Consider the following 253,782-nt stretch of genomic DNA (forward strand, 5'->3'; position numbering starts at 1 on the left):
TTATACCATTCTGGCGACCCTCAGTCGTTTTAGATATTTTCCGCACGCACACTCAATCGCCTCTCGGCACACATGTGCACATGGATGCACATTGCGCCGGCGGGGGGAGATTCTGAATTTCTTTTAAAAATAATTTGTTTTCGTTGGATTTTTGCTTTTGGACTTCTGCTCGCTTCGTTCATAATTTCCCAGATGGTGCACTGCAGGAAAGGCAGTTGAAAATATGTTACAAGATAATATAGTGGTATAAAAATAAATTATATTTTATCTTTTTTCTATTTTGTACTACTTGAAATGTTTTTCTAATATTAAAAGATCATACTATATACTACTTCTTAAATTAATATTGCCAGTAATGGAAAAATATTTAATACCGTTTCTTAAATATATGGCTTACAGCTAAGTTAAGGGTTATAAACTTGATGATGTTTAAGTCAGAGCTTGCCACATTTTCTCTTAGTGTACCATCGACTGAGAAACAGGCGGATCTGAGCGCACACAGACACTCACACCCGCGAAGATCCTCCGGATCGGAGCATCCCAATCGTAGGCGTAGTGTTTGCTCTCCATCCGAATCCGAATCGTTATCTGTATCTGTATTTGTATTTTTATCTGTAGCTGTATCTTTGTCTGCAGCTGCGGAGGTGTCTGCAGATGTATGGGTGGCGTGTTCGTTTTTTGTTTTGTCTAATTTTTAATCAACATTTGCACGTTGGCCCAATCCATACATGGTTGCGATGGAAATCTCTCAGCGATGATGAGAACGCACTCGCAATTAGAAATAAGAATTTCAAAACAAAACCAAAACTTATATACCGTCGCATTCTCTCGGCCATAATTTGGTGGGTGTGGGCTGTTTTGCTGGGTGGGTGGGTTGGATTTTGGTTATGGGGCTAGCTGGTTAGGGACCCAAAAGCCATAAACACAAGCCGAAAATTGTTAATAGAGCGAATAGTGCATTTATAGATTTGCCAGATTTTTCGGTTGGCCAAATTGACATTAATTAATACGCCCCAACTTATTTGGCCATTAACATTTCTCTTCGAGATTTTCTTTTTGGCACACTCTCATCAATCACAAACGAGATCATTAAAAGCCATTCAGTTAATGATCAAAACTCTTTATAGACTTATATGGTGCTATGGGAATTTTTAAAAATAATAACAAACGGAAAAATGCGTTTGTTGTTTACACTACACATATTCTCTCAGTTCGTTGAGAGTGTGGGTGTGGGTGGGAAAACCGTGTATGAGATGGAAAAGTCGGGGAAAGCAAAAATAAATTAAATGAAAACCGTGCGCTCTCACGTTTTTGCAAGAGATTCTTGGACGCTTACGCGTAGAAACGTATCTAGAGTATGGAATTCTATTTTTAATAAGGAACTCACGAAATTTGTATATTTAAATTTAGATAAGTATGCGAGTGGCCAATTATCACAGGTGAGGAAATACAATTTCTTGACAGATAAGATTATATACCATGTCTAGTACACTTACTGGAAATGTCTTTACTTTTATTAAACATATTCAATCTCCATGTTCTCCAGTAATGGTGTTACTTTCTATAAATAATATAGAATTTCCCATATATATATGCGTTCATTCACTCTGTTTTCCCCGCTATCAGCAGCTGAGCAATCGGCAAACATTTTCACAACGCCTTGTTGGGCGCCATTCATTTGGTTTGCCACGACGCCTAGCTGGTCATCATTATGATAAAAATACACATGAATATATGTTAACAGTTGTGTATTATTTTTTGTGAAATTTTTCGGCCCACATTAGCTGCCCAGCAGCTGATTGAATTGTGTTGGCCAGCAACAACACAAATCTGCCAATTTGATGATACTGCAACAAATGTGCTGCCTGAAAATATTATTTATAAAAATCTGAGAAAACCACATATATTTGATTGTGGCAGCGTCTTCGGAAGCGGAGGCACCAGCCAACCAGCCAGGCCACCACAAAAAAGAACATACCAGGTCGAGCATTGGGCCACCACCTTTTAAGGATGCGCCAAACAACGGAGGAGAATGCCGACGACAGCTTGACGTTGGCGGCGTGCGCGCTTGTTTGCCTTTCTGACAACCAGCCGCATCGCCAGCAGCTACAACTGCGGATACTACTACGGATATGAGCACGGAACACGAAGAAAAATATTAAGAGTTTCTGCAACACTGAAAAACTCAAGTAGCTATCTCTACCAGGCACAAGTTCCGATGCAAACTATCAAAAAGCTTTACATATAGACTAGTGAACATTTATTATCAAACAAAGATGCAACATTTAACATTTGAGACACCTGGGAAATTCGCCACTTTTATCTACATCAAAATGATACGCCTTTTCTTTCTGTGCAGCGGCAAAGTAGACTGCATTACACGGTGTATGGCAAAGCTGTATTTTTAAATTGAATATTGTGCCAAGAAAATATTAATATACAAGCATATTTATGAATCTTCTCAAGCATTATTTCGATATTTTTAATATTTAATTTGCATTTAATGCCTTTAATTCAATGCACATGTTTGGTTCAACAGGGTGTATGCGTGATCAATATATATGTGCAATGTAAAGAATACAATATGCGCTTTTGCAGCTATATATGCTGCATGGGCTTATAAGATTTCATTATAAATGCAATTATTTTATTACTACTTTGTAATGTAGCTCGATTTTTGATTATTTATTTATTTTGTATGCCAATTATCATAGAAGGCCAATATCATTTTCGCTACTTCAATCTCTAATAATGTTGAATTTTGATATTATGTACTTTTTTCTTGGTTTTTTCGTTTTTCTTTCCATTTTTTCAGATCGATAAACATATTTAACGTAGCACAACTCGAAGGCAAAAACGCAGGTGGCAACCAACAAAAGTCCCCCGGAAAATGCGATGGCTCCGCGAAACTGATCAAAGGTGAGAGCCTTGAAAGGATCCTCTCGCACCCTAGTTATCTCCTCGTGGATCATGCGTCGCATGTCCAAATCACGAGCCCACTTTTGCATATGACCCGATTCGATGATATGCTGAACCACAGGGTTTATCTGGTGCAGCAGATGGTACTTCTTCGGCAGTAGCATGGTAACCAAGTAGACATAAAGAGATTCTCGGCGATCGAAGCAGTAAAGACGATCTCGTTGGATTCGCGGATTGTAGAAAGAGTGCTGCCTGGAAACAGCAACGGCGATATGTTCGTTTTGAGCTGCATCATTGAGGCAGTCCACTAAATTGTAGCACATCTGAAACTTTTCGCGTATGTACTTGAAGATCTAAAAATTAATTCCGATTAATTTCCTTAATTTAAAAAGGCATAAACTCCTTAGTAACTCACCTCCCCATCCTTGTTCAGGTGTCTGACATGATCGGAGGTGCCCATCACGGTCATTTTATTGCTATAGATCTCTTGCAGAGTGTGAATCTGATAGGAACTACGTGGAGTTGTCAGTGTGCTGATCAGAAAACTCTGATATGTGTTGCTAAAGAAGAATCCCATTAGAAAAGAAAGCGCAAACAATTGCCTTAAGGTAATTGGAAAATCCTGTGCCGGAATGGCCTGGTTAAGCAAGATTCCCAACACCCTCAAGCAGGTGGGGAAATATCCATTGAGATTCCGTAATTGAAAGCCTGATACGCGTTGAGCCAGCCAAACAACCAGAGAGCATGTGACCACAAAGATTCCGATCAGGAAGCCAGCATCCGCATTGAAAGTGGCCACGAAATTGAAGAATCCATGCCTCCGCTTGGCCCTGGCCACACACCATGTGAGTTCGTCCTGGTGATAAGGAATGGAACTGGAAACGAACTGACTGATGCTCGGATCCTCATCTATTCCACCGACTATCATTTCTATTTCACTGTGGTTAAATATAATAATATAAAATATATTTATGTTAAATATTAATAAGCTTACCCATCGATCAGTTGCTGAAAAAGGTGGTACAAATTGCTGTTTTCGCCCTGCATTTCGATGCTAACGTGCAGAAGCTCGGCGATGGTCTGCACCATTTCGTACTCGATTCCACTCAACTTGAGCTTTCCACCGGACGGAGTTTCTGTGTCTGGGATGCCTCCATCACCGTCCTCCCCTGGATCAGCATAGCTTTCGTCCTCCGATTCGCCATAATTGGGAGAAGTATCATTGTAGTCCTCTCCATCCCCTTGCAAACCGTAGTAGTAGTCATCAACGGGTTGCTCCTCGCTGCTGCGAAAAATATATGGTTCCCATGGACGAAAGGATGCTGTGAGAGGACATCCACTGAGGTCGCGTGGGAATTTATCCTCGAACTTGGCCCGAAAAAATTCCTCGATAATAGCTTCTGGCTCGGAGGAATTGGAACTCAAATCATTCTCAAGTTCATCATCATCTTTTGCACTTTCAGGAAATTCATCTGCGTTATCCTCGTTATTGGAATTACTTCCGTTATCGTAGTTTGTTGCAGGAAATACACTTGTATTTTCAAGCGAATTATCAGAATAATCATTGTTTGGCGTTACAAATTGTCTTACCAAGTTCTCTTGCGTTTTTATGGAATGATGAAACCTAGTTCCTTCAGGATTTTCTTCATAATCCATATTTTCAACCGTTACAGTTTCTATTTCGGTTATATTACTCTCATTAGCTCCTTGACTAGTAGTAGACTCGGAATTTTGATCAAAATTTGCACCATTAACCCCAATAGGGAATTCATTTTCTACCTTGTTCTCCGGGCCTCCGTCATCATTCTCCTGGCCTTCATCTTCCTCCTCCTGGCCTCCATTTTCCTGCCCTTGGTGTCCATCTTCCTCCTCCTGGCCTCCATTTTCCTGCCCTTGGTGTCCATCTTCCTCCTCCTGGTCTCCATTTTCTTCCTCCTGGGGACCATCTCCCTCTTCCTGAGCTCCATCTCCCTCCTCTCCATCATTTTCATCCTCGCTCTCCGTTTCTTCAGTCGGATAATCACAGGCATCTAGTAATTCCACAGATATCACGCGATTACCACAATTATTGTCCGGATGGTAGGGAAAAACTGTTTTGCCGTAGTAAAATTGGTTTTCCTCGCTCTGCCCTATAACATTCACGTTGAAGATCTTCTTGTTTATAAATGTAAGAAGAAGTTCCACCATTAGGTCGGTCATCTCCTCGTCCGTTTCCTCCAAGCTGGCCAAATAGACGACGAATTGTGCCAGGGGATTCCAGTTCACCATACCTTTCCAATGCTCAAACACCTCATCTAGGTCCTCATCCTCCAGGTTATCCACAATGAGGAAATAGCACTGTGGCTTCTCGTTCATAAGAAACTTCGCTGGTGAAGGGCCCTCCCTGGAATTCGTTATCAAAAGGCTCCAAGGATAATTCTCGTAATTGTTCATTCCTCTGAGTAACTGCTCTTCGATAATGGGCAACTGATAGTTGCGATTGAAGCACAGTACTGAGCCCGAGAGTCCATCACCAGAATCGAAATACTTCCGCAGCAATGCCAGGACGCAAGCCTCCTGTCCTTTATCCTCGGTTTGAACCTTCATCAGATTTATTCCGAATCCGCGAACTCCGGAATGCGGAGTCAAGAGCAACAGCAAGGCCGCCAACCAAAAACGTTGCTCAGGTGTGGACATGCCGCAAACGAATGACTGAGCCACGCCCATTTACCACGCCCCACTTGGGGCGGGTAACGCACTCGCAGCCCCCAAGGGAACCGACTCAGTTATTATACTGCAATTATGTTAATTTTCCAATCTCTGGGCTTATTTGAGCCCCTCGGCTGCGACTGTTGGGCATGAATAATAGTTTTCCCCCCATTCTGCTTGGTCTGTTTGTTTAGGCCACGTTTTTTACGGCCCCGTCATAAACGCCGAAGCTCCAATTGAATTGCGACAAGTCGTATCTAAAAATCTCTCTGCACATATATACCACAATAACTGCAACTTCGGTTAGATGAACTCAGTGCTAGCACTTTAGCTATTTGGTTTTCAGTTATTGGTATACAAAAATTATCCCAACAATAAATGAAAGTTGTTAATACGATTCAGATTTTCCCTGTAAAACAATTCAGAATATTTCTTTTGACTTACTTGCAAGTAATCTAACCATTATAAAAGATAAACTACGACAACACTGACTATATTTTGACTATTTCTTACAACGGTCTGGTGGAGTCTCACCCATTTGACAATAAATACAAATTTGAGCTACTCGCGGGAACCACAAGGCCTGACATTTTGGACTCATAAATTATAACGCACCGTATGTAAAAGAAAAACAAATTAAATAAAGCGCGTGTGCATAAAAAACAAAATACACGACAACATGCGATTGAATTGCAAAATCTTGGTGGTCACCAGATTTTAATCCAGCAAATTGGCCTCATTTTTATTTATCTCTTGGCCGGCAACATATTTCAAAAACGCACAATTTTTTATGGCTTGCATTGCGCAAGACGCAGCATTTTCAATTTCCATATTCGTCATTAGCTAGCTATAAACTTTGAGCACTTTTATGGCTCACACCTTCACAAACATTAAATCCAATCTATTCTAAATCGGGACTATCTGAAACACTAAAACACTACAATTAGGCAATCAAGAGTCAATTATTGAAGTTTATTGCCAGAACGGTGTCTATAAGTTACTGAATTTGAATATTTTCCCAACCAGGCAGCAGTTTAAGTTGCATTTTATCGCCATGCCCGTTGGTAAAAGTTGAGCCAGTTTTCAATTCTGTGGTCATGAGCTACAAAATATGTTAAGTATGTAGAATATTTGAAATGCGTTGAACGGGCGAGTAATTCGACTAAGAGACGCTTCTTGTTATGTCTGCGTTCTCCTGTCTGATCTCAAATTTATAATAAATTATATTATTTAAAATGACTCTGTATGTACCACAAAAAAAACCATAAAAACCACTTGCCTAGTCGGTATGGTAATTTGTTAAAACATATTTGTATCTGCAGCACAAAAGAAAATAGACTTGTTTTTTACTTTTGAATATAGATTGCGGATTAATGAATAAGTACATAAATTCAGACTGCGGGTTTTTCATTTTTTCTTACTCTTTTTAATTAAGAGCACGTTATTTTGGCCGACTATGCTAAAGCAGGATATAAATATTTTAAAATAATAATTTGCTCTCCAATTGATACGGTTACCAAGCAATAATCATTGAGCTGCAATTTGTATATATCATAGAAACCTTAGAGTGACTCATTTGACAAAAGGTATTCGAATTTCGCTATGCTACAAACGTGCATTTCTGGCAATTTATTAGCTTGACGTTTGACAACAAAGCTGGCATGCATGTCCGCCGCACTTCAACCCCTCTGTCTCCATATATATATATAGATATAGTATATCGGATCAGTCTGGTCTGCCATACTTCGCTTTGGCCACAGGCGTCAAAGTCAGAGTCAGTTGCAGCACTTTTGGCATGGTGCTGACCTTCGCCAAGAGAATAGAAACGATCATAACTGCACCTAAAAAAAAGATCATTATCGAACATACATAAAGAGCTTGAAAAGAAAGTAAATACATTTAAAATGCATACCTTTGCAAAAATATTAATCACCTAATATCGAAAAATCTATTTCAGCTACACAATAGCACATCATTTTTCATTCATGCCGAAATCTCAAATGACCCTCATTTATTTATTTCGGTGTCCATATGGGTAACTAGTGACCACACATACTTCAAGACTGATTTATTAAGCTTATGGTTGAGGTAATAATAACTCTCCAACCGCAATGCTTGAATTTTATTGGAGGATATTGATAATCCAGTGGTATTCACAATCGACGGAAAACGAAAGTATGGGCCGCACACAATATACGAAACAATTGTGGCTGTATCTCTGTGAGTGTCTGTGGGAAACCGAAACCGGCTGTTGGCACTCCTTCTGCGGAGGTGGAGCCTTCAAGCCACATTGGTCTAATTGGTATAAATGCAGACCATTGCGGAAAACCAAGAGGCAAGCACTTAAGCAGGCCCATTAAAATCGCTTTAGAATTAGTGCTGATCGCGATATTAGTTGATTGAGATCCGGCGCCTAGAATGCTTGGCCCAAAAGGTCCCAGACCCGCCCGAGTGGCTAAAATGCTTACCAAATCCACCGAATTCATCAAGACCTTGTCGCCGATGACAGAGGCGGTAATAAAACTGTCAACGGGCGACAAGAGCTGCCTCCGTCCACCTAGATTGATTCAATTAAACTCACATTTGTGCGCACAGAATGCGCAAATGAAGCAATTGCACGTTGACGATGACGAGGCATTTGAAGAATTTGAAACCAGCGGACAGCCAAAAAGCCTCAATTTGAAACATATTTAAAGTTCATTTCGTAATGGACACAATGAGAGGAGTTATGTAGGTTATTATTATTTTGCTTTCATGTGCATGGAGAACAAAGTTAGACACCTTATGATTGAGCCAAGAATAGTTTTGATGAATTTTTTATTTTTTACCGAATCTACTCAGAATATGATCATATATTAAGGTACATTATTAAATTAGTAACATTATACGTGAATAAGGACTGCCCTTTATTATAAGTTTTACATATGCTAAATATTAATTTCATTTTTCATTTCTCCCGGTGTGTGACTTATTCCATCGTATGGCGATGCGGCTATTAATCTTCAGGTGTTCCAGTGCTCAAGTGTTCAAGTGTTCATCGTCACCGAGTCATATGGAGCGAGTGGCCAGCAGCAGACCTGGCGCAGATTTTGTTTCTCTGCGGATTGGTTACTTTCGAAACGGCCAAGCCAAAACGGCTAATGAGCATCGGTCCAGGGCGTTGTTGTGAAAGGAAACTCTTGATAGTTGTGATAGTTTTGATAGCCGCGAATCGCCCCGAGGTAGGCACAAGCCACCTACGTTTCCGCCCGGCTCGCATGTCGTAACATCTGAATCGGATCGGATCGGATTGGATTACCCGGTTATATCACTGACTGCTGGCTATATCGGCTGACATTGGCCACAGCCTTGAACCGGCGTGGTTAGAACCGGTACTACATAAACGTTTATTTAGATCGTAACTTGGTATTAGCTTGGTGGTCCAAGTGTTCTCCGAAAATACGGCAATTAAGAAAGAGAGTCAATGGCAAAGTGAATGTCGAATGGGCTTGGCCCATTAGCATGTGTTAATTAGAGTAATCATCAATGATAATGCCCCAAACGGTAGTACTCATCCACGCATTGGTTATTTCGAGATCAAGTAAACAAACTCCGTGTGTCACAATGCAAACAAATGCCAAATCGAGGCACTTAATGCTAACTTGGCTAATTCTGCCCGCAAACCAGTTTCGATATAGCGGCTGCAGTCACCTTTTTTGCATAACCCCTTTTAAGTGGGGCTTTTCACGATTTTTTTTTTTCTTTTTTTGGGTTAGCGCACAGTCGACGAAAATTGTCGGCAGAGAACATTTTGGTGGATTTTCGATTTGGGGCACCCGGGCCCCGAAAATTCAAATCGTTCGGCATACTTTCCATTTTCAAATGGGTGCAAGCAAGTTGGTCCCTCAAACGAGCCGGCTCTTTGGTCTCATGGGCTTTCACTGGCGCCGATATTGGTCAAATGTAAATGGGTTCCTGCCAACATGTTATGAAACTCGAATCCAGTTCAGCTCAGTTGGACAACTCCGGTGGAAATCCAGTCTGTCTGTGTGTGCTCAGCTCTAGCACCTGTCCTGCATTTGCAACTAGCGGAACGAAAGGGTAAACTCTATTTATAATTAAATGCAGTCGACAGAAGGCGGAATTTGAATGAAAGACAGTCGCTTATCAATTGAGGGGCTCAGATTATTTAAATGCAGCTTAGTCTGACAACTGGGTAGAAAATCCAGTCCGTGTAAGCTGAAATTAATAATTAAAATAAAAATAAAAGGGTGGAATATAAATCACCGATTTAACTGGCCAATTACTTATCAACAGTGGGGGCTCTGAAAATGTAAATAATGCTTGCAATATTCTTGGCACAGCTTGAAAATTCAGTTAAGAATCTAGTTTTTACTAACAAGTAGGGACATGTTTTAAGTTAGCAAATTTAATTTATAAATTTAAATTTGACTGAGCAATTACTAAAAATTTAAATGCAGCATTGTGTATGCCAAAAATATCAATAAAACAAATATTCATTTGAGCTGAACTGGCCTTTCGAACTGGTTGTGGTATTTTAATTGCCAACCCAGTACATTTAATTTATAACTGTCTGTTTACCTTAAATTCCGCCGCATCACCATGCGGTACAATGGACTCTCCATTGACAAAAACAGCCACTGATATGCTGATAAAAATACACAAAATTCACCAAATGCGAAAATAAAACCGAATAAGTTATTTATTGGCAAGGCGATAATGAACTTGTAAAGAGAGTTAAGCCCAATTGCCGCAGCAAATAACAACTGAGTTACAACAATTGGCCGTCGCGTTGCCAGCAGTCATAACCTGCAGACTTTAATGCAAATTTGCGGAAACTAGCACCACGGAGCGTATGAGTGATGTGTGCGCAGCAGAAAAGCTGCTCTGAATGTCCGCCCATCGAGTATAAGAGTTGCAGTGCAGCAGGAGTCGACCAAGTTGATAGGTTGTTAGGCCAATATAAAGCAACAAACAACCCACTCTTATAAAATTCGGTGCGCCTGGCAAACGGAACGCAGTCGCAAAACGGCAACCGCTACGCTCGGACGTGTCGCGCGATCAGTAAAAAGAAACAGAGCAGTAATTTAGGATTAAGTAAAATATAGCAGCCACTACTACTCAACAACCAGCTCCAGCAAGCTCAGAGTGTATCAAAAGTAAGCAAATGCCAGATGAAGCACAAATTGCCTCGGCCACAAAACAAAAGACTTAGGCAACGAACGCGCCGCGCCGATTGCTGCCACTTCGCGAAGTGCGGTTTCCAACGGTTAAAGTGCAAATTGCCGTGCATTTAGTTAACTGCTCGACTGCAGCTTGTGAGGCGTTGCCAATACCACTCTCACCGCTTGAATTCCGAATCAAAAAATAACATATATAGAGCCCATCTGACTTAATTGGCAAATCAATAGCCGAAGCCAAGGGTATGCTGTTGCACATTGTAAATTATTAGCCAAATGCGCCAATCGCGTGTGTCAGTGTGTTTTAGTTTGGTTTGTGGCCAAAAGAAGCCGCTGCGGCCGGAGAACGGAACTGTGTTAATTAAGTTTTGTTGGCAAACGCATTTTTTTTTAGTTCGGTTTTTGGGCCCAATTAAAATCGATCGCTGCCGCAAAGTGCAGCCACTCTACGTGACTGCCGATCTATACTGGATTTATGACCGCATATCGATGTGCACATGTCTGCTGGCTCTAAGGAAGCTGTTACGGCGACCTTTTCCGCCGCTTGCAAAAATACAAAATTCACAACCAGGTGTTAATCAACCTTCGACAAACATGCCTTCCGCTCAACTCCGTCGCAGTTTTGTGGTTTATGAGAACACCGAAATTGGGCGATTCAAATAGGATCAAAGTATAATAGTACAACTCAATTGAAATTAAAGGTTTTCGGTCTCATGTCCATTGTGGAACGCGTGAGAATTCGCCGAGCAACGAGGTGCAAAACATTGTAAGGTTGTGATTCAGATAAGGCAACACACCATCCAATCGCATAGTCGTTGTGTGTAGTACTAGTTGGTGCAACTAGGTTGAAGTTATTTTTCTTAATTGGCCTCTGGCGTCCAATGGGGGAATAACGCTTTTCGTTGCGCCACGTTTGGCTATGGAGATGTCTCAAAGGGACCCATTAATTAATGGGCTGTCCAAATGTGGCCCACAAAGTATAACATTTCTTTTATTGCGCCAATTGTTTGCGCATAGATTTATGCTCCCAATGAATAATGTAAATAATATTAGGCCTTTGTTTGAAAATTTCTTTAGGTCAGAGTTTTTAATGGGGCTTTCATTGATTTATTTGTTTGGGTAGGCTTTAGGCCTAGATGCATAATAAAATGTAATATATTTTGTGGATTTTGAAAATACATATCAATACAGTACCTACGAAATGGAGAAATACTATAAAACATTTGGTGGAAATCGGTCATAAATTTTTTAATTTAATTAAATTTACAAATTATCTTATCATTGATTAAAATTGCATGTCTAATATGGCAAACTAGTAATTTTCCAAGGGTTACTGAGCCAAACATTTTATTAAACTGCTACATTGCAATAAATAATTTGGCCAAGAGGTTTCTATCGTGCAGCCAAGTTGTTTTCGGCATACGCTTTCGAACCACTTCGTGCTGAAATTTAATGGACAAATTAAACGAAAATTAAGCGAAATTTCATTGGGCTGCCATAGCTCATCATCGTGAATGGCTATCAAGCGAAATGCTCACTTTAGCCAAAAAAAAAAGTACATATAATAACATGTAATATAAAAAACAAGTGGCTTGGCGTTTTGTGGCTTGGAGCTCTTGACTTGTAAACTTTTTGTAAGCGGTTTGTTCCGCTTGCCGGCCTGTGAGCCCAATAAACTAGTGACAAAAACCTCAGTCGAGTTTTCTTCTTCACATTTCTTCTCTGCATTTTTTTTTTAAGCTGCGGCTTTGGGAAACCGCTCGAGTTTCCGCTCGACGTTGCACAAGTGTTATGTAAAGTGCACAGGTGCGCAGAAATAAATCTATTTTACGCATGTGGCGCCGGGATTAGCCTTGACTTTTTCACTCTTTGTTTTATGTAATTCATCAAATGCCAGTTGCTAGCTTGAAAATTACAAAAATTCAATTATCTCTAACTGCTTATCGTGGCACGCGCCAATGAAAGTTTCATGCAGCACGTTGGCCATGTTTCTCTGCAATTTGCCAGAGCCAAACGAGTCTAGGAGTTGCCTCCGCCACTTAATAGTATATGTTTTGAGCGAAATCAGAGACAACTGCCCACAGCCAATTGGCCAAAATATTCAAATGCCTCTGACCAGTGGATAGCAAATTAAAGTGTCAGTTCCTTATGTCTCCGCACCAAGCAAAACTTGCTGAGCAATTAAAAAAATGCATACGCTTGGCCGTTACACTGCAGAAAGTCGAGTCGAAAACCTAAAAATTGATTTGGGATATAAACAATGCAATACACTGCGATATTTAAAAGTAAATAAAATGTTATGTTTTTTTCTGAGTGCTGAATGTTAAACTTCAATTTTAATATGCATGTCATGTTAACTGATTTTAATAAACATTAAAACTAACACGTAATGATGGCTAATAGTCAATAAATGGCAAATTGATATAGAAAATGTATCCAAATATGTTTTTCAATGGAAGTTTGTTTCTTGAGACATGACAATTTGAATTTCTTATTAGTGCAACTCTTGCAACTGATCATTGAGATCGTGTCTGCGAGTGGGATACGACTGGCGTGAGAAATAAAAGCACGCCGCAGATGCAAGCGCAAGTATCTGATGGATGCGGACACTTCAATCCGGACTGACCCGGCTGCATTGCGAACTCATTTGAATACAATCGCCAAGCCCACTCCGCATTTTCCAGTCTGCACTCCACAATCCACAATCCCCATACCGGCTTCAGCACCGGAATTGGCACATTTACATGTAATATGTATCACCGAGAATATCTTTTCTGCATTTGGTTAGAAAGGCATCTGATTTGACAGCTAACTAACCTTATTGGTTCCATTTAAATTGAGTGAATTGGCTGGGAATTCCATGAAATAGTTTACGGCATTGTATGTAGATTGTAGCTCACCAATTAAAAATGCATCGTCTGCAATTGCTTAAAACGACTTGCTAATCGTTTGGAGCTAATTCATTCAATTGCACGATCCAGGGATTCTGACACTTCGCCTTTTGGTTATGCATTTATTGCATGTGGTTTTCAATGTCTCTACACTGCAAAAAAAATTTCATAAAATAAGGTAAAAGTCGGAATGTGATTAAGAAAAAGATTAGAAGTATAAAAATAATATACACATACGAAAATGGATACTTTAAAATTGCAATAAAACTTTTTTAAAATATTTGTTCATCTAGTTTCAAGTATAATATTGGTAAAATCATATTATTAAGCACGGTGTTCATAAAGAAATGTAGACCATGTTCAAAGCCATTTATAGAAACAACCTTTTCGATTGAGAGATTATATTTAATATTCATAAAGATTTTCGAAGGGTTAGACATTCATTAAAGTACAAAACACGCTAATGCGCTTTCATTAATAACAATAAAAATCGATTTTTATGCTACTTGCAGTAGCTGCAACATCAAGTAATTCTGGTTTCTTTACTCTAATATCTTGCAGACCTCCTTTTGCCATGATTCGCATCCTAGTTGGAGTGGTTTGTGTGGTCCTTTGGTCGCCGGTTAGCCAGGCTCTAACCCCTGGCTTGCAGGTGGCCAAGCAGTGGAAACTCCTGCGCTATAACTTCGAACCTCAGGCTCCGGTCTCGGATCCTAATTTCTACAATCCCCAAAATGTTCTCATCACGGGCCTGGCTGTTACGGATGATCGGATATTTGTGGCCACACCAAAGCTCTTCTCAGGAGTACCCTCGACTGTGAGCTGGGTTTCCAAGGCCCAGTTTGGGGATTCTCCCACCCTGAACGCCTTCCCCGATTGGACCTTCTCCAACACAGGACGCAGTGACTTCAACTGCAGCGATCTCATCCTGACTTCGGTTTACCGCCTGCGTGTGGATTCCTGCAATCGCATTTGGCTGCTGGATGCTGGAATATCGCGATCCCTGGAGGATTACGAAATCACCTGCCCGCCAAAGATCCTGGTCGTGGATTTGGCGACGGATCGAGTAGTGAGACGTATTGATTTTCCCCCGGAGGTCCTGCGGGGAGAGTCCCTGTTCACGAACATGGTGATTGATGAGACGACGGCCAAAGGATGCGATGATGTGTTCGTCTATATTACCGACACCGTGGAGCCGGGAATTATTGTGTACGACAGTGGAAAGGACGTCACCTGGCGGGTATCCCATCCAGCCATGTATCCTGATCCGGACTTCGCACAGTCCGAGATTCACGAGCACCGCTTTGTTCTGATGGACGGAGTGGTCGGTTTGACTTTTGATGAGCGCACCGGTGTGGTTTACTTCCAGCCTTTGGCCACGGATAGGTGAGTCAGATAAACAGAGACAAATTTGATAGGTATTTCAATCTTTAAGTAGAAATCCAACCAGTTCATTCAGTCGCAAATTACCCTCAAAATACATAGAAATACCTTTATTGACTTAAGGTAATTGGTCACGTAGCTTTAGGAAGGTATGATTATCTTTAATGCCTTACATTGCCTTTCAAGTTTCAATGCTAGCTTAACTGTTGAAATAATGAACATTAAATTAATTCAAATAACTTCGAGTTATGTTAGGCTTCTCACAAACTAAAATGTATATAAACAAACGTAGTTAAAAAAAAGAAATAGGATAAAGACTATTATATGTATACAAAGTTTATATGTTAAACCCAAAAAAATATCTAATTTTGTCTCTTTATTTTCCAGAGTTTTCTCCGTGCACAAGAATGTCCTGCGTGCGGGTCCTTTGCCAGATGGCAAAATGCTGGATGTGAAACTGGTGGGCAAGAAGAGCTCCCAGGGCATTGGCCTCGCCGTATCCCCGTTCGACAGCAGCCTGATCTTCAGTCCCCTGAGTGAAACAGCCATCGCCTCATGGAATCCAACAACAAACCAACAATCGGTGCTGGCCTTCGATCGCGATCAGTTGCAGTTTGTGGCCGATATCACCACCACGAAATCGGAGCCGGGTGTAATCTATGCCATAGCCTCGAAGTTCCATCGCTTCTTCCTCAAGAACCTGAATCCCAATGAGTTTAACAATCGCATTGTTAGGCTGGAACTGCCCGCTGGAAACTCGCTACTGGGTCATCGAGTCGCCCTACCAGCACCACCCACTCACAATAGTTTGTTGAACTACGGCGTTTTCAATACTCACGGTCAGGCCTCGACGAATGCCCTGCAAACGTACTTCACCAGTCCGGCGCTGACCACGCCCTTTACCACCAAATCGCCCTTTAAGTTCGAGACCGGCGGCATTGTCAACTATGCTGCTCGCAATCCGTTTACCGCTTTGAATCAGGGAGAGGCCTTCCCGCCCAGCAAGGCGACCAGGGACAACTACCAGCGGTCCTACTTGGACACCCTGGTGGGCACCACCTCACCGGCGGCCACCACCCGAGTGGTTTCGGTGCCACCCACCGCCTTCAGTGGCCGCCACAGTGGTTACTACTATCAGCGGTCCACGAGGTCGGTGGATCAGCAGTGAAAGACAACTCGCGTACACTCTGCGTATACGCAATGCTCGCAGCAGCTGATGTAAATATAAAATGTAAATTGAATAAATTATTTTTATGACATATCTGCTCAAGTGTATTGATTGTGAGACTTGTACCTTAACCAAAGATGCTGTGGAGCTTTATAACGAGTCATTAATCTAAAAGTTTGAGTTGCAAGTTCCTGTTTTGAAGCCAGGAAATTTTATTACCTATCATGAATTCAAAGTTCAAAAACCAACTAATCGGTGTAAAACCCGTAGTCCGGAAATCTATAGATTATGAATTGGTCGCTTTTAACTTATGGCTCTAACAAATATTATTTATAGTTTCTTTTCTCCAGCAAGAAAGCTACAAAGTCTGATTAATGCTGGCAATAGTAACTACTATTTATTACTTTCAAGCCAATTAATTAAACTTTAATATCGCCGGCGACACTTTACCGAGGATTATTTTCGCATTAGTATGCATTGAATGACAGTGTCACAGCTCAAACGATTAACAAAGACATTAACTATAAAGTCGGAACGAGTCTGCCACCTGTTGCAGATTAGTGTGGTAACAGATATGCCAAATGTGGAACACGGTATTAGAGATTGGTTAACATTTGATACCCTGGCAAGGTGATAGCCCAACTTCCGGCAGTTATTCCACGCATCGTTGGCTATAAATATTACTTAATTTTGAAAATAAATATACCGTATATTAGCACTCTTCTCGAATTGATGGCAATGTAGAGTAAGGTCAAATTAAATGTGCGAAGAATATTAAAATTTAATTTTTGCCAAGTTTGCCAAATTTAGCGACCAGTTTCGGTCATCACACAGCATTCTGCTTTAAATGCCATTAATAATTTGTGGCCAAAACCGGTCGATTGGCAGGCGTCGGTGGGATTAGATAGTATCGCCCGCTCCAGGCAGTAATTGATGGAAAAACAAGAAACAAATTGCACAGGGGCAAGGTGGACAGATCTGCGAAATTTGCATGCAGTCAGGTGTGGGATTGGTTAATTGATTATGAATGTGATTTCGGGCAATCAGTTGAGACACTTTCTAATACAAGCAATTTAATTTAAATATTTTACAAGCTTATATTTGTCACACAGATAGGTTATTTAATTAACAACCGTTTGCGAAAATATGCAATTGGTTCTCTTTATCTGTAATTTTTTACACACAAACCAGGTACAGATTTATTAAATATACATTTCAGAAAAAGTCCACTAATAAAATTGGACTATAAAAAATATAAAGGAAAAGTGAGTGACGAGTTCGAACCCGTAAATATTTTATAACTTTGCGACCATTCAAATTGAATGCATAACCCCGTCCATAAAGCTTTGTTTAAATATTATGAAAGTCCAAACAAAAAAGGTTGTATTAAGTGACCAAAGCGGACAGAATGTCCAAATTGACGAAATGATTTTTGATTAATTAAACAAATTAAGCCAAGTTACCGTCCAATGCACAGTCGTTGCACTCAACTGACACTTAAATGAGGCGTGAAACGACAGCCAAACTAGTTTTTTGCCACATTTAATGAGTTTATTTCTCCATTTTACTGGTTTGTGGTATAATTCTAAGTGGCACGCGCCTCCACCACCTTAGTTTTGCATATAAGAGGCAATGGGCCATACCGATCATAAAGGCATAAGCACCCGATGATTTATTTATTGGGGACTATGTGTTCATTTAGCATGTTTAAGATTATTGTGTGCGATAATTTGCTTCCGAAAATTTCAAAGTCATTCAGGCAATTAAGTTTTACTTGCAATTTGCAGTGCCAATTTGAATTTCCTCTTTTCAATTGCAACTGCGTCTAGCGTGCAAAAATATTTAATCCAAAAAGACATATCCGACATAATTCATTTGCTGTAAACACCAAAGCCTCAATTATTTTTATTTTCGTTTAAAAGCTAGGAAATAAAATATATATCCTAATAAATAGCAAAACACAGTAATTTCCCATCACATTTGTACATTTTAAGCACGATTACCTGAATTTTAATTGCATTTACCAACTCTAAAGTAAGGATCTTCCATAAGCGAGGAACTGTATCGGTAGCCCAGATCTGTAGGAACCCATTAACTATAAACTATTAAGTCCACTGAGTGATTCATGGGAATTTCGATATTCATAAGCTTGGTTAGCAAGACAGGTGATAAGAGCTATGACATAAATCAGTCCCTGACTAGTTCGTGTTTTTTTCAATGTCAGCACATAAAATCAACACTTATGCGTCCGTTGAATTCTGTTTAAGTTATGTTTGAATCTTAATCTATTAAATAATAGGATTTTTAATAGCCAAACATCCTAATGCTTACCACTTCGAAAAATTGTTCACTTCATTAGCATTCCGATATTACTATTATATTAAAGTAATATTCAAAAATAAAATTCCTCTATAAATTTCCATTGCCTATTTACTCATTTATATATTCCATATATTCTATTTATTTATTTCGTCTACAAACAACTTTTATACAAAGGGAAATACCCGTAGCAAGGGTAAGATAACAAAAGAAGAGCCTCTAGAGAAATGAGCGTATATAAACAACACAGCAGACACAAAATACAATTTAAAAACCAGTTGGAGCAAGTAAGATATACCATCTTAAAATGGCTTCTGGTTTTGTTGTTTCCCAATTTCGTATGGTTTTTTGGTGTGTGATGGTTCAGTATAATAGCGAGAGCCCTCGCGTAAGGATCTCTCATCGTGCCAAACACCTCTTAAAATGTATAACATTAAACCAAAACGTTGACAAAACTCAGTGATAACAATTATATTTGCTCCTAGGCTTATTCTAGCCCTTGCTGTGTGGCTCGCTTACCCAAATCTTTGCCTGGCCCAGTACCACCTTAATCCTCCCAAGACCATCTTTCCGGACTTTAAGTTTCCCTCTGATTATAGGGATAGCCCCATAGTTTTTGAATGGAAGAATTTGCAGTACGGCTTCCCCAGTGAACAGGAACGGGAGCAGGTGCTCCGGAGTGGTCGCTACAATCCGGATAGTCCCATACCCATAGACATCGATGTCTATTATCCACGTAAGCATCACAAAAAAAGTATTGCGGGAATCACAGAAATATTGATTTTTTACAATGAATAATTAAAAAGCTCATAGTATCTGCAAATATTGTTGCTTTACGTTTGATTAGTAACAACTAATTAGCATTTTGAAAAGGGAAATATAACAAGTCAATTTCAAAGTTAGCCATTAATGGACTGGGAATAAAGGCTAAGTATGTTTTTTGTAAAATACGTTTAATTGGAAGAAGATAATCCTTTGCATTTTTTTACAATGCTACTGCATGTGTCCTTGTACTCTAATTACTCTTCACCTTATTTTCCAGCTAATGGCGGTCCACCTAGACACTTTGTGACGTCCCCTCGCTTCGGACAGGGAGTTCCCTTTTCCCTTGGCTATGTCACCAATGTGCAGCGGGAGAATGGAAGTGAAATCCAGGCCTATCCCAGCTACCAGTGGCACAGTAGCCACGGAGCAAATTGCGATGGTCTAACGTCCGTGTACCGGGTTCACATCGATGCCTGTGGCCAGATGTGGGTGCTGGACAGCGGGGAAATTGAGTTCGTGCAGCACTGTGCCCCACAGGTTATGGTCTTTGACTTGGCGACCGATCAGTTGATCCATCGGTATCGTCTGCCCGAAACATCCTATAAGGCGAAGGTCAGTAGATTTGTGAATATATTTGCAGACATCAGGGATCCACCGCCAAGTGGGCAGTGCAAGGATGTATTTGCCTATCTGGCGGATCCCACCAGTAAGGCCATAGTGGTGTACGATGTCGTGGGTCAGAACTCCTGGCGCATCGAGAACAAATTCACCTATCCGGATGCGAAGTTCGGAACGCACACGGTGGCTGGTGAGAGTTTCGAGCTGCTCGATGGACCTTTGGCATTGGCGACGACTCCTTTGGGACTGGGGTTGCGCCGCCATCTGATTTTCCACGCGCTGTCCAACGAACTGGAGCTGGCCATTCCTTTGGATGTCCTGAATAATGCCACCAATTGGCAAAAGGGCTTGAGCTCCTCCCTGTCGGACTTCATTATCTTGGGTAAAAGAGGAATTCAGTGCGCCTCGCATGCGATTAGCAGACAGGGATTCCTGTTCTGTGGCTTCCTGGAGCCCATCGGAATTTTCGGCTGGGACATACGAAGGCCCTACAATCGCGAAAATGTCAAACTACTGGCTATAAATCCGGCTACGCTGCAATTTGTGAGTGGCATGAAGATTGTTCGCAGACCTGCTGACGGGCGGGAAGAACTGTGGCTGCTCTCCGATCGACTGCAGAAGATATTCGCCGGAACCATTGACTACAGGGAAATCAATTATCGGGTGATGCGCTGCGATGTTGATGACCTGTTGCAGGGGCGGGGCTGCTTTTAGGTGCCCAATTCCTAATGCGCAGAGACCCTCGAGATCTGTGTAAACACTCTTAAAGCCGACATAAAAGATGTCCATCCATAAATCTTGGGACCATTCGAAAGTGTTTGCTTGACCGCCACAGGTACACGACCTTTGTCTTTGGGTTTGATGGTCAATTACACTCGCAAAAATAAATACCAAAATGACAAACACTCTTTATCACCTTTTTAAATTTTCTTTTCACTTAACAAGTACAGAGGGCTATGGGAAGAGTCATGTTTAATTTACATTCATTCGCACTCATTAAATTATAAGTAATAAGTCATTAAATAAGGACTCTTATCTTTGTATTGAACAATGATAGGATTTAAGTGTATTCAAGCATTTGTTCTATTACCACATAGCTTAAGTTTCTCTGAGTGTACTTTGAGATTGAAGGCTAAGAACTTTAGGGCCTACCTGCACATCTTTAGTCTTCGGCAATCGTTTGAACCGCGCGGAACTGTCACTTAGCAGGTTCTCATTTGAAAGCCATGTTGGTCATCCTGCTTGCATTATTTTGTGCAGTCCAGGGCCAGCCATTGGTCCTCAAGGAGCTGCACACCCTGCACCAGTGGACGAACCTCAGTTTGGGCGACGATCTGTCCAAGGGCAATCGCTTTCTGCCGGTGGATGTCGACATTGAGTACGGCGATGAGGGCAGACATCGCACCTTCCTCACGATTCCGCGACTGGGAATGGCCACACCCTTCACACTGGCCACCGTGGTTGCGAAGGACAATGCGCTGGTGGAGAATCCTAGACTGGAGCCGTATCCAAACGAGGAGTGGCATGTGCCACCCAACAATTGCTCGGGCATCACCTCAGCCATTAGGACTTATGTAAGTAACAATGTATATGTTCCTAACCTAGGAGCTATTTTATGAATATTTATCGTTTTCTCCCAGATCGACGAATGCTGGCGACTCTGGGTGGTGGATTCCGGGCAGGTAAACTCCCTGCAGTTGTGCCCACCCCAAATTCTCACCTTCGATCTGGTGAAGGACGAACTAGTGCAACGTCACCCACTTCCGCCCGATTCCTATATTCCCAGCGTGTCCATCTTCACGGCTTTGGTAGTGGATCTGGCCGAGAGGGGCACACCCAATCGATGTGTGGGCGGCAGAGCGTATATAGCCGATGCCTGGGGTTATGGTCTAATCGTATTTGACTCCCTGGCGGGACGATCCTGGCGCATAGAGCACGAGTCCATGAAGCCATCGCCCTTGCTGAGATTAGGACGCTCAAGCAACTCGCAGGCAGGAATATTTACAGTGAGCCTCAGTCCCAGCGAGTTGGAAGGTAGCAGTTCAATTTAAATGCTAAAAACTAAAAAATAATTTATAATTTCCAATCCAAATTTACAGACCGCTATCTGTACTTCCACACGCTGAACGCCTTTAATGAGATGAGGGTTCCGCTCTCCCTGATCAACAACGAGACCTTCTGGAAGTCTGCAAATGCCAGCGGAGATAGCTTTCACAGCCTGGGCACCCGAGGAATCCAGTGCGAGTCGGAGGTAATGGATCAGTCGGGGAATCTCTACTGCAGCCTCATCAGTTTGGGAGCGCTGGTGAAATGGGAGGAGTCCGTGTCCAACTACACGGCGGACGACCTGCGTGTGGTGGCATACAATCCGCACAAGATCAAGTTCGTCACGGGCCTCAAGATCAACCGAAATTCCAAGGGAGAGGAGGAGCTGTGGGCCTTGAGCAGCCAGCCGAAACTCTTTGTGGGCGGCGACTTGCCCGCGAACGAGGTCAAGTTCCAAATAATTGGCTGCCGAACCGCTGACCTGCTTGCCAATACGCCGTGTACAGTGGGCGCCGCAGAAACCACGCCCACCAACGTTTAATTAAAACTTAGTTTTAACGAGTTTAAGACTGCGTCTATCGATTACTGTGATTTGAATTGCTAGCTGTAGAAGGCTGTCTGCTATGGCGAAATGTTGACCTATCGATAAATTGCTGACTTTGTTAAGCTGACCACTATGGCGTTTTAATCGCTAACTGTGGAGAGCTTTCTGCTATGTCGTGTGTGTGTGGTTTGGTCACACTAAAGTTAGCCAATTGGAAAAGTAAACATTGTCTAACTGGTAGCCGACCGGCTACACGTTACTTATTGGAAAACTTCCAACTAGACATGAACAGGAAAACCTCCAACTAGATTTAAATAGGAAAACCTTCTATCGATAGTAGCCGGTAAATATCGATATCGATGTACCGGGTGACCATCGGCTTAAGTTCCAGCTCTATGTTTACGTGTAGAACTTTATTTTCGATTTAGTTTTGTTTACCAATAAATATCTCTAGCTATGACAAATCTACAACGCTGGCTATTTTACGCATCGCTCTTTGCGATTCCCTATCTCTCCGTTGTTTTGGGAACAGTGCAAACACAGCTTACTACCAAGTATTTTCTGCACTTTCAGCTTTTGCCACTTTTGCTCCTCGTGATTTTTGGTGTGAGTTCTTGGATATGAATCAATGCAGATAACACCTCTTCTTGACTATTACTATATATTACCCGCAGATATATTCCGTTTGGACTGTTCTATATAGAACTCTGACTTTCAACGATTGTCCCGAGGCCGCCAAGGAGCTCCAGGATGAAATTCAGGAGGCTCGCAAGGATTTGATAGCCAAGGGATTTCGGTTTCGAGATTAGGGGATATCCAGCTCCCAGGACTTGTGCATGTTAATCTGTAATTCCATTATTTATAAAACAAATATCACGCAAATGTACTCTAGACCGCATTTTGTGTGGGCGGACGCGTTGTTGGGTGCTGATTTCCCCAGGTGTCGGAAGTTTGGTGGCCAAATTATGTTGAGGTTTTGAAAGAATATGCTTGAAAAAGTATGAATATGTGCATGTTTAATTGGCTTACCATCTCTTGTGAGTTGCTTAAAATACCAATAAAATATGTTACAAGAAGTTAAAGAAATCTAAAACAGTATATACGATAAAATACGTTTAAAGAAATTAATAATATTCATTCATATTCTTTTACTTAATGATATATTGAAAACTCGTTAGTGCAAGTCTTACATTGCAAATTCGCAAGTGTATAAAAGCTTCGGCTATCTGTTTCCAATGAATCAATTCCAAAAAAATTCTCTTAATTCCAAGAGAGAAAAAATAGACTGCCTCAAAACTTTAATTTTCTCTCCGGCAAAATACTGGAAGGAGTTGTAATTGCGAAGCTGAGTGTTGTGATACTCAAAAGTGTGATCAAGCTTTCCAGATCAATATAAACCCATTAATAGCCATTTGAAGTTAATTTGTGTCATTTTTAGATAATGGCGGAAAATAGTTTGCAAATTCTTTAGAAATAAATTTTAAAAAGATAAGACCATTTTATGTAACGATTTAAATGACCCTGTAATCCCCAAAGTGTGTTTCACAAACGTAGTCTTACTGAAGTTGTTCATTTGATGTTTTGGAATTTAAAATTTCAACTGACGCTTGTGGATAAAAAAGATAGTACATTTATTTACTCATGGTTGGGCAGTCTGGAAATCGGCTTTCTAATGGCCGACTGGGGCAGCGGGCCTGGAACTGGAACGGCGGTTTAAGCGTCAAGCTCTCTACAACAATCAACAGTTCGCGCTCAGCCACCGAACCGCTAACAACACGACCGCCGTTCGTTACGTGCTGGCTATATACCTGCATATATAAGAAATTCTGAAGAACGAGAAGCCCGAAGATGAGTCACAAAATCGCCGCCGTGTGCCTCCTGATGAGCTGCCTGATTGCCAGCGCTTATAGCGCCGCTAAGGTGAGTTTCCGGCTCGGAAAAAACCCTTCGCCAAACTAGCGAAAAATCAGCAAACGGGCCCAACTTAGCCGTTACACAACAGCCAAGCGTGTCAGGGGCACTGCGAATTGCTTTTACCATCTAGGTGAAGACGTGATTAAGTCGAATAACTAAATAGTGGGGGTATAGGAAAAATACAAAATATAAAATACAAAAAACCATAGAAGAGCTGCACCCTTTTCGTGGCAGCAACAAGTGGCATTTCGAGAGTTTAACGAACTGTGCCACCATTCGTCGTCGGATCGGAAAATGCCGCCACCGTGGAAAAGCGTAGAGCATAATTGACAATCTAAATGCATGTATGTATGTGTATGTGAGCTGGAGAGCGCCCTGTTGCTCTGTTGTTATTTTCATTTGGGCGAAGAACCGGTTCGGAGACCAGTTTCGATTTCTCATAGAAGAACCGGTGCTTGCCGGCACAGCCCCAACTGCAACTTCATTCTACACTGAGCACAATGCTTCCAAGTAGTATCAGCCATTTCAAGCAGAAGATCATTAGTCACATATTCCATTCTAGCTAACAATTCTTCCGATATACGATATTCTTCCTGATTTTATTGGTATTTTTTCATTATTTTTGTTATTGTATTAAAATGTATTTATATTTCTACAATTATTCATCTACGCTTGCACTATCACACCGTTAATATATGCAATGCATTTTCACCAAGTTCCAAAGCTAGGTATTATTTTTTTGTGTGCACATATGTGCGGTACAATCAAATTGTATATATGTACATATTTATATACTTAGCTGAGTCTGCTGCTGTTGTTGTTTAGATCGAGAAGAATGTCGGGTTCTTTCGGCGATGTGTCATTAGCTTTTATATAACTTCAACTCCAGCGAAAAGCAATTTGCATTTGTATTCATAGCCGTTTGTACATATTAGTTATTATTTTCTTTATTTTTTATTGCCTCTGCTTTTCGGTCGGCATTGTTTAAACATTTGCGCTTCGTTCACGAGCTTTACAAAGTTTACTTTAATTTGCCATGTAAATACAGCTTCAATTTGGACTAAAATAATCAACTGAAATTACATTAAATGAATACCATTTGATTGCACAGCCACTAATAAATAAATATATGTATTACAAGCACGTAAGCCTGAAAATAGTCATTTGTTCGGAATATTTGTATTTTATGTTGACTGTAAGCAATTCTTAAATAATAAGTTTCTGAATTCTTGAATGAAAGTAAGAGTCAGCAATTTGTCTCGGTTTATTAGGTACATAAATGTGTCGCCATTTCTGAATTCATTTAAATTGGGGGTGTATACTTAAGATATCAAAGCAAATGCACATATATACATTATATATGTACATATGTACACATATTATGTGTCACTAGTCAAATGTGAAAACCATATTGCCGATAATTAATATTCACATATTAATTCAATAGAAAATTTGATTGAGTTTGATCTTGTTAGTCTGTATATACACTACTAAATGTTCAATATGAATCATGCCTTGATTTATTCGATACGCAGATAGTATCGAAGTTTATTTCCCCTATTTATAACTTTCGTGTGCATGGAGGCCCAAGTTCAACAATATTTTGGCTCGTCGACTGGAGCATGTGGCAATTGTCCCCCAATTGATAAACAAAGGGTAGCCATATTTGGACCCTGTCCATTCAGCCGCATGTGATTTGCATGCCTCAGCTTGGCTGCACTCTCGAAAAATGCAAATTACGCAATGCACCCTCAATGGCCATTGAACAGACTGCAACCAACCATATAACATGAAATGGGCAGCTTAAATATATTGAAAATAAAAATGGTTTTAAGATTTTAAAGAACTTGGGAACCCTATGAAGATCTTAAGATGTTCTATTAAGGCTGTAAACATTAGTTAAGTGTTTCAAAGTTTAAGGAGAAACCAACTAAACTCACTTACCATACCCTGTTTCTTTCTGCAGGTGCCCATTTCCATCTACTACGAGTCCCTGTGCCCGGACAGCGCCAAGTTCATTACGGAGCAGGTGTATCCGGCGGTGAAGGGAGAACTGCGCGATGTGGTGGAACTCACCTTCGTGCCCTTCGGAAAGTCTCAGGTGAGTGGCCGCCTGGCCCCGTTTATCGGCAGGACAATGGCTCATTTGCATGGCTCCTGGCCTGGCTCCCTCCACAGTTTGTTACCCAGGGCTCCGAGGTGACGTTCACCTGCCATCACGGACCGAACGAGTGCTATGGCAACAAGGTGCATGCCTGCGCCATCGAGCACATCCAGGCCAACTCCTACCAGGTGGAGTACACGCGCGAGTCGCTCACTATGGACTTCATCAACTGCCTGATGAAGGCCGGCAAGAATTTCCCGGACAACGTCTATCCCGGCCAGCGATGCGCCTCGGAGAACCACATCAACAACTGGGAGAACATCAAGACCTGCGCCAACTCCACCGAGGGAAGCGTTCTGCTCCGAAAGGCCGGCGAAAGCACCATGCGGCTCAAGGAGCCACTGACCAGCGTGCCCACCATTCTGTTCAATGAGGTCAGTAAATCGTAAAAGAATGAATAGACTATTGCAGCTAGCTTTGAAGTTAAATAATCCAATAAGCCTTAAAAACAATAACCCATGCTATTCTTTATCTTTCAGCAATTCGACAAGAAGGTGAATGATCGCGCCCAGGTGAACTTGGTGGGCACCATCTGCCAATACGTATCCGCCCCGCAGCCGCGCATCTGCAACCAGCACAACGGAGCCTCGACTCCATCCTTGGCCAGCGTAAGCGCCATCCTTAGCTCCCTGCTGGGTCTTTGGTTTATCCGCTCCTTCTACTAAGCTAAGCTCAACTGTCCACTCTCTCCGATGTTTCCACTTATATAACTCTTCCAAGTCAGCTCAAACCTCTGGAAATCGGGAATCTCAACACCTAATGCTGTATTTTACTCTTGACCTTTTTGTTGGTTTGTTTTTTAGGCCAATTGAAACGCAAGCCGTCCAATTATGCAGCTCGAATATGTGTATCAGAAATTAGTTTTGAAAGAGCTGATCGTAAAATAGCAATTAAATAAAGTTGAAATAAAATATGGTACTTGAAGCGTTTTTCTATTGTAATATTAAAGGTAAGTCGGTTATAATAATAACCATTAATAATGACAAGTTAGCTATTTTCTTTGGTTTGTTACTGATTGTAATTGAAAGTTTGAAATAAAATGAATTATTCATTTATTTTATATATTTCCCAATGAAGGTATGCTAAGCTTGATCATTCAGTTTCTCGCATCAACTGATTTTGTGGCTTAAACAAGGCAGTAGATAAAAATGATTAGTTATATCAGGTTGCTTTATAATTATTTTATTTTGCTTGCTAGCAGGAGTCCTTTTTACTTCTTCTTCAAGAAAGAGCTGACGACAGCGGGAGCTGCGTAGGTGGTAATGGGAGCAGCATAGGCGGTTCCGGCGGCATATGTGGTCACAGGAGCGGTGTAAGCACGAGCACTTAAGGCGGAGTAGGCGGTGTAGGCGGGAACGGCGGCAGCGGCATAGGTGGAGTAGGCTGGAGCGGAGTAGGTGGCCACCGGAGCGGAGTAGGCCAAGGGAGCAGCTGCGGAGTAGGTGGCGGCATAGGTGGCCACTGGAGATGCGATGAATCCTGCCTGGGCAGCGGCAATGCACAGGGTCAAGCAGATGAGGAACTTCATGTTGAGTTTGTTGGTTGGGTTTGCTGGTTCTTCAGTGACTGATACTTTTGCCAATTTCCTCACATATTTTATAGGACAAATGTGGCCAATTAACCAAACGGGTTTTCGGATATTGAAACCCTAATCAGAACACAATTGCGTCCGCCTCGAGATTTCTAGTGCGTAATGTTCGCTGAACGCGGAAGCAGCAGTTTGCTTTTATTCAGTCAAAGGCATGTCAAACGGATTACCTTTATAATTATATTTTCTTTAAATGATATGATTCTTTCTGCCAATATAATATTAACTATTAACAGAGGATTGGCTTTTTTTTTGGGGCAGCATTAAGAGTTAATTTAGAATTAACATTCTTAACCTATAATCCTATAATGTACGACTTGTATTGTATTTTAATTTTGTTAATGAATATTCCTGATTGTGACTTTACATGAATGTACCTTAAATGAAAATACATTTCATCAGTTAACTAATGATATGATATGAAATAATTGAGTGTGAGTCAATGAGAGCAAAACCACTTAGATCAAGCTACTAAAAGTCCAAAAGGTAATCCATTTGATACGCCGTGTGCAGGCAAACCAGCAAACGATCAGTTAACATTAGTCAGCAGAAATTTGGCTCTTGTCACAATTGTGTTCTAATTAAAACTTCAAATCCCGATTGTATGGCAGCAACTATAAAATGGTAACGAAAATTGGCAAAACCATCAGTCACTGAACAACCAACAAGCCCAAACAACCAACTCAACATGAAGTTCCTCATCTGCTTGACTTTGTGCATTGCCGCCGCCCAGGCTGGATTCATCGCATCTCCAGTGGCCACCTATGCCGCCACCTACTCCGCAGCTGCTCCCTTGGCCTACTCCGCTCCGGTGGCCACCTACTCCGCTCCAGCCTACTCCACCTATGCCGCTGCCGCCGTTCCCGCCTACACCGCCTACTCCGCCTTAAGTGCTCGTGCTTACACCGCTCCTGTGACCACATATGCCGCCGGAACCGCCTATGCTGCTCCCATTACCACCTACGCAGCTCCCGCTGTCGTCAGCTCTTTCTTGAAGAAGAAGTAAACAGGACTCCTCTCCTAATGACCGAGCAATGTGAAACTTATTACCTAAATATAAAATATGAAAGCAAACACCTTATGTTCCATTCCCTCTATCAGAATCTAGCTTATGTTTTCTTTGGTTAATTAATTTATTATAAGCCTAATTAAGTGCACCTTTCTAATCTTGGGGTTTCCCGCCCCTAAAATAATCATTAACTAACTATCAGATTAGTTGAGATGGCTTGATGGGTTGGACTCAAGAGTCAATCGGATGATGCAGCGCCCTGATAAAGATTCAAAAGACAGATGATCATCGATGGGCAAAATCCATTGTGAGCCCGTGCTACCGTGTTTGTTGTCAAATATTTTGATCGGAGGGTGATTGGAGCCCCGTCAGCTGCTTATCGGCTAATTTGTTTTTGGGTGCACAGCGATAAGCTGCGGGGGAGATGGGTGAGATAGGGGATATTCACTGTAGCAACAGGCTAAACAGAAGCTAAATCGCATTCGAGCGCTCCGATTATACCAGATGGACATGGAATCGGAATCGGTGGAGGCGGCAATTGTTGTAAACAACTCGTTTGGCGAATCAATTTGCTGGCGCTGTTGATGTGCCAACCAGATTTGATGAGCCAGGGCAAAACTTAAAGTGTTCTAACTGCATCTGTAATATACAAGTACTTATACTTATATTCTGTATAAAAACTGCGAAACTAGGAGAATTTCAACAACTGGAACGGTTCAAAGTTAAATGCTGGCCAAGCGACAAATAATTAGCTTTATTTCATTAAAGATCGAAAGGTCAATATCATTATAAACACATGTATTTATATGCTGAATACATATACATATACTAGTAAGAACTTTCTTAAAATAACAAGACTAATATTGACTAATCAACGCTGTAAGTGATGCTTTCTAGATTTGAGCTAATATTTTTTTAACGAAATTAAATACTTCTTGATATTATGTAACTAAAGTAGGTGTTTTTTTTATTATTAATTCTTACTCGGAAATTCAAAGATTGATTCATAGTTTTATTGCGTGAAGGGTGACCAATATAAATAGAATTAAAATTCACGACCAGCTCAAAGGGAATGTGTTAGTCCTTCGCTCGGGGACTTGGCCAATTGAGTTTAGGCTTAATTAAGTTCTGAGCGGCTTTCGCGCACCTAAGAGTGGTAGATGGAGGTCAAAGTGCCGCCGGAGGAGCTCGAGTGCACTGCGTCCAATCGGCGATATTTTGGCAACTACGTCAGCAGGCACTCGTGACTGCCAATGATGGCCATTCATATTCATTCATATCCGCTGGCCCCGGCAATGTCGAGCAAATAAATCTGAGCGCGCTGCTAATTTGACGTTCCCCGGAGCGACCTTAGCACCCCCGCTCCTCCCTTTTTGCTCGACTTTTGCACCCACGCACAATGCGAATTTTCGAGCGACCAAAAATAATGCTGCATACTTCTGGGCAAAGGCGCTTCGTGTACCGCTCGGCTTTTGGCTCGTCTCCGATTGGCTGGCTGGCTGTGGCCCACGCACACACTCGCACTCTCACCCACACTGGCACTCGCACCCGCACACACACACACACACGCAGTTGCGAGGCCATGTTGCAGCTATAAAGCGAGCCGACTTTCCTTTGGCGGCACCAAAAGAACTCCGGCTTGCAGTCAAACAGCAGCAGCAGCAGACCAGCGAAACCATCCGGCAAGGACGAGGACGAGGACCAGGACGAAAGACAAGGACATTTGTTTCGGACAGCAGCCCACCAGCCAAGTGCAAGTAAGTGCGCCCTCTGTTGGCAAGAATGTGTGCCCACAAGGCTTAAAAATCCAAATAACAAGCAGGGGTTAAAAAGGACTAAAAAGAACAGGAGAAATTTTGGTCAGAAGCATTCGGGCCAGTTGTTAAGTGATTGTGATTAAGAGTTCTTAAAACCCAAAACAATTTTGCTCTACCAAGAGTTCAAATTAAAGGATCAAAGAGTTTTTTAATTAAAGCTATTAATTGTATAAAATATTTATTAAATTCGGAGAAATTCAATGTAATCAGTACCAGTACACTAAAGTTAAACGCCCACTTTCGTTAGCAATTGTTTACTTTGATTGTTGGCCGCTAGTCTTGGTCAACTAATTTCCCGATGCCCCAGAGGATGGTTGCTACTTTGTCCGTTCCTGTTTATTTGTCTAATTTAATTGAATCAAATTTGATTTGGAGCCATAATTATGAGGATTTGAGTCGCGGCGGTTGGGGGTTTTCCACTTTCTTTTCCGCTTTGATTTATTTTTTATTACTCCCACTTAAACGCTACTGGCAACTCGCTGCCAGAGTTGAAACTTCAAGCAAAGTTGAAGATATTAAAATTCAAGACATTCTGGCCAGCAGCCGTATAAATCATGCATTATCCAAAGCGCACGAAAACAGACAGATGAAAATGTTTAGCCAACTTGTTGCCGCTGGAAGACAGAACTTTCTGGCCAAGTTTAACTCGATTTAAGCGACTTCCCTTTCCCCGGCGAACATTTAACATTAAGAGCTGCAAAGGGAAATATAAAATGATAATGCCTTGTCGTAAAGGATTTGAAAAGTGAGGAATAATTTTCAAAGGTATTTAGAATAATTTATTCGGAGTGTGAGCAGAGGACAGTTTTAATTAGCCCATTTCAACTTGATTTTGCAGTCGACCTACCCTAAGCCCAACTTTCCACAAGTCAACTTGCAGTTTGTAACTTTCAACTTGGCTAAATCGCGGAAAACCGCTCAAACTCTTGACCTGACTTGTTGCCGCATTTAATTTGTTTTTCCCGGCGACTCTGTCTCTTTCCACTCGAGTTGGTGTTCCTAATCGTGTGCCGATTGTTCTGAATCTCTTTATCGCGGCGAGAACAATCTGAACTGATCCGATTTGAAACGATTTGTGCCAAAGGCACGCTTCCATTGGATGACCTGGTTTGCAGCTGTTTGTTTTGTCTTTTTGCCTGAATTATCAGTCCTTGATTAGAGAATTTCACACGGAAACTGTGCTCCCGGCTGCTGCTGAACTTTGGGCTATACTAATAATCTATAAAATATAGTTAATATTCGGTGATAAAGGAACTACTTCCTAGCTGGAATCCTTATTTTCTATTATCCTTACACTTCATATTAAATAGTGGCGAGCAGGGAGTTTGAAATATATTTAGATTGCCAATTAGCACCAACTTTTGCAAAGTGCATTTAATATTTGAGGGAACAGCAGCACCTGTGGAAAGTTTTCGAAACGCACGATTTACGGCGCTGGGAACGGGTATTAGTGACAGAGTTGTGGCAGCAACAGCTCATTAAGGCATTATTATCACAACTAAATAGCTGGGAAAATTGATAAGCCCAAGGGTCGAGTGGTCGAGTGGTCGAGGCACGGCCCTGCGCCTTGGTAAACAATAATTATTATATATTTTTCGTGTAATGAGAGCGCTGTTATTGTTTTCGCACGGCGTGGGTGCATTTATTGTGTTGATTTTTACTGGTCCGCCACTGGCGCTCCACATATTAATTTTCACTTATCGGCCGGCCATAAATTTAGCACCGACCGTCCAGTGGCTGAAAATAGTCCGGGGATCCGAGGGGCGATTGGAAATGGAAAAAGTGTGGGAGTGAGTGCGCGTGACACGGATTGAGCGGAGATTACGGAAAAGATCGCGGTTTATCAGCGGGCCGGGATTTCGATGTGGCATATAGATCCGGCGGCTCTATGGAACGGCCTCAGTCGCTGGCGGGAGCTTGAAAATGTGAAATCGCGCTCAGGGATTCGGCCGGTGGAATTGCCATATCAAGCTGGACTATTGGCAAGCACATCCGCCACAACCATATCTGTGATCTGTGATTATATATAGTAGCCATCTAACGAGGGAAAGCAAAGCATTTTAAACTTAAATACTGATAGTCGTCGCTGTAACAAGCAAAAAACAAAGAAAACTGCCGTATAAATCTCACAAAGCCCAGATCGGCTAATCAGTCTGATTGAGGTGAGTTATTCAAGCTGCAGTTGAGGGCGACACGCGACCAGGTGCGGTGCTTAATAATAAAAAGAGAGCTGCGGCAACGGGTCGTATGATTGATGGGCAATTGCGCCATTAGTGGCCATTAGTTATACCTTTTAATATATCTCAACAAAGTGTTTGAAACGTTTAAGATAAATTAAAATCAATTTCGACTAATTTACTCACTAAATATTTGACTCAGGCGTTTGAAAGAATCTTGAAAAGAATAAATAATACTTAATCATATTCAAAGTGCTAAGGTTTATTTTTGGCCAACATATATGTCAATTGATTCACTTTTGAAATTAGTGCCAATTTTACAAACAACCTACTCAGTACGCGATGGCATACTTAATTACGCACACATGGCGTATGATTGATGGACTAGAGAGCATCAGCTGTTGTCAAATTTTAATCGGTTTAATTTCGGCCCTAGGTTTCACATACAAAATGAAATGTTGTAGGAAATGCTTACAGCCCCAGCCAATTAAGTGACTTATCTTTTATCTATGAATAGTCTTGGCAAACCCATCCGCAGGATAATGAACTCTTCGAACATTCAGAGCACGTAATAAACAAATGTTTGTGGAACTTCCACCTTTTGGCCTCAAGTCACACACATACGCCCAGACTGATTGTCTTTGCCTTTTGCGTGAGCGTTACATAAATCATAGTTCAAAAGTTTTTGCGGCCCAGGATTAGCTTCTTAACTGCATGTGAACTCTAGGATTCGAATTCGATTCCAACTCGCTCGTCGCGATGTGCTCGGATTTCCTAATTAGTGTAATGCCCCGCGGTGAAAGGTCGCATTGTCATCGCCAGTCTGCCGGATTTCAACAGGTGCTCATCCCTTTGCCCTTTGCTCTTCTTCCCACCAGGTATCATGAAATCCACCATTTCTTTGCTACTGGTCGTCATCTGCACCGTGGTCCTGGCCGCGCAACAGAGCCAAGCGAAAAGTGAGTACAGAATTAATTAATTACACATTTTTAAGGCTTCTCTTATGTTATTTAAATTTCTTGATCCTTGCTAACTTTTAAGTGCATATTGCCACACGTGTTCCTCCGTTTCCGGTTTAATCTTGATGCATACCCTTAAAGTTCTCCCACCGCAGTATGCAGGTGAATTTGCCATGAAATATTCATTAAATTGCTGTGAGAAAAACAAAGTCATAACTGGGTGCCGATATCCACACATTCACCAGCCATCGAGCTGCATCAATTGTTGCAGTTTAATGCAACGCAAACAAAACCGGCGTCTTTGTTTTCCCAGCTGTGGGTACGTTAAATGGCAACAACAAGACTGTCCTCCACTGCGACGTGAAAATGGGAAAATGGGTAAAGTGGGGGCCATTTCCGTTTCCCTTGCAAGCTGCAACTATCTCGAAGACACGAGTCAGAAGCGACAACGTTTTCCTTAAAATTATTAATAGTGAATGCGAATGTCAAGTGACTTCTAGGCAGCCGCTGCCATTCAGAGCTGTTCTCTCATTCAGTAGTCAATTACCCCAAGTTTTGGATTTGATTGCCTCTGAAACGGCATTTAAGATGTTGGCAAGCTAACTTGTTTAGAGCTCCCAAGCGATTGCTAAGTCAGGATTGGTAGAATTACACAGATACCGTGTAAGCTTACTAGATTCATGCAAGAGAGCAGCTTTTATTGCCTATTTAATTACCTTATTTTTGACACTACATCCTCACTGAAATATTTCACTATTTAAAGAAAACTCAACCCCTTTAAATTTTTAAACTAAATAAGTAGAAAGTAATTTGGGATCTTTGAAGCTGAACGAATTTATATTCCCATTGCTGGCAGGCACCGGAATTCGATTGAGTGCCATTTGAGTAACCAAAGTCCCATCAGCTTGGTAGAGTCTCCCCTCCTCTATTTAAATCCTGCGTATGTCAAGGACAACTCCCAAGTGTGCAGCACGAAAATTTATGTTCGCCCGTGTGGGCGGAAATTCAAAAAAACAGTGGAAAGTCAAAAGTTTGTTCACACACAGCCAGACAGGCAAACAAACGAAACGGAGCCGTGCCGTCGTGGGGTCAAATGGTTATCGCCGGATGTCTCTCTTGAGCTTTGGGGAGCGATTAAAGATTTTGGCAGTAACGAAATCCAAAGGAGCAAGTCTATCTACCCAGTAATGGGGAAAGTATTTTGGGGCGGTGCGTTGGGAAATGCACACACATCGTTGGAAAGTTAAAGTGATGTGGGAAATGTGAGGATGTTCCCAGTATTGATTAGGCTTCAGCTAAGGACATTTTCCATTTATGGCTTGTCTTGCTATCTGCATTTCAAATTGGCAATTATTAAGTGTAGATTATAAATGTAAATCAGATCGGATTTTTGGCTTGTTAATGTATTTATTAATGTATATTGTTAGTAATATAATTTCGAATTTAAATTTATTTTATTTAAGCTTGTGCTCTTTAAGTGCTTTTAAATTAGGTTGAAACTGGCTGACATATTTTCAATCTTTTGCAGAGGGATGCCAGGCCTACGGTCATGTGTGCTACGGTGGTCATGGCAAGCGCTCTCTGAACACCGGATCCGGGTCTGGAACGGGAGTGGGCGGGGGAATGGGCGAGGCAGCCTCCGGGGGGCAGGAACCGGACTATGTGCGTCCGAATGGCCTACTGCCCATGATGGCGCCAAATGAACAAGTGCCGCCCGAGGGCGACTTTAGTGACTATCCCGCCCGTCAGGTGCTTTACAAAATCATGAGATCATGGGTAAGTGACCTTTACAATCCGCTCTATATTTGGAAGCACTTGAAGATGAAAGTAATCAGTTAATCAATCACTCGTGATTAATTTAAATTACCCAGATTAAAACCAACTTAAATAGTGTACATTTATTTGGATGCATTGCGCATACTTTTTACGCGGCTTTTAATAAGATTTAAAACCATAGTTGTTCAGTGGTAAAAATAAAAATTAGTTTGGGGATTTCTGGTTGAATGACTCGATTTGAATAGGATTGATTTTAACCCTTTTTACTAACGACTGTTTCCCCTTTTAGTTTAACCGACCTCGCCGACCCGCCTCTCGTCTGGGTGAACTGGATTACCCCTTGGCCAATTCCGCCGAATTGAATGGCGTGAACTAAGGCCGGAAAAGTTATCAATACAGAAATTTCCACAACGTACAGTAAGAACCGGAAATAAGCCTCAAGAACAAGAGCAACAACAGCAAGAGCTACAGCAACAGCAACAACAACAACATCAGCGACAACACATGAATTACTTATGAATGTTAATTACTTTCGCAACTTGTATAAAATGTTTGATAAATGTCTACACATACCAAGCAGTCAATTTTTATGCTAATTGCATAAGCATCGAACACATTAAAAAACCCAACTGAAATTTTTAGGGGCTGGTAAGGATTTCAGTGTCAAAAAAAAGGAGCAGACGAGGAAAAATAAATCCAAGAAAACGGCAAAGACAGCGTGTTTCACTGTTCATATGTTAAATACATACGTATATTTTATTTATGTTTATTTACGAGGAAAGCGAAAGACTATATGTAGTTGTAATTTTATTTAACATACAAAATATATACATATTAACTTTGTAAACTGTGTATGTTAATCTTTATAGGTGTATATGTATATTATGGCTGCGCAACACTAACAAATTGTTCACAACAGTTTTATTTATAAAGAGATGCTTGGTTAAATAAATAATAAAATGTGCTACAAGAGCATCAAAATTGAACGATTGCGGTTTCTTTGGATAATCTTATAGGTTTAGGCAAACAAATTGTCATTACAAATCCTCAATTGTAATGTGTCGAAAATCTAAATCATCAGATTTATAAATAATCTATTATCTTCCTTATAGTTCCAATCAATATATATAACTTGCTTAAAAGCGCATACATAAATATTTTGTAACTCTTAGCTTGAAGATTTTCGGGATAAATAAAAATCGTTATTTCATTTTTGAATTAAATATTTGGCGGCAAATTGGAATAAAATACGAATACCCACTCTAAAAGAGCTTAGTATTTAATTTGGTATATTTTACCATGGTTAGGTGCATTGTTTTCAAACTTCGGTCACACTTCGCCACACGTGTTTCGGTAAACATTTTCAGCATGTTGCAGAAATCGTGAATTTTAGCTTAAAAAATCGAGGAAAAGACATAAAGAGACATTTCGGACAGTAAAATGACGCACCTGCGGTCAGAGGTTAAGCCAGGGTCGGAGGAGCGGAAGTCTGTGTTCAAGGATAGCAGCTGCATCTTCCGGCGGAATCGAGCCCTCGGCTATGTGAGCAACCAGGTTCCAGCAGTCACCCGCTACGTGCAGCGTCGTCGGGACACTTTGCTGATCACCTGCATCGGCAGATCCTTCCAGGTGTACACAGCCAACCACTTTCGGCTGCTGCACGTGAGCGGCTTGCATCCGGACGAGATTACGGCTATGGCCACCGATCGACTGCACACGTACACGGCGAGCAACAAGTGCATCTACGCCTGGCGGGCGGGCAAACACATCCGGCACGTGTACCGTGGCCACCAGAAAGATGTCCACCTCCTGCTGCCTTTTGGTTCCAGTTTGATAGCCATCGATAGGCAGAACGTGTTAAAAGTGTGGAATATTTCCACCGAGGATGTTTATTTGGAAGTTCCCTTCCGGTCCGAGGAGTTCCAGATCACAGCCGTAACCCATCCGCCCACGTACATCAACAAGATAGTACTAGGCTCCCAGCAGGGCCAACTGAAGATCTTGAACATAAAGAAGAACAGTGTGGTGTGCACTTTGAGTCACCACCACAGCAGGATCACCTGCATTGAACCGTCTCCTGCTTTGGATGTCGTGGCCGTGGGACACGGAGATGGCACTATTATTCTGCTTAACCTTAAGTTCGACGAGGTGCTAATGAGCTTCCAGCAGGATTGGGGTCAGGTCACCAACCTCTCGTTCCGTACCGACGGCCCACCAATCCTTGTGTCCGCCTGTAGCAATGGTTACATGGCCTTCTGGAACCTGGAGGAGCGCAAGTTAGCCGGTCAGCTGCAAGCCCACGAGGAGTCGGTGACCACGGCCATTTGTCTGCCCAGCGAACCCGTAGTTTTCACCACTTCACCAGACAACTCCATGAGGATGTTTGTTTTCGATATGCCAGATGGTGGTGCCAGACAGCTGAGGATCCGCGAGGGACACACAAAGCCGCCGTTTTGTATCCGCTACCACGGCAGCTCGGGCGTATCCATTCTCTCTTCGGGCGAGGACAGCACCATGAGAGTCTTCTCAACCATTTCCGAATCGCTGAACAAGAGCATGGGCAGAGCAACCTACAATCCAAAAGCCACAAAGAAGAAGAGTAAGTGTTTTGGCCTTTATTGCTCTCTTCAAAGTAATTTTTATATGGAACTCTTCTTTGCAGATCGCTTCGAGCACGATAAATATGGAATGCCACCCATACTGGAGTTCACATCGGATACGACTCGCGAAAAGGAGTGGGATAACATCGCTGCTATCCATGCGGGTGTTATTCAGACGACAACCTGGTCGTTTGGCAAGAACCGTATGGGCGAGCACCGCCTGGTCCCGAAACAGTTTCAGAACAGCAACCGTACCAACTTCCAGAGCGAGCCCACATGCGTTGTGCTGACGCACTGCGGCAACTTTGTGATCATTGGCTATAGCAGTGGCGACATTGAGCGCTTTAATATCCAGTCTGGATTCCATCGGGCTAGCTATGGCTCTCCAGCGCACAAGATGGCAGTACGCGGCTTGGCCAGCGACAATCTTAACCAAACCGTCATCTCCGGCTGTTCGGAAGGTCTGCTCAAGTTCTGGTCATTTAAAGGAAAGGGTAAGGAATTGCCTCACCATAAGTTAATAAAACATATGTAATATCATACCATCCTTTAGTTGACAAGCCCTTGGCTACTCTACGCCTGGCAGATGGAATCGCCCTGATACGACAGCACCGAGAGAGCTCCATGCTGGCCATTGGTCTGGAAACATTCAAGATCTTTGTTGTGGACATGCACACGAGGGTCATTGTTCGCAAGTTCGTCGGTCACACAGCCAAGCTGAATGACCTCACTTTCAGTCCGGACAGTCGCTGGCTGATCACCGCCGCCATGGACTCCACGATCAAGGTGTGGGACATACCTTCCTCCTACATGGTAGATCACTTCCGCGTCGAGGCGCCATGTGTATCGTTAAGTATGTCGCCGAATGGCGACTTTCTGGCCACCGCACATGTTGGCCTTTTGGGCATTTACCTGTGGGCCAACAAGACGCTGTTTAATCAGGTTTCCCTGCGCTCCATCGATCCTTTCGAGCCGGCTCCCTACGTGGGATTGCCCACGAATGTGTGCGATGCCATGGAACTGGAAGATGGCATAAAGGAGCTAGAGATTGACGAAGAGGACGAGTCAAAACTCGGCGAGCAAGTTGACACCAAGTACGAAACTCCAACGCAGCTGTCCCAGGAACTGATTACGCTATCTGGGTTGGCTGCATCCCGTTGGCAGAATCTATTGGATTTGGAGCTTATCAAGCAACGCAACAAGCCCAAGGCACCACCAAAAACTCCCAAACAGGCTCCCTTCTTCCTGCCCACGGTTTCGGGACTGGAACTGCGCTTCGATGTGCAGAACGGTCAGAAGGAGGAGGATGAATCCCGAATTCGGAACGCTTCTACTCTCAACAATCTAACTGCCTTCGGCCAGTTGCTGGAGGAAACTGCTGACACCCTGGACTTCGCACCGGCTGTGGCGCACTTGACCCAACTAGGACCCTCAATGGTTGACTTTGAGATCAAATCTCTGCACCCGGAGGCTGGAGGAACACTCCTTGCCATGCTGCAGTTCCTCAAACTCGTTAAGTTTATGTTTGGAACCAATCTTAACTTTGAGCTGGCTCAATCGTATCTGAGCGTCTTCCTGCGATCCCATGGTCTCGGCTTGACGGAGTCCCCGGATTTGATAAAGGAGCTGCGCAGTGTGTCGGAGGTGCAGCAGAAGGCTTGGCAGCGTGTGGAGGAGAAGCTCATCTATGGAACTGGAGTTGTGGCCGCTCTCCGAAACTTTGCGCACTAGTTTCCAGATTATGTTGTAGTTCATTTTGAAATTTTGTAAATAAATTTACAAAACATTTTACATTTTGAATTTGCTCTTGATGTTGATCCTTGCGGCAAGCAGTTCCGCAGTTCCTTATAATCCTTAACAACTACCTATCCTAAACGATTTAATGGCCTTAAAATATATATCCCAAACTATCCTTATCTTCCTTTTTATCTTTTACTAATCCCAGATAGCATTTTAAATAATGAACTCAAGACGAAACTAATCACGCCAGGTACTTAACGCTGCCATATGCCTGATATCTCCAATTGGCATTAGTCGGATGATTCACACCCGCTGCAGCGATTATGGAATCAAAAGATAGCTGGAGGAAGGCAAGTTAGACGACGATGGGAAGAAGAATATATGCAGCATTTGGGTTGAAATTGTGTATTAATTATTTATTTGTTATATCCGTTTAAACTAACGCTTTTATTTATGCTGGAATTAAATAACTTAAACTTGTTCCTAGACGTGTTCGCTGGCGCGGACTTTAGATACGGTTCTAGTGGCGGCTGATTTCAATTTCAGTTTAGTTTAGTTTCAGTTTCCGTTTTCGATTCTTTGACAATCCAACGCAACATAAACGTAAAGAAAAATGTTGGTTTACAAACAACCACGCGTTATAGACATAGTGCATATATCTGATAAGTTTCTTTGATTTATACCTAAATATCGTAGCTTGCATGAAATAACTTTCGATCTCTCGATTGGTTGGGTCTCCTACTGTGAATTGGATGGTGTTTTAGGGTGCTTTTGGGAGTTCTTCGGCCTTTGCAAGCGCAATTACAGTGTTCCGGGAGCTGGTTTACATATTATTACGGCTTGTTGGTTGGGGTATTATTAGGGCTGTGTGTCCGGGGATGCAACACGCAGGGGGGCGCTTAACTCGATGTGCACTGCTGGACGCGTGGGCCATCCTGATAGCCGCCATCGTCCTCATCGTAGGCCATGCGCTGGTGTTGCTGGCGACGTTGTTTGGGATCAAAGTCCTCCTGCGAAAGATAAAAAAATCGATCAATAAATTAATTATATACAATGTATTAATTATATATCGTGATATAAATTAATACTTTAGCCATCGAAAAAATTAAATACTCACCAAAACCGTCTGCTCTGCATCGATTGGAATGTCAACCTCCGGCGCCGGGGGTAGGCACTGTTTAAGCGTGGGCACCACCGACGGATTGATCACTTCCGGGAAGATCACCTCGAACTGGATGATCAACGTGCCCTTCTCCATGGGGTTCTTGAAGATGGGCATACCCTCCTCGGCAATACACTTGGTCATCTCATGCCTGATAACCTCGCCGGGCTGTGTGGACACAATCAGATCGCGATCATCAAGCGTTTTAACGATTCGCTGGAATCCGCAGAGCGCTTCGACCAGTTGCAACGGCATCTTCATCATCAGATCCTGTCCGGCGTGCGCGAATGTGGAGTGCTCCTTCTCGTCCAAAAGAATAATAATATCGCCCGGCTGAGATTCCGGCTCATGATCGCCCTCTCCTGTGAATACGATCTTCTGGCCATCCCGCATTCCCTTTTCGATGTGCACTTCCAATACCTTGCGTTCCCGCACCGTTTTGCGGCCACTGCAGTTCTTGCAGCGGTCCTTCTCCTGAATTGTCTCACCAGTTCCCGAGCACTTGCGGCACACCTGCTCGATATGCTGCATGATGCCGGGGGCGATCTGCTGAACCCGGGTTTCCACACCGTTACCACGGCACTGCAAGCACTTCTCAATGCTGCCCTTCTTGCCGCCGCGACCCTCGCACTTGTCGCAGATCACGTTCTTCTGGAGCTGCAGCTTGCGGGTGGCTCCATTGTACAGCTCCTCCAGCTGTACGGACATCTGGTGCACCACGTCTTTGCCACGCCTCTCGCGCCTGCGTCCACCGCCACTACCTCCGAATCCAGCGCCGAAGAACTTCTCAAAGAAGTCCATAGGATTGCGGAAGTCACCGGAATCGGCGCCGCCCTTCTTAATGGCCGCCTCGCCGCCTTCGTCGTACACCTGTCGCTTGTCCGCATCGGACAGCACCTCGTACGCCTGCGAGATGGCCTTGAATTTCTCGCCCTCATTCGGGTTCTTGTCCGGATGGTACTTGAGGGCCAGCTTCCGGTAAGCCTTCTTCAGCTCGTCGGGCGTGGCATTTGGCTTCACGCCCAGCAGATCATAGTATCCAGTCTCCTTGACCATCTTGTTTGCTGTTTACTGTGAACAGATGAAGTAATGCGTAATTACTATCTGGGAGCTAGTAAAAACAGAACGAACAGATTTGTGTATGCTCCAGGCATATATAGGTAGAAATTATGAAGTTGTATAATACCGAAAATTTTTGAAGTTTCAACCGATTTGGATGCCAGTTCTTATAAAAATGAAAATTTTTATTTTGTTGAGCTGTTTCTATGGCAGCTAGTTCCCGATGGAAGTTATTATCAGTTTTGTATCTAATGACATTTCATAGTTCAAAGGGCTGATACAAACTAGTATTCAAAACATCAAAAATCAGTAACCTATATTTTGCCACCTATTTGCTACCTACCAGAAACCACTCGAGCATATGACCCTTTCTTGTTTATTGATTTCTACAGCTGTGACTTGATGCCATCACCCATTTTTTACGGTGTAAACTGAGGGGCAACGGAAAAAGGTAGACAATGCCGGAAGCTAGAGCCCGGGTTTCAAGGTCGTTACGCCGCCATGTGTTCGCGAAAATAACTGCGACGTTTTCTAGTCGATTTTCTAGAACAATTTTCGTATTTCAATACGGCGAGCAGCTGACGCTCTCTTTCCCCCTTTCGACGACAACCGCCTCTCTTTCGCACGCACACATACACACAGTTTCTAGAAAATTTCGTCAGCGCACTGCAGCCCTGGTTTTGCGAACGGCGACTGCAAAGCGGAGAGGGTAATAATGAAAAAACGGGAAAAGAACGAAAAGGCGAACAAATGAAAGGAGAAAGGGCAGAGTCGAAAATAAGAATGGAAATTAATTCTAGAAGCAGCCATCGATTTAGCAGGCAAATCAATAGATGTATTAATTATATTTTCACCAGTGGCTGGCACACACATGCACCAGACTTTGCGCTTGTATGCGTACCAACATGTGCCGCGCAAGACGCTGCGTCAGAATAATTCGATTGAACAAAGAAGAGAAGAAAAGCTAGAGGGCCATCGATTTTGCAAAACTAATGCCAAAAATCGAAGGCGATTCTCTGGCAAAAAACAATTATCGCTGATTACTTAACGGTAGAGATGAGAAAACCAAGCGCAAAGGAAGTGTCTACCAAGTAGACACACACATTGGCAATCGCACAATGCGAGGCGAAATGTGCAAAATCAGGTGGTAATCTTAATTAGCCCAGCGCCGCCCCAGCTCACCTTTTTTCGAGTCGTGTCGTGCCTAAAGCAAATGGTAACTTTCGCAGCCCGATTCCTGGAAGTTTCACTTTTACAACAAATTTAATTTACGTCGAATACTTTTCAACAGCTTACGATGGCCGCCACGCTAGGAAGAAAACTGGAAAGAAGTGCGACCAGAGGGACAAAAGGAAAATCACACCACAACATTAGGGTTGCCCCGCAACCGCTAAGTCTAGCTATTTTCCGAAAACTGGTATTTTAGACATTTTAAATTTTTGATAATTTGATGGGATATAAAATGTATTTTTTAGACGAGTGATGTCCACCACAAAAAGCATTTTGGAAATTAAGAAATACTGTGTTGAATAAATACTTTTTTTATTTATTAAATATTCTATTTCTACGCTTTAGTTGGAACTTGAGTGGTTCTCAAAGTAATCTAAGTCCACGATTCTTATTAGCAATCGTTAGCCCTGGTTAGTGATAATCCTCAGCTGTTTTGCATTCCTGCAAATGGTCACACTGTTTTGAACGCTGATTATTTAATAAACATTAGGAAAACTTTATAAAATAAAACTACCTATCCGGAATGAGACACGTGCAGTTTCTGGCCCGCACCGTTCTGGTGCAAAACAATAATGTGGAGGAGGCGTGTCGTCTGTTAAATCGCGTGCTGGGAAAAGAAGAACTGCTCGACCAATTTCGCCGCACGCGATTCTACGAAAAGCCGTATCAGGTTCGACTTTAAATGACTTAACTATTTATTATTATTTAGTGACTTGGACTATTTTTTAGGTTCGTCGTCGTATCAACTTTGAGAAATGCAAAGCCATTTACAACGAGGACATGAACCGAAAAATTCAGTTCGTACTGCGCAAAAATCGCGTCGAACCGTTTCCTGGATGCAGTTAAACTTTGTGGCAATAAAATGTAGGAATTAAATAAATTGCTTATTTTCTAATAACCTTATAACAATTTAAGATTAATCAGGAAAATCCGAGAGAGTCTTAACGTTGAGTATTGTAAAATGAAAACCAATTAATTGCAATTATGGATCGCTGTCTATAAATGCACTTAGCATTTTCGAGTTAATCCATTCCCAAAAATATAAAGTGTTTGTGTGAAATTCTGGCGTGTAAGTTGTCTGTTCGTAGGAGATTATGCCGGCTGCATAAGTGATTGCGACATTCCCACTTATGACGGTCTCCATTAAGGGTCCCCCGGAATCGCCGGGACTGGTGCGATTCCCATCCAGACCACCTGCACATAACTTAAGTCGCACGAGTGATATGTCGTTTATCATCCGCCATCCCACGTTGAATTTTTCATGCGATAAAATTTTGGTCCACTTCAATTTCCATATAATCAGGAGCGTACTGACTTATTCCATTCACAATAGTCCGATCGGGATTTGTGGACGTGTTATGTTCACCCAGTCTCACATTCTTGAGAACAAATTCATTTTCCATAAATGGACTATCCACGCAGTGCGCTGCGGTCAGGACGTACCAGTTGTTTATTAGGGATCCACCACATTTTGGTACCAGCTTCTCGGACAAATTGTTTTTATTTCCATATAACAGCATGGCCATCCAGGGAAACTCATTCAGCGCCGGTATTTTGCCCATCGTAGGTTTTATTCTTGATTGTCCACAAGTATCCTGTGGCAGATACGTTTCCCCCTTGGGGCAGCACACTTTATTGATGCCACATCGTCCAAGACCTACCATATTATTTTTTTCTGATCCCGTGACACTTATTCTGAAAGGAGGATAGATTTTATAGTACGTAAAAAGTCTATAAAGACTGAGTGTTACCTGCACCATTTGAATAAGGCACAAGAATTATTTGCAGCATAAGCAAAAAGTACCCTATAAGTCCGAAGAACATGTTGATCCACGAATGTTTCAAGTACAACTGTTTAAGACTGTTTCTTTCGAAGCTATTTATTCTTATTTCTAACATTGTTCTGAGTAGTTTTATTCAATTTGTAATCAATTGCTCAACAAAAGAAAAAAGTATGATTGTAGCGACAGAGCTCTTAAATATTACGGAACTATTTAAAAATATCATTATGAAAGCATAGTTTCGGATAAAGAAAACTGTTTCCGGTTAGAAATTTGCTGTTGAGCTTTATAAAGAATTTAAAATAATAACGGCGGCCTGAGTCCTTTTCTCTCTTTGCGAGAATCACTTAGCTAGCTTTTTGCGGCAGGAGAGAAAAAAGTGAGCTTTTAGTTATGTGGCTGCAGTGTTCTACGGTATACGGCTTAGAATACTTTCTTTCCTCGAACGCAGCAAACGCGTTTTCCTTTTCACGTAATCTAGCAATCTGAGAGGTAAAACAAGTTACAAGTTAGGTCGATTTTTGAAGAAGTGATTTATAGTATAAGAAACCGAATCATACTTTTGTGCTTTCTATAAAGTTAATTTTTTTACTCGATAATAGGCATTGTTTTTCTGTGTGTGTAGGTGTGTGAAAGTAGCAAGTGCAGATACTTGAGCTATTCTCCGGTGGCCCTTTAATTCAATGGATCCCCAAACGTGCTTAAGTGTTCCCCGAATGCATCGATAATTCGCTCATGCGGCCAATTTATTCAATTTACACTTGCGCCCCTGTGCGTGTAAGCTTGCGGTGTGTGCCTGTGTGTGTGTGTTTCGCATCGAAGCTGGCATGTAATTTGTGTTCCCTGCTTCTTGGCGTTTTTATTATTCTCCACTGCTTTACTGTGCCTGCCTTTGTTGTTGTCTTATCGATTTCGTGTGTTATTTTTAGCGTGATTTGCATATGTATGTATGTGTGCCTGCTTTCTTCCCCCTGTCTCGCTCTCACTCTCTTGTTGCGTGTGTGTGTGTGCGCTTGTTTTTGTGCTTCCTTTTTGCTCTTCCTTTATATTTTTGTGTTTGTGCTTCGAATTCGAATGTGGTTCAATCGAATCTTGGGCCCTAATCAAATGAATTACGTCTTGTGTCACTTTCAGTCTATTTGGCTTGAAAATCATGGCGACGAGGAATCTGTTGGCCATCCTTCTTTTGGCCAGCATCTGCATGACCCAGGCGTATCCGGCTTTGTTGCCCTACATCTACAGTGAGTAGCCAAAACTCCCCCACATCTCTTGACCCTTATACATTCCGCTCTCCAAAGCTAATTTGCATTTAAACCAACTGAGATTTGGAAGCGGAATGCCGAGGATTCTATACCCGTGCAGCTACAAAAAAATTGTTTCAGTTCTTAAACTCAAATTAAATTTGATACTTTTATTTATTTATATATTAATTAATGTGATAGTGTAGGATCGCTTAACTCGCTCGTTTGGATTACTAACCATTCCCCAAATTAGATCCTTCCAAGCGCAGCAGTGATACGACTTTCCCCCAAATCGAGGACGATGTAAGTGAACTGGACCAGCTGCGGAATGAACCGGGAGCGGTGATGGCCAAGCGTCAGCAGGACGGAAGTACCGCCCGCACCACCACTACGACCAAGGAGAGCGTCGAGGAGGTGGCCGCTGTTCCCGAGCCAGGTGCGCAGCCAAATGCGAATATTATGCCCGACTTGGAGAGGCAGTTGGAGGTGGCGACGCCTCTGATATCCACCACTACAACCACAAGCACCTCGGCCACCACCACTACGGCGACGTCCAAAGAGGAGGGCGAAAGATCCCAGCTGGAGGAGCCAAAAACGCAGATCAAAACCGTAGTGGAGCCGACGGCCCATGCGAAGGTAAGTGGCCAGCCCCAATCCATGCGAGACCCCAGTCTAGAGCGCTTGGTAAACTCCAAACTCCTCTTTTGCAAAATCCAAGTGTATATCTACGAAACCACCCAAAAATCAACAGGCATTTTACGGGGCGGCTCGTCTAGCTTTTGGCCAAAATCCAGAGGTGCTACCAACGACTACCACCACAAGCACCACGACCACTACCACGACTACGACGGCAGCTCCTCCATCTGAAACCGAGCCAGATGCGGATTCCCAATCACCAGCCGAACAGGAACCGGAAGCTAAACAAGCGGAACCGGAAACGGAAACCGCTCCAGATGTGGCCGGAGAACCAGTGGAAGCGGTAGATCCCGTCGGCGAAGTTGCCGAAACCGAACTGACCGCCCTGAATCCGCCCAAATCCAAACAGAATCACCATGAGTCCAACAAGGAGACCATCGGAGACATTGTCTTCGACGTGGTGGCCAGAACCACGGAGCGAAGATCCAGCACGCCAAAGATAACGGCCAAGGTTCTTATAACTTGAATCAGATTGATTACACAACATTTGGACCGAATTCCATACAAATAATTGGCAACTCAAATACAAATTATTACTATTAGACGAGCAGACAGCTACAAAATTGAAATGATTGGCAGCCACTGGCGAAATACCCATAGTTCACAAAAAATTGGCAGACTTTCTTTATGACCGTGCATTATATTTAAGATCTTGTCTATGAAGTCATTTTTATCCAATTTTTTTTTTTTCCAGACCGCCAAGAGCTTGTTGCGTAGTCCGAATGGCCAGTACTCCTCTTTCGACATGGCCCAGTATATTTTTTGGACTGGAGATGAAACAGCTGTGGTAAAAGCCGTGGAAGAACTGGTTGAGGGCAAGGTGGTAAGTAAAAGTAATAATTTTAATTTTTCTTTACAATTTATTTTCAAAATTTATATAAATTACTTCTCAAAATGAGATCACTTCAAATAACTTTTTTATTTATATATATTGTAGTTTGATTTCATCATTAAGTTTTTTGATTTTTCTGGGTGCAATTTCATTCATTTACTCTTTCATTGCATCATAATAATAATGGCTGAATCCATTGCTCTTTATGAGGGTGGGTCCAAAATATATCGGCGGCCCGCGGTTGCGATGATGATGGGAGCAAAATGGAGGAGCACCATGATGGTGTTGGTATGCTGGGTGATTCCAGCGATGTCCGAAATGGTGCCAATGGTGTCCATGGTGACCATGATGTTCATGATGTCCATGGTGGCCATGGTAACCATGAAATCCATGATGTCCATGATGCCAATGGTGTCCGTGGTGTCCATGATGCTCATGGTTTTCCTGGGGATCCTTACGCAGGCCACAGAGGCCAAATTTACGATTTTCCTGTTTAGGAGCTTCCATATCTGGCTGCATAATTTCGCTTATTATTTTTATCGCTTGGCTTTGTAGAACTTTGCTGTTTGATTGTTGGCGGTGAACTGATTTCCCAACGCTAAAGCGAAAGCTTTTATATTCGGTTTGCTAAACAATTCCCACTGGCCAAGCAATCAGCGATAAGTTTTTTTTCTATTGTTTTACCTTATTAAGTGGGAGCTTTTATTGAGTTAGTAATATGGCAATATTTTTGTGAAAATACATAGAGGCAACTTTAATAGCATTCATATGCCTCATTGAGCTTGTGCCTGAACGCTTATTTTAGATATCAAACGGGTTAGTAATACTACATTATTTTTGTGTAACATTTGTTTGTTTACGTTAAAGATTAGCCGGAATAGTATTTGAAATACTACCACGCTGTGGCTTAAATGAACAGCGTCGTTATAAATGAGTTATATTTAGTCAACCGGTTTGGTTGTTAGATTTACTCTTTTTTTTATGACTATCAGAATTTAGTATGAAATGGCTTAGTTCTTAATACTTATTTTGGAAGCTGAAATAAATTATTCTAAAAATATAAAATCTTCGGCGCTTATCAAACTATTTAAAAAATATTTTTCAGCTTAAAAGTAGGATTCAACTTCATAGGAAAAATGAATATGCACTCACATCAATAATTTTTTGTAGATCACTCGGGAGAGCGCCCTGAAGTTCCTGCAGGACATTCGGCTGGGCATAGAGTTCTTGCAGCGATCCTATGCCAATCGAATTTTCCCCGAGGAGGTTCGCCAGAATCAGTTAAAGCGCCACAGTCCCGCCATTACCACGCCCCCAGCATCCACTACGACCACAACGACAACAAGCACCACAACAACCACAGAAAAGCCATTCCCAGAAGTGCACGAATCCGGTTCGGAATCAGGAATCGAGCGAGGCGCCGCAGGAGTCCTGCCCGCGAAGAACTTCGATAGCTTCACCTTCTGGAATAAGCTCAAAGTTTTGGACAGCGAGGCACAGCAAGGTGGGATTGGGATCATATACGACATCTTATATAGAGATAGAAACATATCTTAACAAACATATTGTTTCACCAACAGATTTAAATGACTATGATGAGGGTCGGGCCAAGATTGTCGAGTACTTGTACAATGAATACTCCCTGGAGGAGATACTGTACAAACTGGCAAAGGTATTACACTACTGCTAAGTCCCTCAAACTTAAATATTCAATAATTTCTGTCTTTTTTCTTAGGTAATGTTTGCTCAATCGCTTTCGCATGGCTCCGATGAGGCCCAAATGGAGCTGCAGAAGCTTACGGAATTTCTAGAGCGCGAGGGTAACATGGGTGTCATACCCATCGACTTGCAAAAGAAGGTTTTGCGTAAGTAACGAGTATTACCTATGAAAAGGCTTAAATTCATTTGTATCTTTTAATTATTCCAGGAGTTCTGCTGAGCGCATTGTCGGACACCCTGACCGAACATCCGGAGTTTCTGCCGGCGGCGCGGGTTAATCTGGCCAACCCATTTTACAGGCTTCCAATACACGCCCCCAGCCAATAGAGACACATTGGGCGGCCATCTCAGATTAATAGAAACCCCTATAAATATATATATGTTAACCCGCATAATCCGCATCAGCTAAATGGCAAGCATATACCCACTGATCGGCGCTACTCTGGGGAGGCGCTCTCTCGGATCCTCGATCCAACTCGACCTAACTAAGTTCATCCGATCGATTGGCACCTTTCACCTTCGTTAACGGATTAGCCTACGTGTAATATAGCAAAAGATACTCAAGTGATATTTTGTGGTCAGGCGGAGTCGGCGACAGATGCAGATACACTTACGGTACGATAAGAAAATCAAATCAAAAGTAACCGAACCAAACCAAAAAACCAAAAGACACAACTGATGAGAGAGACTTGCGCCCCTTTGAGCTTTTAAAATTAATGTAGACTATCTATATGTATATGTCCATAGTATGCATACGAATTGGCGCACTTGCTTATATTTGATATGAGTTTGTTAGTTAGATACATTCAGAGGTTGAGATGTCGAGGTCGCTGGCAAAATCGATGGGCCGCCAGGTGGAACGACCGATTTGAAGCAGGAAAGGGCTCTGAGTCCGCCTATATCAGTAGCTAATGGTTATAACTTGTAACCGCTCCACAGACGAGCGACTTTCGTGAATAGTTATTATTCTATATGTTGTCCCCCCTGAATAATTGAGCGTTACGGGCATTATTGATGGATTGGTTAAACGATTGATTGTGTTGCGAGTTACATATACGATATGCAAGTAAGAACTAGAACCTGTATCAACAAATTATCGATTATACACTCAATATACATAAATATATATATATATATATAAAACATGTGAAAAATCCATTTATTTAACTATTGCTCCTTTTTGGGCTCTGAAGTCTCTGGCTTGTCGAGCAACTGGTTGATTCGTTCTTCAGTCAGCGGCTCCTTACTGTTGAACAGTTTCTCGATCTCGGCCCTCTCTTCCTCGCTAATATCCTTGGCATAGATTTTGGCCAGTTCCTCCAGGCGCTGCTGGTTCTTCTTCAGGTGTCCGGGTAGCCAGAAAATGGTCTGCACCATTCTACAAGAAATATTTGTTACTAAGAGGTACCAGGTAATATGATCACATTACAAATTTGTACACATTAAATATTTAGAAATAAATGGTTTAGTTAATGTCCTTACTTCAGAAGTACAAATCCGCAAATGGCCAGTAAAAGACACATTCCCGATGTCTTTAACATGGTCCAATAGTCCACCGTAACTTGTTGGTGTTTCATTTTGGAAATCCTTTGAAAATGAGCTCCACTCGAGACTGAATTATGGCTTGGACTGTCATAAGTGCGATATGGTAATATGCCTGCGGGCCAAGATTGCTAATGTTATGGTCACGTCGTCAGGGGCAGCCGGTTCGGCAGATACGTGTATTATACCCCATCGACAGACCAATCATGTGTGGCCTCTATAAATCGATATCACACAAGCCCTGATTTTGATGTCCCGGCTACAAAGTGGGGATAAAGTGCTAACTGGGCCATATAAGGATTAAAGTGCGCACATGTTGCTGCTGCATGTTGCCGACGGCACTAGCAACATGTTGCTGGCGTGATTTCAGCCATTTTATTGTTTTCATTTGCAATCGCACTTTCTATTTTTAACAATTATCTTCAACGAATTACGTATTTTTCAAATAATAATAAAAATGATATGCCCAATTTAAAAGATCGAGCTGCAGAATACCCTCTTCTCAAATATTAAAGTTTCCGAAGTTAAGAGTGGCTTATTGTTATTAATATTATAGTAATAATTTGTAATAATTCCATTGGTGATTTAATGAAATGACTCTTAAAATGAATTTTTTTTTTCTTGAAAAAAAATGGCTTAAGTCACTATAACTTAATTTATTAATCTTTAACGACAACATATGCTCCTGAGTTTTTAAAGTAAGGGGTACCAAAATAATTGGAAATCGATAAGAAAATCAGACTTTTTGCGTGGGGGGTTTGGGCTTCTTTAGATTGTAAATTTGAAACCCCCGATTTCAATCTAAACAAGAAGCTGATTAGGCCAGGTGTATCTATCTCTCATATATATATTTAACTGATTTCTTGGGGGTCTTCGTACGCGCTTGCCAATAAATCTGATTGTTTGTGACTATCAATGGATAGATAGTGGTCAAGGTGCTATAAAAGCTGGGATCCCGAACCACACGGATCATAGTACTGCGATGACAAGAGGAGCGTTAAAAGTGACCATCATACTGGTCGGATTGGGCCTGGCTTTGGCCGGATCTCGGCCTATTTCTGATTGCGTAAGTTAAAATTCAAGAGTTTGAAAAAATTGAATATTACATATTTTTGTTTTTCTGTTGAAAGAGTCAAACCATTTAATTGCATTTTACTTTAAAATTAAATAAGCATTGGAACATTGTTTTGTAGGGTGAGCGCATTGAGGACGATGGCTACCCGATGGAGCGCCACGAAGTGGTCACCAGTGACAACTACATCCTGACCATGCACCGCATACCGTATTCCCCCAAAACGGGTGACTCTTCCAACCGACCGGTGGCCTTCCTCATGCACGGCATGCTGAGCTCCTCCTCCGATTGGGTGCTCATGGGTCCAGAGCGATCCCTGGCCTACATGCTGGCCGATGCCGGCTACGATGTGTGGATGGGCAATGCCCGAGGTAACACCTACTCCAAGGCGCACAAGTACTGGCCCACTTACTGGCAGATCTTCTGGAACTTCAGCTGGAACGAGATCGGCATGTACGACGTTCCGGCAATGATTGATTACGTCTTGGCGAAGACTGGACAGCAACAGGTGCAATATGTGGGCCACTCCCAAGGCACCACTGTCTATCTGGTGATGGTGTCCGAGAGACCCGAGTACAATGACAAGATCAAGTCCGCCCATCTTCTGGGACCCGCCGCCTATATGGGCAACATGAAGAGCCCCTTGACCCGCGCCTTTGCACCCATTTTGGGCCAGCCCAATGCCATTGTGGAGGTCTGCGGATCCATGGAGTTCATGCCCAGCAACAAGTTCAAGCAGGATTTGGGCATCGAGATGTGCCAGGCCACTTCACCCTATGCCGACATGTGCGCCAACGAGATCTTCCTGATTGGAGGCTACGATACCGATCAGCTGGACTACGTAAGTATTTGGAGATGGCTCTAGTTCCATGTAACTTAAAATGATGTTCTCCGTTTGTTCAGGAACTCCTTGAGCACATCAAGGCCACGTCTCCGGCTGGCGCATCTGTGAACCAGAACCTGCACTTCTGTCAGGAATACAACTCCGGAAAGTTCCGTAAATTCGACTACACCGCTCTCCGTAATCCGTATGAGTACGGCAGCTACTTCCCTCCGGATTACAAGCTAAAGAATGCCAAGGCCCCGGTTCTATTGTACTACGGAGCCAATGACTGGATGTGCGACGTGAGCGATGTCCGCAAGTTGAGAGACGAACTGCCCAACATGGCGCTGGACTACCTGGTGCCGTTCGAGAAGTGGGCCCATCTGGATTTCATTTGGGGCACTGAGGCCAGGAAATACGTGTACGACGAGGTCTTGAAGCAGATGCGATCCTACGAATAGATTTATTTTTCAGGCAATAAATGGAACATTTGAGCTAGCAAGTTTCGGGATTGATTAGTTCTCCTCCAACTCCATCTCCAGAACATACGATAATATTTTAGACTCCTCATTCTTAAGGGTATACTTTATGCGATAGAAGCCCGGACTCATCAGCTTTTTGAGCAGCTTGACATTGAAGGGATAGTCCTCTAGTACATAGCGTTCCTTGGGCAGAGGACAGCTGCTGGGATGCGGGGCATTCGAGTATTCCTTGATCCGTTCGTAAAAGATATCCTTGTAGTAGCTCTTCATAAAGTCGCAAAGCTGCATCTCGAATGTCAAAACCTTCTCGTAGTCTCCGTCGCCATCCGGGGATCTTAAAACCTTGAGAATAACCTGTTGAAGGAATAATGATTATTTAATTTCTGCACTATATATAATATAAACTACGTACCATCCAATCATTGTCGAGACGGTGATTCAGATCGAGATATCCGCTGACTTTCAACTCATTTTCCTCGGACTCCGCGATTCGCAGACGACTGCGCAAATATGAGGTATCCTCAGTCACCTTTTCCAATTTCTGGATCCTGATCGTCCTTTTGGCCTGGACACCAATATTACTGGTTAGGAGGATAATTGTCAAGACCGCCACATAAGAGACGAGACATAAAGAGGAGCCCATTACGATACGTTGACGACTGATGACTGATCATTCTCTGTCATAGGTTTATAAGGATTTAGATAGATGATCGCTAGCAGTTCAAATTAAAGCTTGTACCGGAAACGAAACTGTTTCGGTTATTCCCAGAAATGGTTTATTAATATCGAAACGCGATCCCTTTGTTTTATTATGCTATTGCACAGTTCTATTTAATTGCCCACATCACGACAAATACGATTGACTCCACTTTAAGAACGGTACACCTATGAAATAACTAGTACCCTACATTTTCTTTTAACTGATTTTTTTTTTTTAAATCGAATTGTGTTTTAAATTCTGAGAACCTAATTTTAATCCTTCTTCATCTTGGGATGACGTTTTGATTTTGATTTATTTGTTTATAAAAAATACACTTCAAAGAAAGCATTTGTCCTTTTTTATTTTTTGACTGTCTTTACACATAAAGCAACAACAAACAAATGCTAAGCCATTGTTAACAAAATATATATAATTAGTAACAGCACGACAATGACGATGGAGTACGATAGAGTCAACCTGTACCTATTATGCCCTCAACAATGAGCACAGAACATATTTAATATTCTATTCAGTGATATATATATATATATATATAATATTCAGTGAAAAGATATTATGTTTACTTTAAACAAGAAAATTGCGAAGTAATCGATACTATTTAAGCATTAATATTCACGGTAAATGAATACATTTCTGTATTTTATCAAAAATTATATATTTCGGGATCAAACGCTTAACAACAAATATTTTGCTAGCATAAAAGCATCTTGGTTAACAACTGGAACGGGCTAAAGCTAAGTTATGTTCTACACGGTGAACGAATTGCTGCTGGAATGTTGCATTGCTCAAGGGAATCTGCCAGCCAGCCAAGGAGAATTATTGCCTAGTTAGGGTATCGATTGGCATCGCGGCTAGTTCAATGTGCCAAAATTGAGACGCAGTTGCTCCAGGAACACGAAGGTGATGATCGTGTGTGGACCCAGGCGCACAAATGCCGGCACATAGCCCTTGAAGAAGCCGAGGGGACCCAGCTTCGCCGTATGCTTTACGATGTCCCACAGGCCATTGAATTCTCCGGGCTTCGCGTTCATCGAGCGCGTCTTCAGCACATCCAACGGCTGGGTAAGAGTGGTGGCTATCGTTCCGGCCACCAGAGAGGCGGTGAAGTGCGTGACCAGGTTGTCTTGGAAATACGGCGTGGCCAGCAGGTAGATCTTCGTCTGGTCATAAAATGCAATTTGGCCAATCGTCATCAGGATGCCACGGGCAGTCGCTGTGGTGGCGCCAGAGAAGAGTCGCTTGAATCCCTCCTGGCGGTAGACCCTAAGCAGTCCGTCAAAGGCATTATGGTAGCTGAAATACAAGAGTCAGTAAGTTTAAGTCCTCAAAAGCGAAACTAATATTTAAAGGATTAAATGAATTTTCACATACTTGCGTCGTTGTTGCGGCGGCAGTTTTACGTCGTTCTGCATGCGCACGTTGACCATGTCAGCCGGAGTTCCCACGATTCCTCCGACAAGACCGGATGCACCCGCCAGGGCCACCTTGCCGCCAAAGGTGTCCGTGTTGACGTACTCCTTTCCGGCCTCGTACACCCCAAATCTCGCAGTGGAGTATGTCAATTGGCGCAACACGGAGGCGGAGAGGCCGTTGTAGAAGACGAGTACTCCCTGTTCGCGGGCGAGTTTAGGGATCAACTGGGCCACCGACAGGTGACCCTGTTGCGTCTGCAGCGTGACCTTGATGAGGTCGAGTGGATGGGTCACCATGGCTGCACCTACGCTCGCCAATCCGCCAAAGAACCACATCGATTTTCTCTCTTGGTGGGCCATTTTGCGTGTTAGTTATCTTTAGCTAGAAGGTGGTAAATGATATATGAATATTATTGGGTTGCCAAATTAATATGATTTCCTATACCTATTGCAAATGTGATAGGGCGGCTAAGTCGTATCTTTTGCGATGGGCGGCATTTTCAGTGGGTCGGCTGTGTTATGTCATGCCGGTGGGGCTATAAGGAACTGACGGAATTGAAGGACCCACAGCTAAAACATCTGGGCGGTTGCGCGAAAGCTTAGCTTGAAAGCTTTCGGCGGTTAAATATTGATAACTGTTGTCTGGGGCGTAGCCGAAAATGTTTACAATGGGGTAATTGATCAATAATTATTCTAGTTCAAAATCATGTTTTGATTCTATACATTTTAAGGTTGAATGAATAACTACTTGAAAAATGTAAATAACTCCTCCTTTCTAAAAAACTGTTTGTTTATACTTAATGATGGTAGGGTATAACTCACCTGGCAAAGGCTTTAAATTTGTAAAGAATTAACCAAAAACGCAATAAAAACATTTTAAGCTCAAATAGTTAAGCTCATTAAAAAAAATATGTAGTCAAAAAACTTTTTTCTACAAAAACAATGATGAAAGTGAAGACATTACTTAGGCAGCAGAAGCATGAGTAACTAAGATAATTTATATGAACCAAAATTATTCGATTAGAGTAATTCGTTTCTTCTGGTTACTTTTGGAGCATCTTAATGAATTTGTTAATAGTTTTAAAGTTTTTAAATATTTGTCCCCTTTGAATACGACCATGTATTTTTGTTTGCCTTGGCACGCGGATAACATTCTGTTAGCGCATAACAGTGGTCTTGCTGCGCTTAACAACACTGTTTTCAGACCTGTTTTCAGACAGCTGATCGCCTCGAATTTAAGGTCATACTAGCACCTATAACATGTTTTTCATGTCAAAATTGTATATTTGTTTCGTAAACTAAACCGAAAAAGTGAATCCCTTGCCACCAGTGAATTGAAATCTAAGCCCGCCAGTCCTCCAAACCCACGGGTGAGTAATTGAGCCGAGTTTTGGCAGCCCACCAACTTGTGCAACAAGTCGCCATTGCCGGGCAGCGTCAATCTGCAATTTCTCTAATTTAATTTGTTTATAAACGTCTCGAGTTTTGTTTACATTTTGTTTATAATTTTTGGCAACTATTGCCAACATATCGGTCATGATCTTATATATTCAGAGTGAGGTAACCTGGAATTCGGACCAACAAAATGAATCGATTCGAGAGCAAGTTCGACTATCTGTTTTCTATACTCTTACTTGCAAAATGAGCTTATTTACAGAATTAAGTGACTTGCGCTTCAGTAACTTTAAAAATGTTTTTGAATTCTTCGTGAATGAATAACCTTTAACGAACACACATTTTCAGAATGAATTATCTATGCTATAACCTTGAAAAAAATCGTTGGGTTAAATTTTAAATTGATTTAAATTTGGATTTCGTATACTTGTTATAAATTAAATTATATATGAAAAATTCGTCCGATCCTGATCTTATGAAACTCAGATCTTATATAATCGCATAATCGTCTAAGGCCTTTGCCCTTACTTTTTCACATTAAACACTAAACAATTGATTCTATGTATGTTAAAATCTAAATGTATTTAGCTAAGCGATTATCTATTTCAGTTCATAGTCGATATAAAAATGTAGTTCTGCCACCAATTTCATACCATACTGTTCTGTAATGGTATTATTTAATTGGCGGCTTATAATGAAAGTCAAGGGCATATGGTATTCGGTTACAATTAGGTGTGTTACAGTTGGTATCCATATCGGCCAATAGCCCGTTCGCTCGATTGTTTTGCAACCATTTATACACCCGAGACCCGGGAGTAGTACCAATCTTTATAGGCCTGTTTGTTGGGCCTGCCTTATCAAGTGGACCCGGTTACCGGGGCGTGTTTATAGATAGATAACATGTTTACTATCGATCGAAATCCCGGTGCACCACATTATTTCTGGCATGTGTTGTGTTAGATTCTGTGTTTTCTCAACAGCCCGCCATTATTTATTTATTCAATTACTATTTTTGTTTGGGAACATCCACGTGCGTCGATTGCTTCATAAATTATATGCAGAAAAAAATTTATTCTCTTCTCGTTTTATTTTATTTTCACTTTTTGTTTCGTTTCTTTTTTTCGTCTGAATTTTATCTGAATATAAAAATGAGTGGCAGTGGTCAAAGTCGAATTAATAACGAATATCACATGATCACTGGGCATTCTTTAAGTTGTTTTCGCGCTTAACCGAGCCCCCAAAAAAGATTAGTTGATAATGGATTTTACTACCAATGAACAGCTGATTTGGGACAGACTATTGGAATCGTTCTGTAACCTTTCGTGGCACGAAACATCGCGTGATAATTCACTAACATAATCCGTCTGAAACACTATCTCTACGGGTGTTTGCCCATTTTGAAGCCGCATGTTTGCCTTGCAAATTGAATAATAAAACTGGCACTGCAATTGCAATTGCTAAACTGCTAATGAAGCAAGAAAAAATAGGAGGGGAATTCTGGGCACAGCTGATGGCATATTTACCTTGAACAAGAAAACGCTGCCTCCGGTTTTCCGGGTGTTGTTGGTTGTCTGCTTTCCGCGAAGAAAACTATTTAATAGGTTTATAATTTTTTTTTTGGCACACCAGGAGAGCGCGTTGGAGAGGGAGAGCCAGATAGAGAGTGAGAGGGAAAGAGAGAGAGCGAGCGACCTCAGCACGTCATCGTTGTCCACACAAACTGGTCTGGGATTCGGGTAATGGGATTGGACAGGGGCCTAGCTGCTGCTGCTGCTGGAGGCAAACGAAACGCAACGCTTGAGCACCGAAAGCGGACTGATCGCCGCGCAGCGTCAGCGCGCCAGATCCCACACAACTGCCGGCAAAAGTCGACCGTACACTCAAAAAATAGTGTTTCAAAGCGATATTAGAAATGGAATACAATTTTTTGGAGACTTTTTTTAAATATTGTGATTTGATTTGCAATTTAAAAGATCCCTTTAAAAAACTCATTCTTTGATTGGTCTATTATGTTCCTGCTAATGGTAAAAATACGATAATTAAAATTAAGTAATATCAATGAAATACAAAGTTATTTTAAAGAATATTTTTTATTCAAAATATATTATTTTTTGAGTGTCCCCATGCGGTCTGAACTGAAATGAGAGTTCTGCTCTTTATCGCGCGGTCAAGGCGGGCAATTCGGAAGTGTTTTTTCGCACTGGGACTGTCACCGGGATACGGGGACTTGATTCTCGACGCCGGAGCGGGATCGACCGGGTTAGTCAGTGGTTGGCGGTCAGCGGGGCGACACTGCGAGAGAGAGCGAGAGCGGGAGAAAGCGGTACGCGAGCGGTACACCCATTGAGTCGAGCGTCAACATTAAACAACTGGTACTGGTGAGAGCTTTTTATTGACAACGCAATCACTCACCAAACTTTGTATGTGACTGTGTGTGTGCGAGTGCTACGATGATGGTATCTTTTGGCATAAGAAATCATAACACTCGGGAATTACGGTGTAATTGTGAGCTTTGCTAATATCTGGTATCCATTCAATGGCGCATTTCCCATATGGTCATGGGGTAATAGTCATGAAAATGCCATGTGCAAATGACTCAAATTTTCCATTCAGAAAACATTTATGTAATTTCAAGAAAATCCGGGCGTGCGCCAGCCAAAAGCCATTAATCATTGGACCCTAATTAACGAAACATTATTATTTTGTGCCTAATTAAATCGATTGCTTGTGTAATGCACTTTTAAGTCAAGGTTTAATTAGAATGTTTTTGTTTGCCTGCACTTTGAGCAGTTAACGCTTCGAAGCGGAAAATCTGTTGCCTAGACGGTAATCTTGGCCGTGATAAGAGTCGATAGCGAGAATGAATCTGCAAATATTTTCTCCAACTTGTATTACCATAGTGCTTAATTCCTATTTAAATATTTTCTCGCACGTTTTCGGTGCATGTCCCGCCATTAACACTAATTTGTATCTCCCAGCTATTTTAGCAACTCTATCCCTAGTGTTAAATTTTGAATAAATACAATCAAAAAGAACTCTTAAAAATAGCTTCATAAAGCTTTGTCGGAAAGCTTTTCACCACTCATAGGAGTTTTAGGAGCTTTGGAGTCTAACTGGCCATTTGGCAGCGCTTCTCACAACGATATTTTGGCTCAGGGCTCAGCTCATTGCCCATCTTAAATACCAGTTTCATTTCCAAAAACGCGGGTTCAATCTCCAGTTTGGAAAATAATTGGTTTTTTTAATTTTTTTTTTTTTAATTAATATATTATCAATCCAAATTTTTAAGTACATTTTAGGTTACCTAGCCCAACATAAAAGTGTAAACAAAAATATTTTATTTTATTTTTAAATAAAGTAAACTAAACTAAATATTGCCAATTATCAGTTAATAGTAAAAGCTAGAAAGACAGTGACACCTAAACTATAAATAATAAACACAAACTCCTTTCCCCCAATATAAGTGCTTAATAATTTATTACTTTTGGTTTATTTACTCTCTCTTTGTGTATTAAGTACACTGTGTGCCACGTGTGCCGCTGACAGCAATGATGAAGTGACAAGATGGAAATTCCCTCCTTATTCATTTTCCCTCCCCGATTTTGGCCAATAAATTTCAAGTTGTTGGCCCCGCTCAAGTGTTTTTAACCTCATTGGCTCGGTCGCCACGTGACCTGACCCGAATGAAAAAAACAAACAAAATACTGCGCACTTACTTGTAATTAATTGAACTACACAAATGACATTTGCAAATTGACTCATGACTGTTCTTTTTATGCTATTTCAGATCGAAACAATGGCCACCTCAGTCCTGCTAGCCTGTGGACTCAATGAGCAGAAATTGCCAGGATTTATCCACATCAGCGAGGAGTCCAATGTGGATGGCAGCTTTCTGATCAGCTGCGTTTTGGGGCAGAGATTGCGCATCTCAAATGCTGGAACCCTGCTCGTCTGTCTGCAGCATCACTACCAGCATTATTTCAATGCTGGTATGAGATTGGGCTATAATACGAACATTTTCCAGGGGAAAACCCTAGGTGTTATCGATGTTCTGAGCGACATGGCTGGCGAGGGATTGGCTTCCAAATGGCTAACAAATACCGAAGGACAGACATTAACCGAGCAGTTAGTAGAGGATATTCGCGCCCAGGTGGAGAGCAACTATGCCAATCGCAACTCCTATACGGTTCTGATCGACAATCTGTCCATATTGTTCAATTTGGGAGCAAGCAAGCTGCAGGTTCAGCAGTTCTGCCAGGACCTGGCTGCGCTAGCCAAAGAGCGCGAAAATCTGACGGTGATCACCAAGCTCAGCAACAGCGACATCTACCAGCTGACGGACAACAATGTGGCCAAGCTCGGTCAGGTGCGCATCCAGGTGTTACGTTTGAAGAGCGGAGTCTTCCGTGAGGTGGATGGCAAGCTGCTAATCGAACGTGTTCTGGACGAAGGAAACTATGCCTGCGAGGAGACACGCAAAGAGGTGCTCTACAAGGTTAACGATCGCAACGTCAAGGTCTTTGCACCGGGCGAAATTGGGGTCAAGGTCTAAAGGATGCATAAGCTCAAATAATTGTATGAATTTTAATAAAGCCATTTTTTGTATATTCCAAACATAGCCAGTCAAAGGTTTCTTATTGCGGCGGAATATACAGCATTTGTTTCAAATTTTGAAATAGTAAGTTAAAACGACTAGACTTGTAATTGGAACCATTATTTTTGCAAATATGTCATTCTGTTTCCTAGGCTAGCTGTTGGAATTAAAATTAATTTAAATTTAAACCTATAAGCTGTTTGTTAAAAGGACTCAATCACGTTGTGAGTAATAGGTAGTCATCCTTCTTTGGCGGTCAATGCTCCTCCTTGTTCAATCAAATGGCCTTTGTGCGTTCTTTATCTGGTAGCATCTGTTGACGTCACCCTAAATGGCGAAGTATTGATGAATTTATGTCTGGTCACGATCAATAAGGAGCCAGTAAAAACGACTCAAGGCGGCGGTAACCCAAGTCAGCGTCAGAAAAGTTTGCCTAAACTCGTAGGCCCACATAAACGCTAAATGACGTTGCCGACAATAAAAGCGGGCAATTGAATTTTTCCAAACCATACAGCCAAAAAAAAAGTTGATTAACTACGCCTGGGTCCCTGCCAGAAATGTGCTTCGCTTTGCAAAGAGTTTTTGGGGTCCAGCCGGAGGAAGATTTATTTATATCTGTATTGTGTCCCCTGAATTGGATTAGGTTTTACCGACTGGCATAATGGCTTTCCAGTTTGTTAATTACTTGAAATTTTCCTATCCCCAAACACTTTATGACAGACTTTGATGGAAACGTCCAGAAGGAAATTTGATATTTTATGCTTTACACGATGACGAGTTAATGTCTTGGCCTTGATTAATGGGGATTCTATTTTAAATGCCTGTAATTTTTGTGGTACTTCTTTAAACACTTTCGGCAAGTGTTTACAGCCTGTGGCGAGGCCACAAATTCGTATTCGCTCATTTGGCATTCACGTCGCAAATTGTCGAAGGACCAAGCCAGGCGTAAAAGAATTGCATATAGCGGTGGCGCACAATCTTCCAGATATGGCCCCTAAACAAACCCCGCAGATGACTTAATTAATTACGCAAATGCTTTTTGTGCACCCAAGCGCTGAATGTCGCTTATTGAAAGTTATCGCGGCGCGGAGCGCCAGGATATCGGAGCCAATCGAAGGACGTGCTTTAAAATTCAGCAAATGCAAAAGAGGAAGGAATAAGCGACGCCTGCGAAACGGAAGCTTACGAATATCTACTTGAATACCCCTGAAAATATAATGGAAAAGAGAAAGAAAATCTTTGCTGAGTAATATTTAAATTTTTACTAATTTTATAAAATATATAAATAATAATATTGTAATAACATTTTCCAGCATATTTCTAAACAGTTTTGCACCTAAATTTGTTCATCATCTATGTATCAGTGAAAACAAGTTAATCAACATTTTTATACATATTTTAGATGTGTGCATAAATAATTTATTTATTAAGGAAATGCACAGATGTGCGAATATTTTCTCAGAGTGCCCCTTTTGAGTTTTGTGAGACCGGGAAAATCCAATTGCCGGTTTGTCCTTCTCAGCAGGAATAACAACAAGCGGGCAAAAAGGAACTGAAAATAATGATGGGGTAAAGGAAGTGTATTCTCGCATGAAGTACGAAAGGATGTTACATTGGGAGTGCTTAGGACACGCCCCTTTATGAACGAACCGGTCTCTGTTAATGACAGTGCCACATACGATTTTTGTTGCATACTTTCGGGCACGCAGGAAATGAGTGCTCGCCCAAACATGCAGCAGTCTGCACATACGTATACGTTACATTTATGTACGAATTGATGACAGCAGCCGAAACGCAAAAAAAGAAGGAAAATGGTGCACAAGCTATAATTTATTCACATAGGATCGTCATAAACATAAATTCGGCTCGCCGGTCTGTCCTTTCATCAATGATAATAACGTCGCATTTGTGCGGTCCAGGCCTGAAAAATTGGGCCAGCGATTCGAGTGCGATGACCAACCAGAAGAACACAGACACCTACGTCATTCTTAGCCTATCATGCTCTCCACTTCCACTAAAGCTGGGAAACATTCACCCTTCTCAACGCCGAAAATAGGGGGGTACATTTTTTAGGGTTTGATATGCCATATCTTCCGATTTTCATCGCCATTGTATCGCGCGCTGAATTATCGGCAGCTACGCTCTTGCCAACATCTTATGTTTGCTGATGCCACACAGGGCGTATGTGTAATATTTATTTAACAACCACACACACGCACACTTTTGCTTTAAACGGCGAAAGTTGAAGATGCTTTTAGCTGCCTCTGCCGTCGCGAACTCTCTTTTCTAAAAGGATTATAGAAAGTTGGTTAAAAGAGTTGCCAAAGACAACACAAATGGGGTTGGGGGCGAAACCCCCAACCCAAAAGGCGCTTGTAGCTAGACAGTACTTCTGTTACTAAAATATCAAATATATCTTTATCAAATATTTTGTTTTCCAAATCTTTGTTATTTGTAAGAGTTTATGAATCAATTTAATAAGAACTTAAAGAAGCTTGACAAGACATTTTTGGAAATGGCTGCTATAAAAAGAGCCAAAACTTTTGTCGAATTAAATTTAAGCGCAGTCTTTTGGCCACATTTCAGATTTAATTTTATCTTGTTCAAAAGAACGCAGCAGAAAATGCATACAATTTTACTAATACAATATGAACATTTGAGTCGTGTGCCATTCAAACGGAATTGTCAACTGTTTTGTGTCCTTTGTGAGCGTTCTCCTTCCGATGCAGAAAGTTTTTCATGGGTTTCCTCGTTTTGCTTCCGTCGTTTTGCCACGATTCCAGTTCCGGAAAAGCAATTAAAGATACATTTAAAGCGGAATGAACGCTAATGAATTTAATAATTTCCATTCAAGCGCTGCCACCAAAAAGCAGTGGTGTGCAAAAATTTTGCGATTTCGAGAGGAGAGGAGGTCAGATTAAATTATCAGCCGGAATGGTACCACAATACCTGGCCGCTTTCATTAGACCACAAATTTATAGGTGCAGTAATCGCATTTCACCGCCATCGCCGCAGAAGTGGCTGCTAAACCGAAAAATATTCAAATTGATTACATTGCGTATACGCAACATTTGGCACTCGGGCTTTTTCGTACTCAAATATTGTTGTTTGACACTTTTTTTGCCTTTGTCTTTCCTGCGGGTTTTTGGAACCGCGCCATCTAATGTGGGCTGTGCCTTGATTATACGGTTGGCTGGTTTTGCGTGGGAACGTGTTACTTTCGTGACTTTAAGCCAGGTTAAGTGCTCGCACCTACGCTATAACAGTTTGAGGCACAAATTGAAAGCTCCAAGCGAACTGGATGCAAATCAACCGGGACAAACAATTACCAATTTCGATATGCACAGTCAGACAAGGACATTTCCGTGCCATAAAAGCGCCCGAGTATAACATAGAAAGATACCACATTGATGGCTCGTTACCAACAAATTGCATTGAAGTCCCATCCCCTAGCCGTTTGCTTTATTTGCAGAAATACGTTTTATGGCTTTTCCAGCTGCCATAAAGATCCCTTCGGCATTGGACATGACCATGGACAAGAGATCAACTGGTCGTTGGTCATTGCCAATTGGAATGAGGGAGCAGATTCCGCACTGTGCATTACTATAATATTTTAAGACTAACTGGCAGAGAATGCTATGCAATTATAAACTTACTGTTTGAATTCTCACTAGTTATTGTTAGCTGACAGGTAAACCACAGGATAAGAACTTTAACTGGTACCTAAATAACAACTATTCAGAACCATATATAAGTTCACTTTTGCCCTTTGAAATTATGTATCTATGGCAGCAACACGTGGGCAATTGCGCTGAATGTTTTCAAAGACCCAAGAACGGGAATATTGATTGTAATTTGCATACACTTTTAAACTAGATTAGCCAGCACCTACGGCATTCCGAGAAGCCAAAATTCCAGCAGCACGCCGGATTCAGTGTCACGTAGTCCTCAGATGTGATCTCCGTGGGACTGACAAATGCCTCTCCTATCATAGGCTCGTGTTTGCTGACCTTTGCTGCTCGGAATCCTTAAGCAGTTCGCGGTAGAAGCCTGCCCGGGACAACCACTTATATAATAAGCATGAAGCGACGAGCTCTCTGCCTTTGATAACCAATAGGTGGGCGAAGAAGTGCTGGTGAAATTATGTTCAGCTGGATACCTTTAATTACGGCACGTTATTGTGGTGGCCACCTTCTGCTGACTGCTACCTTATGCTCGTAATTTCGCTGAAAACTTTGCCGCTGCAGTAAATTTTGAGCAAAGTACACTTGCACAAAGGGCGTCGACAGCAAAGATAAAGAGGCAGTCAAAGCTAAATCCGGCACACTGCAAAAAACTTGACTACATTTTGTACTTATAAACTTATACTTATAAACTTATAAAAACAATATCTTGAAAATCTAAAGTATGTTGATGCATCCTCCTACACGATGTTCCATCTAATTGAATGTAAGTGTGTCTCGAAAGGGATTTTGTTTAAGTGTAAGCCAAACACAAACATAGGATACCCCAAAATGTTACGCCCTCAGGCGAACTCACGGATACAGCGAATCCCAAACACACATACTAACACCCACACACTCACGAAACAGAGACACTCACACAGGTGGCCGAAATATTTACTGTCTAAAATGGCAAGTCGCGTGTTGTAATTTTCATGTGTCGACAAAACGGAAACGGAACAGCAAAGCAAACACACAGCTAACTTTCTACACACACACACACACATACCATGCCAACGTACCACAACACAGACCAACAAAGACAAACGCGCAGATGGGCGGAAAAGGACGAAAACCACAGCGAACGATAATGGAAAGCATTAAAGCAGATTACTTGCGAAGCCAAAATGCCAAGAGACACAGCGGCAGTCTGAATTAGTGAAATTCAAGGACGCGACTCCTTTTTTGTATGCGCGAAAAGGCTTCGAATTGATGAAGATGAAGGTCATTCGGCGATGGCTGCAATCAGTGCCTCCTTTACAGCCATTCCAGGATAGTGGTCTCCACTTTGTTGGTCCGCCATTTGCCTAGGCCAATTTTAATTATTTGCTTTTTTCTCGAAGGATTCAAGTGGACCCAGTGCAGTGTTGCCAACTTGGCAATTTTTTCTAAATAAAATAACGGATTAGTTTTTAGTAAAGTAAAAGTAAAAAATTTTAATTTCAAAGCTTGAAAGCTAGATAAGATAATCATCTATTACTAAATTAACGATTGTTTATCAAGTGGTAAATTTTAAAAGTTAAGTAATTAATCGGGCTTGATTGTTTTTTTCCACTAATTGAAAATCCACCATTATTATTATATAGTATTATTGCTATTGATAAGCTGCCTGCTCCGAAATGTAGGCAACACTTTTCTGGCGGTTTTAGCCCACACACCCACACGCCCATATACACACTTAGCCATTCGAGTTAAAACTAAGAAGGAGAAAAATAGAACTTGTCGCTGGGCAATTTGTTTAATGAAATCATCAAATTAAATAAAATGTGCGGCCCAAAAAGTGTAAGTGTAAGCAATTTGCCGGCGCCTTTGTTGTTGCTGCTGCTGGCTTTTTTGTGTCATGAAATATAAAACCACAGTATGACATGGCCCAAACCCCACTAATGTCCCTTCCTCCGCCTAACACGTGCCCGCCTACTGAAACCACAATTACACTTAGAAAAACAGGATAAATGTATGGAGCCTTTGGTGAAAATGTTGAAGTTCAATAAATACGCATATGTTGTAATAATTTAATCAATTTTTAACATTTTTCATATCCTTAACATTTTTGTACTTTTTTTCAGCGCAGTGGAATTTGTAACCAAAGTCAACAGCATAACTGTGCGCGTGTCGGTCGAATGCTATCACGTCTCTTTGGCTGTCATTTTGGCCATGTTTTCAGCCTAAATAGCCCGTTCCCCTCGACTCGATCCTGGCCAAAATGCCCCCTCGGGCGTTTCAATTACATTATTAATCACATCACTCGCAGGTCTTATTTTAAGCAGTTTGCCGCCCCAGCTGCCGGGCAATAAATTCGTTGGCCACCAACAAAACTTTTTCAATTAACACAAAATTATGCAAATTGAGTGGCTGGCAAAGTCGCAGTCATAGGAGTTGCTTAGATAGCGATAAGACAAATGGCTCTGCCATAGATTTCGGATGTCGCATTCTTTTTTCCCCGACGGCACGAAGGATTTATAGAATCACTACATTCTACAATGGGCCAATATTTTCATATGCGGGGATTTGTATAGTATATAATATATATAGTTAAAAATTTGAATGTTTTGACAATTTAAAATATAAACGTTTACAAACACATATAATGGACTAATTGAAAAATCAAGCTAAAGATCAATGATTTGATTTATTTATTGGTTACTTTTCAGACATGGCATAAATCGTGTTCCTCGAATGCTAATAAGAAAGAAAAGAGTTACTAATAAATCGGACTCCATTATAGAGTATTAACCTTTCCATTATCATTTTAAGTGTGCTGCCCTTTAGTATAAGCAAAACAAATATGATTATTCCAAAGGTGGCATTTAAGTAGACTGTTAGATTCAGAACTATAGTGTCCAGAAAAAGGTGAGAATCCTCAGCCAATCGCGTGAGTTGGTCAAGTAGCCAACTTGCGCCCATAATCAGAAAAAGTCGCACAAACTGTATGTAACTAAAATTAATGTATAGAATAGTTAAATTTCCAAATTAGACTAGTTCTTACGTCTGAACATCGAATTCAAGACAGGTCGTAGTTCTTTCGTCATGTTGGGCGAAACTCTTGACTTCCTTCTTTACTTTCCAAATGTAAATGGCTGTTAGGACAAACATGATCGCATTAAAGCTGTTCAGGATTACTATCGGTATATGACTGTAGAACCATGAAGACGATTTCCAGTCTGTAAATGAATATGTGTAAGCTATTTCAATAAACGATTATAATGAAAAACACAACCTTTAACCGAGCACCCAAAGTAACCGACCAAAGGCAACCATCCCAATTTCTCCAGATCATTTTCCCACATTTGGTTCATTGAAAAAATCACTGCTGTGGGAATAGCAGCCGTGCACCAGACGAAGGTGTTGTATATCAGGAATCGATACTGTGGTTCGTGACGGTTCAGGGAAGTGAAAAGTTCCCACAAATGGAAGCTTACGACAGAAAACCATAGATAGGATGACATCGAAAAGAAGTACTTAATGTATCCTATTGGCGATCAATTTTTAATTACAATTTAAGACAAAAAATAGTTATAGACCAACCTGCAGCGGAACAAATGTTCTGTAATAAACTGAAGTGATCCATTGTCCAAATGAAATACTCCATGAACATGCTAAAAAGTGAGCACATAAGGCACTTTCCAAGTAAATTCCGAAGCTTCTTAACAGAAAGATACACTGTCAGAGTAAGGATGAAGCCCACTACCGATATCACAGAAACTGAAAGATAATAGATTTAAGTTCATTGGAATAATAGATTTGTAAAAGTGCTGTTACGCTGGGGTGTTCCCGGCATCACATTTCGGTAGCACCTTCGATTTATAATCCTAATAGTTTTCGGAAAGTCCGAGTAGATTTCGGGATAAAGGCAATATTGATCATTGGACAAGATCTCGGCGGAGGTGTGGAGAAGTATGGATCCGTCCTGAAAAGAGTTTTATTAAAGTGAGATAGTGAAGCCAAAGGAAATACTAAATTAAACCTTTAGCATCGTGTACTCATCACTTTTTAGGCTGACAATCTCGTCGCATGGCTGAAACTGTTCCCTTACAACCAGCAATTCTGTGGAATTATGCTGCGGTATCATAATTAGTTCGGCCAAAGGTGGATCAGTCAGCAATATATCCTGCATCGTTAGGTCCAAAATGGTTAGTTTAATTTCCTTCTTAACGCTATCACCACACTCTCCATTGCTTAAAATATTTTTGCGGGCGCAGCAGATTCGAATGCAGGTTCTAACTTTGCAGATACAGGCTCTTAAATTGCTTTCAGCCGGAACTTTGGAACCATCCATTAGCTCTTTATAGTCGAACTCGCCGGTCAGGTTGGCTGGAATTTCAAAATGTTCATAGATATAGACATTGTTGAACCGTTTAAAATGCGATATATTGATGGTTTCATCGTATTTGCAGTTCGGAATTTCCGCACTCGAGTTTTTCGCGATGGTTACGATAATAAGTGTACAGAAACATTTTAACCACAAAAACATAATTCACATGGAAGTAAAAACTGGACTGGGTTTACAAACGGCTTGGTCGTGTATTAAATAGGTCTTTGACTTTTATAATCTGGAGAGAGAAATGAGAACGGAGTAGTTATTGTTTCTTTTTTTGTATAAAACATAAACTTAAACAGTAATGGTCTCATAGGGCTTTAGATACGTATATATATAATGTATAAATATAAACATAACGATTTAACAGAACATAATCAGGGTCAACTCCCTATACACTCGTTAATGTTTACGAGCGTAAAAACGTAAGTTTTTCTTTTCTAAGCATGAGATGATTGAACAAATCAATAAAACTGGTTATTTTAAGAAGAATTTAAAGTATGCCGCTATAGTTATAGATATCTCTGGGGCAATGTCTCTAATGACTGCTAATGCTGTTGTACTTGTAGTTGGCCTCTCATTAGGACGAGGGAGCCATAAATTCACGAATATACGCGACGAAGCCAGAAACTCTATTCATGTTCATAGGGGGTAAGAAAAGTACACTTAGAGAATTTTGTATGTACTACATAGTGCTGAAATACATGGTTTAATAAAGGTAACAAAGATAAAGGTAACATTAGGATTACATTTAATACATATATTTTCTTCCTGTATTTTTTCCTTGCTTTTAAGTATTTCTTAATACGAAGATTGAATATTCTCCTTGTGCAGTCACAGGTTCTCAGCATTCCAGATGCATTTTCAGCTATGAGGCATTCATCAGAGCGCGTTTCGCGTTCACATTGTCTCGCCAGAGAACGAGGATGTGGCTGTGACTGTCATCCGCAGGAACAAGGACGCCGAAGGATCCAGAGAGGGGGGCGCGGAGCTGTCTCGTTACGCTTACTTAGCTGCTTAATTTATGCATTGTGCAAGGCGCAAATGATGCATTGTTTGCCATTGCAGTGTGTTTTCTGGTCTGGTCGTAAAGTTTCCCCGGGAGGAAAGTTTGGCGCACCAATTCCGACCCTGTGGTGAAATCGAGTTCAACTAATCAATTAGCACTTTTTAAGTACGAAAGATACATAGGATAGTAAAATCCTATAAATATTTATATTAATTAGAAACAAATTTATATATTTTTGTTTAGGTTTAGAGGGATCAAATTACTTACCAACACGTTGCTTAGATTTTTAATACATTATAAAGTGTGGATTAGACTTAAAATCAATATAAGGTAACCGAAATCTAAAAAATTCTCTTGATGTTGCAAATCGCTCAAATTTGACTCAAATTTGATCTCACTGTTATTTCCGCACACTTTCTTGCGGGTCTGTTCGCCGATTAAATATAATTTCAGCTGAGCTGCCACATGCCACAACCACTGCCACTAAATTGCGCAAAGTTGTACCCTAAAGATGCAGCAACTAAAGCTGTGGTCGTGCTCACCTTTTCCTCCAGGTGAGCTGCGAAACTTGCAATTAAGTTAGTGGCTTTCTTTCTTGCCACCTGCAGCATCTGCTCACTAAATGCGCATCACGGCACTTAAAACAATCTTGCCTTAAAGCGGATTCGGATTTTAATTGTTTGTTGAAGCTGGCTCTATAGTTGCCCTTTAATTTAATGTTTAAATTTGTTGGATACATTTTTTTCAGGGAGTTGAATGAGCTTATTGAAGTTATAATCGTAGCTATTTGAATGGCCATACATTTGAAATTATAATTTCTTCTGAATCATTTCCTTTAATCTACAATTCTCTTTAATTTAAAGTTTAAAAAACATCCTGCCTACCCCAATGTTGGCTTCAAAGGAGTTAACCCACAGCTCTGAGTGAGATGTATTAATGTCAGCGATGGTCAACAGGTTGGCAAATAGGAATTGATAGCGACTGACCCGTCTGAGCGGAAATAGGCAGACAACCCGATGATGGTCATTTCGTTTTCGCATAAATCAAACAGGAATTGCGTAAGAATGTTGCTTCAACTTATTTACTCTTGACTTATTGTTGTTTTCATTTTCAGTTTCGTTGCGTTTTCGTTGCTTGTGGGAAATTTATATGTTTTTAATGTGCCCTGTTCTGTTTTAAGGCGTTTCCATTTATATTCCGGACTGTCCTTACATAATGATAAGCGAAACGAGAAGTGCGAAATGTAAATAAAATACTGACTTCCTATGCTTAAATTATTATAACAAATTCATTTCACCTAAATGGAATATAAACATGAATATTCAAACTTTTTATTTGGACTTTAAACCTTTTCAGCTTTAAAGAATATTTTTTTGTTTTATGTAAACGTATTAATAAAATGTAACTACAATAAGTAAATAATATAAGTTCTTAAAATGGAAATTAATTAGAGATTTACCTTCTAGCTCTTATATAGACTTTATTTTCTTCCACCTTCCACCGTCTCGTAAAAATTGTATTCTTTGTAAAACACCTGACAACAATGATAGCTGCCTCGTCCTTTTGGTTTACTCTGCATTGATTTATGCATTGAGTGTTTTAAATGTGGGTGTGCTATTTATGGGCCTTGACCGATGTTCTTTCGTCTGCTGGCGTTTTTGCGCCCCTTGCACTTGATTTGTGGCTTGTCCTGCAGACGAGGACTCCACACCCAACGCCACATCCAAGCCAGGACTCTGGATGTGGCGTGTCCTGGCGAAAGGTCACTTGATGTATGGGGACCTTAGCTTCTTGGCGCTCGGCTAGTTTGCATATTTGCCTGCTGCTGTGTCAGCAGTGGAAATTACTTCAAATATTATGGCTTCTTGTCCTGCCAGTCAGTCAGTCAGTCGCCAGCCAGATTTGTGTCCGAAAATTTCGTGACAAATTTGATAAGACTCAGCAGCTCATTTGTACGGCATGTTTGGCTGCTTTGTTTGCTGGTTTTGTGCTGCATTGCACTTGGGTGCTGATTTTCCCATCAACATAACAAATGAGTGTCTCTCCTTCGTCTGCAGATCCGTCGTCGCTGTCATTTGGGTGATTCTCCAATTTGAACCTGAATCGAATCTTATCAGTCTAATGAAAACCAAACTTAGCCCGAGCGGCTCCTTAATGACCGGCAGAAGTGTGGCGAAAACATAAGACCTCTTTAAAAATTACGCATACGACGCGTATGCCGACCATGCTTTAAGTTCAAACGTGGAGAACATAAATATTGCTTTAAATTAGAAGAATTTAAAATTAAGCATTTAATTACCGATAACTATGCTGAAATTTTAGAGGGTTAGCCAAACAAAATCCATTGGCCTGAATGTGTCAGTAAACAATTTCAATTAGGCCAAAACCGGAGACTCAATGCAAATGTGGAGCAGACCGACCACATGCGGCGGAGACGACTTGCCAGGAATCAGCAATTTAATCGGTTAAAGCCGCAGACATCGCATCAACATGGAGCAGTTGGGTGCCCAAAAGCCGGAGTCCCTGTGTCGATTGCCGTAGGATTGCCATGTGTGCGCGTGTTGCTTCAGCAGACCGTAAGCTACGTGCCAGACGTTCCTCCACGGACCCCCAAAACCTCCAAAAACCCCATGCCCACTGCCATGTGTGCACCATCCCCCCTTCCTATTCAGGGGCGGCATGCCATCAGCTGCGAGTCGCTGTCTCGATTTCTTTGTGTGATTTTTTGTGGAACGGATGTTGGCAACATGTTCCACGAACGGCGGACACAGTGCTCCTTTGACCCTTCCCCATTTCTATATACTTTTTTTGCAGCCATTCTTGCCCCTTGCCAAATAGTTGACTTCACTTCGCGTCCACAATTGTTTGCCATTTAATTCGCTTTCGCCTGATATCAACCTAATTGAATTCATTTCAACAGCAGATGTCGGAATCCTAGGAATTCGCATACCGTGGCGGGGCTGAAATGGATACATTATAAGATAATGCTTCGCTATGAAAATGAATGAAATTTATTCATTCTCGGTTTCGATTGAACGTGACTGGAAATCATTAGAATCGAAAAGGGATCGAAAAGTAAAGGTCGCACTTGTAAAAACATACAGCTATTGAATTGATTACAATAATATACACTCTAATCGAAGATAACTTTCATCGACCATTTTTGAATTTATTTAATGTTTGAATTTAAAAATTGCTTATTTACTTCGCCATTAAATAAAGTGTTGTATTACCAGATACATTTTGGACATCGAAACAAATGGCAACATTTATGAGGGTTATACAGAGATTATTTGTAAACTTTTTGTGTAAAATTTTACTTGTAAAGTTGCTTATCTGGAAAAAAGTTTTCCATTTTTCCTTTTCATATCCTGCACGGAAACGCAAAGCAAAACGGTTGAAATTATGACAAAAAAAAAAGAATTTAAGGCATGCCAAAGCATTTTTAGCAAAATATTGTTCCTTTTGGCAATTAAAGTATCAGGCTAAATCGCCCACAAGTTATATGTCAAAAAAACTTGATTTTCTCAGAACTGGCATGCTTTTAATGCTGTTCAATTTTTATTTACTTGAACGACTTTGTGTCTCTGTGGAATTCAGGGAAACGCGGTCTTTAAATTTTGAGCTCTACTTCCTTCTCAGAATTTTGTTAACTTTATGCTCTGTAAGCGACAGCAGCGATCAACAATTAAAAACAATTTGCAGACGTTAAATGACAATTCTGAGTTAGTAGTAGTTGAGCTGTAGTTGTTAGTAAGCTTATGATTATTCTTGAGATAAATGGAAAACATTTAAAGAATCTTAAGGAGTTAAAGCTTGTAAAATGAATAAATTGAAACTTAATAATAATTGTTTTAATACATAAATTTCATGCCTTTAATAAGTAGTTCCTATTTAAAATCAATTGAAATTTGTGACGCGTGAAGCTTACGTTTGTTATGGCGCAAAAAACACAACTGATATGCTAATTAGACAATTCAACCACTTTCTCACTTCATTCTCTATATAAACACAACTGACAAGCTGGGTTAATGCTCAACGAAGATAATTGAAATACTAAATAAATCAATTATTTAATTGCGAATATACAGATAAAAATTGTAACTGCTAATTTGCGTATTTTATATTAAATTACGTTCGATTATGTAGTGAACAAATGGCAGACACTCCATTGAAAATGCAATCCTTAATGACTAAAATAGTTGGAGAAGCGGAAATGGGAATAAACAAGTAGGCTTACAAATTGAATAAGAATAAGTAAGAAGGATTTCTTGTCCTGTTCCCAAGCAAATGCTAATTAATAAACTTATCCCGGTCCGGAGAAAGCAGTTGAAATTTGTAGAAAACTTTAGACTATGCCACTGTTGTTCCCTGCACGAGTGGCACCAATTAATGGGAACTAAGTAAATTGGCTTCATTTCAAATGACCAACTCGATGCCATGGTAGTTTCAGCTCCACTGACGTCGATAGCAACAAAAAGCAGCTTTCGGGAGGGCATCTCTGGAACTGGTACTGGGAAATTGCGTTAAATCCCAAACAAATTATCTCAGACACGTTTCAGCATGCAAACAAGATGCCAGGAGGCACACACCCACCAGCAGGACGATTAAAGCCTGATTTTGATTCTGCTAAAGTTCCCAGAAAATCCTTGCGGCTCATAGTGCCGCTTTAAGGACAATTACCCCGGGTATCCGGCGAAAAATCCACTGGCAATTGCAAAGAAAGTATAAACACACGGAGACAAATTTTCATAAATAAATTAAATTATTAAGCAATTTGTGCGAAAACTATTCTTACTAGTATGTATATTCCGAGATTTATAATATATCCTTTTTACTTTAAGTAAACCAACAATTCAATGATTGGGACTAGAATTCTTTGCCAGTGCAATTCTCTGAGGAAGGTCGCCGCATCCAGATCAAATCCGGAGACAGGGACTTGGATGGGTTCATGCTCATGCCCAACGCTCCATGTCCATGTCCATGGTCAGGGCGGCACGGTTTATTGTTTTGACCACTGCAATTGAGCGAAATATTTCGAGTTATTTTTGGCTCTCGACTTGTGGCGCAGCTAATCTTGAGTTGTCTGCTTTCGGGGATTGCGAGTTTTGTTTTGTTTGTCTCGAAAAAAAAAATATATATATATCTAGAAGTGGGGTAGATAGGGGTCGCAAGCTGGGGCTTCAAGTACGTCGAGTACATCGAGGCCATAAAGCAAACACTTTTAGTTTGTTGAACTGTGACCGAAGGTCGGGGCTTCTAATTCGTTGTCAAAAACTGCCAGTGCCAGCTGTTGACTGCCTCTTGGATTTTAAACTGTCCTCCCTTGTTATTTTAATTTGCCTCATTGTTCTGCGGCGACATGGCACTGATATTACAGCAGCAGTTTTATATGGCCAGGATAACGGGCCAATTGGCCAACCGGCAGGACTAAAATTTAATTAAAATTTCTGCCCTGACATGGCACGGCATTTAAAGTGTAAATCGGTTATGCACCATCACAATCCGACTGAGCCGCAACGGACAGCGTGTAGCACACAGAAAATAATATTTATTTGCCATCCATCGATGGGGTGCCCGAGTTGAGTTGAATTGACCCCATGGCAGTGCCAGCAAAGGAATCAATTGGGTTCATCGAAACAGAGCACAATAAATAAACACATAAGTCGCCTATGAAGTGTGTCCTTTGGAGCGTGTTTATGCAACTTTAATTGTTGCCCATAACAAGGACACTCGAGCTGTTTTCCACAATCGTTTTTGTCAGCCGCCCGACCGCATTTTTGTGTAAATTTTTAATTGAACGGGAACTGAAGCGTTGTGCACATTCTAACTTGTTCGCATATGTAACTTTAGAAAATGGGCATTATTCGTTGAGCACTGAAAAAGAAAATTTAACTTTTCCATTTTCCCACTTTCTCACATCATTTATGAGCGTATACCGGACTCGACCACTATTTTGTACAGTGCCTGCCTGCTTGTGATCCTGGAGTGAACTCGGTGATGGGTTCAAAGTGACTCGAATCAGCTTTTGTCCGGCTCTTTGCTGGCTCGTTAGGTGCAGACAAGGACCAGCAGAGAATGACCGGATAGCATGCATGTGTAAGCGCTTCGGCTTTAAAATCTGGACAAGGACATGGACATGGACATGGGCATGGTTATGGATGTGGATGTGGATATGGATATGGCCACTCAGGGGTCCAAGAGTCCAAAAGACCGAGTTATTTGTTGTTTACCCTCTAATGGGAAAGAGCAAAAAATGAAATGAATTCGACGCTTTGAAAAGTGAAAGTTTGTCGGTCATAAACTGGAAGAGTAATCTGAAATGTCTGCGCGTAATGACCGGGACAATATGCTAGCTGCTCCGCCGGACTTATTAAAGTTGCAGGCAGCCCAGGATGGGAACAAATCGGGAGCACTCTTCATCTTCGTCATCGAGCATTGTTGGCCGATGTGTGCGATGTGTTGGCCGTTAAACTGGTTGTCTAGACCGTAAGTAAATTTATGGCTCTGATTAATATCTTTATTGTGTCAGATTATGATTGACTAGGCGGCAGGCCGCACGATTTATTGATGGAGCCTCCGCCCATCCAGCATCCCCCAACTGAGAGCTCCTCACAATGGACTCCACCTCGGGTGATGATGAATGAGGTGGGCGGTTCATAGTGGCCCAAAACGCAAGCCCTTTGTTATGGTTTCCTGCCGACAGGCGGTATGGAATTACATGGGCCTTGGCTAAGCGGTATTCAATGGGTAAATATCCATTTGATATATGAGTTGAAACCACACGACAACTTCAATGGCCCACACATCTCATTAGTCGGAGGTAAAGAGGCGACAATACGGCTTTGAATTTTTCAGGACTTCAGATTCTTGACTTTTGGCTTCCACTTCAAATTTGTTTGCCCGCCTTTAAGGAACCATTAATAATTCCCTTTGGACATAACATCAGTCGAGTCCTTAAATTTGTATGCCACTTTTAAGTTGATTTATTTTGTGGCACCGACACCGCTCTCCATGCACTCCACGTGCCAATTCACCGCAGGATAAGCCCATTCGTGCCACTCCCTGCACATTCGTTTCAATCCGAACTTCCTAGCCTACAAAGCCCTCTTGACTAATGGACCTCCGGCAATGGGCCAGGTGCAAACTGAAACTGACTTTGTTGCCAGGTGCAAGTGGAGTCGTGGGGCCATGATTTACACTGCGAAATATATATATTTACTTCAACAGGATATCCTGATGAGCAATCCATTTAAAATTTATGTTATGTTTTCCCTCCAAGTTTTGTTTCTGGGGGCTCAGAAAATATCAAGACTGCTAATTTAATGGCACTTTATTTTCTTTAATGGCTGTCATGCTCTTTACATTTTTTTCAGCGCTTTTAGTTTTTGTGTGGGAAATCAACAGAATGCCAGGCAATCTGCAGGAAAAATGTCGCAAAAGGTACGAACAGAGATTGCTTGGAAACGCTGCACCTGCAAAACCTGAGATGTAACCTGTTTTCCGATTTTCTCTTTGATCCGGGACAACTTGGAATGCAGGAGAACTTGAATGTAACTGGCATGCATTGTGAAAGGAAAACGCATTTAAAAGGATTTTGCTGTAATATTGAGAACAATTTTTTATTTATTCACATTATTTAGCTGGTAGCTCAACACTTAACACTTAATTTATGAGTGCGATGCGGTTGCCATTGCAAAATGATGCGGGGCGTGTATTCGTCACGATACGCCGTAGCCTCATTATCCCGGCTTTATGACTCCCATAAATCGTCTGGACCATGCCCATTCGTTAAATTTTTTTATGGTCAACCGAAATTTGCATGCAAATCGCTGGACTTTTTCTGGCTTATTTACAGATAGAAAAGTTTATTGCGCTAACTAAACAATGCCTAACTAAGCATAACTCTAGTTATCAGCCAGCTGGAATCACTGGGACTTGGGTGAGCCATAGGTCAAGCCCTCGCTGCTGGGATCCTCCGTTTTTTGCCTACGCTTTCGCCACGGAAACTTGCGGGAACTTCGACCAGCCACCGATGCCGATTGACAAGTCTCCGGATCCGGCAAACTGTGACTCCCACAAAAGGGCGGAGTGCTGGTGTTGGCCACCTCATCCCGCCGACTTATCACCCTGGTAAGCTTGAGACGAGTGGCGGGCTGACTGACTTCCGAGGGGTCGCCACTTTGTGGTGGTGTCACCAGCAGGGCACCACTTTTGGTGGCCAGGAGAGCTCTTTTGGCTCGCCCGGATGCGTAGTGCCTGTCCACCACCTCCGCCTCCAGCAGTGAGTTGGCATCGCCCAGCGACGAGAGCTGAGACACCTGGGCCTGCAGCATTCGGTGGGGAACTGCCGTACCCGGAACGGGTCCATAGAACTCCTGTTTCCGCAGACGCCGCCCACCGCCACCAGCTCCAGCACCAACTCCATTTCCGGCTGCCATGCTGTTGCTGTTTATCGTTGTGGTTGTTGTGGTGGTGCGAATGCTGTCCTGCAGGGACAACTGGTGGCTCGCATCCCGGCAACGAAACTGCACCACTCGGTAGGATCCATATGGTTCAAGGGCGTTGTTGTTTACACTGCAACTGGCCGGCTGCAGACGCATCGATCCATTCTGGCGGAGAAGGGCACTGTAGTTGTGCTGGTGGTGCTGACTCTGCTGATGGTGGTGGTTCCTGGCCAGACCAAACTGTCGCGTCAGAGTGATCTTAAAAGTGCAAGAAATAAAGAGAATACCAATTCATTAATTTAAAAAAACCATTCTGTATAATTAAAATTAAAATTTGAATTTATGAACTTTAAAAGCCTGTAAGGAGGGTCACAAAATCACAATAGATGGACCCAATTAATAATAGATTACTATTATGAAGTGGTTAGTTGAGAAGGGTTAATCCCATGGGCTTACCTTGAAGGCCTCGCGGAACTTGTGGCTCATGATGTTGTACAGAAGCGGATTGATGCAGGTGGAGAGGAAGTAGAGCACCCCGGACGTGTAATCAAGTATCCGGAAGTAATCGTTGAAGGCGTCCCGGCTGATGCCTATATTAATCAGATTAAGTCCGTAAACTGCCATCAGTCGCTGGGCGTGGAATGGAGCCCAGCAGAGGAAGAAGGCGACGGCTACAGCTACTGCAAATACGGTCAAGTAAGGATAAGCAACGTATTAAGACCCCAGAAAAACTAGGTCACCGGAAAAGGGGCTCTCTCACACTGAAAGTGGTCTAAATCTTTTATATATATATATATATCCCCCGAAATCGAATAGTTTGCGCAATATAACATTTTGATAAAGGCCAAGGTTTTACCTGTTAGCAAACGATAAATAATATCCCACTATCTATGTATAACTCAGCCCTGCGAACGGGTGTGCTTTTTTCCACTCTTGCTGGCCAAATTAATTTATTGTTAAGGCTGTGGGCTTAATCTGAATTGGTCCATCAATTTCCATTTGGCAGACCAGGGCCAATGGTAAATTTCGAAATCAATGGTCTGTGTTTCAGTTAAAAGCATCAGTAAATTTAACGTTGTTTCGTAGGCTGTAAGGGAAAACGGCTCTTCGGGATCTAAAATTTGGCCCGGACTTACACTTAAATTTATTTGCTGTATGTTTTGATATAAATTAGTAATTATTTAAAAAAAATATGTGAATAACACAGAAGATGTGTGATGAATAAAGAATACCTTAAAATATATAGCTAATATATGTGGCTAATAATGTGGCACGTAAGCGGACATATATAGATTCAAGGTACACTTTTTACAAATATTTAAGCTTGCTGTGCGCACCCCACAGTCTTGAGTTCATTTAAGTGCCCCGGCTTGATTACTTTTGAGGTGACACCTGGCTTCACCTTTGCTTCATGTGCTAGATGGCCATTTAAGAGCTTTTCACATACGCACCGATGTTTGCGAAAAATTAACGACACCGTTGAGGGAAAAGAGGCAAAAAAAAAAAGAAACAGAAGCACGTTCAGCCCACATGACGCAAGTGCAAATGAAGGGGGCGGAAGGCAATGAGGGCGGGGCTATGACGAATTCCCTGTTTGATGTTCGCCAACGCAAATATGTTGACAGTAATTTTCAATTTAAGACTTTCGGCGGAAGAAGTTTTGACAGCCTTGGATGTTCTTTTCGTTTCTGGTTGGCGGTGGGGCCTATTGCTGTCTTTAATCAATCAAGCCGCCAACTTAACTCACCTACCCAACATTCTGATGACTCGTCCCTGGGCGTTTAGGCCGCGATTCGCATCGAAGGTCCTTCGCGGCAGTGATTGCAGCAGACGACTCCTCTTCAGCTTCACTCCGATCAGCACGTAGAGTACACAAATCGCCGTCATGGGTCCGCCGAAGAAAATAAATCCCGAAACGGCGAACACATGGGCGTAAAAGTCGTTCTCCATCTAAGGGAATAAACAGCGAAAAGGACACTCGGTGATGCGTCAGTTGGTTTTCACATTTCAGTCCCACCCACCGTGCACGAGTATCCTTCGTTCTGGTAGACCACCGAAAATTGCATGGCCTGCGGAAGGGCCAAAAGGAAGGCCGCCAGCCAAATGGCAAATATAAATTTAATGGCCCGCGACAATTTTGACATGGTGTGCTGCCTACAAATGATGGAAAGATTAGGCTACATTATATGTTAAGTATTAAGGACAAGATGATGTGGATGTTTCGGATAAACGTGGGCAGATATGAGATGGAAAATATTAAGGTTGTAAAGTACAGGCAGTGACCACCTAGACTTTTTACGCTTTTTAACTTTCTCTTTAAGGTTTTGGATATTAAGTGCAACATAAATATTTACTTTGAATGTTGGTGTAAATGGGAAGGAATTCAAACAGTTTCCTATCAAATTTAATATTTATCACTTTTAACTTCTTTTTTGACTATAATGGGTTTCAGACCTTTTTCATGCTATGCTCATACCCAAAAATCCTTTCGTTTCAAAATAACTATAATACTATCAAATGGCAGACATAGAAACTTTATACTTTTTTCGACAACAATATTAAATCCCAACTTCAGAGATATGAAAACTCTTTGCCTTAACTTTGTAGTTTGACTTGAAATCCCTTCCTTTAGAAAAGCACCCTTTTGTGTCTGCATATTTGTAAGGACATACTCCAAGTGATTGTATTCCTTACAATTAATTTGTGAAAAATGCTAAGAAACGCAAATTGCGTTTAAAAAAAAAACAATGAAAGGTTTTTAAGTTTAATTTCTTCTAGCTATTCAAGAGTTTCTGAACTAAAGGAAATCCAGACGTCTTCGGTTAAGGAAGCTGTTTTATTCTTTGACCGCAAAATGGTCAGGACATTTGGAAGGAACTAGTGATACCTGTATAAAGAAAAGTTTTGCTCTACCATTCGAAAAGAGCAAATATGAGGGTACTAAGCAATTATTTGACTAACTAACTTTCTATCTTTACAACGCATTTATTGGAACTTAATTACATAGTCTGTAATGAACTTGGTTCATTTATCGACCTGACTATTAATTAGTGTCAATAAATGAAAGCTAATGAATTTGGTATATTTAAAAACGATGGGAATTCGGTTGTCAAGCCTGACTTGTTTTATCATTCCACAGCCAGACTGTTTAGTTATGAATAATTATTGTGCCCATTATTCGTTAGGTACTTTTGTGGTTTCATATCATAATGTTTCCGACTGACGCTTATCAAGTTTCATTTATCTATTTATATGCTCTGTCCTAATTATGCATGATCCACTTTGTTAATGAAAGCGAGGCAATAACACTGAAGTAAGTTTGTTTAATGATATAAAAAAATATTTGAAATATATATAACGTTTAAAAGTTAAGAACTCACCGGAATGGATGACAGATGGCTATGTATCGCTCCACAGTGAATGCTGTGATGGTGAGAACTGTTGCATTGGCGGCCATTTCCGAGAGCACACTGCCCATGATGCACATGGCGTCCGTGAAGGGATACATATCCGGATACCAAAGGTTGTACAGCTCCTGGGGGATGCCTGCAGGATATTTGCCGCATTACGCATACGCCATGGTGTCCCTCAAAAATGCCAGCTCACCTGAGACCAACAGTATTAAGTCGGAAACCGCCAGGTTGAACAAGTAGAAATTGGTGGCCGTGTGCATAAAGTTATTTCGCGATATAACAATGCAGGTGATAAGATTACCCAGCACGCCGGCCACAAAAATGAGGGCATAGCAAACGGTGAAGGCTGTTCGCAGGGTCAGGGACTCGTCGACCGGCGAATCCGCTGCCATTGTGCTCGCATTTGTGCCGTTCGTGGAACCCAGGAGATTTGATAGATTCTCGGTCGTTATGTTCAGCAGATGGGCGACATGTGTTAGGAATTTGTCGTTCTTTAGCAGCAACAGCTCGGGGCTCTCGCTGGGATTCGGCATCGGGGATGAGGCGATACCGATGCCCACTCCAATGGAGGAACTCTGATTGGGACTGGGCGACACATGAGCCATGAATGATTGATTGAGGCCATCATCGTTGCTGTCGTTGGCTATGGTGATGGCGACGCCTTGCAACATGCTAGCTGTCGTCGATTAATTGTGGACTCTATCCACTCTAACCACTCCTTTCCACCGCCAAGTTGGGAAAGAAAAACAAAAGCAAATCGGCCGCCCACTCGTATCAATGCGTTATTAATACTGTCTGTCGTATCCTTTGCGACTGCCGTGGCACATAGCCGATAAGCAGTCGACGACAGGCCCAAAAATTGCGCACTCGCCTGTGAAGCAAACAACATTAAAAGTCATTAGACTCAAGGATGAATTTAAATTGAATCCCCAGCCAGGCTGACGTCACATTCAGACGGACGGCATCAGGTATCCAAAGTCTTCGATCAGGAAATTGCCTTTTACATGCAGTCCCGAAATAAAAGCACTTGATTGCTCCCACTTGTCACTTGCCTCTTGGCTCTATTAATAGTAAACATCTTCACTTATGCAGAGAGAAAAAAGTCGTACAAAACAATATATACTCTTAATCTACACTTTAATATTTATATATTGAATGAATTATTACGTATTTATTATACATCAATATTTAGTCCAAGAATGTACATATGTACGTACATGTAATTGATTCTGAAATTATTTTCTCTGTAAGCCGTATGTCATTTGCCACTTGGCTCTATTAATAGTAAACATCTTAAGCTTAAGCAATACAGATTGCTGGCACTCAATACAGATATGTTTGTGGATAAAAAACTTTTTCTATTTGCTAGGTTTTAGCCATGATAAGTGAAACGAAACATGATTGCGTGTGTGGAAAAGTTTTTCCAGCTTCGAAGCTTTAAAGATGTTTGAAATGGCATGAGTGGTAATATTTCACTCATAAATCGACCAAAAACAAGTCGAACTGGTTTCCCCTGCTGCCAAGACTCATATTCTGGGGTTAAAAGTCAAAGAACAAGTAACGGAACACCAAGTCACTGTTAGTGCCAAGTTGGATTACTGGCTTATAGCCAGAAATCTGGTTGATACGTCTAATTAATAATGTTTCCGGTTCGTTTAGCGTTGTTCCTTGCGAATAGTCGTTTAAAAAAGCCCCGGAAAGTATGCTACGCACTTAGTGAGCCTACGAAGTTCGAGTGGTCAGCATCACAGCGACATCTTGTTGACGCCAACTAATTGGAAAAATAATTGAATTGCCAGTTCAGGTGTAAAAGTTGATTTAGATATGATTGGGCTCAGAGTCGGTAGACTGGGGTCGGTGGCTAATTCAGAGTCTGTGTACAAATGTGCGCCTTCGATCGCTTCTACACAATCCAATCAGCCAACGCAATGCCACGCGGACCATATTAGGGTTTGCAATTCAATTTCAGTTGGAGAATGAGTTTAAGCCACAATCTAGCTGCATTGCCCAGCTGTCCAGTCGACCATGCGGACGATGCCTTAACATTTTTTAATTAAGCTTTGCGGTTGCCAAAGGTAAGCAATTTAGTAAAATGGGAAAGGGAGTTTTTTAAATTCAGAGGACCAAAAAGATTGCGTCCTGAATAAATTGCCATCGACATGATTCTTGATTCTTACCAAGGCTAGATTAAATAACAAAAGTGTATTTACTTTTGCTACGCGAATTGTCTCCTCTTTTGTTGTGAACTCGTATCCTTATTCGTTTTTGAGTCGCACAAGGTGTGTGTTTCTTTACCCTTTTTCTTCTTTTTTTTTCGTTGGGAAACGTTTAAGAACTTCCGCCTGGGGATTTGTTAACCCTTTTGCTTTCAATAAAACCAAGTCACCGAACGGAAAATTAGTTTTGCACTTTGCTAGCCAATCATTGAGACATATTTAATCATTGGAAAATGGCTTGGGAGTTTTGGGTGACTTTTATTGAACCACTGAACGATTTATTTAAATACATTATATTATTATTTTCGGCAAAAAATAACTTTTAAATTTTTTGCGCACTATTTAAATACATTTTATATTTATTTTTCACTTTCACGGATCTGCTTGGTTGGAATATAATTTTCTCGTAATCGCACACGTCCGAATCGAAGGAAAGTCCGTGAAAGACTGAGTTGCCTTGCGGCAATCGTGGCACTTGTCGACGGTCTCTGTTAGCCAAATGTTAACTAACAGCGCTTCTTGGCCATCTGGCTCTCCGTGTTTGTCTGCTTTTTCTGCGACTGTGTGAGGTACGCAAACATTCGGTCCTAATTTCATTCATAAATTCATGCAATTCACCTTGACTCCGTCTGCTTCTCAGTCGCCGTAAGTTATGGCTTACTTGTCGGATGAGTAATGTCGCAGGCATCCGGTTTAATAGAGCGCAGCCATAAGGGGCAGTCGAACCAATTGAATCGCTAGTTGCGCGGGGCTAATTGAAATTACAAATGGCCCAAAAGCACTGGCACTTAGTTTTAATACTTATTGCCAAAGGCGACCGCCTCAATTGTTTTCTCTCCGACCTCAGAGCCAGCGAATCAAATGAGAAATCAAAGCCGTTTGTACATCATAAAGTAGGAAAATAAATGTGTTTGTTTTGCAGTACATGAGGCCTGATTTCCCGCTGACCAACAGGATGCCGAACCGCATATTAATGTCGGCCCTTGTCCGCAGATTTGTGGATTTGTTTTCATTATCCTCCGCCGTTCTGGTCTCAGTTCGCCGTGTGGCTCGCTTTCAGTGGAATCCGCCTCTTGTTCTGGCCTTAAAGATATTTATCTTGTGGGAGGAGAAGACGCCTGGCCGTAGAGTTTTCAGTCCAATTTGGCATGGTTGTCTGGTCGCGGTAAATATGCACAATTGCTGGAGCGTGACCACAATCCGGTTTTTCGAGGCTGGCTAAAAGGCCTGTGTATATAAAGGAAATTCCTGCGTGCGAATTTGAAGATTTTATGTTGTACATCTTACACGAGTACCCAAATACATATATATATATAAAGAGTACAAAAAAAAGAGATAATAAAAAAATCTCAAATTTACTTTAATTTGTTATTAGCAATACATTTTTAATAGAAAATACATTTGTATATTTGACGAAATTCAATGTAGTTCTGTTTTCGTCCTGTGCAGCAATAAGACCCAAAACAGAGTTCACGTTTCCACGCACTTTGATCCGCCGTAAATGCGATTAAACGAGCGTTAAATTAATGTTGCCCCAAATAATCACTGTCCGCAATCTGAAAGTCGATTTCCTGGTTTATTCATGAGCTCCACAGTAAATAATGAAAGCGTAGGGACAATCAATATTGGTGCTTTACCTACTGACCTTTACAAGTTGCGTATACGCCATGTTATCCCAGTGGTTAGTGTGTTTCCCTGAATCTGAATGATTCAATTGGCCTACGGGTGATGCTGATTAGCATAATGTCTTTTGACACACATGTAGGCCACCTACAGGGCCAGAGACAAAGGACTACCAGATCCTAATCGAAAAGGGTCGACCGCAGTTTTGAGGGCACAGCAGTTGGTCCAAGCTCTCGGGCTCTGGCCTTGATTTACGATTGCAGTGGGTGAGACGACAATGATAATGTTCTGGCCACAACTAGAGTCACTGATTAGCTCGTCGCAGCTTGTTTGAACGATGCCAATATGAGGGCCCTGCGAATGTGGCTTAAAGCACTTTTGAGTGCGTCATGTAATTTCAGTTGCCGCTAATTAGTTGCAATTAAACTAAATGCGGGAGTCCTTGGCCTTTTGCCCTGCCAAGAGCACAGAGCATTGAACTATCGGCCAGGACTAAATATCCCTTTACATACTATATACTTATAGTAGTTGATACTTAAAGCCCACGCTCTCAGCTTAGCTCACATTACTCATACAACCCGTTGGCCAAAGTGTATGGGAAGTGCTTTTATTTCATGTTGGAAATTGGGCATCTTGGTTGGCATTGGCATGCCGACGAGGGCAATTGCCGGGCTTTTAACCAAATGAACTCCAGCCAACACGCACACCTCCGTTCTTTTTTTCTTCGGGAATTCAATTATTTGAAAGGCTTTGCAGTGCATGTGGAAGTCTGGCTTCATTTGCCCAATCGAAGGTCACAATTAGCCACGAGCTATGAAATTTTGTCAACGACTTGTTGAGCGCGTGCGAAGGTTCAATAAATTGGTGCCGCTTAGTAAAGAAAGTCGAAGCTTGCAGAAATGTTTATACTCTGATTCATATAGCAAACAAAACTAAAGCTACTCTTAAATTAATAATATGTGAGCTAACAAAAAATGCTGGCATACACATAATAAATGTTATAATTGAAATGAAAAAAAGAGAACTATAATTTAAAAAAAAAACCGTTGTTGTATTCAACTGACAGATAACATAATTTTTGCTGTGCCATCCTTTTTTCGACTGGCTAGATTTCCTTGAAATGTAAAATGAGCCAATTCAAAGTGTTTTAAATGTCTGGGCTCATATCCACTATCTTGTCCTGGCAGACGAGTTTCATATTTTATTTATATAAGCCCCAACTCTAATATTATATTGCCTGTACTTAGGTGAAAGTTAGGGAAAGCAGTGCGCGGCAACGGGTTGGTCGAACTGCAAATGACTTTTGGCCTGCCCTCTCTGCGTGCAATAAAACTAAATGAATTGGAAACTTGCACAAAAATTTAGCCAAACTGCTGACGAGGATGCCGCCGTCGCCTGATGACAGAGTCCTGGGCAAAAGGCAAAACTTCAAAATGCCAAACAAGACGCCCCGAATCTGATGTCATGCCCAATGTTCATAAAGAGCAAGGCAAACGAAAATCTCCCCCATTTTCCACTTTCTTGGCCATTTTTCTCGGCTTTCGTCAACAATTGGCAGCCAAAGTTTTGACTGGGAATGCCTGTGCAGCACGTGCTCTGTGTGTTTCCCTTCCTTTGAATTCATGAGAATTCATGAAGAGGGAAATGTTGTAGGGCTCCTGACAAAGAAATGCCAACGCCGACCCTAGATTTTATATCCAACACCCACCAGTATTCATTGTTTGTTTAGGACTTTGTTTTGATTAAGTGCCAAAAAATTGTTTCGAATTATTTACATAAAAATTGAGAAATTGAATGCATGCAATGGACTTGATTTGTTTGCCGCGCAATTCGATTTTCCAAGCGTTTCATATACCATTCGCTACATTTGTTTGCTCTTAATATATATCGCAGCAGCGCTGGGATAGGAAAATACACATTTTATGAGCCGCAAAGCTCTGATAGATTTTCCCGCACATAGTCATAAAAGTTAGGCCCCGGGGCACTAATAAAATCTCCCTTTGACTGATCATAAAACCACGGCATCATGTCCAATTTCGTGACTTGATGTCTGGGGCTCAACGGCGTACAAAGTGGTTTCACAAATTAATTTTAAGCAATTCGGATGTTTTCGCTACAGTAATAAAAGTTTTGCAGAGAAAATCGCACCAACCGCCACTATGGTTACATCCAATTATAAATGCATTCTTATATATATGCTTTAAATATAAAGTTTTCTTGCATTGCTTATAGTATATATTTGTCAAGTTTTTAAATAGCAATGCTATATTTGTATATAATATCAATTTTACCACTTTAATTTTAAACGTTTTCTCACTTAAGGGCACCGAGCATTTCTAATCAGTAAAATTAGGTTCAGTAAAATAAATTTCTGTTCTTATTCTTTGAGCGACCTCTTCACCTTTTCCAAACTGCCTTGACTTAAATTGATTGTGGTTGTGGGTTTAGTTGCGATTTAAGTGGGCGACAAGGTCGGCATTTGCATTGTCCTTTGGCCCTGTTAACATAATAATCAAACAATTTGCCGCCATGGGCAAATTAATACGCCACTAAATAAGATAAACTGCATGGCACTCCAGAATTATTTGCATTTTTATTACCCTTTTTGCCGGGGGACCCTTCATATAAGGCCGAAAACCGGCAGAGCGCCGCCGCAGAGAGCCGAAAAGCAACCGGTAGTTGTTCGCTGCCGACGTCTCTGTTGCGTCGCTGTTAACGGCAACGGCCGTGGCCCGAACGGACTTCGTTGCCAAGATATTTTGGCCAAAAACCCAGTCAGTCGGATGCTGCGGCCCGTTGCTGTAGCCGCCGCCGTCGCTCTTTCGGTTCTTAAGTTTTCGGATCTTTTGACGACGAAATAAAACGAGATATCGGAAAAACCATCAATTTACGCGTGCCCCTCAGTCATATTTTTTCGTTTCGGAGAATCATTTTACGTACCAGAATTAATCAGTGCCATACGCAAATAGTTAAAGCCATTAGTTCTGTGAGTGTGTGTATCAAATTAAGCCCAACGCGTTGCGGTCATTAATCAACATTTAGCACATGGTAAAAACTGATTAGCTATATTGCAATAAAACAACCTAAAAACAAAACGAAATCACATCTCAGAGAAAGTGAGTGAAAGATTGGAGGGGGAGTACAGTGAGTGCAATGCTCGCAAATGCGAAGACAGAGTGACAAAATCAAAACAGTTCAAAGCCATAAAAAATAAATGCATTCCGAAAAATGTGGCAGGCATCGTTTGATAAATTTAAATTAAACGTGTTTTAAATGCACAAACGATAGCCAGCCCGAGAGTCGAGAAATATAATTAATTGCCATTAGGCGGAATGAAAAGCCACGAACAGGAGCACCGAAACAGTTGTAAACAAGTTGAAAATAAATAAGGCATTATCGGGGCCTCGAGATCTCCAGATTGCCAGTGAAATCCATTGACCCGAAACACTAATGGTGCAGAATCTATAATAACATATTATGGCCTTATGCGAACCGGCTTGCCGAGCGCAAAATATGGAAAATAATAGTAAACCAAATACAAAACTCACACATTATGGACATGGGCGGGTGCATGGGCATAATTTTTTTTCGGTGGGATGCCACACGGTCGATCATCGGAATCATCGGACAACGAAACGAAAACAGAAAAATGAATAAATGAAAACCAGTTTGATCGAATATACAATATAATAAAACCAAATTCGACAGCATTCTTTTGGCTGTGCATATATTGTAGAAACTTTTTTATGATAATGATAATGAAAACGGCCAAAAACGGTCAACAGCGGTCAGCAGCAACAAATAACGAAAAATATAGCCAGAATGTGAACAGAACAGAAAACACTCATCATCTGAATGGAATGGAACTATGTTAATGTTATTAAGTCACCCGGTGTCCATTTGCCATCGTCGTCTCCTTATCCGCCTTATCCACCACCTGACCTTGAGCTTCTGGCTCGTTTCATTCGTTTGCCACCTGGTGTTGGGTGGGAGGCGGAGCGGCAGGTCCATCCTTCTGAGCCTTGTAGCAACATCCTTAAATTCATCCCGTGTACACAAATATTTTAAATAAATGCCACTTAGCAATTCAAATTAATTTTCAGCTTCCACTCGCCCTGAGCCTGGTCTTTCGCCTAGGACACGCCTGACTGCCGCCTGCCAGTTTCCCAGGATGCCAGGTAAACACACAGGACACAAACACGCTTTAAGACGCGCTCTCTAGGGTGGACCTTAGCGCAGGGGTAACAAAGCGCAAAGTTTACCAACTAAATTGTGTATATGTATAATTTATGGTAATTTAGTAAACTGGGCTAAGCTGCCTTAATGTTTCTATTTGACTTATTACTAAATTTGTTAAAATACATTATTTGTCTTGTATTTAATAATCACTTTTCTTGACGTTCTTTGAGGTGAACTATAGAACAGTGGATAATTGTAATTAATCGAAATATAACCCTAATTTGCACTGAGAACTTGTATATAACACGTTTACTGCAACTAATTAATACAAATTTCATTCAAAAGTCAAAGCCATAAGCAGACCATATAAAAACATTTTTTTATGAAACAGGAACCATTTCAGTTAGCAGTAAAAACACCAACTTTATTTAAATTTTAACAAATTTTGAAAAACAGTTTTATTCAAATAGCACATAGGGTCCACCTTGCCGCACAAATCCGTACACAAAATTTAATCCCACACTCATGACAACAGATTGCAAGTGGAGTGGCTCTGGCCTAAGTCGAAATTGATGAGCCCCCGTAAGGGGCGTTATGAAAACATTATTTGCGAGCGAAAGCTTCAAATGAGAATACATACGCAGAAGTCTGAAATTTCCAAAGAAATTCGAAAATAATAGTGCGTATACACACTCGACACACACAAAGACACACAACCCATGGCAGTCAAAATGCTGCCCACTAACAGTTCCGGTGTCCTGGCAACCGATCTGCAACTGTTTCACAATGAGAAATTCCTCTTAAATCTGACACAAGTGCTGAACATCTCCGCGGACAACCTGACCAGCCTCCTCCAGGGTCTGGAGCCGGAGGAGCTGCTGCCCACGGTGACCCCGATGACCCCCCTTTCACTGCTGGCCACGTTAAGCGTGGGCTACGCCCTCATATTTATCGCCGGCGTTTTGGGCAACCTCATCACCTGCATCGTCATTTCGCGGAACAACTTTATGCACACGGCCACCAATTTTTATCTGTTTAACCTGGCTATATCCGACATGATTTTGTTATGCTCAGGTGAGTGCAAAACTAAAATGTTCATGGTTTTTGAATTATAATTTAATTCAGTTCAGTAGTGCCAACAATAAAAGGAACTGAGGCATATTAAATTAAAATTTGTAAATAAACAAGAAAATATAGAGTGAGATATTCGGCAGATGCCCAAATCGATTTGCATTTTGACACCTCAGGCGTATTAACACAATTCAAATAAGCTAAAATTGCAGCTATTATTAAATATTTATAATAAACTAATTGCCATGTAGTTTAAAGTTTTTCATGCTATATACAGTATTTTCTATTGTTGTTGAGCGATTTTTGTATACAATCAAATAATCGTTGTAAATATCTATAATCCGATTTTGCCATATATTCGTATTATGCGTCTTATGTTCTTAGGAATGCCGCAGGACCTCTATAATCTCTGGCACCCGGATAATTATCCTTTCAGTGACAGCATCTGCATATTGGAGAGCGTTCTCTCGGAAACGGCGGCCAATGCGACAGTTCTGACCATTACCGCCTTCACAGTCGAGCGATATATTGCCATTTGTCATCCGTTCAGGTAAGGGAACCGGCATTCCACCCACTGCCCATTTCCATTTTGCCCCGAACTTGTCTAATTGGTTCTGCTTTCGATACAGGCAGCACACGATGTCCAAGTTGTCACGGGCCGTAAAGTTCATATTTGCCATCTGGATAGCTGCCCTTTTGCTGGCGCTGCCCCAAGCCATTCAGTTCTCCGTGGTGATGCAGGGCATGGGAACATCGTGCACGGTGCGTATGATTGATGCGAGGTCCTTAATCGTATGCCCAGCTATGAGTAACCTGGTTAATTGATTCGTCGAACCGGTCCTTTGATCCTTTGATTCATTATGGGGTTTCCGTATAGATAGTTCCAATAGAGCCTTTGCTTAAATTTACAAAAGTTGAAGAGCATGATAAAACAGCGACAATCCTTTACGAGGCTCGACTCAGTTTAGGCAATCAAATTTACAGCCATTGCCTTCCGGCTGTGGCTGTAAGCCAAAACCATATCGTATCGCATGCGAATACATATATATTATTTTTGTGAAATGCCTGCTGCAGATGAAAAACGACTTTTTCGCCCATGTGTTTGCTGTGTCGGGCTTCCTGTTCTTTGGCGGACCCATGACGGCCATCTGCGTGCTCTATGTCCTCATCGGGGTGAAGTTGAAGCGGAGCCGACTCCTGCAGGCGCTTCCCAGGCGATGTTACGATGTAAACCGGGGGATAAGCGCCCAGACGCGAGTCATCCGGATGCTGGGTAAGCAGGATATGAAATATCCGAAATAACTCATGGTTGCATCAGACGCCCTTATCCAACTTTTCCAGTGGCGGTGGCCGTGGCCTTCTTCATCTGCTGGGCCCCCTTTCACGCCCAGCGGCTGATGGCGGTCTATGGATCCACCTCGGGCATCGAGTCCCAGTGGTTCAACGACGTGTTCAGCATCCTCGACTATACGTCCGGTGTTCTCTACTTCCTCTCAACGTGCATCAACCCGCTGCTCTACAACATCATGAGCCACAAGTTTCGTGAGGCTTTCAAGGTGAGTTTCGCCTGCAGGACATTCATTTCTATAGTTTGCTTGAGGAAATTGGCAAAATGCTTCAAGTTACAAGTTTATTAAAAGAGAAATTAAAGATCAAATTTGTATTTAATCGCTTTTTAGGTAACTTTGGCTAGACACTTTGGACTGGGTGGCAAAAATCAGGGAAGGGGGCTTCCTCATACCTACAGCGCTCTTCGGCGTAATCAAACGGGCTCATTGCGGCTGCACACAACGGTGAGTACACTGAGAAAAATTACACAATTATCAGTCCATATATGCACTTGTATTGTATTATGTGGCATTATTTAAGAGTAAAATGAAAAGAATTTCCCAACATGAAATTAGAATCGCAAGACTTTTTAAAACCACTATAAGATGTTTATTGCTTAACTTATTTTCTTGTCTGGCGACTGCACTTTTCCTTTCTGATTATCCCTGCATTCCTTGATTTCCTCCTGCAGGACAGCGTTCGCACCACAATGACTTCCATGGCGACGACCACCACAGGGCTAAATGGCTCTGCCAATAGCAGTGGCAATGGAACGACAACGGGTCAGTCGGTGCGCCTGAACCGCGTGTCCTTGGACAGTGTCCAGATGCAGGGTCAGAATCGCGGCCGGCCAGAGCTCTTCGATAATCCGCGTCGAATGCTCCAGACGCAAATATCGCAGCTGTCATCGGTGGGCGATGCCCATTCGCTCCTGGAGGAGGATTTGCAGTTTGTCGGGGAGCCACTGCAACGACAGCCCACGATGTGCTCCATTGACGAGCTCACAGATGACTTGGCCATCTCGCGGTCACGCCTCAAACTTACGCGCATTACCCGTCCACCAGGAGCTGTCACGGGAGGCGTGGCAGGAGGCGGCACAACGGGGGGCTCGGGGGGCGTGAGTGGTGACGAGTCGAGTGGCAAAGTGCGCAAGGCGAAAGTGAAAGTGCTCAAGAGCTCAAGCGCGTTGAAGGGTCTCAGGGCCAAATTCAATTGGCGTGCCAGACGCAAAGGCAGCCACAAACCGCACGAAAAGGGGGCGACGACGGTGAATGGAGGCGACGCTGAAGAGCGGGCCGCCTTTTAAAGGGGGTAACACGGGGGTCAGCATATCCTCCATCTGTACTCGATAAGCGAAGGAGTCCATTCCAGTGCCACCTACGTACATTACACACACACAACTGTGATACGAGCAGCAAGCGCCACTCCAGCTTGTTTGTGTTTTAATTTAGACAAATATTCCACGTTGGGGTCAATTAACTATATGGTTGTCCTTACCAATAACCGTAATATAGCCCAAAGCTATAGTTTGAATTATAGTTATAGTGCACGTAATCGAATAAAATATGTAGTTCATAATCAGTTTAAAAAGTCGACCGATGTTTCATTTATAAAAAAAAACAAAAAAATAGTGGACTTTTGATAAATAAAATGAATTTACACGAAAATAGTATTCATTAGACAACAACAGCAGTAGCCACCCTCGCACACTTCTCCAGTGCGTTTCGTCACTATGTGGAGTACAGTGTGGAGTTAAGTATCAATACATATTAAGGGTGATACCCAAATGGTTTTATAATGCAATTTAAATATAAAAGCGATCTTAATTTTTTAAACAGCTGACCGACTTTGTTAAACACAATATATTAGCAGTCCCATAGAAACGGTTATCTATATGTCAGTTGTTCAATATCCATTAATTACATTTCTCTTAGAGAACAGACAGCCATCTAAAAGTAATTATTTATTTCCCATTTAATGAATATATTTTTTTTGAATGAGTGTGGATCAAGTGGGGATTATCAAGAAGAGGGTTCAATGGGCGTCTGGCTAATGACTGTCAGTAAAAAGCGGGCACTGCATCATAATCCCTGGCCATTAAGATGTTTATCTGGCGCACAAATTCGCTTTTTGGTCTGGAGTCTAGACAGTGGATGAAAGCCATTCTCGCGATTGGCCAACATTCGCTGAAAACCGCCGTTGGTGACTAATTAGCATGCCATAACGCAGTTTCCCAGTGCATTTAGTTTAAATTCCAGCAAATGCAATTTGTCAGGCTCTGCGTGTGTGCAGCCCAAAATGAATGGCTTTTAATTCATAAAGTGCAGCATATGTTGGCAAAATGTGGCTGAAACGAGTAACTGAAACCACAAAAAGTTTCCTTAATTTGCCCAACAGTTGCAGAATTAATGTTCATTTTCGGTTGCACTTGGGTAAGCACAATTTAGATCCTAGTTCACATTTAGCTGGCGAAGTATTGCGAAGACCAAGAGGCTTATGCAACATCAAACCGTTGGTTGAGGTTTTAAACTAATTGGCTGATTTTTCTTTGCTTAAGTTAAAATCCGTATTTTACCAAAGGTGTTACAAAATTCTTTGGTAATTCATTGGAAATATCAGTGTTACATGTACTACTTCTATGTCAGATGCAATTATTAAATCCTAGACCGGTGAAGCGTAAATTTTATAAAATTGTCATTGAATACCAAAATCGATTCATATAAATTCTACAACAACAAGAAGAACAAATTTGGTTTGGCTACTCTTGGTATTTAGACAATATTGTCAACTCCCTAATGCCACATACAAGATGCTAATCCGTCACACACGCCCAGTCGATCCACTTTTTTATGGCCGGCGACCGAAACGACTTTCTGCGTCTGTTTGTCTGGGTCGGGACCCTTTTCCATCAATGGTCGACCATCATTTATGCGACATAAAAGTCAAAGGCTGTCAAATAGTTTCGATGAACTTCATCATTTTTATGTGCACGGCGAAAATAGCAACGAAAACTCGTAGATAACCATTCCTTTGCCAGCCACACAATAAATTTGAGTGGGTTTCATTTTGTGCAAATTTACTATCACTTGTCTCGATGGTATAGTAGACTGAAAGCAATTGAAGCATTCAATTTACGGGTTGGCCTAAAAGCCTTTTCTGCTCCTATTTTAAATTCCCCGATGAGCCTTTGTTCATATCACGCATACGCAGTGTGTGCCGCACTCAGGCACTGCGACCGTCATAACGCATAAATAAGAAATAAATAAGCAATTCTGTGGCGAGGCGATGGCGATGGCAGCACCAAAATAAAGCCAAGCCGATCCCACTGACTGTGCAATAAACTCTCAATTTCATTTATATGTATGAGCCATGTTAGCAATTCAAATGGACGATGTGCCAGATTCACTAAACCATCGATAGCCGCATATATGTACACACAATGTGTATGAGGTGGGCGTGCTGAAGCAATTAAGCCATAAAATACTGTTGCCTACTTTCCGCGGACATCGATTTACGCCTCCCTCCAAATCGGTGGAAAAATTAAATGGAATTTATAAGCTGCAAAATCGCCTGAGCACCAACCACTTAACCCCCACCGATGGCTTTGCATAAGAGTCTATTAATTAGGAGCTTGCCCAGCCAGGCGCACATGTTGCAATTCATAGAGTGTATGTTAGGGTTTACTAAGCTAAAAAGATTTTAAAAAAATAACTGACAAACTTCACTAACTACGCTATGGTTCTTGATGATTTTTTAAGGATGTTAGTAGCCATCATTTCTTTACTAAATAGAAGTTAAGTAAACAGTTTCTGTAACTTAATGTATATGGGAATGTTTTATATGAAGCGAAGTCCGTTTTTGGTCCACCCTAATGCATTCACGCACATATGCGTTTGGAAACATACGCGGCAGTGAGTTTCGCACTTTACTGGGTCTGAACCGGTTCATCCAACATATATCGAATCCCTCTTGCTATGGAGAAGATGGCTGTGCTGGCGGATCCACTTGGCACGTGCGGATTGATGCCTCCATTTGGAAAGTGTGCTAAGGACATGGCGTCGATGTGATATGTTTGACTTTTCGCCAGGGCTCTGTGCCGCAGCTTTATGTATTTGCTCAGTACAATCCCCATGCCTTTCATCCTATAGCCCTGGCCAAGGATCTGGTTTCTTGGCTTTGTGGGTGTTGTCGCTGCGATGGAAATGGCATTGTTTTGCGCATTTCACACGTACTTACTCCTCGTGGGAGTGTACTCATAAAAGCGAATTTGATCGGGTCTGACAGGAGGAAGGAGCTCAATATAGTCGGATTGCCTAAACACCAACTAAACCGCAATTCAATCGCTGACTCGTCTTTTCCCAGGCGACGCCTTTATTGCCGAGTCACTTAAGCTTCCTTCCGGCAAAGAGAATCCAACAAATTTATATGGTAGTTGGAATTGGGCTCTCAAGATAATAAGATAATCATGTAAATATTTTAATTAAATACATGTAATTTAATAATGAGTAAGCAGTGACTAAAAATGTATAACCACTCCCTAAATCCAGAATCGGAGCATCAAAATGAATACAATACCCACTTTATATACAGATCGATTTCTTAACTAGTTTTCTGATAACATCAGGAATTCGTTGAATATATTTTAAAACCTTTCGATGTCGAACAGCAAACTCTGAAGTAAAGTAAATAATTCTTAACAAAACACCAAAATCAGCTCCTCAAATGGCACAAGCTATCGCTTATTCATACATACATATACTTTTTATATGCATTTAATATATGCCACACTTTTTTTGAAGGCGTGCGACCCTGCCGGCAAATCAAAAAGCTATTTTTGACTGAATTATAAATAGCTGACAGTTGCCATAATTATGATTCATGATGCATAAAGAAGGGGCTTAAGGCCTAACTGTCAAAGAATGCATATTTTAAGGTTAATTTTAGTCTAAGCTTTAAGTATATATAAAAAATAGGCGGTTATCATATTCAAAAGAGTCTGTATAATTCCATTGACCAATCGCGCGCCAATAACCAATGGCAAATCTACGATTCTGGTTTATCTCAGACCAGCATCAATGGTTTCGCAAAATATTAATCGGAACGCCCAAAGAATTTGCCCAAAAACCAGTTATTTGGAAGTCTGCATATATTTCGTGTTTGATATGATAATCATTTTTTGATCAGATTCTTAACTAAGCAAGCAATGGATGCAGGTAAATCAAAACATTCTGGAAATAAACCAATAAAACAAATGTTATTTTCTTTACATTTTAACCTTTTAGCGGGAATTGCTCTTTTCAATCTTAAATCAGAGCTATTAATAACACATTTCCTTTTAATTGCTACGGATCTAATGGAATATCAAAGGCATAGACTTCGCAAAGACGTGGGACCATAAATGCATTCAGAATCCGGAATTTAATGCTCGCTACCAAAACAAGACCGCAAATTTATGACTGGCTGTTAAAAAATACAGTCTAGCACAAAGAAATTATTGAATCGAATGGCGGCATAACAATCCTAATTAATTGTAAACAAGCCATGAAAAACATCAGCTCACAGCACACACACCCTTGGCAATTGTAGCTCATTTGCGTGGCACGTCGGTGAGTGTGAGTGTGAATGCGAGTGCGAATGTGAGTGTAAATGTGAATGAGCGGTGGGTGTTGCTTTGTGGGTGGTTCTACGCATTGCGATCCCTTTTTTGCTGCACCATGCCGTGTAAGTGTGTGCGTGAGAGCAAAGAGTGACGGCTTCGTCGACGGTTTCCATTTGTACGATATACAATAATATTTTGATTGACTTGCCCCCAACAAAAGTGAAATGAGCAGCACAACAAAGTGGCATTTGATTTACGCCGACACGGAAAACAAGTTGTTAAGCCGAAGCAGTCCGCTAACCGTTTATTCGAATGCGATAAGTTCCATTCGCTGGCTAGGTTTGTTCGTTGTGAAGTACAAAGGATGAATGAATGATGAGTTTGATGAGATGGAATGGATTATCAGTTTCAAGAAATGTATGACTAACAAAACATGAATAGGAATTCATTTAGGCATGCTACTGTGAGTGGAGTCACTTGGCTTATCAAGTTTTATTAAACAAATAATAAATCTTGTAAATTATGAATAAAATGCAGATAAAATAAAAATTAAGAATAAAAATAAAAATCATTTAAAAATATTTGTAAACTGCAATTTATGTTATTTTACATTGAACAAAATTATAGCTCAATTTTTATTTATTTATAATTAGTTATTTATGATGATTATGATGACTTATAGAGCATTGATATTTTCACTTAACAAACTGACCAACTCAATTGTGTTGATATGTGCAATTCTATATTTAAATGTGTGTTCTACGATTTTTCCGTGGAATGGGCAACGCAGACGCCACTGCCGTCTAAAGAGTCAAATACCTCATCCGTCAATAAAATTATGATTCATTGTTTGGCGGCATCGTAGCGAACGCCTTCGTGTATTTTGGCCCAGATCAAAGTGTAGCCATCGGGAATATTGTAAACATCTTAATTTGCATATAAATACGCATGAGGCATTTCTGTGTAATTTTTTGGAAAAGATTTATATGACCGCGAGGAAATTTGCGTTTGTGCGCGGATTTATTTATGGCCTGACGAGAGGTCGGGGAAGCCGCACAGATTTGTCAGTTCATTAAAAATGAAGCGTATGTAAAATGTTAATGAATTTTGCGTAAATGAAGCGCCCACCACAATTGTCAGCCAGCTTGGACAGGCGTGACCAAAAGATGTCACATTGCGGGCAGTTCAAAGTCGTTAATCTAGCAAACCTGACTGTTAGTTTCACTGAAACAAAAACAAAGTTGATTAGCATTTTGTCGGTAATAAAGGTTATTTACTTCATTGCATCAAAGTAACTTACACTCCTACTAATTATTCACTCTTTCATCTTTTCAGTTGTCTTAAACGCAAAAATATAATAAAATACACATTAATTAATTTGAAGAGTTTTTTACTTAGAATGTTTATTAAAAGTTTAATTGCACTCAGGCCGTGAGGTTCGCATCTAATTAAAATGCAGCAAACGCAGTGCAGAGTGCTGCACAATTTGTTGGGTTATAAATTCAAATAAGTGTCGAAGCGGCAACCCAGCCCGCTGGCATCGAAACTTTTCCAATAAACGTAGCTTATCGGGATGTCGGACTCGGTTCAGGCCGGGCTAAGACAAATGCTCGGCGCATGGCATAAACAAGAGAAGGCTAAAGGAACGGAGCTGCAGAATCTGGGAAATGCGTTAACGGATATTGCTCTTCGCAATCACAAAAACCAAACGAAATGGTTTTGCCATTATTTACCACCGGCAAATTAAGTATACGCAGCGTGCTCACGAGCCACGTTGCCCAATAATTGCAGTGCAGTTAAATTAGCTGTTAACTTCGTGGCTCTTTGATATTTGGCGAATTGCATAACAGGAAACTAAATACCACTCAGTTGAAAAAACATTTTTCCTCATCTAGCCAAGCGCCATTTGTTACCGAACATTTGCTATTTGTTTTGCCATTTTTTGTGTATTTATGAGCCTGTTTGGAAAGCGAAGAACAAATGGCCATAAATCAAGGACCTCATTCCGGCCACAGACAATGTTAGTAGTTATCATAAAAAAACTAAAAAAATGTAGTAGAAACTATTGGCGGCACACGAATACATACCGTTTAATTAAAGTACTTTAACTGCATTTTAAAGTCGCATGGGCTTACCCTACCATAGAGTTCACTCACATCACGTATACGCCATGCATGCTCATGCCGAAGGAAAACGAGAGCGACAGCGCGTGTGGGATTTTAATTACAGACAGTCGCGCCATTAAAGGCTTTTATGGCACTTCTTTACCAACAATTTTACTGCCAGCGACAAGCCAAAATAAATTTTATGCACTTTTTCACAACAAGGATCAAGGAGATACGAGTAGTGGCATCAGGACGACATTCAGAGCCGTAATCTGCATACAACTATAATCCGACGACGGTCAACTGCTTTTGCCAATAAATAAGTAAATTGCAAACATTTTATACACTTTCAAATACTTGAAATCAAAATTTTGTTGTTTTTTTGCCTGTACTAGTATTTATATTCCTCTGCTCCACTAGACTCAAGAGCTTAATTGCTTTTCTATTGAGATACTTAAAATGCTTTTGGCTTAGCTCTGTCTGTCTGTATGCCATTCACAAACAAATATAGATTTATATAAATATTAAAAATCAAGCCATTAGATGAGTAAAGAGTGGAAATATTTCTAATAAACTAAGCTATTCAACAGCAGTCTTTCGTATAGTGGCTAAACAAATTTATAAATAGAATTATTTTTCTATTTTATAGATACAATTTAACGAGAGGCTTACATTATTTTCAGTAGGTGCGGAAATATAAAAAAAATTAAAAATTTAAAGGAGTTCGTAAAAAGCTTAATGTACGTGTGTTTATTATTAAAGCAAATAGGCTCTTTATTATTAAAGCACAAAAGTGAGTGGTTCTTTAACACAATCAACTTTTGCATGGTTCATTTAATATTTTTTTTCCGCTTTCATTTCGTTCAATATTGCCAATAGTTCTCGATTTGCATAGCCCATTAAGTGTCGCAAGTTGCCTGTGAATGGGGAGTAGCCATGGAAACGGTGCGCACATCCTTCGACCGGTCCTTTAAGTGGCACTTTAATTTAAACGAGCGCTTAATGTGCCTTTAATTAGGAGATCCGCCTGCACCGCGCCCTTGGGTTGATTGAATGTTTGCCGTTGAAATTGAGATTAATGGTGGGGCGGAGGAGCCGGACCGGAAAAGCGGTCTCCGTTCATATATAACACAAACGAGGTTACATCCTGGCATTTCGGTTCTTCTTCGTTTTGTCTTTTATTTACCCCAAGGTTGGCGAGTCCATCCATCCAATTGGGCTGTTTTTTGTCTCGCCGCTGACAAAATGCAATATTAATCATGTCGAGAGCCCTCCCGCTTGCTGAAATTCCGGCTGATTTCCCTCAGCACCGTTCAGGAGACAGCCAATTCAATTAGCAGCTAATGAAGTAATTTCGCCAGGTCACCAATTAATTTGGTTCATTCTTAAGCCATCGCAGTGCGCTTCAACAGGTTTTGTGGTCATAAAAGTTTGCCTGCAGCAAATTGGGAAAATATTCCATACGACTGCCATTTTAGATGTCTGATAGCGAGCGTCAACACTTAAACATGCGAATGTCAATCCTGTCTTGCCATTTTTTCCCACCAGGATTTTATGGTGTTTCGCAGGATAGGCAATTATTTTTTATTGGCCGACCAGCATGTGAGTACATATAAATGGTAATCACAAGCCGAAAAATTCATGCGGCCGTTTTCCTTCTTCATTTGTCATAAATAATTGATTTTGATATAAAAATTAAAAGAAATTACTTTAATAGCTTTAATAAATTAACAACGAACCTTGTTGTTACTTAGTTTTAAACAAAGCCGTGTCGATAAATTTCAGAAAAGCTCAAGACGCGTTTAATTTAAAGTTGCTTTTATTTTGATTACAAATGGCTTGGTTCTCACCCATTCGCTGCTAAAAGAGGCAAACTTATTTGCCTGGCCCACGGCCAACTATTCATACACTGAACAAAACAACATAGAATGTATTATTTTCCTACTATTAGTTATCTAATTTTTTTTATTTACTTAAATAAATAAAAAGTATGAAATTAATATCAAAATATAAATGCATTTAAAAGTATTTTGCAAGTTGAAATGCTGAGTTGGATCAGCTGAAATCACTCCGATTAAAAAAAGTACAATCCACTTCAGATATCCATCAATTATTTCTTCGAGTGCAGACCTCTGCGGCATGGGCAAACTTTATGGCACACAGGGGCATAGACAATGGCCAAATGAGATGGCTTGCATTGGTAACAGACTCCGGTCGGATGGCCAATTTTGACGCCTGCAGCTGTTACAGTTTCAGATCCAGAAGTTGGCCGTCTGCTTGATTCGACCCGATGTTCATTATCTCGTCTCAATTGGGCCTCGTACAATGCATTAATAGTTGGGCGGCCCAGACAAGTCAATTGTGGTGCGACCTTGGCGCGTGGCGGCTAAACGCTTCTTAAAGATTCCGGCAAACTGATATTTAACCTTAAATCGCCGCTGACCCGCGCCATTTACGAGCGAAATCAAATCGAAACAGTCGCATATAAAGATAAATCGTTGCCATGGTGGCGGCAGATTATTGGGGCCCAAGTTGAACTTTCATTGCTGCTGCAAAATATTGTCATTTATTGTGCGAATGATAGCGATAATTCAGCGATGCCGAATCGGAATTTATGCAGTCCCATGGGCCACAGCCCAGCACATGTCGTCATCATTTTTTCCGTTTTTGCGTATTGGCCTCGGGTCATTTGAATGATTCTGATTGACTTTCGAGCGTCCTCCTAATCGGTTACACAGCGCTATCAATTCCACTCGTAAACAATTTCGGAGAGTGTCCTGTTTACGTCAGATCTTGTCAACAAAAGCCGTGTTTGATGTCCCTCGTGCTGGCCACAGAGCATAAACACTTTTGGCCATATAAAATCCCAGCCAAACGGAATTAAACAAACACTAGCGCTCCGTTAGTTGTTTCCGGTTCCGCTATTTCATTGGTCGCCCAGCCAGAAAGTATGCAATGAAATGTTTCCCTCGTGTGGGATAATAAACACATAAATATGAACAGAGTTTCTCCTCAAGGTCGAAATCTGGCAATCAACGGATTTAGTTACAATCGAAGCCAATCATGTGCGTGTGCCGAGAAACAAGCCATAAAAATTCACATAAAATATAATTGAAAGTCTTGTTAGTTCCTCTTTGAATAACTTTGCCTGTGGAGTCTTTTAGGCCCTTGACACTTTAAGAAAATATATTGTTATACTCGTTAATCGTATGCTTGATTCGTTGGAAAGTATGTAATCGGTAGAGGAAAGTGATTTTGACCATATAAAATGTACATAACCTAGATCTGGAACTTATCTGGAAAATGTAGCCATAAAATTCAGACACCCAACAGATTCTTTCTCAAACCCACAAAAAATGGCCACTCCCGAGCTTCTATTTTTTGAAAACTTTGGAACTATGTTATTTTACACTCGAAAAACGATTAATTTAGAAATCTAATTAAAAAATACATTTTCTAGAATAACAATTCGCATCAATCATTGAAATCGTTATAAAATTAGCTTGTCGTTTGTAAGTAGTTCATATTTTGCCAAAACAGATATTTGATAAATATTGTATAAACGTTACAATTTAATCGACATTTACGTTAATCGACATTTACAAGCTACCGACTTCAGCTGAAAGCGTGCGCAAATAAAGAACTGCACGGGCGAGACATTTTATTTGTTTAACAGTGGTATTTTGTTTGGATTCTACATGAAATTAGTAGAACAATGCAGTTGCATACATTATTGCATTATTGCAAGTGTTCAGAACAATTGCCGTAGCATCTTAGCAAATTTGCTGGGTCTGTTCAAAACAATAGTGCCGCAGACTCGAAGTTCGTATAAATAGGGGATTTATCGGAGGAAAAGGTAGTTCTGGATCAAGCAGAGTAAAACTATCACGAAATCATCATGCAGTCTTCCACTTTCCTGATGGCCATCTTGGTGGTTTCCCTACTGATGCTGATCAGCACTCCGGCAACTGAGGCCACCTTCTTCCTAATCGCCTGCATGCTGCGGTCACCACTTTGCCCCTGGATTACCACAACAACTGCCACCACCACAGCCTGATAAGGACTCTCCTCTCCATTGCCGATAAACATATATATTTGAAAAATGAAAATAAAATAAGCCATTGTAGTTGCATAAGAGTATACCATCTTGTTCAATTTATTTATCGGATTTGATTTATCGGAAGGAAAGGTAGTTCTGGATCCAGCAGAGTAAAACTATCATGAAATGCAGTCTTCTACTTTCCTGATGGCCATCTTGGTGGTTTCCCCACTGATGCTGATCAGCATTCCAGCAACTGAGCCCACCTTCTTCATAATCGCCTGCATGTTGCGGTCACCACTTTGTCCCTACAAAAGTGTCTCCCAATGCCGATAAACATATATATTTTTGGAAAATTAAAATAAAATAAACCATTGTAGTTGCATAAGAGTACACCACCTTGTTCAACTATTTGTCAAATTATGGCAAAAAAAATTATATTTTTAGGTTTGCTAAAACTTTGAAAGGAACAACCATAACTATTCCTAGTTACCAATCCCCTCAGAAAAAAATTACACAAATTTTTTTTCACTTGTACTTTTTTCAAAAATATCATAGGCAATCACAATTCCTATGGGGAAATCATTTGACCACCTGAGCCTTGTTGACCATTGGCCATTTGATGTTTGCGATCCCCGCGTCCAAACCTTCTAACGTCCAGTATTTCCGGCTCCAGCTGTGCAGCAGCGGACAAGTCATTGACATCGTTCAGCAGATAACGCGGTCGGCGGTGCTGAAGGATTCCCGGAAGTTATTCAGGGCCGAAATAAATGCCATCCACTGCTCCCTGGCGTAGTTCACCCGGTAGTTGCCCAATTGATTTGCGTCAATCTGAATCCAGCTGGCCTCTTGGCGTTCCTCCAGATTCTCCAGCATGCGTACTAAGGCGGCTCCCTTGGGGTAGGTGATGGTATCGAAGTACTCCGTGATCTCGGCTAAACTCTCAACGGACTTGAAAATCGGATGGGAGGCTAAGGTGGCATCAATGGTCAGCACCGGGTGCAGTTCCTCAATCACGAACTGATTGTCCATATCCCATTCCGGATGCATTTGCTTTACCCTCCTGTACTCAAGGAATGATGCGAAACCCCCGTTTAGCCACAGGTTAATGGCTAGCACGTTTTGTTATAATAAATATTACTGTCATACTATCTTGCGGCATGTGTTTATGAACAATTGCCGAAACATCTTAGCAAATTTGCTGGGTCTGTTTAAAACAATTGCTCTTCAGACCCGAACTTCGTATAAATGGGGAATCGATCGGATGAAAATTTAGTTCTGAATCAAGCACTGTAAAATTATCACTATGCAGCCTTTCACTTTCCTGATGGCCATCTTGGCGGTTTCCCTACTCCTGCTGTTCAGCACTCCGGAAACTGAGGGTACTTTCATCTTTGTCGCCTGCTTGTTGCGGTCACCAATGTGCCCATGGATTACAACCGCGACCACCAAGAAGAGTGATAGTGCAAGTGCTGGTGGAAGTTCTGGTGGAAGTTCTGGTGGAAGTTCTGGTGGAAGTTCTGGTGGAACTGATGGTGGTGGAAAGTAATGAAAATTGAAGGAAATTAAAACCATTTTAATTGCATCAGAGTATACCATTTTTTTCTGGGAAAATTATCAGAGGGATTAGCCGTAATTCATTAGGAAAGAGGATTCAAGAAATTATTTTTTTCACTTGTATTTTCTTCAAAAATATCATAAGCAATCACAATTCTTCGTTCACATTTGAAATGCTTTTGCTGCACTAGTTAGCTAAGACTATAGTCACTTCCATTGGTAGTTTTTACATTACTGATATTTTACAAGGTGCAAATGGCCGAGTTTAGTGTTCACTGAATGCGGTTGGTGACGGTGGACTGTTGAACGTAATTGGCCAACCATTCGCCCACCTGGGCCTTGTTGACCGCCAGCCACTTGATGTTTGCCTTCACCGCTTCCAACGCCTGTTGACGGGCCGCGGTTCCGGCTCCAGCCTCGGGATATTTGGCAAAGAACTGCTGCATCTCTTCCAGCTTGGTTTCTGTTGAGAAGCGGGCAGTGATCGTGGGGATCAGACGACCCAAGGTGCGTTCATTGATGCCGAAACGATCCACCAACTTCTCCCAGTTTTCACGCACGTAATCCCACACAAGACTCTGACCCACCGGATTGGTGGATATGTATCCCAGCAGGGTGAAGTAGTCCTGTCGGCGTACATTGCTCTCATCCCAGGCCCAGTTGATGTATCGCTGCAACAGCCATGGCACCTGCACGGCGGTTAGGCAGTTCATCAACTTCAGCTTCTCCTGGGCATCGCTCTCGTCCAGGTAAAGCTTCCACACTTGATCCCAGGCGGCCTCTGTGTTCACCTGTTGCAGACCATAGTAGTAGACCACGTCGCGGATATCCGGATTGGGTCGGGTCTCGGGGCTGGCTAGCCACTGGTTGAACAGCGTGACCGCCTGTTGCAAGGAGCTATCGTGTCCCAAGCTGCAGGCTGAGCTCAGCACCTTGATGCGGAGGCGACTGTAATATAGAACGATTTATATAAGTGTAAGAACGCCAATATCTACAGTGAATTACTTTTCCAGATGATCGGCTGCAACGGTAAAGGTGACCTTTTCTACGATGGGCGTAAGGAGTTTACGGGCGTAGGTGGTGTAATTAGTGTACAAATCCGTGTAGTATACGCGGTTCCTTAAAGTAGCCAGGGCGGAGGTGCCTACGCTCCAGGGCACGTAGTCCTGCTCGCTCTCCAGGTAAGATATCAGATCCAGTGCCACGGAGTAGTTAAGCTGTCCGGCAGCGGCCAAGGTATTGGCGTCGTTCAGCAGATGAGCGCGATCGGCGGTGCTGAAGGTTTCCCGAGAGTTCTTCAGGGCCGAAATAAGTTCCGCCCACTGTTCGCTGCCGTAGTTCACCCGGTAGTAGCCCACTTGATTCGTGTTAATTTTGATCCAGCTGGCCTCTCCCGGAAGCGTTATGGTGGCCTCATTGTCATTGTGGTTGAATATTAATGATTGGACTTCACTGTTGATGCTGCTCGTGTAGGTAATGGGAATCGACCAACGGTAGCTGTTTAAAGAAGTATTGTTAAAGTACGGAGTACTAGCTAGTTTTTTCAAAAACCTAATCAGCTTTTAATGATTACACTTACTTGAAGGACGATGCTTCAGCTTCGGCTGCGTAGTCATCTTCGTTGGCCAGGAAACGCTTTTGGGTGAGCTTATAAGTACTTCCACTTTTCCCCACCTCCACAACCGGAAGACCCATCTGCTCCGTCCAGGTCTGCATGATCTGCCTGCAGATTACATGACATATTTAATGTAGGAAATAAGCCTTCTATCAGGCATATATTTTACTTACTTCACGTCAAAGTCCAGGCCTTCCTCCTCCTCGACTGCGGTGAGGTAATCTTCGGTGGTGGCAGTACGGTAGATATGACGCACCAAATAGCGGGTGGTGGCGTTCCTCAACTTTTCCTCGCCCACCAGATTCTCCAGCATGCGTACTAAGGCGGCTCCCTTGGAGTAGGTGATGGTATCGAAGTACTCCGTGATCTCGGCTGGACTCTCAATGGACTTGACAATCGGATGGGAGGCTAAGGTGGCATCAATGGTCAGCACCGGGTGCAGTTCCTCAATCACGAACTGATTGTCCATATCCCATTCTGGATGCATTTGCTTTACTCCCTTGTACTCAAGGAATGATGCGAAGCCCTCATTTAGCCACAGATCGTTCCACCAGTTCATAGTTACCAGGTTTCCGAACCACTGGTGGGCCAATTCATGGGCCACGACGATGGCCACACGCTGCTTATTCACGCTGGAACTGGTAGATTCGTCGTACAGAAGAGCCGTCTCTCGGAACGTGACCAATCCCCAATTTTCCATAGCACCGGACACGAAATCGGGTATGGCAACCAGATCCAATTTGGGTAGCGCGTACGAAACATTGAAATAGTTGATGTAGTAGGCCATCACTCCGGCTGCAGTGTCCAGGGCGTACTGGGTTTTCTCCACCTGCGCTGGTGGGGCATAGACTTTCAGTGCGATGCTGGTTCCCTCCACAGTGGTTTCCTTGTATTGAAAATCAGACACAACAAAGGCGGCCAAATAGGTGCTCATGGGTACGGTCTCCGCGAAAGTCACCTCGGTGATATCGCCATCGACATACTCGCTGGCCACTGGCATGTTGGACAACACATGGTACTCATCACCACTTGGACGGGCCACTGTTATGGTGAACTGGGCCTTAAGGGCGGGCTCATCGAAGCAGGGGAAGGCTTGGCGGGCATAAGTGGGCTCGAACTTGGTGGAGATGATTGATCTGAAAAGGGATTAATGACGTTATCACGATTGTTTATCATAGACTAAACAACAAACAATTATCAGTGCGATAAAGAAAAATTTGGTGTTTCTGTAGTTAAATAAGAATATTCAAATATAAATTAGGGTCTTTTGTCTGGGTTAGTGGGAGCATGCTGTGGCTTTCGATGGTTAGTAGACGGGCTACCTGGAGCGGTTCTTCAGCTTGTCCAAGTAGGAGCTCTGGTACATCCCCGTAATCCGATCTACAAGCGACCCCGTAAAGTTGAGCAGCAGTGAGTAGTTTCCCGCCTCCAGCGGCTGTTCGAACTCGGTGACCCAGTACTCAAACTCCGGATGGGCAAAGGTCAGCGTGGGGGTGATGTCCTTGAGCGGCGCTCCCGATTCATCCAGGCGCTTCACCTCAACGGTGCTTACATTCAGTTGCTTCACATGGACTGGGATGAAGGCTATGGGCTCCAGGACTTGCAGGCTGATGCTTATATTGCCGGAATAGTTCTTCCGTTCGAGATCGGGCCGCAAATTAAGGCGGTACTTGCTTGGCTTAATCTGTTTGGGCAGCCGGAATCCCAGATTCTGGAGCACCTTGCTCGCGGCTTTTACAGCGGGCGCAACAGTGGCCATTATGCTCGATTTTCTGCTGGTAGGCACTTGGGTGGTGTGAACGCGATTATCTAGGTTTTGAGTGCGATTAAATTATCAATAAGATGGCCAATATTATTAATTCTATCAGTCTCTAAAAAGCACAGAACAGTGTGACAGTGGGTCGAAAATGATTTACTTAAATGTGCTTGGTAATGTTAAATACTGCCTTGAATATACCAAACAGAGGGCAGCAAGGTTGTGAACTTGGATAGATTCTTTTGGTATTTTTACCGCAGAGAATGCGCGCCAAATTCAAACATGATTTCAAGCTACTAAGAATTTTTTCTTGCATTTTTTTTTGAGTAAACTTAAAAGCTTGACAATTGAAGAAAAGAAACATCCATAATACGTAAAGAAGTATTTTGCTTTGTATGTTATGCAAATGAAAAAAGGAGAGCGCTATAAATATATACCAACTATGGTGACAAACATAGCAAACAATTGTAAGAGATCTCTAAATTCCGATTTTATACAAGCGCTTGAATTGACTGGCGTTCATTTACTTTTGGTAAATTCCAATGCTGCTTTTGTTTCCCCTACACAAACCAACCTGAAAGTACACTGATAATGGGCTTGGTGGATAACAACTGGTCCCGATCCACGTAAACTGTGCGGATGGTGGAGTTTAAGGCCCACTGGGAAGCATTCGCGTGCTGCTGCCTCTGGTGCTCCTCGGCTATGTTCTTGCCCACGTAGACGAGGGCGCCCAGCAGGAAGCCGCAGAGGACTAGCAGGAAGACGCAGAATGCGGCGAGGGTCAGGATCGTGTTGCTGCGGGCCTTGTGGGGCCGATTGGTGTCCTTGATCCGGTGATTGTCGTCTGTGGAGAGGCTGCTGCGCGGGCGTACGTTTTTCGCTGCATACATGACTTTTAGTTTCTTTCCTTCTTAATTGTACTTCTTTTTGCTGTTTCTAGTCTTATTTTACTGGACTGGGTGCGTTCTACAACAGTAAATCACTGGAAAACATTATTAAATGACACGATCGGTAAGCTTCACTCTAACTGTAGTGTTTTCGGCCAACTGAGTGTCTGCCCCACAACGCCATAACTTCATACAATCTATTGTGTCATCGGCGGGGTAATTCGAGAGCATCATAAAAGTCGCGTACTGAATTACATGCGTCGCCGCTGCCATCATCAGTTTTTTCTGTTTTAATAATCTCCGAGCTGCTTATAAACAAACCCGGGCTATGGACCCGGCTTTTATGGTGGTGCCAGGTGAAGGAGGCGGGGCAGCTCAGTTTCCGTCACATTTCACTCTATCTCCAGGTGGAGATTGCCTCAATTTCGACTCGCTGCAGATCAATCAGATGCCTGTTATTTTTGTCCCCCAGTCCCCGCCAACGGTCACGTAATGAAGTTGGTCATTTCGTGAAATTGTTACTACAAATACTCGAAGCCATTTTTTAGTTTGGTTTATAAAGTTGGTGTTGGAACTGGGCTGGCTAACCGCAAGAGTTGCAATCCGAATCCCCCGGCTTGTTGCAATGATACGACTTTCTATGGGGGAGTCTCTACATAATAACGCTAAGAAATTCAGTAGCAAACAATACTTTTAAAACACCTCAATTTTATGTAATGAGCATTATTTTTTTTTTATTATAATGCATAGTTTTTCTCGCTGTGTACGATTGATTGATGGATCGCAAAAGGTTGTTGGCTTTTTGCCTGTCAATTTACGGAGTCTGTTGCACAAATCTCCTTAGATTGTGCGATGGCAAGAAATTGCAGATACCATTATTAGCATTGGAAATGAATTGAGTTGCCCGCAGAGTCATGATCCACAGCTTGCTTTTCGTAAATGATGTCAGGATATACTCCTATATCTCCCATTCAGCTCCCATTAAGCCAAAAAAAAGAGAACAATACGCGATGCAGCTGAAGTATCACACGGATCACCACCATTCACTCGGAATTGTGCGAATTGAGGAATTCGAGGCTGCAGAATATGCTAATTTTCACCAGCCGGCAGGCAATTGTCTCTGATACCCATGGTATAATACGTATACGCCCCCTTGCATCTTCCGCGGATGATGTAATGCTGACTCAATTAGGGAGCGCACATCGCACAAAGCCACCGCACATCGGAGTCAACAAAATTGCATGACTACCACCTTATGAGCGCCGGAAAAAAAGCAACCAGAAGATCTGCAGACAATGGTCGGTATATATATATGTACCATATGAGTTCATATATCTCCGACTTCCAACAGCCAATCGGACACGCCCCATTGCACAGATGTGGATATCTCGGCATTCTGAAGCCGATGAAGCGATGATCGCGGGGGCACAAGCCATAACATAACAGTTCTCATGCTTCGCTAATGAGTCGCATAAATTTCACTACTTTGTAGATCGAGTCGTAAGCACACCGAAAAAAAAACTAATGCGCAATACAGCAGCTTAAACAGGAATTAATCTCAACATAATTTGATCTAAGACATGTGGATCATATCATAAGCTGAACAGTAACAATTTGTATTGTCAGATAAAGTGATTCGGATAAATATCGCTGCTTGTCACTCCATTATATGTTTGTTTACTTCAGAGCAGAAATGCATTTAAATTTTGGAATTCGAAACCGAAAGCTTACATTTGAAACACGTTCTTCGGGCCTTTTAAGGTCATAACTTTCACAATATACACAAAGTCGCAAATCGTTATACGTGACAAGTGCGCCCCAGAAACACCCAAAAACTCAAAGTGAGTCCCAGACATGAAAGAAATACTACCCATAACACCCGCGATGGGATGAAATTGACAAAGGTCGACTATACGTGCCTGCAATTTACGATATACACAAAGGGAAAATTCAAATAAAAACAATAAATAAAAGGATGATGCGTTGACAAAGAAATGATTGCCACAATTTGCATGTTTGGGGTTAACGGAATGCGAAATAAATTTACTATCAATCAATGGGTTGCATCACTTTCAACACAAGTAATCTATAAAATTTGTGAGGAAACTTCGGCCTTGACTTGCTTAATTTAATGCTATAAATTATATGATATAAACATTATAAATAAGTTCATTATTGGAAAATATAAAACTCGAAACCATGCGATATTTACAAATATTTAGGTAAGCTTTTCATTGAAATCAATAAATATTTTATAAATAAAAGATCAATGAAATTGTTTATATTTCAGTATATGGATCAATGAACTTCAAGGTGTTAAATTGTATAATTAACATCCCGCCAAAGGTGTCAAGTGCCTTATCAATTCAGCCAACAGCCATTAATTTAAATTATTAGCACAAAAATCCAATTAAAAAGCCCTGCACTTTCGAAGGTTCTTTCCCACAGTTTGGAAATAAAAAATTTCTATTTCGCCCAAGAAGAACAAAAAAGAAATCAGTGTCAATGAAAATGAAAAAAAGGTTTGACCACCGAGCTTCGACTGAACTTTCAAGAACAAAACAAACCCAGGAAACACAGCGAGAAACGGGGAGGGGAAACTACTATGACAACAAGTTTCTTGGCAGTCAATGATGTCGACCCATTTTGTTGCGGCTTTTTGAAGAAAGTATTTTCTCAGCAACCATTGAGTATCTGCCGCATTGGAGATGTAAACACGACGCATTTGCTGGCCAACAACCACAGATACACAGCAAGAAAATCATAAGCAAATTACCATCAAAATCGAAGAGACAAATTGAAGATCTAATGAAAAGGTAAAATGTCTATTTGCTATAATTGTATTCATATAGTATTCACTAGAATTTCTAGGGCCATATGTTTATATGATTGATAATTTAAATAACTGTTATATTCATTTTTCTTATTATTAGATTGGTAAAATTTGTTGATTAATGTTAAAGAATGCAAATATAAACAGATTCTACTTCTTGTTGATATGAGGCATACCGATATAATCTGATAATGGGTTATTATCTATCATAATTCTTTTCTTTTTTTGCAGTGCATCGATTGTGGCCGATTTAAGGCCAAGAACTTGCGCGGCAAGTGAACTATGTATGCATTTGGCTCCAAGCCTGTTTGCAGCGGTCCCAAAGGGGTGTGGGTAAGAAGGAGGGGAGATGGAAGAAGGGAGCGGTGCAACCTGTTTGATTCAGCCATGTGGAGTTCTCTTGGCCAGCCTGCGATGGCCCGTTGTTTATCGAAACGAATGGCCGTTGAAAGTCAAAGTTGGCATAGAATCCGGTGGTCGCATTTTAGCGAATATTAAAAATAGTGATCGCCTCAATGCGCCCAATTAAAACTAGAATTTTGATCGCATAACGGCGCTGCGGTGACAATGGTCATTTGGTGGCGTGGAGCTTTTGGAGCGAACTCAACGGTATCTGATTGATCTGGGCCACTTATTATCTATTATTCTCGTCGCATTTCGCACTATGCCTTTTACTTGATTTACAGTTGAAATCACAGCTTTTCTTGTCTCGTTTTTTTTTTGTCTACGAATGGCGTTAATTGTCACTTTGCCGGGTCCGAGGAATATTCACTCGTCTAATTTGATAACGGCAATTGCCGGACAGCTATCATTCTTGATTCAAATCGTAGGCGCGCACTCGAGAAATCCGAGAAAACGAAGAAAGGCGAGAAGAAAGGGGAATCGAGAATCGTAATTGAGATCGTGTTTTTGCAGAAGGTGTCCGCTCTTTTCTATAGCGACCGTCGCGCTCTGCTCTCAACTTCCAACTGAAGCGGGCTCCAAAGTTGTCTCGCATTCGAGCTTCTCCGGAAAGCTCTCTCATCAGCTGAGACCGGCTTTTTTATGGCCCCAACATGCGGTGATCTCCAATGCATTGGGGGTATTCACAAGAGTGCTTGCAATCGTACTAGTTGCGGACAATGCACTAGATACTAGATCTTAGCTACATAAATGGTACTATTTAACAAAGATGTTAAACATCTCACATCTTACTCTAGACATGCTAACAAAATGTTAGTCATCACAAGATATATCTTAAAATTACTCACCTATCAACTCCATCGGCATTCGTGTAGTTGCTGATGTAACTGCCCACCAGACTGCTCAGATTGCAGTCGAAACTGGCTGACAGTGTGTAGGCCTTGTTCATACTGAGGACCTCCCTCAGCGTGATCAGGAGCAGCTCCCGGGACTCATCCAAGTTGATGCTATCAATGGCCACGCGCATGCGCGCCATCATGTTCAGGATGCTGATGCTGTGCACATTGAGCTCCTTGGCGTGCAGGACGATCAGGTTGGTGATCGCGTTCAGCTGGAACTGGATGGACACGGTTCCCTCACAGGCGCCGGTCTTCAAGTCGGGATGGTAGTACACCTTGTACTTGATGGGCGTCAGTTCCGTGGGCAGGCGCCATTCGATCTGCGGGGTCGTAAAGTTTATTCAATATCCACGCCATCGATAATGGGCTTTGGCCCTATAAAGTGAGCAATGCGTTGATAAGGTGGCGATAGGAAACAGCACTGTTGTGGTCAGGTCGTAAACAAAGTGGACGTCGTTGCAACAAATATGCCTTTGCGGGATATAGTGGCTAAATGTTGTGAAATTAGGGTCCTAGTTTATGAGGTGCAATTTCAGATATCAAACAACAATCGCTGTACAACACAAAGTTTGAAACCTAAGTGTATTTTGGTTTCTCATCCGCTTGCCTTTATTGCTTTAACCTGGGGACATTTTTGGAAATATATGTATATTTGAAAACATTCTTTTTGAACGTCCCTAATTCTCATGAATTTCTATACGAAATGGTAGACAGCAAGTGGCTTTGAATGTATTCCTCCAGGACATCCAACATCCTTTTGGCTTCGTCCAACTGCAGCCATAAATTATCCCTGTGGACGACCACAATTACAAGGGCCACGATCAAGCAGGTTGACAATAGACCAAAGAATATAGCCACGCGCTCAGCGGTGATCCAGTCTATAAAAGTATACATGTATCTCGGTATTTCCCTAAACTTCCTTCGTTATCAATAAATACCCTTAATCCTGTCCTGCGTGTGTCCCATTTTTGTGACTCCTAACACTGCGTTAGCCGCAATTAAACTAACTAAAAGACCCAAGAAATTAGCCACGTTTTGTATTATGATAAAAAAAGGGGGAAAAAACGCTAGCCAAGCGATAAGCACTTGAAATGACCAGTAAGACTAAGTTGGAACTTAATAAATTCGAAATTAGTAGCCATGCCGACTTTACGACTAATCGCTGAAAATTATCCCACTCAGTGTGAGGGTTTTTCTGAACTAATATCTTTTATAGCTATGAAATATATTTTGCTTGCACTGCACTCACCTTTTCAGGATCAGGAAGTCCTGTCGGCAAAGTCGGATAGATGGGATTGGCGGTGGTGGAAGTGCTTCCTGTACTGGGTGATGGCGTAGTTCCACCCGGAGATGTTCCTGCACTGGAGGTTGTGTCACTTCCAGCGCCAGGTGTGGTGGTAGAGCCAGGCTCGGGTTCATCCGTGGGCCTATTGGGATTTGCAGTGGTGGTGGTCGTGGAAGTGCTGGTAGAGGTGGAGGACGTGGACGTGGTGTCCGCCGTCAATGCGTCGATCTTATCGAGGGCATCCTGCAGATCGTTCTCCAGGTCCGCATTCTGAACGGCCAGCACAATCGTGGCCACACAAAAAGCAGTGGAGGCCAGTCCCAAAAAGATGGCCACTGACTTAACCGTCAGCCCTAGAATGATTTCACATTAGTTCCTGTTTCTCCTGGATATGCTATTCTATATATAAAACTCACAGGCAACCATTTTTAGGGATATTCTTTTTTCGATGAGAACTACTCGACTGCTTCCACTAGGCTGGAAGCCAAATTGGAAACTGAATGCAAGTTGCGAATCTGACCCCACAATTTGGACTTGATAAACCTGACCAGATTGCTGGCCGATATCTAGACTATATAATATATAGCTTCGTGTCCAGATAAATTCGTTTTATGCTAGACCATTACTTTTACGACTCCAAAAAGGCCATATATCGACTATTATGACTGGACAGTCTAATTACCCAGGATAATTACGCACGGTCATGATTCCGCATTGACCATATTCTCGAAGACCCTATCTTCAATTATTTCCTAGGAGCCATGAAAATATGAGGGTTGTATTTATGGTTTGATTTTGGAATTTCATTTTATTGAACTCGAACCGAATTTTCGCTTATGCAACTCTAATTATTGGCTAAATGGCCGGTTTAGATACAATATACAATTTTACAATTGGTTTTTCTTGGTCAGCGGCGAGGCTGTTCCACTTAGCCAGCTGCTGATGTCAGCTTCGTTTCTGGATAGCCATTCGATGTTGTACTTGATGGTTTCCACGGCCTCCAAACGGGAGTTAGCTCCAGCTCCCGATTCGGGGTACTTGGAGAAGAAGTGCTGAACCTCCTCCAGTTTCACTGAGCTGGCAAAGTTGGCCGTGATCTGAGCGATAAGTCTTCCAAAGTTGCGGTTGTTCAGGCCAAAACGGGTGGTCAGCTGGGGCCACTGTTCGCGGTAGAATTCCCAGACGACAGGTTCACCCACAGGATTGGCGGCTATGTACTGCACACAGGTGAAATAGTCCTGGGAGCGGACGATGCTCTCATCTCTAGAGGCCTGAACCAGGAAGTCGAACAGATACTGGCTGTTCCGTACGCCAGACAATCCGTACATCAGCTTCAGTTTCTCGCTGGCATCGGTTTCGGCCACAAAGAGTTGGAACAACTGATCCCAGCTCGATTGGCTGGTGGACTGCTGCATGCCATAGTAGTATACGATCTCGCGAAGATCGGGGGAAGGTCGGCTGGTCGGAGTCTGCAGGAAGGTGTTGAAGCGCTCGGAAGCCTGCTGCAGACAATCGGGAACACCCAGGGCACAGGCGGCGGTCAAAATGGAAACACGCAGGCGGCTGCAAAGGAATAGGGATTAGGGGGTAATGTTTTCAGAACAACAAGTTGGTATTTATATACGTACTTCTTCAGGTGATTGTCGGCGTCCACAGTCCAACCCACCTCCTCGTATACGCCGGCGATCAGACTTCTGGCATAGGTGAGGTACGAGACGTATCCCTCGCTAAACATGAGACTGCGATGGAGCGACCTCAGCTTATTGGAGGCCACATACCAAGGCACGAAGTCTCGCTCCTGGGCCAAGTAAGCGGTCATATCCAGGGGAATTTTGTAGGATAGTTGGCTGGCATCCGCCAGGGCGAAGGCATCGTTCAAAAGATGGCCACGATCGGCGATTTCGAAACGAGCGGGATTGGTGGTTAGCTGCTGGATGAGCAGGGCCCACAGGTCCTCCTCGTAGTTGACCCTATAGTAGCCCGTTTGGTTGACATTCAACTTGATCCACTGCACCTCGCTGGGCACGGCAATTCCCACAGAGTCCACGTCGTAGTCGTATATGAAGCTGTTTTCTGAACCATCATCAGCAAACCATGTAATCGGAACACTCCACTTGTATCCGTAGGTGCTATCTGAAGGAGCCTCTTCGTAACTGGCTGGATTGGAGAGGAATCGCTGCTGGGTAACCTTGAAACTACCATCTGCAACCTTGGAGACATTCAACACCGGATAACCCATCTGTTCGGTCCAGGTGAGCATCAGTTTCTTGATATCCAAGTCAGTTACCACAGCTTCGACTTCGGTGAGGAAATCATCGGTCACCGTGTTATTGAACTGATGCTTGACCAGGTAGTTGGTCACCGCCTCCTCAAACTTTTCGGCGCCCACAAGTGTCTCCAGCATGCGGATCACGGATCCTCCCTTTTCGTAACTGATGGTGTCGAAAATGGCCGTAATCTCATCGGGGCTTTCTACTTTCTGGACAATTGGATGGGATGATAGCTTGGCATCGTATACCAACACAGGTTGCAGGGCCACGATTTGGAATTGCTCCAACTGATTGGTAAATATAAGATATTTTATTTGAGGATTAAAATCGGTATTTACATTTCCTTACCATTCCCCAGTCCGGGTGGACAGCATTGACTCCCTTGTACTGCATATAGCGGGCGAATCCCTCGTTCAGCCACAGATCGTTCCACCACTTCATGGTGACCAGGTTTCCGAACCACTGGTGTGCAATCTCATGGGCTAGTGTTCCGGCAATCGATTGCTTGTTCGCCGTGGAACTGTAACTGGGATCGTACAACAGAGCGGTCTCCCTGTATGTGACCAATCCCCAGTGCTCCATGGCGCCCGAGGCGAAGTCGGGAATGGCGGCCATGTCCAGTTTGGTCAGCGGATAGGGCACCTTATAGTACTGAATATAGTACTCCGTGACAGCTTGTCCGAACTCCAGAGCAAACTCGACTTTGTTGATCTGATGCGAGGTGGCATAGGCTTGCATGGAGAAGTCCTCGCCAATTCCGTTGGCCTTCACTGTGGTCGTTTGGGATGCGAAGTCTGACACAATGATGCATACCAGGTAGGTGCTCATCGACACACTCGTCTCGAAGATGGCCTCAGTATAGTCACCCAGATAATTGGACTCCTAATATTTTAATTTTGTTTAATTTAAATTTATATTGTTTGTTTACTTGAGCTCACCGTTTGCTGCATGTTGGAAACGGCGTGGTAGGATCCCGATGGATGAACCACTGTGATGGCGAATGTGGCCTTCATGGCTGGCTCATCGAAGCATGGGAAGGCCTGACGCGCGTAGGTGGGTTCGAATTTCGTAGTTGAAATGGTTCTGCATAAGGAAAATATTAAAAATTCACAAAATATTCAAATAAAAATTCACAAGAGAACAACAAATTCAGATCTGATCATGAAAACTCATTGCATACTTTTGGGCTTAACGTAAAAATATCTTAAATACCTGGTAGCTCCTGCCTCGTTTAGATAGGTACTGCTGTAGAGACCCACGAGCTTATCCTTCATCTGTCCACCGAAAATGATTCCGAGAGTAATACTGGCATCCACCGGCAGCTCTTCTGTCAACGTGATGATCAGGAACTGACGTTCCTCCTCCAGCTCAAACTTTTCCACCTCTCTATTCAGCACATAGACACTTGTGATATCCAGAAGATAGGAGTGCAGAATAATCTGATTGGTGGCCTCCACCACCTTGATGCTGATCCTCTGCTGTCCGGTAAAATTGCCTGTCTCCAGATCCGGATGCCAGTAGAGCTCGTAGTGGGTGGGCACCAGATTCGTGGGCAGGCGGTAATCCGTCTTCAGGGTTAGATTATGGTATTAAATGGATTCAACTGATTAGCAAATGGTTACACACCGTATCTTCACGCTTGATGCGAGTGCGGCCCTCTCCGTTCCACTCCTCGAACACATCGATCTTGTCCTGCACATCGCGGAGATCCCTTTCCAGCTGAGCCTTCTGCACCGCCACCACCACCGTGGCCGTGGCAAAGGCCACCACCGCCCAGGAGAGCACCACCTGCAACCAATAGCCACTGAGGAACATCTTAGCAATCGCACCTGTCGCGAGCGACTAACTAGCGTTAGGTCATTCGAACCAACTCTTACCACTTGTTGCCCAATATTCGATTATTTGATAGTGTGTGCACTGGAAATGGTTTATGTTCACTTCGGCGATTGCGATAGTGATTGGCCAAATAGCCGCGATTACGGTCAACTGGGCGATAGGGTAAAAGCCAGAGAAAGTGGGAAAATACGGAGCGGTAGGGTATGAATTCGCGTGGCTTATGACACCATAATTGTGCTATGGGCTTAATAACATCATTTAAGTCAATTTAACACTTTTACTCTTTCACTAACGCAAATCTGTGCTATTGGTAATTAGCCTTTTTAATTAGATTCTCTCCACCTCACTGAGAAAAAGTGAACCCTCTATATTATAAAAAAGATTTTATTTTACATATTTATAGTTTAATAGATCTATTAAAGATTAAAGGTTTGTGTATATTGCTCAAATTGATAAATATTTAAGTTTGAAGCGACTTTACATAATTTAAAAGCCGAACAATAGAACAACTACTATAAAATGTATATTTCAATCAATTAATGGGGAATTATGATATATGATGTAAATTCCCATTGCATGTTAAATTTAGTGCGAAAATTTGGACGTGCAATAAATGTCAATCAAAAGTTTTCGTGTCCAATATTGGAACCCACCCAATCATGATTATCAACCCATGTTACCAATCAATGGATAATTGCTTATTTATGGAGGTGTAATTTCAGTTTTTCCAATAACTAAGCTTATCTTTATTTCCACTTGTTCGGCACATTTTTGCTTTATAATGGCAATTAGATGAGTGCATGATTAATGGTATCCATGGTCGCACGATCACTTCCTTGGACTTTTTACAGTGACTGCTTGTCCAGCCAGGCGTCCACACCCTCCAGGTTCTCGGCCAGCCAAACAATGTTGTTCTTGACCGTCTCCAGAGCTCTCACCCGGGCAGCTGTGCCGGCTCCAGCTTCCGGATATTTGGCGAAGAACTGCTCCATCTCCTCCAGCTTGGTTTGGGTGCTAAAGCGGGCAGTGATCGAGGGAATCAGGTTGCCCAAGTAACGCTCGTTGAGTCCAAATCGGTCCACCAGTCGCTGCCAGTTCTCCCGGACATAGTCCCAAACCAGGGACTCACCAACTGGATTCGCAGAGATGTAGGTAAGGCAGGTGAAGTAGTCCTGACCCCTCACGTACTCCTCGTTCCAGGCCAGGTCAATGTAGCGCTGCAATATCCATGGAATCTGGATGGCGGACAGGCCATACATCAGCTTGGACTTCTCGCTGGCATCGGTTTCGTTGACGAACAGCTCCCAAACTGCATCCCAATCCTCCTGGCTTCCAACGGACTGTATGCCGTAGTAGTAGACAGTTTCACGGACATCGGCCTTTGGGCGATCCTCCGGCTTGGCCAGCCATGCGTTGAACTGCTCTCCGGCTTCAGTGAGACAGGATTCCAGGCCCAGGGAACAGGCGGCACTCAAAGCGGTGACACGAAGGCGGCTAGAGATGCAGGAGAAAGCGATAAAAAATACACACATCTCTTAAAGAATCTACCCACTTATCCAAGTGATCCTCGCCGACGGTCCAGGTGAGTGCGGTATAGATGGGCTCAATCAAAGCTGTGGCGTACTGCTTGTACTTGGCATACGTGCTGGTGTAGTAGAGCGTTCTCTTCAGCGAAGTCAGACGGGAAGCAGCCACACTCCAGGGAACATAATCAGTCTCTTTGTCCAAGTATCTGGTCAACTCAAAGGCAGTTGCATAGGGCAACTGAGTGGAATCGGCCAGGGCAAAAGCATCGTTGAGTAGATGAGCGCGATCCACAGAGCCGAACGCACTTGGTTGCACCACCAACTGATCGGCCAGATCATTCGACAGATCGGTATCGTAATTAACGCGATAATAGCCCACCTGATCGGCGTTAAACTTAATCCACTTGACGGCAGCAGGAACGGTTACAGTGACTGTAAAAAAAATACAAAGTAAATAAGTTAGAGATCAAAGATCTGGGGAGCCGTGCTCCAGCATACAGATGACACCACTTACTTTCGCTCTGGTCATGATAAAACCACAGACGCTGCACCACCGACTCCGAGCTGGTGAAATAAGTGATGGGGATCGACCAACGGTAGCTATATAATGTATGTGCGAAATTCGCGATCAGATAGCGTCCAGGCAATAAGTTCTGCACACTCACTTGAATTCCGAGGGCTCGTGATCGGCGTCATAGTCGTTCGGATTGGACAAGAAGCGCTTCTGCGTCAATTTGTATTCCGTGTCGGAGACCTTTTCGATCGTGACCACTGGCAGACCCATCTGCAAAAAAGAATGGGGTGTTGAAATATTCGCGAACTTAGAGGTAAACGTCTATGGGTTTACCTGCACCGTCCATGTTAGCATAATCTCTGTGACATTGTAGCCCAATTCCAGTTTGTCGATCTCTGTAAAGAAGTTACCCGTTTCCGCCGTGGAGTACTTGTACTCATTCAAATAATTGGTAACCGCCTGGCGGAAGGTTGGCTCCCCCAGAAAATCCTCCAGCATTCGGACGAGGGAGGAACCCTTGGAGTACGTGATGGTGTCGAAGATCTCCGTGATCTGGTCCGGATTTTCCACGGTCTGGATTATCGGGTGGGAGCCGAGGGTTCCGTCCAAGGTGAGTACGCCGTGCAAAGTGCTTACGGTGAACTGATCGCGCTATTGATATGATATCTAAATAAGTTGGGTGTGTCCTTGATTAACCTAGGTTCACTTGCCATTTTCCATTCTGGATAGACGGCATCTACGCCCAAGTACTCAACGAAGCTAGCGAATCCTTCGTTTAGCCAGAGATCGTTCCACCAGTTCATGGTTACTTATAGAAGATAATTTAGGTTAGGAATAAGAATTCCGATCTATGCAAGCCGCCATTTAGCTTACCCAAGTTTCCAAACCACATGTGAGCGAATTCGTGGGCAATCACGCTGGCGATGCGCTGCTTGTTGGTGGCGGAACTCGTGGCTTCGTCGTACAAAAGCGATGTTTCCCTGTAGGTGACCAATCCCCAGTGCTCCATGGCGCCGGAGACGAAGTCGGGAATAGCAGCCATATCGAGTTTGGGCAGCGGATAGGCGATTTGGAAGTAGTCGATGTAGTACTCGATGACTCCCTTGCCAATGGTCACAGCCAGATCCACTTTGTCGAGTTGCTCCGGAGTGGCATAGACGCTCATGGAGAAGGTTTCTCCAATGCCCTTGGTGTCAATGCTCACCTGCTTGTAGGCGAAGTCGGAGACAATAAAGCAGGCCAGGTAAGTGCTCATGGGAACACTTTTTGCGAACGTGACCTCCTGGAAGGCTCCCTGACTGACACTCGAGTCCACGTTCATGTTGGACAAGGCATGGTAATCTTCCCCAGAGGGATGCACCAGAGTAATGGTGAACTCGGCCTTCAATGCTGGCTCATCAAAGCAGGGAAAAGCCTGGCGAGCATAGGTGGGCTCGAACTTGGAGGTGGCGATCCATTTGCGGGTTTCATCCCCCTTCACATACGACGAACTGTACAGTCCCACAATCTTGTTGGCCATCGATCCTTCGAATCCAATATGCATCCTCACTGTCCTGCCTTTTGTCAGTGGTTCGTTGAGCTGGAATATCAAGAATTCCCTCACAGCATCTACTTTTGTCTCCAGGATCTCCAAAGTATCACTGCCAGTATTCATTATGGATACACTCGAAATGTTTAGGTTGAGGGAGTGCAGGACTATCTCGTCGGTGGCCTCTTCAACTGTAATTGTAATCGTCTCCTGTCCACTGAATTCACCAGTTTCGATGTTGGGAAACAGATAGAGATCATAGTGGGTGGGCTTCAGAGTTCCGGGCAGTCGGTAGTCGATTTTTTCGGGGGATGCAGTAGTGCCGGGTTCACTTGTTGAAGCAGTGGAACCTGGTGTCACAGTGCTTCCTGGGGAAGCTGTGCTTCCTGGAGAAGCTGTGCTTCCGGGCTCAGCTGTGCTTCCTGGAGAAACTGTGCTTCCTGGGGAAGCTGTGCTTCCTGGAGAAGATGTGCTTCCAGGTTCAGCTGTGCTTCCTGGAGAAGCTGTGCTTCCAGGTTCAGCTGTGCTTCCTGGAGAAGCTGTGCTTCCGGGTTCAGCTGTGATTCCTGGAGAAGCTGTGCTTCCGGGTTCAGCTGTGCTTCCTGGAGAAGCTGTGCTACCAGGATCCGCAGTGCTCGCTGTTGTCGGAGCAGCTGTGCTCGTAAATCCCGCCTCCAGGAGATCTAACTTCTCCTGGGCATCGCGCAAATCACTCGTAAGATTCGCCTTCTGGACGGCCAGGACAATGGTCGATACGGTGAAGGCCGTGAGCGCGAGGCCCAGCCCAATGGCCACCAACTTCGCGGTGACAATCATAGCACGTTAATCCGGCACGAGCGGAGTCCAAAGCGCAACTAAGCGTTCTCCTTGGTAAAATAGCGACAGGTTAGGTAGTGGGGGAATCTCAAGTGGGTCCCTATATCTTAATTGGCTGACTGCGTTTGCAGATTGCTAATCTAATCGCGAGTCGATGAGCTGCTTCGTGGGTATTAGCCGGAACATATGTAGGGAACGAGTGCCGGTGCGGCTGACAATCGCCCGAATTTATGGACCCTGTCATGGCGCTTTGATTAAACTTAGAAATGCCAAAGATCTGGCGCGTTTTTCCTCGGCAAGTCGGAATTCCAAGCTGGTTGCTGAGCCCCGAGGAACTTCCAGTGTCAAGGCCCATATGTGTGATTGTATCCCTCAGATACTGCTATACTCAGCCGCACGAACACCAATTGAGCAATTTTTTTACTACCTGCGATCCTACGTGATCCCGCTATCCCTCTCTGTTTCTGTTTTACCCGGCGCTTAGGTCCTAAAAAACCCTTTTCCGGTGCTACGCAGACAGGACTTTCGACCTAATTAGAGAATCGGTATTTTCATTGTGTTAAAACCCAAACATCGAAATTTCCGCACACGTTTTCGCAACGCCTGGAACTGAAGTACTTTATAATGACTTTGGCTTTGTGAGATGTGTTCTGTGAAGGGGAAGTTCCCCATAAAAAATATTATAGATGTATTTACAATATCAGTACTGGCACTTGATGATATTCACATTTTTGATGGATGATCAGATGTTTAACTTTTACTAATTGCATTATCTTTAAAGTGACAACAAGCTATTATTTTAAAGTGATTTTGTTTACCTTTTATTTTCAAGCACTATCAATACATCAGCTTATTTATTAACGTTGTAGCTAATGTTGGTTAACTCTTATCATGCTAAAATTCTCATTTGAAAAAAATCCCAAAAAATCCGTTATCAATATCTGGATATCTGTTCCTAATGATGCTTAACACCATAATCCTGGGTATTAACTTTTAAATAATATAGCAACAATACTGGCAGTTCCCGCCGGCTCACCACAAAGGACAATTAATTTCCCAGATTATATATACTGTTGGTCATATGTTTTGTTATATAATTGGCTTGGCCAGTCCAAAACCCAAACAAACCCGACCGCGTATCGGGCATTGATGTTGTGCAGTGTGAGTCCGGGAAAATCCGGCCGTACTGAATGGACTCGACTGGGTTTCATTCATGAGCACGTCGGGTGCCGTTTACGGCTCTACCTGCCTAAGCGTGGGAAAGTTGCTCACAGCAAGGCGGATCCTCCACCTCCGCCGGCGCAGGACGAGAGCAGGTAGTCAACCAGGAAACTGGGCTGCTCCGCAATTGCGTCGCGGGCTGCCAGTGGGTTTTTGTACCCGTCCATCTCCGGGAGTTCCTACCCCCTGCCCATGCAAAATTTCCAAGTGGAAAACGGCAAATTTCCGGTTTTTTGAGCAGGCCCGAAATTCCCACGGGCCGGCCCCAGGAGGGCGCCCCGGCTTGGGATTTGCAGGCTATATAAGTGTGCTGCCCCGGCTCATCATCATTCAGTCGATCTTACGACATCGCAGAGATAGCACCACAACAATAATATAATCAGACAACATGATTTTTGCCATCACATTATTCATGGGTATTACGAGCACTCTGGCAGCAGTTTTGGAGCCCATGAGCTACTACCAGTACACCCAGTTCCAGGCTCCACTCTCCTGGGAGGATATAACCGGAAAGGGGCTGAAACAGGCCCTCGACAGCTGCCAGCAGAGTTTCCAGTGGCAGCGATGGAACTGTCCCAACCAGGATTTCGTGCAGAAGAATTCCAAGCCGGAGGAAAACTCACCGAATCGGGAGGATGTCTATGTGGCGGCCATTTCCATGGCAGCCATAGTCCATACTCTGACCAAGGACTGTGCCAATGGAGTAATCGCCGGATGCGGATGCACTGAAAATGCTCTAAATGTACCCTGCGCTCATGAGCCCACCAAGGCATTGCAGCAGTACGAGAAGCATTTCGGATCAGGATCAGGAGCCACCGGTCACAATCGACGGGTGGTGGGAGCTCTACTAGAGAATTCACTGGAACAGGAATGCCGGTGCAAGCAACCAGGAGCTGTGCAGGGCGAATGCCAGGAGGAGGAGTGTGTGGCGGTACTGAAGCCATTCGAGGCCATTGCCCAAGATCTCCTCCAAATGTACGACGATGCCATCCAACTAGAAGGAGCCAGCAGCAATCTGAAGATTATGTGGCAGAACATTCCCCTAGACTCCCTGGTCTTCATGCAGGACTCGCCCAACTACTGCGAACGCGATGCCACCGGATTGTGGAAGGGAACTCGGGGTCGCCAGTGCTCCAAGGATGGCAGTGGTTCTCTGGAGGAACGTCTCTCCTGCCAGCAGCTGTGCCGTGTGTGCGGATACCGAGTGAGATCCCAGCACGTGAGAACCGAGAGGAGGTGCAATTGCAAACTGGTCTGGGGATTCCGACTCCAGTGCGATGTGTGCGTCCAGCTGGAAAGGCAGTACTCCTGCTACTAAATGGATGCTCCACCGGAAATGGAATCCAGGACTGGGGCGCTGGTCGAGCCCCACGAAAACTGTTTACCTACATTTAAGTTAATTTATTTGATTCCACATCTAATTTATTGCCACAACAAATGCTATCAATAAATACGTTATTTAACATATACAATACATATTCTTCGGATTTATAGACCTTTGATATTTATGGACTGTAAAGCAGACTTTATATCATCGGTTCTAGCTGCAGGTGGTTTAAAGATTACCAATTTCATTCTCTAGTCTAGAATTTCATTCACAAGAGTTCTTTTATTCCTCTAATATTCCTTTTTTTGGTTGGGTAAAAGTATTGCTATGAGAACACAAAGAAAAAGTATGATGATCAACCCGATTTGTGTATATGTTTATTTGGAAGCACTAAAAGCCTAGAACCGAAACTTATAGCCATGTGAGACCGCCTAGCTGATCCAGGTGGTTGGCTTACCCTCCACCCGATAGCCATTGTATGCGGCAGCCGCCGAGGAGGCAGCGGCGGCCAACTCCGATCTCCGACTTGGTTCGCCGGCCCAGTAGGAGGGCACCTCGTAGCTCTGTACCATCTTGTTGCCATTCTTGATGGCCGAGATGATCAGCAGGAAGATGGCCAGCTTGCCCACCAGAATCGATTTGACCAGGAGCAGCTTCAGCTTGGTGACCAGAAATGGAACAATGGCCGATTGGATGAGGAAGGGGAGAATGAAGAGTGGTAAGACTTTGGTGATCATGTCGTACTTCTTGCCGCGACCTGATGAAATTATAAAGAGTAAAGTAATGTTTTTAAATGTGAAGATATCAGTAGAACTCACCTTCTTCACTATTGTCTAAGGTTAACCAGCGAGCGCCAATGATCTCCTTAAGATTCTCGCCATCCAGTTTCACATGCACTATATCGTTGCTCATGTCCAGACTGACGTTCAGTCCAGGACCCACATTGTACCGCTGTATGCTCTCGTCCTCCGTCGAAGGATCGGGCTGATCAGTTTCGGATTCCACCTCCTCCTTTCGCTTGTTGCGATCCTTGCGCTTGCGTTTGCGTCGTTTTTTGGCAGCTAGTGATTCACTATCATCGTAGTTGGGGGACTCTGTTTGGGTCTCCATCAGAGCCTCGGCCTGGGCATCCTGACGAATTTCCTGGGCCAGAGAATCCCTTGGGTCCTCTTGATCGGGCTCAACCGTTTCAGGTGTCTCATTTTCCGCCATTTGGGGAGCAGTCACGCGATCCCGTAGACGTTTCTTGTACTCACTGGTCGTTTTGTTGCCCAAATAGGTGCTCTTGTAGTTCTTGTAGATGCCCATGAAGATGTGCGAGTTCTTGCGCAGCGCCTGCTTGTCCTCCGGCTCATAGCTGCTGGCCAAACCTCGAGCTGCCTCCTGGCTGGCGGTGGATGTCTCCTGGTTGCCATCGCCACTGCTGTCCTGGGCCAGAGCCAGCGAACTACAGAGCACAGTCAGTAAAAGGAACCTCACCAAGTCGCTCATCTCTGTTGCATGTCAGTTGGCTGTGGGTCTGCGTGAATTAATCTTGGTGCAACCGCTGCAATGGCCTGCTGCAAAATGTGGCACGATCAGCGATGGCCAAGCGTTTTATCAACTACGAAGAAAGCTGAAGAAATGCAGCAGAGTAGCGGCTGAAAAGCCAGAGTTAGCTGCATTCTGAGGCTGGAATTGGCATTGGAATTGAGCACAGAGACAACTGCAAAGAGTGGCGAGAAGTGGCCGCTGCATCAGCAACCTGTTGCCAGTTGCAATGTTGCAAGTTGCAGGTTGCAACCACCGCTAGAACACGATTCTTGTGCTGGATCCTCTTCAATTAAATTGCCAGTCGCACAAGCCGATGTCTGTGTTAGAAGTAGTGGCGAAAAAAACAAAAACTGGAGTAGGCCTGCAATTTCTCAGTGATCTCGCTCATTGATTTCTTTTAGCTTTAATTGCCCCCGGGTCCCCGCGGTATTGGCCATAAATAACGCTGGCTCTCTAAGTAGCCTGCTAACGGTTCCCGACTCCATTCTTTAACCCACCACTTCAGACTACGGTCTTCAGACATGAGACGCCTCCAATTAACGCTTGACGGCCATCGCATGGGAAAGTTGTTGACAAAACTGGCGCAGGCGGCAGATCGATCTCAAAATCCAGAGTAGAAAGTAAATTCTATCCATCTAGCGTTGCGAAAAATCCGCTTTACCGATTTGGTCACCTAATTTACTTTCACACAATTAGCAAACAAATACTCCGGCTCGCAGTAGGGAAATCTTAATTGCGGTAGCCATGGTTTTATTTCCCCAATAACATGTCCGTCGCACTACGATACGCTTTTCTTAATACCATATTTTGGTAACAAGTAGCACGCGAAATTTAATCTTATCTTATGTCCAGCTAATCCAGTTCGAAAAAGAGTTCAAACATGACTAACAAAATTCAAGGAATAGGGTTCTTAAATAGCCAATGATTTACAAGTTTAAGGTGAATATTTCCAAACTCCTAGAGGCACCCAGATCATCTAAAGGGAAAACTACAAGTAAAAACGTAATATATGTTAAAATAATGTATGCATTACTCACAAGTGATTTGCATATTCATATATATCCGTTAATGAAAGTGAATTGCGATGCCGAGGGCGTGGAATGCCAAGCATTCATCAATGAACATCCGTTACCCAGTCGAATGGTTAAACATAGTTGCAGTTTAAACCGCAGGTATAGATTATAAATTAAAATGCAGTACGACATTGTTAATTAGCTGATAAATCATTATCGGCCCGCGACGAAAAATGAAAGCGAATCGAATGCGGGGACCTGGGTGCTGCCCTCAATATAGACACGCGTCGTGAAAGAATGCCCATGTCCAAGTTCCATTCCATGTCCAAGTTCCTATGCAGCACACCCCCAAATGCGTTGGTCCCCAAAAAGGGCCCTTAGAGGTAGTGAAAATAATAAAATAATGACTTACTGCATGCATATTCAAAAAATACACTGCAAGAAATCGGAAGTGGATATGCGATGTATCAATCAGCCAATTTGTCACAAGATAAAATAACATACATATACAAATCGTAGAACTGTGTAAATATGATATACATATATGCAGCATTATACTTTTATTAGAATCTTTTTGGTTAAAATAGACTGATTTTTTTTTCCAGTGTGCCGGCATCAATGGGACGGTATAGTGTAGTTTCAGTCCGAGTCGTATGGCATCGGCACGATTTGCTTGTTTTGGCGCACGTTCGTGCTACGCTGCGGCTACGCGATGTCCGGCTCCCGAATTCCAAGTAGCCGCCCAGTAAGCCGGCCCAGACCCTCGATAAAAGCCAATGTCAATGTGAGCCCTCCATTCAATTGTTAGCCAGCGTCGGAGTCGAGCAGTGCAGTGTCGAACGGATTACCAGATACTCATCCTCAAGGAATCAAATCACCAACAGTCAAATCAAATCGAAATGGCCGCCAACCAGAAGATTGTGTTCGCCCTCGTCTGCCTCTTTTTGGCATGTGATTTGGTGCTGGGTCAGCAGCAGGCGGCCAACAGCTCGGATGCGGATTCGGATGTGGCGGGTTAGTGATCTTGCTAAATTGGTTACAATGTAGCCGAGGATATTTTCCGTGATAATAAGTTACCAGAGACAGTGATCTAATACATTGTTATCGGAGTTGTAAAGCTCAGGCATATTATAAGTGAAAAAATCCATCTTTACTGTGTAAATTTCTATATCAGCTTGTCATTTTCGATTCTAATAATCTTTTTGTGAATTATTCCAGAAAGCCGTACTTTTGGCCATCATTTCCTGCGGCGCATCAGCTTCGCCTTGGTGCCCGGCGCCTTCGTCGTGGGCGTGATCACCACCCTGCTGGCGGCCTTGACCGTCGTCTCTATCAAGGGACTGGGCGTGGGCGTCATCCTGCTGGTGCTGGCCATCGGACAAATGCTGTCCCGTGCTCTTCCCGTCCAGGCAGCCGCCGCCTATGCCGCAGCACCCGTTCCCGTCCAGGCACCCGTGCCGGTGGTCTACTCCCACTCGCACACCCAGCAGCCCGTCTGGTTGGAGAAGGAGTGGTAGAGGATTTGGTTCGGTTTTGGCTGACCAGGATGACAATGCAAGACCAGGGATAACGGCGAGCTGGTAGCGGGTCAGGATTCAGATTTACCTCAGCCTCAGCGAGCGTGCAACCAAATAATAATTTAAGTCTAGTTTAAATTATTTATTTAACTTATTTATTTATTACAAGTCAAGGATGGCAAAGACATTTAGCAGAGAATTTGGACTATGAAATTATTATGCAAATTAGTCTGCTAAATGAATACAAATTAAGATTGAGCAAGGAAGAAACATATTGAAAATAATTTGGGAAACGAAAAGTTCTAATGAAAAAAAAAAAATACTTATAATAAAAGCACATTAAAACATATAAAACCTTGTTCAATGAAAATACTGGAAAAGTAAAATATTTGGTCTGAGCTTATCTAGATGTTTATCAGATGTTTAAGTAACAAATCAATAATCGAAATTTCCAGCTGACAGCACCAATGGATTTTATTCGATTGCGTGTGCTTTACTGCTAAAATGAAAAGTGAAATTTCTATCTCATTTTGTATGCAACAGAGGGCGTTCGTGATTTACGGTTCTTTTAACTGCTCTTCCGCAGTGCCACACGTATAGAAAGCTATATATGGATATAGATACTCGTACTCCCAGTTCCAAAATAATCGAAATGGGTCACAGTTAGTCGGAACAGCAATGTCGATAATTGTCTGGGGCCCAGATTTCTCCGTGACTTTGCTCATTATGGTTGGCAACTAATTAATTAACTCTCACTTGATCCATCGTCACTTAATTCAAAGCGTATCGATTTTCTAACGATCTAGCCAGCCACTCAATCATCTCAAATCCGGCTTTAATTGATCCACTTTGTGGCAATTTTTACAATTTTGCACACTGTCAACAAAGTATCGCCTCTAATGGATGGCTTTTAAATTAATTGATTGAATTCTTACAATATAATTTAATAATAATTGTAGTAGTATATTGTAATATTTAGAATATTCCCTCGATACTTTGGTTTCAGTTTTTGCTTTCATATGGGGTTTCAAAATGTTCTACTTCTAACGAACACCTGGTGCAGCGTTGAGTTACTTTTACTTGCAGACGCACTGGTGGCACAGTTTATGCCACAGATACATTGGCCAGGTGCGCCAGATTCTCAGCGCGAAAAGAACTGATTCCGACAAAGATTAGAGGAATGACAACTGGACACAGAATTTTGGATGTAAACAATCGAATGTATCGGCCATAAGTTAGGCAAGTGGGGCAAGTAGCTGGCAGCATGCAGCATGTGGCAAGTAAGAGCGAGTGCCGCCTGACCCGCTAAACTAAATCTAAGAGGCAGTCGAGCGTTGGCGATCGCAAACCAGTTGGCCCGGCCGGAGGAAAGTAGTGGCCAAGAATTGGCATTCAGTGGCCAGACACTCAGGCTAGGATAGCAGCTGCACTTGGCCAAGATGTGCATTCAGTTTTCCACTGTCACTGATGCCGTGCAGTTGTGTTGTGTAGGCAGAAGCGAAATAAACATACAAAAATGCGAGCTAACTCGACAAGATCCTTATCCTGGCACATCCTGCTCGGACTTTGCCTGTTTCTCTTGCTGAACGTACACACATCACTTGGCCAAGATGCAGTGCCTCCTAGCGAAGACTTGAACCCGAGCACTGGTCGCAGTCAGTCGGCGAATAGTGTGTCATACTTTAAGGCGTCCATTCCAATGAGAATCTACGAGTGTCTGCGGGAGTTCACCATGCTACACTGCACGAAATTGTACGTGCTGCAGAAGATGGAGGAGCGCCGCCAGATGCCAAACAGTGGCAATCTCACCCGCGACTTTGTGGATCAGTTCTTCGGGGACGAGACACAGATGGGCAGTCTGGTGGGCAAGAAGTACCACAAAATGTCCGAGAAGGAGCTCAACCAGCGGCTGGTCGTTAACTTTCAGCGATTCTTTAAGCATCGTGATCTCAAGATGCACTTCCTGCCCGGAATGCTGGTGAAGATTGTGCCCAGCAAGGACAACAAACTGAAGTTCTCAATCAAGAAGGGTGAGCTAATCAGCGAATTTATTAATATTAATTTATTAATACCTAACATTTTAGCTAGTTACTAGGTATGGTAATCATTTTATTTTTATCTTTCCATATGGATAAGAATGAAGATGCACACATATTAAGATACTTTCACACATTAGTGTCGTATTTCATATAGCGAGTTTGGCTACTTTGATTTTAAGCGTGGCTTTCGTAATCTTGAAATATTTGACACATACCCAAACGAGTGATGGGGATTTTGTATTATATAATTATATTATTTTTCAAATTTGTAAATTAGCACAGCACAGCCTGCGTTGCTAGACGTTTTAACAGACACATCACATTAGTTAGAAGACGATTTTCTATTTTTTATGCCCCTGAGAACGGTATACAACATTCGAAAAATAATTATTGGCAATGTTGTTCAGGAAGCAAAGCTAAATTTAAATTTACGGCCATAACATTCATTGAAAATAATAACCAGATTTTGACTGTATAACGAGCTTTTTCATTGTTTTTTATAGGAAAAAAACAAATTTGTTGTTTCCTTTTTGAACAACTACACTAAACTAAATACTACTTATATTCTTTAGCACCCAAATCCCGGATGGGTCGTTCTCGAAGACGCGAGACCGAAGAAATGGACCTGAACCTGATGAATATTCCGTCCATTGGTGGGGGAGGTGCCAATAGTGGCAGTGTGGAGACCTACGAACCGGAAGCGGAAGGAGATTCCAAGCAGCAGGGTTTATTGGGGGGCGGAGGAGGCGTGGCCGGCGGCGAGGGAGGCGGCGGTGGCATTCTGGGCAAGCGCAAGAAGAAGAACTCGTACAAGGTGACCATGATGCAGGTGGCGGTGCCAATGCTGATCTTCCCCGTCGTCCTGCTTGGCAGCCTTCTGCCCTTCATCCTGCCCGCCCTTAAGATGGCCACCATCCTGTCGCTGGTGATGAACAATGGCGCCTTTATGGCGGCTTTACTGTATGCCGCCCGTACCCAGTTCAACACCCACGAGGAGCAGCACATCAGCTACAGTTAGCTCCCGCATTAGTGTCCATTTAGTGTCCTTCGATCATTTTCCATTAAATGCCTCTTTCATTGCTTCATTATTTCCATGTCTGTGGAAGCAAATAAAAAAGAAATATAAACTTTTTGCCATATTTATTTATTATTCAACAAATCGTTCACATCCGCAAAAGGTCCCAAAATGCATTTGAACTTTTAGTTTAATGACCAGTTTTAAACTAACTACAGAATTAAAGCCCTTTCAAGGTGTTAAAAGGTTAATGACACCTAATAAATTTGAAATGGGGAAATTTATTGTACTTCAAAATATAATTACAGCAATTATAAACAGTAGAAGTCGTAAACATTTAGAAACTGAGAGTAGGCTCGAGTTAAACAAATGTATTAATGTTTATTGATATGTTGTACTTACTCACCATTACAAATAGTTCTCACTATGAAAATATTTAATCAATTAAGTAATTAAACACTCATTTGGAGTTCAACAAATGTATTAATGTTTATTGATATGTTGGACTTACTCACCATTACAAATTGTTCTCACTATGAAAATATTTAATCAATTAAGTAATTAAACACTCATTTTGATCTTGAGAAGTATTGCGTATTTCATCCCTTTTCGATAATAAGTTTCTTACAATATTTTTTGTTTGGTTTTTTATAATTTTTGTTATAATTTTTAACAATAGTTGGATTGAAATGTACAATTTAGACCTACATAACTAACACAATGTACACACACATAAAAGTCGATGCTTAAAATAGATCTTAGCAGGTACGCTTAATTCTAGAACCTCTTGCGTAAATATACAGTTATTAATATATAAAAATAGAGATAGAGATAGGGAGAGGGTGGCAGATGTGTTCATTATCCCCGAACGACAAGTGCGAGATAGGGATTGTGTAGAGAATTAATAGGGTGCAGGTTTTTTTAACACTCTGTTGCTGCGAACGAGTTGCATTAACTAATCTCGAATAGTTTTCATTTGTTTTGTAGTATTTGGAATTGAAGCCATTGATATATAAGATGTCCTTGCTGCCATCATACCGGGTCCCACGATCGGAATCCCCCTTAGGTAGTTATTTTCAGTTTCCAGTTTACAGCCACCACTCAGATGCGCAGGCAGTACGGAGAATAGGCAATTAATATAATTAAATACTGAAGACCCGATGTGGCAGCAAGAAGTGTGTTCGTTTTGGATGAACTCCCACTGATCCCCGATCTCTAATCCAGCTTGCACTCGGACTCCTTGTTCACCACATTGGCTCCCTTGCGATCCTCCTCGCTGATATCCTTGTCGTCCCATCCCCAAATGGCGTGCTCCTCCTTCTCGTGATCCAGGTGGGCCACCAGCTCGCTGGTCGGAATGGCACTGTTGTTGTTGGCATCCAGCAGGGCGGCAATGTGGGAGCCATCGCCAGTGCGGAGGACTCGCTTGTAGACCATCTCCTGCGAGACGAACTTCAGGTCATAGGCTTGTCCTGTGGGAGATATGGATAAAGTTGTAAGGGTCAGTATATTAGCAAGGGCATGGAGCGCAGCAGAACCTACCGATCTTAGCCATCACATCGATAAAGGCCGTCGTCCAGTTGAAGCTGTAGGTGCCCAGCTCGGCTGCCTTGTAGTCCCAGGGGAAGACGTGGTGGTAGTTGTGCCATCCCTCGCCGATGGTCAGGGTGGACACTAGCTTGTTGTTCATGGCACTCACGTTGACATCGTAGGGCTTCATACCGTAGAAGTGGGCGGCGCTGTTCACCAGCCAGGTGAAGTGCAGCGACAGGCAGAAGCGCAGCATGGAGCAGGTGAAGAAGCAGACGCGCAGCGAGCTGCCCATCACGTAGTAGGGGAAGATCATGGGCAGGGCGAAGCAGCAGATGGGCATCACCACAAAGTACATTCTACGGAAATAATAAGTGTTATAAGTACATAAAATAGAGAGGGATTAAAGTTAAAGTAATTGCAACTCCTAAGAACCAATAGCACATTGTTTATTTTTCATTGCCTACTTTTGGGCGAGCAAATTAATTACTTAGCTAACTTCAAGCACACTACTTACTTCTTCTGGAACATAACGACGGGATCCTGCTCAATGTCCTCCATGGAGATCTGCTTGCCCTTGCTGGTCACATCGGGGTGCTTCTTGCACATCAGCCAGCCCATGTGGGCGAAGAAGAAGCCGCGTCGGGAGTTGTGGGGATCGGCGTGTGTGTCGGTGAACTTGTGGTGCACACGGTGGTCACGGGTCCACTCCCAGATGCTGTTCTGGAAGGCCAGGGACTGGCACAGCATGAGGAAGATGCGCAGTGGCAGCTTAGCCTTGTAGGCCTTGTGCGACCACAGACGATGCACTCCGGCCGTGATGCCAAGACCTCCGAGGAACATGGTGGCATAGACTGCAGATTAACCCAGATGCTTAGTAAGGCAAAGACGGAACGCGGTGATACTCAGACTCACCTGGCAAGAGTTCCCAGTAGGCACTCTCGGCGAACACCAGGTACAGACCGTACAGGGCCATCGAGTGGAGGATGACAAAGAGTCCCACGTTGCGCCACACGATCTCCAGTTCGTAGGGTTTGTTCTCGGGCGCCTTGGCCTCTGCCTTCTTGGCCACCTTCTGGCTGGGCGTGGCTGCTGGAGGGGCGGCGGAAGCGGCTGGTGTGGCGGCCATTTTGTTGTTGTTGCCATCGGCAATGGCCGTCTCGGCCAATATAAAGGTACTACCTATTATGTTGGGCGACATCTGCAAGCGTAACCGGAAAAGATACATATTCAGCAATTAGTATACCCCATTAGCATTCAATAGTATTCGTCTTTCTGATTTATAGCCTGTCGTCTCGACTATGTGGAGCCCACACGGAGATGCAAATCTATCTGTGGGTGCTCCTCTGTGGCAGTGCTTTCCCTCATTTGAATGCAGGACGCATTGCTATTTCACTATGGCACTATGAATCTCCATATGGAAGGCATCACCCCAGCTGCACGACTAATTATGGACCACAATTGAGGTGAGTGCCGATCGGCGACCTTCGGCAGTTGGCCAGCTTCAATGATACTCAAAACTGATACAAAGATAGCAAGCCGGAAGCGCAAAAAGAGAATTCCGAATAAAACGAAATCCAAAACCCAAACCGAATAAATCGAAACAACAAAATCCCCGCAGAAAAACAATCAATATATTTTTTTTTATGTTGTACACGACGAATGGAATATTTGCATATCCATTCTTTACAAACGTACGTTTGAGTCTATCATTGAAAACCAGAAAAGGTTGGTCAAGAACCCCAATAGTTGTGCCCATACCGTAAAGGTTCTTTCAAGATCATTTTATACGATACTGCATTTAAGCTGGAAAATCGTGGAAAATTCTATGAAATGCATTGAGGAGTCCAAAGTCATTGGTGATTTAGGCAGACAGTTTGCGAATTTGAATAAGTTTGTTATTTATGCAGAGCTGAATTAATTCATGAGCAGGGGCTAGGTGAAAAAGTTCAGTGCGACACATTGCGCATACGCCCTGTGGGTCCATTTAATGGCACCACACAATATGCACTTTGTAGCCGTGCAATTTTCGAATCTCCGTCTCTGGGACATTTAAATAATTGCGGGTGCTGAGACATCGCCACATAGAGTTGGCAACAAAAATAAGTTGGCCAAATGGCTGAATGGCTGATCTTCAACTCTCTAGAATAGATATATTAGACAACCGGTTGACCTCAGAGTGGTTGCATGTCTCGTATGGATTCAAAACAAAAGTATTCTTATTGCTGCTAGCTGTGCGCATAGATTCGAAGCCATTAACTTTCCGCGGTTCAATGTCAAGTCGTGTGTTTTGAATTTTATTCGCCTGCTTAAATCGGTCTTTCGGACTAGGTGGCCTTTGGCCCAGTACGATATGTAAACCACTGGAAATTAGAGCCACTATTAGGAGGTAATTCGTTATCAGGTGCTAGGGAATGTAATTGAATATACGATAAAGCTCGCGATCAACTTAATATCATGCAGGTGCCACGCGCTGGCTGAATTAAACTAGTTTTGCCACGGGTCTTCTTCAGATCGATTCCGAGACTCGGATGAGTCCAGCGCTCAATCATCCTTACCGGAATATTAGCATAGTTAAGTAACCGCGATAAATTTATGTATAGAACTGCTTTTGTTTCGGGTTCTCCGACGCCGAATCAAGGTTGGTGTTGCCAACGAGTTTTGGGGGTTTTTGGCAGAATGTGTCTTCATATTTTGGGTTCATCTGTGGATTTTCGTGCTCAGCGTTTCTTGGGACGGGAAGTCGTCGCAGAGCACTGTCGAAGTAATAAATAGAATGCGAAAGCTTATAGTTATGGGACCTGACTCAAATCTAATGCGGGGTGTGATTGATACCACGGGAGGAGCTCCATTGATCGATTCGAGCAGCGCACGCAGCTGGAAACGCTTTTCGCATACCAAATACACATTCAGTCATGATGGAGCCCAGAACTGAAACTGGGAACGTGACTTTGGTCTGGTCTGGACGGACTCTACGGCTTTCCATCTAAGTAGATCCCACCGGACTTAATATGCTTATGACCACATTATGCGTGGCATCCATACTCATTATTTCTTATATATTACTCTGACGCATTCGCAATTAGCGCTTGCGGCTAGGAAAAAAGAGATTCGATTCGAATCGAATCGATTCGAGAAACTAAACTCCAAAAGTCAACTATATAGAATTCCATTCGTTCCATTTAGGGCTAGCATAATTTTTAGAATTATGAGGGCTACGTGAGGCGGCAAATGCTACTTTTTAGGTCTTGCCTCATACGCTTTATTAAATTCTTTTCATAAATATAATTTATTGCTCTATGAAATGCTATTCTCTGTGCGTGAATCACATGGCCGCTTGAAGTGCTATCTGTCGATAGCTGTTGAAATTCGGCTCAAACTTTTATGATGGGCAATCGAACTGGCTTTTATTTCCTGCTTGCTGACTTCCGTAAAAATAGTTCCAAAAGTATACAGGTTTCATTCATCGCTCAGTTCATATAAGAAATATGAAAATATGACCCAGACTCACCTTTAAGGATTGAGTTTGCAACTAATGTCTGGAAATCCAAGTGAAAAACTCAAAATCCGCTGAGTTTGGTTCGCTCACACTACACTTGATCACTGTTGGCACTAGAGTTCGTTTTCGAATCGCCTCGATAAGGACGATTCCGCGATATATGATAGCTTTTTGTTTGGGTTCTCCGCTTTTTACAGCCACTACACACGGCACGTCCACGAGGCGCGATGAATGCACGGCGTATGAGGGATCGTAGCAACTGGCAGTGCTTTTTAAGCGCCTAGTTCAAAGAATTCGCACACCGCACCGCGATCGATCGTTAGACGCTGGCTTTTTGAGACTTTGAGACGCTGATCGGGCCGAGAGAGCTGGCGGATGGATACAGTGCCTCAAAAGTTAACCAACACCGAAATTTAAAGCCGTCTCTCTGCGACTTCGACGCTTCTGCCGACGCTTCGGTTCTTAAGACGATCGTTTCGGATCGGTTCGGTTTGGATCGTATAATATCGTATGCAATCGTATCGTATTGGAGCAAATCGGATCTCGGATATACGGGGCCGGGGTCGCTTATGCTATATCTTTTGCTTGTATGCGTCTCATAATATTCGGCGCGTGGCTGTTGGGGAACTTGGTCTTATGGCGGATAGCATAGAATATCCAGTTCACTTGCACTTTCCATTGAAATGAAATGATATGTATTAGGGGTAAGTCCCCTGGAAAATGAATCTGTTAGTGGCTCTGCTCACGTACGAAGTGAAGCCACAACATTTTGGCCAAGTTTATTGCGTGCTTTTTTTTTGGTTTTTTTTAGATCATCGCGGGTCAAGCGGTTCAAACTATCGGTCAAGTGAGCTCGCGTCACGTCGATCTTTGATTTCTTTTTTTATTTTCTCATCTTTTTTTGGGGCTTTGTACCGCCTGCTAATGAAGTGATTGGGAAACATGTTTTCGAATTTCGGTATTATATAACGTTCTTAGGATCTGGGCCATATATAACGCGATGTATGTCATATGCCAAACGATTAACCAGTTTGCCACCTTGGCCTTGTCTCCATATGCATATTCAGATGATTTTGACCAACTGGTAACAGATTCTAATTGATTTTGTCGGTTGTTTTCAGACATTTTCCCCGCCGCATGGCCGACATATAATTGCTGTTTAGTCCGTCCAAATATTTGGCCAAGCGACTCATGAAATGGGCCAATAATGGCTCGATTCTTTTGGGTGTTTTTTGTAGAGCTGGCTGAGTAAACAGCCATTACCGCATCGCAGGCTAAGAAGAGGTGGCCCAAAAAATGCCTTTGTTGACAGTTTTCGCGTTGTTGCGGTTTCTGATAATTGCCGGGTTTTCACACCAACGCCGCAAAGTTGAACTAAGCCGGGCCTAATTTTGTTTAGTGGCGGCCACTAAAATTGTTTGCCATCTGCCAGCATTTGGTGTCAAAAACCCCTTCTCGAGCCGAAGGTTTCGTGGCCCCGAAGGTCACATGTTGCATCTTGCAGGTTGGAATTGCATAGTGGTTACTCAGTGGGTTAAACAGCGCCGGGTTAACCGGTTTGGCATCACGTTTCCGTCCGATTCCCAGCCAAGTTGGCCTGTAATCGCACTACCCTAAAAAATATAAACAAACATGCCACGATTTTATGGCTTTCGATTTCAATCAGCATAATTCCAGAGTTTATTTCCAACACGTGGCCACTAAAGAGTCATTAAACCGCCATATTTTGTGTCCATTTGTGAATGGGAAATAACATTTATTTCATATTACCCATTTTATTAAATTATTATTTTGTTTTACTACTTGTATGTAGTTTAAATAAGAATTGAGCTAATGGAAAATACTCGGAGGATTTGCACAAAATTCCAAAGCCTCTTATTATGTTGAGCTCACCAATTTTAAGACAAGAAATATTTATGTCTTCACACGGACAAGTAATTAAAGATAATAATTACTTGAGGGGAAATTTCCAGTTAAAGTCATAAAATTTAAATACGCTCCAAATTGGCGGGGCTTCAAATAGTTTTAGGTGAAATATTACCAAAAGTGCAAGCATTCACAAGTGAGTTGAGTTATTACCTTTGCAAATTGTTAGCTTTAAAAACCAAATAAAGCCTATTAAAAAAACAGTTGTGTTAATAGGGTAAATTAAAACATAAATCAAAAAGGTTGTATTTAAATATAACGCTGTAGGGTGTAAGTAAACAAACTGAAGACTGTAAACAATAAATTTAAAAGATCTCAATGAAAACTTTTCCGTAGATCATCAGCTAAAAAAATCCCCCAGCGGAAAATAATTTACAGCACCAGCTTATTTTTTCCATAAGCTGGCTGGTCAACCAGAAATACTAACCTTAGCCACCGAAACTCCATATTAATCTATTCAAGGGGTATGAACACAATATTAGTAAAATGAGTAATCGCAGCAACCAGAATATAACAGATTCTCGGAATTGTTAGCCACTGTGCAAATTGCAACCGAACTCCCTCGCAAACCGCGAAGCCTTCCTCAATAAATAGAAGATAGCATTTAAAATGCGAAAAAATAACAAAACATTTGACTAAATGACTGTCATTGCGGAGTGTGGTTAAAACTCATACGAATGTGACTGGCAAAATGGCAGTAGCATCTCGAAATTGAACAGGGAATGGTGAGGCGGTGGGTCGTGAGTTAGCCAAGGTCGTTTGGTGTTCTTGAGCTCTTGGCAATATCTTAAGTGGCGAAAATTGCACAATTAAGTACAAGTACACTGCAAGCATGCCTTTTGGCCCGTCTTAACCTGGCCCTAACCTTTTGGGCCGTTACCAAACGCAACGCGGCATTTACCTGAACTTAAATTTCACTTGTAAGCCAAAAGACTCTGAAAGTGATGCGATGCCCGAACTAATTGCAACTAATTGAAATTCACGCTGGCGGCTGTTGCGAAAACACTGTTCAAATGACGCAGTTCCTCCGCTGACAAATTGGTCGGGACAGAGATATTTTTTTTCTGAACGTTTTCAAGTGCAAAAGTGCGTGAAAATCCAAATCAGTACACCCAGGTGCCGCCGATCGCTTTAACCAAATATTTATGCAAATTTCTGATTTGCCGCAGGAAGAGCACAATGTCACGTCACCTCAAATGTGCCATGAAAAATAATAACAAAATCAAACAAAAGCCTCATTACATATCCGTAGATGTGTGTCCATACACTCATGCCAAAACAACCAAAGATACAGATACAAAAACTATAAGCACTTCTTTTTTCTTCGTTTAACAATCTTGATAAAATTTTAAGTGAAAAATCTGTTAATAGCACATATCAATTGCTAAATTAGTCACTTAGTACTTGAAGACCAATTGCATATAATTATATAGACAACTTCAGTTGGTTCCCATGTTATGAAAAGATACAATGAATTAATGTAATTATCAGCAACAATGAAAGATTGAAAGATATGAAAGATGGCAGATTAGGAAGCCTTCAACTCAAAATAAATTCCCTATCAGATGGGTATATTTATTGAATATATGCCATAATCCTATACGCATCTTTTTCTTCTGTGTAGCTGGAGATCGGATAAGGAGACCAACCCAAATGGATCTCCAGGGCAGCGCGGGCTGGACTTTGCAATACCGATCTCATTGTCACTTGTCACAACGCAACCAACTTAATATGGATAATATGTTAATACTCATTTTGTCGTTTATTTGCCTTTTCGGAATACATTTCTTTCAGCACACGCTTCTGGCGAACCTATTGGCCGAATGCCGTTGGCCGCATTGCGATTCTCAGGCCGTTCGGCTGGCCAATTTATCAAACATTGCTTTTATGATCTCGAGGTGCTTGTCAGGCTGCGTACAACCCAAATCCATTAGTGTTTAGCACAAGATCGTAAACCTGTACCCCTATTTTTAGACTATTCTTTCGTCCAGCAGCTCCACGCCCATTCATATGAATACTCGTGGCTGGCACGTTTGGATGCTCGGAGATTTATTCGTGAATATAGTTGAATTCAATGAATAAGGCCATTAATTAGGCATGCGGTTGAATACTTGCTGTGGGCCGTAAAATTATTACTATCTATACATGTTTTGTAAAGTAATTCGGTCAGCTTACAACAAATATTTAAATCTTGCTGCTATTCAATATTATTCTAGCTAATAAGTAATATATTCACAAGTTTTACTATTGTAGCTCCATCGTAAGTACATACATTTGTCAAGTTTATTGTTCATTAACACCACCGAAGACATTGAAAGTTACTTCGAAGAGAAGAAACCCATGTAAACATTGCATTAAGATTGGTGGATAGTTCGCAGGGCATTGGCCATTCGATTGCCAGAGTGTAAGAATAAGCCATGCAAAACATTGATAAGCCATAAAACGAATTGAAGCGCAGAAATTAGCAAATTAATCACGTGCCCTCCAACTTTTTCTGCTCGCCCACGCCCGAAAAGTTTCGATGATATTTTCTATTTTGGCGCAACAATAAGCATTTCCGTACACCGTGTGGTGGCTACACAGAAGCACAGAATCTTGGCCCCTGGGTAAGTTGGATTTTTGTGGATCAAAGAAGTCGTCACCAAGTGCTCGAAGTCTTTTCATTAACAACTCGATCATGATCAGCATCGAAAAGGCATCGAGAGCCTGCTTAGAATTCTGGGGGAGATCGCAAACCTGATTGGCGTTTTAAACTGCCTTCTGGCCCGTCCGCAGAGATATGTATTTTGGGGGCTTCTATTCTTGACTCTTTGCTGGTGTGTAAGTGGATTTGCATAAATATGCATGTGTTTCCAGTGAGCACTGGTTGCCAACATATATTCGCGACCTAATCAAAGTCACAAATTGGCCCTTATTTAATTTCATCCGCTGAAAACCAGTCGATCGACTCCATATGGTAAACCGGGGGGCAGCTCATTTAACACCCATCTAACGATATCAGTCAAGGCGAAGATGAATAAAATGCTGCCCAGAGATATGCGTCATAAACCCAATCAAGAACTCTTCAATTCCACGAGATGCCATGATTAAACAGACAATCGTTTCGAAAATCGAGGAAATCAAACGTAGGACTAGATCTGCAAGTGGTTAGAAACGTGGCTTAAATTCCCACCCCGTTGATGGGAGTAGAACCTTCTCAAGCGTCAAACGATTTATTTATCTAGAGATCAAGTTGCTTGAATTTCTTGGCGAATAGAACAAGTTTTTGGCCAACACGAGACTGAGCTCACAGGGTATAAATATAAACATTGGAATTCGATAAGAACGAATTATATTTGCTTCCAGATGCCCATTTACATTTAACCTCGTGACCCTTGCTTGGATGCGGACAAGGCTATCGGTTCCCTATTATTTATATATCATAATCGAATCGATTCCTAGCCCTCGGATAATTTGGAAATCCCCCGCCTCATTACACATTACACAGCCGGTGGATTTGGCCAGACTTCCGCCTCGGACTCTTCCGCATAGGTGTAACAGTAAACAAGTTGGCGACCGGACCTCCGAAAAGCTCGATTAGCCCCACAGACCCAGCAATTAAAATATGTAAATGGAAACAAAGCCAAACAAAAAGGCCAATGCTGCGCGAAAAAACGACGCCAACAGAATCGAAGCTAACCTCGCGTCTGTCTTTGCTGCAAATGAAGAGATGGAGATGGAGTAGAGACCGCATTGGAGCTACATATGATGGCAAAGAAAGATCTGACCGTACACTGGATACCCTCTATATAGGACTGGCAAACCAGTTGCGACTAACTAAGTGGAATTTTATTGGTAACGTTTATAGATGTGGTCGAAATCTCCAGTAAACTCTAGAATTCAAAGGGAGATTCACAGTCAGCTTAGCTTGCGATCAAGACCAAATCTTTAAAAGTAATTCAGCAAACCTCTAGAAGTGAATTCAACGAAATTTTCAGAGATTTCGGATATTCTTGAATGAACTTTATATCTTATAAGAGAGCTCATAAAATTTGAACTAAAGGTTAATGGGTTTCTATATGCAAGCTGAAGTGTTTCACACTTTGAGCCAGATATATAGTTAATTTAAAAATGTTGTTAATTTAAGTTTAAAGTCAAAAAAAAAAAAAGAAAAACAATGTAAGACTTTATATACAGTAAATGCTGCATAGAAATCATGGCACCTCTTCGACTAGAGCAGTGAAAAAGTGAACCCCGAAATGGTTTTACCGTCGCGACTTCGACTTAAGCGTCTTCAGCTGACTGATTAAACATCAGGAAATACAAAATGCTAAGCAGGCAAACGCAAATTGTAACAGGGCCCAAAGTCAAACGAGTTCTCAGGCCAAAGGCAAAAGCTATTGCTATTGATAAGCGGCCAAAACTCGTTCGCACTTCGACCGTTTTCGTGAGCTTTTCGTTGGATGGAGGGGCAGTGGTGTGGGGTTAAAGCCAAATAGCCAGATAGCCCCATTGACTGATTATTGTTATTAATGCGAATGCGGCGGTGTCTTGCTGGTTTTTTGCCATTTGCATTGACATTGACTTTGACCGAGAAATTATAAATCGAAGCCAATGTGACGAATACGTGCGACTGACTGATTCTGTATATGGCTGCGTTTATGCGGCGGTCGGATTAAATGCAAATGCACTATAAAGACTGCTCTTTATTGCATTAATCGCTATGGCAACAATGTGGCATTGATTAGCATGCAGCCGGTCATTGCATTTATATACCATACCATTTTCCAAATTTATGTTTTCGTGCAACTCATAAATCTCAGCGGAGTACTTGAAGCCATAATTGTTACCCTGGACACACTCGCTTGACCACCGACCAACCGAACCACCCAGTGAGCCACCAAGCCAAGCCAACCCATCCATACAACCATCCTTCCATCCACCCACCGCAGACATTCGACATTCAGTCATTGGGTCAAAGCCAACCGATCGTTCAAGTTCAAGCCCCCGAAAAGAGATTAGAAAAATTGCTCAAGACTCAAGACTAGATCAAAAAACGACATTGACCGTCATGTCATGGCACCGGCACACAATCAATATTAGAAAACTTAGGGACATTAGCAGAGATTTTGTTAGTTTATTAGCAAAATTTGGCATGGCAAGAGGGGCAAAACTTCTGCCAGTCGAAAGAAAAAAAAAACCGAACCGATCCGAGATCTTCGCATTTCGTTATTGTCTTCTATTTCCTGGTTGGATCCGCTTCGCTGCCGACTATTTGGCATTATCGTGAATTAATTGTTGCATATTATAGCGACAAGCATTGACCTCAATAGAGAGATTTGATAAACACTACATACGTGAAGCAGAACGCGTAAGTAGATGCGAACTTAAAGCCAATAACTTTTATTGGATTTTTTTCTCTAATGGATTCATATACATTTGTGCTCATTAGAAGCGGATTGGCAAACAAGACCCGATTCAATCTTCTTTAGTTGGAACCATCATTTGTGACCAGAGAGCAGAGTGTTTGGGAACTTGGTAGCTAGAGCTTATGAGGCTTGAGTGTATAAACAATTTTATTGTTGCCTGGTGGTTGCACATTCATTTATTAAATCTCTAGAAATACTCAGCGCTACATTTTTGATACAATGATTCGGCGCAAATTGTTATTAATGATGTGTGCACATTGATTTCATATTATAGTGCTCTGTTCTCTAGTTTTCTAGATCTCAACTGATCGATATGAGCTTACAACAAAAATGTTGAATTCTAGAAAATTATGAAAAAAAGGTTTAGTCTTTTTTTAATCCTCTTGGTTGTTTAATAATTGGTGTCTTAAGTCTTTAAGTGGATTTTCTTTTGAAATTGAATAACTTCCTTTATTATGAAATCTGTATTATGCTAAATTCAATGCAGTAAATAGATAAGAATATATATGTTGTAATTGATTTAACGAAAAAACGTTTGACCTTGTAATTCAAAATTTGAATAAATTAAATATTGAAAAATCCGTTAATTTACGATATTTGATAGGGCTATCATAGGTTCTAGTATATTAGCGCGAGACGGTGCGGTATATTCTAATGGGGAATCAACGGTCACACTGGTTCACTGCTATCTTGGGATTGGATTCAATCCACTTTCTTCCGAAAATCCATTGTTTATTGTTTAATTTGGCGCCACCCCCTTCACCTACCGGAATTCAGTGTTGACATGGCTACGGAGCGGATAACCGCCTGCACTTAGTTTCCAGCCAGCGACGAGCGATGACTGTTTGGGGAATAGAAGCCATCACACTGAACGGATCGTCGGCAAGGGAAAGTTTGGAGCACCTTCCGGGAAACGGTGCAATTCGGGTGATACCAGAGGCGGGAGCCATGAACTCCGTGGAGCGCTACCGGCAGGAGTGGCAGGTGCTGCTCCAAAACCTCGATGCGGACCCGGAAAGTCTCCGGCAGTCGGCATTTGCCGGCGATCTCAAGATGTCCAAATTCCGCAGCGTTCACTGGGCCCTCCTACTGCGCGTCCTGACGTCGGAGCACCGCAGTTGGGCTAGCCAGCGACTGCAGCAGCGAGTGAGGTACGACAAGTTCCGGGCGGACTACGTCCGTAATCCGCACCAACTGGCCGTGGACTGCAACGATGATCCGCTGTCACAGTCGACGCAAAGCGTCTGGAATCAGTACTTCAGCGACCAGGAGCTATTCGCCGTCATCCGGCAGGATGTGGTGCGCACTTTCCCGGGCGTGGACTTCTTCCGTAAGCCATTGGTGCAGAATGCAATGGTCAACATACTGTTCTACTACGCCAGGGAGCATCCGTACATGTGCTACCGGCAGGGCATGCACGAGATCCTGGCTCCCATCATATTCGTGGTCTACAGCGATCACCAGTCACTGCTTCACTTCAGCGAACTGGCCAAGACGGATATCAATTCCACGCTACTGGACGTGCTGGATCCCGCGTATCTGGAAGCAGATACCTAGTACGTAGTTCAAGTAACATGAAATCTCTTTATCTTAAATCAATGCGTTCCTCGCAGCTCTTTGTTCTCCCGCCTCATGGCCTCCGTGGAGTCGTACTATCGCGTCTCGAATCTGGTCTCCACACCCGGTGGCCACATTGAACAGCGAGCCGAGGTGCGTCGCAGTTTGCGGGTGCAGCAACCAGCCCTTATCGCTACCCATTCCTCTTTCAGAGCCCCGGGGACAATGAGACGCCGACCGAGGCGGAGGTTATCGGCCAGCTGAACTTCATACGGGACAAAATACTCGCCAAGCAGGACCAGCACTTGCACCACTATCTACAAAAGATGGAAATCCCACTGCACATATTCGGCATGTGAGTTGGCAATGAAAATGGGGGTTTTAGTTACTAATGCTTTTCGAAAAGGGAGTTCCACAAACAATATGAAGATATTTTAAAAATGAATATTGAAACTAACCAAATTATCTATTTCCCTATTATAGTCGTTGGCTAAGACTTCTCTTTGGACGGGAGTTTATGCTGCTGGACCTGTTGCTGCTCTGGGATGCCATCTTTGCAGATAGCGACCGCTTCGACCTGCCCAACTACATTCTAGTGGCCATGTTGGTGCACATCCGTGATAAACGTGGGTACTCCCGCCTGGTGCCTTAGTTCCTAAATAATGACCTAACTAATGTCGATATCAGTGCTTCTTAGTGACTACACCACATCGTTGACATATCTAATGCGCTACCCAAACAATGTGGACGTTCATCTGGTGCTGAGGCATGCCCTATTCATGCTCAATCCCAAGCAGTTTGAGTATCCGCCAAACGCCTTCACGTGTGTGTCCTTTGCCAACAGTTCTGCGGACAAGGAAGTGCCTCCTCCTGCGGGACAACGCCCGCGCACCAACTCAGAAAACTCTTCGATGGCCACTAGTGGTAGCCAGATCGATCGGCAGATTACCTTCATGCAGGAGCGCAATGCCGCGGATTCTTCTGCGCTGGCCAAACTGCAAGATACCCATCGAGTTGCAATGGATGGATACTTGGAGAATGTGAGTATGCTTTGTCGTATAAGTGTTTCTGTTACCATATTTAACCGTTTATTAAATTATATTTAATTATAAAAAAAAAAAAACAAAACTACTTAAATCTAAGCCAATCTTTCGTACATATTTTGGAAGTAGGGTTTTAGTGAGTCAATTCTTAAATACTTTCAAGTTATAACGTTACATTTACATTCATGAGAATAACATTAAGTGGCTTGGCTTATTTGATTCTATTACAACGACCTGTTCTTAAGAAATATTTCTATCGGCCCTTGCAGAGTCCAGAGCTACTCCGATTGGAGCTGAAGAATGCCCAAACTGTAATCAAGATAGCGCGAAGCAAGTTGCAGAGCTACCTGAGCACTGTGCGCCATCATGTGGGAAAGCAGGCGAGTAGTAGCGAAGAACTCGGTCGGACACTGGACGGGATTGAAGAGCTATGCAGCTTTCTGGACGTTAAATTCATGTTCCCGCTGCACCAGCGATCGGCGCCCATCGACCAGGCTCTGGAGGCCAACGAGCAGAAGCAGCTGAACACTATCAGCAAACCGCCAAAGCCAACGGCTTCCTCCACTCCCGCTAACGCACCCGCTGCTCTCTCTGCAACTGTCGGCTATCAGATGCCCGAAAACGCCTTTATGCACAGCTCGATGCGACGGCTCCTCGGGGAGCTGCGTGAAATCGAGCTGTCCACGATAACGAGCGATGAGAAGCCTGGAAACTCGGTGGTGCAAAACGGATTGCCAGCTGCGGAGCCCCAGCAACGGCATAAAAACGAATCGAGTTGATCGTAAGGTCCACTCCTAACGACTGAAACTGAATTTAGACTTAAACAGAGCAGCCACAAAGTGGATAAACCAGAACTAGTAAGAATTATGATTAAAAGACATACAGTTTACTTAAATATTTCGGACTTGAATAAGTCCATAATTTGTAATTTTCTTAATGAAAAATAAAAATTTTCTGGTATTGGAATGGTTCCGAAACAAAACGTCTTCAAAACATGCAAGTTCCGGAAGCAACAGATTCGTTTTGAAGGAGTCAGTATTCTATGTGATATCTTGGAAAAAGCTCCATTGTTTGTGTATTCTAAATTTCGAATAATTGCTTGCAAGTATTCATCTTTAACGTTAAATATATCTGATTGAGTCGAATTTAAATAATGACAGTGACAAAGTCTAAAATTACGTCTGGTTCATATTTCCTAGGAGCGCTATGGCCTGCGGTTATGGTTTACCATTGTCCGAAATGTTGTGAATTGACTACCGTTGCTGCTGGGACCACTACGCATTATTGGAGTCGAGGATGTTATGCTTGCCGGTGCCTGCTGCATCTGCGGTGTCTTGGTAATGGTGATCATCTTGGAACTGTTGGTATTGTTGACCCGTATCTGCCTGAGCATGGCCAACGTGTTACCATTGCTAAGGTCCGCCTGTGGGGTGGATGGGGCTTCCGAAGAGCCACCTTGACTGAGTCGTCCGTTCACGTTGGTCCGACTCTGGGTTGTTAGTTTGTCCAGCGGTACACAACGCACGGAATCCGTATCGAGGCGGTTGGTCACTTGCGTTTGGTTGGATGTTAAGATACGGCGTATATTCTCTGGCAGGTCTTTGGCGCTACCATTGATGGTCACTTGGGTAGAGGAAGCGCCGCTAACTGTCTCTTTCGGTACGGTTTCCTTGTCGTTATTATTGTTCTGCCCGTTATTGTATTCATGCGGGGTTGTGACAACCGAGGAATGCAAATCTGCATCGGCAGAAGCAAGGGGAGCTGAACTAGGAGCCGGAGGAGTTTTAACTGGGGTGACCGTAGTTGAAGAAGGCGATTTCGAGGAAGCACACACTGTAGCTGTGGTTGAAGTTGTCGCATTTCTCTGCATGGCACGAAGCTCCAAGCTACAAACAAGCTGCATGATTTTCGACTTGCCCTCTGCGGCTAAATCCGGCGGCAGGGACTTCATGGTCGGCGAAATGCTGTCAAAGAAGAGATCCACTACATGTCGTGGCTCCGGTGGCTTACTCGGTGACACTGTCACCGATGGCGGCGCCTGGGCCATGGACACGTTATGTGCGACCGACTCCCGTTCCAAAGTTCGCAAGCGCGAAACAATATCAAACGACGAGCATATCATGTCCCTGGCCATGTCCATTTGGGAGCGTTCCTCCTGTTGTTTGCCCATTGAGTCGCGAAGGGCGCGTATTATGCGACGAACCTCCATTGAGCGTCGGGACCGCTTTGCCAGCGGTTCCGCTGTGCTGCAATCGGATCTAAGTACCCATAATGAGAGTGGTTATTAGAAACGGTTAATGAAGGGATTTCGAATCTTAAACTCACCGAACGCTCATATCGTTTTCGCTCTCCTGCCTTTCGGCATCAACAGTGGGAGTGGTACTAACTGACGGTGCATTGGCGGCAGCGGCGGCATTGGCTCTGTGCCGCTCCACATTTTCGACGTGCTTACGCGAAGCGTCGTGTTGCCGCAGGTAAAAGACCTTGATCGGCAGCCGGCTATCACAAACCCGGCAGTGACAGTGATTCTCGTCATTGGCGTCGGGATCCAGCCAGTCGTACTTGGCTTGCAGCTCTGCCATAGCCGCTTTCTGTCTAGCCTCGGCGCTGGCCAGAGCCGAAGCTGTGGCCACAACAGTGGAAATTTCACCTGAGTTTTTCTTCGATGTTTTCGAAGGGTTGCCACCATTGCGCTTCCGATCAATGCGGAGACGGATGTGTCGCGTAGTCCTCTGGTGCTTGGAGGCCCACTTGGATGAGGGCAGGTAGAGGGACACTTCGCACAGCTTGCACCAAGCATAGTTTCCACGCTGCTCGTTCTTTTTGTAGGAGAGCCACGGGAAGCGGCCCTTCCACACCATTACCTTGCCCTTCATAGTTGCCGGAATGGGCTTGACGAAAAGCTTATTGTCCGGTCGAGCAGTCTTTCTTGCCTGCACAGTGCCCACGTCGAAGTTGCTCTGGGCATCTTCTTCTGCGTCCTCCTCTTCTTCTCCATATTCCTCGTCCTGTTCCTGTGATTCTTCATCATCCTGTCCATTATTTGTAGTTTGCGTGTTTGTGCCCTGGTGCAGTTTGGCTTGCCGCTTCTTGAACTGCTTCACCAGCTTTACATGCCGGACACTCAACTCATGCCGCGCCTTTGCCGTTTCGTTGTGGAAGCGAACGCGGCAGAATTTGCAAATCTGGGTCTTTCGGTCCTTGGAGTAGCAAAGCCACGGGTAAAAACGTACCGCAGCGCGAACCTTGGCCTTTCTTTGCTCGCTAGTGGATTTTTGAGCAAAACTATACGAAATTATTATTATTAAAGCAAACATTAAAAATATTACAAACAACATACGCTTTTCCGAGTTTTTGGATCGAGGACCAATTGTCATCGTCATTATCTTCGCTGTAATCGGTCTGCGATGACTGGGCTTGATCACTTGCCTCCGCATCCTCTTCATTCATGTTATCGTCGTCGTCCTTTTCGCCACCTCTGCCGTCACGCGAACCAACTTCAATGGCTGCCTTGGCGGTGGCCAAAGCCATGGTATGCTTCTCGGACCTTTCGTGGTTCTTGCGCTTGATCTCCGAGTTTCCATACATAAATCGCTTGCGACAGACGCTGCAGTACCCAATGGTGGGGTCTTCGGGATCAGCAATCAACCAAGGATGCATGTCGGCGAACACGGCCCAAATGCCGCGAATATCTGAAGAGCTGAAGTAAAATAGTGAAAGCAGTTGAAGAACAGGAACTATTTATGTTCTGTAGAATAACACTCACCTCTTTTCATTGGGTGCCAATAGCAGGTGACAATGAGCTCTGGTTTTACAGTGTCGAAGGAAGCTTGTAATCGCCATTGTGCAGTTGCAGAGCGTACATCGGCATTGTTGTGGATTGGTGTCCGGAATCAGCGCACACCATTTGCTAGGGTCGTCGCCCGAGTCCACATCGCCGTTCATCATAACCACAGGGGTGTCGTGAGCATCCTCCGGCCCAGCTTCTGGTTCAGATTCCTTCTCTCGCTCGGCCTCATCCCCGCCGCCAGCGGTCACGCTGTTGCTCTTGCTCCTCTTTCGCTTCCGACTCCGCTTATCGGAATCTAGGTTGCGCAGTGCCTCAATGTGTCCTTTGGTGGTTTCGTGGCGTTTGCGCAAATAGACAAACTCCACGTTCATTCGCACGTTGCAGATGCGACATGTCCCGACGGTTCCTGTGGGGTTGGAACGTTCAAGCCAAGGATGCCAACGGAGCCAGCGCAGCCAGTTGAAGTTGGTAAAGGCCTCGATCTCGGAGATTCGCTTCTGCTTCATGGCGGCCACATAGCTCTTGGTGCCGAATTCGTGCTTGATTTCGTTGTCGCTGATTCTACGGAAAATTGGGAGTTAATAAGTGTCCTCGAACTTTCGGTGGTCTTATTATGATTTCGTTATTTCCTTTTTCAAAGGTGCATATCTTCGTAGCAATACGAGTAGAGCTACTCTCATTGAAAGCAGGGAGTGTAATACATGTAAAATGTATTCTGAACCGCGACCAAGCCTGTCATACACCAGTTTCTTTGTGTCAAACAATTGCTACACGTTGGCAAATTAATGCGGACTCGGTGCAGTTTTCCATTCATTAAGTTTTCAGTTTATTTTTATAGTACAGCGCGCTTTCTTGATAACAAAGTGAAAGGCATTTGAAGAGTTGAGCTTTTACTTTATCCCGCGTGTCAATAAATTTGATTACTCTAACTTTTAGATTTCTGTACTCTTTTCTGTAATCTTTCGAACTGATACTTACGCTCCTCGAGTTTGCTCCTCGCTTTTCTTGAATGCCAGATAGTTGCACTCGCGTTCCTGGTGGTAGAGCGACATGTTGTGCTGTTGGATGTGTCTGGATCGGTTGTTCACGTTGATGGTCATGTTGCAGTAAAGACAGAACGCAAGGGAGCCATCGGAGTCCTCGTGTAGGATCCAGGGCCAACGCTTCATCCAGAGGAGCCAGCGCTGTGCGCGGGGCATCTTGCGGCTCATGGCTCCGTTAGTGCCACCGCCATTGCTGCTTTCGTCATCCTCGTCGTCGTCATCCTGGCTGTCTGCCGGATCATGGGTTTCAATCCTCTCCAGCAGGCCCATGGGATCGTGGTACGAGTGGGAGCTCTCCGCATCGCTGGAGGGTTCAGTTTTAGTGGATTCACGTTCCTGGTCTTCCAGGAGGGGATCCTCGCTGGTCTGTTTGTCGTCTGGGTTATTTAGAGCGGACTGTAGCTCGGCCACCAACGGAGCATGTTCGTCGTCCATGATGTCCTCGATACCCGGGTCATCCCGCATCGGGTGCTTGTCCTCCTCCACCACCATGGCCGTATCCCCATCGTCATCATCCACCACGATGACTATTGGGGTCTCCACTTCCTCGATGTGATCCGGATCCACCACAGCACCACCCTCTACGTCCATGATTTTCAGCTCGTGCGTTGCCGACGCCAAAGTTTCGGAATTCGCAGACGCCATTTTGAGGCCGGCGCTGCTGTGAGCATCTGTGTTTTTCGCCTGTGTGCTCGAATCCTGATCCATCACGAGATGCTGGTTATCCAGGCACTTTGCTTTTATATTTGCCAGCTTTTGGGAGATCACAGCATACGGTTAAACACTAAAACAAATAAAAATAATTGCAAGCGAAAACTGAGATTCGCTGTCAAGGCGATTGCCAATGTGACCGTCCTGTTGCAATAAATCGGCGGGCTAAAAAATACTTACAATGCGACTGAGTGACTGGACCGTTCACTTTATTGTGAAAGGTCTTAAAACGTACTGCTCACACTATTACAATAATTTAATCACTACATGATTAAAGAATATTAAGAAATTACATGCATTAGCTTAAGTTTTATATTTCGTTGTATATTTAGAAAAAGCGAGTAGAAATAAACAACCGATGAGGGTGACAACTCTTAGCGCATGTGGAAAACGGGTTATGTGGTATTTCTATACTTGTGCGCACGGTCATACCGCACTGGATTTTGTTTATATTTTGGAAAAGACTGCCCAAATGTCAAACCTCCAGTTAACTCAGGAAAAACTGTGAGTATACCGAAGTAAGAGACCAGGGTCTAATGTTCACTGACTATATTCGCCGCCCAGAGATGCCCTACGCTCCGAATACAGGCCACGCCGGCCGTGCGCCCAGCTGAAATATCCTCGACCCAAGACAAAGCCGGAGTACCAGGCGATATATCCGTGGTTGCTCCCGGATGAGACGGATCCGCACTTCGTGTTCTGCGCGGTGTGCGAGTGCAGGCTCAGCTGCAAGAGATCCGACCTGGGAAAGCACGAGGGTAGCATTAAGCACTCGGAAAATGCACAAAGGAAATCGTTGCCCGCCAAGGGCAACAATCCGAACTTTGATGGACACAGCTCCGGTGCGATGAAGTGGGAGGATACCGAGGACGAGGAGGGTCTGCTGCAATACGGAACAGATCCCCAAGACGACGATACAGAGGAGGAGGAGGGGGAACTGGACGAAACAGAGGGCGACTGCGAGGACGATGAGGAGCGGGCTGAAGAACTGGAAGCACAGAATGATCTCGAAACGGAGCCCGTTATTAAGCAGCAACGCCGCACCTCGGAGACCGACTCACAGAATTCCGGCATGCTGGATTATCTGCCACTACACGTGACCATCAACGAGTTGCCCCAAAGTCTTCCGTCCACTGTCTCCGCCTATCCCACATCCTCCACAACAGCAACAGTAGCTCCGCCTTGTAGGATCACCATTAAGAAAGTTCCAGTGCACAGTACTCCACTCAGTGGGATGTGCCAAGCTCAGGAGATCAATTCCAAGGCCACCATAACGCCTATACACACGACGCCCTCCTACGCTGCCCGCCCGCTGCAATCTTATCAACTGCAACCATTGTCACCTATAACGCCAGCGCGCGACTCTTTGGAGCTGTTCTTCGACAGCATTTGCGCCACCGTCAAGAACTTGCCGCCCAAACTGGCCACCGAGGGCAAGATCCGGGTGATGCAGCTCATCGGGGAGCTCGAGTTGCGTGCTCTTTGCGAACAGGAGGCGCTCTCACAGGTCGCCGGACTTCCGGATCTCGCGGGAAACTCCATGTCCGGAGCAGCTGAGGCCTCAGGCAGTGGTCAGCAGAATGCGACAGTGGCCTCCACCACAAAATAAATTCACCTGGACTTTGGAATCGGTTCCAAACCGTGCTCAATACGGCAATTAGAATATATATATAGTGCTTTCTTAAATTTTTAAATTTTGTTAACTGATTTTCATTAATAAAGTTATTTATTAGTTGTTGTAGTCTTGAGTGAATTTATTCTTTAAATCTATCTGATGGTGTTTTTTATTCTATAATATGGCTTTATTACATATCACCTTTTTATAAATGTAATTGCCTATATAGAAATCCTGACCTTGGCTTGCCAGCAAAGTATAAATTGTGAATTTTCTCAGAGGATGCTATCACCAAAGAGCTATAATCAATGGAAAACACTTCTTGAGTGTGGGTAACAATTGTGAATAATACAAAGCGAATTCACTAGCTCTGATAAAGGGTAAATATTACGCATGTACAATACCATGTGAAAAAAGTGTGATAAAAAGTTTATCGCATAATAGGTTCTGTAGGTAAAGATAGTAAAAATCACTCCATCAGGCGAATTTCTCAAGTGTAACGAACAAACAACATGTAATATCAGATTGAATCAATCAGAATCAATCAATTGAAAAAATGTCGGTAATTATAAATATAAGTTAATAAATCTTTATTTGTAAAATTGTAAAAAATGATTGAAAACAAGAGTTATCAGTAAGGCACTTAGTTAATTGATATTGGGGAAATATCCCCTTAAAAGGCTTGCTTGCCCTCCAACATGGCTTTCCCGCAGTAGAACGGGAACTGGACTCCCTGGAGCAGAATGTCCGATATGCCCTGCGAAAGTAAGGAAACAAGTCGGTTAGCAATGTTTTTCCAGGCAATGGGTGTGGGTGGGTCTATAAATCGGGGCCAGCTATCGCTGTTGCCCATAAGCTCCGGTTGTGGGTCTGATAAGTTCCCGAAATGACTAATGGGTTAAACATCTTGGCGGCGCGATAAGGAAAGTGCCTCATGCAACCAGCAGGTGAAGCAGGTAAATTGACTCACCCCGCCATATAACTTCAAATGCTGCTCCCAAAAAAATCCCTATAAACCCACTTACCGTCAGGGCGGGAATGCAGGAGGCAAATGCGTAAACCCAGATGTAGAAGAAGGCGCAGAAGAATGCCACGAAGAAGGAGACGAACCAGAAGACCAGCAGCCAGAAGACGAACCACAGAGGATTGGGCATCGTGATGAGTGGTGTTGTTTGTTCAGAGCGATTTCAGCTGTGCGATAAGATAAATACAAGGGATCTTATTAGATGAAAGATCCATAAAAAACTGAAGCTTATCAGTCGCCTTCTTAATAGAGCAGATCTCACTAAAAACTTCAAGACTTGCAGCTCTGCATTTCGTTTATTTTTAATAAGCAAAACACATGTCATAAATTTGATACGCGAATTAAAAAAGTGACCTCATAATATTTTTAATGAGCTAACAAATTAAACCTTGCATTTCGGAAGAACACGATTCCGATAAACCTAATTAAAAGAGCTTCTAAAACGTCATTTCTATTTCTAAATCATTTTTTCTATCGCAGTATCAACGCTCCAATTTAAGATAGCGAATGTCAAGTTATTCGGGCAAGTAAATGCTTCAGTAAACCCCATTTGTGTTTGCATACCACACTCATTTATAAATAGTTTTTAGTCATATGCAATTCCAAATTATATATTATATAAGTAGACCTTGAGTTAGGCCTTTGAAGATAGCTAAAGTTTGAGTTTTAGATAATATCTTCCTTCACTATGAAAAGATTAGATATTCGACTCTCTCCTAAAAATACATTTCACTTTCAGAAAATATTATTAAAATATGCATTCACTCAGGTTTTACCAACGAAAAATGCATTTGAATGGCTTTCTTCTGCATTTAGATTTCACTTTTGAGTCGTGACAAGCATACAAACGACCGATTTGGCTTGGTTTTGAGACTGAATTTAGAAACACTGACGTCAAAACTGATTGTGACCAAAATAAGGCAGAGTATATAAGGTCAAGACCTCGACCGCCGATTTCGAGCCGAATTCCACGATCAAGTGGTGATTATAGTACTCTCAAAACAAGTGTCGTCATTATGCAAATCACACTGCTAGTAAGCACTGCACTTGGCGGGGTGTGTCGTCGTCTTAAGTCATCGCCCATCTTAAGTCATCATAAAAACAATTGCAGATCGCCCACAAACCGGTTGGCGAAATTAGCACACGGGGAAAATCGGATTAATTAGACCAGCCAAATCTGAAGTATGTGCCAATTAATAGGCGTATGCCAACTATGCGTAAGTATTTTATAAATACTGTATACCACGCACCCACGTATTTAAGATCGAAAAAACGAAATTTAAGCCGAATGCCAGAGAGGCAAAGCAAACAATAACAAACCAAGTAGAAGATCGGATCGGAGGTCGACGTCCGGGGGATTCGAGAATGGAATGAAGACTGAGAAGCGCAAACCGGCGCAACAAGTTGCATGCCCACTGCAGGCAGGGTTGTCACCCGTCGCACTGCGACGCGCACTTTCGAATGAAAGCTTCGCGAAATAGCTTTTGGCAGCGAGGGCCGATCTAAGAGTTAAGCAAAATATTGAGTTGTTAGGTAAATTGAAAGAGAACTCATTCTTTTAAAACAAATACATAGATAGACTTCGTGTAAACCAAATAGATAGTATATGTTTACGCAATATATATATTATTTGTGTTAATAAAATATAAATGTTTTCGAAACATAACAGAGTCAATTTAGAATATTCTAAAAGTCAACATTAATCAACACACAAGGTACGGGAAATAATATTTATAATTTTATTACATTTGTCGTCATCCTTCGTTTATACTATGCTTCTATGAAAACAATATTTAATTTAATTTTTTCTCCCAATTCTTAAAGTACAATACTAGCAAGAAAGCAAAGAAATTATGTTAAAGTTCACCCACATTGTGAATGCCCTTATCAGCGAAACTTATCAGTCAAATGTTTGGCCATTCCGTTTATGCCTTTTAGCGCTTATCTTAGCAACTGCCGCATTCGGTTTCCCGGCCAGCAATCAATCGAAGCTAAGAATAAAAACTTGGTCAACCTCAGCTTCGTTTTGGGAAAGCTCTTCGTGCCGCAAGAAGCTTTATGCGGCTGCTTGTCAATGTTTTCATATCAAATTTCCTATAATATATCCACCCCCCCATTTCCACGACCGTATGATGGTGTGTGTGTAGCCAAAAAGTTGTTCATCCCGGACGCCGACGCCGCATTTTGCAGCTGTTGTTGTGGTCGGCTGCTGTTTTCTCCGATTCTCCGCATTCTGCTGCGAGTCGTCGGTCACGCTGGTTCCGATTTTCATCCGGTTGAGCTCGACAACAAATTGTAAAAGAAATATATACATATATAAAAAATTGAAAAATAAAATAATTCGAAAACGTTTACAAATCGAAAATATTCCAGACTTATTTCGGCTTAAAAGCAGTTTTAAATCATTATCCAATTGTGGTGCATACTTTGCGGCTCAAATCAGCTGCCTTTTTATGAGAGTGTATGTGTGTGTGTTTGAGAGAGCAAAAGAGCGAGAGCTGACTTTGTGTGTGTGTTAAAAGTGTGCGATCGATTTTCGGTTGTCCCACGAAAACAAACAGAATCGAAAATATAAAAAATAAATAAAAAAATGTTTAAGACTTTTTAAAAGCTCATTAAGAACCACTAATAATTAAACAAAAATATTTGCTTAAATGGAGGGTCTCTCAAATAAACAAACAAAGCGGCCACTTGAGATAATGAAATTTGGTATGGCTCGCTAGAGCAACAACAAATGCGGCAAAATGTCGCAGAAAAAAGTTTCCGATTTTGATTGCGAACAAAAACAAGCTAAAGCTTCAGGCCAAAAATAAAGAGAGAGAGACAGAGAGGTGGTATAACAGTCGCTCAAAAGCTGCCGAGGGAGAGAGAGAGTGAGGGAGAAAAAAGAGAGAGTGAAAGCATAGTCCCGCTATTTTGCCGAGAGAGCTGAAGAGCAGAAAAGCAATGTCCGTTTAAAGTACGCATTGCGATGCCTTTTAGCTTCAGTTTAGCTAGAGACATCGTCGTGTTTTGAACGGCTGACACAGTTTCGGAGTTCAGCGGATCGAGCGGACTACGCCACACTAGTATTCAGTTCAGTGCGCAAAAAAGGCCAAAAGGAAAACCAGAAAAACTTTTAAAATAGGCAGGATAAAAGAAGGCAGACCATACATCTTTAAAGGGCAACAGCATACCCTTTCTGTCCTCAAGCCAGCTCTTTCAAACAAACACACACATACACATACCCTGGCATGCATATGGCATAACACGGCCAAAAAAGGATACTCATTAGTCAGATTCTGTGTGTGATAAAGTGAAGTTTTGGTGCTAAAATCGAGTATTCAATGCAAGCAGCCCTGCACTTTATTTACAGCTTGGAAAATTGGCAATTCGGAGAGTCGGAGAAGGTTTAAACATCAAACATAAACCGAGTCATGTAGTGAGCGACAGAAGACAGCATTTTCAGCGCACAAAGAGGTATGTTATCTCTTGAAAAACCCATATTTTTAAGTGATAATTGCCTTGCAAAATAATAATAGCTTTGAATATTTATTACTTCCGTTTCTTTTTCATGTTGACAAACTCTAAATAATATTTGTAATATTTATTTAGAGATCATCTAAGGAGAATGTTTATTTCATATTTAAAATTGTGTTTTTGCATTTTCCTAACAAGTGAAATTTTACAATATAATTCAAGTCATAACAATAATGATGGGAAAAACAAAACAAAATGGAACCTCCCTTAGAGGAATTGTTTTGGTTATGGAATTTCTTCTTCGATTTTAGCATTTAACGATTTTTGATGAGCTCAGTGATCCGTAAGGTCCTCAGCACACACACATACGCGCGAAAAGGGAGAGAGATAAAGGGAGAACGACAGGATACCCCGGGAAATACGAGAGAGTCGTACAAATTCATAATTTGTCTGTTTACATACAAGGACCTGGTCCCTGTATTGGTGGTTTATCGAGTGGCGCTGCCTCAATGTCCACCCGCTTGCCCCACCTGCCCACCTCCCCGCCCATCCCCTTCGCCCTTAATTTCCCTGAACGAAAGCGAAATTATTTTTTTATTTTGGTTTTTTTTTTATTTGTGGGGCACGTAGGCTCCATAACTTCCGCTCGGTCGGCTCACGCGCACACCTGTACCCACTCTCATACACAAACTTATACACACTTTTTGGCAACTCACATCGAGGGCGAGCACATTTAAAATTCTGATGAAAAGACACTTTTACTTTATTCTTTCACTCGCCGCCACACAGGAAAAAAGCATGTGATTGTCATTTCCTTGCCGTTTCCAGAAGTGGTCCATGTCACTTTTATAAGCTCATCTCATAGAGCAAAAGGGTACATTGTATTCAAAAAAGCATGCTTTCAGACTCCATTAGGTATACAGAATCTAGATAGACAAAAATTCCTAAAGAGGGGGTTCAATTCATAAAGTGATATCGTATTACATCGAAAATACGTTAAATTGCAATACTTCCAATTTTGAAAATACTACAAATGTGCGAATGAATTAAGTTCATTTCGCACACTTTCTGAATTCTGAATGCTTGGCAGAATTAGGCCTGCCTTTTTTTCAGTGCATTGGGCATCGCACTTTTTCACATCTTTTGAGTATTGTGTGCCCGAGTGCGTGAGTGCGCTTAATTTGTGTGTGTGTGTAAATATTTTGCTTGATAAACGCTCGACACACACACACACTCGCCTGTCCTCCCAGTCGCCCACATGTCGCGTAATTCAACTGTCGATTTATCACACTTAACCCGAACACACACTATACGTTTAGTATAGTATACTATCTACTATCCACCATAATCCGCACATTTCATGCAGCATCATCAGCATCATCATCATCATCATCATCCCATGATCATCACGTCATCATCAACCGGCGGCTTATTAGGTACAAACGCTGATTAGTTGTCCAGTTTCGTGCGATTGCGTGCTGGGCTCAGATTCAGATTCAGTCCTATTCCGTATTTAGTTTTTGTTTATCATTTTATATAAATTTGCTTAGGCTGGGGGACTATTCACGTACCAGCGCCAAAGATACATTTGTATCTATGTCCGAGTATCCATGGGAGCATACAAATGCGACCAACTAGTTTGCTGGGCTTTGGGTGTCTGATATGGTTATGGTTTCTTTTTTATGGGTCTGTGAACTGCATTCTTGATTGAGATTTATGTTGCATATATGCGCTTTTATTACACAATTATTTTATATTTTGTTACACGATTTTTTTCACCAACTACCCGAATGTTAGTTCGCTTTGATTGTAAATTTAATACAAACCATTTTTTTATTCAGTATATTCGAAAGTTTTATTCTTGGTTTTAAAATTTATTTCGTTTGCTCGTACAATAAATATTTGGTTTTTCAGTTTTTGCAAATCACAGAACCATTTTCGTTAGCTTAATTTACTTTTTATACACAGGATTTACGCAATTTCAATTTAGCTATGTGACTTTGAAAATATTTCACTGAGAATGCCAACGCTTTTAAAAGGTTTTTTTTCCTAGCTTACATTTGGTGAGATTTTTAATGCACAAGCTTTTAACACGGAAAATTGGCAAATACGGGAAAAAGTGTTTAAATATATTGACATGATAACAAAAAACGTTTTTAATTCCTATAGGCTATCTTATTTTATCAAACATAAAAACCATTTAATAATTAAACTGTGTGATATTTTTTTAAAAAACGAGAATTATTATGGAACTGGTAAATAAATTTGTTTCTTGATATAAATTATTCAGTGCAAACGTTGCACTTTACAATTTGCAATCAGGCATTGCTTAACAATTCAAAAACGCATTTAATGGCCATTAATTCAATTTGTCATTTGTTTGCCTCCAGGAATAAATATAATATAATAGGATGCCGCTGCTGCGGACTTCCGTTTATCAGTGGTTCATCCATTATCCAACCAAATCCATCAATTCGACGCACAATGCACTCCATTAAGCCGGCCTGCAATTGCCCCATCGCTTTGGTGGCGGGGGAAAGTGCAATTTCCCAGTGCCTCGCGTACAGAATATCTGCTATGCGATGTTAAGTTAATTGAATCAGTTGCAAAAATATGATTAAATCACAAAGGAAACCGCCGGGCGTGGGAACTCCGACTCCGGTTCTTTGTGTCGAATTCGAGTTCAGCGGGACTTTGGCAAACATAAAGGTCGAGCTGAAAACACCAAACACACAGAAAGCAAACAAACAAACAAAAAGCGAAGGCGCAATGCTTAAAGCGTAAAACACTTGAGAATTGCTTTACACTTTTCCGTTTTGGGCTTGGATTTTCCGCCATCCTGCAATTTATGTTTTGTGTATTATTCCACACACATACATATACATTTGGCACCCCGTCAAATAATTCGCTGAACGCTGAAAGCTGAATGCGAAATGGCAGGCAGGATTTTCTCCTTTATTTTTTTTGGCAACCAAGGGATTCGTGTTTTGAGTTTCCCTGCAGTCCGTGGGGAGTGCAACGCTTTTCCACTTTGCTCCTTTTGCATTCCCATTTCACGGAGAATCGACAAACTCATAAAAGTCTTGGATTCGTGTTCCGAGCGGGTAACACGCGAAAATATGCAAATAAAATTCCATAAAACAATGCGAAGGACAAACAGACGAGCATAAAAAGGCAGCCATAAAATTGAAACAAAGGGGACAGTTTTATACCCACGGCTAATATGAATATTGAATGACGAGCTAAGGGAAGGCCAGAGGAAAATGTTTTTATCATCCGAAGTTTCTTACTCTTAAGAAAGTCCCACTGAGTTTCAAACTCTGCAAATTCTGCATAATTTTCGTTCTAGCTTTTAGGAATATATCACAATACTATAATAATATTGACTTCTGATTTTTAAGAAAGTTCCATAAAGTATTTGGAAACATGACATGCTTAAATATAATCTTAAAACTATTTAGGTAATATTATAGAATTCATATTACCAGTTCCAAGCGTATATTCTAGCTGCCTGCGTATCTCAGAACTCCACATATCCTGTACAACGCATTCGGACTCCTTGGATGGGTATGTTTGCACTCGTACGAAGACAAGCACTTGGTAAATGGGTCGTTGCTCGTCCGTTAGAGCAGCATTAAAACGCAATTTTATTGCATATCCTCGGGAGCTTTGGGCCAGCCATCATTGTCTTAAGGGTCCGGCGATGACGATGGGCGACGACAGACCCGGGCTTCCGAATTGAACCCAACCGAACAGAAGCTCACGCAGCACAAATGGATGGCAAGGAAACGGCAAAGTACAGACGGAATACAGACACAAGACCGCAGACAAAAGGCAAAAGTTTAGGGGCAACGGGGAATTGTTTAACATTAGTTTTATGCGATCCTTTTATTTGTCTGTGCCTGGGCTACTTTTATGAGTTTTCCTGTGGCCTCTGGCCTCGGAACGTCGTGTTTTCCTCTTGGCCATTGCCCGGCGATAATAACGCGATTTGTTTTCTGCTGCAGTGACTGCATGCAGTCCCAATGGATTTTATTGGATTTACTACGCAAAATCGTATGCAGCAGCATGGGCTAGAATGCAGCGAATGCAATAGGACCAAGATGTAATCCTACAGATGTTCTATATATTCATATATTACTACCCAATTTATTGTGTGTATCTCAAAGACTTTAAGGAACTTACATAATGCCAATTACTGCTCGCTTAAAAAATAGTTGTGTCGTATTTGTATAACCCGTTGGGGAGTTAAATGCGCATCAGTATACGGGAAAATGAGCTTCCACTTTCTACGCCATTTTTACAGCAGATAATCACTTATAAGCACACACACACACGCTTTGAGACCGTGACGTGTACTGGGAATAAGCCGCTTGATGTGTGTGTCTGTCTGCGTTAGCCAGCGTGTGTGTGTGTGTGTGTTAGCCCTGCTGCTCTGGGCATTAAAAGTAACCCAGGGTAAAATAAAAGCAAGTGCCAAGTGTGGCGCATGTGCCACTCAAAGGCAAACAAATGCGAAGTTCTGATGTTTCTTGGGGAATACGCGGCGTATGCGCGATTTTAGTGTGATTGTATTCGCCCAGCTTTGCTTGTAAATCGCTCACCGAGGTTTTCGCTGTTGTTATCGCCGGTGCTACCAACTTTGGCTTTGCTTTAGCATGCACAGATTACCTTTAAATTGCGCTGGCGATTTGAGAAAACCTACCATTTTAAATGTCGTAAATAAGTGCGGACGTTTCAAGATTATCAAATAAGCATTACTCTTAATTACCAATTATTTGTTATCTAAATTCTTTTATTAGGTATACAACTCTGTATAAAACTTTTGGTAAACTAATCAACTATAATTTAAAACACACTGCACAACAAAGCATACGCAATAAATTGAAACGATAGAGCATAATCAAATCTTAATCATAATTAATGAGATGACTGAATCTTTGATTTTAATATAGATTAATTTATTTTTTTTGTTTCGATTAACTGCATGTGCATATGTTTGCACGTAGCGTGGAATATAATTTATTAATCAACTTAATTGCATGAGCCAGACTAATTGACAAGCGCCGAGTCTACATAAATATTAAATAACTTTGTAATTATTGTAACAAATTACAAATTATTGATGCGAGGTCCAATTAAAATTCAATTTAATTTCCAACGCGTTTTCCGTTTAATTTTTGCATATTGTTATTGTTGCTGTCGTGTGATTGGCGTAATTGTTGCTGTGGCTGCAATTTGGCTGATGCCACAAATTGAATAACTCAGGCAAGTGCACACGAGCGCACACGCCCAATACGATATGATATGGTCGGTCCCCAGGCCTCAGATCCACTTTCTATGCCCGGACAGGCAACGCTCTGATTATTTGTAATAAGCAGCCCAATTAAAACTCTTACGCTTTTATGAGCATAATTATCGGGGGAGCAACAACGGCAGGGCCTGTTATCAACACAATCATCGCTCGCCCGGCATCAATATTGATTGTTCACGTTGTTTTTGTTGCTCCATTGATGCGTGTTGTTGCCAATGGATGGATGCAACGAGTGCATTATGCAGCTTGAATAGCTCAAATTGAGTTCGAGTTGTGGCAGGGCGCACGGTTCACAGGTCGTATGCGCAACGTGGCCAGGGCGTATAAAGGATACTGATGACGTTCCTTGCGTTTAATTAACCCGCCTGCGGTACATTCTGCTGCTCTGCTGGATGGGTCCCTCGGCCTGGATTTTGTGGTCAGGAAATATTCACCATATATGCAGTCCTTTATGGCCGTGACGTCACTTGCCAGGCTTTCGCATTGTATGCTTGGTTTCAACGGCAGTTGGCAGATGGATGGTTGCCCTTTGGCAGTGGCGCCCCAAAGGCGAACGCTTTTATTTCTTGCGTCATTTCATATGAAAGCAGCACTCACATTTGACATTTTACAGCATCATCATCGGCATCAGTTGAAAAGGGACGAAGGGATCGAAAAGGAACGGCCATTGGGGACTGGACGTTGAGTATTCATAATCATTGAGTCCATAGAAGCTACTTATACAGCCACAGTTCACAGGTCGGATACTTAATATTCAAGCTGATTATTGTTATTTGATTGTAGAAGCTTAATGGGATGAGTGGTAGTATCTGTATTTGTATTTTATTAGTTTTATGAAAGTTTTCTCTTTTGGGATTATCTATCTTGTTATCGCCATCTTTAAAATTCTATTACCAAATCGTATTTCATTTGCTGGTTCCATTTTGCATTCTCTGTAGGTTAACGACTCTATATATTTCATAACCAACTGCAAGCTGAAAACACATAAATATGAAGTGAAACTGCCATAAATTCGAGTCGAGACCTGCGGTGCACGTTTTTGGGTCGTGTGCCGCGTACGTGTCCCGGGGACTCCCCAAACTTGCTCAGGTTACTTAATATACAACTTTTGCCCCAAAAACACACACACACACACTCGCACACATGTCCTTTCTCGCGCGCGAGTGTGTGTGTGCGTGAGTGCTTGTGTGTCGGAGGCAGGAACAGTCAGAAATGGCGGCTTTGCCTGAGTTCAGCTGAGCTGCTGTTGGCTGTTGACTTGTCATTCCCCGATTATTGATTTTTTATTTCGGCTTTAAGTGCAGCACACCCACGGGTAAGCCGAGCAGACCCAAGACATCGACACCAAGGGCAGGGGTCTGTGTGCTCGAGGGCTAGTGCCGTGAGAGCTGGGAGCCCGCCCGAGAGAGATTCGCACATGCCATGGAGTGCAGGGAGAAAAAACTATCGGCATTAATAAGCAATTAACTATTTTTGTTTACCAAATATCTTTATTTACTTGTGTGGGACTGTGAGCTTATTGTTACTACTCGGAACCATTTAGGGTTAAACATCAAAATATAATATTTCATATGATACCATGTTCAACGATCTTTGTTTTAATTTTCTTAGAAAAATATTTAGAGCACCTCTTCTTATTTTGTTGATATATATTAATTTTTTACGGAAGTCAAAATGTTGCTTTAAATTTCCTCCATGTGTTCCTGAGACTGCAAACGGAATGGGAAAGCGGCAAGGAGCTGAAAGGGAACTGCTCCTGGGATGACGATGGCCACGACGGCGGAGGCAAGCGGAGCGCCAACCTGAATAAGTCGCGCTAAATTGAGCGTCTCAGCGTTAACGAGCCCCGGTGACGGGCGAGAGCCACTAAAGCCAAACTCGTGCCCCGGACGTACTGCCGGCGCCACCCAGCCCCCAATCCACCCACCTCCTGCAGCCCCCAGCTCCCGTTGCCCACTGCCCCATGCCCCATTCCGCTCACTCCCACCTCTCGGGGGACACTTCAATCGCCGCAGCCGCCACATGCGGCGCCATGCAATAAAAAACTAAGCGCTACTGGCTCTCGGTTTTTTCGTCTCCTGCTGTGCAATTTCCACATTTTAGTGGGTAGTTTTTCCACACACTCTAGCGAGGTATAGAACTTCTGGCACATATCGAAATGAAAATCTTTAAAATATTTTCCATATGCCGAATTTAATAAAGGTGTAGCTTATAGTTTCAGTTACACGTGTGGTATCATTTTATTTGTGTCTGAATGCTACTATTGTTCTCAAAAGAAATAATTTAGAATTATTTGATTTATTCTGGTTTCGAACTTTCAAAAATCGTTTCAGATATAAATATAAAAAATCTTTTATAAAAAATGAAATGATACTATCAATTTTTTTTAAAAACTAAAATGACTAGAATTCTTCGAGTCGTTTTGTGTATAGGAATAATAAGAAGTTCTGGACGCGTTGGTTTTTCGGTTTTCTCCGCCTCCGAGCCACGCCCCAGCATTTATTTTATAGTTCGCCTGGCGCCAGACATTCGCTTAATGGCCGGGCTAAAGGCCTCTGATCGGAGTCCTGCCGCCTGGCAAATGAAAAGGTCAAATGGTCAGTGAAAACTTGATGATGATTGTGCCTCATTAAAGCAGATGGCCATATTTTTTGGGGTTTAATGATTGCGCAGCGGTTAATAGACCGGAAGAAAGTGCACTTAAATGACTTGGAAAATATTAAGTAAGATTTGTTTAGCGAGATATACCTACAAGTTTTCTAGCTTTAATGGTGTCGCTCAAAACTGTTGTTAAATTTAATTTTCTTTACGCCTGGCTGTCATGTGACTGAAGTTTGCAGCTAATTTTAAACCATGTCTTAGACAAGAGACACCATTTTGGCCAATTGTCCTTTGATTATTCAGCCCATAATACAAACCTGTCCCTCACTCCTTGTCCTTAATATCAGGGGGATCCAATTAAGCTTCGCTGACTGGCGGTCACCTGCCCTCCATTACCCTCTTCAAGTCATCAATTAAAGCAGACACATCTAACCTCGTACACCGAAAACAATTTCTTAAAACTCTTAAAAAAATGTAAATAAAAAAAAAGAATTTATAATCTTATAAAGTTGGCAGACAAACTCGTTACGAAAGTGTATATTTATTTTTCTAAATATTTAGATTCTTTGAAATTAGTAAAATTAATTAATAAATGTCGTTTTGCAGCTTACCAATGAAAATATTAAATATTTTTCCGGGCTATATAGTGTGATATTCATTAAAGTGAAACAATATGAACGCCAAACATGAAAACCTCGTAAACAAAAATGAAAACAAAAGCATAACTCTGTTAACTTTTCCCACTCACTCGGCTTTTCCGAGTTTTAATTTTTCCCCCGTCATTTTTTGGTGTCTCTCTCGTTTTTGTTTTTGTTTCGCTTGCCTTTGTGTTGTTTACCCTTTGGCTTTTACCATTTCGTTTTGTCGTTGGCCATGTTTTTTTCGCATTTGCCAAATTTTGAAAACAAACGCAAGGGAAATAAACAAGCGATGGAGGCGGAAAAGCGGAGAATATAGAGAAGCTTGATTGGGGGCCGGGAGAAAATCGGGGGTGTGCCAAACCTTTTTCCTCTGCTATTGCAGTGACCTTTGGCCAACAAAGCTGACCCGACGGCGAGGGAGGTGAGGTGGCGGGAAAAGCGGCCGGTGGGCGGTGCCTTTCACCTGTGCCACCTGGTCATGTCCTTGTCATCGTCGTCATCAGCAACGCTCGCTGCTCGCTGCGCGCCGAAACTTTTGAAATTATAATTTAATTTGAATGTCATTAAAATTTTCGCGCTCTCCACTTGCTCTCTCTAACGCTCATTTTCCGGCTATCGCTTTCCTGCTCGCTGGGTTATCATATCCATGGCAGCACTCGAAGGATTTCCATGGAAAGGTAAAAAAGGAGGACTACAAAACAAGAAAAACTATGCTACACAGAAAATATGTTGCCACAATAAAAACAAGGTTGGTAGGAGATGCATTTCAATTAAAATGGTTTAGATATAGGTGTTTTTTAATTCGTGTGAATGCCTTTGTGAATAAATTAAATCGCTGCAACAACATGTGTTTGAATCTCAATTTTTCATATCAAGTTGATGATGGCAAGAATAAAATAAAAAATAAAATAGTTAAGCTTTAAAGCATATTTCTCTGAATTTTGATGACAATCTCATAAATTGCTGAATTTTCTCTGTCGTTGATTCAAATTAAGACTTCTTCTTACAGTTAAAACACACTTCTCTGCATTTTAGTGCTTGAGCCAACTTTGAAGTTGCAACTTTATGAACACACAGTTGCCACGGAAAACTGCTCGAGTCAGCTGAAACTAAGCGCTTAAATTGTGAGCTTCACGGCTCTGACAGACATCAAATAAAATAAGATAAATACAACTTTTGGCCGCTTTTCCCCTCCTTAAGTAAATCCTCACTAACTCAAGATAAAAATGCGCATGTTTACGGAAAAGTTCTAGGAAAAACGGTGGCTCGGAAAAGCGGAGGGAAAAACTGCTGCAACCGCAAGAAATTAAGAAAATATTCACTTAGGGCAGGACGTCTTATCTGTCGAGAAACAGGCAGCGACAATTTTGAAATACGGCTGGAAAAGCGAGGGTTGCCAGGGAAAACTCGTGGAAAATGCAAAGAACCTGAGGAAAATTAAGCTAATTTGGATAAAATGTGCACTCTGTGAAGGGGGTGCTGGCGGGGTTTGAAAAACAAATTAAATTGCCAACCTGCAACTCGCATTTCGGTGGCGTCTTAATGCCATTTTAATTGTGCAGCTAAATAACATTTAAATTACTGCGGTGCCAGCTGAGAAGGCCTCTTTATTCCTTTGTCCTTTCGCAGACAAGTTGCAGGCAAAAGGATCGGAAAAGGACTTTGAAGGCCCGCGGGCGTTGCAACTGCAGGGGGCATGGCAGCAGTGTTATTACACGAGCTCCGACTTCTAATGGTCTGTCAGCATGCAAGGCCCAGTCCAAAGAAAATTCAAGTTTCTTGGCTTAATTCAGTGCCAGGAGTTGCTGCAGTTCGAAACGTCAAGGACATAAAGTGAAAAAGTCATTTGCCACCGGGAAATTCTAGTTTTCCTTGCCCAACTGCAGCCTCCCAAAATGAATTTATCGAGAAATGGCAGAAAGCAGGAAAACAGCCCGAGTTCATAAAATGTTTATTTAACAATGGAGTGTGTGCGAGTAAAATGAAACTGGTTTTTTATACTTTGGACTTAGCTATGTTATATTTATATATATTAAAATATATATAAAATATACTCTAGTAACATGTGTGAAAAAATCGTTTATGTATTCAGCAAAACATTTAATTAGTGTGCCTTTGAAATGCAGATAAATCGTTACTTCACTCTTGCTATTCATAGCAATGGTTCATTTTTCCATTGCACCAGTGCCAGATATTTCGAATCAGCGCAAAAAGCCTCTGGGCTTCAATGGTTTACTCGGCTACTTCGGTTTGAAAAGATATTTGCTTAAATCGGTCAAGTGACTCTAATGAAAGCGTATAAGAAAATATGTTTAACGACGTTGCAGGCAAAGCCTTAGAGAGCGATATGCGCCACTCGAGAGAATCCCAGCGAATCCTGTGAGTGGCCCCCGCTGCAGGTGTGTGGGCAACCCGGCGGGTGGTGGAAGCTGGGTGGATACAGGTGGCACTCGTAAAGTCTTAAATGCAAACCGAGACCAAGAAAGGAGGCAGCTTTGCATCTCTGCTCAAGTGGTAAACACACAGACTAACCCAAAGGCAAACACATAAATATTGCAGCATACAAACGGGGGCAGACGACACACACACAAACACACAGACACAGGCGCACAAGCACCCAACAAGTCAACTCGTCCTTGTGTTTGTGTGTTTGCAGTGACAGAAAACTGAGAAAAAGTGGGAATGCGACTAAGGCGGTTCTCTAATTATTTTAAAATAAAATATCTAGTATAAACAAATACAAAAGAAAATTAAAGTAACTTATCTGTATAAATGTTATCCTTCTACACATCTTGAAATTAAGGGTATTTATTAATAGTAACTTTCTTAAAACTATATAATATATAACTACTGGCTTTTCCACGTGCATCTACAGAAATGAAAATACCCATTGGGGAGCTCAGACAAGTAGTTTAATGCCTGTTCCTTCTGTTTGCAGTTCAAACACATTCGCAGACGGAGAAGAAAAGCCGAGCAGCCGGAGTGGGCGCTGCAAAAGTGCAACAGCTGCGCAGGAAACCGAAACGAATAGAGGACGCCAACTGAAAACCATTTCAAACTCTAAGCCAAGTCCAATAAATCCGAGACCAGATTCGAGTGGCGAGTACCGAGCAACCAGTACCCCGTTTCCAGTTCCCAGATTCCGGATTTCAAAGCTGCTGCGGCGGGAGAATGTGTAGTGCAACCCACGGGCGGCAGCTTCAAGTGGCAATTGTGGCAGCAGCGGCGAACTCAACCGGATAATAAGTTGTGGATGCGGCTTGCAGCGCCGGGCAGGCATCCCGAATCCGCCAGACACACCAGTTCCGTACCGAGTTACCCAGCGAGCAGAAATCGCGAATTGCGAACAGCCAGAGAGCCAGAGTCAAGTGGTCAGTGCCAGTGACGTCAGGCCAAAGTAGGCCACCACCACCCATCGCTACCGCTTTAGCCAGCCAACGCCGCCCTGCGCATCCGCGTCATGGCCACCTCCTGTCGGCAGAGCAGAGTCCTGCCCATGTCCTTGCCCCTGCCCCTGGCCATCCCGCTGCCCCTGGTGCTGGTGCTATCGCTGCACCTGTCCGGCGTCTGCGGCGTCATCGATCGCCTGGTCGTGCAGACATCCTCCGGACCCGTGCGCGGTCGCTCCGTGACGGTGCAGGGCAGGGAGGTGCATGTCTACACGGGCATCCCCTACGCCAAGCCGCCCGTCGAGGACCTGCGCTTCCGAAAGCCGGTTCCCGCGGAGCCCTGGCACGGTGTCCTCGACGCCACACGGTTATCCGCCACCTGCGTCCAGGAGCGGTAAGTTTCAATTCAAGTTTGAACCAGATTATTACTAAAGTTATCAAATGTACAAGGGGTTTGCCATTAGAAATGTGTTCTTAGCAAGTAGTTACATAAATATTTCAAGATAAGATAGTTTCATAAGATCTAAAGAGCAAATCGATCTATCAAATGGCGTTAGCTGGGGTTTTTGCCAAAAACAGCGAATAAAGGGGGTCATATTTTTTCGGAAATACGAGAGATTTGTCATCACTGGCTTAGTGGGTATTTGGGGCTCAGAGGGGGCGGGCTGGAACGCTCCACTTTTGCATCTGACCTAGAAAGGAGAATCGCAGCCCGGCTGCAGCGGCAGCTCTCTGTTGACCTAACTGTTGCCAGTGACGTCATGCCGCATGCAAAAAGCCGGTCAAAACGGAAAAAGCCAATTGGAAACTTTGCTCAGCTTGTTGGCCCTGCCAATTGAAATCGCACATTGTTTACCCATTCAAACAATGTGAGGAGGGAAATGTATATTGTTTGTAGAGAGATACGTATGATGGATGCAGTTGAAATATTTAATTATATTCGGAACTTAACAGAGAGTTTTGCAAATTTACTGATTGTAGAGATTGCACTGGCTAACACTGTTGTTTAGCCGAAAATTTGCATAAAAGAATATGCCGTTTGATGTTTCTCTTTCGGAATCTTTTTGCAACTGTGTGTATAGAAAATCGTAAAGATACAGAGGAAATAAAAACATTCTACCCATTCCTCTTCCATTTATTTAATCAAACTCATTTGGTTTGCCATACTTTCGCTCTTGAAATAGAGAACCAAAGTTTTTCCGCACCCCAAAAGGAAAGCCATCCAATCGTGTGCGGCAAAAGGAAATTAGAAAAATATAGTGATAAAGGCGAATGTGGCAGCTGGCGCAGGAAACAGAAATCGTCTCTTCTCTCCGCCTCTGTGATAAATTACTTTTATGCGAAACGGCAAAGTTAATTTTAATGGACACGAAGCCAGACACACCTAAGCACACACACACATACACCCACCAGCATACGGGAATATACAAAGGTATCTATGGAGACGGACAGACAAATGCTGAGCTTTCTACGAATGCGTAGGGATATCGATTCGAGCGATTCAACATTTATAAAGCGGAATAACTATGTCAAATTGTGGGGGACTGAGCCCGGGACAACGGGGCGTATGTGAGTGAGCCAGTGTTTTTTTGTTTTGTGGGGAAATGAATCCCAGTGCCGGAGTGAAGTGGGCAAAACGGAAGAGAGAGCGAATAAAAATAAATAACACAGCTGGTTAGTTTTTCGTAATTGGCTTGACCGAATTCCAGATGGGGCACAAACAGCCTTTGATTTGCATATGGGTCACCAGCTAATCAAGAACTCTCCTCTCGCTCTTCTCCTTTCCTCCTTTCCCCACCGCCACCCAGTTACGAGTACTTCCCCGGCTTCTCCGGCGAGGAGATCTGGAACCCCAACACCAACGTGTCCGAGGACTGCCTCTACATAAATGTCTGGGCGCCGGCAAAGGCCCGACTTCGCCATGGGCGGGGTGCCAACGGGGGCGAGGTAAGTGTGAAAAGAAAATAGCAAATATATCTTGTGATGTACATATATGAATATGACACAATATATAAGTCAAGCAAGGATATGGCACTAAGGAATATCTCTTGTGCTTATCAATTTATTACCATAGCACCCCAATGGCAAACAGGCGGACACTGACCATCTCATCCACAACGGAAATCCGCAGAACACGACCAACGGACTGCCGATTCTGATCTGGATCTATGGCGGTGGCTTCATGACCGGATCGGCCACCCTGGACATCTACAATGCGGATATCATGGCCGCCGTGGGCAATGTGATAGTGGCCTCCTTCCAGTATCGAGTTGGCGCATTTGGGTTCCTGCACCTGGCGCCGGAAATGCCGTCGGAGTTCGCGGAAGAGGCGCCCGGCAATGTGGGCCTATGGGATCAGGCACTCGCCATTCGTTGGCTGAAGGACAACGCCCATGCTTTTGGCGGAAATCCGGAGTGGATGACCCTGTTCGGGGAGTCGGCTGGATCCAGTTCGGTGAATGCCCAGCTCATGTCGCCGGTGACCAGGGGCCTGGTCAAGCGGGGCATGATGCAGTCGGGCACCATGAACGCCCCCTGGAGCCACATGACCTCCGAGAAGGCCGTGGAGATCGGCAAGGCGCTGATCAACGACTGCAACTGCAATGCATCCATGCTGAAGGTAAGTCATACAGGATGTTACTACAAGTACAAAGCTTTTACTCACATTAGCATATTATGCTCTAAACTAATGGACCATTTGCGTATTCCCGCCTGCTTTCAGACCAATCCCGCTCACGTGATGAGCTGCATGCGTTCCGTGGACGCCAAGACCATATCGGTGCAGCAGTGGAACTCCTACTCGGGCATCCTCAGCTTCCCCTCGGCGCCCACCATCGATGGTGCGTTCCTGCCGGCGGATCCCATGACGCTGATGAAGACGGCGGATCTGAAGGACTACGACATCCTGATGGGAAATGTCAGGGATGAGGGTGAGTGTACTTACTTAAAGACCCGGTGCAGTACCTCCTCCTCCCCATCCACCTCATCCTCCTGCTAGTGACTTCATCACGACCATCCCGTGATCCACCTTCCTATCTCCCCTGGTTTTTTTCTGGGTCGTCCTTGCCGCCATTGTTGCATCCTCTGCGGCTGACGTCAGCGCTAAACTTTATCCGAAACAAAGTACTACCCATTGCCAATGTTGTTTGCCAAGCTTTTTAGCCCAGCTTCCTGCCCCTGCGCCCCGAAAAACTTTTACGCTGCAGCTCGGAGCTCTTCATCCATTTGAGATTTTATTACTTTTGTGCAACTATACGTATATATATATATATTTATACACACTTTTTGTTGTGGCCTGGCTGGCAGACAAAATGCATTTTATTCTCATCGTTTTATGGGCGGGAAGGTGGCTTAGCCGGGCTGCTTTTCAAAAATTTCCTCTGCCCATTTCGAGGACTCGTAATGCATTCGGTACTTTCTGTTGGCTCGAGTGCTTAATTTTTATGGTTTATTGCATGACACTGAGCGGCGAATCGAGGGGGTTAGTGGGTTTTGGGTTACGGATTTCGGGTTCTGCGTTTTGGGTTTCGAGGACTACGACTGGTAGTGGTTCTGCTGGTGGTGGTTACATTGTGCTCGGCTTCGTCCTGACTCGGCTGTCGCAGAACTGCACTTTGTATAATGTCCTGTATTGTTGGCTTTTACGGCTTTGCCTTTTGTTTTTTACCCCCTTTTTTGGCTTCGCCCACAAATTGCGAATTTTGTGAACTTTAAATTTCAAGTGCGGCAAGTGTAAATGGATTGCCGGCTTACGAGTATATATTGCAAGGTATTTTTAGTTAAGTAAACAGATACTTACGTGTCCTTACAACGAGATACCTTTCGGTGGTTAAATAGGTTAATCGTTCATTTTCTGTGAAGTTTAAACATATTGTTACTTTACCCGTTAAGAAGAAAGCTTTTCCGGACTTGGGATGTTCTACATGCTTATGCTACATTTTAAATTCCGAGTGTGGCATGTGTCAACGCACCGGAATTGCCGGAGTCAAAATACAGAAAAAAAATCCAAAATGCCGCCGAAACTTGCCAGACTCGCCCACGCGAATTGCGGTGACCCCGGGAAAAAAGGAAAAACATCCGAACGCACACACATACTATACACACACACACACACGCACAGGAATGTGGCGCTCAGCTGTGCGGGACGGCATCATAAATTATTTAAATATATATTCCGCTCAGGTGACAGCGGGGGGTGGTGGGCGATGGGTTGTGGGCGGTGGGTGGTGGGTGGTGTCAGTGTGGCGGTGGGAGGTCTGCGGAAAAGCGAAAGCAAAAAGCGAGCCCTCAACTTGATGGGCGGAACGGGACGCGTGAGTGGCACACGTGCCGCAGCATTATTGAGTGACAAAGGGGACGGGTTTTATTAAAGCGGGGCAGCAAACTATTAGTAATGAAAGTTGACTTAAAGTTCTGCTGTAATTATTTCGTATTACCTTTCGAGAAAAATGTTTAACCGCCATAAATTCCTATTACAACTTTTAAAGATTGGGGTCCATTTCAATTTAGAGTTTACATTTTGAAACCAAAATCAATTTATTATCACACCGAATAACTGAAATAAAATCAATAAGCTAAATAATCCGAATTCAGTGTAAAGTGCAGTATACAAATGACTGTGCAGGAAATATGTGTTTAAAATATAATTGAATTATTTATGTGGCAGAAGAAGCAAATGCATTTGCATTAAATCAGTATTAAATACATTTATTTTTATTGTTGCGGATTTGATTTTTAATTTATTTTCAAGTAGTTTTTTCGCAAAAGTTTTAATCCGATTATTTTATACGAACTGTATTTAAAACATGAGCAAGAAAGAGTTATTTGTTGTTAAATATTTTCCCATTTAATGCTCCAAGCCCCGGTTTTAAATTTGAAGCTACTAAAAGCTAGTTACTCAAGTAGATACTTAATCAGAATTTAAAATTGAAAATGCAACCATTTATTAGATAAATCGCCGTTAAGTGTGGTGGGAACCTGCCGTTCTGCGAAATGCTGCTGTTGATTCTCCCATCATTTTCCCCACTTTCCTTATCCGCAGTCACTGCCTGTTGTTTTTCCTCTCAATCTGGTGCGTAACTCTTTGTGTGCATTGTGCTGCCAGCTTTTCCGTGCCAGGCCGTGTAAGTGGCGCACTTGTAACAAATTTTCCGTTTGCGTTTTCCTTTTCTTATTATTTCGCGAGCCGCCACCGCAGGATGTCGTTGGGTGGTGTTGGGTGGCAGGTCCTTTTTGGGGGGCTGGGCTGTGTTTTTCGTATAAGAGATTGAGGAAGATTCTCGGGGCTTTTGTGCCAGTTCGTGCTTTGGCTTTCCTTTCGATTTTCTTGTTGCTGTTGGCCAGTCATCTACTGGCGCTGGTGTTTTTGGTGTTGCTGCTGCTAGTTGCTGTTGTTGCGGCTCCTGTCTTGCCAGGAGCAGAATAAGCCAGCACAGCAGACACGTGTGCTTTTCTGCTCACTTTCACTCATTGCTCACAGCTGCTGCTTTCCGCTGTCTCTCTGCTCCTGGCTCCTGCTCTCTCATCGCTCACCGTTCTCTTTTCTCTTTTTTCTCTTGGCCAAAAAGGTGTAGGTGTGCGTGCATGGCCGCCAGGCAACTGCCACCATTTTCCATGGGTACAAGTGCCGTTACTCAGCTGAGCGTGTGTGCGTGTGTGGGTTTGGCTCTGGTGTTTGTGCTAGTGTTTGTGAGTTCAAGGTCATCTAGCATTTGCAACAATACGAATACAAATTCAAATACATTACGATGAGCCGCGTACATGAAAGCATCCTATTCTGTTTGTTTTTGACAAATTCGCTCGCCCTTCGTCCCTATTACATACATATGTACATGCTATAAACATATTATATAAATATATATTTATATTTATTTGAGTGCGTTGGAGTGTGTGCGTCTGCCTAATGGTTATCCTAAATAAAATATTTGTGTAGTTCAACTAATTGACCTGCATGTGGTTTTAGCAAATTAGTTGGTATTTGGAAATGGATACGCAGTGCACTTTTAAATGTATTAAACACACGCCAAATTTAAACAATTTATAACAAATAACTTAATTTTACATCCCTTGAAACGATTTTGAGGTACTTTAATATCAAATGGAGAATTAACAATATTTCCAGAGCTGAGAAGCTTTCAAGTGCATCCCAAAAGTATGCAATGAACTCGAGACGTCAACTTTTCGCTGCTTAAATAATTCACTTTTGGTGGCAAGTCCTCTGACTTGCGACTTGCATGCCATCCTGCGTGAGTATGTGTGCGTGCCTTGCTGTGCTTGTTTGTGTTTGTATGTGTGTGTGTGGTGGTGCCTCCTTCGCTTGTGTGTGTGCAAGACAGCTTGTTTGCTCGTTAATTGCTTCGCGTTCCGAGACGGCCAACTTATCGCTGGCTCCGTAGTTGTAGTCCTGAGTCCTGAATTTCGCCTCTAGCGTTTCCAACGTTCCGCTGAATCAGTTGGGCCGCGTTGTTGTTGCTGCTGCTAACTCAATTATACACTCATTAAAACCGTATTTACATTTCGCTTATGTGTGTGAGGGAGTGAGTGAGATTTTCCGCAGAAAAACAGCACAGAAATTTGTGGCCACAGAGTGAGTGTGTTGTTGGCAATTTAATTAAAAGCGTATGCCCGACATACAGTAATATTTGAAAAGCGCAAGGTCGTTTCGGCGTGTAGTAAAATAATTTACCATGGTTATGCAGATTATACATATGACTTTTTCAAATCTGTGTGCTGTATGAATTGTGTTCCCATAACTCCATAAGATGCACCATTCAGGCGCTATTATATTATTCGATTTGAAAACCCTTAAGCGATCCATCCCGTCTTTAATGTAAATATATTTCCTGGCTCCCCCCCATCCTGTGGAAAGCATACTTATCGACTTTGGTAAGCGACCGTTTCAGGCAGCTCGTTCAATATTGTTTGCAATTCAAGTCAAAGCTCCTCGTGCCTGGCTTTGCATAAGGTTTTGACCTTAATGGAATCGAAGCAAACATAAACACAGTGGGCCAGCAAGATAAATTGGGAATGGGTTGCACGTGCCCTCGGCCCACACAAACACAGATACTCGACTATGTGTCCTGATGTTGCTGCCGCAAGTGTTGCTGCTGCTGCTGCTGCTGTTGCTGTTGTGTTGCTGTTGTGTTGCTGCCGTCGCCGCTCATAGGCAGCAATTATGGTTCGTTAGTGTGGCCCGTATTTGAAGTGTGCGACAAAGACAAAAGCCGGAGAGAACAACAACTGGGCCAACAACAAGTGCCATAAAAATTAAGTTAATAAAAGGCAACGACGAGCCGCTTTGTTCTATCGTCCTGCCTATTGTACCCCGTGTTTTAAAAGAGAAAGGTATTATTGTTTATGAGAAATCGTGTGATTTGTTTCCTAAAACTCCGCTTGATAACATAATATAACATTAAAGTATTAGAGTATTTCGATATTAGTTTATTTAGTGAATAGTCTGGCAGAAAAGGTATTCGATACATCATTCAGCTACTGCTGAGCTAGGGAAGTAACCAACCCTTCTAGCAGGCTGACTTCTAAGGAATAGGGTATGTGGCAGTCGACTTGACTTGTTTCTCATGCTTCTGTTTTTGTAGTGGGCACAAGTTTTGGTTTATTCTATTTTGCACTTACTTCTCCTCGGCTTCTGAAACTGTTATGATTGCTGCTGCTGCTGCTGTTGTAGGTGTTGCTGCTGCGCCTGTTGTTGGTGCGGCTGGTGGGTCTAAGGACTTGGGGTTAATGCTTAGCGCGGTGTCCTTGGCACGGCCCCTCCATTGTGAGTCGGCATCTTGAAGCGCCGCCTGTAGTGGTAATTGTTTTTCCAGATTGGCCAGCATCCCTCTTCGCGTCACTTTTCACCCAGCATTGTTATGACATGACCTCGCACGGGTTAAACATTTATTCCCCTTTTCTATTTCGCAGGCACTTACTTCTTGCTGTACGATTTCATCGATTACTTCGATAAGGACGATGCCACGGCCCTGCCACGGGACAAATACCTGGAAATTATGAACAACATTTTTGGCAAGGCAACGCAAGCGGAACGCGAGGCCATCATTTTCCAGGTAATTTTCAACTACGCACTGGCATTCTGTGATGAATAAGCAACTGCAAAAGACAGATGCACTGAAGATAATCTATTTTTTTTTTTTTTATATTATGCCAATTTGCATTTCAAGGCCTTAGCAATATCATATTATACCAATTTTATAATATTATATTTTATATTAGTATCCCATAAAACTTTGCTGATTTATTCTTGTGTATATTGTTTATATTTTTTTGAGTGCACTACCCCAATCCCCCGAAGTGCATTAGTGCAACGTGCGACTGCTCCGTGTCACCAGCAGCATCGCTGCATGTGCTAAACACGTTAAATGCGACGTCAACGGAGACGGCTGGCTGATTGAATTGCATTTAGTGGCTTTATTCATTTACTCTGCCCTGTCGCCGGTTAATTTCATTTTGCGGCATTCTGCGTCAGCAGTGGATATGCATTTGACAGTTTAGTCCGGACAAAATCCGGGATTAGCTGGCCCGGAATCCGTAGAGCTTATAAACGAACCAATTTCTCTAAAACAGCCCAATGGATATTGGCTAATTGGACAGCCAATTTCATTGTGTGGACGAGTGGAGACTTCGATCCCAATAAGTTGGCGAAAATTATGATTTTTGCATAGAAACATTTCATTTTAACCCAAAAACATTGAAACTTGTCACATATATAAATATTCTAAACTAAAGAGGAATATATTGAGGTAAACTCTTCTCTTCTTTTTCAGTATACCAGTTGGGAAGGCAATCCTGGCTATCAGAACCAGCAGCAAATCGGACGCGCCGTGGGCGATCACTTCTTCACCTGCCCCACCAACGAGTATGCCCAGGCTCTGGCGGAGCGAGGCGCCTCCGTGCACTACTACTACTTTACACACGTGAGTACCACATCGAGAGTGCCCACTGTATCCGGGCGAAATGGCCAGAACAGCCTGGCACCCATTAAATATTTCTCAGGCTTTGACACGTAAGATGGCGTTGAAGCGCGTGCGTCCAATCGGAATGCGGTCAAATGGGGCGCAAGTGGCGCAACGGCGCAAAAATCCACGCTGAAGCCACTGCAACGCAGGCAACTGCAATTTGCGTGTCATTAAAATTGCACACAAGGCTAATGGCAGGCAGCAGTCCGGCTCGGGCCCAAAGTGGATAACTGTCGCAAGTATTCGACACTACGAAAATGTTTGCTCAAGTCCAGATCATTTTTTTTTCACAATCTAAAACCATTTTTTTTTAAGTTGAGCCAACTGAAAAGCGTGCATAAACTATGCGCTTGCAGATACCTTCTGAGTTTCGTGTTCAAGCTGACTCATTTAGAAGGTATTCAATTATATTAAAAATGCTGAATTTCTCTCGATGTACTCCACAGTGGCTGCATCTTCGACGGAAGCAGTTACGGCTGCGTCAAATGTCAACGCTACCGTGTGAACGTTAATTATTAATGTTTGAATGATGGCGGGGCGTTTTCAAAAGCCGAAGTATGGTATATAACTAAGGGTTGAACCTCCTGAAAGCAGAGCTTGCGGCTAATCAGAGACACAGAAAGTGAAAGTACTTTAGGCTGAATGGGGTCAGAGCATACCCTAGTCAATTGCTTTTGACCGAGAATAACTCGAACATGAAGTCAAGTTAGCGTTATTCAATGGTGTATAATTATTCATGCTTGTAAAGGCTAAAGTTAAAGTTGGTTGTTAACTAATCAACGAAAAATACTCAGACTTGCTTAACTTTTCCTTCGAGCTGCATCGAAATTGATAAATAAAATTGGGTTTCAAGGCATAAGTAAATGCCATTTTTTTAAAGAGCTAGAATTAAGTGCTGTGTTACCGATATTACTGGCCAATTAATCCATCAACCAGGAAATTACTGTATTTCTTATGATTGTGATGATTGAAAAATCATTGATAGTGAATGAAGATATCATCCCTGTCCTTTGTCGTGTGCAATTTTGCGTAGCGTGTCCGACCACTTCGTGTGGATTTTTCAATTAATCAAGCAATTTGTTGAAGACAGCTACAACGCGTGCAACAATCCGTTGATTGGACTTCATAATGTCACACGTATGGGGGCAAGGGTCTCTGTCGCAGTTGTTTTTGCTGTTGTTGAGCTAGCAGGCAACCTTGGCCGCCATAATTATGGTAACCAAAAGTTTCACGCAACTCACGCCCACCCGAGAGTGAAGAACCCTCGCACAGACACACATACTAAGAAACGCCCCACGTTGGGCGCCAATTAAACTGTACGCACACGCACAGGCTCAGGATGTTGGCTGCGGGCAGACACAACAACTATACAACTACAAAGCAGCTAAGAGGGAACAGGGCAAGAAATCGTTACTGGATCACGACCCTACGAAAGGGGCCAGGAGCATGGGAAAGCAGAGTCGACTAATGAAACTTCAATTTACGAGGTCACGGCCCGCATGCCCTGCACGTGTGGGGCATAATTTTAGTCAGTTATTTGTTTAAATGACTTTAGCTGCGGTGCCTGCTGCCGTCGATTGATATCGGCTGCTTGCACACCCAGTTGGATCGGCCTAATGATTAACAAATACGCAGCTCTTACAATGCGTATACACAGAGTGGTCTGTAATATGTATTGATTTTCGTTCGGCCGGCTTCGATATTGACCTATAATAAGTGGTAATTTGGCCGAACAAATCACTGCAGTACGCAAATCAATATTACGCATACGCAGCGTAGAAATTAGTAGGCGGTACTCTTACGACACACATATCTCTGGTGTTGGGGGACTTGAGTTTTCCTTAGGAAGAAAATGCACAATATATTTATATCTTCCTTGCAATCAATATGTTTCCACATCACTCGTTAGTTTATCAAATAGCCAATATGCTCTTCACTTTTGATGTTCGGTTAATATTTACGCCAGTTTACAGTGATAATCAAACTGTTTTACCCGTCGAGTCGTTGCTCCTTCCGGCTGATTGCACAATATGCAAAATTTAGTGCGTGCGGGGTGCCAGTTTGACTGCATTGTTTATACCAAATCGCCCGTTAATAATCCAATAGACCAGCAGCGCCAGCAGTTGACAGGCAGAAGCTGACCGGTTGGTGCCACCCTCGAAATGGAAATGAGAGCAAATGAAATTAGTTTTAATTACAGCCGTCAAGTTGCAGCCATTCGCCGCTGACTACTGCAGCGTGCAACGTGCCTGGCACTTAAATAAGTTTTCCTGCTCCACTGTTCCTCCTGCTTTTCCTGCTCCTACTGGTTGTACTCCACTCCACTCTACTCCACTGTAGTTCGCTACTCCTCTCGACTTTCGACTGTGGCGTTTCTCATTATGTCCTACGAGTCCAAGTTTCACTGCTGTTTGCAATTTTGCGCTTAAATCAAAAAAGTTTAGTTCTCCGCTCCGGCTGCGTACAATTTTTCATTATTTGCACGAAAAGGCGTAAGGACTGCAGGACTTTTATGTTATGTGTGTACGTACTACTTTATATAGGGGACGTGTGTCCTGACAGCCAACGACCAAGTCGCATAAATTTCCAACAACTTGGCAGGAGCAGAAGGAGCAAAAGCAGCGGCCCGCATTACCAGAATTACCCATGGCGTATCCCGGACACTATTCATTATGCGACTTGGCACTTGGCTGCCAGCCTGTCAAGGTGCAGCTCAAGCAGAGCCCGACTGTGGCCAACTCAAGTTGAATGGTTAAGTGGTTAGCCCTCAGCTTTCAGTTCTCAGCCCTCAGCTCTTGGCTTTCAGCTCTTGGATAGGCTTAATGGTCAGCAGGATCGTATAGGCAGGTTTTGGTTTTTCGCTTTGCATAAGATTGCATTTAACAAGGGGATTGCCTAATTAGCATTTGGGCTGGTGTTGCTGTCCAGAGAATGAAAATCAGCCCGATGGTAGGAAAGGGTAAGGACGGCTAGCAACTTTAATGGGCAGAAAGTTTTCCTCTGATATAGCTACATTTAAGTATCAGTATAAGCTGCATACATAGTGAATTATTAAGAAATCTTCCCATTATAAAACATTCTATCTAATATTACTGAAAGTATCGTTCCAAGAGAATTCTAGGCTTAAATAGTTAAGAACTAGATATTAACTAGTTAATTTTAAAGCTTAATTTCGCACAATTTAATTTAGGCGTTCAGTTACTTAGATGTTACTTGGTTTTCTTCAAGAATATGCGCCTGCACACGTGGTCCATCGTACATCATGGCGTATACGCAACGTGGTCGCCCGTGCACGTAGCTAGTGCAACAGCCTGTCTTGCGATTCCGCATCCCCAGATGCAGTTGCAGTGCAAACTGCTGTGAGATACGTGAAATGGCGCCACACGAGGGCATTTAATGCCGCTGCCTGTCAAGGGCGACAGAGTTTTGGGACTGAAATACTGAAACTCAGAGCTGGCAGTCGACCAGGCGTTTACTTATTTATTCATTCGTCCTTTTTTTTCGGCGTTCCAGTGCGCTGCATGCTGCGACAATATTTACCATTAACAGCGAACGCCAGCGAGCAGGCGAGCGAAATCAAATAAATAAATAAAAAGGGTAGATGTTTATCTGCATAATTTCCGGCGGAGTTTACGACAGCGTGGCGCTGTGCTCTCATTTTTCGACGGTCCCATTTTCACGGCTTTTCCTTGGCTTTTCTAGCCTTATTCAATTTCTTATTTGTACGCTTTTGCTTTTTTTTTGCAGCGCACAAGCACCTCGTTGTGGGGCGAATGGATGGGCGTGCTGCACGGCGATGAGATCGAGTACTTCTTTGGCCAGCCGCTGAACAACTCCCTGCAGTATCGACCTGTGGAGCGTGAGCTGGGCAAGCGTATGCTCAGTGCGGTCATCGAGTTTGCCAAGACGGGGTGAGTTTTGTGCGCCAAGCTTTTCACCAAGAGCTTTTATTCGGTTTTATAGCAAGCCTAGCCGAGTTTCACACTCGTTTGCCATAAGGAAAGCTTTTACTAAAGCCCAACCATTTCAGAAATCCCGCACAGGATGGCGAGGAGTGGCCCAACTTCTCCAAGGAGGATCCCGTCTACTATATTTTCAGCACCGACGATAAGATCGAGAAATTGGCCAGGGGTCCTTTGGCGGCTCGCTGCTCGTTCTGGAACGATTACTTGCCAAAAGTCAGGAGTTGGGCAGGTGAGTGATACCAACTCCTTCTGTAAATGCCCCACACACTCCGATCCAAATGTGAATGAAAGTACAGTCATAGTTGGAGGTTTCTGTTTGCCATTGTATTGCTCTATCGGTGTTCTTTCTTTGGCTTCAGTTGTGTTGTGTCGATGTCGTTTTGTGTGTGTGTGTTTGGCATACAATTAACATAAATTTGGTATTCGCTACGATATATCGTAAAAAACGGCATAAAGTCAGCTAATGGCTGTCGGCATCATCGGCACCACACCTTAAGGCGGACTGGGATTCGGTTCCCTCCGAACGCTGGGTTAACACTGGTCAGGCAAAACATACGAGTCCGGAGTGGATTATTCACTTCGATAATGTACCTGTGATAACGGCGATTAAAGTGCCAACCTATCCCAAGCCTTTCTTTCGAGAGTCTCTGGACAAAAGTGAGTGTCAATGGTCGTCCAAGTCCGAAATGTTAAACACTTACCGTTCGAATGATTAATGGTTAACTCAGAGCTGCAGAGAGAAAAATACGTTCACAAAAATGGTAGTTAACAGAATTGGAGTTTAAATGAGAAAATTGAGATCTCAGAAGGAGAATTTAAATATATTTAATATTTAAGAGGGTTGTTGAATTTAAAGAAAATGTTTTGTCATTAATTGGTTAAAGTAAAAAAATCGTAAATAATTCGTAATTATTAATTTTTCTTATTTAAATTGTATTGATAAAATATAATATTGTCAATTCTTATCAGTAGCCATTTTGGTAAATATTCCAAGCCAATAACAGTTTTTCTTAACAAAGTATTTATGGTACAAATTTTTTTCAGTGCCTTAAACACTTAAAACCCTTTGAAGCTCCTTCCTTTTTCACTTAGTGGAAGTCGTGAGTCAGAGTGGCTGACGCGACTGATTCGGTGAAAGATTTTTAGTTATGCTTTTGAATTTATTTCATTTATGCGTAGCATCATTCCGCCGACCGCATTTTTAATTTATGGCAGTGTCAGCTTTTCAAAATGTGCACATCAATCAGGAAAATGAGTTGCGAGACAGATCGGACGACTGACCGAGAAAAGAAATGTAAATATGCATATAAGCCTGGCCCTGACAATGATCAATGACGAGGCCCGTACAAGTCTCTAGTTATATAGATTAGCTGCGAGTCCGGTGGGCGTTGTGGCTTTTTATGTTTGCACTTAAAGCCTTAAAAGTTGTGGAGCCATTAAAGTTTATGGGCTTTGGGTGAAAGATCACCATCGCAGAGGGCCGCGCCACCAAGTCTGGCTCGCAATCTGACCAGCAAATCGATGAGTGGCACAAAAGAAAATTACTGTCTCACAAATTAATAAAAACTTAATTTATGCTAATTAACCGTATTGGTTTTAGGAGCTAATTTTGGTTTTCAGTTTTACATAAATCCGATCGATCGGGTATGCAAATGAGCCTGGGGGAACGAACCGAGGATTTGGGGAGAGCAGCTAGATAGCTCCCTCCCCTCTTAGTGCAGCTATCTCCCCAATCGATCATTTGACGGGTATTCGAATATACACATATGTACATATATGACAAGCTCTACTTTTGATCTGGCTGCGGTAAAAGTTTGCCACTTAGCACCCGAAGATCTATCCCCATTTTCTACCCCGCGAAAGAGCGGGGCAAACAGGTTTTGTTTTGGCAAATTAATTAATTTGCATTTGTATATGTAGCGGTGTATTCTTTGTCGCCAACAGCGCTTGCCAACAATGCTTCCCATTTGCCTTAATGGCCATTTAAAATTTCACCCCAGATCTAGTTTGAGTTAATCCCATACAATGGGAACTGGAACTGGTCGTCCTGCTGTTTCTACCAGACACGCTGGCACCGCTGGAATCGAGAAATGTCACCGGCCGCGATAAATAAACGATCGCCGTGTCATAACTCAGGCGCACGCGTTGAGATACGGATTAAAGACCTGTAGCTTGTAGATACAATATCTTTTGCATTTGTATGGCCTTTTCTCTTTGGATTCGGTGCGGTGCGGTTTGGATCGCTTCGCATCGCTCCGTTTCGTTTCGTTTTTTGGCTTTTAGCGACACGTGTTTCAAATATGTATGATCGGCGTATTTAATTTGTATGTGGTTTTTGTTGCGGCTGTGCCAATTTATTTCTTCATTATCTGAATGGTATAATCTATGGTTTGGCCAGCCTTTTAAATTCAAATTAGCAAAAATTAAATGCACGCGACAGAGTGGCTCGAGAAATATGAACAATTCGGATATTATAAAGGCGATTTATTGCCTAGCTCTAACCGAAGATTGATTTCGAAATTGATTTGCTTCGCTTTGTTTTATTGCCTTGCTTGATTTTAACTCATTTTGCACACTTGCACTTCACCTCACGCGGATTATAAATTATAAGTCGTTGAGCAAGTTATCCCTGTACTTTGGGCAGCGCTCTGAAATACTAAAAGCCTTAAAATTGAACACTTCGCCGGTCTTTGGGCCTGGTTTGGCGTGTTGAAATCTGATCGCCGGCCGGGCCATTTGAAGTTTGTATCTTGCCTGGTTTGTTGTGGCCAAACAACTTTCGAATGAATTAGCACACGAATTTTGACTTAATCTATGTTTGCATAAATGTAAAAAAAATGTTATGATACAACAATGCAAAGCAGTTCGTTCTGCGGGACTTTTTGGCGGTGCAAGGTAAGTTGGCCCAAAGATCTCCCTAAGTATTTTCTTTTCATTCCCAATGCACCGAAACTCGCACCGAAAACCAAACTTGCTTTTCTTCCTTTTGAGTGTACCCTTACATGTCCATATTTTATTTGTTTGGCTTCACGATACCAGAGCTGTTGAGTGGAGGACATTGCTATGTTTAGCGAGAAGATAGATAGTTTATGCCTTGGATGACTTTTTCAGAACCGCCCACATACATACACAATCATTATTGATCCTCCGCAATCTGCGCTTGAAAATAAACTCCATTATCTTTATCTCTTACTAGGTACTTGCGATGGCGATTCGGGAAGTGCTTCCATATCCCCGAGGCTCCAGCTCCTTGGAATCGCTGCTCTGATCTACATCTGCGCCGCATTGAGAACCAAAAGGGTTTTCTAAAAGAAAACCACTCCCGGAAAATACGACATATACACACACACTGGAACACACACACACACCCCATCACAGCCACAACCATACACACTTAAAGTTAGAACACGTATATTAATAAAATGTAGCAAACAGAGGGAAACTAAATTTTTAGTAGGCGCAGACATTTGTGTAGGAGCAGGTGATTTGTTTACAGAACTTAGTAGGATCGGTTTGAGCAATTCGATGGCAATTGCTGAACATTTGTAAATTGAACTTAGAGCTCTACGCACCCCTAGGCAGTCAGATGGTCGGGCAGGGTCCTTTGAAGGACTCTGGACATCCTGGCCAGACTCCAGAGACCACTGTAGCCACATGCCACTTGCCACGCGCCATAGGCCAGGCCCAAACCAAATTGTTTTTTGTGGAGCACAATGCTAAATCGCTTAATTTGAAAAATTGGCCAAGGGATGGGCGGAATTTTTGATAAATATTAATGCAGATAGAACTCAAATGTTTGTCATTTTGCCTTTGTGGCAGCCAAAAAGAAACAAAGTTTACAGATACTCGTTTACCGAACGGAAAACTCGCTCAGATGACAGACACTTTTTTGCCATGCCCACATTCTTGAGCGATATTTGAGCGCATTTAATGGCACAATTTTAGCATTCAGTTCAAACCGAAAAAAGTCCTTGTTGCCTGAAGATAGTTGGCCAAATTGCATTGGTTTCATGCTTAGGTGAGGGTTCGTTTGATTTCGATTCACATTCCAAAGGAAAACTACACTCGAAAATTGTAACCACTCGATTCTTATGAGAAAACCCAAATGGACATTTTCGGAAAATCAACAATTGTATTGTACAAAAATTGGCATTGGTTTATTAGAAGAAGAAAACTAGAAGTTAAAACCAAAAAAAAAACGAGGAATAGTAGCCCCAAATCAAGCACTACACAAGACAAATTTTTTCGAAACGAACAAAGCGAAACAAATTGAACAAATTGTAATAAAGAATCGATCGAAAATGAGATTTAAGCGTAGTACGGGGCAAAGACGAAGATGATATTTATAATGCAAAACATATCAGTATATTATTGTATTTGTACTAAACGTTTTACAAATTGGCTTAGTGAGAAAATTGGACGGAGGAAGATGAAATGATTTAATACTAAATAATGGTAATTAGAAATTTTATACACATAGCGAAATTGGATCAATGATTAACACAAAACGTATTGTATGATGAGTAACGTATATGTACTTGGTATGTCTATATCTATAAATAAATATTGTTCAAAACGTAAATCCAAAAAATGAAAGATCATTGTCAACCCTAGAGTTCAGTGTGTGTCGCAGACTAAATGAGAGATAATGAGTAAAAGTAAAAGTAAACGTAAACGTAATCGTAATTGTAACCCGTAATCGTAACCGTACTCTGTAATCGTATTAAAGGCATATCAATATGTATTAACTATGGAAATCGAAAACCTTTCGAAATTTATTAAGGTAAGCCACACTGATATTAATTAAGTTATTTTTATCAACAATTATTATAATACCACACACTATCTGATAATACATAGATTCAAAAAGTATTAGACTTATGAAGAACAACAACATTAACTGTTTGCTAACATTTGAAAGTTTTAAAACCAACCAATAAATAAGAAAACCCTAAACCCTAAACCAAAAGTAAAACCACATGGGAAACCCAATCAAATAAGCGATTATTGAATTGTATTGTATTAGGTATGAACTGTGGTCGAGGCCTACTGAGCGATGTTCGCTTTCAACTGTAGCATCTAGGAAAATTTATGTGACCCTCTAGCCAGGTGACGAATGCACTTAGGACACTGTATTCGATTCCGTTATATCTGATACTACTCGTACTCAACACCAATGCAAGCAACGATAGCAAGCCACTCACTTAGAAATCTCCCCATAGTTATACGACAATTGCACCACGATTAACGAATAATTCAACAATTGAGCGAGAAGCGAAAGGGAAGAATCAGCAGATCCACAAGGCATTCCTAAGTTATGCATTACTTTAAATACTTCTTAAAGGGACAAACAACAAGACAAGAACAACTAACAAAACGAAAACAAGCAAGCAAACAAACAAATAATAACACTGCATGATGCAAATTAATAACTTAAACAAAAGGATTTTTTAAATATATGTGGAACATTTATATTTTTATACCATGCAAGAAGCGAAATGAAAACAAAAACCGAAATTGCGTAAAAAGGAAGTATTAACAAACGATAAATAACTTTAAAATTTTGTACTAATCCATTGTCTAAAACTGTGGACACGAAAATGTGTGAGACGAACTCCAAGATGACTAGCTTTAATCCCTATTCCCTATCCCTATGATTGCACCACGTTCGCCTCTTAACCGAAATACCGATAAAAAAAATGGAAAAAAAAGTAAATAAACCTAGGTATATAAAGTAAACGATTCCAAGACTAGACTTGAAAGTTAATCCATTCAGTAGAGACGAGTGGGCCAAAGCGAGTGCTGCCTGTGACCCGATCACGCCCACTTGGCCGGCCTCCAAGGTCAGGTGGGATCACGAGGTCAGAGGTCATCAGAGGCAGTATTTACTGTGCGTCCACTCACGGTGAGCATAGAGTTAATGAATATCACACAGAAAATACACCAGTTTACCGTGTATTATGCCTTCTGCCTTCGAAAAAAAAGAGAAGTGAAAAGTACTCATTCTACGACTACGTTGATATTACCATTTATATGCATTTCCAACCTCCCCTCTTATTTTCGTCTCACCCGAAATTAGGAATATTTTTTTGTCATTTTGCATGGTTTTCGGCTCAAGCCAAAGAATTGACAATATAATATTTCGCCTTAGAAGCAAAGGAGCAAACGAATTAAAGACAAATTCCAAGTGTTATGCTTATAGATCTAAATTTTTATACATGGACATGGACACTTCGTCGTCTGATTTTTTGGTAAACGTGCACTAATCGCTACTCGTATGATTTGTACAGATTATTGCTTTCGTTGCGGTTCTTCCAGGTCATCTTTATAAAGTATATTATATATATATTAATGTAAACGATAGGACAACCACACACACGCACCCACTCACTCTCACACGAACACATCTCAGTGTGCTTTTGCTGTAGTAGTCTGCCAATTGTAAAAGAATTTATATATAAACGAATCGAAACGGAAACGGAACCACTCATATTCTAATTTATGATAATAATGAAAGCATGCTGGTCACACTTAAACACACACGCATACCCCCACAAGCCAACACACATGCACACACAGCCAGAAACTCTTCATAGAAGGACGAAGCGTAGGAATAGGAAATACATACATGAGCAGGATCCTTAGACGGTTAATGTGTTTGTGTTTTGTATAAAACAGCGACACCCAAACCGGTGTAGAGGAAACATAGTTCAAGTTTTTGTTTATTGTGTATTAAGAACAAGTTAAAAATTGTATCAGCTACGACATCTGATAATAAAATCGAAATCTAGGTGGTAGACAAAACTCTCTGTACAATGTAATAAATATGTTGATTGCTATACAATAGACTACAATACACACTCACAGAAAGCAAGAAAAATATAAATCTGAATCTGATAAAGTTAAAATACCATAAAACTGAAGAAACCAGGCACAGAAATGCATTTGACATCACAACAATTCTCACAATTAGTCTTAAAGGCAGAGGAGAGGTTTAGTAACTTAAATACAGAGTCTTTTATGTATAAAAATCAAATACATATCAATATATGGCCTATGGTTTATTTAGTTTAATTATATATTATGAATAGCACACTCGAAAGCAGCAGGTGTGCAGTAAGGCTCTGATTTATGACTTTTTAAGTAGGCAATTTGTAAAAATTAAGCAGCAAGCAACACAATACAAGCAGATACAAGCCAGAGAACGGAAAACAAAACAAATTGTGGTTAAATATGTGTTCTTACTTGTTAGTGGTAATAAAACAAAGGTAAAAGTTTAACAAACGCAAATTAAGCAAACCAAACTGTAATTATAACTGTTAGCTTTTAATCATGCCAAGCATTTTCCGTTCGATTCCCCCGAATTTCGTTGCGAAAACTCGCTTGAAACCCTATGTTTTCACTTAGAACACACGGATTAGCTTATATTGCAAACTGTAGTGGCCCCAAACAACACACTCACACACCCATGGGAGCACCCACACGACGACAACTGCCCGTTTGAGTAATGTGTAATGGCTATGGAACTACTTAATGGCTAACAAACACTCGTCGCGGGCAGCACTAATGCAAATAAAGTTAAAAGGTAGCTAAAAATAACAACTAAGACCACTTTTGCTCGAGCAAAAGAGCAAAAGTCACGAGCAGATCGAAAATTAATAAATCGAAACTCATAAAAGTGGACACAGACACCCAAACACATACTCGTGCAGTTAGTACAATGGCAGCTCCAAAAGTCCTCATCTTGTGTTCCAAATTTGAATATATATTATATACATATGATTTGATGGCGACGCTTTAGTGTTCAGCAAAAGTAAACAAATATGAAACCGAAAATTAATGCAGAATTCTATTTAATGTATATGACGATGTTTGTTTGTGTGTCAATGACGGAACGTTGTTAACGATTAAATTATAATTATTATTGTCGCAGAACTTACTTTAAATTCAAGGAAGACGAAATGGAAGATCGTTTCGCGCAGACGACAGATAACATATGCAAAACATAATTGCTGTTTTAAGATATTAACTATATATAAATAAATATATATATATACAGACATACATCTAGATTGAAAATATGACATGAGCATACAAAATGTAGGGATCATTTTACTGAATATTATATACATACTACTACATATAATCGAAACCAAAAACAATTCTGCTAAACAAAGAAAAATAAAACCACAATTGAAATGCTAAATGTAATACGATTACCGAAACTCAAGAGAAAGTAAGAAACTACCAAGAGAAAAAGTAATGTGTAAACAATTGAAGCCCGCATTGAAGCAGCATAAAGAATACAAAAATTTAAGTGAAATTATATTACGAAATATATTGTATATCGATACAAGATGGATACAAGTAAAATACAAATAAAACTCATGTATCATGTACTAAACAAACAGCAACTCGCTTTTATTTCCCGCCCCAACCGTCGATCATTTCCCAATGGCATTTGCACCTTTGTCCACATTTTTCCATATTTTTCCAGTAAGTCATTATCGGCTTCAGGAAGCGCCTCTCATCTGAGACAACAGCTCTATCACTCCGACTTAGCGTCTGCTAATTACACGGCACTTTGCATTTGCATTAAATCAATAAAACTGAAATGATAAACACCAAATAAAATCGCGTACTTAACCGCCCGCCCAGCCGAAGTGCAGAAAACTTAATTTATGATGCATATAAATCCACAATTATGCCGCCACTTCCGCATGCCGACTGCAGGCCGAAATATGCAAATTAATCACGGCAAATTAAAACGAAAGGTGCCCCATAAAAGACCATGGTGACCACAGTGCCGCCGCCCGTCTCCCTAATTTGCGTGCCAACATTTGTCAATTTGCCCGGGGTTCAGGGCTCCATTTACGGTCGCCATTTCGCATCCGTAGTAAAAGTTAATGTGGCCCCGACCCGAGACTAAGCCTGAGCACTGTGGAAAGTCTATCTCGTTGTGGTTCAGTGGGTAACGAATATTGCATACTCTGCTCGGGAATCATAGGAAAATATTCATCTTCCAATTCATTTGTTCATCTGAGTGTATACAGTTGTTTATATTTCTTTTTGGAATTATCATAATTTACATTATTGATGCAGATGTTATGGTGCCTTCGTATTATCTTACATTCTTGAATTTTAAATATTATATTTATATCGCTTAGTTATTTTTTGTTGTCCGATAGAGAAAACTTTCTTTTCAAAAATATATAAATAAATTAAACTTTTATAATTTAAACCTTATTTAAGCTGCAGAAATTTTGTAGGTAATACAAAACTTCCTTTTATCGTTTCAAAAAATGCTAGGCCATTAAGTTTTTATGTTTTTTGCATCATGCCAGAAATTTGTCGAAGAAACGAGAGGCTTGAATATCGTAAACTTTCGAAAACTGAAGGACCTTTTTATAAAAAGAGTATGCAAAGGAAGAAGGTGCATTGTCATTAGGGCCAACGCGACTGCGACTCAAAAGAGCCGACAGCTTTGTAAATGCAAATTAGACCTGCAGTCGGCGGATACTTTATTTGAGTATTTGAGTACATAGTCGTTAAGTCTCTTTATGCCCGGTTTATCTAGTAATGTTTATGCTATTTCTGTATCTTCTTTTGCAGAATTTGCGCAGCACATAACCCAGGTGGCTACCTCGACGTTTGTCTACCTGAAGACCTGGCTAATTAGTGGCTAAATTAAGTGTTATTTAAATACCTCTAACCAAAATGTTAATAGTTATCAGGGCACCATTCATATTACTTCCTCGGAAAGCAACGGAAAGTCTGATTGAAGGATAGTTAGGCTAAGAAACGGAAACCAGTGATACAAATTTGATAACGAGAGACTATAAAGAAGACAGAATATGGAGAAGAGGACGAATTTAGGAATCCAGGTCTTCGAAAGGCAGTTTAAAACTGAGTAGTTTTGTAAGATGTTGACAGAGGAAAAGTGCTGGACACCCTCACACGCTTTGAAAACTCGTACTTCCCCCGCTTAACTTATTCACCAGAAAAACAAATAAAATTGTTCCACTTGATTGATGCAAACGCTGGCTATTTGCGAAGTTTTGTGTATTTCCGTTTCTAGCCGGTTTCACAGACGCCATTACTTAGTTTTAATTGATCCGCGGACAATCGCCGAGCGGAGTTAATCTTGCGATCAAATAGGTTTTTACACGCGAAAGGCAGCAGCGGCAGCAACAGCAGCCTTCAACCTGACATATGAATAATTTAAATTTCGCTGTATGCCGTGCTGCGACTCGATAAACCAACCAAGATGAGAAGTAGAGAAGTCGAGATGTCGAGCCAACTCGTAGTCGAATCGAATCGATGAGCCAAAGCCGGCGCAGACTTCTTGGCAACGTTCCTGTCCATTGACCCAGCATGGAGCCGCGAAAGAAGCCCTCGTTAACTGGCTATCAGATGCTCCAATGAAAAACTCTTGGCCCGTCATAATAAGTCGGGATGAAAGGCGCACTCTATATATACAAACATAGGTAACACATATACATATGTATATTGGCCAGATAAATGAGCCAGCGCACGGCGGAGACAACCAGTCACCACTTGTCGTAAATCTTCAGCTCGGCGTTTTCAGTGGGGATGGGTTCGGGGATGGGCCAGCTAATTCTTCAATAGAAACAGAACCTGTTTCCAATTATCGTTTTGCATTTGGTCGCCTGGACAGGCTTTCGCCGGCAAACTGCGTTTGGCTATGGAGATTTCGACGGAAACGTGGCTAGATGGTCCGCTGCCGAAGCAAATTGGTAGTGTCAATTAACATATATGGGCTGTGGCCAAATGATGCTGCCAAAAACATAAAAAAATAGCGCTCCCAACCCAACTGCACAGTGACGCACAAGCGATTATATTAATGGTCAAGCCCTTCGGTCTACTAGAAATAGAAGGGGATTCCGGCGACCTGGAATCATTTAAAGTCGCCAATCGCTAATGACCTGCCCATCCACAACCGGACCGGCGGCCTAATCAATTCCAATTAATTGTTCACAGCTTTTCGCGATATGTTTTGGGAACTCGCCGCCTCGAGGCCACTGTTCCTGCGACTAAAAGAAGGTGTTTGGGCACGGTCCGTCCAACTGAAACCAATTAGCAGGCGGTTCCTACAACCGATGTCAAGTCTGAGGACTGGAACGGAACGGTCTAACGGGGCGGGGAAGTACTCTCATGAAGAAAGGTTAGGTTTCGGACTTAACCCATTATTTATTATAAATACAAGAACAAGAGACTACAAATTGAAACTAATATCTGAAAATCATATCGTAAATCGCATCGTAAATCAGGGTTGTTTTAAATTACTTTAATTTATTTTTTACCATTCGTCATTTAAAACAAGTCATATTGCTAAATGAAAATGTGTAATAACATAATATTTGGAAGTTTTTTCTAATGGTGTTCTATACATACATATGCATGTGATATGACAAAATTTCTTCTAATTCAAAGACATTATTCTTTCATGGTGCTTTTCATCGGGTAATAAATAAACGGCAGCATCTCTATTTTTAAGATCGTTTATGGGCACACTAATTCGCAGGTGAATGAATGACTCGCTGGGCAAACATTGTGATTCGATGGAAATTGTCAAGCTGCGTATAATGCGCCATCAAAAACAATTATAGTAATGTCTTGTGCAAATATTTTTAGCCACCTTCGACGTAATCTAAAGCCCAAACGCTGACGCAGTGTGTGAAAACCAAGTTCAATGGAATTGTTTATGTCTCCGGAGCCGAGAGAAATGACCCACTTGCCTCGAAAACACCACCCACACGTGCCAAATATTTAACTTGGCTGTGTAACATAGCATATCGGGTTATCAACTTGGCCAAATCCAGGGTACACGCGTCGCTACAGGCGTGGAAGATTCATTGCCAAGTTCGTTGGCACTTCCGGAAGGTCAGGAGAGACAGATAATGGCCCACAAATCATACCACAATTGTGTGTCTGTTTACAGAAATGGCCATGGGGTCGCTTATATAGCCCAGGGTCGATCTTTTATCGATCTCGGCCGTTAGTATAGTAGTTTGCCAAATATGGGATATTTAAGACGCTGACTCAGTTTTTGGTTTTGGCATTCCAAATTTGCATGGTCTTCAACTCACTAATCGTACAGATAATTAAAGAAATTTTCTAAAATAACTTAACAATCATGTTGCTTAATCCTTCTCGATGGTGGTGTATTATGCATGTTACTTATGCATGATCATAAAATTTTTTGTTCGTCCTTAAGATAGTTTTAGCTTAATTTAATAGCTCTATTCATTCAATACTCGCTACACAGCCTGATCAGATCGGTTGGCAGCTGTTGAACAGTCAAATAAATTTTTAACCCGAATACATTGTTATTTTTTTTCATGCGAGAACGAGAGTTTTAAAAATTTCTCATTTACGATTTGGGACCCGCAAAATTTACGTGAATGTTGAGGACCATCCAGACCGGAGCTGGCCAACCGGTGCGCTGCCTGGCCACCTTCGGATCCAGATTCACGTACCAGAGCCAACCGATGTCGCAGCTCCGCGTCGAGAACCACTACCAGGTGCTGAACGTGCCCGTGGGCTCCAGCGACCGGGAGATTAGGCGGGCCTTCATCGAGTTGTCCAAGAAGTACCATCCGGATTCAAATAGTCAGACCAGGGACTCAGAGGTCTTCATGAAGATCTGTGAGGCCTATCAGACGCTCCATCGGGTAAACTCTCGTCAGATCTACGACTCCAGACTCCGGATGCAAAACCAAAACAAATCTCCGCAAGAGTCCACGTTTACCGGCAGACGAGTCTATACGGTTTGGTCACAGTATCAGTCCGCTGTCCGGAGCAAGCAGATGGGTAGAGGTTCCCGGCGATTTGGTGGCGTAAAGTCCACCATCTTCAGGGGAAAGGTAGTAAACAAATGGCTGCCAATGACCTTGGTCGACCTCAAGCGGGAGGGGCATAGGGGATCGTGGCATGATGAGTACTCCTTTCCGAATAGTCCTATTTTCTACCTATTCGTAGCCGGATTCTGTTTGGTGGGTGGACTGGTTCTATTGGACGTGATCAGTAGATTCCAAAAGCAATCATTTGTAGAGAAGGATATTAAAATCTTGCTAAGCGAAAAGGATCTGGAGGCCTCAACAATAACTCATCCAATCCATCCATCTGCATAGTTTTACTACCTCATCCATATGCATACATCTTTGCTTTTGTTGTACTCCCTGGTCTCGTTTGAAAGAAAAATATATAAATCTGTTCGTTAATTGTGTGAATCTCTCTGTGAAACTACATCTTAGTCTGGCAGGCTGATTATGCATAATTTGTCATTCCAGCATAACCGATCGGATTGTACAAACGAGTTTCTCGCGACTCACGACTTCTAGTTCAGTTTCCAAGCTAATTAAGAATTATGAAATTTAGCGCTTTTGCTTTTCATCCTACCCTAGGAAAAGGGGTACTTGGAAACTGTGATGACGTTAAAGATTTTCTGAATTATGGTTATTCAAACGAGTTCGTAATTAGGAACTTTAATGACGTGGATGATTCGGTAAAAGTTTTCAAGCTTGGTTCATCAGTGACGTATGGAAAAATATTCCTGACGTTTAAGCTGTTTTCTTAGTTCTTTTAACGACCATGTTCAAATGTTTAAAGATAGGATCAAAATTTATTATGGTCATTAGAATTTTTTGGTGACTTAAATGAGTTTTTTGAACAGGTTAAGTTTAATCAGATTAAACCTTTCATAACATTGGCGTAAACATCGCAAGACTTCCGTACTTCCCCTGCTCTGCCGAAAAACTATTTGCAATCACTAAGAAACTAGTAAAAAGAAAGATTTTAAAATAAACTTTTAGTTTTTAAAACTACTAAATATAAATAAAAAAAAAAACTTTTGTTGTATGTTGTACAATGCATGCCTTGCAAACTTTAATGCTTTGCATACCATACGCATTTCTCACAGTGTAATTCGGGTCCAAGAACCTCTCACACTCGGATTATATCTGATGCCGATCTATTCATCGCGATCCCGTTCGGGTTTCGCTGAACTTCCGCGCTTTGACCTTTTCTGAAACGGCGGGCAGACGATCCCCAGATAATAGATACGTTTGGCTTAAGTATGTTCTATTATGATGCCATTAAATGGAACGTACAGTGGCAGCCGAAACTCTCAAGGCGAGCCAGTGGCGGCTCTCACATAAGTCGGGTCTCCAATCAGTGGCAGATATGTATGTATATTCCGGGCTTGTTAGAATCGCCGGACCACCAATGGCTCCGCCAACGGTGCCACCGTTAGTCAAGCAGCAATAATAGTTTTGTTAATTTGAGTATTGTATTCCCCTGTCTTTCCGCTTGTTTTGCCTTTTTTTCCGCCTGACAGAAATTGATAAATTATGATCGGTGCTTAGCTTTGATTAAGTTGTCGTGTCGCTCTTATGAATTCATCGAATGTCAAAGGCAGCAGGGGCGAGAGAGAGATCAAATGCGCTGATATAGTTAAACAGCCACCAATGCGAATTTTGAATTTCCAATTCTGCGATCGCAAATAAACAAAAAACCAATGCATAAATCAATATTCGCACCGAGTGTCGAATGGCGCGCATGCGCAGCGGAGCGGCGCGATAAAGAGCGTTAAAATTATGTTCTGTCGCCTGGCTGCGCAAAATAAATACATACAGCGATCGGACCCATAATGAAGCCTATAAAAAGACGGGGCGAAATCGGCTCAGCAGGCGCAAAGTGAAAAAAATCACCAGATCACAAAAAATGGTCAAAATTTATTGTACGCTGACGGCTTTTTAATGAAAAAACGCTGGCTACCAAAGCGAATTAATGAAGGTGTGTGCGCATATATCCCAGTTCCCCAGATCCCTGCTCCCCCCACACCGTCAAAAACCCTCATCAACTTCTGCGGCACAAGTTCAAAAAAAAAAAAAAGTAAAACATAAAAATAAGAAAGAACCACAAGCGCAGATTGATCAGCATATGAATCGATTTAGCATAAGAATGAAAACGTTTCTCTAACGAAAATTGTTTATGGTTTTACGACACCGGCTAGTTCATTCATTCATACACGTGTTGCTCATGGCTTATTGACTTATTTTCCCTGTTTTATTATTTTTCTTGGCCAAAAACAACAAAATGATGGATCAGCTCGCATTACCATTATCATTCCGAGTCCGATTTTGATTTCGATTCCGATTCCGTAATTTGTTAATGGAGCTTTCGCCGTTCACAGCTTCATTGTGAACTCAACCGGTATGACATTTTAATTATGCGTCTGTCAGCCAGACTGCCTGGCAGACGGCTTTCAATTGCAATTAATTATATTTTAATAATAGTCGTTGTCCCCGATGGGCTGGAAAAAAACTAATCTAGTATATAAATGTTTTGTCACACCTGTGTGTGGGGTAAGTGAACAAAAAATCAGGGGCTAAGCATCCCTATCCGAGTTGCTCTGAATAAAGTTGTGTTTTTGACTTATCACCCGGATCAGTTGGCGAACCGTCATTTATCTCTGCCTCCGGGCCTGCCCCAAATGTATTCCTTATTAATTATTGTTTGTTTTGCCTAAGAAAATGTTGATCATCAGTCAAGCTGGGGAAGATTTATGGCAGCGGAAGCGATTGCACCTCCACGACGAGGATGCGTTGATGACACTTGACACCTGCATTGCCAAGTGGCGCATCAACAACAATCAACATGAAATAATAATAACGATATCAGCCTCAATGGCAGTTTCAGGGGCGGAATCTGTATAGTTATGAGCAAATGTCAATTGGCAATCATATTCGCCAGCCGAGAGACGAGTGGTTCCGCAAGGCGATCTCCGCGATAAACAAGTGACTGATTAGAGAAATTATCAGCAACCTTCGCTCGCTATATCACCGAATGGAAAAGCCATGTTAACAGCACACCCGATTCGCGATGACATGGCTGATGACCTTATTGACGGCCCTCTGACTTTCTAGCCGATGTGGAGTAGTTGCTGTTGCATATTCATTAGCTAAATTTAGACAGCCACTTATTCTGAATTCACCCGTGTCTTGTTTTAATTTCTTTATCTAGTAGTTTAAAATATAGAAATAGCATGTATACTTTGCATGCGGCGAAACCCGTTTCTTCTTTGAGCCATTAAATGGGTGACTATTTTTGGATTGCTATAAACATTATCTACTTTAAATTGTTTTTGTCACTCCCAATCATCTTGCACAGTTCCATAAAATTGGCATAATGGCCTCTAATTTGTGAGAATCTTCTAATTAATATTGCTTTTTGGCTATATTTATTGAAATTGATCAATTACCAGATTTTTAGTATGAATCTCTCAAGTTAATGCCCCTTAGTAATCCCATAACGGCATTTATTTGCTGAAATCCAGTGATATTTCTCCATCGGCATGAATCAGTGAACGATTCACTTTCCTCGCATCGATTAAAAACAACTGGGTCGCCTGAGTCACTTACGCCGAAGCGATGACTTTATAAAAATTAATATGCAACCGTCAGGATTTCAGCGGAAAGTACTGACCGCTTCCGACTTGTGAAGTGGCTTGAGTGGCTGAAAGGAAAGATACATACAATGGAGGAATGAAACATGTTGGTCCAGTGGGTGGCAGCCGATGTCCAAATGGACAGCACACGCGCAACGCAGGAAAGACATTAAATTGAGTCATAAAACTATACACAAAGGCAAATCGAAGGAAGAACTACGGAATCTGAAAAAGAGCTACAACGATAACCGCCGGATGATGCCAAGTGCTGTTAAATTGAGTTAAATGAGGTGTTGGGAATTTTTTACTTCGCTTAACATGCACGATTGTGCCTACATACATATTGGATGTACGTACGTACATACGCAGACAGATCGGACAGATTCACGCAGGTTTATTGAAATGCAAACACCGACCGGCGAGAATCGACAATCGAAGGCCAATAATGTTTGCTTAAATCTTAAATCTCGGCGCTGCATGGGTATTGTACCAGCACAAATATGATCACACATCACACTCGAGTAGGAAATGTAAACTAGCCGCGAGACAAAAACATCGACAACCTGGGGAGCAACAGCAACAGCGACGAGGTACATCAAAGAACACGTATCGGGCATATGTTTATTTCATATTTCTGTAGAGCATAATTTTTGATATTTATGTAGTTTTCGCGAAATAAAATAAATCAGCAGCGCAGCGAAGACGTCACTCCCGGTGCCCCATCCTCCGTTCTGCGATCTCCGATCACCGATCGCCAGTCGCTGGTCCCTGGGATTGGCAACAGCAACTGCCACTGGGATTGGGCTCGAATCTGGGAATGGGAAGGAGGTCGAATCCGAGTCCGATTCCCAGCCCGAGTCGGAGACTGAGACTGGGACCCTCACCCAAAACGTCATGTGTGGCATCAACATGGTCAGCGGCATCGGCGGCACTAAAACGAGGTGAAATAAAGAGAACCAGTTAACAGTGGCAACACTTGGAAAAACAGCGATCATAATTACCTTATGACTTTATTTTGCACCTTAAACAGTTTAATAATCATGTGTGCTTAAAAGTTGTATATATATTGTAAAATAAATATATCAATGCGAAAACCTGCGTACAGTTTCAACCATAACATACTCTGTTTCCTAATTTTTGTTCAAATAAACCCGCGCTCTCATTTTTCTCAGTGCATGAATAGGGCTCCTTTGGTTTAAAAAAAAGGCTCTGCTCTGCGATTCTGGACCGGCGCAATCGTTTGTACTTGTTAATGGCTTTGTACGCGTAATTATTTTGGCAAGAAGCCGGCCAGCGCGAAGCGGAAATGCGCGGAGCAAAAGCGAACAGGGTCAGTTCAATGGGCAGACACACAGATACAGATACTCGCACATACAGACATGACTGCCCCACTAGCGTTGATGGTGAAAGGATCAAGTGGCATTTGTTCTTGTGCGCGGCGACTGTGCATTTAATTGGGTGTTTTTATTGGTTTTTAATGATACGCGAAATGATCGAAGCTTCGACTGCCTGCCCGCAGGGCACCTGCTCGTCGCTTTCGCGGGTTTCGCAGTTTTCCCAGCGACCCGGCCAGCTGCCACGCCCCCGGCGAAGGCGAGTGATTGTTGCCGAACCAGCAGGATGATTAATATAAAGTTCAATCTTCAATTACGCCGGCTAAAAAAAACACAAAACTGAGTATTGTATCTTACTAACAGTCGCATCCGAAGCAGCATGTTGCTGGTGCGTTGGCAACAAGTTGCTGGCGCGTAACTGCGACTGCGCAGCGTTATTTTCGTCGCTCTCTCGCCTTGCTCACTTTTCTGGCCTGGGGATTCCGATTCGGATTCCGCTGGGCGATCGGTAGCTTCTTTACCTGTTGCTGCCGCTTCTGCCGCTGCCGCTGCCGGCGATCGGCGGTATAAAAACGTTGGCGCCGCCGAGCGGTTAATCAAACAGGCGACGCCTTCAAGTCTAGCTGCACGTACACGAGAGTGGAGTTGGAGTCGTCGGCTTTTTTTCGTGGCGCTCTTTTTTTCGGTTTTCCACATTTTATCCACCACGCCCACCGTTCAAAATTGTGATACAAAAAATCCTAGCAAAATTGCAAAGCTATAGTGTATGGAATACCAAATATAACTCTGTCATTTATGAAAAGGTTATATTTGAAAAATTAACAAAGTGCTTAAATCAATAAAAAAAAAGAAATCAACGTGTTGTTCAAAACCCAATTTTACATAACCAAAATGATGCAGCCAAGTGCGCTATTACTAACCACCATCATGATCATCTCCTGTGGAGTGGCATTCGCCTGCAATGGAAAGATAATTGGTAAGTTATTCAAGAAAATCACGCCAAGGTCCCAAAAAATCTGTATGCGCCTCAGGAATTTTGGGTGTTTCTATAGAAAATAGAATTTCAGGGCATGTCTAGCATGGTTATTGAGTTTTTTCTAGTTCATTTTGGACACACGTTTCAGCTATTTGGTGTGTGAATGAACACAGTGAAGTGCAAATATTTGCCAGTAAAAAATATTCTGTTTAAACTGCGCTCGCTTATTTCAGCGAGGGTAGCTCGAGAATATATTGGGCAATATGTAAATGCCTCTTAATTTGCCAGTTTGGCCGGTCCCACCAAAAATAGACTCGGATTGGCACATGCGAGTCACCTTTCTTAATTTTCCAGTTTTAAACAGTGTGTATATTGCATAATAAATAGTTTAGAAAAGCAACAAATACAGGCGAAATATTACTTAAGCGTCGAGCGGGATGGGAACCGGTTGAAAAATATCTGGTTTATATAATTTATATAATATTTGCCAGTGCCCAAACGAATTAAAATTATTTTAGGTGGCTGACCTATCAACTGTCAGCCGCTCATACAGCCAAAAGGCCACTCAACTTAAAACCGAAATCCCCTTAAAATTCAATGAGATCAGAGCAGGAGCCTCGTAGAACCCTTGAACTCGATTAGTGGCGCCTAATAATCAGGCATGCAAAAGGAGCTCATTGAACTGAGTTTGGCTTTTTAATTGCCCCACCGCGGCGCCAAGTCGAAATTTGTAAACAAATTAAGTTACCCAGGCGTCACAAATGCGCTGGCAAAATTATACAAATCACTCGATTTTTAATGGGTCATTGAGCTGATCTTGGCCACGCTTATGAGTTTCGGATAGAAATAGAAATACCGAACGCTTTAATGTTCTTTGTTCTGCACACGCGGCGCTTAAACACCAAAAAATCGCAATTTGCCATAAAAAAGCGAAATGAAAACAAAGAGATTTTTATAGTGCGCGTGTGCGTTGCTGATTGATGATTGCTTTTATGTCTTGTCTTCGATATCAGCTCGATTAAATGGTGTGTTTCCTTTGGAGGGGACCGGCACTCCAATTTAATCGCATGTCACAGGTATCATGGCTGTTAAGCCGCACCATTTTGCTGCGGCATCAATCAAAAGAGCGTCGTGCTAATAATGTAATTAAATATGTTGGGCACAAGGCTAGTTGTAGTGATAATCAGTAAATGATAAATGAAAATGAAACGAAACATAAAGCATAACTATGAAAATTAACTCGCGCTAAATGCGTCGGTTATTTTTCAACGTCTTGTAGTCCTTGCCACTTAGCCCCCTTCCGTTGGGCACTCTACTCCCAGTACTTTGTTGTAGTTTTTTCTGTTTTGTTCAAGGTGAAGTCAACGCCTGGCCAAGATGCGGTGCAGTTAAGCACTTGTTAACATATTGTCGGCATTTGGCTGAGCGGTCAGACTGCCAACGAGCAAGTTCGTTGCTTGAGTCTTTCGTTTCGTTTCGAGCGAGCTGTTGACGTTCCGTTGTCAACATTATCTCAGCGGTTTGTTTTGTGCGCAAGCGGAAACTGATCGACAGCTTTATGTGCAATTTGTCAGCGAAGGTAGTTCACGAATTTGCATAGCGCCTGCTGGATTGCATCAACCGCAGCATCGATACAGAACACGAGGGAAATGTAAGGCTTTGCCGGATGATTGATGTACGCTGCCGACTTAAACACACAGCTCTGGGCCTGATTTTTGGCTTTCGCCTACCGGTTTTCGTATTGATACAAATGTAGCATAATTTGACAGCTGCGGTTGGTCTCTGGGCTTTTGAGCTTTAGCTATTCCATTCTGATCGATGGCTCATGTGCTATTTTTAGTCCCAGCCTTGAGCAGCATATGTTTTAAGATTAAGTCGAGGCAAACGCCGTGTTTAGTATTCTCGGTTTTTGTTTGGCCCCGCCGCCGCTGCTTCAGTATTGACATCTAGACCCATATATTTGTGCCAGACCGTTGGCGAAGCTGCCAATTTATTTACCCAGCGACGATCAACTTGGGGCGCGTCAAGTTGTCTGACTTTAAATCTGATTCCGACAGACACGTCCCGGCACTTGACCGGCCGGCAAAAGCCATGGTCAAGTTGGAAGCCTGGCTTAAATGCTATCACGTCGCGCTGGGCAATCAGCGCCCATCGCCTGCTCCATTATTATAATTATTAAAAATTATTAAGCGCGCGTAATTATTTAAATGAAATGGGGCACTCCCCAAGGATCCACTTCCGTCTCAGCTCCTTTTTACTGTTTCGACCCGATCTCGGAGTAATTAACACCCCGGGGCAATTCGGCTTAAACTGCGACCACTTTTCGTAACTGATTGGCTGACACACTTCAAATTAACCACTCGTGAGTCAGGCGTCATAGGACCATGATTTTGGGATAAATTCGAATCGAATTTGGCTAATTGACGCCTTTGAGCAGCACGCGCCGCTGGCATTTTGCATTTCATTTGATTTTTTTATTCCAATTCGTTTTGTTCTGTGTTCCATTTTAATGGCCAAAACTTATCGAAACAAACCGGTTGACTTTGGGGAGCTAAACGCTTTAGGAAAGTGACACAGATGTCTTGTGATTCGCCCAACCGGCTGGTTACATAAAACACTAATCGCCGACAATTTGGAGCACACGCAAGTGTGGAATATTGTGTAGCCGGGTAAATAATTAAAATATATGTAAAGCAAAGACCAATAAAAATGCGTAGCCCCACTTGGGGTTTCCGTGAGGCAGAGCCATAGACACTGAGATTTCGACAAATATTAGCTCGCTAGAAACCGGCTCCCTTGGGTAGACACTTGTTGTTGGTGTCCGTTTCCATCTCCATGTCAAAGGAGAAACACCAGCCCGAAGCAATATTCGAAAAAAGCAAGCATTTTAATGCAAATAAAAATAGAAATGATAAAATTCTCCAGCTGCGTGGCTCATACATATTCCCCAATTAATTCACCATCTTTTGGAGACTCTTTTTAATTTATGCAAATCTCGACCTAATCATTTCAGCATCGGGCATCACGGCGGAAGAGAGATCAATCATCTTGCAGGAGCACAATCGCCTCCGGCAGATCGTGGCCACGGGACGCTATCCGGGCCAGCCGGGTGCCGAGAATATGCGGGAGATCGTCTGGGACGACGAGCTGGCCGCCAGAGCCCAGAAATGGGCTGACAACTGCCAGTTCCGTCACGATCCGCACCGCACAATAAGTAAGTTATTCCGATTCATACCCACACGTGAACCAAGGATTTGGAGTCCATCAGCGCAATGCATGTGGCGCGTTCTTTCTAATTGGCTAATGGGGGTGGTCATTAAACCTTTAGAGTCTGAATTTCCTTGATTAAACATCGTTATTTTTAGAGAGTGTATCAAATCCAAAGTCTAATATATATTCAAATCTTCTACGGCACCTTTCACTGCCACTTAAACGAATTTCATCAATCAATCACCTGGAAACACATTTTTGAGAGCTTTGTTTCAGAAAATGACTCATATGGACTTGATTTGTGCTTGGTTACAATATTTTATAATCATTAATCTTATAAACCCCTTGTGTAAATATGTTTTCCCAATTAATAATAATTCTTTAAAGGCCACCCAAATGTAACTATTTTTTAAGATCATATTTTCCATTTTCTGCCTGCACGAAGAGCTTCTAAAACACTAAGACTAACTTGGCACTATCAGCCACTGCACCTGCATCCCCAAAATGTTATATTCCACCACCCAATATTTAACCAAATGAAGTCTAATATGCGACATCAATCTATTAACAGATCGCTTTACGATGGGCCAAAATCTGGCCATCATCTGGAGTACGGCGCCCTTGGACGCCGATGACGGTGATTTCCCCTCTCGCATCCAGAGTTGGTTTAACGAGGTGCAGAAGTACTCCTTTGGAGACGCCTGGTCCCCCAAAACTGGACACTATTCCCAACTGGTTTGGGGTGAGACCAGCTTGGTGGGCTGTGGATATGCGGAGTATAAGGATACCAGCAAGTACAACAAGCTCTACGTCTGCAATTATGGGCCTGGGTAAGTTTAATAGATGTTACAAAATACAACATAATATGCTATTACAAATGTTAACATCATTTCTCAAGTCCCTTTGACTCTTCTATTGTTAAATATTTATAGCAGGATCTAATGATTTTTTCTCCTCCTTCTTGCAGTGGCAATGTGGTGGGATACAATCCCTATGAGGTTGGAAAGCCATCGTGCTCCACATACGGCATGAAGCCCTCGTCCCGCTACCAAGGACTCTGCGCCGCTCCCGGATCCTCGCCAGCGGCCAACAGCGTTTACGGAGCGAACACAATTGAAACGTATGAGTACGGCTACAACAGCAGCCCTTCCAGTCAAACCGCCAATAACAATCCGCCGACTAACAACATTAACAAGAGCCAGTTCAGCTATAACCAACCAAGACCCAAGCCCGTCCAAACCATCAATCCAAATCCCTCCCCGTTCAACCCACAGGCAGCGGTACCATCAGCGTCGTCCTTCGGCGGCAGTTCGTTTGGCAGCGCCTCGAGGGGCGGCAGCCACGCCTACACCACGGACCCATCGCAGTCGGCAGGGCGCTATCAACACAAGCTCGAGGCGTATCGGCCAAGTGCGGCCGAGTTCGAGAAGTCCGTACACAAGCATACCATACTACGCACCTATATAGAGCAGAATCAGCAGAGGCAGGATCAGCAGCAGCAGCAGAAGGAACAGGAGCAGGATCAGCAACAGCAGCAGCCAGAGCCCTCGAGCACCAAGAAGCCCAGTCGTGGATGGAGCCTTCTAACCTGGCGTGGTTGAGCTATAAGTCTTGCCAATCCATTTGCCAATCTAAAATGCCGCTCAATGTATTAGGCCATTAATAGCTACTGTGTAGTGCCATTAGCCAACCACCAGGATCCATCGTCATCTTTAACACCCTCTGTCCATCGTCGCGAAACCCCTAGCAAATCCTATTTAAATACCCCAACAATTTGCCATATGAGCTGAAGTAGTTTCCCTTCTTTGGAATTCCGGCTTGTTGAGGCCAGAACATAGAAGAAGTGCTGGCGGCGGACAATTCATGCCACAGACGAATATTTGTATCAAATGTTTGCCACCCACCAAAACTGTCATCCTGTTAAAAACAACCAATCGGCATTCAACATCGATCAGCTAGTTGTAGTATTGTGTTCAATAAAACAAGAATATTGATTTGTAAATTAAAGCTGGACTTTGTTTTATTTCGGGCTCTAGGCGGTATTTGACAAAAGCTGCTTGAATTCGTGTAAAGCCAACTGACAAAGCCTCGCTGATTTTGCACTCTAACTTTATTTTCGAAAAGAAGAGAACTTGCTCTTGATTATAAATCAGTTAAGAGCAAAGGCTAAGAGAGCGCAAGCGTATTAGTTTGGAAATTTCGCTGAATTGAAGAGATGCTACTTAGGAAAATTCACGAAATTGAGGGGAAACGGTAACCCCCTTCTGGCTAATGCGTTAAATGCAACAATGCCAACTCAAATTAAAGCCGGATATGAAAAGAGCAAAGCAACAATGAGCTAATGAGCTGAAATGGGAAATGTATCGAGTTCAAGGGTTTTTGGCCAATTTGGCTTGCTGTGTTTATGTGTGTGTGTGTGGTTGTTCGAGTGAGTGCTGCGCAGAATTTTGGGAACCTTGCACCTGCTCAAGGTCGTCCAGGTGTCTCTCGCCGAGCCACCCAGTCACCCACTTTGTTCGCCTGCACAGCAGAAAGTTTCCCCCAGATAGCAGTCCATTTTTCCTTCCTTTTCGTAACGAAAAAGTTCTTCGGCGATAACCTCCCTCAGAATTGTGGCGATTTTCACCGCATGTGGTGACTTTATTTCCGGTTTTAATTGTTCCGTTTATCAGCCAGTTAGCTGTCCCCAAAGTACAACTCCAACACACACCCACCCACACTAACACACTCATGCCGAAAGTGCCAATTTCGTTTGTGACAAGGAATTAAGATAGGCAAATATGACTGTCAATTGTTGTTGGGGCGCCCCTATGACAGTCGTAAAATATATACGAAATATACGCATATGCCAAAGGGTTGAAGTTGCAGTAATTCCGGGTCTCTATGTGACAATATGCTTTATTTATATTGCTCTGGGATGTACGAAACATTGCTGTGTTCCTTAAAAAAATAAAATATAAGTGAAACAAGTGAAAATAATACTTATCTAAGCTATATATAATAGAAATATATATAAACTATATTGCACAAATAGATGAAACAAATGTCTTTAAATTATTTACTGTGCACTTATGTAATGCCTCTTCGTGGGCAGACGCACTTCATCATCCCGGCCATACGCACAGATCCTGGCAGCGTGAAATTAACTGACAGAGTCCTCGGCAGGACAACTTTTTATTTATACGCAGTCATACATTTAAATATGACGCAAGGCCGGAGAGGCCGGCAGTGTCCTTTTTTCTGCTGTCAGGCCAAGAAGATGTCCTGATTCTGAATCTGGACCGGAATCTGTATCCGTATATAGTATAATGGCTCGAAACTTGACCCGCAGCTGGTGGAAGGACTTCGCGCTTGTCCGGGCTGATTTATGGCATTTTATACAAACGTCAATTTGATGCAGCTGTCACTGCAGCGGAAGTGCAATCTGCGAGTTAAATGCGTGCAAAAGCCATTTCCCAGGCCATTTCCATGGCCAAGAAAAATAAAATTAAATGGCCGCATGTAATTAAGTCGCTTAATGTGCCTCAAATTGCCAACTCGCTTCGTCCAGAAAAACGTCCGGGGCTTATGAATTTCCACGCATTAATTTTATTTCCCTTAATTTTCGTACCCTTTATGCGGCCCTCGTTTTTTTTTGTTGCTTCCTTTGTTTATCCGCAATGTGGGCTCTTTCCGCTGCCAAGTGTCATTTTTGATGGTCGCCAAAAAGGAAATGGAGTGGGATTATATCCTTGCCTTCTGCGATAATTAGCGGAAAACTTTGGCAAGCATTTGACACCGCTTGCAAAAAGTAGCCATTAAAACTGTGCCATTATCGGATTTCAGCAGGCAAACGGCATTTTCCATTTTCCGTTTCTTTAATTTTACTTAACTCTTTCATTTCGGTGACATGCAGAACTTTATTTTCAATTTGCAAACGTCTCACCTGACTTGGCAGGATTGGCGAAAATGCTGACTTTCAATTTAGAAAGGGGATTAGGTGTGCAGCTGCATATCATAAAAGCCACGCCCCCATTGCACCGCCCGCATGGAGCCACTGAAATGAAACAATAAAAATATCCACAAAGCTGCATCCCATACGAATATAATGCAATAATAAAATGGGTAACGAAAGCAAGAAAAAGCACATATTGGAAAAGTTTTTCAATTTCAGCAAAGCTTTTATTTTACATGCAAAGATCCCGCACCCACACACTCGCACCTCGGAAAATCTGCTCACCCAACGCCATGAACCACTTCCCACCACTTATCTCCATTGGGGCCAAGTGCAGGCGGGAAAACCAAAACTATTTTGTTGTGAAAGAGAAATCCTCACACATCCCGAACTCATCCCCGAAAACAGAAAATACAAAATTAGAAATGGGAAACCCGGCAACAGAACAACGCAAATGCAAAATGTAAGCAATAAGCGAAAATGAAATGAAAACTCATGAATGGCCAACGAGAGGAAAGCGAAATCAAACCGAAAAAGCATTTTCCGAGTATTATTGGTGGCCAACTCTCCGTCTCCATGGCCCCACAGCTTGCCCCTCCTCGATTATTCCAGCTCCATACACATTCCCAGCTCCACTTTCATCTCCATCTCTATTCGCATATCCATTTCCATTCCCCATTCTCATCGACATTGGTATTTGTACTCGTTATGCAGTCGGTAGTGGAGTTTTGCATGCCGCAACGCAGTTGGCCATGAAATGGAAAAAGAAGGCCAGCATAAGCTGGAAATTACCGAAAAACCCCGTATCCGTATCCGGGAAATAGAATCAAAAGAGCAAAGCTCGCGCAGACGAAGCGTGTGATAGAGTTGCTCCTTTATTTATGAACGTCTGCGGTGGCTAAGCGCCGTTTTCCCATCCAACTGACCATGGTTGGGGGAGTCCTGCACCCACTCCTTAATTACGCCCAGGACCTTGTGGGACGATCTCTGCTACAGTCGTTAAAAATCACGTGGAATCTGCGGCTGGGCCAGAATAGTAAATCATTTCCCATGTGTTCCTGCCTCCGTAAATTGCATCATGCAAATAATTCAAACCACTTAAGCCAATTGAAAGGAAAAAACGTAAACCAGTTGAAGGAAAAAACGTACGCAAATTAAAAAAAATTGATTCATTTTTTGCAGTGCGACTTTCAGATTTTCGTAGGCCCATTAACCCAACACCTGATGAATGGCACCAAAGAATTTCCATTTTTAGACAGGCAAATGTTGAGTGTTATTTTCACAAAGGACTAGAGCAAGTTCATGCATTTGTGTAAATGTTAAATCCTTTCGCTTTCATGCCCTTGACTTTTGACAAATGTCAGGCCATCTATGGCACTCGCCTTCGGATTCGATGGAAGTCATCAAATTTCGCTTTTGACCAAGGCCCTGGTTCCGAGAAATGTGCTCCACATGAGTGGGAAGTTTTTGTGCGGTCCACGCAGTGCTGTAAAAATCCTGCATGAATTTGCATATTTTCGGGAACACAAGGCACATGGCAGCAACAAAGAAAGAAGGTAAATAAATATACAAAATTTCCAGGAAGAACTGCTGGGAATAAGGTTTGGTTTTGTTCAACTTTACGCGTCAAATTTTACATAAATCTTTATTTTCCCAGTACGTAGGAAAATGTTTGCTTTGAAAAATATGCTGCATTCTTCTGGGCGAGTGCCGGCGATTGGACTGCGGACTGGGATTGGGATTCGAATTGGGCTTGGGATTGGGATTGGGGGTCTACGAGTCGTATCCGATGAACTGCCCTAGTGACTGGCAACCGGGAACCAAATGGAAAGCAAACACGAAACGACAGCTTCGAACTGCCGTTAAATCAAACATAAACCCGGAAAACTGTCGGAGAGCAACTCGCCTAGCAACGGCCACTAAACCGAACAAAGTCAGCTTTATGGGCCATCAAAATTGCACAACAAGCTGCCGTTGCGCCCACAGGTTATGTTCTCTGTTTGCTGGCCAGATTGGTGGTATGGCCATGGCCATAGCCATCGGCATTGCCCCTGGTTAAGTCCGTTTCCCAGTTTCAAACGCCTTGATTGCACAAAATATTGTTGCTGGTGTCCGTTTTCAATCCGAAATGAGTGTTCATCAAATCTACATAATTCGACCCACAGGATGCTAGGTGGTTCAATCAGTCCGGCAATCAGCACTTTTATTGTTGCTAATCAAAGGTCAACCGCACAGATTGTAACGAAACAGAGTTTTGGCTAGTTTTGCGGCCGCCATCCGTTCATCCTCGTTCCGGCCAAATCTCATTTCTCATTTAGTGCTACCGCTTCGGTCCGATGGCAGCTTTCCATCATCCCAAGCCCAATCCTCATCCCGATCCCCATTCGCACTCCCATCCCCATTCGCAACCTCATTCACATCCGCATTCGCAACACGTAGTCGACGCATTTGTCGTCCGTTAATCAGTGCGTTGATTTTTGAGGATTTATGACAGAGCCGAGTGCAATTGCCAGTTCGTATTTAGGGATATCCTTCATCAATTAGTTCACGATTTGGACTTAACTTTCGGTGGCTCGAAATTCCCAGCTTTAAACGTTATGCGATGCACACATATAGTCCACATTTCCATCAATTAATTGCCTAATCGAAAAGCTTCTGACTGGCACTTGCACTATAAAAAATGTTTATGATTGGGTAAAATATAATATGCTAAGCTCTGAGGGTATGTCATAAACACAAAGCAATACTTATTGTTATTTGCCTTTATCTTACCAACTTTATTCCTCTCAATCCCTTTTTTTTACTTCCCCAGACTGCTATATATTTTCAGTGTAGATCTACCCCAAGCCCGTATCATGGCTACAGCCATTTGCACTTGGTATCGGATATCAATGCCAGCCCTCAGGATGGAGCTCATCCCTTGGATCAGCCATTGACTTGTACAAGAAAAACCAATTAAAATGAAAACATGCAACGTGCCATGGAGCAATTTATTGCATATGTATAGCTGTTTTGCGGCTTTCTCCGTTTTCATCTAGGAGTTGCTCCCTGCGATTACCCCAACGCCTTCCCCGGTGCTCCCGATTTGCGACTCCCGATCCGAATCCCTGGTTTTGGTCTTTATCCAGTGTGCGCATCAGTGACTCATTAACGGGGCAGGGGAACTGGCGATGAAGTATGCCACACAGTGGCTCCATGCTGATTCATTTAATGCAACCGATTCAGTTGAAATCTGACCTCCTTCTCCACCGCCTCAAACACTGTTTGCTGATATAGATTGCATATTTGTTTTATTGCTAAATACCATGGTTTCTTGGCTTATTGCTTTTTCCACTTAGGCACACAGAGGGCCACATATCAACTTGATTAATTAATTCCTGAATTATGTGCTCTGCCCCAAGGAATGCGTCTTTTATCCGACATTTTCATTATATATACGAATATCTACGCCACTGCATCTGTTGACTGTTGGTCAGATAGCAACATTATTTTAGCATTAATTGGCTGCTGGCAATGTGTTTGCTTAATTCCGTACCTTTTACTTTCGACTTGGCAGCTTATTGACTCCCGACAGACTTGTTGAACAGCAAATAATTACACTTTACTGGCTAAGACCTTAAGGTTTACCGGGCTGCTGGTTCAATTTGGTTCGATTAGATGCATTTTGCATTTCTAAAGCACTTTTCGTTGCCTCTAGCAAGTCCTAGTTGTAGTAACTGCAAAATATTCAAAACTGATTGGCTCTTAGCGATGGTATTATATTTATACTAATTAACTATATATTAGCATGCATTGAATTTTACATAATAAAGAGCTGAGCAGAATAACGGCTTCACGAATATTTAAAATTGGTTCGTTCCATTTTAGGAATTTAGGTTTTAGCAGAATAATTGATTGCTTACTCCTATAGGCAACAAAAAGGCAAATACATATTTAGACAAGGTATAAGACTTCAGATATCTTATAGCGTCCATTGTTACTTGTCTATATGTCTCTTAGCTTTGAAAATGTCCTTATTTCAGCTGATGTTGCCCCAAGTCTGCAGCGGATGTTGCAAATGCCAGAACATCGGGCAAGATTCCTCAGTTTCAGCAAACTTTTGCCTCCGTTTGTGTGCTCGAACCGGGCTCAATGGAAAAAGTGACACATGTGCTGCATTTGTTGTCTCAGTTCTTGTTCGTGTGCATTGGCGTAATTAATTTGAAGCGGCGCCAAAAGCGGAAGCGTCGCCCCCGCCAAATGCCCCTCGTCCATATGCTAATTGTGCACATCCGGATCCGGCGGTGCAAAGTTCCCAAAATGCGCCCCAATGATTGCTGGCTTTGTGGCATGTCAATTAGAAAATTTCCCAAAATCTCTTCCGAAAAAAACCAACTCTGTCTCCTATTGAATCGTTTTCAGTGCGCATTCAGGCAACTTTATTGCTCGCAATATTTGCATTATTTCTCAATTTTGGCGGGCCACGTTTAAGCATTCGTATTTATATTGCCGCCATTTCACACAGCTGACACAAAACCATTTTTGCCGTCAGTTTACATACTCTCTGGTGTCACTTGGCCCGGCAGCTGTTTAAAATTCAATAAAAAAAATGGCAAAAATATGGCAAGGCATGTAAATTGTGCCTAATAAAAGTCTTATTGAATTTGCAATATGCCAACGCGAGCACAGAATTATTTAACCGATATTCAGCCTACATATGTGTGTGGGAAAAGGCATTCACAGGGACACAACACGGATTTACATATAAAACAGATTGTAATGAATGCAGGACAAATATCGGGCAGAATATGAACCATATTTATTAAACGCTTAAAACCTGTAGGACAAGTAATTGATTTACCCCTTCAAGTAATAGAGAAAAGTAGAGAAATAAATGTAAAGTAGTGCACTAAAATGACTCGTATACGTATTAATTATTATCAAATAGACAGAGTAAAAGAAGTACGCCCCAAAATATTATTACTTTTCCCACACAGAAACACAGATAGACCGCAAATCTGAAGCGATTGCGCATAGTCGTAATCTGTCCGTATTGGAAGTTGATTTGTCATGCACGTAGCGTTTGTCACATCAACACCACCAGTCCAGTATCCGCCAGATACAGACGGAGATATATATTTGGGGGAGCGGGATACGAGTGATGTATGCATTGCCAATTGTCACTTTTGTTGACTGACATTGACGTGAAATGTTTTTCATAAACTACGCTCCGGAATTTGTGGGCAGCTGCCGGAGGCTATTCTTTTCTCCCAATACCTCATCCCACCGGATGTGGTGTGGCATTGAGAATTGCCATCCGTACAGGCGAAAATGCTCGCTTTCTTCTCGACTTAATGAAAAAGTTTTTATTGCCACGTCAGAGACACATACGCGCATAAGAAATGTGCCGGCGAAAACTATGAGGGACGACCTCGAATAATAAATGAAGCGCCTAGGGCGTGGCCAGGACCGCTCGGATCTCGAATATTCCCGTGCCAGGAGATTGATGACACTCTTCAAATTCCCGCCCAGGGGTGGAGCATCAGCAGCCCGAGGCTTTCGTGTCTAATTAAAAAGCAAGAGGTCCTCTCAAATGATGCGAGCCCAAAAAGGGCCACATTACTCATACGTTATAAACACATTAAAGACGCCGACTCAACTTCGCGGTGGTGGCAACATAAAATCTAAACAATAATTACACATGCGACTGCAGTACAGCATATGTTGCGGCAATGGCTCCCGGGAGAGCTGCCTCCACAACCCCGACGTATTCATGTCCGTTTCCGTGTCCGGAGCTCGGGTTTTGGGTCCTGCGTTTCTGGGTTCGGTGCCCATAAACGTAAGTGAATTAACCATTCAACTAACATTACGGCCATTAAATCATTTTCGTGTGCGCTGCGTGCGGATGGCAAAAGGGAAAGGCAATGGCAAGCCCGCAAAGGAAACTCCTGAAACTCCTGACCAGGATTCGGATTGGGGCGTGTGCTCGTCTGCCGCTTTCCTGCTCTTTGGCTCTTTTGCGCTTCTGCCTCGTTTACTGCATACTGTTCAGGGCGCAACTACACGTGAAGGAAAAGTTACTTTTAAATATATACAAAAGATTGTGTACTACATTAACCAGTTGAAAATAAATATCAAGATACGTTAGATAACATTCATTTAATATAGTAAGAAAATATTTATTTCCAAAAGACTTCGCTTAAAAGAAGACATTAAATGCACTATATTCAAAAGAAAATGTATACCTTCTCACATGTTTTCTCTCGGTGCACTTTCACAGAAAAGAACATGCAAACTAATTTGATGTTTGCCGCCCCGTGCCACCTTTCCCCACAAAACGCACTGTGTGCGTGTGCTTTGCAATTGAAATTGAACTACAAAGTGTGCTGATGAGTTGTTGGGCCCTGCGAAATGGAAGGGCATGTCGAAAAAGTGTTTACAGCGGTGCAATAAATTGCGCACCGCACGCAACTCGCTGAAGGGGGTTGAGGATTTGGATGTGGGGGTTGGAAACTGAAGGAGTGCCAACCGCGGCCCAAGTGCAATGGCACTGGGTCCTCGAGAGGGCGGCTGGAACCCCCGGTGGTGGAGGGCATTAACGAGGCGTCAAAAGGTGCGATTAAGTCGAGCGAAGCACCAAACACAAAAGACTTCGGTCGCAGCGGGAAAATCAATTTATGACTCACGCACACCTGCCTTCCTGCGAAATGGAGAAATGGAGGTGTGAACAGTTTAGTCCAACAATAAACTGATTTGATTCCATGAACCGAACAATGAAGCTAAATAGGTTTATACCTTCAATGCTGGGCTCTACGATCCACTTCCTCAATTCTTGGAAGTTGGAGTGTTTCGTTACTAGTGTGATTGTAGGCGTAATTGCTATGGTTGATATGATTAGTTCATGCAGATAACATAACTCCTATTATACTCTCATACAGTTACATTCGTTATATCCCTGAAAAGTATTTATGTATTTTAAATATACTAATATATATAATATACTACTTGACGAACTTACTTAGAACAGTAAAAATGCCTTAGGAATCCGTAAACTTAAAGTCACCCGCCATTGAGCAACCCCAACGACGACACTTATCTGGCTGACAGGAAACACAAACAGGCCATCAACCTGCAGCAAATATAAACGCTGGGGACTGCCATATTCTATTTGCGGATCGCGGATGAAAGGACGCTATCTTTATGTGGCAGTAAAGGTGAAATAAATATCTTAACGAGCCGAGAGCGGCGCTGAAGTGCGTCGGCAAAATGAGCCGTAAAAGCAATCAATTCGCCATGTGTTTTGGAATGAAAATGCAAATGTACGCCAAATCAAATAATGTATTGAGCGAGTGCGAGTACTCAGAGATTGGCGACGGAACACGCCGTGGAATTTTCACAGATTTATTTGCATTCGTCTGAGCCGGGGCTTCTGTTTGGGTTTGGGCCAAGTTGCGAGCAAACAATTATGAGGCAGGTCTCAGTAGAAAACTGAGGCGAACAACCCCCTTTGATGACACACATTTTTGATAAATACGATATGTAATTGCAAATATTTATTTGCGCGCACGTATGACAAAGCAAACAGAGCCTACACGCGCTGAGTTTTGGCGAAAAAATAAAGGAAATTTCCCCCACACTGCCAAAAAAGGAAAACGTGATGCTGTCAGCACTTGTAATTTTTAATGGCAACTCTCGGAATTTATGGCGCCAACTCTTGGCTCAATACCATGGACCGCACATGCAAGGTGGCAGGGTGAAATGCTGTCTGCAGCATTTAAATGCCAGCTGGGAAAACCCGAACTCTGCTTCCCAATTTCCCCCCTTTCTATCGCAAAAAACGGCAATTTAAAGGGCGAAAATATTGTTCGAGGTCACTCCCTCTCCTCTGAGGTCATCGGGCACAAAATATGCAAAAAAAAAAAAATAGTGAAAATCTCTGGGAAAACACACGACCTCCCGTGTACTTGAAATTGGCAGAAATTAGTTCGAGGGGTGCATAAATTTATGAAAGAATAAGGGCGAGGGAGTGTCCCTGTGTGTTCGCTCGAATTTGTTATTTAAGTGGCATATGCACGCATAAATGTTGAATTTTCAATTGATTTCAGCGGATTCCGCTTCGAGGGGAGAAAGCTTTTCAATTAGGACCTTTAATATTCATTAAGTGCTCATTGGGCAGAATAAAGTGCCCAAATAAATAATTAACTAGCAGTCTACTTAAAAAACCAACTTACAAGAGTTTTTATATTGATTTGTATATGCATTTAAATAAGTTGAATACTTAAACATGTTTACAGGGCAATAGTAAAAAATAACATCAATTCTTATATATATACTTCTTGCAGAGGCGGTGTAATATTTTTTTTACTATGACCTCTAGATTGGTCGTAAGTACTTAAGTGTAGATGCTTCAGCATTTTGCCCCAAACTCCTGCCAGCATATTAATGTTCTCAAGTACCTCATAAGCTATGATATTATAACCAAAGTGTGCTGTTAATTAAATGTTCATGATATGGGAAATGGGAAATACTTAAAGTCATAGGGAATGTTTGCTGTAATGGCGTTCTTAGTAATATAAAGTTATTTTTGTTAAAAAAGTGTGTTATTTAACGGGGTTTATCGTATGATGAATGATTTCATGACCTTACTTTATTTTCGCTAACATCAAAACATTTTAATTATGTGGGTCAGATTTTTAGGCAAGTGGTATTTTGACTTGGACTTAACAAGAATCTGTTTAGTTCTATGAGGCAACCACACATAATGGAAAAGATAAATGGTGATTCCACAGAGCAAAAGTTGCCGCTCTTTACTCGATGTTGACCATAGAAATGATGGATTATAGCACTCCCGAGGAGCACACGCATAACTGGCCAACAAATCGTGGCCAAAAATAACAGAGCACCGCAATTTACGTACTCGCAAACTGGGAAAACAAATGAAAGCGGAGGTCAGGAGCCAAACGTGAGCACACTCACGCACACAGATCCAAAACAACCAGTCACGCTGGAAAAGCAACAGGAACTTTGGAGAAACTTGTAAGTTTGTTTGCCCACTAACTGCCACGGTTGTTTGTCTTCTTGGATGGGTTAAGCGGCATGGGTTAAGGCTGAAAGTGGCCCTCACAATGGTGCCTGTATGCCCCCGAACACGACGCACCTGGCTGAGTTGCTTAATTGTGGCCAGGACTTTGGTGGGCCACTAGTATCCTTGGACATTGGCTGTAGGCTCGTGGGGTTTTGTCACCAGCTTTGCAGTCTGGTCGCTGACATTTTAGTGGCCGTTCATATGTTAATATGTGGGGCAAAAGGCTAAAAGGTGGGACTGTGTGCCTCTAATTAAAAGCCACACATATGGGCCCAGAACTGAGACTTGGCCTAGGGATTGTGGCCCACAGTTTAACACTGTCACGCATGGCTCCGTGCCGAAATGGTTTTGGCCAAAAGGTTAAGGCCAGGCCTAATCACTGAGATGGGTCGTCATGTACGCACGCCCGCCCAAGAGTCACAATTAGACTAATGAAAGCGGCATCAGACTGCGTAATTTTGTGGCTAATTTTCATTTGGATCGCATCGCCTTCTGCTGGCTTGTTTGTGTTATGCCTGCATTTGGCTTTTGCCAATTAAAATAAATTATAATCCAATTTATCCGTAAAAAGGGGCTAACGAGGGGATCCAGCCTTACACAATTACGCGTAGATTTATAACATTTCAGCAAGTCGCGACGTCCTTGTCTCCGGGGATCGAGATCCAGTATTCATTTGCTTAAAATGAGAAACGAATAAAGAATAATGAAAAGCGTTCGGATTTCGATGGGATGCCGCAGACAGACTGTCTGGATTTTCCTTTTTTTTCGCAAGCTCTCTTTTTGTCTGCTTGCTAAAACAATTTTCCCTTTCTCATTGAAATCGACAGGGCCGCAGCGATGTCGAGAACATTTTGATGGATTAAAAGTTAAATGCCCGCTCCCCGCGGGGATTTCACATTTTCCAGTCACTGGCTGTTCAATTGCAGAGGCAAAAAAATTGAAAGTTTCGCTGATGATGAGTGGATATCGCCGGGCTCTTGCTCCAATGATTTCTGCAATATGGCCAATAATCGGAGCTGAATTTAGTTTCAAAGAATTAAAAGTTGTGTAAAACAGCTGCAAAGCTAATTAAATTAAAACCATTTAGCATGGTAGTTTAGATAAGTCGCTAGTTTTTTCGCGCTTACATTCATTTTCCATTCACTAACGAAGCTAAATTAAAACCGCAGACCATAATTTACAACCGAAACTCATACACAGTGCAAATATATACCATCGGCAACCGCAGAAGCTTATTTCGCTTTTTTTTAAATGACATGTCAAATATTTGCGTGTCATTTTTAATCGGAACTTGTGCGCAATATTGAATATGACTCTTGAATTCGTGTTTGACTCTTTGATATGCGCCAGCTGTAATTAGTGTTAATGGCAATTAAAACTGATAAAATTTTTGGTCCAGAAAATGTTGGACTGTCTGCTCTGTGTTTAGTTTCATGGTTGGTTTTTAAAGCTCCTGCTCTGCTCTGGCTGCAAAGTTCGAGCGCTGACAGCTCGACGGCAAAATGTCTCTCGGCAGCAGACACCGACTCTAAAGTGGTAAAAACTTTTGCGGTGATAAGCGTCGTCCTTTTGGGCTGGAGGAGAAGCACCAGAAGCTGGAGCTGGAGCTGGTGGCATTTCTGAGGTCCTGATGCCAATGGCTTGTGGCAGCGCATAAAAGTATGCAACAGTTTTTAGCTTCCGCATTATGCCCAACTTGTTACTCAAGCCACAAGGAAGTCAAGTTTGCTGCTCCTGGCTGGCCGCATTCTGTGTTTTGGCCCGTATCAGTTCTCGTCTGAATAGACACGTTATCTATACACAATATGGCGTCAAGTGAGCTCGGAACAGGCACGTTTGAATGATGCCCACCCACTAAAAGCCAACCCCTAGGAACTTGGCACAATGTCGTGCATTTCTTTTGTACTCTACTGTTCCATTTTTGTGTCTCTGCTGAAGACGTGCCATTGTGTTCACACAATATCTGGAAAAGCCATTTCCCATTTATTTCAAAAGTGCCCGAAACTTTGGGCCGCTTGAGCTTTGCCTGCAATTATCAACTGCCAAATTCACACACAGTCACTTACTCACTTATGTGTACCTATTCGAATGCAAATTAATCAACCGAAATAAATCTAAATTAGAGCTCTTGACACCAGCACAACACACCGAGTTCAATTGAAATTTTCATTTCAACAAGTTGAATTAAGTTGGTCCTAGCGGCCACAACAATGCAATATTTTATTGCCCAAGTGAAGTTTACCTGGACAGAAAGCACAACTGGGAATGAACGACTCTGTATTTTGTAGCACATAAATTTGATTTGTTCGACAAGCCTACAAGGATAGGACTATCCAATAAACACAGCGAAAAGATTGTTCAAATTATTTAAGTATAATATTGCCTAAAAATTAGAAAGATTGATTACAAAGATTTTGAATGTTGTATAATAGGATTAAAATCTATTTAAAATAAATAAACGACTGGCGTTTATTCTTTATAAAGTCCATTATTTGTATTTTACAGTGCACTATAAAAGCTACTGTTCGCAAACTTTGCAGCAAAGTTCAAGTTTTGCATTGCACTTTATATCATTGGACGACACGCAGATCGACATAAATAATTCATGCTTGATAAATTAAACAATATACTAAGCAGCCATTTGTTATGCATAAAGTATGCGCCATGTGCGCCAGACTGTGGCACACCCATACCAATGCACTGGATCACACACACACAGCATTATGGAGACAAAATGGTGGAGGCTGTCGTTGCAACAAGCGACAATTGCAACGCCTGTAAGCCCGAAAGAGCGGAAACGGAAACGTGCATAGTGCATGCTATTTGCACAAATGTGCGCAGGAGCGGGGGGAATTGTCTGGACCGCCACTACCACCATTATGCATTGTGTCTGTGCGGGAGTGGTTATTGTGAAGAGCATTTATTTATAGCCACTTGGAAGCAAGGCGTGAGTCTTGAGCTGGCCAAAGGAAAGTTCAGTTTACACCCAGGTCAATTGCGAATATCCTAACAAAGATAAAAATATAATTAAATGTCGTATTCAAATTTGACTTTTATATATTATTTGCTTTCCTTCATTTAAGCGCGTAGTGAATGGAAAAACAAGTAGTGGTGCACACCAAAATTTCCAACATCTATATGTATGCAATAGCAGACCCCATGGATAACGAGATTCCCCACTAACCTTGACAATTACTCATAATCACTGCTGGTTGCACTAACCTTTGCCCCAGGGGCGACTGCTGCTTTCCACAGTGCAAACACAACAGTAATTATGTAATGAATAAAAGCCACATTCACCGTTGCAGCATGGCAATAGGATGGGCTGCAATAGGGGCATGGGATGGGAATGAGCATAGAAATGGGGCTCAGGATGGGGCCGGGGGTGGTTCGTAAATAGCGCATGTCAAGTGTGTGCCCCTCTTTTGAAATGTCTATGCGGCAGATACTACAATTACGGCTTTTCCACATATGACCATGATTTCTGCAGAGTTTAGATTTGTTGGGGGTTTTAATTCGGCAATCTTAAAAACGTTTCTTATTTAACTAAAAAAAGGAGCTTAAAAAATATTTAAGTAATTTAGTAGAAACTATCACAGTACTGATACTTCTCAGTATTTGAAAGAGCACATTCACAAGCTCATTAAAATTGTTATGCATACAATAAGCTGATTTTCACATAAGTAGCTAGATTGTGCTCGAAAGCTGCCAGGTTGCCAGCACTGGATGGCTTCCGTAATTATGTATACGTCATGTGTTACATGGCGGCGTAATTTAAAATGAAATGTCTGCCAAAGCTCGGCAATATTTGGCCAAAAGGCGAAAGGCGAAATGCAAAAGGGAACAAAGTAGCACTCGTGACGAGCAATTTACTAGCGCTTTGTTGTTCAGCAGGCGGAAGATTTTAATGATGCCCCCAGAGGCTGGAGCCCCGGCATTTGGCATTTTGCATTTCCTGCAGCCACTGCTGATTTAAATTAATTACTGCTAAATTTGCCCTGGCGCAGACGCCGATCGCAGAAGCCGCTAAAATTGGCCAACGGCAACTTGGCAGAAACTAAAGCTGAATGTTGGTAAAATCGGGGTAATCGATACACGTAACTCGGAGCTCGGAGCTCGGAGCTTGGAGCTTGGAGCTAGTGTCATAACGCCAGACGCCCCGAGAACAAGGCAAACAAAATTAATTTAATTTGCACACAGAGCTGGCTTTCGTGAGCGTGTCTGTGTGCGAGTGGCTGGGATTACGTTCCATGGAATTTAATGCAATTTAAAACGCATCAATTTTCTGTGTTGCTGCAGCGGACATTGTCATGTCCTCGCAAAGGCGGAGAAAGGATTTTCCATTTTCCCCACACGCACACGCATACAAGCGCGCTGCTGTTGGCAATGCCATTTAAGCTGCAATAATAAAGCTGAATCACAGGATGCATCTGCATCCGCTTCCTTTCGATGTCCGTGTCGCTTTCTCCACCTAGCTGACGCATTAACTTCTGACGCTTGCCTTTCGGTTATATATCCTTACGGATTTCTCGGCACTCACTTAATTAATGATAAATATTGCCCAGAGCCAAGCCACCAAGGCCAACACGCAACTCCAATTCCCCCACGGAGCTGTCATCAAGTGTCCATCCCCCACAAAAGTCGGATAACAACTCAATTGGGCTAACCCAATTCCCCGAATATTCAGTTGACCATGGTTCATTAGCCAAAGTCTTCGGTTCGTTTCTCTCCATACTCCTCAGATGAAAAGGCTTTAAGTTTCGACTTAAAGCTGCTTAACTTCGCTTACAGTTTTGTTTTGGTTCCTAACTGCCCCAAGAATTTATTGTTTCAGCTGGCCAGGATGCTCCGGTACTTTGCGTTGTTGCACTTAACAACTTTGACTTGGCCAGAGAGTTCATAAAATATTTCTGCGATTCGTTGAGATGCAAGAGGGTTCCAATGAAAATGTCTTGGCTGCAGAAATGTGAACAACAAATTATAATTAGAGTTATATACTATTTAAATCATTCGTAATATTCATAAGTTCCTAAAGCCGATTTTATAAAAGCTACTTTTAGCATAAGCTGAAATTTATTGAGGTCCGACCAATCTCTTAAGATATTGACCAAAAAGCACTCGTCTGCCATTAACGAAAACAAAGATGTATCACAAAAACCTCACTTAGAACAATGACAATATGGACCATATCAGAAATATGACCAACACGCATCCCAACTGGAACCACTTGAGAAAAGTAATCTGTGCCCCGATCCAAGGGTACACCATTGGCATAAGCTTTATCGCGCAGTAAAGATCCCTCTCCCTGCGAGTTTCAGGGAAAGTCGCTGGGCACCCATCTGTAGGATCGTTGACCGTGAACCAGCAGGGAAATTCGGAGTCAGAGAGGTACAGTCCCGTTGGGCGAGGTACTGAGCCCGGCTGGGCTGGCACATTATTATCCTCCTGATGGGCATTGGGTCCCTCTCCATGGAAGGGCATGATGTCCTCGTACATGAGCAAATGGCGTAGACAGAATGGACATCTTGGCGTTGTTGTACCACTCAATTTGGGCCACAGGCAAGTCCAGCAAAACAAATGACCACAGATGGTGACCACACCACCACGCACATACTGGTGGCACTCATTGCACAAATAGGTATCCAGAAGCAAATTCCTGCGACGGCGGCGAAGTCTAGTTCCAGGCAAGAGGTCATCCTCGCCATTATTTTTCTGCTGCTGTTGCTGATTGACGTTTGCGTTGGACAAGTCTGGCGTGTAACCCTTTGAAGTCACCTCACCTGCTCACCTTGATTATTAATAATTTGCCATATAATTGGAATGCCTTACCTTGAAGGCCATTCTCGGCAGCTTCATTCGATGGAACTTCTTCTTCTTTTATATCGCAATGATTTGGTTGATCATTTTCTCTAGCAACGGCTTCCATTTCAAAATGTTTTTTTTTGTGTTTAAAAGCATAAATATAAGTTTGAGACAACTGAGTCATAGCAAACGGAACAAAATAGCGTGGTAGATGTCCCTATCAAACAGAAAAATAGTCAATTAATTATTATTTTGTGTGAATAAAAATCTGACGTTTTAACGGCGTTTTAAAATAGTCTTGGCCTTTAGATTCAATTTAAAATTTGTTCATCGTTTGTTCAAGACATTTTCAGCGATTTACATTTGAGGGCATAGTTATTAATGACGAATTTCCACCGTAACATAGTTTATGCCAGATTTTGATGATTTTGCAGACACTTAGTGATTTATATTAAAACCAGTCCAGCATTTGGCATAATGCCAAAGGCAATTAGACAAAAGCTGTTGCCGTCCGTCCAAGAATTGCAAAATAGCGAACTGCACACGCCGAGCATTTGACAGTTCCGGAAAAACGGCGGAAAATCGAAATTCGTAGCATTCGCCAGATGTCTGACATATGGCGGCATAATTTATGCGAAAATTGAACCGGATAGTGAGTGGAAACTTCGCGGTCCGTTGCCGCTGCATTTAAATTCTGACAATTGTTTGCATTGTCCTGGCAGCACGTCTGCGGCATTGTTTAATCCCGATTTTTCGACATCGATGGGGGCCATCGACTGCTTGTTAATTGACCCACATTTGTGAGCTGAGTACATAATTAAAAGAAAATAAAGCGCGGGCCGGTCCAAATAAACCCGCCGACAGGCGTTCGAACACACAACAATGACAATAATAATAAAAGTGAAGTTTCACAGCGAAATTACACACTCGAACAGAATTAAATAAAGAACCACTACGCAGTGGTGTAAAATTCCCTGTTCTTGTTCTGAATAAAAAACAAGTGAGAGTTTTGTGCGGTAAAATATAATGAAATTTCAGATTTTAAGACCATCTATAAAGTATTTTTAAAGTACTTTAATTATATGGAAATGGGTACCAAAGTATTTCCGAAGCTTGTGGACACACCGTGGCGCTTTTTACTTACCCGGTGAAATGACAACTAGGGGAAAATAATGCATATTAATAGCGACTTTTTCACATATTACCAACTGCCGACATTTATCAGGCATTTATAATTACGTGTTAATATGTGAAATATGATTAAATTTTTATCAGTTTACATGAATCACTTTCGCACGTTTGCGTGCGAACAAGGACATTTTATTGGCTTCATTTGGCGACGGACCGCAGAGAAACTGACGTTTGCCCAATCGGAATTACAATCGCAATGCCAGTGGTTCTGCTTCATTTGGCATCCTATATCCCTGTCCACAAAGCGAATCCTTTGGCCTGTCCATTTGCCTGCTGTGACTGGAGGGGCGTAATACACTGCGTATACGCGATGGGGCCGCCCCGGCGTATACGCAATAAAAAGTGGTAACGCCGAGCGATGGCACAAGGACAACCGCCTGCGCTGGCCATTAAATGCAACAATAAATTCGGCAGTTCAACTCCAGTCAACTTCGCTGGCATGCCCGAAATTTAATTAGTTGGCATTTAACATTAAGCAATTCCACTGGCGCCGCGGCTGTCATTGGGCTTTGTTTTCGTTTTGCTTTTTATGTTATTTTTCAGTTAATTAAACGCACGCCAACATCTCGCCATTCTAAATTGTGCGCAATTAAATTTGGAATTACTTTCAACTGAGTATTCTGCGTAGCTCTCGCCAGCGGCGCGGCAATAACTTAACTTGAAATTTTATTGTAAGCCCCTGCCTTGCCAACTGTCACTTTTGATGGGCAGCCATTGGAGCGTAATTAGGCTACTACATCGCCCCTAAAACCCCTCCCCAAATTACCAACCCCTTCTCTCTCCTTGTGCCGAAAAGCTAACTTTAACTTTTCCAGCTCGGCAAGCCTTTAAGTTCCTACCTAACTTCGTTTGTCTGCTGCTCGAAAGTGCACTGTCTGCCGGCTTCATTATGCAAAATGCAATGGTACACAAGCCGATGTGAAGAGGCTGCTTGTCTTCCTTATGAGTTGCACTGTTCAGACTTATCCTGGCCAGAATGGTATTTTTTGGGCCCTGATGGTGCCCAAGCACTAGCACATCCACTGCATTCGTCTGATGGCATTTTCACAATCGAGAAAAAAGGTAACAAAATGTACGTACTATCGTATTGTCTATTGAATGATACCAAATTATTAAAACCCAGAAAGAGCAAGAATCCCAGAAAGCCATATAATTTTTCATATTTACTAACATTTCAAGTTATACGTAAACTACAAAAATATATAATTATTCTCAAGGCAGGGCATGCCCACTGCGACTTGGATAAACAATGACAGAGATTCTCTTACACTCGTATATGTTTTTCATATCACCTGCGAAGAAAGCACACACACAGCATCGGTGTGTCATGGGTGAAAAAATAAAGGAGGTGAGCAGTTCGTGTCTGTCTGTGCCACACGAGGTACGAGTGCAATATTTATATTATTGCAGCTACGGCGCCACATTGCAGCGACATGAAATGTTTGGCGTTGCATGAAAACCAAACTTAATGTGCACTCCCACGGGAATGAGGATGAGTTTATTGCTTTTGCGACTCGAGGTATCGCATTCTGTCCCGTCGGTGTCTTCTATGGGATCGGATGATGGTCACAATGAGTACCACCATGATCACGATCAGGATCACCACGCTGATGGCCGACATGCTCAAACTGACCGATTTGGAGGCCATTGCAAAGCTGCTAAAGAGAAAAATTAGTTCCATGGAATCTCCTAGCTTTGAAAAAGAAACGCCGGTTAGAAAGTAGTAGGTGGAAGCGCAGTTAACCAGTATCATAATCAAAATCATGGCCAACAGCTGCAAAAATGGGATATTTAAATGTTCGAAATTAGACTTCACCTCCATTTGGTCGACCACCCACCACCAATCGCATGTGCAGACGGGTCCTGGAATAATTCGAGTGATATAACCAGGTGCTCAGGGCGTAAATCAGGCAAATGTAGGCGGTTCCCACGCAGACCACCTGATGGGCCAGCTGCTCATAACTGACGTGTAGGGGCAGGACGTTCCCAAACACCGACGCGTTCAGCACGGAAACGATCTGCGGAGCAGATGACAGGGGTGAGTCACAAGGTCAGGTATTAGATGGCAGTCAGGTGCAACTAACCGCCGTGAGGAATAGCAATAACGATACGATTTCCTTGCGGGAGAGTAACATAATGGACGTTAAACTGGTAATTTAAAAATACTGCAAAAGTTCCTGATGTTTAACTCAAGGATTGATAAGTCATTTTCTTATTCCAACAGAATATATTATATTCAGTTATATTTCACTCATACGATAATGGAGTAATTGAAGATGCATCCGTTTGATGAATTGCCAATCGCCTGCTGTTGTAGCCCTGGTCTCACTTCATATCCTTTCGAACAAGGTCGTGTTCCCGTCTTCCTAGATTGCCGGCCTATTTGATGAGCGCAAAATCATCGAGAACAAATTGAAATTTGCACCCATAGTGGAAGCTTATCTGCGCCACGCAGGCACTTGCAATGCCACCCATTCCACACAAATGGGAGCGGCAGGCAGCCGGCGCTAATTCATCAACAGTAAAGGCAATTTAGATACTCATCTACCGGATATCGACAGCCAGGCAGCCGGCAGAAGGCACAAGGCAGCCATGTAAGCAGATACCCTCGTCCTGTTCCGAGGACTCCAACCCATCCATTCCGGCGGCTGCGAGCAGCGCGGAGCGTTCTGCAGACAGGGTTTCATAAAATATTGATGGACGTGAAGTTGGCAGCGCATACTCGCTTCCTGTTCCGTGTCTGTCGCAGCCATAAATAATTTGCTGTAAATGCAATCGTGGGGTTACGAGGGGCATGGCATGGGCTACCCTGTGGTTCGAAGTGGGCGCTCTGGGTGCCAGTGGGTGGTGGTTGGGCTGTGGGTGGTGGGAGGTGGGTGGTCATCCGACGGTGGGGGCAGTGGTACGATGCTAATGGCAAGGCGCACGGTGCGAAAGTGTTTCGTATGAATTATTCGCCGGCAGCCAATTTGGAGTCACGTTTGCCGGCACAATTGAAACTGAACACCGACCATCGAACCACCGGCCATAATGCCAATCCAGTGCTGGCGATTGCAGATAAGAATAAATAGCTATTTTAAAGGGAATTTCGAGTACGTATAAAATGTAGAAAGATTTGGTTATCTAGCTAAAGGCAAGGATCGATTGTCTTACTAAAATTTACCAATAGTTGTTAAACATATAATCAAAATTTTTGGAGCAAATAGAAAGTAAGAATATTATAATTATTTTGTTAAAATGAAGTTCTATGGATATGGTAAATGTCTTAAAATCATAAACATATTTGGATTCTATTCCATATAAATAACATCCTTGATACGCTCTCAGAAATAGCTAATAGCCATGAAAAGTCTATTTCAACAGCACTGCCATCCTGTTGTGAACCGCCTGTCGAAATGGTGTAATTTGTTATGTCTGCCACTGTAGCCGACCATGTCTATCTTCGGGCCGGGCTGCTTTTTAATAGCCATTCTCCTGCTGGCCGACTGTTGCTCGGCGGTTGTTGTGCCTTTATCGCCGGACTGCCTCCACTCCACCACCGCCAACTCCTGCTCCTGAGTTCGTCCTGCGCCGGCAGGGTAATGTGTATTTAATGACGCCATCTCATGTACAATGCCCGTATCCGTTCTGCCATGATCCTGGCCTTGTCGACGGACACCGGTTGTCCTCCAGCGCCTAATGTCCAGTGACCGCAGCCATCTGCAAGATAATGCCCCGACTCCTGGTCGACGGGTGCCAATAAAGCTGCGCCCGTTGGCAGGCATTTCAATTTCGTGCCTGCCCTGCTTTTTTCAATATTTTTAAACGGCAGCCATAAAACGTGAGCGGTAATGTGCGGACAAGGCTGTTTAATTGTACCCCTGCCCCCAGGGCAATCAGCAACGGTTTGTCTCAGATTACGATGGTAAGGCTCTCGATGTGTTTAAATAATAATTGAATTTAAGTCCATTCTCCAAACAATAGAACAGAAGCCCAGAAGAGCAATTCATATATTGAAACCAAGTGCACTGACAAACTAGTTTGGCATGTATGTTCGCCAAAAATTCTTAAAAATTATATACTTAATGAGATACAATAGTCTTCTGGTAATTTGGGGCAACTAATACACACATCATATTTATAAACAACTTCCATATCGAGTGATCTTTGTTTTCTAGTCATTATTATTCCAATCTAATTATTCCCACTCCGAATTTCATCATATTTATTTGTGTACATTACTAATATATCTTATCCCTAAATCCGTTCAGGGCAACGATGAGCCTAAAGGATCTTAAACTGACTAAGGAGCAAATTATCAAGCTTCAGCAGTTGCTGGCAGAGGAAATAAAGGACGAAAGCCAGCAGGAGCGGAAGGAGCTATCAAATGATGATTTCATAGCCAATGCACTGGATAAAGTGCAAGTTTATGTGCAGGCTGGTAAGCCAGAGGCTTTTGTCCAGCTAAAAGAACCGCTATTATACAAATTTGAGATTACCTCAAATGGAGTAGCCACTGGATCTTCGGAATCGGATAAGTTTCAGCGCGCAGAAGCCCACGAAATAGCTCGCTGGAAATCGGACAATGTGATCAATTTGGATTGCATTTCCGACGAGCACCGCGAGCAGTTAAGCAAAATTCAAACCGATGAGAGTACTGGCGAAACCTACATGCTCGTGCCCATTGATATAAACATACTCATCGACGATAACGAAATAACTCCTGATGCTTCCACAAAGCGTATCACCGAACATGACGCCTACAATGCGACGGGAGCGGGACACACCATCTATATGCATCCCGAACAAGAGGAGCATCAGGCTGGTCTAGATAGAAATACTCAAGCTAAACATGCTAGCCCAGCTCCGCCAGAAGAGCAGGCCAACTACGACTACCACATGCACACTTTCGAGGTGCCCAGGCTGAGTTTTCCCTTTGAACTCAAGTTTGATAGCGATAACGATCGATTGGTGGGTGGCAAAGTGGATAAGTCGGGCGAGAGCTCGGGAAACTCCGATCACGACGAGGATCTGGAAGTGGGGGTAGCTACCAAGCTTCAGGACGTCCTAGAGGATTTAGAGGAATAAAGCGCATCTTGCTTATTAACGTCATCAGGGAAATTATTTAGGACAACAAAATTAGTAACTAGTTTTTCAAGTTAGGCGCCTCTCGTTAACTAAATTATAAATATTTTAAGAAATTATATACAAGTTAAAATAATGCTGCAGTACTTACTACTTTTTTTCTGTGTAAGCATTTCCATTTCTCCTACACGTAAGTAATATGATTTCATTTGGTAGACCCGATCTAACCGATTCAATAAGCGTTCGAATGGCTGCTGCAGTAATATTAATGCTCTTAAAAGGGGTTGATAAATAAGTAGCCTGCATGTTCAAATGCTTAACTAAATGGCACTTCCTCTCAAACAATTGCACCTAATTGCAGACACTTGATCTTAGCTGCATAACAATGACCGCCCACCCAATTAACCCCCCGATATCGGACTTATATATATATATATATATATATAGATACGTATATCTATCGACCAGCACCGCAATGCAATCTCGTCCCCGTTCAATACAATTTCCATTCAGCTTGCAGCACGGCAAAGAGAATATGATAAGAAGCAATGGAAAATTTGCATAAAGCTTTTAGCCTAACGACGCGACATTTGCTTTTTATGTGATTCATGGACCACCCTCACTTTATGTTCATTTTTTTCGATTTTCATCGCAGAATGCAACAGCTACCAACTTCCGCACAATTATTCAGCAATTTTAAGCACAACAATCGGTCGGCAGAAGGGGTCGAGTCGGGATCTGGCGGAGATCTGGTTGCATGCCTGATTGCCTGGGGGCCAAAAAGCTAGGTCCTTCGATTCCGACATCGACTTGGTCGCTTAAGCAGATTGAAACAATCTCCGGGGTGGGTAAGAGCTTACAGCCCTTATGGACAAAGGGAGCAGGAGGGTTTTCTTTGGCTTTTAACTTTCGCCGGGACGGCCATTATTATTATTCTCCGGCGTCTGCCTGCAACTGTCAGTTGGGTAATTTATAATGAAGTTTCCTTATTGACAGTGGCAGCTTCCCTTCGCATTCCTGGCTCCCGATTCACGATTCGCACTTCCGCTGCAGCGATTCTCCTGCAGTTGGGCATAAATTATAGATGCCTCTATATAATATATCGCCATAAATTGCTTGTCAAGTCGCGAGTCGGCAGGCGAGCTAACTAAGATGCCGATGCCGATGCCGGCAAACAAATAACAATCAAAATCACTTTTCGACCCCAAGTCGATTTATTTATATGGGACGAAATCTCGGCACTGAGGCCTTAATCGCTGAGGCCAGCCGCATCATGAGATCGTCAATCGTTTTGATTTATTGCTATTTTATTTGCGCATATCCTTATTTGCCTTGGCCGCAAACTTCGAACCCCAATCAGGGCCGAGGCTATTTTATTGTTCGATAGCTTATCAGGCAAAGGCAAACAGGACGAGCCCCTTGGAGGCCGGCAAATATCATAATTTTTGCAGGACACGCTGCCCTGTGCTTGTGTTTGTGCTGGTTTCGTCCTGTCACAATGCCGTGCAAGGCATAAATCTGAATTAAATGCCATTTTGAGCGGCTCGCAAGGAGTAGCTGGTCGGAGAAAATGTTTATATTCAGCACATTGTCACTTGTTGTGGCCTCTTTCTTGGACTCAACTCAACTCAACTCCGGGCCAGAAATTCCGCCGGGAATTGCTGCTCAGTGGCCCGGGCAAATAAATATTAATCATTGTGTAATAATTTTCTGCTGTCAGCTAAATTCAAGCAAAGTATTCATAATCCACAAGTAAGAACCGCTTTTGACAAATCGCTTTGCGGGCCACTCGCATAAATATTTATATTTGTATTCCAAGTTGGCCGGCAGTTAAAATGCTTTTAAAGTTGCCGAAAGTTGGGCGCCAGTTGCTGATTTGATTTTTTCAGCGATGTTTCCATTTGTTTTCTCGCCAACTTTCGGCAACTGTAAATCAGTTTGAGATCCTTTGATGTGTGTCTTGGGCTTGGGTTGCGAGAAACGAGATTGCAATAATCAAAATGTAATAAACAGAGGCTCTCACACATCCGCTTTCAACTGCTCGGGTCAAAACCAAAATGTTCTTTATGCACGGGTCCTTTGTACGTGATTGTGTGAGTGTGGGACCTTCTCATCTTGTCCTTTGTGTGTGTGGCTCTCAGCATTCGATGCACGTAACGCATTGTTTGAATTTCATGGCGACTTTATGAGTTTTGTAATCAGGTTTGTGAGCAAACAGACCCAAAAACACACACGCAGCCTAGCACTCACGTGTTAACCTGCACATAAATATTGTTTCTGGTCGTGGGCTCTCCGATTCTCAGATGTGGGCGTGTTGACAAGCCGGCCGAGCAGCCAACCGCCCGTTAATGCTAATGAAACCCAAAGTTTGGGCCCCTTTCTGCTCGCCTATTAAGCCATTTTGTGGTCTGCAAAATCCACTTAAAACGTCTGGCGGCAACAAAATATTTTATTGCATACTCTTATGCGCAGACATTACCTGCACCTCTGCCTCAGCAATCGGTAAAAATGCTCAACAATGTGATTTATACACGCTGGAAGCACTTAAAACTAGACACACACTTTCACAATAGACTGGCCACGCCCCCGGAACGCCCCTTTTGTTGTTTGCTGGCACTTTTGGAGCTCTTCCAAGGATCAGAGCTTAGTCAGCACACGTGGAAAAATAAAAATCAGACACATTTTCAGCTGTTAAACTTAAGGATATATACATAGATATAATATAATTTTAAAACGTACATTAATCTAAATGGCTATTAGACAGTTCCTTAGGCAGATTCTTTCATTGTAGAATAATCACCTCGTTATCCTTGGTTTTTTTCTCTGTGATACGCTATTGTCTGGTTGCCAAACAAAAGCCTCTCTGCAGTTGATGACTAGAAATTAACTAAGCAGCAACAGCAGCAGCAACAATGTTGCCAAGACCGAAACAATGGGGCTGTCTCAAAGACCGGAGGCCCAACCCCCACCACTGAAAGCAAACAAGTAGTATTTCCAACCCCTCGGTTTGCAAGTCTGGCTATCGGCTGTCCACTCCGGAGCATTAAATAAATATTTGCCATGCTCTGCAGGAATTTTGAGACCCCAAGCCCGAGGAACACATCCCTGCCTGCCTGCCTGCCCGTCCGACTGGGAAAAAAATATTCTAAATATCATATCATCAGCATTTTTCGATGGAGTCTCGCCCTGGTTTCCATGGGGCCATGCGGTTTCGGGGGCTGGGATCGTCCAGTGTTTACCATTTATTTTTTGATTTGGGTATTTAAGGTGTGGATGGATGGGCCAAGGCGGGCGTGCGTGTCCAAAAGAGTGTCGCAGTGTGAGTGCGGAGGGATGAGTATGTGTGTGTATGTGTGTGCGCTTGTGTAGGCAGCAGAGTGTTGACAACTTAAGTGGAATTTTGCTTGCTCGAGCGTTGCAAGCATTAGCTTTTATCAGATGACATTAATATTATCTGAAGGACAGTTATTAGTTGGGTTAGAAGAAGACGCATCCCACATTATACAACTAAGAAAGGCACTTTTTAGTTCAATATTTAAACTTATATTCATTGCTCGCTTAATCATCAAGCAAGTCTCGAACATAATCTAAGTCTTCTTACGAACGTGGTGGTCGTACAGTATAATGAAACCATATAGACTCGACCTGATCATAGAGCGTCTTACGTTGCTGGAAAAAGGGTTCTTCTTGGTGGTAACGGGTATGTTCTTGTGATCCCCCTTGTGAGCAAACATAAGACCATGTTCCGGATGAGCTACAACTGTATAATTGTCGTTGTCATTCGCGAATATCTTCCTGGTCTTCCAGTCGTAGAAGACTATATCACTCGGCTGGGGCTTCAGCAACTTCCGCTCCTCGAAAACCGCCTTCCAATCGACTGCATTTGGTCCCTTGAACCGATAGTTTCGCAGACTGGCCTCAAAGTCAATGTAGCCTGACTTGGAGAACCCACTTCGTCCGCTTATTTCCAGAAAGATAATTGTCTGCACGGGAACTATATCTTCTACTATGGATGTAAAATAATTATTAAGTACTTACCGATATCTCCTGCTGGACATTCCCGTGCTCGCGTTCGGCCAATGCCCAAAGTGCTGGATCGGTTCCTTTGAAGTACTGACTGTAGTATATCTGCGCAGAAACCGTTGGATTCAGGAGCTGTTCCACCTGCTTTTTCACGTTCAAGAACTCGTCCTCCTCGTAGAAAGTACGGTGTTCCCGATAGCCGAGTTTTGTGAGAGTAATGACCGTTTTGTGGAAAGGTAAGTACCGAAAGTCCTCGACGGTCGTAAAGGAGTGCAGATACTCCTGGTAGTTGTTAAACTTGGCAATGCTGAAGTCTGTCATGATGAGCAAATATTTCAGCACCTAATGTGTTTCTACAAAAGTGTATTTCCTGTGAAAGTTTAAATTGTATCTCTGATTTAGGAACGCCGGACTGCTAGGAATGTTACTCATCTCGCATCGAAATACTTTATAATCGATTAAAATAATTTGTATTAATTCTCTTGCAAATAATTTTTTTTTTATAAGTTTTTAATATATTTTTTCCGAAACAAAAATAATTAGCATTTTATACTCTAGCCCATCCTTAGTTGGATTTTTAATACGATGGCTTCAGCACGTTCAGCCTGAAACCGCAAATATTAACATAGTTTAAATAATCCGTATCATGAATTCGTCGATTTTGTGGAATTTTTTAATAAATTTTGGTTGTACAACACTCTCTGTGGCGACTTTTCATTTAGCGCATTATCCAAATACCGCAATGGGCAAAAATATGCATTTATTCATTTATTTTATTTGTCTTTCTCGTCGAGCGTGCTTAAAAGAGGGTTGGTGTCCGAAAAATTCCAGGCAGCCCAAAAACATGTTCACTTCTGAAAAACCCATGCCACTCAAGGAGACGTCTTCAATGGTGAAAATATTAAAACCATTCTCGACATTCCCCATTTGATATATGTAGATGCCAATGCGGATTATTTGGACAGAATTTGAGGCTGGGTTCAGCAACCTGCTGAACAGTCATTTGTATTTATCAACACTTTCGTCAGTGACGTAATTTCCGGTTCGGCACGCACACATAAACAATCGTGCAGCTGACATAACAAAACAAAAATGGCCGACGCGTGCTCAAAATTCGGAAGCGAAATAATTAACTTGAATGCTAATTAGTTGAATTATCAATGAGAGGCTCAGTAAATCCGCCACTAGTATTTATTGACATTAAATCGACACGAACACACATGGCCGTAATGTTGGAGGGGGCGTGGCAGTCGATGGCAGTTTATGGCCCAATGGGCTTTGTTCGTGATAACCAGAATGTGTTTTAGCCGCATAAATCCTCATTCAGGCGATGGGCTTTGCCAGGCATTTAAATATATCAAGTGGCAGGACGGCCCAGATACTCACTATTATTTACATGGCCCCCATCAACAACTGCAATATCAGCAAGTTCTCCTCGGCGTGTGTAATTTAAGACCACGGCATAAATCATCAGGATACCCGCTCAGACAATTTTGTAAAACACTCCGAGTGTCCCAGCCTTTCCGCTCCTTTCCGTTCTGCTACTTTCGTCTCCTTGGCTGACTGGGCATGTGTTGAATAAATTTATTGTTGTGCATAATGCTGCCCAAGATCGCAAGCGTAAAAAATTGCTATTATGAATATGAAGTGCATTGCGTTTAAGGATGCAAGACGACTGCTCATACGCGGAAATGGGAGAGTGTGAATGATGGCGGCGTTTAAGGGCACATTGCATCAGCAGTCGCAGCCCGTAATTATGAATATTAATTGCAGGGTAAGCGCCGAAATTGCCAACCGCAGGATGAAGGCGTGACCCTGTAAGGCTATGCAAATGTACGCAAAACTAATGGTGCAAAAACGGAGTCTATGAATAAATCACAGAAGATTAGGTCCCAAATGATGTGAAAAGGGATCAGGCCGCAAAAGTGTCCATCTCACCAAAAAAACAGACGCACATACGCACACACACATTCAAAGCACAAGTGAACCTAAACAAATAGGACCAAAAAGTATTGGCACAGAAAAGGATACGACCGGAGGAAACACAGAGTTCATATCAGCCTAAATGCAAGTCTTCATTAAATTTGCATATGTCGATATTTTGGGGCTTGCCACATGTCCCTGTAGAAACCCAACAAGTTTCATCTGCAGAGTATTTGTGGAAAATATGCGAATGTCGGAACAGCTCACAAGATTTCCAATGATGGATTGAAATCGTCAGTCCAATTAAAAATCCGATACACTTCTTCATATCCTTTACATGACTGCCTGTAAATAGTTTTTACCAATCCAATTATTCTATAAAGTATTTTACAACAAGCCATTTCGGTTGCTCAATAAAAACCATAAATTCCAAATCGAAGGACATCAGGGCGAAGTCGTATTCGTATTTCATGGAATTCGGTTTACGGGTATATTGAATTTTATTCTTCTACTTGCAGGCTGGCTGTATTTTGTGTAATTATTTGCCATGTGCGTCGGAAAACTTTGCCATTTTTGTGAACGAGTGCACTTCAAAGTTTATGCGCCAAGTGTTACATGGCGTATACGTAATTTTTCATTTCGCAGCCAGATTCAAGGCACCCCAGTACGTCTGTATCTCCTCCCTCTGGACTGTCATGTTTTACATGGCCTTGTGCGTGTGTGTAGTTTTGAGTGCTCTTTTCCCGTGCCCTGTTGATGTTTAGTTTTTAGACAAGCCGGCAAATATATTCGAATTTTATGCAAATTTTAATTGCTTTACTTTGCGATGGAAATTTACGACCGCAGCCGTGGCAAGGAAAAAAAAAATGGAAAGAGGACTTCAGTGCGGAGGATCATCTGCATAAATATTTTAGTGGTGCTAAAATAAATAATAGCCATTCTCGGTGGTTAATTCTCGACGTTGTCGGCAATTAGCCAAGGAGTCAGTGGGGCAACCGGAAAAAGGCCATCGCACTCAAGAGATTTTATAGCCCATCTCAGATTTTGCTCGGCAAGATGAAGAGCTTTTCTCGCACAAGCTCGCCAACGGACTCCAAGGACTTGCGAAACATTCGAAATTAATTCGCAGAAATCACTCAAAAGGATTTTCAGCATCGCAGCAACACATGTGTCCATTCGACTTCCTTTTCGCAGCATTTGCGACTTTTTTATGTGTCCGCCAACCATTTTAGACAGTTGACCTGCTACTTGCTAGACAATTGACTCAGCTGAGTTTTTTATTCGATTTCCTCTGACTGACTTGAACGCTCTTTTAATGTCCATTTAATGGTTGACCATGGCATATTTATCGCTCTGAACTTGGACAGTTTGTTAATTTATTTTGGGCAGAAACATTTGTTTCATCATTTATATTGTAGGTACTTCTTGGGCAATGGCTTTACAAAATGTTTACTTTAATATGTACATGCTATTTATGACAAAATTTATCATAATCCTCATAACTTCTTCATCCTCTGAATTTTACAATACAAATTCTTATGAGCATATATTTATTATTGTTAAACGTGGGTAGTATTCAGCTTGGTCCCAGCCTAATACACATGTGCTTATTCTATTTAATATCATTTTAATCTTTTACGACTCGCAATATTGAAATAACATATTGTATCGGGCTGGTCTGGAGTCCTAAGTCTGGACCTTTGGGGGCGTTTTCCTGCAGTTGTTACTTTTTACGAGCATCAATTTCTGCCACATTGACATAAATGTGCATAATAACCGAAATGCTTTTTACATTTCCGCTGCAAAGGAAGTCATAAATAAGCCAAACGCTGACGGGGCAGCCAATCCCGGCGTCTTCGCTGTCCGGCATTATCCGGAAAAGGGGGCGTGTCCCCGCCCATAGATTTTTGTGCTGCATCTGCGTCGCCACGTTGGGCGCAAATCAAGTTATTACGGCCCATGGCTGGACTTTGCCACTGCGTCACATATGGCGAGCATAAATAGCACCCATCCGCCCCGTTGGCCGGCTGGATGACTGGCTGACTGGCTGAATGGGAAACGGGCTAACTGGCTGGCTAGCTGGCTGGCTGGCTACAAACTTTCTTTATGCGCTTTCCATGAACATTTCGTGGCAGGTTTATGTATTTAATGGACTTTGCACAACTTTCTTTTGCTTTCTTTGGCCCTTACCAACTGGCCCTTTCTTTTTGGCAACTGAAAGGGCGTCTGCATCGCAAGTTTGGAAAGGCTCGGCTTGGACGCATTACGTCCATTGGCAAAGTTTTGTGACGCCAGCATTTATAACCGCTTCAACGTCCATTTTCATTATTAGCCGGAGTTGCACACACAATAACAGAATGCGTGGGATTTTATGTCCAATTATTTTTGTCGCCTGCGCAGCACATTCGCATTATTCGCGGCGCCACAACATCCATAAATAGCTCAATGCATTTTATGCGCTGGCGGGATCAAATACCAATCAAAATTAAAAAAATAATGCCTATAGGGATGCTATGCCAACGGAAAAATGTTGAACTATTTACAATCTTTTGTAACTGGTTTTATTAAATTTTAACTTTTGTTCTACGTTTTGTTCTTGTTTTTACATTTAAAAAGAAAACATTTTTGGTTCAGCTTTTAATACGAATGCTGTGAAAACCTTTCACCGTCGACCTTGGCATTTCACGCAGCTTTGGATGACCTTGAACTTTTACCACGAAAGGAAAAGCAGATAGCCAAAAGGGTCCTTTTGTTCGCTCGGTTTGAAAACATCCTTTGAAAGAGTGCTTTGCATACGGCTCGGCTGAATTGAAAAGTTCAAAAGTTAAGCGAACACTCGCAGGCAAATACGGTGGTCAGTTGCAAATGAATATGCCTACCAAATCGTTTATTATACTCGAATGCTTCTTGACCTGTTTGGGTATGTGAAAATCTTTTCATACTGCGGCATTCAACATACAGTGTAAATTTGTATTCATACATATGCCAATCCTGTGGAAGACATGGGACTTGGCAAAGAGCCGGCGCCGAATAGACGTCGTGAGCCAGCAAAAAGCCAACACATAAGATGGCACTCCCTGCGGAAAATGTCCTCGCAACATTATTAAAATGTTGTCAGGCATTCCGAACAAGTCTCTGTGCAGTGGAGTTTATTTCATATTTGCAGCCAACCAGAATCACATACATATAATATGTTGCATGTTGCGACAGTAAAAGTAAAATATGGAAAATACAAGTTGCCTTATTGCCTTTATAAAGCTCTTACGTTTTCCTGATATGAAAGTATTTTCACTCTTTGGCATAAGGTATTATATCATATAATCGTTAATATTTCGGTATTTTTAAAAAAATTGTTTTAAAATTCGTATTTCGTTGGCATAAAGACCATATTAAGTGAACATTATGGCCGCAAATATTTGTCAACCAAGATATGACGAGATACTTAGGAACTGCTGCTGCCAGGAAGTATATAAAAAATCGAACTGAAATGGACAAAATGAAATGGTAAGCATCAACAAGCGCTGACAGCGACGACAACGACACTTATCGAATGCGAAATTGATGAGCTAGGCAAATGACAGTCCGGCTGGGAAGGCTCACGTCCCTCGTCCTCATCAGCAGTCCCAGTTCCCGTTCCCAGTTTGCCCAGCTCAGTCCTCCTGCTCATCCACCCACCCCCAGGCGTAATGAAGGCTCGGCGGACTCTGTTCGATAAATTCCCGAAATTGGTTCTGACTTAAAGTCAATAAAAGTCCACTTAAGGCTTCATTGTTGCCCGCTTTTTTGGTGGGAGCTGGAGTTATCCTGCTGCTGCCGCTCTGCTGTTCACAAAATTGTTTTTTAATGCGCGCACATCAATAGACAAGCCAAATAGTCCATCGCAAATTTAACTACTACCATTTTCGTGCTCGATTTTGTAGCTTCTCCAGTGTTCAGCATCAGATATTAAGCGACAGCATGAATGGTGCTGCTTTTCCGGGGGGTTGGACTGGACCCCAAGGATGGTCCATTCGGGGGATGATGTTTTCACAGTTGGTTTCAGGGCCTTTTACCTGTGAAGCCAAGGATTAACAGGAGCGATGCCCAACAAGTGTCGTTATCTAAATACCAGGGATGACAAGAGAAATAATCCCACCATAATGAGTCACGTAGTAAAATAGTAAGGATTTATATATTTTCTAAATATTTCTTAACGTTTCAATTACTTACAATCACGAAGTTTATCACTTTATTGAATTACATTTCATCCTATCACATTTATTTACAGGTGTATCCTGGAAAACTTTACGAACAATTTAATGCAAAGCTATTTAGTTTTGAAAAATTAGCTAACATTTTAAAATTATTATCAATTAAATATTTTCTGTAGGGTACATCTCTGGACTCAAACATTACCTTGCATAATCGCCCCTCATAAATGAAATCTTTTCCGAAAGCTTATATATAGCCCCAGTTTGTGGACAGAGATTTTGGAAGAGAAGCCTTTGCCCTGTATCTTTTTAACCAAAACAATAACTTCCGTATGCCCCTTTGCTCTTCTTTAACGGGCTAATGCGAGTTTCCCAACAAGTTTCATGCAGCGTTGAAGTTTCCCCTGGAAAAGCAGGTTGCCAAGCCGGGGATGAGGAAATGGGACGCGTGTGTTGCTAATTAGAACACATTTCTTCAATTTAACCCCCCGCAAAAGTCAGGGAAAACACAAGCAAGTTTCGGGGAAAGCTAAAAACTCCCGGGCACAGGTCGCTTTAATGAAACAAAATGGGGGTTGAATACGCACTCGTGATGAATATACGCGCAATTATACCTTAAGGTAATCCACTGTCGTACCTTTGTTATGTCGATTCCAATGAAAACACTTGAAACTTTTCGCATGAATGATATTGTTGATGGCTCACGGACCGCGCTGTTGTATTTGACAAATATTTATGCTAATAAAAGCGGCATCACCGTAAATATGACCTCCCCTGAAACACTGTTGCTGCTCTTTGTGGCCAAAACTTTCCACGAAAGTTTAAACTCCTGTTGTGAGCCATACAACCGAACAACCACTGGGGGACAACCCACTGATGCGGTCGATGATGCGAACCTAGCCACACCAGTGAGCAACTAGCAAAGTGGGACCGGTTGGAAGGATTTCATCCATTTAGAGTTTTAATATTTAACAATTTATTATGTATTTAGACCAAGCGAAAGTCTAAGAACACATTTGCCATTGAGTATTCAAGTTAATCATAAGTGTCTTAAATTAATAAGCTTTAAAATAGTTTACCACAAATATATGTCTATTTTTAATGCATGTGCTTATTGTCCTATTTTCGGCAAGCATAAAATAAAAAATTTAATGCCTGTTTTACCCATTTTGTTTTTCATTCCCTATGCCGATGGAAACCGAACTGTTGCTCAATTAGAAGGGCCGCAACCCTCTAGCCCAACGTTCTTTCCGGCTCGACTTTATTAAATTAACGTTTCATGTTCGTTTAATGAACAAAGGAAGACGAAAATAATGATGCTCGAAAGGAGGAGGCGTGCCCCACAAGTGGGGAAGGGAACTTTGGGGCAAGTCAACGTGTCGCATACTCACCGAAATACAAAAATAAAAGACGCAAATGCGAAAAACGCCGCAAGATGTTGCCGTTGGTCCTGCCTTGCTGCTGTTGTGGCTGCTTTTTGCGTAACAAGCCACTCTAATGACAATATTGGCACTTACAACAACAATAACAACAACCTCAACAGCCACAACAAACACAACAACAATAATAATTTTTGTGGTTATTACCAAGATTACAACGGCAGAAGCAATGACAACTTTTTGTGCCCCACTCCAAGGACACATACACTTGGAGATAATTGGATAAGTTTTTGGATATGTAAATATATATGTAAATATGTTATTTAAAATAACAATAAATTCTACAATAATTCGAGATAGTCCATACAATTATTTTCTTATATAATATTTGAATTGAATAAATATCAAACTAAATGTTGTTTTTGAACCAAAAAACTTACATATTTTAAAACGTGCCAAAAACATGATAAGTTTTAAATTAATTTTGGTAATGTCAAGTAAACAAAAGGAAATTTATCTTCCAGATACATTTTCCCTGTGCACACATACAAACTGCCAGGAAAAGAAAGAGAAACATGTCGCACCCGAGGAAGTCAAACTCACACACGTGCAGACGCACCTACACATGTACAAACATTTATAGTCTACTTAGAATTTAGCGACATTTGCCGTGGCGAACAAGTATCAAAGGAAAGAAAAGCTGCAGAAGCCGACGACGGAATGTTTTCATTTTTAATGAAGGCACGTAAAATGCGAAAAAGTCCTACGCACACACACACACATGGACGGGCTTTCATAGATTTGCTTTAATTATAATTCCAGACGCGTTTATCACATCAACAACAATACAAGCGCAGACCCGCACACTTGTACTTGAATTATTATATGGCACTCGCACAGTAAGCCATTACATCTGTGTGGCCACAAAATGTTTTTTCATAAACTAACACATACACACACACACACACGCAAGGGGCTGTTGAAAATTTAGAATGTCCTGTAGGTGGTAAAAAGGCGGAAAAACCACCCTGCCGGCGTCATCCTGTTTTTTAGTATTATTTTTGGTCCTTTGTTCGGCTGAAATATTTATGCATTCGTATGACAAAGATTTTACAACAGTTGTTTTGTATACATATTGTATATTTGCCCTTTTGCATGCTACTCATCCAACTTCTTGGGCTTGTGAATTCTTGATGCGGCAATTTTGCAACAAAAATTATCTCTGCTCGTCGGGATTATCACAAACTTTTGCCAAATTGCAATTTTCTTAAAAGAAAACATAACAAAATAATGGTGTAGAAACATTTTGTCATGCTTTACGTGCTGAGTTTACTTCAACAAAAAAAAAATTGGCAGTTCTAATTAGTTCATGACTTTATGTGTACAGTCATCGTATATCAACTAAAATCAATTCCTGAATTTAAGTCAGAGTATGAAAGGCATCTAAGTTATTTAGTCAATGGATAAGGTCAGGATTAGGCTTTTATATTCTTGCAACTATGGAATTTCTTCTTTTGTTTATTATAACGGACTTTTATTTTAATCACTTTTTATTTCGTGGATTCTAATCTTACATTTTTATTGCCCATGCACCGAGTTGAGCTAATAATTGGGTACTTTAATAATTTATACAGATTGCCACATATGCAACAAAAAGCACTAATCCAGGCATAAGTCCCATTTGATTCCAAGAGCAGCTGTGCTTTATGGTCCTATCAGGCGAACACAGCAGACTCCCATGAGGTCACATTGCTCGCTGTTTTCTGGTTTGAGGATAGATTAGTGGCGGAATTTGTAAACACAAACATATTTTCAGAAGTGATAAACACTTGACTCTCAATTGGAGAGCCCACAGACACCTGGATGTCAAAAAAAAAAAAAACAAAATGGTTGCATTCAAGGGCCTTTGCAAACACTTGAAACGCACGCCAAAGACTAAGCTGACAAAGAATGTGCTCAAATATGAAAAGCAGAACAAGAACGATATGCAGCCAAGATTGGAAATAATATTTATTTGATATTTCCCATCGCCATCGATGGCAACAACAAATGGCAAACATTTGTGCAAGTCTCAAGCAGCAACTTAAGCCAAAGTGCACACAATCCATCGTCCTTCTTCCTTCGGCCCATAGGATGTGCTTAGGCATGCAATAATCTAATGTGCAAATATGAATGGTGAATGTGCGAGACGGGCGAGCACAACATGTTACATGCCACTAAAAATCTAAATAATGTGCCAAGAAAGGCGGCGCAGAAAGGAACTGCCTTCATAGGGCGCAATGCAGTGAAAGATGTTGGCTCAATAGCTTCATCACATATATATATATATCTGAATATATATTGAATATATATATGGGAACTTTGCCTTCGGCCTGTTTGCAGAGACGGCGCCGCAGACCGCCAGACACGTGCACTTGAAAACGCCAAAGTCAAGCCCAACATCGACGCCAACGCCCGGGCCAAAAGTCAATAATAATAACTTGGGGGATTCGGAATACAAAAAAATCCAGTCAGCAGCTGGATAAGGGGGCTGCAGAGGGGTAAAAAATACTCAGACAAATTCGCTTGAAAAGGGTGAAGGAATGTAATAATACTTAAAACTTGAAATTCGACTATGCTGGTGAGCCGGGTTACAAGGGCAGAAATGACAGTTTGGAGGCAAGCTATGCTATGAAAATATATAGTAAACTAAGTTTAGAAAACTAATTTTATAAAATGAAAAGAAAAGGTATAGGTATATACCATTACTTGTAATATTAAAAGTCATTATACATATGCCTTTATGAATTTATGGTGCTTTATAAGTCCAACTGTATGTATCTTCATGTTTTATTTCAAAATAGTACAACAAATAGTTTTTGAATTAAATATTTTTTTAGTTTAGTTTTTATTTTATTCGTTGGCGGCATCACTGAGCCGCACAGCGTGGTCCCCACTCCGGGCCCACTAGGCGTATGAGTTATAAGCGAAGTTGCCGTAAGCCTTTCAGTGAGCTCTGTCCGCCCTGTTGGCCTTGCCCAACTGTCTGACTCGCTGGCTGCGTAGCTGCCTGTGCGGGATTGGAACTTACAGGAGGAGGACTGGTGGTGGGCACGTCCCTATCTTCGGCTGACTGTTAGCACTGCCTGCTTGACTTCCAAGTGGCATTTACTCATTCTTTTCTTCACATGTTTGCCCTGCCTCCGCAATGGCTGCAGTCTGCCTGCCTCGATTTGTCATTTTGCTGCCAAGACGAGACAGAGGCTGGGCGGCTAGAAAAAAAGAAAAAGAAGGACCGGGGGTAAAAATGGAAAAGCCCTCAATTCTGTGCATACTTTTGTGTGTCGAATTTGAATTCAATTTCCGACGCTGAAAGGTTTTTAATCTTGTTATCAGGCAGCTGCTCAACCGCCTGGCATGCAAACTTGAGGATTTTCTGCCCAGCAACCCTTGTTAAACGTTGAGCAGTTGATTAGCTTAACCTTTTTGTTGTTATGCAATGCCCTGCGGCAGGCGATTGTTATTCACATATTAATAAGTCCGCATGCTCAGTTGGAGTCAAGTGGGGAAACAGAGGAATTTTATTTGGAGTTTTCAGAGAATGGATAACTTTTTGATTAGGAAAATTATACAACCTTCCAACTAAATATAGTTTACTGGACATATGTGAAAAAAAGAAAAATAAATTAATTTGGAAATGATACTGATTGTGATTGTCATTGGTAAAAATAACCATTTTTATACTTTGGCCAAAAGGGGTGTCTGATCAAAAACACCACATATCATACCCCAATAAAAAAGAAGCCCATGTCACACAATTTAAAAAAGATGCGTAAAAGGATTCCAATGTCCAATGGTCAACGTTTATCAGACAGTTAGACACTTTTTTAGGTGTCCTTTATTGGGGCTTAATTAATTTCTTGATAGTCTTGCTGTTGTGACCACACAGCTGGCATTTATCCCACCAATTATCCAAGCCTCTGCAAAGCGTAGACTTCGAAAAGGGGAAATGGCAAACCGAGATATCGATCCCAAGTCAGAACTTTATTAAAAACCACCTGCAGTGGTAAATTTCCAGTCACATGGATTTATTTGCGGCCATTAAATGTCAGAGCGACTGGAGCAGCTAGAGATTGCAACGGCCTATCCCAAATCGCAACCGGATAGTCAGCTCACGCATTTTGCAAATTTACCACCGCCCAGCCGGCCAACAGCCACACCAAAGTTGCGGCAGATTATAAACGTAATCCCGGGCGCGGGCCACGTATTCCGGAGTCCTATAAACCGTAAACTCACGCACTCGCCCGCAGCGGTGGCAAATGCCACGTAGCTCCGGAATCACAGGGCCCGGAGCACAGAAAACATAAAAGAAAGCATTAAAAATGGCAAACAAAATGGCAAACATATTTCTACCCGACGCGTCGCCACAGAGGTGAATAAAAATAAGCACAGTTGCCAAATTCCACATTTGTTTAGTGCTTAATGTTTAGCCACCGACGATTTGCATGCCAAGCAGGTGCTACATAATTTATCAGCGAATGCAAATGTCGAGAAGCTACGGATCTGATTTATACACTATACACGGTCCTGGCCTGTAAAATGCTACGGCGGAAATTGTTTTCGACATTTAAATGCCAACTGACAATCGGCAAACCGACACCTGCGTCGCCATTTTGTCTGGGCAAATACGGCAAAATTTCGGTTAAACTATGGGTTGTTCTCAGTAAGTGTATTGAAAACATCTTCTTTTTGAATTCCTATTAATTATAGAAAATTAAAAGGGAAAACAATTTTAGTATCTTTAAGAAGTGAAATTAAGGAATAGTTAATAAAACAAATTAAATCATTTAAATAATACTTGTAACATATCTTACATTTTTCATTTTCAATTCTCCGCTCTTAAATCAAGAAATATACTTATTTGAGATTTTTGGAACTCCCCGAGGAAGCTGAGATTTCGATCTGCGATTGCAATTACCATCAATTTAATCAACAAGGTTGCAACGCCAGTGCAAATAAAAATCGAGAGTCGCCGCCATAATTTTGGTTTATAGCCGGGAATCTGTTAATGCGATGACTCTCAGTCGGCGCTCTACCCGGCTGTCCTGGCCACCTCATCCATTTTCAGGCCCTGTCCAATGGCGCTCATAAATAAAAATCACTGAGGCTTGAATTTTGCATAATTCCCTTTTTTCTTGTTTTGGCTGCACGCGTAAATCTGCAAAGTGTAGCAAACAAAAATGGTTGGGAAAATTGCCCGTGTACATATATAGCCAAAGGTGTGGGTAAAAATCTCGGTGTGTATTTCTGAATGGCTGTTGGAGGAGGGGCGTGTCAACGGCCTCTGCCACTCCCACTGCGGTCCCATGCATCATGGTGTGGCAATTTTCAGCTTTTATGTATTTATTGCACATGAAATGCATTCCACAATGCGCCGGTAATTTACCAACTACGCCCCGTTGCCACCCGTGAAATCCAGCCCATCCACCCACCAGCAGCCACTTTCAATGAATGCAACTGCAATGTGCAAATACCAGATATTTGCAGTTAGGGCTTCGGTAAAGCCCGACAATCCAATTTGTTTCCACGAAACCGTGTTCTCAGAGCATTTACGACACTTTTTTAAATGGAGGTACACGTCATAAAATTGGCAAAAGTGCAGCCAACGATAATAAGTAAGGATTCTATTCGAATATGAGAAGTTGAACAAAATCAAAATTGGTTAGAATTAGGGCAATTAAATACATCACTTGTAAACTGACTTTGTGCTTAAGTCTTGTAATATGCAGCTTGTGAAAAACTCTCGTAATATGCTTTGACCACAGCAATTAGATTTATCCGAAGAACCAAAACTTTCCCGTTCGGTCCCCAAAATGCCCGTTTCCCAAAAGCCGAACAAGGACAAAAGTTTCCCAGCTCAGCAGATCACGAAAATCGTTCCACCAGCAACCAAACTAAACCGCCCAAAAAGAAATTGGCACATTCGCTATCCAACCACATTTCGCCTACCATAAATCCACACAAAAGGAAACTTTTTGGCAAGCGAGAATTTATGCCCGGACTGCCGGCCGACTTCTTAGCGATTTGTTCAGGCATATAATTCATGTTTTAATTGGCAAAAAGTCGAGGGGCGAAAAACGCAGACGCACAGCCGAAGAGTCGCATTTATTTATGACTTGTTAAGTGTAAAATATCTGGCGCAAAATCAAAAGATGCAGACCGCGACCCATACCCAACCAACCGACTGCAAAATACCAATCTAAATCATATGTTTGTTTATGGTAGTAGTGCCTAGTAGCGCCCACAAAATCGGGCAGAAAAAGCCGCTGCCAAGTTGGCAGCCATTAGGCTAATTATAAGCGTTCTACGGCCAACAGAATGCTAAGCCCCCTACGAGCATTTGAAACGATAAGTCCCGTATACGGGATCACGAGGGTCACTAAAAGTCCCTTATGCCGGGAACAACATAAACTACAATAACAATTAGTCGGCTTAAGAAGTCGAAACTCGGGCTTCCAGCCCGAAAAGCCCAACCCTCATCATCAGGCGTAAAGGAAAAGTGTCCACAAAGTTTGTGCGTAAGCCATCGCAAACAGGGTGAATTTTCGGGTGGTTCGAGCTAGTTAGCCAGTTCGATCCGTTGGGGTTAACAAAGGCCGTTCGAGACTGCCATTGTGCCAGAAGTGGGCCGGGCTAAAGAGTGCATAACATACGCTTTTTACAATTATTTACTGACACTTCCGAGTCACCCCCCTAGGTGTTCGGAGAAAGGTCCTGGTCAAAAAACCTCGTTTTACTAGTACACATGTGCAGATTAAGGCATGCTTTTTGCTGCCCTAAAACAAAGCTCCTAGAAATAGAAATCATGGGAAGAACACTGAGGAAAACAAGGGATTTTATACAGATATAACATGTAAAAATGGTAAGCAGCAGCATATGTTCCAATTTAAGCTAAGAGAGCTTTAGTTCTCAGGAGAAAAACCATACCTAGTAACTAATGGTGTATACGCTTAATGAGCCAGATTTATTCATTTCATGAACTTGGTTTCAGAAAAACTCTTCAGCAAAGGGTCGCTAATCAAAGCCTCTTCATCCGGAGTGTAAACACTTCACGAAGTGTATCTTAGCCTCAGCATTTTGAAAATAAACTTTGCCGGCTGCTTTTGTTATGATTTCCCAAAAGCCAAGACGGGACACTGAACTGTGTTTGTCATCGGGTGACAACAAAGACTGGGAAAACTGGGAAAAGGAGGACCTCTCCACAGGCAGTCGGTGAAGTTTTTGCCAAAGTGCTTCTCTGCTCGCAGTTCTCTTTTAGCGAGTCCTGTGAATCCTGCGAATCTGGCATTGTGTTTATCACACGTCAAAGGCGCTTTTTGTCTTTGCCCAAATCTGCTTCAATTTGAGCCAAGATGAGCGGCATATAAAAAGTTTCTGTTGTATAAACATTGTGTGATTGTTAGAAAAACATGTGCCAGGGGCACAAATACACTCTTGCAAAGAGAAACGCCCACTCGAAAAACAAAACGAACAAAAATCGCAGGATCGAACGTCTATTCTGAAATACTCTCCAAAATTGAGTAAATAGTCTTTTAAATTTAAAGTAGATTGTTGTTGAGTGAGTATTTCTAGAACTATATAATTATGATGTGGCACACATAATCATTTTGGTCAGCACTCTTCCGCATTTTTATTAATTCAGATAATATTCATTTACAAAATGTATGTGAAATTTGTGGAAAGCCTTTCACAAAAAACGCTGTACTTATGCAAGGGTATAATGCGGAAAAAGTTGGGAAAAATCGAGAAAATCCATGGAAGTGGGGAAGCGCAAAGCGAACTCATCAAACAACGCCATCATCTGCATATGCCACGTCCTTGTCAGCGACATCCTTATTCCCGTTATGATGAAAAGTCGCAAGTTTCCCGAGCAGAGAATGTGTCTGCATGTGTATGTGAATATGCGCCTGTGTCTGTGTCACAATAAAGCCGCCTTTATAGTCCTCAGATTAGGTTAATCCGCTGGCTGTTAGCTGTTGGCATCGCTATCTGTTTGGCCTTTGTTCTAATGATGGAAATGAGCGTGTGAAAAGCCCGGGCAATAACTCCTTCTGTTATGTTGGCCCTAATGAAAGCAGTTACGCTTTATTGTGCTCACGCACACACATTCCACTGCGAACTCGGTTTAATGAACAGCTCCTCCGCGCAGCGAAAAAAAGGATATTCAAGTCCCAGGCCACGCTTTATCATAATTTACGATGTATTAAGTGATTTTAAACATGATGCTTGCTGTTGCCTCTGCCATAACTGCTGTATTTTGCAACCTCTTTGACACACTTACACATACAGCTAATGACAAGAGAATAGTTAATTTACTTTGAGGAAAGAAACCCTCCAAAGGAGCTTTACACTCAGAAAATAATAATATGTCGCCTCTAAAGCAACCCATAGGTAAAATATTTATTAATGTTCTTCCTGGAACAGTAAATGTTTACGTTCTACAAATATTTAATAAGGCGTCAGAAGTTCCGATGACAGGATATGCTATTATTCTTAACGCTGCTGTACAAAACCTCCACGCTATCTCCATAAAAAGGTGTGGCATTCTTTTGAGGGCTCATGCAGTTGACATGTGCCAAGGAGGTTGATTAAATTAATGAAATAAATTATGAGCTGCTCATCACCGGCTCACTCGCTGCTGCCTTTTAAATTGAGTGCGCGCCATCTTGAAATTAATAATGTGACATGTCGCAGGACGAAGGGCAGGTGGACGGGGGTCCTACTCCTTGGCAGCTGCCACACACGTGTGTCGTGTCCTTTTAATTCTGCTGCAAAATAAATGAAGTGCCTAAGGCAGCGCAGACTTAAGTTGCCTGTCTGGGATTTGATTTATGCGCGAGCTTGGATTTTTTGCAGCTCGCTCAAATTTATGCACTTAATTTCATTAATCCGTCTAGTACGACATCACGCATACGCCCCGTTGCAACCAGAAGCGGAAGCAGCACAGACAGTTGGTTCTGATTATTGAATTGAATCGAATTGAATTTGCTTTTTAAGAGTCTTCACTACCCAATCAACCGCATTCTCATCTGTGGCCGAGTAATTTCCAATAAAAGTGTCACAAAATAAAAGTCCTTCTACGAATGCGAAACGCACCACAAATTCGTTAGACGTGCAGCCCCAAAAAATCCAATAAAAACACAATAAGGCCGGGGCCATTGGCCAGTGACTTGTGTGCTGCTCTTTGGCTCCCCTTTTGGGAGCTGCTAC

The 253,782-nt window shown here is 42.4% G+C and overlaps 45 protein-coding genes and 1 long non-coding RNA gene across 67 annotated transcripts in view; 25 read left to right on the forward strand and 21 right to left on the reverse strand.

Annotated features, from left to right (window-relative positions):
* Window positions 1-2, reverse strand: part of LOC117143253 (actin-87E) — a 1,890-nt gene extending 1,888 nt beyond the window's left edge. Inside the window, exon 1 of the mRNA XM_033307813.1 lies at window positions 1-2. This exon is cut by the window's left edge and continues 85 nt beyond it. The gene's annotated coding sequence lies outside the window, so the exon portion shown is untranslated.
* Window positions 3-2,745: 2,743 nt separating this feature from the next.
* On the reverse strand, window positions 2,746-5,595 carry LOC117145441. Its single transcript, XM_033311098.1, is given in 6 exon segments — window positions 2,746-2,786; window positions 2,789-3,272; window positions 3,335-3,857; window positions 3,914-4,367; window positions 4,668-4,754; window positions 4,797-5,595. Coding segments are annotated over 6 exon segments (2,388 nt in total).
* A 5,040-nt stretch (window positions 5,596-10,635) lies between these two features.
* On the forward strand, window positions 10,636-16,322 carry LOC117145144 (major royal jelly protein 1). Its single transcript, XM_033310684.1, has 3 exons — window positions 10,636-10,766; window positions 14,240-15,064; window positions 15,449-16,322. Exons 2-3 carry the CDS (start codon window positions 14,253-14,255, stop codon window positions 16,227-16,229), a joined length of 1,593 nt encoding a protein of 530 aa, XP_033166575.1. The 5' UTR covers window positions 10,636-10,766; window positions 14,240-14,252; the 3' UTR covers window positions 16,230-16,322.
* A 2,587-nt stretch (window positions 16,323-18,909) lies between these two features.
* LOC117143130 (protein yellow) lies at window positions 18,910-20,836 on the forward strand. The gene is made up of 3 exons (XM_033307620.1): window positions 18,910-18,973; window positions 19,034-19,284; window positions 19,591-20,836. Coding segments are annotated over exons 1-3 (1,308 nt in total). The 5' UTR covers window positions 18,910-18,971; the 3' UTR covers window positions 20,646-20,836.
* Window positions 20,837-21,085: 249 nt separating this feature from the next.
* Window positions 21,086-22,544, forward strand: LOC117143131 (protein yellow). Its single transcript, XM_033307621.1, has 3 exons — window positions 21,086-21,505; window positions 21,572-21,965; window positions 22,031-22,544. The coding sequence occupies exons 1-3, from the start codon at window positions 21,158-21,160 to the stop codon at window positions 22,516-22,518; spliced, it is 1,230 nt and encodes a 409-aa protein (XP_033163512.1). The 5' UTR covers window positions 21,086-21,157; the 3' UTR covers window positions 22,519-22,544.
* Window positions 22,545-22,872: 328 nt separating this feature from the next.
* LOC117143133 (dolichol-phosphate mannosyltransferase subunit 3) lies at window positions 22,873-23,407 on the forward strand. Its single transcript, XM_033307625.1, has 2 exons — window positions 22,873-23,127; window positions 23,196-23,407. The coding sequence occupies exons 1-2, from the start codon at window positions 22,978-22,980 to the stop codon at window positions 23,328-23,330; spliced, it is 285 nt and encodes a 94-aa protein (XP_033163516.1). The 5' UTR covers window positions 22,873-22,977; the 3' UTR covers window positions 23,331-23,407.
* Window positions 23,408-24,242: 835 nt separating this feature from the next.
* Window positions 24,243-27,510, forward strand: LOC117143132 (GILT-like protein 1). Of its 2 annotated transcripts, XM_033307624.1 has the most exons (5): window positions 24,243-24,441; window positions 26,402-26,536; window positions 26,614-26,973; window positions 27,079-27,207; window positions 27,403-27,510. In XM_033307624.1, the coding sequence occupies exons 1-5, from the start codon at window positions 24,370-24,372 to the stop codon at window positions 27,409-27,411; spliced, it is 705 nt and encodes a 234-aa protein (XP_033163515.1). In that variant the 5' UTR covers window positions 24,243-24,369; the 3' UTR covers window positions 27,412-27,510. The 2 variants fall into 2 exon arrangements, with proteins under 2 accessions (XP_033163515.1, XP_033163514.1); XM_033307623.1 differs by having other exon boundaries at window positions 24,244-24,441; window positions 27,079-27,510.
* A 299-nt stretch (window positions 27,511-27,809) lies between these two features.
* Window positions 27,810-28,151, reverse strand: LOC117143134 (cuticle protein 16.5-like). The gene has a single exon (XM_033307626.1). It carries the CDS (start codon window positions 28,125-28,127, stop codon window positions 27,810-27,812), a length of 318 nt encoding a protein of 105 aa, XP_033163517.1. The 5' UTR covers window positions 28,128-28,151.
* Window positions 28,152-28,848: 697 nt separating this feature from the next.
* LOC117144406 (cuticle protein 16.5-like) lies at window positions 28,849-29,200 on the forward strand. Its single transcript, XM_033309544.1, has one exon. The coding sequence runs from the start codon at window positions 28,876-28,878 to the stop codon at window positions 29,191-29,193; it is 318 nt and encodes a 105-aa protein (XP_033165435.1). The 5' UTR covers window positions 28,849-28,875; the 3' UTR covers window positions 29,194-29,200.
* A 3,705-nt stretch (window positions 29,201-32,905) lies between these two features.
* On the forward strand, window positions 32,906-36,684 carry LOC117145392 (neuropeptide CCHamide-2). The gene is made up of 4 exons (XM_033311028.1): window positions 32,906-33,175; window positions 34,069-34,149; window positions 35,678-35,925; window positions 36,215-36,684. The coding sequence occupies exons 2-4, from the start codon at window positions 34,074-34,076 to the stop codon at window positions 36,299-36,301; spliced, it is 411 nt and encodes a 136-aa protein (XP_033166919.1). The 5' UTR covers window positions 32,906-33,175; window positions 34,069-34,073; the 3' UTR covers window positions 36,302-36,684.
* A 576-nt stretch (window positions 36,685-37,260) lies between these two features.
* Window positions 37,261-40,316, forward strand: LOC117144291 (WD repeat-containing protein 36). Its single transcript, XM_033309394.1, has 3 exons — window positions 37,261-38,524; window positions 38,588-39,019; window positions 39,079-40,316. Exons 1-3 carry the CDS (start codon window positions 37,366-37,368, stop codon window positions 40,254-40,256), a joined length of 2,769 nt encoding a protein of 922 aa, XP_033165285.1. The 5' UTR covers window positions 37,261-37,365; the 3' UTR covers window positions 40,257-40,316.
* Window positions 40,317-40,654: 338 nt separating this feature from the next.
* LOC117143973 (dnaJ homolog subfamily A member 4) lies at window positions 40,655-43,808 on the reverse strand. Its single transcript, XM_033308909.1, has 3 exons — window positions 43,669-43,808; window positions 41,383-42,498; window positions 40,655-41,275 (listed from the first exon to the last, which is right to left on the reverse strand). The coding sequence occupies exons 2-3, from the start codon at window positions 42,481-42,483 to the stop codon at window positions 41,165-41,167; spliced, it is 1,212 nt and encodes a 403-aa protein (XP_033164800.1). The 5' UTR covers window positions 42,484-42,498; window positions 43,669-43,808; the 3' UTR covers window positions 40,655-41,164.
* A 339-nt stretch (window positions 43,809-44,147) lies between these two features.
* LOC117144378 (28S ribosomal protein S21, mitochondrial) lies at window positions 44,148-44,614 on the forward strand. The gene is made up of 2 exons (XM_033309508.1): window positions 44,148-44,386; window positions 44,446-44,614. Exons 1-2 carry the CDS (start codon window positions 44,240-44,242, stop codon window positions 44,560-44,562), a joined length of 264 nt encoding a protein of 87 aa, XP_033165399.1. The 5' UTR covers window positions 44,148-44,239; the 3' UTR covers window positions 44,563-44,614.
* A 58-nt stretch (window positions 44,615-44,672) lies between these two features.
* On the reverse strand, window positions 44,673-45,691 carry LOC117144379 (CLIP domain-containing serine protease 14D). The gene is given in 3 exon segments (XM_033309509.1): window positions 44,673-44,989; window positions 44,991-45,411; window positions 45,458-45,691. Coding segments are annotated over 3 exon segments (795 nt in total). The 5' UTR covers window positions 45,541-45,691; the 3' UTR covers window positions 44,673-44,698.
* A 210-nt stretch (window positions 45,692-45,901) lies between these two features.
* On the forward strand, window positions 45,902-51,130 carry LOC117144376 (uncharacterized protein DDB_G0290587). Of its 3 annotated transcripts, none has more exons than XM_033309503.1 (9): window positions 45,902-45,989; window positions 46,632-46,738; window positions 46,992-47,374; window positions 47,457-47,885; window positions 48,129-48,257; window positions 49,437-49,770; window positions 49,847-49,938; window positions 50,002-50,131; window positions 50,194-51,130. In XM_033309503.1, exons 2-9 carry the CDS (start codon window positions 46,651-46,653, stop codon window positions 50,310-50,312), a joined length of 1,704 nt encoding a protein of 567 aa, XP_033165394.1. In that variant the 5' UTR covers window positions 45,902-45,989; window positions 46,632-46,650; the 3' UTR covers window positions 50,313-51,130. The 3 variants fall into 3 exon arrangements, with proteins under 3 accessions (XP_033165394.1, XP_033165395.1, XP_033165396.1); XM_033309504.1 differs by having other exon boundaries at window positions 47,490-47,885; XM_033309505.1 differs by lacking the exon at window positions 47,457-47,885 and having other exon boundaries at window positions 45,903-45,989.
* LOC117144377 lies at window positions 51,123-51,595 on the reverse strand. Its single transcript, XM_033309507.1, has 2 exons — window positions 51,468-51,595; window positions 51,123-51,363 (listed from the first exon to the last, which is right to left on the reverse strand). The coding sequence occupies exons 1-2, from the start codon at window positions 51,560-51,562 to the stop codon at window positions 51,153-51,155; spliced, it is 306 nt and encodes a 101-aa protein (XP_033165398.1). The 5' UTR covers window positions 51,563-51,595; the 3' UTR covers window positions 51,123-51,152.
* A 914-nt stretch (window positions 51,596-52,509) lies between these two features.
* LOC117143536 (lipase 3) lies at window positions 52,510-53,899 on the forward strand. Its single transcript, XM_033308269.1, has 3 exons — window positions 52,510-52,593; window positions 52,721-53,440; window positions 53,503-53,899. Exons 1-3 carry the CDS (start codon window positions 52,510-52,512, stop codon window positions 53,881-53,883), a joined length of 1,185 nt encoding a protein of 394 aa, XP_033164160.1. The 3' UTR covers window positions 53,884-53,899.
* On the reverse strand, window positions 53,857-54,558 carry LOC117143537. The gene is made up of 2 exons (XM_033308270.1): window positions 54,317-54,558; window positions 53,857-54,258 (listed from the first exon to the last, which is right to left on the reverse strand). Exons 1-2 carry the CDS (start codon window positions 54,545-54,547, stop codon window positions 53,938-53,940), a joined length of 552 nt encoding a protein of 183 aa, XP_033164161.1. The 5' UTR covers window positions 54,548-54,558; the 3' UTR covers window positions 53,857-53,937.
* A 693-nt stretch (window positions 54,559-55,251) lies between these two features.
* Window positions 55,252-59,254, reverse strand: LOC117143846 (mitochondrial dicarboxylate carrier). Of its 2 annotated transcripts, none has more exons than XM_033308702.1 (3): window positions 58,956-59,254; window positions 55,997-56,419; window positions 55,252-55,918 (listed from the first exon to the last, which is right to left on the reverse strand). In XM_033308702.1, the coding sequence occupies exons 2-3, from the start codon at window positions 56,395-56,397 to the stop codon at window positions 55,477-55,479; spliced, it is 843 nt and encodes a 280-aa protein (XP_033164593.1). In that variant the 5' UTR covers window positions 56,398-56,419; window positions 58,956-59,254; the 3' UTR covers window positions 55,252-55,476. The 2 variants fall into 2 exon arrangements, with proteins under 2 accessions (XP_033164593.1, XP_033164594.1); XM_033308703.1 differs by lacking the exon at window positions 58,956-59,254 and adding an exon at window positions 56,483-56,646.
* LOC117143847 lies at window positions 57,254-62,050 on the forward strand. 2 transcript variants are annotated; one of them, XM_033308704.1, is made up of 2 exons: window positions 57,254-57,407; window positions 61,220-62,050. In XM_033308704.1, the coding sequence occupies exon 2, from the start codon at window positions 61,229-61,231 to the stop codon at window positions 61,982-61,984; it is 756 nt and encodes a 251-aa protein (XP_033164595.1). In that variant the 5' UTR covers window positions 57,254-57,407; window positions 61,220-61,228; the 3' UTR covers window positions 61,985-62,050. The 2 variants fall into 2 exon arrangements, with proteins under 2 accessions (XP_033164595.1, XP_033164596.1); XM_033308705.1 differs by lacking the exon at window positions 57,254-57,407 and adding an exon at window positions 59,792-59,810.
* Window positions 62,051-68,381: 6,331 nt separating this feature from the next.
* Window positions 68,382-70,219, reverse strand: LOC117145449 (probable G-protein coupled receptor Mth-like 12). Its single transcript, XM_033311117.1, has 7 exons — window positions 69,713-70,219; window positions 69,508-69,655; window positions 69,274-69,450; window positions 68,966-69,217; window positions 68,735-68,909; window positions 68,483-68,683; window positions 68,382-68,427 (listed from the first exon to the last, which is right to left on the reverse strand). The coding sequence occupies exons 1-7, from the start codon at window positions 70,217-70,219 to the stop codon at window positions 68,382-68,384; spliced, it is 1,506 nt and encodes a 501-aa protein (XP_033167008.1).
* Window positions 70,220-78,767: 8,548 nt separating this feature from the next.
* On the reverse strand, window positions 78,768-83,624 carry LOC117143265 (pyrokinin-1 receptor). Of its 2 annotated transcripts, XM_033307835.1 has the most exons (6): window positions 83,126-83,624; window positions 82,900-83,065; window positions 81,541-81,673; window positions 81,271-81,469; window positions 79,976-80,199; window positions 78,768-79,777 (listed from the first exon to the last, which is right to left on the reverse strand). In XM_033307835.1, the coding sequence occupies exons 1-6, from the start codon at window positions 83,601-83,603 to the stop codon at window positions 79,001-79,003; spliced, it is 1,977 nt and encodes a 658-aa protein (XP_033163726.1). In that variant the 5' UTR covers window positions 83,604-83,624; the 3' UTR covers window positions 78,768-79,000. The 2 variants fall into 2 exon arrangements, with proteins under 2 accessions (XP_033163726.1, XP_033163727.1); XM_033307836.1 differs by lacking the exon at window positions 78,768-79,777 and having other exon boundaries at window positions 80,031-80,199; window positions 81,267-81,469.
* A 5,941-nt stretch (window positions 83,625-89,565) lies between these two features.
* Window positions 89,566-94,918, forward strand: LOC117144999 (pyrokinin-1 receptor). 8 transcript variants are annotated; one of them, XM_033310481.1, is made up of 9 exons: window positions 89,566-89,887; window positions 90,875-90,949; window positions 91,407-92,024; window positions 92,406-92,571; window positions 92,651-92,783; window positions 93,096-93,294; window positions 93,363-93,577; window positions 93,701-93,814; window positions 94,042-94,918. In XM_033310481.1, exons 3-9 carry the CDS (start codon window positions 91,670-91,672, stop codon window positions 94,654-94,656), a joined length of 1,797 nt encoding a protein of 598 aa, XP_033166372.1. In that variant the 5' UTR covers window positions 89,566-89,887; window positions 90,875-90,949; window positions 91,407-91,669; the 3' UTR covers window positions 94,657-94,918. The 8 variants fall into 8 exon arrangements, with proteins under 8 accessions (XP_033166372.1, XP_033166371.1, XP_033166374.1 ...); XM_033310480.1 differs by having other exon boundaries at window positions 89,566-89,819; XM_033310483.1 differs by having other exon boundaries at window positions 89,566-89,819; window positions 91,486-92,024.
* Window positions 94,919-104,905: 9,987 nt separating this feature from the next.
* On the forward strand, window positions 104,906-105,194 carry LOC117144213. The gene has a single exon (XM_033309263.1). It carries the CDS (start codon window positions 104,953-104,955, stop codon window positions 105,109-105,111), a length of 159 nt encoding a protein of 52 aa, XP_033165154.1. The 5' UTR covers window positions 104,906-104,952; the 3' UTR covers window positions 105,112-105,194.
* A 1,167-nt stretch (window positions 105,195-106,361) lies between these two features.
* Window positions 106,362-106,683, forward strand: LOC117142892. Its single transcript, XM_033307169.1, has one exon. The coding sequence runs from the start codon at window positions 106,400-106,402 to the stop codon at window positions 106,640-106,642; it is 243 nt and encodes an 80-aa protein (XP_033163060.1). The 5' UTR covers window positions 106,362-106,399; the 3' UTR covers window positions 106,643-106,683.
* A 72-nt stretch (window positions 106,684-106,755) lies between these two features.
* On the reverse strand, window positions 106,756-116,768 carry LOC117142890 (glutamyl aminopeptidase). Of its 5 annotated transcripts, none has more exons than XM_033307167.1 (7): window positions 116,744-116,768; window positions 116,292-116,680; window positions 114,992-115,362; window positions 108,439-109,401; window positions 108,230-108,373; window positions 107,656-108,147; window positions 106,756-107,598 (listed from the first exon to the last, which is right to left on the reverse strand). In XM_033307167.1, exons 1-7 carry the CDS (start codon window positions 116,751-116,753, stop codon window positions 106,923-106,925), a joined length of 3,045 nt encoding a protein of 1,014 aa, XP_033163058.1. In that variant the 5' UTR covers window positions 116,754-116,768; the 3' UTR covers window positions 106,756-106,922. The 5 variants fall into 5 exon arrangements, with proteins under 5 accessions (XP_033163058.1, XP_033163056.1, XP_033163057.1 ...); XM_033307165.1 differs by lacking the exons at window positions 114,992-115,362; window positions 116,292-116,680; window positions 116,744-116,768 and adding exons at window positions 109,588-110,074; window positions 110,596-111,003; window positions 114,426-114,704; XM_033307166.1 differs by lacking the exons at window positions 114,992-115,362; window positions 116,292-116,680; window positions 116,744-116,768 and adding exons at window positions 109,588-110,074; window positions 110,596-110,987; window positions 114,417-114,704.
* On the reverse strand, window positions 115,671-116,057 carry LOC117142893. The gene is made up of 2 exons (XM_033307170.1): window positions 115,981-116,057; window positions 115,671-115,920 (listed from the first exon to the last, which is right to left on the reverse strand). Exons 1-2 carry the CDS (start codon window positions 116,006-116,008, stop codon window positions 115,727-115,729), a joined length of 222 nt encoding a protein of 73 aa, XP_033163061.1. The 5' UTR covers window positions 116,009-116,057; the 3' UTR covers window positions 115,671-115,726.
* A 352-nt stretch (window positions 116,769-117,120) lies between the features above and the next one.
* Window positions 117,121-120,416, reverse strand: LOC117144562 (glutamyl aminopeptidase). Its single transcript, XM_033309807.1, has 6 exons — window positions 120,224-120,416; window positions 119,810-120,165; window positions 119,536-119,680; window positions 118,946-119,479; window positions 117,956-118,884; window positions 117,121-117,890 (listed from the first exon to the last, which is right to left on the reverse strand). Exons 1-6 carry the CDS (start codon window positions 120,410-120,412, stop codon window positions 117,215-117,217), a joined length of 2,829 nt encoding a protein of 942 aa, XP_033165698.1. The 5' UTR covers window positions 120,413-120,416; the 3' UTR covers window positions 117,121-117,214.
* A 700-nt stretch (window positions 120,417-121,116) lies between these two features.
* LOC117144561 (glutamyl aminopeptidase) lies at window positions 121,117-124,834 on the reverse strand. Its single transcript, XM_033309806.1, has 7 exons — window positions 123,347-124,834; window positions 123,184-123,281; window positions 122,807-123,124; window positions 122,625-122,743; window positions 122,474-122,559; window positions 121,986-122,391; window positions 121,117-121,927 (listed from the first exon to the last, which is right to left on the reverse strand). Exons 1-7 carry the CDS (start codon window positions 124,815-124,817, stop codon window positions 121,279-121,281), a joined length of 3,147 nt encoding a protein of 1,048 aa, XP_033165697.1. The 5' UTR covers window positions 124,818-124,834; the 3' UTR covers window positions 121,117-121,278.
* A 1,544-nt stretch (window positions 124,835-126,378) lies between these two features.
* On the forward strand, window positions 126,379-127,510 carry LOC117144564 (wnt inhibitor of Dorsal protein). The gene has a single exon (XM_033309809.1). The coding sequence runs from the start codon at window positions 126,427-126,429 to the stop codon at window positions 127,354-127,356; it is 930 nt and encodes a 309-aa protein (XP_033165700.1). The 5' UTR covers window positions 126,379-126,426; the 3' UTR covers window positions 127,357-127,510.
* Window positions 127,511-127,712: 202 nt separating this feature from the next.
* On the reverse strand, window positions 127,713-128,955 carry LOC117144563. Its single transcript, XM_033309808.1, has 2 exons — window positions 128,184-128,955; window positions 127,713-128,122 (listed from the first exon to the last, which is right to left on the reverse strand). Exons 1-2 carry the CDS (start codon window positions 128,854-128,856, stop codon window positions 127,797-127,799), a joined length of 999 nt encoding a protein of 332 aa, XP_033165699.1. The 5' UTR covers window positions 128,857-128,955; the 3' UTR covers window positions 127,713-127,796.
* A 1,777-nt stretch (window positions 128,956-130,732) lies between these two features.
* Window positions 130,733-131,730, forward strand: LOC117144730 (protein apnoia). The gene is made up of 2 exons (XM_033310074.1): window positions 130,733-130,925; window positions 131,130-131,730. Exons 1-2 carry the CDS (start codon window positions 130,811-130,813, stop codon window positions 131,426-131,428), a joined length of 414 nt encoding a protein of 137 aa, XP_033165965.1. The 5' UTR covers window positions 130,733-130,810; the 3' UTR covers window positions 131,429-131,730.
* A 1,154-nt stretch (window positions 131,731-132,884) lies between these two features.
* On the forward strand, window positions 132,885-134,597 carry LOC117144948. Its single transcript, XM_033310403.1, has 2 exons — window positions 132,885-133,458; window positions 134,040-134,597. The coding sequence occupies exons 1-2, from the start codon at window positions 132,945-132,947 to the stop codon at window positions 134,483-134,485; spliced, it is 960 nt and encodes a 319-aa protein (XP_033166294.1). The 5' UTR covers window positions 132,885-132,944; the 3' UTR covers window positions 134,486-134,597.
* A 383-nt stretch (window positions 134,598-134,980) lies between these two features.
* On the reverse strand, window positions 134,981-139,832 carry LOC117144947 (stearoyl-CoA desaturase 5). Its single transcript, XM_033310402.1, has 5 exons — window positions 139,524-139,832; window positions 136,928-137,213; window positions 136,530-136,866; window positions 136,025-136,371; window positions 134,981-135,954 (listed from the first exon to the last, which is right to left on the reverse strand). The coding sequence occupies exons 2-5, from the start codon at window positions 137,211-137,213 to the stop codon at window positions 135,698-135,700; spliced, it is 1,227 nt and encodes a 408-aa protein (XP_033166293.1). The 5' UTR covers window positions 139,524-139,832; the 3' UTR covers window positions 134,981-135,697.
* Window positions 139,833-147,509: 7,677 nt separating this feature from the next.
* LOC117142433 (TBC1 domain family member 5) lies at window positions 147,510-150,245 on the forward strand. Its single transcript, XM_033306394.1, has 6 exons — window positions 147,510-148,401; window positions 148,459-148,555; window positions 148,615-148,757; window positions 148,886-149,028; window positions 149,090-149,442; window positions 149,715-150,245. Exons 1-6 carry the CDS (start codon window positions 147,683-147,685, stop codon window positions 150,222-150,224), a joined length of 1,965 nt encoding a protein of 654 aa, XP_033162285.1. The 5' UTR covers window positions 147,510-147,682; the 3' UTR covers window positions 150,225-150,245.
* An 85-nt stretch (window positions 150,246-150,330) lies between these two features.
* On the reverse strand, window positions 150,331-155,141 carry LOC117142432 (protein suppressor of variegation 3-7). The gene is made up of 5 exons (XM_033306393.1): window positions 154,214-155,141; window positions 153,212-153,796; window positions 152,786-153,145; window positions 151,771-152,730; window positions 150,331-151,703 (listed from the first exon to the last, which is right to left on the reverse strand). Exons 1-5 carry the CDS (start codon window positions 154,984-154,986, stop codon window positions 150,650-150,652), a joined length of 3,732 nt encoding a protein of 1,243 aa, XP_033162284.1. The 5' UTR covers window positions 154,987-155,141; the 3' UTR covers window positions 150,331-150,649.
* Window positions 155,142-155,400: 259 nt separating this feature from the next.
* Window positions 155,401-156,730, forward strand: LOC117145177 (protein suppressor of variegation 3-7). The gene is made up of 2 exons (XM_033310727.1): window positions 155,401-155,493; window positions 155,554-156,730. Exons 1-2 carry the CDS (start codon window positions 155,462-155,464, stop codon window positions 156,596-156,598), a joined length of 1,077 nt encoding a protein of 358 aa, XP_033166618.1. The 5' UTR covers window positions 155,401-155,461; the 3' UTR covers window positions 156,599-156,730.
* Window positions 156,731-157,170: 440 nt separating this feature from the next.
* On the reverse strand, window positions 157,171-159,035 carry LOC117145375. The gene is made up of 3 exons (XM_033310999.1): window positions 158,949-159,035; window positions 157,630-157,795; window positions 157,171-157,361 (listed from the first exon to the last, which is right to left on the reverse strand). Exons 2-3 carry the CDS (start codon window positions 157,756-157,758, stop codon window positions 157,278-157,280), a joined length of 213 nt encoding a protein of 70 aa, XP_033166890.1. The 5' UTR covers window positions 157,759-157,795; window positions 158,949-159,035; the 3' UTR covers window positions 157,171-157,277.
* Window positions 159,036-159,877: 842 nt separating this feature from the next.
* On the forward strand, window positions 159,878-172,891 carry LOC117142765. Its single transcript, XR_004459573.1, has 3 exons — window positions 159,878-159,923; window positions 160,984-161,087; window positions 172,582-172,891. It is a non-coding gene; the product is annotated as an uncharacterized LOC117142765 (long non-coding RNA).
* A 117-nt stretch (window positions 172,892-173,008) lies between these two features.
* On the forward strand, window positions 173,009-195,953 carry LOC117142764 (acetylcholinesterase). Of its 2 annotated transcripts, none has more exons than XM_033306946.1 (9): window positions 173,009-173,426; window positions 174,841-174,979; window positions 175,107-175,652; window positions 175,755-175,962; window positions 180,956-181,098; window positions 181,816-181,965; window positions 185,755-185,918; window positions 186,038-186,201; window positions 195,585-195,953. In XM_033306946.1, exons 1-9 carry the CDS (start codon window positions 173,104-173,106, stop codon window positions 195,656-195,658), a joined length of 1,911 nt encoding a protein of 636 aa, XP_033162837.1. In that variant the 5' UTR covers window positions 173,009-173,103; the 3' UTR covers window positions 195,659-195,953. The 2 variants fall into 2 exon arrangements, with proteins under 2 accessions (XP_033162837.1, XP_033162836.1); XM_033306945.1 differs by lacking the exon at window positions 195,585-195,953 and adding an exon at window positions 189,169-193,785.
* A 2,320-nt stretch (window positions 195,954-198,273) lies between these two features.
* LOC117143963 (chaperone protein DnaJ 2) lies at window positions 198,274-199,216 on the forward strand. The gene has a single exon (XM_033308896.1). It carries the CDS (start codon window positions 198,398-198,400, stop codon window positions 199,124-199,126), a length of 729 nt encoding a protein of 242 aa, XP_033164787.1. The 5' UTR covers window positions 198,274-198,397; the 3' UTR covers window positions 199,127-199,216.
* Window positions 199,217-204,668: 5,452 nt separating this feature from the next.
* Window positions 204,669-209,970, forward strand: LOC117144670 (scoloptoxin SSD552). The gene is made up of 4 exons (XM_033309990.1): window positions 204,669-204,753; window positions 207,767-207,967; window positions 208,535-208,793; window positions 208,931-209,970. The coding sequence occupies exons 1-4, from the start codon at window positions 204,669-204,671 to the stop codon at window positions 209,562-209,564; spliced, it is 1,179 nt and encodes a 392-aa protein (XP_033165881.1). The 3' UTR covers window positions 209,565-209,970.
* A 16,031-nt stretch (window positions 209,971-226,001) lies between these two features.
* Window positions 226,002-226,993, reverse strand: LOC117144154. Its single transcript, XM_033309187.1, has 2 exons — window positions 226,791-226,993; window positions 226,002-226,741 (listed from the first exon to the last, which is right to left on the reverse strand). The coding sequence occupies exons 1-2, from the start codon at window positions 226,945-226,947 to the stop codon at window positions 226,125-226,127; spliced, it is 774 nt and encodes a 257-aa protein (XP_033165078.1). The 5' UTR covers window positions 226,948-226,993; the 3' UTR covers window positions 226,002-226,124.
* A 2,091-nt stretch (window positions 226,994-229,084) lies between these two features.
* On the reverse strand, window positions 229,085-230,141 carry LOC117144173. Of its 4 annotated transcripts, none has more exons than XM_033309216.1 (3): window positions 230,039-230,141; window positions 229,793-229,972; window positions 229,085-229,609 (listed from the first exon to the last, which is right to left on the reverse strand). In XM_033309216.1, exons 1-3 carry the CDS (start codon window positions 230,087-230,089, stop codon window positions 229,502-229,504), a joined length of 339 nt encoding a protein of 112 aa, XP_033165107.1. In that variant the 5' UTR covers window positions 230,090-230,141; the 3' UTR covers window positions 229,085-229,501. The 4 variants fall into 4 exon arrangements, with proteins under 4 accessions (XP_033165107.1, XP_033165106.1, XP_033165105.1 ...); XM_033309215.1 differs by having other exon boundaries at window positions 229,085-229,612; XM_033309214.1 differs by having other exon boundaries at window positions 229,085-229,728.
* Window positions 230,142-232,117: 1,976 nt separating this feature from the next.
* On the forward strand, window positions 232,118-233,147 carry LOC117144031. Its single transcript, XM_033308993.1, has one exon. It carries the CDS (start codon window positions 232,212-232,214, stop codon window positions 233,019-233,021), a length of 810 nt encoding a protein of 269 aa, XP_033164884.1. The 5' UTR covers window positions 232,118-232,211; the 3' UTR covers window positions 233,022-233,147.
* A 3,403-nt stretch (window positions 233,148-236,550) lies between these two features.
* Window positions 236,551-237,432, reverse strand: LOC117144214 (cilia- and flagella-associated protein 299). The gene is made up of 2 exons (XM_033309265.1): window positions 237,057-237,432; window positions 236,551-237,001 (listed from the first exon to the last, which is right to left on the reverse strand). Exons 1-2 carry the CDS (start codon window positions 237,360-237,362, stop codon window positions 236,606-236,608), a joined length of 702 nt encoding a protein of 233 aa, XP_033165156.1. The 5' UTR covers window positions 237,363-237,432; the 3' UTR covers window positions 236,551-236,605.
* Between the last annotated feature and the right edge of the window lie 16,350 nt (window positions 237,433-253,782).

This window comes from Drosophila mauritiana, chromosome 3R (genome assembly GCF_004382145.1).
Source record: "Drosophila mauritiana strain mau12 chromosome 3R, ASM438214v1, whole genome shotgun sequence".
In the NCBI taxonomy this organism is placed as follows: Eukaryota; Metazoa; Arthropoda; class Insecta; order Diptera; family Drosophilidae; genus Drosophila; species Drosophila mauritiana.

What these genes read in the sequence shown, in the direction of transcription:
- LOC117144214 (XM_033309265.1), bottom strand. Translation starts at nt 237,362, where the DNA reads ATGACAGACTTCAGCATTGCCAAGTTTAACAACTACCAGGAGTATCTG. An exon ending in ATGTCCAGCAGGAGATATCG is followed by an intron (nt 237,002 to 237,056) that starts GTAAGTACTTAA and finishes GTTCCCGTGCAG; the next exon opens with ACAATTATCTTTCTGGAAAT.
- LOC117143133 (XM_033307625.1), top strand. Translation starts at nt 22,978, where the DNA reads ATGACAAATCTACAACGCTGGCTATTTTACGCATCGCTCTTTGCGATT. An exon ending in TGCTCCTCGTGATTTTTGGT is followed by an intron (nt 23,128 to 23,195) that starts GTGAGTTCTTGG and finishes TATTACCCGCAG; the next exon opens with ATATATTCCGTTTGGACTGT.
- LOC117144562 (XM_033309807.1), bottom strand. Translation starts at nt 120,412, where the DNA reads ATGTTCCTCAGTGGCTATTGGTTGCAGGTGGTGCTCTCCTGGGCGGTG. An exon ending in GCATCAAGCGTGAAGATACG is followed by an intron (nt 120,166 to 120,223) that starts GTGTGTAACCAT and finishes CTAACCCTGAAG; the next exon opens with ACGGATTACCGCCTGCCCAC. An exon ending in TCCACCCGGACTGGGGAATG is followed by an intron (nt 118,885 to 118,945) that starts GTAAGGAAATGT and finishes TTTACCAATCAG; the next exon opens with TTGGAGCAATTCCAAATCGT.
- LOC117142433 (XM_033306394.1), top strand. Translation starts at nt 147,683, where the DNA reads ATGACTGTTTGGGGAATAGAAGCCATCACACTGAACGGATCGTCGGCA. An exon ending in TATCTGGAAGCAGATACCTA is followed by an intron (nt 148,402 to 148,458) that starts GTACGTAGTTCA and finishes CGTTCCTCGCAG; the next exon opens with CTCTTTGTTCTCCCGCCTCA. An exon ending in CCACTGCACATATTCGGCAT is followed by an intron (nt 148,758 to 148,885) that starts GTGAGTTGGCAA and finishes TCCCTATTATAG; the next exon opens with TCGTTGGCTAAGACTTCTCT.
- LOC117143132 (XM_033307623.1), top strand. Translation starts at nt 24,370, where the DNA reads ATGAGTCACAAAATCGCCGCCGTGTGCCTCCTGATGAGCTGCCTGATT. An exon ending in GCGCTTATAGCGCCGCTAAG is followed by an intron (nt 24,442 to 26,401) that starts GTGAGTTTCCGG and finishes TTCTTTCTGCAG; the next exon opens with GTGCCCATTTCCATCTACTA. An exon ending in TGCCCTTCGGAAAGTCTCAG is followed by an intron (nt 26,537 to 26,613) that starts GTGAGTGGCCGC and finishes CTCCCTCCACAG; the next exon opens with TTTGTTACCCAGGGCTCCGA.
- LOC117144999 (XM_033310482.1), top strand. Translation starts at nt 91,670, where the DNA reads ATGGCAGTCAAAATGCTGCCCACTAACAGTTCCGGTGTCCTGGCAACC. An exon ending in GCGAGTCATCCGGATGCTGG is followed by an intron (nt 93,295 to 93,362) that starts GTAAGCAGGATA and finishes CAACTTTTCCAG; the next exon opens with TGGCGGTGGCCGTGGCCTTC. An exon ending in CATTGCGGCTGCACACAACG is followed by an intron (nt 93,815 to 94,041) that starts GTGAGTACACTG and finishes TTCCTCCTGCAG; the next exon opens with GACAGCGTTCGCACCACAAT.
- LOC117143846 (XM_033308702.1), bottom strand. Translation starts at nt 56,397, where the DNA reads ATGGCCCACCAAGAGAGAAAATCGATGTGGTTCTTTGGCGGATTGGCG. An exon ending in CCGCCGCAACAACGACGCAA is followed by an intron (nt 55,919 to 55,996) that starts GTATGTGAAAAT and finishes CTTGTATTTCAG; the next exon opens with CTACCATAATGCCTTTGACG.
- LOC117144730 (XM_033310074.1), top strand. Translation starts at nt 130,811, where the DNA reads ATGGCCGCCAACCAGAAGATTGTGTTCGCCCTCGTCTGCCTCTTTTTG. An exon ending in TGCGGATTCGGATGTGGCGG is followed by an intron (nt 130,926 to 131,129) that starts GTTAGTGATCTT and finishes GAATTATTCCAG; the next exon opens with AAAGCCGTACTTTTGGCCAT.
- LOC117144376 (XM_033309503.1), top strand. Translation starts at nt 46,651, where the DNA reads ATGGCGACGAGGAATCTGTTGGCCATCCTTCTTTTGGCCAGCATCTGC. An exon ending in TTTGTTGCCCTACATCTACA is followed by an intron (nt 46,739 to 46,991) that starts GTGAGTAGCCAA and finishes TCCCCAAATTAG; the next exon opens with ATCCTTCCAAGCGCAGCAGT. An exon ending in CGCCAAAGATAACGGCCAAG is followed by an intron (nt 47,886 to 48,128) that starts GTTCTTATAACT and finishes TTTTTTTTCCAG; the next exon opens with ACCGCCAAGAGCTTGTTGCG.
- LOC117142893 (XM_033307170.1), bottom strand. Translation starts at nt 116,008, where the DNA reads ATGGGACACACGCAGGACAGGATTAAGG. An exon ending in CACGCAGGACAGGATTAAGG is followed by an intron (nt 115,921 to 115,980) that starts GTATTTATTGAT and finishes ATACTTTTATAG; the next exon opens with ACTGGATCACCGCTGAGCGC.
- LOC117142890 (XM_033307165.1), bottom strand. Translation starts at nt 110,911, where the DNA reads ATGTATGCAGCGAAAAACGTACGCCCGCGCAGCAGCCTCTCCACAGAC. An exon ending in CATTATCAGTGTACTTTCAG is followed by an intron (nt 110,075 to 110,595) that starts GTTGGTTTGTGT and finishes CTCAAAACCTAG; the next exon opens with ATAATCGCGTTCACACCACC. An exon ending in GCAGCCGATCATCTGGAAAA is followed by an intron (nt 107,599 to 107,655) that starts GTAATTCACTGT and finishes TCTATATTACAG; the next exon opens with TCGCCTCCGCATCAAGGTGC.
- LOC117145392 (XM_033311028.1), top strand. Translation starts at nt 34,074, where the DNA reads ATGAAATCCACCATTTCTTTGCTACTGGTCGTCATCTGCACCGTGGTC. An exon ending in GCAACAGAGCCAAGCGAAAA is followed by an intron (nt 34,150 to 35,677) that starts GTGAGTACAGAA and finishes AATCTTTTGCAG; the next exon opens with AGGGATGCCAGGCCTACGGT. An exon ending in ACAAAATCATGAGATCATGG is followed by an intron (nt 35,926 to 36,214) that starts GTAAGTGACCTT and finishes TTCCCCTTTTAG; the next exon opens with TTTAACCGACCTCGCCGACC.
- LOC117145375 (XM_033310999.1), bottom strand. Translation starts at nt 157,758, where the DNA reads ATGCCCAATCCTCTGTGGTTCGTCTTCTGGCTGCTGGTCTTCTGGTTC. An exon ending in CCTGCATTCCCGCCCTGACG is followed by an intron (nt 157,362 to 157,629) that starts GTAAGTGGGTTT and finishes TTACTTTCGCAG; the next exon opens with GGCATATCGGACATTCTGCT.
- LOC117143536 (XM_033308269.1), top strand. Translation starts at nt 52,510, where the DNA reads ATGACAAGAGGAGCGTTAAAAGTGACCATCATACTGGTCGGATTGGGC. An exon ending in CTCGGCCTATTTCTGATTGC is followed by an intron (nt 52,594 to 52,720) that starts GTAAGTTAAAAT and finishes ATTGTTTTGTAG; the next exon opens with GGTGAGCGCATTGAGGACGA. An exon ending in ATACCGATCAGCTGGACTAC is followed by an intron (nt 53,441 to 53,502) that starts GTAAGTATTTGG and finishes CCGTTTGTTCAG; the next exon opens with GAACTCCTTGAGCACATCAA.
- LOC117143265 (XM_033307835.1), bottom strand. Translation starts at nt 83,603, where the DNA reads ATGTTGCAAGGCGTCGCCATCACCATAGCCAACGACAGCAACGATGAT. An exon ending in GCCATCTGTCATCCATTCCG is followed by an intron (nt 81,674 to 82,899) that starts GTGAGTTCTTAA and finishes CATCATTTGTAG; the next exon opens with GCAGCACACCATGTCAAAAT. An exon ending in ACGAGTCATCAGAATGTTGG is followed by an intron (nt 80,200 to 81,270) that starts GTAGGTGAGTTA and finishes CCGTATTTGCAG; the next exon opens with TAGCTGTAGCCGTCGCCTTC.
- LOC117144213 (XM_033309263.1), top strand. Translation starts at nt 104,953, where the DNA reads ATGCAGTCTTCCACTTTCCTGATGGCCATCTTGGTGGTTTCCCTACTG.
- LOC117144173 (XM_033309214.1), bottom strand. Translation starts at nt 230,089, where the DNA reads ATGTTACTCTCCCGCAAGGAAATCGTATCGTTATTGCTATTCCTCACG. An exon ending in TATTGCTATTCCTCACGGCG is followed by an intron (nt 229,973 to 230,038) that starts GTTAGTTGCACC and finishes TCTGCTCCGCAG; the next exon opens with ATCGTTTCCGTGCTGAACGC. An exon ending in GTCTGCACATGCGATTGGTG is followed by an intron (nt 229,729 to 229,792) that starts GTGGGTGGTCGA and finishes CCATTTTTGCAG; the next exon opens with CTGTTGGCCATGATTTTGAT.
- LOC117144378 (XM_033309508.1), top strand. Translation starts at nt 44,240, where the DNA reads ATGAGACACGTGCAGTTTCTGGCCCGCACCGTTCTGGTGCAAAACAAT. An exon ending in TCTACGAAAAGCCGTATCAG is followed by an intron (nt 44,387 to 44,445) that starts GTTCGACTTTAA and finishes ACTATTTTTTAG; the next exon opens with GTTCGTCGTCGTATCAACTT.
- LOC117142432 (XM_033306393.1), bottom strand. Translation starts at nt 154,986, where the DNA reads ATGGATCAGGATTCGAGCACACAGGCGAAAAACACAGATGCTCACAGC. An exon ending in ATCCAAAAACTCGGAAAAGC is followed by an intron (nt 152,731 to 152,785) that starts GTATGTTGTTTG and finishes AATTTCGTATAG; the next exon opens with TTTTGCTCAAAAATCCACTA. An exon ending in GAAAACGATATGAGCGTTCG is followed by an intron (nt 151,704 to 151,770) that starts GTGAGTTTAAGA and finishes ATGGGTACTTAG; the next exon opens with ATCCGATTGCAGCACAGCGG.
- LOC117144670 (XM_033309990.1), top strand. Translation starts at nt 204,669, where the DNA reads ATGATGCAGCCAAGTGCGCTATTACTAACCACCATCATGATCATCTCC. An exon ending in CTGCAATGGAAAGATAATTG is followed by an intron (nt 204,754 to 207,766) that starts GTAAGTTATTCA and finishes TAATCATTTCAG; the next exon opens with CATCGGGCATCACGGCGGAA. An exon ending in GTCTGCAATTATGGGCCTGG is followed by an intron (nt 208,794 to 208,930) that starts GTAAGTTTAATA and finishes TCCTTCTTGCAG; the next exon opens with TGGCAATGTGGTGGGATACA.
- LOC117144377 (XM_033309507.1), bottom strand. Translation starts at nt 51,562, where the DNA reads ATGAAACACCAACAAGTTACGGTGGACTATTGGACCATGTTAAAGACA. An exon ending in TGCGGATTTGTACTTCTGAA is followed by an intron (nt 51,364 to 51,467) that starts GTAAGGACATTA and finishes TATTTCTTGTAG; the next exon opens with AATGGTGCAGACCATTTTCT.
- LOC117144947 (XM_033310402.1), bottom strand. Translation starts at nt 137,213, where the DNA reads ATGTCGCCCAACATAATAGGTAGTACCTTTATATTGGCCGAGACGGCC. An exon ending in GTCGTTATGTTCCAGAAGAA is followed by an intron (nt 136,372 to 136,529) that starts GTAAGTAGTGTG and finishes TTATTTCCGTAG; the next exon opens with AATGTACTTTGTGGTGATGC. An exon ending in CGATGTGATGGCTAAGATCG is followed by an intron (nt 135,955 to 136,024) that starts GTAGGTTCTGCT and finishes TATCTCCCACAG; the next exon opens with GACAAGCCTATGACCTGAAG.
- LOC117145144 (XM_033310684.1), top strand. Translation starts at nt 14,253, where the DNA reads ATGATTCGCATCCTAGTTGGAGTGGTTTGTGTGGTCCTTTGGTCGCCG. An exon ending in CAGCCTTTGGCCACGGATAG is followed by an intron (nt 15,065 to 15,448) that starts GTGAGTCAGATA and finishes TTTATTTTCCAG; the next exon opens with AGTTTTCTCCGTGCACAAGA.
- LOC117143134 (XM_033307626.1), bottom strand. Translation starts at nt 28,127, where the DNA reads ATGAAGTTCCTCATCTGCTTGACCCTGTGCATTGCCGCTGCCCAGGCA.
- LOC117145449 (XM_033311117.1), bottom strand. Translation starts at nt 70,219, where the DNA reads ATGTTTTTGTGGTTAAAATGTTTCTGTACACTTATTATCGTAACCATC. An exon ending in GATGCCGGGAACACCCCAGC is followed by an intron (nt 69,451 to 69,507) that starts GTAACAGCACTT and finishes ATTATCTTTCAG; the next exon opens with TTTCTGTGATATCGGTAGTG. An exon ending in CTTTGGGTGCTCGGTTAAAG is followed by an intron (nt 68,910 to 68,965) that starts GTTGTGTTTTTC and finishes ATTCATTTACAG; the next exon opens with ACTGGAAATCGTCTTCATGG.
- LOC117143131 (XM_033307621.1), top strand. Translation starts at nt 21,158, where the DNA reads ATGTTGGTCATCCTGCTTGCATTATTTTGTGCAGTCCAGGGCCAGCCA. An exon ending in CCTCAGCCATTAGGACTTAT is followed by an intron (nt 21,506 to 21,571) that starts GTAAGTAACAAT and finishes GTTTTCTCCCAG; the next exon opens with ATCGACGAATGCTGGCGACT. An exon ending in CAGTCCCAGCGAGTTGGAAG is followed by an intron (nt 21,966 to 22,030) that starts GTAGCAGTTCAA and finishes CCAAATTTACAG; the next exon opens with ACCGCTATCTGTACTTCCAC.
- LOC117144291 (XM_033309394.1), top strand. Translation starts at nt 37,366, where the DNA reads ATGACGCACCTGCGGTCAGAGGTTAAGCCAGGGTCGGAGGAGCGGAAG. An exon ending in AAAAGCCACAAAGAAGAAGA is followed by an intron (nt 38,525 to 38,587) that starts GTAAGTGTTTTG and finishes TCTTCTTTGCAG; the next exon opens with ATCGCTTCGAGCACGATAAA. An exon ending in CTGGTCATTTAAAGGAAAGG is followed by an intron (nt 39,020 to 39,078) that starts GTAAGGAATTGC and finishes ACCATCCTTTAG; the next exon opens with TTGACAAGCCCTTGGCTACT.
- LOC117143847 (XM_033308704.1), top strand. Translation starts at nt 61,229, where the DNA reads ATGGCCACCTCAGTCCTGCTAGCCTGTGGACTCAATGAGCAGAAATTG.
- LOC117143130 (XM_033307620.1), top strand. An exon ending in CATCGATGTCTATTATCCAC is followed by an intron (nt 19,285 to 19,590) that starts GTAAGCATCACA and finishes CTTATTTTCCAG; the next exon opens with CTAATGGCGGTCCACCTAGA.
- LOC117144406 (XM_033309544.1), top strand. Translation starts at nt 28,876, where the DNA reads ATGAAGTTCCTCATCTGCTTGACTTTGTGCATTGCCGCCGCCCAGGCT.
- LOC117143537 (XM_033308270.1), bottom strand. Translation starts at nt 54,547, where the DNA reads ATGGGCTCCTCTTTATGTCTCGTCTCTTATGTGGCGGTCTTGACAATT. An exon ending in GTCTCGACAATGATTGGATG is followed by an intron (nt 54,259 to 54,316) that starts GTACGTAGTTTA and finishes TTCCTTCAACAG; the next exon opens with GTTATTCTCAAGGTTTTAAG.
- LOC117144154 (XM_033309187.1), bottom strand. Translation starts at nt 226,947, where the DNA reads ATGACTCAGTTGTCTCAAACTTATATTTATGCTTTTAAACACAAAAAA. An exon ending in TGCCGAGAATGGCCTTCAAG is followed by an intron (nt 226,742 to 226,790) that starts GTAAGGCATTCC and finishes CAAGGTGAGCAG; the next exon opens with GTGAGGTGACTTCAAAGGGT.
- LOC117144948 (XM_033310403.1), top strand. Translation starts at nt 132,945, where the DNA reads ATGCGAGCTAACTCGACAAGATCCTTATCCTGGCACATCCTGCTCGGA. An exon ending in GAAGTTCTCAATCAAGAAGG is followed by an intron (nt 133,459 to 134,039) that starts GTGAGCTAATCA and finishes TATATTCTTTAG; the next exon opens with CACCCAAATCCCGGATGGGT.
- LOC117144564 (XM_033309809.1), top strand. Translation starts at nt 126,427, where the DNA reads ATGATTTTTGCCATCACATTATTCATGGGTATTACGAGCACTCTGGCA.
- LOC117142764 (XM_033306945.1), top strand. Translation starts at nt 173,104, where the DNA reads ATGGCCACCTCCTGTCGGCAGAGCAGAGTCCTGCCCATGTCCTTGCCC. An exon ending in GCGAGGCCATCATTTTCCAG is followed by an intron (nt 181,099 to 181,815) that starts GTAATTTTCAAC and finishes CTTCTTTTTCAG; the next exon opens with TATACCAGTTGGGAAGGCAA. An exon ending in AAAAGTCAGGAGTTGGGCAG is followed by an intron (nt 186,202 to 189,168) that starts GTGAGTGATACC and finishes ATCTCTTACTAG; the next exon opens with GTACTTGCGATGGCGATTCG.
- LOC117144561 (XM_033309806.1), bottom strand. Translation starts at nt 124,817, where the DNA reads ATGATTGTCACCGCGAAGTTGGTGGCCATTGGGCTGGGCCTCGCGCTC. An exon ending in CATGTGGTTTGGAAACTTGG is followed by an intron (nt 123,282 to 123,346) that starts GTAAGCTAAATG and finishes ATCTTCTATAAG; the next exon opens with TAACCATGAACTGGTGGAAC. An exon ending in GGCGAGGATCACTTGGATAA is followed by an intron (nt 121,928 to 121,985) that starts GTGGGTAGATTC and finishes CTGCATCTCTAG; the next exon opens with CCGCCTTCGTGTCACCGCTT.
- LOC117144563 (XM_033309808.1), bottom strand. Translation starts at nt 128,856, where the DNA reads ATGAGCGACTTGGTGAGGTTCCTTTTACTGACTGTGCTCTGTAGTTCG. An exon ending in CTTAGACAATAGTGAAGAAG is followed by an intron (nt 128,123 to 128,183) that starts GTGAGTTCTACT and finishes TAATTTCATCAG; the next exon opens with GTCGCGGCAAGAAGTACGAC.
- LOC117144031 (XM_033308993.1), top strand. Translation starts at nt 232,212, where the DNA reads ATGAGCCTAAAGGATCTTAAACTGACTAAGGAGCAAATTATCAAGCTT.
- LOC117142892 (XM_033307169.1), top strand. Translation starts at nt 106,400, where the DNA reads ATGCAGCCTTTCACTTTCCTGATGGCCATCTTGGCGGTTTCCCTACTC.
- LOC117143963 (XM_033308896.1), top strand. Translation starts at nt 198,398, where the DNA reads ATGTTGAGGACCATCCAGACCGGAGCTGGCCAACCGGTGCGCTGCCTG.
- LOC117143973 (XM_033308909.1), bottom strand. Translation starts at nt 42,483, where the DNA reads ATGGTCAAGGAGACTGGATACTATGATCTGCTGGGCGTGAAGCCAAAT. An exon ending in ATGCAGAGCAGACGGTTTTG is followed by an intron (nt 41,276 to 41,382) that starts GTGAGTATTTAA and finishes TATCTTTCGCAG; the next exon opens with GAGGACTTTGATCCCAAACA.
- LOC117145177 (XM_033310727.1), top strand. Translation starts at nt 155,462, where the DNA reads ATGTCAAACCTCCAGTTAACTCAGGAAAAACT. An exon ending in CAGTTAACTCAGGAAAAACT is followed by an intron (nt 155,494 to 155,553) that starts GTGAGTATACCG and finishes TTCGCCGCCCAG; the next exon opens with AGATGCCCTACGCTCCGAAT.